This window comes from Scyliorhinus canicula, chromosome 11 (assembly GCF_902713615.1).
Source record: "Scyliorhinus canicula chromosome 11, sScyCan1.1, whole genome shotgun sequence".
NCBI lineage: Eukaryota > Metazoa > Chordata > Chondrichthyes > Carcharhiniformes > Scyliorhinidae > Scyliorhinus > Scyliorhinus canicula.
Genome location: NC_052156.1, coordinates 58,842,993 through 59,131,350, shown reverse-complemented (window position 1 = coordinate 59,131,350; position 288,358 = coordinate 58,842,993). Strand labels below are relative to the sequence as shown.

General features: G+C 47.4%; 1 protein-coding gene and 1 pseudogene across 1 annotated transcript; both read left to right on the top strand.

The window, feature by feature from the left end:
• The first annotated feature begins 109,054 nt into the window (after nucleotides 1-109,054).
• LOC119973103 (myoD family inhibitor domain-containing protein 2-like) lies at nucleotides 109,055-238,952 on the top strand. The gene is made up of 4 exons (XM_038810646.1): nucleotides 109,055-109,212; nucleotides 109,809-109,896; nucleotides 229,794-230,039; nucleotides 238,423-238,952. The coding sequence occupies exons 2-4, from the start codon at nucleotides 109,809-109,811 to the stop codon at nucleotides 238,677-238,679; spliced, it is 591 nt and encodes a 196-aa protein (XP_038666574.1). The 5' UTR covers nucleotides 109,055-109,212; the 3' UTR covers nucleotides 238,680-238,952.
• Nucleotides 238,953-275,172: 36,220 nt separating this feature from the next.
• LOC119974039 lies at nucleotides 275,173-275,388 on the top strand (annotated as a pseudogene).
• Nucleotides 275,389-288,358: the final 12,970 nt, after the last annotated feature.

Below are 288,358 nucleotides of genomic sequence, written 5' to 3'. Positions count from 1 at the left end.
AAATGGATGAATAAACAATGGCATTTTTTTAGTGTTTTTTTTTCAAGGCTATAATTACTCTAAAGAATCAAACAATTGTGATTTTGTGAATAGATTAAAGCAACATGAGTTTCCAAATGTCAGGATGCTGCCGCACGATGACAGCCAGAGCTTTACCACTGAGTTGCCATATTCCCCAAGGTATGTAATAATTCCCTCTGTACTTGTATATGTAATGATAATCTATCTTCTTGTAATGCAGGTGCATTGCATATGATTAATTTCAACAATATTTTAGCTTCAAGGCACTCCAGGAAACTACATGGGAGTTTCTGACCTGCTTTAACTCCTCCATGATTTGACCTGTACTCTCATTCCATAGATAATGATCGTATTTCTTGGAGGGGTTGTTTACCTCACACTAAAAATTCATTCAAAAATCATCACCATGAGGGTCGGCGTTGTTGCACGTGCAATCTTTGCATGCCTCAAGGCACACTGGAGAATTTTGTTTAAGTGCACTGAGCCGTGCTGTTTATTTGTGCCACATGTTGTAGCCACTTGTGCCATCCTCTGTGGTCTTTAGTAGAGGCATGCTCCATGGAGAATGGATTGATGCTGTGCAGCCTGTGAATGCTGAATACACAAACAGCAGCTGCTCATCATTCACAATGACAAGACGTGCAAGCAGAAAAAACATGGAGTGTTTTTTAATGATGGTTTACTTTCTGATGCAAACGCAAGGGGCGGGATTCTCCAATCCCGCGGCAGAGTGTCCACGGCGTCGTAAACGCAGTCGCGTTTTACGACGGCATGAACGGGCCGCTCCCATGTCTAATTCTGGCCCCTACAGAATCACGTGCCAGCGTCGGGGCGGCGTGGCGCGGTTGCGGGGATTCTCCGGCCCGGCGCGGAGCTGGGAGAATCCCGCCCAAGACGCTTTATTTTATGGTAGTGACTACCTTTTACCAAATGATGCACAGATGTTGGCTTCTAACATATAAATGTTTATTTTGTGCTATATTTACATCATTGCACCCTGTTTCACTCATTTTACAGACCATATAAGTGCAATTTGCCTTACTCTTTTTATCATGCGGAAAAAATTAAAGAATTAAGGAGAGTGCAGTCCCTTATTTACATGCCAATATAGACCTCATGCACCTCGCAACACAAATCTAACATTCTTCTCACAATTTGGAGAGATACTTCAAAAACGTATGTGAAAACTAATTAAGAAATTAAAGGAATATACACAACAGTGTATATAAAGGAAAATATAAAATTAGAAAGCAACCTCCTGATATGAACAGCAACCTCCTAGCATGGGCATGAAGAAAAAGACAATCTTGAGAGAGGGGACATGAAATTGGCATCAATTAAAGCTGAATGCCCTCCTGGAGAGTTTATGTCACACTGGCAACCACTTTTGGCAATGCCCGCACTGCATATCACCTTAAGATAGGAACTTGAGAGGGCGCCCCCTGCAAGTGCTGGATGCTACTAAATGTGTGTAATCATGATCTCAGGCAGCCCAATTAGCTATGACACCCCTTTACCAAATTCTGACAAAGCAGGCCCATTCAACTAATTTGCACCCCATTCAAAAAATTGGGTTCAGCCCTACACTTGTGTTTCTTAAAGGACAGGCACCCAACTTTCAGGTAATGTGATTTAGAAGAAGTTGTTATTACAAAGTCTCTGACTGGACTTTGGGGTGTATTTGGACATGTTGTAGTGAGTTCGCTGATTTGGCAGTGAATGTTGTAACTTCAAAGACAGGACGGAGGAGTAAGTGACTAGTCTGCCCAACAGCTGCAGTATTTTGGGGTCTGCAACACAACATGGAGATGGAACAGAGGCTGCCAAGAGGGCAAGTTCTGCACGATGCCCTTTGCCAAGTTAGTGCTAGACGACTTTAGAACAGTACAGCACAGAACAGGCCCTTCAGCCCTCGAAGTTGTGCCGAACAATGATCACCCTACTCAAACCCACGTATCCACCCTATACCCGTAACCAAACAACCCCCCCCTTAACCTTACTTTTTAGGACACTACGGGCAATTTAGCATAGCCAATCCACCTAACCCGCACATCTTTGGACTGTGGGAGGAAACCGGAGCACCCGGAGGAAACCCACGCACACACGGGGAGGACGTGCAGACTCCGCACAGACAGTGACCCAGCCGGGAATTGAACCTGGGACCCTGGAGCTGTGAAGCATTTATGCTAACCACCATGCTACCGTGCTGCCCCGAACTTGACAGCTCCTTGTCAGTGACAGGAGGCTGTGTGGTAAACCAGTTAATAAACCCATATCCTGGTATTCATGCTGCTCAGTGTACTCCCGCCTCTCCATCAAAGTCTTCATTTGTGTTTCCTGTAGAATATTACATCTGTGACTCCATCCTTTGGAGAATAGGCAATTGAACCATTCACTACCATGAACTGGCTGCAGCATACGTGTGCCCACTTACCACTTTATCCTGCAAGAGAGGGGGAAAAATGTCAGCGATTGTGTTTTGTTGTATTTGAGTGCTGGACTCCCATACTTGAATGGTCAGAGCACGTGAAATGAAAATGAAAATGAAATGAAAATCGCTTATTGTCACAAGTGGGCTTCAACTGAAGTTACTGTGAAAATCCCCTAGTCGCCACATTCCGGCACCTGCTCGGGGAGGCTGGTATGGGAAGGCAACGAGAGGTGTATTATCATCAAACGTTGTAATACTGTTCCCTACAGGTGGTTTGTGAATATTGAAAAAGTAGTGGATTCAAAACTGACCCGTGGGGAACACTTCTGCAAACCAGCCTACAGTCTGAAAAACATCCATCCACTGCCGCCATTTGCTTTCTATCATTGAATCAATTTTGTATCCATACAGCCTTTTTTCCCTTTATTCCCTGGGATTCCATATTTTTAATAACCATCTTGTGTGGCACTTTGTTAAATGCCTTCTGGAAGTCCATATATACAATTTACTGTAGTCCACGCTCTTCATGAATATTACATGCCTTTTTGATCCTGATAATGCTTTCCAATAGCTTTCCCATCATTGATGTTGGGCTGACTGGCCTGTAGTTTCCTGATTTATCCCTGTCTTTGAATGCCCTCCATTGCTCCTTTACTGCCCCTTTCAAATTTATTTGTGCCAGGTCCCTTCTTAGATCACTGAAATGATCTCTTCCCCAATTTAATATTTTACCTTCAATATTTATACTCTCTTTCCATAGCTGATTTAAACTGAATTATGCTGCGGTCACTGTTCGGTAAATTAAATCTTGCATTAACATTTTCTCCTTACCTGCTTCATTTCCCAGTATTAGATCCAATATTGCTGCCTTCCTCGTTGGACTGGAGGCACACTGATCAAAAAAAGTTCTCTCTTTCCTGATCTACCCTCAGCATTATGTTTTACTCAATCTACATTAGATAATTACAATCTTCATTTGTTATTTCTCCTTCTACACTTTGCTCTTTTCTTCAGTCTGATCTCGGCAATTTTAGGGTTATTTCTGATTTTATTGTTGTTTCTGTCTCTCTCTGTCCTCTTAACTGATTTCTGCTTATTTCTGCTATTTGTTGATTTCCCCATCCCCTGCCAAATTATTTTTATGTCCTCACCATCAGTAATGGTTAACCTCTCAGTGAGGGAGTGAGGCCAGCTATTCTTTGATCTGCCATCGCAGTAGATGACGACTCCAATACAACACACTAGAACCATAGACATGTTTTATGTAGTTTTGTATGAAATTTTATAGATTGCTTGCTGCCATGTGCACAGTTTGAACTGATGCTGACTTGGACTGATAATTCTCTTCGTTGCTCTATGTCCATTAAGGCCACTAGGCAGGGATATCCATCAGAGAAGTGGTCTGAGTAGATGCCAAGATCTATGGGTCGCACGGTAGCACAGTGGTTAGCATTGCCGCTTCACAGCTCCAGGTTCCCAGGTTCGATTCCCTGCTTGGATCACTGGGTGCGCGGAGTCTGCACACTCTCCCCGCATCTGCATGGGTTCCCTCCGGGTGCTCCGGTTTCCTCCCACACTCTTGACCACTGCTACTCAAAGATCAATGGCACCTACTGTTCCATAACCCGACCACATTTTGGGAAATCAGACCATAAGACTGTGCTCCTTCTCCCGGCTTACAAGCAGAAACTCAAGCGGGAGAATCCAGCTATGGAGGTTGTGCGGTGCTGGTCCGAAGAGACAGAAGAGCTCTTACGTGACTGCTTAGAGACAGTGGACTGGTCCATATTTAAGAACTCAGCGACTAACTTAAATGAGTATGCCACCACCGTCACAGACTTCATCAGCAAATGTGTAGACGACTGCATGCCAAAGAAAGCAGTACGTGCGTTCCCCAACCGGAAACCATGGCTCAACCGCGAGATTGACTCCCTACTGAAGGACAGATCTGAGGCAGACAACCCTGTCCGATACAAGAATTCCAGGTGCGACCTCCGCAAAGCCATCCGAGATGCCAAGAGAGAATATCAAACTAAGCTAGAGTCACAGACAGACTCTCGGCGGTTGTGGCAAGGACTAAACAACATAACGGGCTACAAAGCGAAGCCGAGCAGTATCTCTGGCAGCAGCGCACCCCTCCCCAATGAACTCAATGCATTCTATGCTTGGTTCGAGCAGGTAACCAACAATCCACTGTCAAGTGCCCCAGCAGCTCATAATTCACCCATACCCACCATCACAGCTTCCAAAGTCAGATCGGCCTTCCTGAAAGTGAACCCCCGGAAGGCGACGGGACCGGACGGGATCCCTGGTCGTGCACTCAGAGCCTGCGCGGACCACCTGGCAGAGGTATTCACAGACATCTTTAACCTATCCCTACTCCACTCCGAGGTCCCCACCTGCTTCAAGAAGACCACCATCATACCGGTTACCAAAGAAGAACCAGGCAACGTGCCTCAATGACTACCGCCCGGTGGCCCTGATATCAGTTGTAAAGAAGTGGTTCGAGAGGCTGATCATGAAGCGCATCACCTCCATACTCCCAGAACGCCTTGACCCACTTCAATTTGCATACCGTCGCAACCGGTCCACATCAGACGCCATTTCCCTGGCCCTACACTCATCCCTAGAGCATCTTGAAAACAGGGACTCCTACATCAGACTCCTATTAATTGACTACAGCTCCGCCTTCAACACCATAATCCCAGCCAAGCTCATATCAAAGCTCCAAAACCTAGGACGTGGCTCCACTCTGCAACTGGATCCTCGATTTTCTGACCAACAGACCACAATCAGTAAGAATGAACACCAACACCTCCTCCACAATAGTCCTCAACACCGGTGCTCCGCAAGGCTGCGTACTTAGCCCCCTACTCTACTCCCTGTACACACACGACTGCGTGGCAAAACTTGGGTCCAACTCCATTTACAAGTTTGCTGACAATACGACCATGGTGGGCCAGATCTCGAATAACGACGAGTCAGAGTACAGGAGGGAGATAGAACGACAGCAATAGTATAACGACAACAATCTCTCCTTCAATGCCAGCAAAACTAAAGAGCTGGTCATTGACTTCAGAAAGCAAAGTACTGTACACACCCCTGTCAGCATCAACGGAGCCGAGGTGGAGATGGTTAGCAGTTTCAAATACCTAGGGGTGCACATCACCAAAAATCTGGCCTAGTCCACTCACGTCGACGCTATCACCAAGAAAGCACAACAGCGCCTATACTTCCTCAGGAAACTAAGGAAATTCGCCATGTCCACATTAACCCTTACCAACTTTTACAGATGCACCATAGAAAGCATCCTATCGGGCTGCATCACAGCCTGGTATGGCAACTGCTCGGCACAGGACTGCAAGGAACTTCAGAGAGTCGTGAATACCGCCCAGTCCATCACACAAACCTGCCTCCCATCCATGGACTCCATCTACACCTCCCGCTGTCTGGGGAAAGCGGGCAGCTTAATCAAGGATCCCTCCCACCCGGCTTACTCACTTTTCCAACTTCTTCCATTGGGCAGGAGATACAGAAGTCTGAGAACACGCACGAACAGACTCAAAAACAGCTTCTTCCCCACTGTCAGACTCCTAAATGACCCTCTTATTGACTGACCTCATTAACACTACACCCTGTATGCTTCATCCGTGCCAATGCTTATGTAGTTACATTGTATATCTTGTGTTGCCCTATTATGTATTTTCTTGTATTTTCTTGAATTTTGTTTAATTCCCTTTTCTTCCCATGTACTGAATGATCTGTTGAGCTGCTTGCAGAAAAATACTTTTCACTGTACCTCGGTACACGTGACAATAAACAAATCCAATCCAATCCAACCCAATCCAAAGATATGCAGGTTAGATGTATTGGCCAGACTAAATTGCCCTTTTGTTCATTTGGAATGGTGATTGTGATTTATTAATGGTCAACCAGCAGTGAAACACACTTAGATGGGCTATAATCAACTGATCTCAAACAATTCCATTGGTATGGGCACCAATTGATTCTGTGTCAGTGGAAAATCCCATAAGATAATTCATTCCAAATGAGCCATGCATTCATGGAAGCATTTGTGAAAAGAAGATAACAGACAGTTTCTAAACAAAAAAGATGGTTTTGAGTGTACCCAACTGATCTCCTGCAGCATTGCTTATGTGTAATCCAGAGGCTGCAGCATATTTGTGTTGTTCAGCTGAAAGCCTGGCCTATTCCATTAAGGCCACTAGGCAGGGATTTCCTGTGGAGAAGTGGTCTGAGTAGATGCCAAGATCAATTTGAGTTCAATTACTGTTTAGATAGCAAGGTTTTCAGATTGCTCGGTACTTGTAAATTCCTGGGTGCAATCATGAAACAATGGCATAGCCCCCAAAATTATACAGGGTCAATGATGCCAGTTTTGTGCCTGTGAGCTGACTCTTTCAGTACCGTGAAGCAATGTTTCCCTATTATTTCTTGGAATGCGTACATTTGTTTAAATGTGTGACCCCTTTAAAAAAATCTTTGGAGCCACTTACTCATGGTAGTTTAGAGTGTGGATGGCCTGTTACAATCCCCATGGAGACTGATAACTTTCAAAAAAATAAATGTAGAGTGCCCAATTATTTTTTTCCAATTAAGGGCCAATTTAGCATGGACAATCCACATACTCTGCACATCTTTGGTTTGTGAGATCACTAACTTTTAATGAAGAACTTGAATTTTGAGGTATTACCTAAAAGAATTTAAGACGCAAGGTTTTGCGTTTTTAAAGAACTTTCACTGCATCAATGACTGAAGGCAACAGACAACTAAACACTATTTTCTTCTGATAAGCAACTTATTCTTTAAACCACTGAACCACCCTTTCAACTTTTACTGACAACTGAAACCCCCAATTTTGTTACATTACTCGACCTCTAAAGTAAACATCAAATCTTCTGGAACCAGTCCAAAGTGTTCAGCAGCTCCAAACGGTTTATTTCTGTTCTTTGATTTCCCTATTAGTAACTAAGTGAGAGTTTTCTTGCCGATTCTCCTTCTAAATTCAGCTAAGCGAACCCTTCCGCTTTTTCTTCATTCTTTCACGGGATGTGGGTGTTGCTGACTTGGCCAGTATTTCTTACCCTTTCCTAATTGCGTTGAAGAGGTGGTAGTGAGCTGAACTGCTGCTGTTCATGTGGTGTAGGTACATCCACAGTGCTGTTAGGAAGTGAGTTCCAAGTTTTGACAACAGTGAAGCAATGCTAAAATTTTTCCAAATCAGGATGGTGTGTAGCTTGGAGGGGTACCTGCCGGTGTTGCTGTTCTCATATATATGCTGCCCTTCCCCTTCTAGATGGTATAGGTTGTAGTTTTGGAACACACGGTTGCCGCTATGCGTTGGAAGCGGGTGCGGATGTTGAAGGTTGTGGGCAGGGTGCCAATCAGGTGGGCTGCTTTGTCCTACATGGTGCCACGCTTCTCAGTGTTGTTGCGCTCATCCAGGCAGGTAAATAGTATTCCATCACACTCCTGGGGCGGGATTCTCTGGTCCCCCACCGGGTCAGAGAATCGCCGGTGGGGGGAGGGGGGGGGGGGGGTGGCGGCGTGAATCCCACCCCCACCAGCTTCCGAATTCTCTGGCGCCAGAGATTTGGCGGGGGCGGGAATCGCGCAGCACCAGTTGGCGGCCGCTCGCAGAGGCCTCCCCTGCGATTCTCCTGCCCGCGATAGGCCGAAGTCCCGCTCGTTCTATGCAGGTCCCGCTGGCGTAAATTAGACTAGATCCCTTACCGACGGGACCTGGCGGCGCGGGCGGGCTCCGGGGTCCTGGGGCGGGGGGCGCTGGGCGATCTGGCCTCGGGGGGGTGCCCCCACGGTGGCCTGGCCCGCGATCAGAGCCCACCGATCCATGGGCGGGCCTGTGCCGTGGGGGCATTCTTTTCCTACGTGCTGGCCGTTAAGCCTCTGCGATGGCTGGCGTGAAGGTGAACCCCCCCCCCCGCGCATGTGCGGGGATGATGTCAGCAGCCGCTGACACTCCCACGCATGCGCGGACCTATGCCGGCCGGTGGTGTCCCTTTGGCCCCGGCTGGCACGGCGCCAAAGGACTTCCACGCCGGCCGGTGGGGTGCAAATGACTCCGGCACCAGCCTAGCCCCTGAAGATGCGGAGGATTCCACACCTTTGGGGCGGCCCGACGTCGGAGAGGTTCACGCCACTCCGTCCCACCGGGTACAGGAGAATCCCGCCCCTGATTTCTGGACAGGTTTTGGGGAGTCAGGAAGTGAATTATTCATCACAGATTTCCTAGCCGTGACCTGCTTTCATGGCTACAATAATTATTTGGCTGACCGAGTTCAGTTTCTGATCAATGATATGCTCCTAGAATGGTGATAGTAGATTTTGGAGATTAGTAATCCCATTAAAGGCAAGGGGAGATGGTTAGATTCTCCCTTGTTGGAGCTGGTCATTATCTGGCACTTGTGGGATGTGGATATTACTTGCCACTTATCTGTCTAAGCTTCGATATTGTCCGGGTCTTGCTGCAAATGAGCATGGTCTGCTTCAGTATCTGAAGTGTCCTGAATGGTGCTGAACATTGCAGAATCATCACAAATATCCCACTTCTGTCCTTACAATAGAGGAAAGTTAGTTGAAGCAGTTGACGAAAACTGGGCCCAAGGCACTATCCTGAGGAACTCCTGTAGTGATGTCCTGGAGCTGAAATGACTGACCTCCAACAACCACAACCATCTTCCTTTGTGCTACGTCCAGGGGAGAGCTTTCCCCCAATTCCCATTGACTCCAGTTTAGCTAGGGCTCCTTGATGCCCCACTCAGTTAAATATTGCTTTGTTGTTAAAGGCAGTCACTCACACCTCACCTCTGGCATTCAGTTCTTTTGTCCATGTTTGGATCAGGGTTGTTCTGATGTCACAAACTGAGTGGTTGTAGAATCAAAACTGAGCATCAGTGAGCAGGGAATTGTTGAATAAGTGCCACTTGATAGCACTGTAGATGACACCTTCCATCACTTTGCTGGTCATTGTGTAGACTAATGGGACTGTAATTGCCTGGGTTGGATTTCTCCTGCTTTTTGTGTACAGGACACACCTGGGCAATTTTCCACATTGCTGAGTAGATGCCAGTGTTGGAGCTGTACTGGAACAGTATGGCGAGGGGCATGGCTAGTTCTGGAGGACAACTCTTCAGTACTATTGCTGGAATGTTATCACGCTCATAGACTTTACAGTACCCATATCTTCCACTGTTTCTTGATATCAGGTGGAGCGAATCCAATTTGTTGAAGACTGGCATCTGTGATGCTGGGGACTTCAGAGGAGGCCAAGATGGACCGTCTACTTGGTACTTCTGGCTGAAGATGGTTGCATATGCTTCAGCCTTGTCTTTTTCACTGATGCGCTGGGCTCCCCCATTATTGTGGATATTTGAGAAGCCTCCTCCTCTAGTTAATTGTTGAGTTCCACCATCATTCACACCTGGATATGGCAGGACTGCAGAGCTTACATCTGATCCGTTGGCTGTGGGATCACTTAGCTCTGTCTATTGCATGCTGCTTCAGCTGTTTGGCAGTTTAGTAGTCCTGTCTTGTAATGCTATCATTGACTTTTTAAAATAAATAGCAACTATGTTTAAGTAGCGCCAATTATTATTTAATGTAAATGTGTTAATCAGTGTGATAAAAATAGCAGATAAATGAAGTTAAACCCCTATGTGTGTCGAACTCATGACAAAGCTCTTCTTCTGACATTGTCTCCAGCTGCATCCAGTTATTATGGCACTTAGAGTATAGTTTAAAAAATGAATGTAGGCCTTTGATCACAATTTTCAGACAGATGATTTATACCCTGTTTCAGCCAAAGTTAATTTAGCTCCCGTGGTAGCTAAATAGGCAAGTGGGCCATTGTGGAACTGAACCATACATATCAAGAAAAGGCATGCACTTATACAATGTGATTCATGATCTCAATACATCCTGAAGTATTTTGCAACCAACATATTGTTTTATTGAAATGACGCCAGCATTGCCAAACACAACTGCCAACCTGTGCACAGCAAATTCACACAAAAATCAACAAGGTGAATGATCAGAAATGGGAGTTACTTTTAATTTCAAAGCCCGAGTGATCACCTGGCTATTGCAGAACCTGCTGATTTTCATCCAATTGATTTAAATGGAGGCATTGAAATGGGATGAAAACTGGACACGTTCCATGATGCACGAGCGATCTCTTCCACCAGATTACAACTCAGACAGTGGAGGTGATAATGAACAGAAATTTATTTTGAAGGTGTGAGTGCTGAGAGAACTTTCCTTCAAATGTTGTAGCAAAATTTGAATTTAAAATTTAAGAATGAGAGAAGTTGTACAGTGTTTCTTCTGAGATGTCTGAGTGACATCTAAAAACAGGCATAAGAAGGATGTGGCCATTCCGCATTTTGAATAAACATCCATTTGCAATTAGCAGACAGTAATTCTACATTTTAAAATACTAATGCTTGTCATTCACGAGCTTGGAATACTTGCTGCAAAACTGAAACTTCATGTTGTATTTCTTTGGTAAAACTGTAACTATGCACACCTTGTAGAAAATAGGTTCAATTGTCTTCTGCCGGACAATTTCAGAATACTTCAAAATTAGTTTCAGATTGAATGTTTCTGAAGCAATTTAACATGGCTAATCCACCGACACCACACATCTTTGGGTTGTGGGGGTGAAACCCACGCAAACACGGGGAGAATGTGCAAACTCCACACGGACAGTGACCCAGAGCCGGGATCGAACCTGGGACCTCTGCGCCATGAGGCAGCAGGGCTAACCCACTGCGCCACCGTGCTGCCCCTCCCTTCTTGAAGATCTCTACTAAAAACATGTGAAAAAATAATGTTGGGTCTTTAAACAAGTGAAACCTTCATTATTCATCGTCATGTAAAGTAGGTGAAAGTTCAGTGTTCGGTGAGAATGCTGCTAGTTTTATATTTATAACTATTTCCCCATAGTTTTTGAATTTTTTAACTGGGTTGCACTTATTTTCTTTGGAAGCAAGATCTTTATAAGGAAATGCCTGAGGCTTGCAATTTAGGCAGTGATTTAATTATTTGTTTAAAGTGAGTTATTTTTTTCTAAGGTTGAAGGTGCTTATCCTACTTAAGGTATAGTCATGTTCAATCTTTGAAGTACTTTCTAAATGAATTGGCTCCTGGGACAATATCTTTTACTCCAGAATATATATCTGAAGCACTCGGGGATTGGACTTTGGAATGTAGTTCTGAAGTGTCTCCTTAGATGCCGACACATGTAGTATTGAGGGTTGACACTGGATAATTAAAGTTCATAAAAGTTATATAACCTGCTAGTTCACTCAGAACTTTTCTGTTTTCACTACATCTTCTACATAGTGGAAGAAAAAAAGGAAAGCATGAATTTTCTTAACCGTGAATCTCAACTAGGAGGAAACCAAGCCTGACAAGGTAATCACTTAAATTTACTGAACAATACTGGTGTAAATTTGGGCACCTGGCATGTGCAGTCTTTCAGCGTGTAATGGAAAATAGCCTGCGTGAATTGCTGCGCATTATGCTCTAATTAAACGATGCACTAGTCATGGGGACCAAGCAGTTATGGAACCTTGAAGCGGTGTTGCAGCGCTTTTCTGAGTATAGGAGTCTGCCTATGCCAGCTGAAGTGTGTGTTTCACACAAAATAACTTGACTATTTGAGGTGTTGGGTAGACTGAGACGGCCTGCACCTGGTCCCAACCCACCCCGCAAGACGCCATGGAACTTCATCCTGTTGTTGGATTGGTCAATTATTATGGTGGATTTATTCGGAATTTGGCGACCATCTTGGCCCCCCCTTCATTTGCTCCTCAAGAAACACCAGCCTTGGGTTTGGAGCAAGGCCTAAGATGAGACATTTAAAAAAGTGAAATGGCGGTTGTCATCTTCGAGGTGTTGACATATTTCAATTCTTCAAAGCCATTATTCATCACATGTAATGCATTGCCACATGGGATTGCAGCAGTGCTGTCTCATCGGATGAGCGATGGCCATGGACAACTGATCACCTTTGCCTCCCGGAAGCTGGCTGTGGCTGAGTGTAAGTACGCTCATGTAGAAAAAGAAGGTTTGGCAGTCGTACTTGGGGTGAGGAAATTTCATCAGTACCTCACCAGTACCATTTCTTTATCGTCACAGATCACAAGCCATTGCTGAGCCTCTTCCATGAAGACAAGGCGATCCCACCTATTACTTCTGCAAGATACCAGTGCCGCACCTTATTATTGGCTGCTTATGAGTGCTCTTTTGAGAACCGCCTAGGGGCCCAGATTGCACATTCCGATGCATTCAGCTGTCTTCCTCGGCAGACCGAGTCCACAAACCCCCCTACGATGGATAAAGTCGTTGCTTTCCTGAATTTTATGGACTCCTGCACACATCACTGCATCGTGTACTCGTGACTGGACGCAAAGCGACTCCGTCTTTGCCGAGTTGCTGAATATGGTGCTATACGGTGGCCAGCATCAACGGCTACCAGGTGAGATGATGATCTTCTCCTTCTTGGAGCTGACAGTAGAAGATGATATCCTCCTGTGGGGTATGGGGGTTGTTGTTCTCGTGATGGGCCAGGAAATGATATTAAAGGACATTTACAACGGACATCCAGGATTGTCCAAAATGACAATATTGGCGAGATGTTGTGTCTGGTGATCAGGTTTGGACACGGATGTAGAGACAATGGCTCAGCAGTGCTCCATCTATCAAGATCACCAGAAGATCCCTGCAGCGGGACCCTACACCCTTGGGAGTGGCCGCGGAGGCCTTAGGCATCTGTGTACATGCCGATTTTGCTGGTCCATTCCTGAGTTCGATTGGCTCGTCTCTGTGGACGTCCACTCCAAGTGACTGGATGTCCACAAGATGGCGACGGTCGACCTATGGAATCCTGGAGGTGCTCGTAACAGATAACGGGGTCTCTTTCACAAGTTCAGAATTTGTGGCTTTCATAAAAGGCAATGTAATTCAGCATGTCCACACTACCCATGCCATTCGGCATCAAATGGCTTGGCAGAGAGGGCTGTGCAGATGGTTAAGCAGGGGCTAAAGAAGGAGACTTCAGGCTCGATGGACACCAGGCTGACATGTTGTCTGTTCTTGTACAGGACCACACTGCATGCAGTAACTGGGCTGGACCCCGCTGAGATGCTCTTGGGTCGTCGGTTTTGTACCCGACTTAGATTGTTTCTTCCAGACATCGGCGTGAAAGTGCGCTATAACCAACAGTTGCAAGGGCTTCGCCCGATTCGAAGGGAAAGCATAACGAGCAACATTTACTGCCGACATCTGACGGGACTCGACTTAGAAGTGGCCCCACAACTCCGAGAGAACCGAAAATTTGAATGAGAAATCCAATTGGAAACAGAAGAACCACAAGAGTTTAAGCAGTGCTGATCAATCCTCCAGAATTCGGAAGTGTGTTAATGCATGCGTACTAACAGGGATATAAGCTAAACCTGAGAGATTTTGTTACGTAAAACTGTCAGGAGTTTTGTAGGCCGGAAATTAGCGTAAGCCATACCCGTGTTTACATCACTGCTTTACACCCCAATTCCAAATTTAGTAACGAACCCAGATATAGGAAAAATGGCAATGAAGGCAATGGAACGCCTTATGAACCCACAGGAATTCGAGGTCGCAGCGACCAGCAGAGTAGGACAGTGTCCCGTTTGGGAAGAGGAAATTAGGAAGTACCTCAAAGGGAAAGGATGGCCCCTTTGGAGCGAATTTTGCGCGAATGAAGAAACAGGTCCCGGGAGTATAGGACATACTTGGTGGGAGAACCTGACAGAGAGTAACAAGAAGAGCTTGGGAAAAGCTCGCAAGCCGATGGCAATCGTGTCCTGTCTGGCACAATTGCGAGGCACAGAGGAGGTCGTACGGACGCTCCGTAGAGAGATAGAGAAGAAAGATAGAACGAGTAAGGTAGATGTGAGCGGGATAGAGAGAGAGAACAGAGAGTTAAGAGAGAAGCTAGCAGCAAAAGACAGAGAGGTGGATGATGCCAAGAGGGCACACCAGTCTTGTCTGGCGCACTTAAGCAGCTTCCAGACACAGTTTGACAAGGCCTACCAGGACACACAACGTGCGGTCTTGGTAAGACAAGAAACAGAACAGCATGTACAGGCATTGCAGAAACAGTGCAATGACTTAAAAGCAGCCCTACGAGCAATCCATGCTTCCACAATGGAACAAAGGCAGAGCTCAGTAGACCATGCAAAGTGCCGGAAGCAAATTGCAGAATTGCAATCCCTGCTTTCAGTTCAAAATGGCTTTCAGAGCACATTCGGACCCCAACTAGATGAGGAAAATGGCCCCGATTGGCAGAAATTAAATGAAACAGCCTATAGATACATACATGGAGCATGTGCGCAGGAGAAGCCCCAGAAAAGGAGAGCACCCTAACCCCCCACTGAACAGGCAGAACCCCCCCCATGAATCCAGTAACCACACACGGCAGGGATGCAACAGAAGCAGACACGGATTTCCTGTATACAACCCCCTTAAACGCGGCCCAATTACGGGACGCGTGCGAGAAAATCACACCGTTCCTCCCCACTTCAGATCCCCACCAATTCTTTGCGAAGGATAAACAGCAGGCCACCATGTACGGCCTGGACGAGAGAGAGCAGGTAAAGCTCACAGTTTTGAGCCTCGATCCTTCAGTCGTAGCAACCCTTCCCAACCCACAGAATGTAGGAGGGGGCACCCTAGCAGAGATGCACACAGTGATCCTTGATGCGATCGGCTATAACAGAGGAGGCCCGGTAGAAGGCCTAAATAGATGTACGCAAAAGAAAACCGAGCACCCTACAGCGTTTGCTGGACGCTTGTGGATTCATTTCACTGCAGTTTTTGGAGAATTAGCCCACGCCCATTTGTCCCCAGATAACATGGCAAAATGGACTTGAATCTTAGTCTCTCATGCAACAGAGGCAGGACAGAGAGCTTGCACGAATTATGACCCCTCAGATGAGGCCCACAATGAGAAATGGGTTTTGAAAAGGTTGTCCGCGCTTGGGAGCAATCCGTTCAGAACAAGACCAATTTTAGGAAACCCGAGGAAGAGCAGGCAGTTGCAGACATGCATACAGTTAAAGCGCACCAGAACCCCGCATGGATAAATGAGAGTAGAAACAGCCCACCCCAGCCCAAATAGCAGGAGTGTTACAACTGTGGTCAGTTAGGACACTTTGCACGAGAGTGCAATGCACCACAGAAACCACAGAGAGCCCAACAGACAGGCACCCTACATAGGAATTGACAAAGCCTATTTATAGTGTTAGCGCCTGTTCAGACCAGGGAGAAATGAACGGCACAGACTGACGGTGTTTGGGCTCCCCAACTTGGGTCTGCAACACCCTTTGGGATAAGTCTGGCCGACCGGTCATAGCAGCCAAAGTTCGGGGTCAGCCCGTTGAATTTCTTTGGGACACAGGAGGGTCCCGTACTACACTCAATTCCTCCACCATGTTTCAGAAGGATACATGGCCCACTACAGACACCATCACCCTCAGCGGCTTCACAGGCCACTCACAGCAGGGACACATCACAGCCCCTGTATCCATACAAATCGGCAATATAACAACCAAGCACCCAATAGTGTTAGTTGATCTGCCCCACACAGCAGAACACATTTTAGGAATCGACTTTATGAGCTCCCACAACCTTTAATTTGATCCAGTCAACAAATGTGTCTGGAGAATGGCAAAAGCAGCACGAGCCCCCACCATGCACACAGTAGGAGAATATGCAAATAGGATCAGCTCAGTTGGAGACTACTGGTTTGACCCGAGAACAATTCGTGCAGATAAACAGGTTAGGGCAGTCCTGAAAGAACACAAAGCAGCATTTGCACAGCACAAGCACGACTGTGGCAGAATGGCTGGCTCAGTGCAGATTACAGGTCCTGACCCCAGACCCCAGAAACAGTATGGTTTTCCCCAGAAAGCAGAAGGAGAAATCTCAAAAGTTATAGGCAGCTTATTAGACTAGGTCATACTGAGATCAGTAGCCTCCACTAATAATGCCCCGATCCGTCAGGAAACCCGATGGATCATAGCGACTGACCATTGATTATTGGGAACTGAACAAAGTAACCCCAGCAGCAGCCCCCACCGTAGCCACAAGTCCCAAAACCATGCTCAATAAGGGACTCCAGTCACGATTCTTTACGGTTTTGGACATTAGTAACGGCTTCTGGTCCATTCCATTGGCTAAATCATGACAGTACAAATTTGCCTTCACTTTTAAAGGACAGCAGTATACGTGGATGTGCCTTCCACAAGGCTTCCACAACTCCCCCTCCATTTTCCACTGACAGCTGGCAAATGGATTAGCTAAATTTTCCCGCCCCGAATGTCTGGTCCAGTATGTAGACGACCTGCTACTACAGACAGACACAAAGGCAGAGCACATTTCGCTTCTAGCAGAACTCCTAGGACTCCTAAAGGAAATTGGATGTAAGGTTAACCCCAAAAAGGCCCAGATTTTGGAAGAAAAAGTGATATACTTGGGAACAGTTATCACACATGGTAAACGCAAGATCGAGCAGAAAAGGATTGACTCGATTGTCAAATTGCCCCTTCCCCAAAATGTCTCAGCCCTCCGGTCGTTTTTAGGACTGGTTGGCGACTGCCGAAACCACATCAACGGTTTTGCCACTAAAGCAGCGCCCCTATCCAACCTTCTTAAGAAAAAGGCACCTTGGGAATGGCTTCCACAGCATACAGATGCCGTGGATGCTTTAAAAAGAGCACTCATCGCAGCCCCCGCACTACAGGTCCCAGACCCACTTTCCCCGTACGCTATCGAAGTAGCAAGCACAGACCGAACCCTTTCATCCGTGCTCCTCCAGGAACGGCATGAACAGTTAAGACCCGTAGCATACGCATCCCGAGTATTAGACCCTGTCGAGCAAGAATATTCGGCCTGTGAAAGGCACCTGCTCGCAGTTTTTTGGGCAGTACAGTACTTTTCATACATTACAGGACTCAACCCAATCACCATCCTCACAGAACACACCCCAACACAGCTATTATTAGAGAGCCGACTTAAAGATGGCACAGTCAGCCAAATCCGAGCAGCTGGACCCTTCTTTTACAGGGATGGGGCATCACAGTTAAAAGAACAAAGACCCACACTTTCCTTGCAGACAATTTACAATACCCAGGCACCTCTCATGAATGTGAGATTATCTCCACACAGCACAACACAGGCCCATTCATGCCAAAAACACCTCCCAGGAAGATAGGTAGTTCACCCCAGAGACCCCAGCCCACAGACACTTGCGCACCCCTGAAAATCTATGGGAATGGTTCCTCCACAGTTTTAGACGCCAAGAGCATAACAGGATGCGGTATTTATGTAGAGGACGCGCAGGGACGCGCCCGAGAAGAGATTTCCCTAAAGTTGCCAGGACACTTAGGCTCGCAGGCAGCAGAGCTGGCAGCAATAGCTTACATAGTAGACCACCCCGCTTCGTCCCCCACCCCAGCAGACATCTACTCAGACAGCCTGTATGTCTGTAATAGCTTAACCGAATTCCTACCCCTGTGGGAGACAAGAGGATTTGTTTCCGCAGACGGAAAACCCCTACCATCAGCCCCTTTACTCCGCCATATTTTAAAGCAGGCAAAGGCAGGAAATACAGCATTGTAAAAATTCGCAGTCACCACCGTTCTTCCCCACCTGGAAATGTTAAAGCAGACGCCCTAGCAAAGGCAGGTTCCAGGCATGGTTATTTTTGGAACTCCCCCCGAAAGCACCCCAGTACACGCAGTTCAGGTCTCACACACCAAGATCCAGGATTTAGCCCAGTCACAGAGACAGGATGCGAAACTCAGGGAAGTTTTGAAGGGAACCTTCCCAGCCCCTTATGACAAATTTTAGAATTCCATAACCACACATGACGGTGTGATTCTTAAACACAGCCTTCATGTAGTTCCAGAGCAGGATAGGAACCAACTCATTTGTTTGTTCCATGACAATCATGGACATCAGGGAATTGAACCCACTTTAGCCCACCTCAGTCCGCTCTGTTGGTGGCCACATTTGAAAGCCGACGTAACACACTACGTTGAGAATTGCTTGATCTGTGCCCAGAACAAACCGGACAGATACGCAAAGAAGGCTCAACTTAGCCACACCCGCCCCGTTAATGGCCCATGGACTAATCTCCAGATAGACTTCATAGGACCCCTACCCCCTTGCAGAAATGGATATAAATATGTGTTGGTGGTCATTGACACCTTCACAAAATGGGTGGAAGCTTTTCCATCGCGCACTAATACGGCAAAGACCACAGCCACAATACTAACCCATGACATCTTTACAAGATGGGGACTCCCCCGCAGCATAGAGTCCGATCAAGGCTCCCATTTTATAGGACGAGTTATGAAAAACGTCCTCACAATTTTCGGAATTACTCAAAGGTTTCATATCGCGTACCACCCCCAGTCAAGTGGTATTGTCGAACGCATGAATAGGACACTGAAAGCCACTCTTTGGAAAATGGTTCAGCAGAACAATAGCACCTGGGACTCAGTTCTTCCATTTGCATTGATGTTTTTACGAAACACGGTATCCACGTCCACAGGATACACCCCCCACACTCTCATGACCGGACGCCCCATGAAAGGAATGGAATATTTGTTAGGCTTAGATTTGACCAGCCCCGCAGTGACAGCCCTCACACACTAAAATGCTGTATAGCAGTTGATAGCAAATGTGAAGGCGGCCCAACTCGCAGCCGCTGTGAGAATGGGCACAAGGAAGGAACAAAGCAAGGCTTGTTTCGATAAGACAGTGCATGCCACTGAGTTTGAAGTAGGGCAGCAAGTAATGCTTTCCCTTTACAACCCCAGCACATTCCTGTCACCAAAGTACTCAGGTCCGTACTCCATTTCGGACAAAGTAAGCCCCTCTGCAAGATAAAATACCCAAATGGAAAGTCTGCGTGGTTTCACATAAACCAGCTCAAGGCTTATGGCTCACAGAGCAACCACACACACCACATTCTGCTTGCAGTAGCAGGCGAGCTCGCTTCGCCCACAGAAAACGCATTCCTACCTTCCCGCAGCCAGTCCAGCCCGTCCTCAGACTCAACTTCGACTCCACCCCCTGACACACGACTCCGCCTCTCCCCGTCCCCAGACAGCAGCGACAGTGACTGCGAAAGCACTGACGACAGCCACAGCACACCACGATACTATCCCCCTGCACCAGGCCCCACTCCCAGCGACTCTGAATACACTTCAAGTGATCCCTTCGAGATAGAACATAGAACATAGAACGATACAGCGCAGTACAGGCCCTTCGGCCCTCGATGTTGCACCGACATGGAAAAAAAAACTAAAGGCCATCTAACCTACACTATGCCCTTATCATCCATATGCTTATCCAATAAATTTTTAAATGCCCTCAATGTTGGCGAGTTCACTACTGTTGCAGGTAGGGCATTCCACGGCCTCACCACTCTTTGCGTAAAAAACCCACCTCTGACCTCTGTCCTATATCTATTACCCCTCAATTTAAGGCTATGTCCCCTCGTGCTAGGCACCTCCATCCGCGGGAGAAGGCTCTCGCTGTCCACCCTATCTAACCCTCTGATCATTTTGTATGCCTCTATTAAGTCACCTCTTAACCTTCTTCTCTCTAACGAAAACAACCTCAAGTCCATCAGCCTTTCCTCATAAGATTTTCCCTCCATACCAGGCAACATCCTGGTAAATCTCCTCTGCACCCGTTCCAAAGCTTCCACGTCCTTCCTATAATGAGGCGACCAGAACTGTACGCAATACTCCAAATGCGGCCGTACCAGAGTTTGGTACAGCTGCATCATGACCTCATGGCTCCGGAACTCAATCCCTCTACCAATAAAGGCCAACACACCATAGGCCTTCTTCACAACCCTATCAACCTGGGTGGCAACTTTCAGGGATCTATGAACATGGACACCGAGATCCCTCTGCTCATCCACACTACCAAGAATTTTACCATTAGCCAAATATTCCGCATTCCTGTTATTCTTTCCAAAGTGAATCACCTCACACTTCTCCACATTAAACTCCATTTGCCACCTCTCAGCCCAGCTCTGCAGCTTATCTATGTCCCTCTGTAACCTGCAACATCCTTCCGCACTGTCTACAACTCCACCGACTTTAGTGTCGTCTGCAAATTTACTCACCCATCCTTCTGCGCCCTCCTCTAGGTCATTTATAAAATGACAAACAGCAACGGCCCCAGAACAGATCCTTGTGGTACGCCACTCGTAACTGAACTCCATTCTGAACATTTCCCATCAACTACCACTCTCTGTCTTCTTTCAACTAGCCAATTTCTGATCCACATCTCTAAATCACCCTCAATCCCCAGCCTCCGTATTTTCTGCAATAGCCGACCGTGGGGAACCTTATCAAACGCTTTACTGAAATCCATATACACCACATCAACTGCTCTACCCTCGTCTACCTGTTCAGTCACCTTCTCAAAGAACTCGATAAGGTTTGTGAGGCATGACCTACCCTTCACAAAACCATGCTGACTATCCCTAATCATATTATTCCTATCTAGATGATTATAAATCGTATCTTTTATAATCCTCTCCAAGACTTTACCCACCACAGACGTTAGGCTCACCGGCCTATAGTTACCTGGGTTATCTCTACTCCCCTTCTTGAACAAAGGGACCACATTTGCTATCCTCCAGTCCTCTGGCACTATTCCTGTAGCCAATGATGACCTAAAAATCAAAGCCAAAGGCTCAGCAATCTCTTCCCTGGCTTCCCAGAGAATCCTAGGATAAATCCCATCTGGCCCCGGGGACTTATCTATTTTCACCTTGTCCAGAATTGCCAACACTTCTTCCCTACGCACCTCAATGCCATCTATTCTAATAGCCTGGGTCTCAGCATTCTCCTCCACAATATTATCTTTTTCTTGAGTGAATACTGACGAAAAGTATTCATTTAGTATCTCGCTTATCTCCTCAGCCTCCACACACAACTTCCCACCACTGTCCTTGACTGGCCCTACTCTTACCCTAGTCATTCTTTTATTCCTGACATACCTATAGAAAGCTTTTGGGTTTTCCTTGATCCTACCTGCCAAAGACTTCTCATGTCCCCTCCTTGCTCGTCTCAGCTCTCTCTTTAGATCCTTCCTCGCTTCCTTGTAACTATCAAGCGCCCCAACTGAAACTTCACGCCTCATCTTCACATAGGCCTCCTTCTTCCTCTTAACAAGAGATTCCACTTCTTTGGTAAACCACGGTTCCCTCGCTCGACCCCTTCCTCCCTGCCTGACTGGTACGTACTTATCAAGAACATGCAATAGCTGTTCCTTGAACAAGCTCCACATATCCAGTGTGCCCAACCCTTGCAGCCTACTTCTCCAACCAACACATCCTAAGTCATGTCTAATGGCATCATAATTGCCCTTCCCCCAGCTATAACTCTTGCTCTGCGGGGTATACTTATCCCTTTCCATCACTAACGTAAAGGTCACCGAATTGTGGTCACTGTCTCCAAAGTGTTCACCTACCTCCAGATCTAACACCTGGCCTGGTTCATTACCCAAAACCAAATCCAAAGTGGCCTCACCTCTTGTTGGCCTGTCAACATATTGTGTCAGAAAACCCTCCTGCACACATTGTACAAAGAACGACCCAATGTACTCGAACTATATCTTTTCCAGTCAATATTAGGAAAGTTAAAGTCTCCCATAACAACTACCCTGTTACTTTCGCTCTTTTCCAGAATCATCTTCGCCATCCTTTCCTCTACATCTCTAGAACTATTAGGTGGCCTATAGAAAACTCCCAACAGGGTGACCTCTCCTTTCCTGTTTCTAACCTCAGCCCATACTACCTCGGAAGAACAGTCCCCATCTTGCATCCTTTCTACCACCGTAATACTGTCCTTGACTAGCAGCGCCACACCTCCCCCTCTTTTGCCCCCTTCTCTGACCTTACTAAAGCACCTAAACCCCGGAACCTGCAACAACCATTCCTGTCCCTGCTCTATCCATGTCTCTGAAATGGCCACAACATCGAAGTCCCAGGTACCAACCCATGCTGCCAGTTCCCCTACCTTATTTCGTATACTCCTGGCATTGAAATAGACACACTTCAAACCACAGACCTGAACACTGCCGCCCTCCTGCGAAGTCAAAACTGTGCTCCTGACCTCTCTACTCTCAATCTCTCGCACCCCAAAACTACAATCCAGGTTCCCATGCCCCTGCTGAATTAGTTTAAACCCCCCAAAGAGTACTAACAAATCTCCCCCCCCAGGATATTGGTGCCCCTCAGGTTCAGATGTAGACCATCCTGTCTATAGAGGTCCCACCTTCCCCAGAAAGAGCCCCAGTTATCCAGAAATCTGAATCCCTCCCGCCTGCACCATCCCTGTAGCCACGTGTTTAATTGCTCTCTCTCCCTATTCCTCATCTCACTATCACGTGGCACGGGCAACAACCCAGAGATAACAACTCTGTTTGTTCTCGCTCTGAGCTTCCATCCTAGCTCCCTAAAGGCCTGCCTGACATCCTTGTCCCCTTTCCTACCTATGTCGTTAGTGCCAATGTGGACTACGACTTGGGGCTGCTCCCCCTCCCCCTTAAGGACCCGGAAAACACGATCCGAGACATCACGTACCCTTGCACCTGGGAGGCAACATACCAAACGTGAGTCTCTCTCGCTCCCACAAAATCTCCTATCTGTGCCCCTGACTATTGAGTCCCCAATTACTAATGTTCTACTCCTTTCCCCCCTTCCCTTCTGAGCAACAGGGACAGACTCCGTGCCAGAGGCCCGTACCCCATGGCTTACCCCTGGTAAGTCGTCCCCCCCACAAGTATCCAAAACGGTATACTTGTTACTCAGGGGAACGACCGCAGGGGGTCCCTGCACTGACTGCTTCTTCCCAGTCCCTCTTACAGTTACCCATCTATCTCCAGTCTTTGGTGTAACTACTTCCCTGAAGCTCCTATCTATGACCCCCTCTGCCTCCCGAATGATCCGAAGTTCATCCAGCTCAAGCTCCAGGTCCCTAACACGGTTTTTGAGGAGCTGGAGTTGGGTGCACTTCCCACAGATGAAATCAGCAGGGACACTGACGGCGTCCCTCACCTCAAACATTAGATCACATACATTAAAGCCCCAGACCCAGACCCACCGCCCGACGATTACGAATTAAACCCCTGCAATTCAAAACTAGACACACGATTCTGGCACCGAGACAATCCATTCAGGTTCATCAGGAACGATGAGATGGACCCCAAATCACCCCACACAGCTTTGGCACGACTTCTACAGTCAAGAGTATGGCAGCCGGGAGAAGATGATGACACTGAGTCTGACTCCCACCACGCGAATCCCTTTGCGACCCTGTTCGCAACTGAAAACTGACGTGTCCAGATGATGTTTAAAAGGAACCACTAGAGAGATACGGTGTCCTTTCTGATGGAACCTGCACGATATTCATTGCATGTTTGTTTGTATGTGTTTGTTAAATGTTCAGTGTTTAGAATTTAAACAGCTTTTCACAGCCCCACGCCACCACTCCTTTAACGCCCACTGGCAGTTAATGGAACAAGTTTGTCCACGGACAGCTGCCTAGTTTGTCCGCAGAAACCTTTGAGAATTTGCCCGACACCAGTTCACAACTGCTCTTCTAATTTGAGGGTAGAAGAGGCATTACTGCAACCCACCACAACGACTACATTCCCGCCTATTCTTGCCGGTCACTCTGGCAGTGGAGAAATGGCACTTATCCCTGCCCTGCCTGAGGACCCCCCTCTGGTCAGCTAAGCTCGGGTAGAGCACATACCATCCTACCTGGGGATTCAATCCAATTCTTACCCGCCGCGGCCCATACGCACCTCATTTTGGCTCTTTCATTTCAAAAGTTTTGTTTTGTTTTGTTTTATAGGGACCCTTCGGTTGCTTTCCTCATGCTATTTACATCCTCAAACATTGGGATGGTAAATCGCGCAGGCTGCGAGACGGCTCGCACTGTGTCAGTATTTTTCAAGAATGTCTTGAAATTCGGTTTTTAAAAAAATGAGGGAGTCACAGATGGTGACCAATTATAAAGGGTAATTGGCAATAAAGGACAGACAGACAAACACACGAGATCTTAAGCAAGATAATGACAGATATTATGCTTGTGTTCACAGAATTCCAAAAGAAGACAAGAAGAGAAGAAAGAAAAGAAGAGAAGGAAAGATGAAGACGACCTCCATCTTTGTTATATGGACACCAGCAGGATCCCTTTGGTTGCGCGCGAACGCTAACCCCCTCACCCCCACCCCACAGGCCGTCAATTATTCACTCCCCCACAGTACTCAGAGCCCAGCAACAGTCAACAGTACCCCGACCTGGTGTGATAGGTTTATCACTTGGTATTCCCTCTTGTATGCCGTAGAAGCACTTTTAGCACTGGCGATACTTTGCAGTGTCATGCAGACCATTCGAATGAAGAAATGGCGAAGGAGAGCCTACCACTCTCGCACCCGGTATACAGAATTAGATCCCCTATTTTCGGTTTCCACCAGGCCCCCAAACCCCTTGACATGGATTAAAGTACATTCGTTTTTTTTTGTTTGTGTGTGCTCATTTGTTGAATTAAGAAATGTGAACTTTGTGTTTGACTGCCAAACCAGAGAAATCTGAATGCTGCTATTTTTGTACAGTTAAGATGTTCTTATATTTTTGAATTGTTTGAGTGAGGATAGTTTATTGAGAATAGTTAGAGGTTTCAGTTTTTTAAATTTTGTAATGCATGTCCTTAATGACATAGCGCCCCCATAGAATTTTGATGATGTGTGTATGTAAAATTGTGTAGTTAAAGATATGTTGCATAGTTAGGGTCAGAGTAGAGCCTAGTCATGGGTGCCCGCTTGGTCAGAGAAGGAAGACATTGCAGTAGTGTGATTCTTCGTGCTTCGCGTTGAGGATCACAAGGAGGGAGTGTAGCCACCTGGGGTGGCCAAGTCCCGATTCCAAAATGGATACTCGCAAAGAGTGCAGGGAAAAATGGACAGCACTAGAAAAACAAGCAGGTGCAAGGTTTCCTGTGGATTGGAACTTGCAGAACCCAGACAGAACTGAAACTACAAGCCATTAGCATAGTAATGAGCTATCTCCGGGGACAAAAAGAAACATTGAAACAATCGGTACCAGGACAGATTCCCCGGCGCCAGTGGAGGCTAAAACAAAGGCAGGCCAATGGTTACCTAGAGCCCGCCCAACGATCAGGGAACAACCCCGTTATTGGAGAGAATTGATACAAACGATTGGCACATGGTCCAATTAATTGGGACCAAGTCCGGGGTCCGCCCAGAAGGGTGCAAAACCCCTTGGGGTATAAAGCAGAGTCCTCAAGGTCAGTTCGCTCTCTTACTTTCTCCATCTTCACCTTGGCATTTGGCTCTCAGCGACGAGAGGCCCGCCAAGCACAAGCCAAGTAAGTCTAAGGTCAACGCACGCTACGAAATAGGCGCTCCTAGCTACAATTCCATACCAGTTCGAAGCCAGCAGTATTAGAACTGGACAACGGCCATTGTTCCTCTGACTGAGTGGGCTACTCGAAGCTAAGTATAGACTTTTAGTAGTAGTTGTAGTTTAGCGAGTAGTGTTTGTGCATGAGTAATAATTGACTGTGTGTGTAAATAAATGTGCATTGATTTCAAACTTACTAACTGGTGTATCAGGTCATTGATCAGTATTCGGCTTTGAACCCTGTAGTGGTATCAGAAAGATACCTGGCGACTCTTGAGCAAAGGTAATTAAAACAGAGCAAATTAAGGGAAAGCATAACGAGCAAAAGCCCCCTCACCTGGGTCAGATCCCCCCGTCCGCCCACCAGGACGGCCCCGCAGCCAGAACTCCAAGGTCCCACTGGATGGGACCATACGTAACCCATGCCGGCGGGACTCAGCCGAACATGGCGGGCACTCGGCCAGCGAGGCCTGGGGAATCGCTGGGCGGGGGGGCGACTTTCAACGGCCCCGGACTGGCACGGCGGCGATCTCGCGGGCACCCGAGAATCGTTGCAGGAGAATCGGCGGGGCGGCGTGGCGCGATTCTCGCGCCCCCCCCCCCCCCCCCCCCCCGGCAATTCTCCGACCCGGCGCGAGGTCGGAGAATCCCAGCCCCTGTGTCCTTATTAATGTGTGAAAATGTGAACCTGCCCACTTTGGGAGGGAGAATAGAAAAGCAATTTGCTGGCCGGAATTCTCCAGTGGTCGGGATTCATTTTTCCTGCTGGCGTCACAGTGGCGCCGACGGATTTTGCGGCGGTATGAGGTGGTCTCTATGGGAAATCCATTCACAAGCAGTGGGAAGATAGAATCCTGCCACCAGCAGCTGTGAAACATGTGGCTGAGGGACCGGAGACTCCCACACACATATAAGTGGAGCAAAATTACAGAATTCGGTGTTACAGAGTAATCTGGGTGTTCTGGGACATGGATCGCAAACGTTAGTATGCAGATGTAATAAGTGATTAGGAAGGCAAATAGAATGTTGGTATTTATTGCAAGGGGAATGGAATATAAATTCCGGGAAGTTTTGCTGCAACTGTACATGGCCTTGGTAAGACCACATCTGAAGAATTTAAAGAAGAGTTTAGAGGAGGTTTACTCAACTAATTCCTGTGTTGAAGGGCTTATGCAATGAAGAAATGTAGAACAGGCTGGGCCTATCCAATGGGGTTCAGAAGAATGAGAGGTGATCTTATTAAGATGTGTAAGATCCTGAGCAGACTTGGTAGGGTGGATAAGGAGATATGTTTCTTCATGTGGAGAAGACTAGAACTAGGGGACATCATTTAAGAATGAGAGGTCTTCCTTTGAAGACAGAGATGAGGGGTGGGATTCTCCCCTACCCGGCGGGGCGAGGGGTCCCGGCGGGATGGAGTGGCGTGTCGGGCTACCCCAAAGGTGCGGAATCCTCCGCACCTTTAGGGGCTAGGCCCGCACCTTTAGGAGCTAGGCCCGCCCCGGAGTGGTTGGCGCCCCGCCAGGTGGCGTGGAAGGCCTTTGGCGCCAAGCCAGCCAGGGCCGAAGGGACTCCGCCGGCTGGGGCAAGTCCGTACATGCCCGTCAGACATTATCCCCGCGCATGAGCAGGGCGGGTGTTCACCTACGCGTCGGCCATGGCGGAGGTTGATGGTCGGCGTGTAGGGAAAGAGTGCCCCCACGGTGCAGGCCCACCTGTGAATCGGTGGACCCTGATCGCGGGCCAAGCCACTGTGGGGGCACCCCCCAGGCCAGATCGCTCCACCCCCCCCTCCCCAGGACCCCGGAGCCCGCACGCGTCGCCAGGTCCCGACGGTAAGGAACCTGGTTCAATCTACGCCGGCAGGACCAGGATAAAACCAGTGGGACTTTGGCCCATCGTGGGCCGGAGAATCATGGGGGGGGGGGGGCGCCGACCAGCGTGGCGTGATTCCCGCGCCCACCGAATCTCCGGTGCCGGAGAATTGGGCGGCCGGCGGGGTCAAGATTCACGCAGCCCCCTGGCGATTCTCTGACCCGGCCGGGGGGGGGGGGGGGGGGGGGGGGGGTCGGAGAATCCCACCCGAGGAGATTGTTTTCCCTCAGCGGGGTATTAAGTTTTCTTCCTCAGAGAGCATTGAAGTTTGGGTCATTGAATTTATTCAAAGCTGAGTTAGATTTTTGATTGACAAGGGAGTCAAGGGTATTGTGAGATAGACAGGAAAGTAGAGTTAAAACCACAAAATAGCAATCATGGTCTTATTGAATGGCACAGCAGAGTCGAAGGATCAAATGCCCTACACCTGCTCCTAAGTGCTATGTTACGATGTTCCCATGACAGCAAACAGTCAGGAAGAAGAAGCATTTAATTTCTAGGACTTTTGTCCACCGCTTGCAAAAAATGTTTGTTCAGCAAGCATGAAAGAAGATGCATAGAAGCAAGCAGTACCCATTAGCAATACCAGTCCAAGGTGTCAAGTTGTCTCTGGAGCCCAAGCATCATTTACTAATTCTATGTTAGAATTATTAGAAGGAAAGATGAAGGGCTTGATTCAGGGGAACCAAGTTAAAGTCTGCTGAACGGCGTGTTTAGCGGGGTGTATCTTGGCGGCTGCAGCACCGAGAAACCACCTTCTATCCAATAACACAAAGCTGTTTTTGTTGGACTCAGGGAGTTTCTCCTCACCTTGGCCGCACTTGGGGGGATTTCCTGCTGGGAAAGGCTGCTTGCATGTCAGGTGACGTTGCTGTTCTTTTTTTTAAATAATTTAGAGTACCCAATTCATTTTTTCCAATTAAGGGGCAATTTAACGTGGCCAATTCACCTACCCTGCACATCTTTGGGTTGTGGGGGTGAAACCCACACAAACACGGGGAGAATGTGCAAACTCCACACGGACAGTGACCCAGGGCTGGGATTCGAACCCAGGACCTCGGTGCCGTGAGGCAGCAGTGCTAAACATTGCGCCACGACTTTGCTGTTCTAATCATCAAGATGGAGTCTGATGACTCTTTCCAGAACAAACTTACAGCAGACAACAAGTAACCCAAGGAGTAGTGTTATGTTACAAGGCTTCCACTTGTCAATTGGTATGTGAAGTGCTGCTTCAATACATCAATGGCATATTTGATAAAAATCATGATTGTGACTTGAAACTTGTTGCTGCTTCTACTCGCGGTTTGTTGCCTTGGTATTCTTAGAGTCATCTTCCATTCCTTATTCTTCTTCAAATAAGGGAGGCACCAATTAATGCATTAAAACAAAGGGGCTGTCGGCGCTACTGGGGGAGCATTTACCAACATGATACAGTGCTCATGGTTACAGGCCATTGTCACAACATCCTGGGGTAGTGCGCAGTCAATTCCAGCCCCACTTGACCCAGAGTTGCAGGAGCTTTGACCCGAAGGAGCCTTGGCGAGTTCCTACATTGCATCTTGCAGATGGTTCACACTGCTGCTACTGTTCGTTAGTGGTGGAGGGAGCGAATGTTTGGCGATGGGGTACCAGTTAAGCAGGCTGATTTGGCCTTGATGGTCTCGAGCTTCGTGAGTATTGTTTGTCACAATACCCTGGGCAAGTGCACAGTCAGTTCCAGCCCTACTTGTCCCGGAGTCACAACACAAGTGAAATAAGATTTTATATAAAATACCTGAGATCCTTTGGTTGACGGCCAATAAACTGCAGTCACCGGATATCTGGGTCCTCACCCCCTACGTAGAACATGTCCTGGTAGTCACGACGGGTGGCCAAGGACAGATCTTTCACCGATGTCAAGGTTGGCATATGGCACAGAGGTGAGGATCGATTGGCCCCCACCCAGATGACCTGTCACATGTGCATTGTTAATGCCAGACAGAATGATCCAGCCCTCCCACTGACCACATCTCCATTCCCCACAGGATCACAATCCAATGGTGCTTGCCCATCTGCAGTGGTCCTCCATCCCCGCCTCCCAAGCGAATACCTCAGAGGTGAGCTCTGAGGAGATCACCATCGATGCGTCACAGCTGTCAACCCCACCCTCCACCAGTGCAGAAACACACACCTCAGTGGCCGGAAATAGTGGACAGGCTTCTGTGGCACAATCTGGTGAGCACTACACAGTTGCTGATGCACATCAGCTGGAGGCCGGCACGTCCAGGGTGGACAGCAGTTGGAGGTCTGCTGGATCCCAGAATGCTGAGCCCCTGAACCAGGTTTACCCGGCTGTCAGCCACACTCCAGCAGGTCTACAGCCAGTTAGAGGAGTCCCAAAGGCTATGGGTGCAGGAGATGGTGCCGGTGATATGTGACACCAAGACCAACACTGCTAGGATGGCATCCGCAGTGGAGAGCCTGGTGCCCAACGTCGGCAATATGAGTGGTGGTGTGCAAGGTGTGGCTCAATCAGTGACGGCCATGATTGAGGGCCCCAGCAGCATGTCTGGGTCACTGGGGGATGCGTCCCGGTCTCAGCATTGCTGAGAGGCGCTGGGTGCCAACCTGGAGCATCCCAAGTGGCGACGTTGGGCACCAGCTCCCACGATTTCCCCCCTCTGAGAACAGGGTGTCTCAGGGTCAGCCTCCGGAACAGGGTGGCACGGCAAGGCATGTGCCATCGGCAAATGGGCCAGGGCCCTCCGGCGCCAGGGCCACGATAGGGCCCCCTCCACTGGCATCAAAGGCGACAGAGTACGGTAATCTTTCTCCACCTCTGATGTGCACCTTGGCAACATACCTATATATAGCGACAGAGCACAAAGGCTACAAAAGTAGGTTGCGGTGGGGGGAGGGGGGGGCACACCATTGGGGGCTAGGGGAAGTTGGGGTGACAATTGTACAGCATTAAAACATGTTGCACCTGAGACATGTGAAGCCTCTGGCACGTTATTCCGTGGCTGAACTCTGAGACTCTGCCCCAGCCCCCTTTGCATGGCGGACCCGGATATCCCCAAGACATACCACATGCAGGGATGCGTCTGTGCACACACTCAGCAGACAGACAGGAATCATACCATGGCAATGAGTGAGGAGCAGCAGAGCTCAGCTCACAGCTGGAAGGAGGGGAGGTGGTGGGCGTCGCGGGTCGGGTGGGGAATGTGGTGGGATGGTGGGTGGGAAGTGTGGGGGAGGGGGTGAGCTGATGGATTAAGTCACATCCTCTGAGAAGCGGGTGAGGATGAGGGCCTCCTTGGTCCTCCGGGCATGCCGGAACCTTGCCACTGCCACCTGTCCTCCATCCTCGGGTTCATCCTGCAGGTCCTCTCCGGGCTCGTCCTCCAGCCCCTCCTGATCCAGAGCGTCCTCATTCTCAGATCTCCATAGTAGCCATTCCACCAGTTTCACATTGTTAAAACGGCGCACTAATCGGCACCCACGTGACCATTCGCTGGCGAGGAGGTTAAATCAAGGGAAACCGTTAGATAGGGGGTTGTTCCCGTTAATTCTGAGGAGATTGGCTTTAATTGGTGATTACTGGCTTCTCATCACACCGCGATGGGATTCAGTGTCCAGGAATGCTTTTACCAATCACTCATAAGGGATTGGGTAAACACATTGTGGGTTCATTTATCAAGACTAGATAGATGAGAACAGGGAAACATAGCTTGAACGTTTCAGGGCAGTGTGTGAATAAAAGCAAATGACTTCAGGTGCTGGAAATTTGAAATAAAGACAGAAATGCAGGATACATTCAGTGGGTTGGCAGCATAGAATCATAGATCATAGAATTTACAGTGCAGAGGGAGACCATTCGGCCCATCGAGTCTGCACCGGCCCTTGGAAAGCACGGTAGCAGAGTTGGACAGCGCGGTAGCATAGTGGTTAGCACAGTTGCTTCACAGATCCAGTACCCCAGGTTCGATTACCGGCTTGGGTCACCGTCTGTGCGGAGTCTGCCGGTTCTCCCCATGTCTGCGTGGGTTTCCACCGGGTGCTCCAGTTTCCCCCCACAGTCCAAAGATGTGCGGGTTAGGTGAATTGGCCATGCCAAATTGCCCTTTGTGTCCAAAAATGTGAAGTGGGGGTTACAGTACTAGGTTACTGGGATACAGCAATAGTGTAGAGATGTGGGCTTGAGTAGGGTGATCTTTGTAAGGGCCGGTGCAGACTCGATGGGCCGAATGGCCTCCTTCTGCCCTGTAAATTCTATGATTTTATGAAAGAGCACCCACTTAAGGTCACACCTCCACCTTATTCCCGTAACCCAGTAACCCCACCTAAACTTTTGGGCAATTTTAACATGGCTAATCCACCTAACCTGCACATTCTTTGACCCAGAAGAAACCCGCAAACACGGGGAGAAAGTGGAAACTCCACACAGACAGTCACCTGACCCCGAAATTGAACCAGGGACCCTGGAGCTGTGAGGCAGCAAGGCTAACCACTGTGCCACCATGCCGCCCCGCATCTGTGGAGAAAGAAGCAGAGTTAATGTTTCAAGTCTGTGGGACTCTTCTTCAGAGCTGAAGAGGGGTAGAAATGTGACGGATTATATAGTTGCATCAATCCTCTCTCCAACTCCGTAATCCATTGCATTTCTACCCTACTTCAGCTCTTAACACTTAAAAGGTGGAAGAATTGTGCTCCCAAAAAGAATTTTCATCTCAGTTTTTCCAGATGCTGCATTTTAAAATCATTCTTGGATTGTGGATGTGGCTAGCAAGCATTTATTGTCCATTCCTAATTGCCCTTGATAAAGTGGTGTTGCACGTCCATCTTATGGTCTTATGGTTATGGTCCAGGAGAAAACAATCTTGGCAGACACAAAATGAAAGTTCTGTTTATACCTGAGACACATTTCTTGCATCCGCTCTTGTCTTACTACCTGCGTCTGCAGTGTATATCCCTGAGGGATCTCCCTTGGCTGTCTGCACCTTATTAACAATGCAGTCATAAAAATATGCCAATACATAAGAACTTCAGACATGTTCCTGGCCATTTTAAAAATGTTTTTATTCAGATTTTTCATTTTATACAGTTCAAAATAAACAAGTCTGTGTAGACCAGATAAAATTTATAAAAAAAACATTGGAAATAACCCCGAAAACCTTACCCCTTAATCCCCCCACCCCGATCCCCCCTTTTCTAAACTTATTTAAAAATATTTTTATATCTGTACACTATACAACAGGTGAGCAAGATGGTTCGTATATACAATTTACATGTTCCCCTTTCATCAGCCTTCCCCCCCCACCTCCTCAGGGGAGAAATAAATGGGTATTTTTCAAAGTGTAAGGCAGTGGCAAGTGGAATCTGGAAGGAACAACACTTTGGCCCCAGTTGATCAGAATATACATCAATGATTTGGATGAGGAACCAAAAGTACTATTTCCAAGTTTGCTGACAACACAGAACTTGATGGGAATGTGCGTGGGAGGAGGATATTAAGAAACTTCAAGATAATTTAGACAAATTGAGTGAGTGGGCAAATAAATGGCAGAGGCAGTATAATGTGGAAAAATGTGGAGTTATCCACTTTGGATGGAGAAATAGGATGGCAGCATATTATTTAAATGGTGATAATTGGGAAATGTTGATGTACAAAGGGAGCTGGGTTTCTGAGTACACCAGTCACTGAAAGCAAGCATGCAGGTACAGCAAGCAGTTAGTAAGGCAAATGGTATATTGGCCTTCATCGCAAGAGGATTTAAGTACAGGAGCAAGGATGTCTCATTGCAACTGTAAAGGGCTTTGGTGAGACCACCCCCGGAATATTGTGTGCAGTTTTGGTCTCCTTATCTCAGAACGGATATATTTGCCATAGAGGGAGTTCAGCGAAGGTTCACCAGGCTGATTCCTAGGAAGGCAGGATTGTCGTATGAGGAGAGATTGGGTGGACTGGGCCTGTATTCACTGGGATTTAGAAGAATGGGGGAAGATCTAATTGAAACATAAAATTCTGATAGGGCTGGACAGACTCCGGATGCAGGGATGTTGTTTCCTCTGGCTCAGGATAGGGGGTAGGTTATTTAAGACTTAGATGAGGAGAACTTTCTTCACTCAGAGGGTGGTGAAGCTGTGGCAACCTCGACCACTGAAGGCTGTGGAGGCAAAATCACTGAATATATTTAAGAAGGAAATAGATTTCTAGACTCTAAAGGTGACAAGGGCTATGTGAAGAGTGCTGGAGTATGATGTTGCGATAAAGAATCAGCCATGGTCATGTTGAATGGCAGAGCAGGCTCAAAAGTTCAGATGGCCTATTCCTATTCCTATTTTCCATCTTTCTATTTTCTATGCACCAGATACTTCCAAGCAACAGTAACCCAAATTTTGAAAGCAGCCACCCAATGATGCATAAAACAGGTGACAAATGCCTGGAGAAAATGACTTGATTAGTTTTCCCAATGGAAAATATTCAGTAACACAAGACAACACATATTGCAGGTTTCCTAAAGCACAGGACATTATGGATGGCCTATGTATGACTATTTGAGTCGTACCCTATGCCACTATTTTCCTGAATAGAAAGCAGTAGCATCCATTAAACTAAAATACACCCAAAAGCTAAGAGTAATCTTTTGGAGTGAAAAGGATGCTTGTCACAGATTCCTAGAGAGAGGGAGCGAGTGAGCCAAAGAAGGGGAGTAAGAGAGAGAGATTGTCAGAGATAGGGATGGAGCCCATATGTAAGGAGGTGAAAAAGGCAAAATAAGAGGGGAAATAAATCTAGAGTCCACATTCCACATCGGCAGTCAGTTGGTCAGTCCATGGATAACAAGGGATTGTACGTCTTCTTGAGCTATATTTTTCTCTTGCACCTTTGGCTTTTGTCATCTGCCTTACTATTATACCAATTGATCAATACTTTGGCAACACCCATGACTCCTATGGTTTACAGTTATCTATTGTTCATAACAATCTATGATGCCAATGTTATTAGAAGGTGAAGAAGGACTGGGTGGATGGCTTGTCATGGACGAAGGATTTACCTATCACCTCTGTTCCTCACCCCTTTATACAGCAATGAACAAAATCTGCATAGCAAAATAATGTGGCATCAGAATGAAATGTGCACAAAGTGAATAGAAGCTTATTTTAAGTCATCTGCTCTGTCAGAGCTTGTTTAATAATATGAAGCCTTATTACATGACTGTTCAGAAACAGCTGTAGTTTTGCAAAGGAGGAATAAAAACAAACTTCATTTTAAAGGCCCATTTACAACAAAAGTCAGTCATGCGAAGAACCACAAACTGCTTGGTACAGTTTGTAGTTATTATTGAAGAATAAATACTGATGAATTGAGAGGCAATGCACTCTCATTAAATAACTCCCACTGTCAGCTTTCTTCACCTGACCCATCTTTCAATGTCAATCTTCTCACTCAAACTGTTCCTGATGGCAGTTCTACTTAGCAGACAAGAGAATTCGAAATGAACATGAACAAATACTCATCTAACAATATCACACAGCGTGATTTACAAATTTTCGTGCAAACTAGAAGAATGCTAATGCTTCAAGCAAAAAAAAAATCAATCTTTCTCTGCCACCTCCAAAGCAAATATTCATTTTTTTTTAAACTACAGAGCATGATTGTGGTGCAATGTTAGTTAATAAGATACCCACTTTGTAATGATGGATGATTCCTTAAATTCTTCAGCAATGTCGCTTGTAAGAATATACCAAAATTGAAATTCCTTCACCTGGTACTAGTTGAACCATTCTGGCTGCTTGTTTCCTGTCTCCCAAATGCAAATATCAGCAACAATGCAAGGCCCAGCGTTCTTACAGATTTTCTGGTTTTACTCCAGCTACTTCCCAGGATAGCAGAAGAAAGAATCTCAAGACTCGAATGGATGTCATGTATTTTGTAACGGCCTTCTTACCCTCCATTTTGAACAAAGAACAAAGAAAATTACAGCACAGGAACAGGCCCTTCAGCCCTCCCAGCCTGCGCCAAGATTTACTGACTGAAGGCCTTTGTCAGCCAAAGGGGATGATTGTCCCATGCTTTTCAACTCTTTGCCTGTTTAGCGTAGCTCATGTGGTGACACCGCTGTAGTGGGTTTTCTGCAGCTTCACCATTCTCTCAGGACCAAGCGATGTCCTTATGGCAGGAATTTTGCGGTGAGCCCATCATTGCAAACTATTGACCCTCAATCCTGGAAAAAGGGCAAGAGTTAGGATTGGGGGGAGGGGGAATAAGGCAGGAGAAAGGAAATCTGGCCATCAGTCTAAGCCCAGGCCTGTACAAGAGGCTGGACCTTTCAAGCAAAAATCTTTAATGAAGATATTAAGGATTTATAAGATGGACACATTTTATCGTGCTATTGTGAAAATATTTAATTTGTTGCATATTTGATTTTATTTAAATCCTTGTCTTGGCTATTAGAAAATTCAGGTACTGGAAAAATACTTGCACAATCTCAGGACAATATGCTCTTACATAAAATATTAATCATTGTATGTCACACAGAGTGACACCTTTAACATTGAAAAGAACGATCACAATGAGACCTACAGGAGTAACAGCTACTCCAAGCATTGATTGATAATCTGTATTTAATTCAGCGTATGTTCAAATTTATGGCATGTATGCAGGTAGATATAAGCTAGATGTAAGCATAAAATTACTCTCTTTGGCTGGCATAGAATCAGACATATGATAAAAATTAGTTTAAATTCATGAAGCGCTGTTATTGGATTTATTCTGAACTTTGATGTTGATGAGTATAATGGAAATATATTTACTCCAGTGATGGAATGAAGTAAACATTTTTAGCTCCTGATTTTTAAAAATGACCTTGAACCAAGTTTTTTTTAATGCAATCTGTTTTGATTCCCCACTGGTGTCCATTTCTACCTGGCATGCCAGCACATGTGTCAGACGGTTATTTGATATTGTCTGATGTATGTACAAGTTTGACGGAGGAATGAATGCAGAGGTTAAGGGGATGACTACAATTTGGATCAACAGAACCAAACAGTGATTCAGGTGTAAAAAATGGATAAAGTCTTTGATCGTGTTGCTTTAGGGTATATCCTTTTAAAATTACAGCAGCAGACTTCATGCATGAGGGCATCTATCAGAGTGCAAATCAGCAATTATAACAGAACCAAGTATGAAATGCCAAATATGATTGACAGCACAATAGAACTGGCAAGAAGGTTAGAATGAATAATACCATATTACTAAACATTCCTTAATTTAATTTGTGAAAAATTCTTATTTGTGACACCTGAAATGTCTTGTTTTTAAGCTGCCCTAGACTGCCTAACCATGTAAAAATACCCTGCTAAAGAGTTCAATAAATGCATACAAAGATAAAAGATTAATTTGAACATTAATCTTCGGATAGGTTGTAAGTTTGGCATTTATTTCTATGGTTTAAATGGTCATTTCTAACTTTTAATTAGACATCCCTGGGGAAGCATTGAGTTGCTTGCTCAGTGATATGAATCATTATTATATGAGTGTCACAGGCATGTATGAGTATAGTCAATTGCATCTGTCGCACTGTTAAGAACCCCATTAATGTTAAATGTGAGGGTATCCCAAAACCAAGGAAAACTTGGATCACTGTTCTTAGTGGTATATATTTAAATTTGATGTACTATGAGAAAAGTTATGCAAACCAGGGAGGAATAGTCCAGTCATTGTGTGGATCAATTAATAAAAAATATTTATTAACTTAAAAGAAGTTAACTTATGTTCTTATTGTTTTTAAGGTAAAGATAGATAGTTTTTTGAAGAATAAAGGGATTAAGGGTTATGGTGTTCGGGCCGGAAAGTGGAGCTGAGTCCACAAAAGATCAGCCATGATCTAATTGAATGGCGGAGCAGGCTCGAGGGGCCAGATGGCCTACTCCTGCTCCTAGTTCTTATGTTCTTATGTTCTTATGAAACAAGAAACAAATGATACTCTACAATACACAATTACACTGGTGGCTATACACACAGAGTATTACATGAAGTCACACCTTGGTTCCCAACTACCTATGTTTCCTGAACTCTGGGATGTCTCTTTGGTCCCAAACAAATTAAATATTATTCAACTCAATGAGCAGATAATTACCACGCACAGGTTATCTGGTCACATTTGGGAAGACCAGCTTCAGTTCCAGAGAAAGCAAAATCTTTTCAGTTCGAGTTTGGATGTTAACTGGCTGCCCTTTTAGTAATAGCTTGTTTTAGGAGACTTTCTGAAGCTGGGTTAGCTGCGACTGTGTCTCATTATCTCCTTATTGAGCTATAGATATATCATTCTATCCATTTGATGTTACCCACCTTGCCGATTTCCCTATCTCGCCACATTGAAGTTACATCTTCTGTACTCCGTACCCCATTGTTTTCCCCGAGTCACTTAGGTAAACATTTGCTTTTCTAACTGATATACTAATTCGCATATCAAAATCCTTAAAGTAAGAAGTCTTACAACACCAGGTTAAAGTCCAACAGGTTTGTTTCAAACACTAGCTATCGGAGCACTGCTCCTTCCTCAGGTGACCTGGTGTTGTAAGACTTCTTACTGTCCTCACCCCAGTCCAACGCCGGCATCTCCTCATCAAAATCCCTTAAACCAGCAGTCCTTCATTCCTTTTTTTATTTTTTTCATCCCAATTTCATTTTTTAATCTTAATTTTCCCAATTGTTAAAACGTTCCCTCTTTTTAAAAATTACATATCCTAATTTGAAAGGTGATTTTATTTCTCAGCCATTTCATACCAGGTCTACCTTATTGAACATTACAAAGATTTAAAACATGTATTAGCAAAAATATATCCCAAAGTATTTAAACCCAATGTTCCCAATAGTTTCTCTGGAGAGCATTTCTTGTGGCAAGGTAACAACAATGATGTTTTATCTCTCACCCTCATGAATAATTTTTCATATCAAACACTGCAGAAACAAACTCCATCTAAACAACTTTGTGTTCTGAATTCAAAACATTTCCAGAAATTCTAGGGGATTATGGTATATGATTGTTTCTGCTGAATTATCGGCAACATAAATCTCAAAATGTTGTAATGCCGATATCAAAACTCAAGCCTCTTTTTCAATTATAGAATACTTCTTTTGATGAGATTTTAAATTCCTTGAGAAATATCTAACAGGCTTCTCAATTCCAAGTTCATCTTCCTGTAACAACACAGCCCCCACACGGATGTCCCTAGCATCCATAGCCAGTTTAAACTATTGTCATAATGTGCTGTGGCTGTCATTGGTGCTGTTGTCAATACGGTTTTTAAACATGGAATTCAGTCCCCTGTCTAGTTAAATGTCTTGTTCGTCTTCAAGAGTTCTAGGCTGAATTCTCCAGTCCTGCGGCTATGTCCGCTGGATCCCTCTGGTCTTATGACCAGTATGTTGCCGATGCTCCCGCACTGATCCTCCGTCCGGTGGGGGGCTAGCAGCTGCGCAGCACAAAGCCCCCGGCTTTACCTGCGGATACGGCAGGAGAATGACCGGGTCCATGGCCGTGCATGGCTCAGTCCACAGCTGCCACGTGAGGTCCTCGAACGGTGTGAGCACACATGTCCCACGCCGTCGTGGACTTGGCCCATGGGGGGCAGAGCATCGGGGCATTGCCTCAGGTCCTGGCGTAAACGTGGATTCTTCGGCTGATCAGCGAACGCAATTTCAGCTTAGCCAATCGGGGAATCCAGCCCTCTGTTGGTTATGTTACCACACAGCTAATGTTCAAACTTGCGATAAAATCCATTCATTCCCAGAAATTTTAAAATCTGTTTTCTTGTTGGTTGTGGAAAATCCCAAATGGCCTGTATTTTCATATCTCCTGGAGCAATTTGATTATGGCCCACAATATGTCCAAAATATTAAATATTGAGCTTTACAAAAATCACTTTTTGCCAAATTCATGACTAGATTAGCTTCTATTAAGTGGTCAAACAAAGAACAAAGAACAAAGAAAATGACAGCACAGGAACAGGCCCTTCGGCCCTCCCAGCCTGCGCCGATCCAGATCCTTTATCTAAACCTGTTGCCTATTTTCCAAGGTCTACTTCTCTCTGTTCCCCACCCATTCATATATCTGTCCAGATGCATCTTAAATGATGCTATCGTACCCGCCTCTACCACCTCCGCTGGCAAAGCATTCCAGGCACCCACCACCCTCTGCGTAAAAAAACTTTCCACGCACATCTCCTTTAAACATTTCCCCTCTCACCTTGAAATTGTGACCCCTTGTAATTGACACCCCCACTCTTGGAAAAAGCTTGTTGCTATCCACCCTGTCCATACATAGAACATAGAACATTACAGCGCAGTACGGGCCCTTCGGCCCTCGATGTTGCGCCAACCTGTGAAACCATCTGAAGCCTATCTGACCTACACTATAGAACATAGAACATTACAGCGCAGTACGGGCCCTTCGGTCCTCGATGTTGCGCCGACCTGTGAAACCATCTGAAGCCTATCTGACCTACACTATAGAACATAGAACATTACAGCGCAGAACGACATACCTCTCATAATTTTGTAGACCTCAATCAGGTCTCCCCTTAACCTCCGTCTTTCCAATGAAAACATTTTTCTTCAAAGCTAGCACCCTCCATACCAGGCAACATCCTGGTGAACCTCCTCTGCACCCTCTCTAAAGCATCCACATCCTTCTGGTAATGTGGCGACCAGAACTGCATGCAGTATTCCAAATGTGGCCTAACCAAAGTTCGATACAACTGTAACATGGCCTGCTGACTCTTGTACTCAATACCCCGCCCGATGAAGGCAAGCATGCTGTATGTCTTCTTGACCACTCTATCAACCTGCGTTGCCACCTTCAGGGTACAATGGACCTGAACTCCCAGATCTCTCTGTACATCAATTTTCCTCAGGACCCTTCCATTGACCATATAGTCCGCTCTTGAATTTGATCTTCCAAAATGCATCACCTCACATTTGCCTGGACTGAACTCCATCTGCCATTTCTCTGCCCAACTCTCCAATCTATCTATATTTTGCTGTATTCTCTGACAGTCCGCCTCGCTATCTGCAACTCCACCAATCTTAGTATCATCTGCAAACTTGCTCATCAGACCACTTATACCTTCGTCCAGATCATTTATGTATAAACAGTTATTTTAAGTGTTGCAGCTATTCTTCCCAACTCCGACTAAACACCACAAAATCGTCAATGTACACTGAACAGTGACTCTATCCTTGAAAAATATTATTTGTTGGTCTCTGAATTGTTGCGGGTGCATTTTCAATCTGAACTGCATAACTGTAAATTGATCAATTTTGAAAAACATTTGGCATCACGAATGCTGTAATTTCCTTTGCCTACTTGGAGAAAGGTACTTGCCAATATCCTTTCGCAAGTCTATTTTTGTGATGAATTTAGAGCACCCAACTCATTCAATGCAATTCTCCAACAATGATACAAAAAATAAATCCCTCTTGGTGCCAACATTCACTTTCCTGTAGCCTTTTGTAGTTCCATTTGACTTCGGCATCATTACGAGACGTGAACTCCAATCACGAAAACTAAATTCAATAATGTCATTTTGGAGCATATATTCAATTTCCTTCTACACATGTGATAACTTTACTGGATTGAACCTATATGATTGTTGCTTTAGGAACTGTTCCCCCACATCTACATCATGCATCGCTACCTCCATTCTACCTAATTTATTCCTACAAATAAATTCATAAGACTGCCTCTACCACCTCTGCTGTACTTGCTTATTACCCAAATGGATCAGAGGAAAGTCACTCTCAGAATTTACCCATTCCTCTTCCCCCTGCTTCATTACCATCCAGACCTCATGCTTGATGTCATCCTCACTATCCCTAAACCTCTTAAGCATGTTAGTATGATGTACTTCATGAGATGGACATCTATCTGGTGTTTGTCCAGATAATTTACTTCATCTAGTTTTCTTTCAATCTGATATGGTCCACTAAATCTAGCTTTCACCTGACACAGGTAGTGACACATATACTTTCTTCCCATTATAACACTACAAGCCTGTGTTCTTCTATCAGCCATTGCTTTCATTCCCTGCTGTGCTATCTTTAAATACTTCCTTTCCACCTCACAAACACCATTCAGTCTTTCTCTGAAATTCAATATGTAGTCCAAAAGTGTAATCTCTGATGTTTTACATAACAATTTTTCTTGGATTAATTTCAGTGGTCCTCTAACTCCATATCCATAAACCAATACAAAAGGATTAAATCTGGTAGAAGCATTTGGTACATCCCTAATGGCAACCATGAAAGTAATCTTGATATTCAAAGTTTGATGCCATGTCTCTAATGCTCCTTGTTGGATTGGATTAGTTTATTGTCACGTATACCAAGATACAGTGAAAAGTATTTTTCTGCGAGCAGCTCAACAGATCATTAAGTACATGGGAAGAAAAGGGAATTAAAGAAAATACATAAAAGGGCAACACAAGATACACAATGTAACTACATAAGCACTGGCATCGGATGAAGCATACAGGGTGTAGTGTTAATGAGGTCAGTCCATAAGAGGGTCATTTAGGAGTCTGGTGACAGTGGGGAAGAAGCTGTTTTTGAGTCTGCTCGTGCGTGTTCTCAGACTTCTGTATCTCCTGCCCGATGGAAGAAGTTGGAAGAGTGAGTTCGCCGGGTGGGAGGGATCTTTGATTATGCTGCCTGCTTTCCCCAGGCAGTGGGAGGTGTAGATAGAGTCAATGGATGGGAGGCAGGTTCATGTGATCGACTGGGCGGTGTTCACGACTCTGAAGTTTCTTGCGGTCCTGGGCTGAACTGTTGCCATAACAGGTTGTGATGCAGCCAGATAGGATGCTTTCTATGGTGCATGTGTAAAAGTTGGTAAGGGTTAATGTGGGCATGGTGAATTTCCTTAGTTTCCTGAAGAAGTATAGGCGCTGTTGCGCTTTCTTGGAGGTAGCGTCGACGTGGGTGGACCAGGACAGATTTTTGGAGATGTGCACCCCTAGGAATTTGAAACTGCTAACCACCTCGGCCCTGTTGATGCTGACAGGGGTTTGTACAGTACTTTGCTTCTTGAAGTCGATGACCTGCTCTTTAGTTTTACTGGCATTCAGGGAGAGATTGTTGTCGCTACACCACTTGATGAGCCATCAATTGCACGAGAGACGAGTTGCTTTACAAAAGTTAGGCTTTAATAAACTAGAACTTAGCCCTGCGGTTGTCTACAATAAAATGGACTACTGCCGGGCGTTTGACTATTTATACCTCGGCAAGGAGGCGTAGTGAACTCAGCCTCTCGACCAATCGGTCGAGAGGCACATGACCGACCAGGGCCAATGGTAAGCCGGTGTTCTGCCCCAATGGCAGACAGCTATGCAAATCATATCACCACACCACTCCACTAGGTTCTCTATCTCCCTCCTGTATTCTGACTCTTCGTTATTCGAGATCTGGCCCACTATGGTCGTATCGTCAGCAAACTTGTAGATGGAGTTGGAACCAAGTTTTGCCACGCAGTCGTGTGTGTACAGGGAGTAGAGTAGGGGGTTAAGTACGCAGCCTTGCGGGGCACCGGTATTGAGGACTATTGTGGAGGAGGTTGTCATAATATACATCCAGGTATATGATGGAGTGCAGACAGGCAGTGCTTGACACACAGGATGACCAGTGAGCACACAGAACACAGCAGCCAATCACCAGACAGGACACGACCACTATAAAGCCAGAGGGCACCAGTTTTCCCGCTCTCTCGGGATCCAGCCTCTGAGACAGTCAGAGCTTGTGAGCAGCAACTAGTACAAACACTATGTGGTAGTCAGTTAGTGTGGTCAGGTTAGCCTCAGGTCTACAGTCAAGTCAGCATAGTGTCAACCTACAGTTAAGCATGTATTATAATTAGTTGTTCAATAAAATCGTGTTGCATCTTTTCAAGTGTTGGAAGCCTGTTTCTCTCTCTACTGCACCAAACACAGTCCACGTAGACCCAGCTTACCCAACACATCAGAGGTGTTGTTGTTCATTCTTACTGATTGTGGTCTGTTGGTCAGAAAATCGAGGATCAAGTTGCAGAGTGGAGAGCCAAGTCCTAGGTTTTGGTGCTTTGATATGAGCTTGGCTGGGATTATGGTGTTGAAGGCAGAACTGTAGTCAATAAATAGGAGTCTGATGTAGGAGTCCTTGTTTTCAAGACGCTCTCGGGATGAGTGTAGGGCCAGGGAAATGGCATCTGCTGTGGACCGGTTGCAACGGTATGCGAATTGCAGTGGATCAAGGCATTCTGGGAGTATGGAGGTGATGCACTTCATGATCAACATCTCGAAGCACTTCATTACGACTGAAGTCAGGGCCACCGGACGGTAGTCATTGAGGCACGTTGCCTGGTTCTTGTTTGGTACCGGTATGATGGTGGTCTTCTTGAAGCAGGTGGGGACCTCAGAGTGGAGTAGGGACAGGTTAAAGATGTCTGTGAATACCTCTGCCAGCTGGTCCGCGCAGGCTCTGAGTGCACGACCAGGGACCCCCTCCGGGCCCGTCGCCTTCCGAGGTTCACTTTCAGGAAGGCCGATCTGACTTTGGAAACTGTGATGGTGGGTATGGGTGAATTATTGGCTGCTGGGGCACTCGACAGCGGATTGTTGGTTACCTGCTCGAACCGAGCATAGAATGCATTGAGTTCATCGGGGAGGGGTGCGCTGCTGCGAGAGATACTGCTCGGCTTCGCTTTGTAGCCCGTTATGTTGTTTAGTCCTTGCCACAACCGCCGAGAGTCTGTCTGTGACTCTAGCTTGGTTTGATATTTTCTCTTGGCATCTCGGATGGCATTGCGGAGGTCATACCTGGATTTCTTGTATAGGTCAGGGTCGTCTGACTCAAACGCCTCAGATCTGTCCATCAGTAGGGAGTCAATCTTGCGATTGAGCCATGGTTTCCAGTTGGGGAACATACGTACTGCTTTCTATGGCACGCAGTCGTCCACACATTTGCTGATGAAGTCTGTGACGGTGGCGGCATACTCACTTAAGTTGGTCGCTGAGTTCTTAAATATGGACCAGTCCACTGTCTCTTAGCAGTCACGTAAGAGCTCTTCCATCTCCTTGGATCAGCACTGCACAACCTTCTTAGGTGGATTCTCCCGCTTGAGTTTCTGCTTGTATGCTGGGAGAAGGAGCACTGTCTTATGGTCTGATTTCCCAAAGTGCGGTCGGGGGATGGAACGGTAGGCGCCCTTGATTTTTGAGTGGCAGTGGTCAAGAAGAGTGTTGTCGCCTCTGGTGGGACAGGAGATGTGCTGGTGGAATTTTGGCAGTACAATCTTGAGGTTGGCCTTGTTGAAGTCTCCGGCCACGATGAACAAGGCCTCCGATTCTGTTTCGTAGTTGTTTATGACTGTATACAGTTCGTCCAGCGCCTTCCTCACTTCTGCCTGGGGTGGGATGTAGACCGCTGTGATAATGGCTGAAGTGAACTCACATGGAAGATAGTATGGGCAGCATTTCATGGTCAGGTATTCCAGGTCTGGGGAGCAGTAGGTCGCCAGGGTCGACACATCCAAGCACCCGGAGGAGTTGATGAGGAGGAGGACGATGTGACTCTGGATGATATGCCTATGATTTGTACTGTTTTATTTCCAGGCTATTAATGGCCTCTTTAAATAATCCTGATGTGAAATCTGACCCTGATATGATTGTATCTCTTTTGGTCAGCCATATCTAGCAAAGAACTTGGTTAATTCCTCTGCCACTCTCTTGGCTGTAATGTTTCTTAATGGTGTGGCTTCAGGACATCTAGGGGATATATCTGTAATAGTTAACAAGTATTGATTTCCACTTTGTGTTCTCGAAAGTGGTCCAACACAGTTGACTAGAATTCTTGTAAAAGGTTCTTTGAAAACTGGAATAGGGATCAAGGGTGTGTTAGGTGGATGTACCTTTAAGAAATGGGTGTTTATCAAATAGCTGTAGTGATGTCAGTGCGTAGATGGAGTGGGGCTGTCTGTCTTTCACTTTTGTTTTGAACTGGGAGCTGCAGTGTGTTTTTGGTTTCGTTTTCAGAGTTGGAGAGCTGCATTCAAAGCATGCGGCTGTGTAATGATCTCTCTCTCTCCAAGCTAAAGAATGTCTTCAGCTCATTGATGATTTCAAAGTAATACCTGTTTCTGTAGAGAATTTAAACCTGCTGTCTTTGCAGAAAAGGGTTTAACTTATGGATGTTGCTTAAAAAAAAAGGTATTAAGGGTTATTTATAGAGTACTTTACCTTTTGGGGGGTATCAGGATTGGTAGTTGTTAAACTGTTTACTGTGTGTTTATAAAATGTTAATTGGATTCATAGAATAAACATTGTTTTGTTTAAATATACTTTTAGTTCTCTGTTGCATCACACCTGTAAAGTGGGCCCTTGTGCTCCCCATAACGAAAATCTATTTACAGTTGTGGGTCAGGTTAACTCCATGATCTACTTTGGGGTTCTCTAAAGCCTGGCCCGTAATAGGTGCCAACTTTATTGCAGCTTGTGGTTTTTCTATTCTTGACGTGTGACCTGTTTGACAAAATGTAACTACATCTTTGGGAACCATGGTTCCAGTCAGTAAAACTGTTCTTGTAATGTTGCGTGTGTTTGCTTTATTCCTAGATGACATACTAATGGAGCTTCATGGGCTATCCTTAGAGTTTCTTTCCTATACTCAGGAGGTAATACAATTTGATGTATTTTTGCCCATTTATTGTCATTTGTTATGAGTGGGACACTATTTTCTCATTAATATGTGATCCTTTACATAATAACATTCAGGAATACAGTGAGCCCCCAATTCTGAATATGCTGTTTGATAGATATATTTTAATTTGGAATCACTTTGGTGTAGCTCTATCAATCCCTTTGAGTTAAACACATCTGTTTCTGCCACTTCATCTTTTCCATTTTCATTTGGCTTATTAAAGATAGCATCAGATAACCTTAACTGACTTTTCTCCTCCTGTCCGCTTATCTCATCCTTCTCTTGTCTCATCTTATGTGCCTGTGATCCTGTTACCATACAATCTGGAAAATAGCCCAGGATAGTCCATTTGCAATTTTTCTACCAGCTGTTTAACCACAGTATGTATCATTACTATCTGTGATCCAGCTATATCATTCCGTTTTGATTTGATTTATTATTGTCACATGTATGAGTATACAGTGAAAAGCATTGTTTCTTGCATACTGTACAAAGAATGCCTACCGTAGAATATAATGTTGCAGTTATAGCAAGGTGTAGAGAAAAGATCAACTTAATACGAGGTAGGTCCATTCAAAAGTCTGATGGCAGTAGGGAAGAAGCTGTTCTTGAGTCAGTTGGTACGTGACCTCAAACTTTGGTATCATTTTCCTGATGGAAGAAGGTAGAAAAGAGTATGTCCGGGGTACGTGGGGTCCTTAATTATGTTGGCTGCCTTTCTGAGGCAGCGGGAATTATCGATAGAGTCAATGGGTGGAAAGCTGGTTTGCATGATGGACTGGGCTACATTCACGCCCGTTTATAGTTTCCTGCGGTCTTGGGCAGAGCAGGCTCCATACCAAGCTGGCAATTTTTCTATAACTCCTACAAACACTTCTCCCATCTTCAAGCTATGTCTTAAGTCTACTTTCACCAGAGGATTTTATTTTGTCTTGCCTTGAATATTTCTAAACTCTTCCTTTAATATACCTTCTGGACAAGAAATATCTTTATCCCACATCATTAGAGACTGACTTGCTTCTGTAACTCTTAAAATGTTAACATCGTTCTCCGTTCCATTTTGTAAACATGAGAAAGTTTCCCTTCACATACAACACCCTTAAATACATCAGCTAACTGCTGTTCACTCTACCCCTGTACAAGTTGTATACACATTTTCACCCCTTTACTCACTCCTATTGTTTATGCTCTCTGTGTACAAACCTGACCAGCTTCTCTTGTACTCCTGTCTCCAATTTAATAATTCCTTTTTAAGAATTTTAACTCCAACCAGTTTGTAATTCATAGCATAAAGATTTAGTATGGCCCAGTTTATTACAATGAAATAGTCTAACATTCCTCATATTTCTCATTCCCTCAGCATCGTCTTTTTTACTTTGAGGTGAAGTCTCTTTGGAATTTTCCCTCTCTTGCTTGAATGTCTTTTATCGCACCGACTGAGGGTAAGAAAAAGCTGGGTGGGACAGACATATGTGGCTTCAACACAGGGGCAAGGGGGTAGCCATACTGTTTGACAAAAGGACAGCCTTAACAGCAACGAACTGGGGGACAGACCCAGGGGGACGATACATAATGGTTAGCAGGATACTAGAAGGGCCCCGGTGATGAAATGAATGAAATGAAAATGGCTTATTGTCACAAGTAGGCTTCAAATGAAGTTACTGTGAAACGCCCCTAGTCGCCACATTCCGGCACTTGTTCGGGGAGGCTGGTACCATGCTGCTGGCCTGCCTTGGTCTGCTTTAAAAGCCAGCTATTTAGCCCAGTGTGCTAAACCAGCCCCAGTGGTACTTGTAAATATATACAACCCAGACTGGGACGATGCCGAGTTCATTAAAAAGACCATGGCAGAGATCCCTGACCATGACTCCCACCAACTTATCATGGGGGATGACTTCAACTATGGGCAGGACGTAAAGGCAGACAGGTGCACCACCAGATCGAGGGCAAACTCAGGAAAGGTAAGAGAACTAAATACGCTCATGAAGCATATGGGGGGGGGGTGTACTTGTGGAGTTCCAATCACTCGAGGGAGGGGGTGCTTTTCTTCTTCTTCCATGTCCACAAAGCCTATTTCCACATAGACTTCTTTGTAGTGGGTAGGTTAATGCTTCCGGAGGCCTGGTACACCATAATAGTAATCTCAGACTACACACCACACTACATGGATGTGAGATTGGAGATGGGCTGGGCTCAGCACTCCCCCGTGGAGGCTGGACACAGCCCTCCCCGCCAACAAGGAGTTCTGCAAAAAAATGTCACACGCTATTGACGGAGAAATAACCTGCAACCAGAATGGGGCAGTCTCGCCCTCCAGATTCTGGGAGGCACTGAAGGCAGTTATCAGGGGGAAATAATAGGTACAGGGCTCTTATTACAGGAGGAAAGGGCGGCGTGGCGGCAGCTGATTGACTCCATATTGGAAATGGATTGATGGTACTCTATGATTCCAACCGTGGAGCTGCTGGCCGAGTGGAAAAACTACAATTGAAATTTGACCTGCTCTCAACTGGGAAAGTAGTGAACCAGCTCCGCCAGACACATGAGACATTTTTTGAACATGGGGCAAGGCCAGCCACCTGCTGCCTCACAAACTGAAAAAGCAGATGGCAACAAGAGAAATAGTACAGATAAGAGATGGTAATGGTGTTGGCCACGGCTCCAGACGAGATCAATGGGGCTCGAAGATTAAACAGTCCCTGGATGGACTGGTTGTACCAACTGTGCTGGAGGAAAAGAGAAAGGGACTGGAAGCACTGTTAGGACTGGAGGAGGGCATAGATAGTATTAATGCCATGCAGTCAGGGAAGTTATCGGGACTGGATGTGTTCCCGGCGTACTTCTGTAAGAAATTTGTAGTAGCATTGGCCCCATATATTCACTGACTCACTCTCGAGGAGGGTCCTGTCACCCACAATGGCACAGCCCTCGATTTCTTTGATTCCCAAGAAGGATAAGGACCTGATGGAGTGTGAGTCATACAGATCCATCTTGCTCCTGAACACTGACGCCAAAATCCTGGTGAAGGCTCTGACGAGGCGACTGGAGAATTGTTCGCCTTACATAATCACGGAAGATTAGACCAGGTTTGCCAAGGACAGACAGCTAATGGCGAACATCAGGCACCCGCTGAAGATGATCATGACACCATATGGGGAGGAAACACCAGAAGTGTCCATCTCCTTGGATGCAGAGAAGCCCTTCGATAGAGTTGAATCGAAATACATCATGGAGGTACTGGAACAGTTTGTGTTTGGGCCAGCATTCACTTCATGGGTGAAACTGTTGTTCAGCGCTCCCATGGCGAGCTTGGCGATGAACACCACTGGCTCTAGCTATTTCCAGTTGCACAGAGGCACGTGGCAGGGTCACCTGTTGTCCCCGCTGCTGTTCGCTCTGGCAATCGAGCCACTGGCTATCACTCTCAGATCAGCAAAGGAGTGGAGAGGCATTCAGAGGGGAGACAGGGAGCAAAGTGTCACTCTATGCAGATGACCTGCTCTACTGTGTATTGAACCCCTTAGATGGCATGGGAAAGATAATTGAACTCCTAAGGTAGTTCGGAGCCTTCTTAGGATACAAACTTAACCTGAGCAAGAGCAAAAGCTTCACAGTGAACCCCGAGGGGAGAGGGGCAGAGCTGGGGACACTCATGTTCAAAATGGCCCAAACCAAATTCAAGTACCTGGGGATCTAGATAACCCACGACTGGGCATGGATTCATAAATGGAACCTGTCTAGCCTAGTGGAGAAGATGAAGAGAGATCTGCAGAGGTGGTACACACTCTCACTCTCTTGCGGGAATAGTGCAGACGATAAAAATGAATGTGCTGCCAAGGTTCCTCTTCCCTTTCAGATCGCCCCTAATCTTTATCCCCAAAGCCTTCTTCACCAAGTCATGGCATTTGTGTGGACAGGAAAGATCCCTTGGATCCGTAAAACCATCCTACAAAGAGGGCGGCACATGGGGGGCTTGGCTCTGCCAAACCTCCTATTCTACCACTGGTCAGCAAATGCAGAAAGGGTGAGGGGATGGCTGAGAGAGCCAGAGATGGAATGGGATGGGTGGAGGAGACCTCCTATATCGGAACATCCCTTTGAGCACTGTGCACTCAAGTTCTCACCAACCAAGTACACAAGCAGCCCGGTGGTGGTTGCCATGCTAAGGACCTGGAATCAGCTCAAACACCACTTCAAACTTGTTGCCATATCTGCTTCAGCCTCCATCTGCAGAAATCATAGATTCTTCCCAGCGACAATAGGTGCCACCTACAAAACGTGGAGAAAAGGTGAAGGGGTGCTGACAGTAAGGGACCTGTATGTAGACATTAGAAAAGCGACCTTGGGGCAATAAACGTAGAAGCTCCAGCTCCTGAAAGGGAACGTGCTCCGGTAGTTACAGCTGCGAGACTAAAGGCAACTTTTTCACCTCTCAGCTGACTGCAACAAGATGTATTTCAGAAAAGGAATGTTTTAACTCCTGAGTGTTGTGACTTTAAAGAATAGACACAAAAACAGGTAAGTCTAAATCAAAAGAAAAGATAAACATTTATTTTCTACAATGCCAAAATGCACACACACATATACACACGCACACAAACACACAGACATTGGAAAAGATGATTCCTATGGATATAACATGCACCTAAATTACTTAAAGGATAAAAGGTCACATCTTTGAACTGTCCTTAAGCTGGTGGTTGAAACATATTGGGTTGAAGGGTTCTATCTTGGTTCACTGCAGATAAGGACCTTGGAACTTCTGGGATTTTTTAGTCAAAATAAGTTGAGTCTATGTTGCGATTAACCATAATATTACAGGTAAAACAATAGATACCAATTCTCTGTCAAGGCTGACATTTGAGGCTGGGACTCCCTTGGGCTGAGTGAGAAATGGCTTCCCTCTAGTCTTTGTAGCCCAGGCTGACTAACTGGGCTGCCTTTGTTGATTAATATACCGTTTGCGATCTCTTATTGGTTTTGGTCATGTGGCAACAGTATTGATCTATTTCATCATCCACACAATGTGTTAATGACAGATTTTCTTGATTCACAATGGTCAATGAATGGTATAGCATCATTATTCCAGCCATAAGTAACCTCCTGAATGTCTTTATTTGAAATCCCATATTTATGGAGCCGGCAAGTCTGAAAGCCATCATTACTTTAAATCTCTTCAATTGAAATGGAAAGGATGGTCATTAACACCAACAAACATTTACATTTTAATGACTTTCCAGAGTCATGTCCAGACACAAAGTTAGTCCCTGTCTGTATAGGAACCACAAAATATGTCACTCGACTCTCTGGGGTCCATTTTATGATCTAGTTGTCCTTATTTCAGGCTGCCCATTTAAGTGTTCATCTTCATATTAGATTTTATGGGCATTTGGAATTATGGGATTGTCACATAACAAAACAATTTAAATTTATTGTTGAAATTATTGAGATGGTCTTTACATGACGAAGCACTGTACATTAATAATTAAATAATATTATTACCTACTATGTATTTACACCAATTTTATTTTTACCATTGCATACTCCAGATAATTTGGAAATGATGTGGAGAATTTGTAAAGTGGTTTTGCAATGTTCAGATTTGACAAGCATTACACAGCACTAAATATTGATATTAAATGCATTATGTCAATACATGAATTGATATGTTTATCTCTAAATGTTTTCCAGTCCTGATGAAAAGTCAATAACCTAATGCTTATTTGACTGGAGATGTTGCTTGCCCTTTTTTAATATTTTTATTTATTCATTCACAGAATGTGGACAATGCTGGAAATGCACTTACATATTTCACATCTTAATTGTCCTTTAGAAGATAGTGGTTAGTTACCTTCACATAAGCATAGAATCAGAAAATTGTTACAGCACAGAAAGAGGCCATTTGCCCATCATGTCTGCAGGTGCTCTGCAAATGAGCGTCATGAGTTAGTGCCACTCCCCTGCCTTTTCCCCTTTGTTTCTATTCAAATAATCATCTAATATCCCTGTCATAATATACACACAAGTATATGATGTTGCATAGACAGACACTGACTGACCCACTGAATGACCAATCAACACACAGAACACAGCAGCCAATCACCAGACAGGACACGGCCACTATAAATCCAGAGGGCACTAGTTTTCCTGCTCTCTTCGGATGCAGCCTCTGAGACAGCCAGAGCCCGTGAGCAGTAACACGAACATCTACCATGTGCTAGCAGTATAGTCTTCTCAGGTTAGCCTCAGGTCTCCAGTCAACTTAACATAGTGTCACCCCACAATATGAGTATATTGAATAGCTCATAGTTAAATAAAATAGAGTTGTACTTCTACAAGTGTTGGTAGCCTGTCTCTATCACTGCTATGGTAAACGCAGTCCTCGCAGACCCAGCATACCCAACACATCAGTCCCCTCAAATGGCACAAGTGAACCTGCCTCCGCCACATCTCCAGGCAGTACATTCCAGATCCAAACCACTCACTGTAAAAAAAGGTTCTTTCTCACATCACATTTGCTTCTTTTAAAAGTCACTTTAAATCTGTGCCCTCTCATTCTTGATCCTTTTACGAGAGGGACAGTTTCTCCCGCGCAATTCTGTCCAGCCCTCTCATGACCTTGAACATCTGTATCAATCTATATCTGTATCTCCTCTGAGCCTTCTTCTCTCCAAAGAGAACAGCCCCAACCTATCCAATATATTCTCTTAACTATACTTTCTCATTCCTGGAACCATTCCTGCAAATCTCTTCTGCACTCTCTAAAATGCATTCATGTCCTTCCGACAGTGTGATGCCAGAACTGTACACAATACCCCAGCTGAAGTCCAACTAGTGGAAGTTCAGCAAACCTCCTTGCTCTTGCACTCTCTTCCCCTATTAATAAAGCCCAGAATACTATATGCTTTATTAACTGCTCTCTCCAGCTGTCATGTCACTTTCATTGATCCACGCGCATATACATTCAGGTCCCTCTGCTCCTACACCCCTTTAAGAATTTTACTTTTTATTTTATGCTGTCTTTCCATGTTCTTCCGAACAAAATGGATACACTCACACTTCTCCGCATTCATCTGCCACGTATCTGCCCACTTCACCAATTTGTATACGTCCTTTTGAAGTTCCACATTGCCCTCTTCACAGTTTACGATACTTCCAAGTTTTCTATCATTTGCATACTTTGAAGTTCTCCCCTTCTCCAAGATCTAGATTATTAATATAAAATATTGAATCATAATGGTCTGAATTCAAATCCCACTTCAGGACTTGAACATAAAAATCTCAGCTGAAACTTCAATGCACTACATAGGGAGTGCTGAACTGTCTGATGTACCGGGCGCGATTCTCCGCTCCCCACGCTGGGTGAGAGAATTGTGGGAGGGCAGGGCGACTCATTTCACGCCCCCCCGCGATTCTCCCACCCCCCGCTCGGAAGAATCACCGCTCGCCGGATGGGCCGAGCAGCCTGACGTTCGCGACCGTTTCACGGCGGCGGCAACCACACCTGGTCGCTGCCGTCGTGAACATGGACGTCAAAGGCCCGTTTGAAGCTTGTGGGGTGGAGAGGGGAGTGAGCACCACGGCCGTGCTCGGGAGGGAACTGGCCCGCGATCGGTGCCCACCGATCATCGGGCCGGCGTCTGAAAGCGACGCACTCTTTCCCCTCCACCGCTCCACAAGATTAAGCCGCCACGTCTTGCGGGGCAGCAGAGGGGAAGACGGCCACCGCGCATTCGCGGGTTTGAGCCGTCAGCCGTCGTGACGTCAGCCGCGCATGCGCGGGTTGGAGCAAGCGTCAAGGCTTGGCGGCCGAGAATAACGGAGCGTCGCTCCTAGCCCCCTGGGTGGGGGTGAATACGGTGAGAGGAGCAGCCTCCGAGGCCGTCGTGAAACTCGGCCGAGTTCACGATGGCCGTCCCGATTTTTCCCGGGAGCGGAGAATTCCGCCCACCGTCTTTTGGACGGGATTTTAAATCGTTGCCCCGTCTGCCTACTTGGTTAGATTTAAAAGATCCATTGGTGCTATTTCGAAAAAGAATAGTGGATTTACCCAGGTATCTGACCAACATTTATCCCTTAACCGACATCATTGAAACAAATTACCTGACTTGCTATTTTTGAGAGCTAGCTGTGTACAAATTGGCTGCCATATTTCCGACACAACAGCCGTGCCTACACTTCAAAATATACTTAATTGGTTGTAAAGCTTTGGGATGTCCTGTGGTAATGAACAGCGCTATATAAATGCAAGTCTTTCTTTTTTTATGTGGTGAAGGTACTCCCACAGTGCTTTTAGGTAGAGTTCCAGAATTTGCTGAAGGAACAAAAACACATTCCAACATAATTAGGATGGTGTACAACATTGGAAGGAATCTTTCAGGTAGGAGTCCTCCTGCTGCATTTATCCATCCAGGTGGCAGAGGTGGGATTTCAAAGAAGATGTGGTGAGCTGCTGCAGTGCATCTTGTAGAGGGTACACACTGCAGCTAATTTGCATGGTGGTGAAAGGAATTGATATTTAAGATGGTAGATGGGATACCGATGCGGATCAGTTATGTTGATGGGAGACGACATACCCAGGAATGGTGATAAATAAATCTGAGACACTGGTTGAAATGTATAATTCTGTGAGTTTCATGGATTCATAGAATCCCTACAGAGCAAAAGGAGGCCATTCAGCCTATCGAGTTTGCACAAACCTGGAGATAGCACCCTACCCAGGCCCATGCCCCCACCCTATCCACCCTAACCCAATAACCCCACCTGAACCTTTGGATACTTAGGGGCAATTTAGAATGGCCAATCCACCTAACTTGCACATCTTTGGACTGTGGGAGGAAACCGGACCACCCGGAAGAAACCCACACAGACACGGGGAGAAAGTGCAAACTCCACACAGTCACCCAAGACCGGAATTGAACCCGGGTCCCTGGTACGGTGAGGTAGCAGTGCTAACCACTGTGCCACCGTGTCGATAGTCTGCAAACAGCTCTTGCAATTTTGGCACAAGTCCTCACATGTGAGTGAGGAGGATGATGGGATTTGAATTCGTGGGCTGGATTTTACAGGGGAATTTGAAGTATTGCTGCCAGGCCATGAGCAGGAGGTGACCCTGTTCTCTGGGTAGTGGCTACTGGCAGCCAAATAACTGACCCTCAAGTGGTTCACCCCCAAAAGCTGCTATCCAATCAGAGCGTTAGCAGCTCAAGCAACATCAATATGCTGCCATGGCAAGCAGTGAGACCTCAGCTCCAGGATGATGTTTAATAGAATTAACAGTGCAGAAGCAGGCCATACGGCCCATCGAGTCTGCACCGGCCCTTGAAAAGAACACCCTACATAAGCCTACATCAATATCCTGTCATTGCTGCAGGAGCAGCCACTGCTGTCGGGGATCCCACCGTGGGCCATGGAATGATCATTTTGCTCAAGAATTAGGGCTGTATTTTCCCCTATTTTCAGTAACTGCAGGGCCAGACATGATAAACAGCATTCTACCTACTAGCTGCAGTGGTGGGTTTTAACTTTATCTTGTCCACTTCCACAGCATTAATTATATACGCATGCCAAACAGTCTGGATCACAGGTGGGCAGTATCTGATTCACCCACCCACTGTGAGTTCACTGCTTCCTCAGTCTAACTGCTGTAGTTTAACAGCACTCATGTACAGTGTTGTCAATGTTTGCAGCCCAGGACTGCCACAGATGAGAGAGATAGCCCCAGAAGGGAAGAATACAAGTTGCACCCAAATGCAGTGCTTCCTCCCTGGAACGTAATGCCCTGTACCCCGGTGATCGTCAGAGGATGTCCACCAATCTCACCACTTTGGCTTTGGAGGTGGTGGCAATGGTGGTCAGTGCCAACATAGCACAGAAGTGGTCAGCTATTGAGTACAGAAAGAAGATGAATGATCTCCAGAGATGTGCAGGTTAGGTGGATTCGCCCTGCTAAATTGCCCTCAGTGTCCAAAAAGGTCAGGTCAGGTTGGTTACTGGGTTATGGGGATAGGGTGGCGGTGAGAGCTTATGTAGGGTGTTCTTCCCAAGGGTCGGTGTAGACTCGATGGGCCGAATGCCCTGTTTCTTCACTGTTAATTCTATGAAACCTATGGGCTGGGATTGACCGAGCCTCTGCGCTGAAATCGCGCTCAGTGCGGGGGTGGAGAATGGGGCGTCAGACCCGCAATCGGGTCCGATGCCTTCCGGCGATTCTCCGCAGACCGGAGAATCGCTGCCAGTCACGCAAGCGCGGTCGACGCGGTACCGGTCGGGGGCCATTGAAAGAAGACCTCCCAGCGATTCTCCGCCAGCAGCTGCCCGAGTTCCCGCCGATGTGGTTCTAACATGCACTCGAGTGGCGGCTGCTGCAGCCGCCCTCGCAGGGGGGGCGGGGAGATCCGTCACCGGTGGGTCTTCCAGGACGGCCAGGGTTCCGGTGTGGGGCCACAAATCGGTGGGTGCGCGCGATATGAGGGGGTGCCTACATTCCCGGGACCGGCTTGCTGTGTGGATCCGCCAGAAATGCTGGACCCCGTATCAGCAGCTGGAGCTGCGCAGAGCACTCTGGCGCCCTGTTGGCCCCTTCAGGGCCGGGATTCTCCGAAACGGCGGTTATGTGTTGATGTTGGCGCAAACATCAACCCGTTTGGCCCAGCGATTCACTTACCTGAAGGGGCCGAGCTGGAGTGCCCCACGCAGCTCCGGCTGCCGATACGGGGCCCTGCACTACTGGCTGCTAGTCCGCGCATGCGTGCGGCGACGGCCCCGCGCAACATGCTGGATCCACACAGCAAGCCGGCCCTGAGAATATAGGCCTCCCCCCAGATCGCGTGCACCCGCCGATCGGTGGCCCCCGATTGGAACGCTGGCCATTGTGGAGGACCTCCCCCGGTGATAGATCCCCCTTCCCCCCTACCAGGGCGGCCGTGGCAGCCGCCACTCCGAGTGCCTGCCGGGTGGAACCAGGTTAGAACCATGGCGGCAGGAACTCGGCCAGCTGCCGCGGAGAATCGCTGCATGGCCCTCTTTCAATGGCCCCCAACCAGCACCGCATCGACCGCGCTCGCGTGACTGGTGCCGATCCTCCGGTCCGTGTAGAATCGCGTGAAGGCATCGGACCCAATCACGGGTCTGACGCGCCATTCTCCACCCCCGTGCCGAGCGCGATTGCGTCGCGGAGGCTCGAAGAATCCCGGCCATGAAATCTCACCCGTGCCACCAGAATAAGCCAACCATCTCATCACTCTCAAGTCACACACCAACAGCCTATTACACGTTCACTGACATCTCACACATTGCCAGCTCAAGGGACATCACCACTCATTCTCTCACACACACACCTTCACATCTCTCTCTGGCCTCATATCTTCTACAGGTCACATCCTCATCCGGTCCAATGGCTGCACTCAACCATCCACACATGTCAGGTATCCATATCATCTGCCACGGCATGAGTCCTGCTCACACACACTATCTGTCTTTATGCTATCTGTCTTTATGAAGTGGGATGGATAAAATTAAGTTCCTCGCTCCCTATTTGAACTGAGCGACTGAGCTGGCCAGAGAGGATGTGGATCGTGCCTGTGGTGACAGTTAAGATGGCGGCACACAGCCAAGTGAGAATCCTGCACCAGCTCATCCCTCAGACAACCAGACTTTGAGTGCTTTGTCCTGTTTTAAAGCCACCTTCCATGCACTAACCATCTCTATTTTCTTTCATCGGAACCACTGGAAAGCACCCGGGGAATCCAGAAGCCAGGCTGTCAGCTCCAGCCCCAATGACACCTTGGATGAGGAACCAGAGGAGATTATTGTAGAAGACCCAACACAGCACTCAGCCACATCCTCCAGCATCACAGAGACCTCATTGGGACTACGCTGTAACCCTATCTGGTGAGTACAGCACACAATTTGAGCCACAGCAGGTGGAGGCAGGGACACCCGAGGTGACCGGTACTCAGAGGACTGTTGGAGGCCAGGAACCTGTGGAGTCCGGATCAGATGACCAGCCTCTGGACTCGGTCCTAAATTGGTTGTTGGAGCTGCAGCAGCAATCAAAGGAATATCAGGAATGGTTATCAGCTGCCCCCTCAGATCGTAAGAGATGGTGGAGGAGTCTGTCAGCCATCAGTCTGGGGTGATAGCGATGGTATGCTAATGCACCAAGGTCACACTGGTGGGATTGCAGCCACCATGGAGACCTTGGTCCAGGATATTGGTCCTGCACTGGTGCACGAGCTGTCTCCATTGCTGTAGGCATTGTCAGCATCATCAGTGGCTATGTGAGAGGGGTGTGGGGCACCAGGATCTCACTCCAGCTTTCCCTTCTCCTCAAAGAGTCATCCACAGGCCTTCAGGTGCCCATAGGGAGGAGGACCAGCAGCTTGATACCCTGAGGAAATCCACCCAGGTGATTCCAGGAGTTTCTGGCCAATCCAAATCCCCTCTTCCTGTGACCCAAATACCTCTAGCTCCATAAGCCCAGGGTGGTGCAATTGCCCCACAGGAGGGCACCCAAAGCAGGCTGGGGCTCGGCCCTCCAGAGGACACCCACCAAGGTCATCACAGACAACAGAGTGTAGCAATCAGCAGGGTGCCTTCATTCCATTGGGGATGTTGGGCAAGTATCAAGATGTAGCAGTAGGGTTAGGAAAATAAAGAAGGTTTTGGTGGACAGTAGCAGCATGTGTAATCACAAAATGTATACAATGTACACAAATGGAAATAGAATCCCACCCATTTCCCATCTCTGCATGTGTATGCCTTCATTTTATAATTAGCTGTGTTGCTGTCAGTCTGGTGTGATACCATGGCCCTTTCCTGCACTTATTGCACATGTCGCTATCATGGGCCACTTGCCTGTGTACTGTGCTTCCATATCACCAGAGTGTGTGTCCCTTTCACAGACCATTCTTGCCATCAGTGATGTTATGTGCCTTGTTGAAGGAACCTTGTTCACATGGTTTGCAGAGTCATGTCTTATTTATTTTGGCTGTGCAAGATTGAGGCGGAGGTGTTCTCCTAACTTGTCTACATTCGTGAAAAGTGTAGTGCGCGAGGAGAGACACATGGGGAGTCCCGGTGGAGTTTATCATGCTGTGAGTTCATACTCAGAGCTCTTGTGAGCTGCTGTATGCCGACCTCTTTCCCACAGTCCGCGTGCACATCAATAAACTGACCAATATGTGGGAGCACCTTGGCACCTCAGGATACTGAAGCTCTGCCCTCCTCAGCCATATTATTGCCCTGGTGCTTGAACCTACAACCTTGATCAATTTTCAACTGGTAATTGTGTGGGTGGTGGCCACAAGACTCTCATCATAATGTTGAGATGCAGAGTTTTGCATCCCCTCACCTAAACGCTCGCTGAGATGAGTGAAGCTTGGGCATGCACTGGAAGTGTGTCTTCAGGAGGAGGCATTTTAATGTCTGGCTGCAGATTGTTGAACATTGTCATCATCATATGGTCCACATGAAAAGTAAGGTGAGAATGTTCAGAGAATGATGGATGTGAATGTGATAGCAAAGAAGGTGAGACAGAGGATTGAGATATTTCTGAATAGATTCACCACCTGTGGAACGTCCTCAGCTGACTTGGCCTAAGTATCACCTATCAGTTTCACCATCCAGTTTATGCTGAATGGGCACGATTTAACGCCCAAAAATCAGAGTTTGCTTTGGGTGTGTACAGTGGAGTGTTTCCCGGCGCCTGCAGCTCCAAGCACAGCTGTCAAACAGGACTTTGTTTTATTTTCTACCCTCGGCCGGGAATGCTCCACCGGCCCGTACTTACCTTACATCCTGCGGGGCACCATTTTTAAATGCCTCCTCGATCTCCCAACCACGTGTAGACACCCCTATCGAGGTCTCCAGACCACCCCAATATCCCAATGTACCTATTAGGGGGTCCTCGAGCCCCTCCTCTCCCTCAAAAGTGCAGGGCACCTCGGGTCCAATCCCTGGCACAGGCAACATTGCACCCGGAAACCTTGCCATTGCCAGCCTGGCACTCTGTCAGTACCCCTGCCAGCCTGGCAGTGTCACTTGGTGGCACTGCCAGGGTGCCTATGTTGCACTCTCAAGGTGACAAGCTGGCAATGCTAAGGTGCCCGAGTGCAAGTGGGAGTTCCAAGGTACTGCCCTGCCAGAGCCCGACCACCCGGGGCCTCCGGTGGCCTGAGAGATCCCCCAGGTGCTGCTATGCCTAGTCCACATTTGTGTGAACCAGTGCTAAACGGGGCCATGGAGAGGTACCCCAGGCACAGGCATTCGTTCCAGGACCTCGGAAGAATCGGGCGGCGACATATTTAAATGAGATGGATGGCTCATTTAAATATGTAAATCTGGATCCCGCCCAGCGAGGGCGAGATCCAGATTGCGACGTCTCGCAAGGTCTCTTTAGATATTGCGAGGCATTCCGAATGTTGCAAAAGATTTAATGGTCTATTCGCGTCACTGAGTCAGGCGCGACAAGGCCATTCGATCGCACCAAATGAGTTATCCCGTTGCCGGAGATGGATCTCCTGGAATAGATTTGTCAGATTAATGGCACACAGCTATCAGCTCACTGGCGTTAGTGCAACAGCTCTTGGCTGCCACTATAACTGGAATGCTGGAGATTCGCTTGAAGAGGTGGCACTTTCTGAGATCTGATGCTGGACTCCCTCCAACAGTTGGCATCTCATCTCAACAAGTACAGATGCCCCCAAGGTTTCAACATCCTTCAAAGGATCATGAAAATGTGAGGCTGCTCACATGTAAAATGATCTTTGAAGTGAGAGGAATAGCAATGATCCATGCTCATGTTGGCCCGTGATGGAAGACACAGATCCAAGAGTGTACTCATTGCAACTCATCAACCTCCTTGTGGAATCTGGTGGCTATAAGGCCCTCATGTCTGTTGCATGCTTTGGCCTCTTCCCTTACAGCCTCGGCTTTCTCAAACTCAACACCCTCATTCCCTTTAATGACCTCTTCAGTTGAGGAGATGTGCAACTCCTCCATGTTGGCATCTGACAAATCCTCCCCCCTTTGTAGCACCAGGGTCTGTACACCTTTGGTCTTGCACAATATTTCTGACAGCTTCATTCTCTGGTCCAGAGAGCGCTCTGCTGCAACTTGGTCTTAAGGTTTCACTCTTCCCTTTAGCAAGCCAGGTGCCTTGATCTCAACCATCGCCTTCTTTTCACCTCCCTGTAAGAGATAATGCAGGCAACGATAAATGCAGGCTCCATCTTCTTGATGGTCTCTTCTCTGCTGTATCAGTGAGAAACAGACAAGAGTCAACATTAGTCCCCAAAGGTCCTGGGCGGGGTTCTTTGACCACGCACCGGGTCGGAGAATCGCTGGGTGTGGGGGGGGGGGGGGGGGGCGCAATTCACGTGACGCCGCTCCGACGCCGGTCCACCGAATCTCCAGTGACCGGAGAATCGGCGCCATTGGTGCCGGCGCAGCGCTGGTCGGGGGCCACTCAACGCAGCCCCCCCCCCCCCCCCAGCGATTATCCCAGCACAATGGGCCGAGTGCCCGCCGAGTTAGGCCGAGTCCTGCCGGTGCCATTCTCGTATGATACTACCCGGCGGGACCTCGGCGTTTAGGTTTCGGAGGGGCGGTCTGGTTGGGGGGGGGGGGATACTATACTCCATGGTGGCCTGGCCCGCAATCGGGGCCTACCGATCGGCGGGTGGGCTTATCCTGGTGGGGGCCTATGTTCCTCCGCGCCAGGCCCCTGTAGCTCTCCGCCATGTTGCGTCGGAGCCGTCACGGAGAAGGCAACCCATGCGCATGCGCGAACTCGCACCGGCCGTAGCGCGCATGTGCGGACCAGCGGCGCCCATTCTGACGCCCGTATCAGCAGCTGGAGCAGGGTGAGGCTCTCCAGTGCCGTACTGGCCCTCTGTGCGGCGCAGGATCGCTGCTCCTAGGTCCCTATTGACGCCGTCGTAAAAAGCTCCAACATTTATGATGCCGTCAACACTTAGCCCCAGGATCAGAAAATCCCGCTCCCTCTTTCTGCTGATGACGTGTCAGTGAATATGGTTTCAAGGGCTTTGTTCCCATGTCGACAGCTATTCTCCGCTGAAATGCTGATCAGTATGGCTGAGGTGCTCCCCCTGCTTCACACATTAGTGTGAGATTACTTTGACCAGACACTTGGATATGTTTCTTTAAGCCCAGATGCTGCAATCCTCATTCACTGCACTCTAATACTACACTCTCTGGAATAAACGTTTGGCAAAATGTTTCGTCAGGAAAAGAGATTATTTGAGTGGAGCCTGAGGCTTCTCTTCTGTGAAATGCCAACATCATGATTCTAATATGCATCTGAATCTTGTCCAGTCGCCTAATTGCTTCGGAGTTTGTTGTCACTCTGGGGATTTTACATACTGCGCACAAGGAGATCAATTGGTCCAACCTTGTAGGATGAGTCTTGCATGAATGTGCATTATTTCTTCATCGCCCTGATTCCCTGCATTGCCACTGAAAGGCTCCTAACATGTTCAGCTGTGCCTCTCTCCTCATTTGGGAATACACAATTCAGTTGGGCACCCCTTTAATTGACATCACCCCACCCGCCTCCCAAATGTATGTACATGCCCTCCAATCCACCCTCAGAACCCTCACCATTACAATATGGCAGTGCAAAACTCCCACTGCCACACCAGATTAGACCTTCGCTGTGTAAGTGTGGAAACCTTCCCATCATCCCAGACTAGATTACTCTTCAGGTTCCCCTCCTTCCAAGACCTCTTAATCCTTAGTAGTTTTTCTTTGATCCCATTATGATTGTGTCGGATATCCGTTTGTTAGCCCCTGAACATTTTGAAGTGAATGTGCCTAGGCCCTCTGTGAACCACAGCCCTCCCCATCCTGAGGCCACTTGCACAGTTCAACATATACACCACCCCACACCCTGGAATTCCCCCACATTGCGTTTTCACCATCTCTAGGCTGCAGAGGCCTATCTTGAGTGAGTGTGCCATTTGAGGCCCACTATGATGCCGGACACCCCACAGATGGAGGCTCGTAAAGTTATGACAATGCCCTACACACAACAAGCTGGGCACAACTGAGGCTGACCTGAAATGCAAGGACCGTCTTTGCTAACTCAGCATTGTAAACTGAGGCGCCTCTTGAGGGGCATGGATAGATTGGCTGGGCAGGCACTCTTTCCCAGGGTGGAGGGGTCATTCACTCACGGGTATATGGGTTTAACATCCATGGGGCAAAGTTTAGAGGAGATGTGCAAGGTAGGTTTTTTACACAGAGGGTGGTGAGTGCCTGGAATGCGCTGCCAGGGGAGGTTGTGAAATCAGATACATTAACGGCGTTCAAAAGGCATCCCGACAAATACATGGATAGGATGGGTATAGAGCAGGGGTGTCAAACTCAAATACACCGTGGGCCAAAATAAAAAAATCGGGACAAGTCGAGGGCCGGACTGGTTCAATGTTTTTTTGCAAAACTTATTGAAATGAACTTATTGAACCTGGAACTAATAAAGCTTAGGTTATTGCCTATAAAAACAACATTAAATATTAAATAAATAAAAAAATTAGTTGCATTTATTTCTTTTGCTTTATCTGGAGCTTTTCCAGAGTAATTTCTAATGAAAACATTTTTCCACAGGCCAACACTTTGTGATTCACACTATACCTGAATAAACTCGGCATCAGCCATATCATACGCCATAGGCGCTTCAATTGCTGGGGCCAGCTTTAATAGTAATTAGATATTATTAGGGCAGCACGGTGGCCTAGTGGTTAGCACAACCGCCTCACGGCGCTGAGGTCCCAGGTTCGATCCCGGCTCTGGGTCACTGTCCGTGTGGAGTTTGCACGTTCTCCCCGTGTCTGCGTGGGTTTCACCCCCACAACCCAAAAATGTGCAGAGTAGGTGGATTGGCCACGCTAAATTGCCCCTTAATTGGAAATAATTATTGGCTAATTTAAATTTTAAAAAAAAGTAATTAGATATTATCTCGCGGGCCAAAGATAATTCCACCGCGGGCCGGATTTGGCCCGCGGGCCTTGAGTTTGACATATATGGTATAGAGGGAAACCGCACGAGGAAGTGCTGAGAGTTTTGTCCAAAAGTGGTATCATGACCAGTACAGGCTTGGCAGGCCGCAGGGCCCTTTCCTGTGCAGTATTGTTCTTTGTTCACTCAGCTGTCCTCCCATTCTGGTCACAAGTGGCTTATGTTAGTCTGTAACAGACTCGATGGGCTGAATGGCCTCTTTCTCCGGATTCTATAATTCTATGACTGCGGCGCTTCCTATATTGCCATAGTAATGACGTATCAAAAAAGCACTTCTTTGGCTTAAAGCGCTTTGAGACATCTGATTGTCATGAAAAACACTAATCAAATGTAAATATTTCTATCTTTTTACTGGGAATACCACTCTCCACTAATATGCCTGGTCCTCACCTAGTGCAAGAAGTAGAAACTCCCAGTGCAAGGCATCACGCCATTAACACAACTGTGTCTCCCCTGTTTTACTGAGATACTCTCTCGACTATTGATGAGAGACTGGTAGAAGCCCTCAGAAATATCTGCTTCATAGTGTTTGCACATGGCAGGACAATAACAAAATAGAAGCAACTGGAAAGCAAATCGTATTCTGTGGGGATGAAGTAAAAATAATGCAGAGCAAGAGACATGCAGTAAATGTGAGCCAAGAGAAGTACTTGTTTTGTTCCTTCATAATAAGACGTTTAATAATTTTCTATTGCAATAAATTACTTGCATGTTAAACACAATATAAGTTGCAACTTTTAATTCAACGATTGTATGCGAGTATAAGAATAAAAGTGAAAGATTCAGTTTAAAATTCTATCCAAGCCACTACAGTTTAGAAACAGCAGTTCCTTCAGAGAGGTTTGGAAATAAAATAGATGACAGAATTATTGCATTTTGTACTCTGACCTTTTCATAACGATCCCTCTTTGCCTCGTTGTTAGCACGGTGGATATACCGAGAGTCCAATTGTTCTATCAGCCAGTGTAGCAACATATGAAGCCTCTGTATTTTGTGAGGCGTCCTTTCAACATTTTAAAATACCCTTTTAAATAATAGATGTGAGAACAAAAAATGACATAAACCTAAGAGGATCTCCGAAGAGTTTTCTAAAGCCGAGAAATGTAACTCCTCTTATCAGCAATGCAAGTGGCTAATTTTAAAACAATGGGTCTCCAGAGTACACACTTAGTAAAGTACTAACAATTATGCATGTGTGGCAGAGGGAGGGAGTAAAGAGAACTGAAAGGTCTAAATATTGCAATTCTGGCTGTCGCTTCATTCCTTACCTAATGTGTTTGAGCTATATGAATTCTATGTATGCCAATAGGGCAGTTTTAAATGGATTTTTGTCATTCAGCAACATAGTTTCACCTTAAATGGAAATCAGAGAAAGGAACTCTGTCTTTGTCTTACTTTTTTTATACTCACTCATTTTTAATTGCTTAGAAGTTACTGTTGTCGGCATTAAAGGACAAACATTGAACATGTTCATGTGGCGCTTTTTTTGTCCATTACTTTAACAGTGACCAGCAGAAGGAACTCCGTACAAACACATTAAATGTTTGAGAGCAAATGTCAGAGAGCTCATTGTGCACAGGTTTGTTCTGCTGGAGTATGGTTTTGTGATGGGTGTGTGTGTGTGGGAGGGGGGGGGGGGGGGTTAAAATGGGATGAAAATATCTTAAAAATATGATGAAGTCACCTTAAGAGATAAGATAAATCAGCAAATTAACTTGTACTTAAAAAGAATGATAAAGCCAGTGTAGCATCTCAATACATCTTTTATATAATCTCCGGATCTGCAGTCTTTCTAACAGCTAAGCTTTGGAAGCATTTAATCAATAACTGAGTATAGAATGAACAATTAGTCAATCAAGAGCTCTGAGTCACAGAACAGCAATGAATCCATACATTTTATTTCTTCCCTAATGTGTTTGAGCTACATGGATTTCACAAATGCTGATTCTTTCCAAAATGCACTTAAGTCATGAAAAATTAATTGTTAAATAACAGCCAGAATTATATACAATAGTGTAATTGGTAATGAAGTCAGATAACCCAGTAAAAACAAAAACAGTTACTGCAAATTAAAGGAAATGCAAGAATAAACATATTAGTTAAAAGTAAATTTATGGCCATTTTGTTAATGCTAACTTGTTTACCATAGATTATCGCCATGTGACATCTTTTTCTACATGTAAATTCCTCAAATATTTATACTGCATGGATTTCTATGCAGCCATGTATACACTCCCTAATTTTAGTTGGGGAGTGAGTGGAGCCAACAGGGTTTTTTTATTCCTATGTCTCATTTTAAGAGTTAGGTCCATTTCGGTGTAAATCCAACATCAATGACATAGTACCAATTAGCAGAAGGGGGAGCAGGTTGCCAACAGGGACCCACAAAACAGGCCCTGGAATAGGGAGGCCTGGGGATGGGGATGAGAAAGAGGTAGGTATTCTGGAGGCAATTATGAGCTGAGAGGAGGGTTTGCACAGAAACCCAAGGCACCCGATAATTTTATGCCTCATTATGTGTTCATGACTGAGATCCCATGAACCTGTTTAAACACCTGGGCCCCAGGAAAAACCTTGCTTTATTTTCAGTTCCAGTTCTCTGACCTCTGCTGTCAATTTCACAATGTTCATTTATACAAGACAAAGAGGTTTCAAGTTCTTACAGTTCCTATTGAAACTTTAAAGGGTACAGTTGATTGACACTTTTACTGGGTTGTAGTAAAGTGAGGGTTTTTAAAGAAGGGGAAAATGATCTATAATTACTCTTCTTAATTTTTTGTACACAACGTACAATCACTATACAGTTCATGGCTTCTATCCAGTATATAAAGAATGAATGGGCAAGGAAGTGCCTTGGCTTGGGATGGAGGCATTAGGGGGCATGGGGTGGCTTGGGGGTGTCCCTGGGCATGAGGGCCATCAGATGCCATGGGGGTTATTTGGGAACCTACTTAAGACATGGGGGGAATGTGGAACCATGCGGGTGAGTGAGTATGCTCACCTTGGCATGGGGGGGTCATGAGGGATCATAGAGGAAATGAAGTGGCATGGATGAGGAGTGGGGGTCTATGGATGTGTGGACTGAGAGCTGGAGATCCTTGTTATAACTGGTAGGTGGGCCAAGCAGAGAATTTTCCCAACTCCAGCTACCCACCTTTGATGATGAAAATCCATCTCAATTTCACTATTCAGAAAAGGCTGTTACTTCCTGTAGCTGAAGAGCATCATCATGAGAAAGAAGCATTAGGCACTCCTCCCCTTATCAGCAGGGAGATGCAGAGTGCGGAAAGGAAAGGGAGAAATGAAGTTAAGAACCTGCAGCCAGAGAAAAGAGATAGCAAATTAGAACCAAATAAGTTCAATTACATCTTGTTAACCCTAGAAGTGATCCTATTTGGGATAACTCTCAAGGTATCTATGAAGCAGTGTTAACTGCCAACCCAAAAACTCACCAATGTTCTTAATCTTTCCTCCTGGAGTTTTGTGCTATAAGGTGACCAAGAGAATGAGCTGTAGAGATATTTAGAGGACACTCCATTTCTATCACGGGGGGTGCATCTGCCAGGGCCGGGGAAGTAGCATGGCAGGGATCGGTGGTGAGGCAGGAGGCCTTTACCCCCTGCAGAAAATGGATTTTGATGTACAGTCAGGAGTGGTTGGCAGCTGCCTGGAAGCCACAGCTCTGGCGAATGCACTGAGGCTGCAGGAGCAGGAGATGCTCGAGGATGACCCTGCAGGACAGGAGCCTATCCCAGAGGATCAGGAGCCAGCCGGTGATGATGGAGAGCCGGTCGCAATGAGGCTGAGGAGAAGGTGGGAAGGATGCGTTGCATCAGGCCTCATGTATACTGGCAGCGCCTGCCGTACGAGGACCTGCCGGACTGGTCATACTGCCGCTGACTGCAGCTGAGCAGTGAGACTGTGTGGCATCTCTGCCGGATCATGGTGCATCTGGAACCATGGGGCATAAGGGGGAGGACACCTGCTCCCGGTGGCCGTCAACGTGATGGTAAGTGTCTCTGGGATGGTGGAGGGTACCAATAACAGCATTAACGAGAAGTCAGTGTCATCCCCAGACATCTGCTCCACGGGGTTGCGGCTGGGGGCGAGCGGCCTCGGACTGTCCCACCTTGTTACCTGGTGAGTTGCAGGGTTGCGGCTTGAGCCGGGGGACACCGTACAGTTCCTCATCATCTGGTGGTGACCCTGCAAGACACAATACAAGATGCATGGTTAGATCGAGGGTTGGCGTAGTGTGGTAGGGAGGGATTGACTCACGTGCCATAGGGACACCGCAACACATTGAGGGCTCACTTGGTTGTTCCATGCTGACCTTCGCCTCTGCGACTGCCCACTGTCCCACTCCATCGACTAGGCCAATGCCCTCTGCCCCAACTGTGTTCTCAGCTCTCTTAGTGGATGTGTAAGATGTATGTTCGCCTTTTTCTTCCTAGACCACATTTGAATCAGCAGACAGAGATTCCTGATTCTGTTGTAAAGAGTGACGATGATGAACAGTCATTCTCTTTCCCTTTTTCTTCTTTGTACCCACTTTGGAAGTCATGCTGTTGGCTGCGCTTCCTTTGAGAAATGAGAACAGGCCAGCTCCTGATCTATATTGCAACGGTCAAGGGCCGCAGGTCTGGTGGGTCCCCCCCTGTTCCTGGCAGTTTGTGAGCCTTCTCCTGGCGGGTCAGGCAATACACAGTGTGAGACACACGGATGCTGGCAGTGCAGGGAGTCTGTGGCTAGTGGCCTGTGTATGCGGAGCACCTGGCCATGCAGGGCTGTATAGGTTTTGGCATGTGGTGCAGGTTAGGGTCCGGTCGCCCTCTGGGAGGGGGGGGGTGGGGGTTGAGGGGTGTGGGGTGGAGTCTGTGGACAGGGGTGGTGGTGGGGGCTTGGAGGTGGTCACTCACCAAGTCTGGCCAGGGTATTTGCCCATCCTAACCCAGCACTGCCTAAGGCCGGTAATGTGGCACAGTGGATAGCATGTGCTCCCCCGTATGCACCAACTCGCGCCGGCCGGCGGAGGCCCTTTGGCGCCAATTGGCGTGGCTCCAAGCCCCTTCCATGCCGGTTGTCATGGCGCCAACCCCGCCGGCACCGGCCTAGCCCCTGAAGGTGCGGAGGATTCTGCAACTTCCGGCCGGCCCGACGCTGGAGTGGTTCACGCCACTCCTCGGCGCCGGGACCGCCCACCCCGCCGGGTAGGGGAGAATCCCTCCCAGGGTGTCCCTCCTCTCCTCCAAGTCATACAGCAGTATCTCCAGCTCTGCATCTACAAATCTCTGGGCTGCTATCATGGGTGGTACCTTCTCAGCTGGAACGAGGGTGTGTGGTGAGTAGAGTGCTTATATGCAGCTGCAACTTGTCAGACTCTCGAGTGCCAATCCTGATCGGCCCGAATCCAAAGCCAGCGTGAGTTGGGATTGCATTAGTTCCACGTGGCATGTGCATGTCCTGAATTGCTCCAGGACTGGTGCTGCCATCGGGACCGTGGAACAGCCACCATTCAGTCCCAGCATCAGCACTTAGTCTCTCAAATGAAGAACCCTGCCCAATATATTTGGAATTCTAAAAGTTAGAACATAGAACATAGAACATAGAACGATACAGCGCAGTACAGGCCCTTCGGCCCTCGATGTTGCACCGACATGGAAAAAAAAAACTAAAGGCCATCTAACCTACACTATGCCCTTATCATCCATATGCTTATCCAATAAATTTTTAAATGCCCTCAATGTTGGCGAGTTCACTACTGTTGCAGGTAGGGCATTCCACGGCCTCACCACTCTTTGCGTAAAAAACCCACCTCTGACCTCTGTCCTATATCTATTACCCCTCAATTTAAGGCTATGTCCCCTCGTGCTAGCCACCTCCATCCGCGGGAGAAGGCTCTCGCTGTCCACCCTATCTAACCCTCTGATCATTTTGTATGCCTCTATTAAGTCACCTCTTAACCTTCTTCTCTCTAACGAAAACAACCTCAAGTCCATCAGCCTTTCCTCATAAGATTTTCCCTCCATACCAGGCAACATCCTGGTAAATCTCCTCTGCACCCGTTCCAAAGCTTCCACGTCCTTCCTATAATGAGGCGACCAGGCGATCAGTTGTTAAATAAAGTGCCACAACAAGGTTAATACAGAAGATAGGGGCTCAAGGAGTTGGAGAAATGTATTAGCCTGGATAGAGGATTGGTTAATGGGCAAGAAGCAAAAAATGGACATAAAGAGGGCATTTTCAAGTTGGCAGGCTCTGAGTAGCAATGCAGCAAGGATCAGTGATTGGGATAGTCTGCATCAGTTCTGTAAAACCTAGTGGTTTCACCTCTTGCTTCAAATTTTGTTTACATTTTAACCTAATAATATTATATTTGTGCACATTGCTTTTATAAATTCTGGTTGTTTCAACTGCAAAGATATTTAATAACAATGCTTTTTAGATATTACAATGATTACAGCATCAAGTAATGCATTTTCTCTCAAAGACATATATAGAATCAGTTTATAATGCTACAGCAAATTCAGATCTGGCATAATGTGTTATTTCATCTGCAGATAAATCATCCTGGAGCAATTGAAATAGATAGCCTAGGCAACAGATTTTGCAATCTATTGTGTTAGTTCTGACAGAGTACATTGTAAGTGACTAGTTGCCAGCTATGTTTTGATCACTTTTCTTCACAAATTCAATGGTTCCTTCCTTAAATGTTGTGTGCTATTCTGTGGTAGCAGCCTCAGATAAAGGGAAGAGAATCTTCATTTTCACAGGCGTAAAAGAAAAACAGAAAGTATTCAAGAGCTAAATCCCTGACTTGGGCATTGCTCACACAAGAAGGTGCTCACAAAGAGTATTGAGACTGAAATTGCAGACCTGTGATATCTGGCTGGGGTCGAAGTGATGTCTGAAATGGGCCCAAAGTGTGTTTTACAGAGACTGTCAGAAACAAGGCACCCAGGAACTTCCAAACATAAAAAAACCCAATTTACAACAACATACAGGGTCAGATAAACACAAGGCACCGGAGTTCTAGAGACGTGATCTGGCATCACTGATGATGCATTAGCACGGCTGCCTCACAGCGCCAGGGACTTGGGTTCAATTCCGACCACGGGTGACTGTGTGGAGTTTGTATATTCTCTCCATATCTGCGTGGGTTTCCTCCTGGTGCTCCGGTTTCCTCCCACATTCCAAAGATGTGCAGGTTAGGTGGATCGGCCATGCTAAATTTCCCCTAAGTGTCCAATGGTTAGGTGGAGTTACAGGGATAAGTCGGGGATAGGGCCTACCACACAGTCTCTTGGACCCGAGACATCAACCCCCAACTGTGTTCTCAGCTCTCTTAGTGGATGTGTAAGATGTATGTTCGCCTTTTTCTTCCTAGACCACATTTGAATCAGCAGACAGAGATTCCTGATTCTGTTGTAAAGAGTAAAGATGATGAACAGTCATTCTCTTTCCCTTTTTCTTCTTTGTACCCACTTTGGAAGCCATGCTGTTGGCTGCACTTCCTTTGAGAAATGAGAACAGGCCAGCTCCTGATCTATATTGCTGTAGTGGGTCTGCAATTTTCTGATTCAACACTTCCATTGCCTAGTTGATGCGACCATCAATTCACTCAAGACACGAGTAGAAGTAAACTGTGGCTTTAATCGACTTACAACTGAGCCTGCCTGCGGCCAGAAGAACTGAGGGCTAGGCTCACAAGACCGCAGCACATTATACTTCCGGTAGTGGGAGGAGCCATGGGTGGAGCCAAGGGTAGAGCCCTGTACATGCTCCTCATCTCCCCCTGTAGGCAGAGCCGCGCAACGGCTCACAGATGGAGCCCACAGGGACACAGTGATGCACAGTATGAATTATACATATTATACATTCACCACATTCACCCCCTGTTAAAAACATCAAGTCCGGCGGGGGTGACGGGTCTACAGATTGAGTCGGTCCGTTGCCCGAATCGTCCGCTGGGACAAGCGTAGCACCGAGGTTGCAGCCGCTTCGGATAGCTGTGTGCAGATGTCCGGTGTGAATCTGAGGGTGTACTCCGGGGGTGGTTCGTTCAGAGCTTCATTCCTGACCTGTGCGACGGGCGAAAGGGGGCGCAGGAAACCTGTAGGCGCGGGGGCGCAGGGCGTGGGGGGTCGGATGGAGTGTAATGTGAGGGGTACCTCGGCGGTGGTGGTGGTGGATCCTGCAGGCGCCAGGTCCCAGAGGGAAATGGTGTCCTGCTGGCCGTCGGGGTGTTCGATAAAGGTGTAGTGAGGGTTTGAGTGTAGCAATAGTACCCTCTCTACCAGTGGGTCTGTCTTATGTGTCCGGACGTGCTTCCGGAGGAGAATTGGGCCCGGTGTCCTCAATCAAGATGGAAGCGAGGCCCCCATGGTAGTGCCCCCAGAGAAAACAAATAATCACTCGTGAGGAGTCTGATTAGTGGCCATACACAGGAGGGACCTAATTGCATGGAGCGCGTCGGGGAGGACCTCCTGCCAGTGGGAGGTCGGGAGATTCCTGGACCGTAGGGTCAGTAGGACGGTCTTCCAGATCGTCGTGTTCTCCCTCTCCACCTGCCCGTTCCCCCTGGGGTTATAGCTGGTAGTCCTGCTCGAGGCGATGCCCTTGTCGAGCAGGTACTGACGCAGCTTGTCACTCATGAATGACGAACCCCTGTCGCTGTGGACATAGTTAGGGAAACCGAACAGGGTGAAGACACTGTGCAGGGCTCTGATAACTGTATGGGAGGTCATATCGGGGCACGGGATAGCAAACGGGAAGCGGGAGAATTCGTCTATGATGTTGAGGAAGTACACATTATGGTTGGTCGAGAGGAGGGTCCCTTTGAAATCGATGCTCAGTCGTTCAAAGGGCCGGGAAGCTTTTACCAGGTGGGCCTTGTCTGGTCTATAGAAGTGCGGTTTGCACTCCGCGCAGATCGGGCAATTCTTGGTGATAGCTTTTACCTCCTCGGTGGAGAAAGGCAGATTGCGGGCCTTGATGTAATGGGCGAGCCGGGTGACCTCCGGGTGGCAGAGGTCCTTGTGGATAGCCTGTAATTGGTCGTCTTGCGCGCTGGCGCATGTGCCGCGGGACAGGGCATCTGGGGGCTCGTTAAGCTTCCCTGGACGGTATATGATATCATAATTATAGGTGGAGAGTTCGATCCTCCACCTCAAGATTTTATCATTTTTTATTTTTCCCCGTTGCGAGTTGTTGAACATGAAGGCAACCGATCTCTGGTCGGTGATGAGGGTAAACCTTCTACCTGTGAGGTAGTGCCTCCAGTACCGTACGGCTTCCACAATGGCTTGAGCTTCTTTTTCGACTGAGGAGTGTCGAAGTTCTGAAGCGGAGAGGGTTCGGGAGAAGAAAGCTACTGGCCTCCCTGCCAGGTTCAGAGTGGCAGCGAGAGAGACCTCTGATGCGTCGCTCTCCACTTGAAAGGGGATGGATTTATCCACCGCCCGCATGGCGGCTTTGGCGATGTCCTCCTTAATACAGTTGAAGGCCTGCAGTGGGAAGAGTGTGGTCTTAAATAGTGGGCGGGCTTTGTCCGCATACTGGGGGACCCACTGGGCGTAATAGGCCAGAACGTGGGGGAGGATTGCCAAGATGGCGGCCCCAATGAGTCGCACATGGCATGCGGAGGCGGAGTCGGCAGACACGCTGCAACATTGCGGGATCTGCAGGCCTGTGAGTTGGAAGAGCGATTGTTCTGGATAGCGGTAGAGTTTGAGGGTTTAGTTTTAGACAGGCATGCCTTTGCAAATTGTCCTTTTCGGCCGCAGCTGCTGCAGGTCGCGTTGCGGGCCGGACAGTGCTGCCGTGGGTGTTGGGGCTGACTGCAGTAATGACACGATGGCGCTCCGTGGTGGGCCGGCGGCCGCGTGTCGCAGGCATGGGGCAGTCTCTGGTCGGGGGTCAACGATGGGGTCGCGTGGTCGGCTGGGAATGAGTTCAAACTTTGGAAAGTGACCACCAGCGAGGTTACTCGCGTTACTGTGTCCTCCAGGTTCTGGGCCCCTTTTTTGAGGAGACGGTGGTGCCGTAGTTGGACCGGACCCCTGCAACATACACATCACGGACAGCGAGTTCCATATGCTGGGAGGCAGTTACAGCCTGAAAGTTACATTCCCGTGCAAGAGCTTTTAGGTCGTGCAGGTAGTCCTCTAACGACTCTGCTGGCGGCAGGTAGTAAAAATATGTCACGCGTAAACTTCATTTACAGGCCTCATGTACAGGCGGTCGAGTATTGCGAGGGCTTTGGGTTACGAGTCGGTGCTATCGAGTTGAGTAGAAATGCGATGGCTCACCCGTGCGTGTAGAAGACTGAGTTTCTGCTCTTCAGTAACAGTGGAGGTAGTCGACGCAGCCAGGTCGGCCTTGAAGCACCGAAGCCAATGGAGAAAGATTTCCTTCGCTTCTGCGGCCTGCGGGTCGAGTTCCAGTCGATCAGGTTTGAGGGCTGATTCCATGGTTGTTTTTTTAAGTCGATTAAATTGATGCGACCATCAATTCACTCAAGACACGAGTAGAAGTAAACTGTGGCTTTAATCGACTTACAACTGTGCCTGCCTGCGACCAGAAGAACTGAGGGCACTCTCACAAGACTGCAGCACATTATACTTCCGGTAGTGGGAGGAGCCATGTGCGGAGCCAAAGGTGGAGCCCTGTACTTGTTCCTCATCTCCCCCTGTGGGCAGAGCCGCACAACGGCTCACAGATGGAGCCCACAGGGACACAGAGATGCACAGTGTGAATTATACATATTATACATTCACCACACTAGTAAAATATGCATTGCTGAGGCATATTCAATTATTCCTACACCCTGAATGAAGTCTTCCCAATGTTTCATTCAAGAATGGAGCTGTTGGACAAATAAAAAAAATGCAGATTATTCTCAAACTCCGTTCCTGAGATTAAGGGCAAGATTCTCCGCAAATGCGGAGAATCGTAAAGGCTGCCGTGGGACAGGCCGTGACCCAGGGCAGCCTTCACGCCCACTACCGGGGCCGATTCTCTCCCCCCAGGCGGGGCCTTGACGACGGTCATCAAGGCCGCACGCCAAGCGTCACGCCGGCTGACGCGGCCGATGACGTCAGCCGCGCATGCGCAGGTTGGACAACGCCAACCCAATCGGTTGCCCCCCTTGTGTACTGCCGTGCCAATCGGGCCCCCAGATGCCCCAAATGGGCATCTCGCGCCCGTTTCAAGACGGCAGCGAGCGGCGATTCGTGGCGTGGATCGGGCGTGGGGGGGGGAGAATAGCGGGTGGGTGTGAAAAATGTCGGGAGGCCCTCCCGCTATTCTCCCACCTGTTGTGGGGGGCGGAGAATCGCGCCCTAAGTGTTAATGTTGGGGCAGGATTCATGAACTTCTCAGACAGAAAATCTGGCGCCGCACCTGGACCGATTCAATGACGGTTGAGGGGCTAATAGCGGCACCATGTGGAACATAATCAATTCCAATGTAGGATTCGCCGTATCCGTGATTGACCCTCAGGAGGCTGACAGACTGCAGCCGCATATACACATTTGCGCCCGATACCCGGCAGTATGTATGATGCCTTCATCATGGCACAGTCGACAGTCCCTGGCCTATTCGAGGCACACCCCCGGCTGTTGGGTTGGCTCCTGGGTGACTGGGGTTATCCACTGCGGTCGTGGCTAATGACGCCTGACCACAGGCCACACTCCGACGCCTGTTGGGGGACACTGAGGGAGAATTCATAATGTCCAATTCACCTAACAAGCACGTCTTACGGGACTTGTGGGAGGAAGCCAAGCATCCGGAGGAAAGCCACACAGACACGGGGAGAATGTGCAGACTCCGTACAGACAGTGACCCAAGCCGGGAATCGAACCTGGGACCCTGGCACTGTGAAGCAACAGTGCTAACCACTATGCTATCGGGCGGACAGCACTGTTCTGGGCCTCGGCCACTGCCTGTACAGCGGTTGGGGGGGGGGGGGGGGTGCACATGTACCATAGGGAACTGTAACTCAGCCCAGTCTCACTTCCTGGCCTGATGCCAGCCTCTGCCCGGTTATTGCCCTTTCTTCGGGCCCACTGACCACGTCCAGTGCCCTCTGTCTGTTGCGGTGAGGGGGCCGCAGGTCCAGCGGTCTCCCTCCAGTCTTCTTCCTCCCTCGGCGATTGTGTGCGGCCTTCTCCTGGGGGTGGGTGGGGGGGGGGGGGGGGGGGGACGGGGGGAACAGAACATGCACAATCTTATATAGTCTGACACATGCACCTTGGGGGTGGGTAGCTTGTGGCTTCAGTAGCCAGGGCACGCAGCCATGGCACCTGATATGGGTGCCGACATGTAGTACAGGGTGGGGATTCAGCCGCCCTCTGGGTGGGACGGGGGGTGGGGGGGTTATGGGTGTGTGGGACGGTGCTAGGGGAACAGTGCTGCCTACTGACCATGGCTGCCCTGAAGAGGTTGTGCAGTTTCTTTCTGGACTGCTGGGCTGTCCTCCTGGTGTTGCCCATGGTGCTGCCGTCATGTTCCACATGCATCCAGGCCTGGCGAATGGTGGCAGCTGGCAGCCTCCTTCCCGCCCGGGGTATAGAGTGGCCTGCTTCAGCTCCATGGTGTCTGACAGGATCTCCAGTTCAGCATCTCTGAATCTTGGTGCCACTTGTCTTGCTGCCAACTTGTTGGCTGGGATGGTGTGTGTCAGGAATGGAGCACTTATATGCGACTGTAGCTTGTCAGCCTCCCAAGTGCCAATTCCGAATCCAGCGATTCAGACACCGTTTTTCATTGGAATCAGTTGTGTTCCACGTGGCGCCGGTGCTAGACCCTTAGCGGTCTGTGAATTGCGCCAGTTTTTTGTCATCGACCTCCGCAAATCCTGCCCCAGCATCAACACTTAGGGCGGGATTATCCGATTGCCGAAGCCGAGATCGCATTCGGTGATTGGCTGGAGAATCCCATTTGACGGAGAAATTGGGCGCGGCACCTGTTTACGGATGCTCCACCCCTTCAAAAACGGTGTCACGGTGAGTACGCCGCAATCTGTTGGGACGGCCTCAGGACGTCACCTGAAGGTCCTCCCCTGATGTTCCATCCCCGATGGGCCGACTTCTCAACGGTGTGGTTTGCCTGTGGTCTGAGGTTTCGTCAACCTCGCATGGTGGCGAAGGACTGTGTCCAGCGCCGCCACAATCGCGGGAGAGCCGTTCCGTTGGCCAGGGGGCTGGGGGGAGTGGTGGGGCGTGGTCCGGGGGTATCGAGGGGAGTTACAAGGGGGTACTATCTGGCAGGCCGGGTCCGCGCGCGGCCGAGCCATGTTGTACTGCGCGACAGCTGCACGTCACCACCATGCGCATGTGCGGCCACGGGCCCGGCAATTCTCCATCCATATCTGCAGGGAAAGCCAGGGGTTTTACGTGGCGAGGCTGCTAGCCCTCCCCACAGGGCGGAGCATCGGTGCGGGGGCACCGCGACTTTTTGGTCATAATACTAAACACTTGCTCCGGACATAGCCTCAAAATTGGGGAATCCAGCCCAAAGCCTCAGGAATGGAGAATCTGGCCCACAATATTTCAATGCTCTTTCAATCTGTATTATGGATATAGAAATTTAAGTTGTTGAGAAAAATATTGTAAAAATTTCAAATTATATTTCTTTGGAAAACATTTTGAGCATTTTGTGGGGCAGAGCTAGAGGAACCACCATGGCCATAATTAAAAATTACGGAATTTATGTAAGAAGTTTTAAAGATGAGCATAAAAATTTTGAAATTGACCCAAAAATCTCTTTGAAAGTGACAACAGGAAGTATGGTTTTGTAGATAGGAAGTGCACAGAAAATTAGAGATTGAGAAGAGCAATGGTTTCAACACCGACCCTGGGAAATAAAACCTATGTTTCACTAGTCTGAAAATATCCGCTACCTACTGTTCTGTTTTCTATTCTTTGCCAAATTTCTATCTATACTGTCACATTCCTTTGATACTTTTATCAACAACCCTCCTACATGCCACCTTTTCAAATGCATTTTGAAAATCAGTACACACATCTACTGCAGTTCCTTTATCAATCGAGTCCATTATTTCCTCAAAGAACTCTATTAAATTTGTCAGACATGACTTGCCTTTTACAAATCCACACTGACTGTCCTTAATTAACCTATGTCTTTCTCAGTTGGTATTAATTTTATCCCATATAATTGTCTCTAGAATCTTATTGACTATGGAGCTGTGTTGGGAAATACGCAGCATGCAGTGATAAAAAGAGATCCCTTACTGCTTCACTGGCAACTGATGTTCATAAACAATGTATTAGTATTCAACATTACCCTGATTACAGAAATTGGTTGCATTTTGTGTGGTGTAGAAATCCACTTTTTGATCACAAAATTGTCAATTGTAGGTGTTTAATGTTGACTTGAGAAAAACGTCAGAAAATAAACATTACAAAGCCTCAATATGACCTCTGTACACTTAGACTGCAGTGCCCAGTGTATCTCGTTGCTTTTTAATTAATTCTCCATATTACCTTAATGTTGAAAATGATCAGTCTCCCTGTGCTAATTTTAACTCCTTCATTATGTTACTCATTCTTTCTTTCAACATTCAATACATTGTATTTCATGAAGTTACATTTTGTTTGCCATTCATCTGCCCAGCAGCACAGTAAATCAAAATCCTTTGATAGATCAAAGCTGTGTCTTTCATGCTTACCGCTCTCTGCAGTTAATGTTATTTGCAAATTTAGCATGTTACAGTTTCTGATTCCAGGTATTATAAGAGGCAACACGCTCCCTGCAGAGCTCCATTCAACCCGTCCTCTCTCTGTATCTTACAAGCATTGTGTTTCTAATTTCTTACCCAATTTCATTTTACACTCTAGGTTCTCAAGGATTCTTGTTTAATTGGTAAGCTTTCATGTAAGACTTCATTGGCCTTTATGGCCTTTAGGAAGATCAAACCAAAATGATCATGGATGCTTGAATATTGAAAGAGGCTGGCGCTAAATTGGGCGGCATGGCAAACAGCATAGGAAGTTACATAGGCAGACGAAGCGAGTGGGCAAAAAGGTGGCAAATGCAGCTCAGTATGAGGAAGTGAGTCACCCTGTTTGGATCCAGGAAAGATAAATCAGAGTATTTTCTAAATGGTGAGAGAGGAGCAGTGGAGGAGCAAATAGATAGTGGAGGAGCAAGAGACAAGATGGATGGTGTCTTACAACATAATCAGTCCTTCAATTTTTGTGAGCACAACTTAATCGTTTTGCAAATCTGCACTGCACCTAGTACAACAGCGAAAGAGTCAATTACCAATTCATCAACTGTCAGTAAATATTTCTTTGGGGACAATTTTAAGCTTATCCCAAGAGACTATTATGATGATGATGATATTCCTGATGCAGGAGATGCAAGCTGCTTCCAGTATATCAAGTCTTTATCAATAGTGATGTGCCTGATTCAATCTGCTCTTGTCAGTAAGTGTCTCTTTATATATGTTCAAGTAACCACCCAATCAATGCCCTCCACCTGTATGTACTTAACCTCAATTGATACAATTTACATTTTGTGCTATCTTCTCCCCCTGGAGGAAAGCATTGTATTAATTGGCTTTAGCAATTTCCAAATAGAAATGGTAGCGAGAAAGACTCAAGGATCTAAGATGTGAGACCGCAGTATAAGTTATGAGACAGAGCTTCAGTGATGCCAGGTTACAGTGCTTCCAAGGCAAGAAACAAGGTGCTTTATAATAGTCTAGACCATGTTGCTTGAATATCAAAGTAGGAAATATCCTTTTGCCTCTTTGTGCTTCAGTTTTCCCGACAGATTTCCTGTCAATCAACTGACCACATACTTATCTTTGTTGTCCTTGTGAGGTTATTAAACATTTAAACATATAAACGGTTCATCTTATCTCCTCCGCAATTTATTTGTCCTCCACAGACGGTCATTGAGGATCACTGCCACATCCTCCTCCTTCCTGAGCTGTGATACTGTATTTGGTAGTTCCTTCCCAGTTATTCCCAGTTATCCTTTTGTCATAACCCCCACGAGGACCACAGGGAAAGAATCATTGATCTCCCTGTGGAACCCGTGGAGTGCAAGCTCCCCAGGTTGTGAAGGAGGGGGAGGGTACGGAGACCAACCACCTTGGGTTCGTTGTGAGCAGGGTATAAAACCAGGCCTGACTTAGGGGCTGGTGAAACAAGTCCTTCCAGCTAGGATTGCATGTAGATGCTGTCTTACGCAGACTATTGTAAAAATATAAATACATTTTTATAAATGACCTAGAGGAGGGCGCAGAAGGATGGGTGAGTAAATTTGCAGATGACACTAAAGTCGGTGGAGTTGTAGACAGTACGGAAGGATGTTGCAGGTTACAGAGGGACACAGATAAGCTGCAGAGCTGGGCTGAGAGGTGGCAAATGGAGTTTAATGTGGAGAAGTGTGAGGTGATTCACTTTGGAAAGAATAACAGGAATGCGGAATATTTGGCTAATGGTAAAATTCTTGGTAGTGTGGATGAGCAGAGGGATCTCGGTGTCCATGTACATAGATCCTTGAAAGTTGCCACCCAGGTTGATAGGGTTGTGAAGAAGGCCTATGGTGTGTTGGCCTTTATTGGTAGAGGGATTGAGTTCCGGAGCCATGAGGTCATGTTGCAGTTGTACAAAACTCTAGTACGGCCGCATTTGGAGTATTGCGTACAGTTCTGGTCGCCTCATTATAGGAAGGACGTGGAAGCTTTGGAACGGGTGCAGAGGAGATTTACCAGGATGTTGCCTGGTATGGAGGGAAAATCTTATGAGGAAAGGCTGATGGACTTGAGGTTGTTTTCGTTAGAGAGAAGAAGGTTAAGAGGTGACTTAATAGTGGCATACAAAATGATCAGAGGGTTAGATAGGGTGGACAGCGAGAGCCTTCTCCCGCAGATGGAGGTGGCTAGCACGAGGGGACACAGCCTTAAATTGAGGGTTAATAGATATAGGACAGAGGTCAGAGGTGGGTTTTTTACGCAAAGAGTGGTGAGGCCGTGGAATGCCCTACCTGCAACAGTAGTGAACTCGCCAACATTGAGGGCATTTAAAAGTTTATTGGATAAGCATTTGGATGATAAGGGCATAGTGTAGGTTAGATGGCCTTTAGTTTTTTTCCATGTCGGTGCAACATCGAGGGCCGAAGGGCCTATACTGCGCTGTATCGTTCTATGTAAATCCATGTTCGTTTACAACAACTTCCCTCTGAATTATTATACCCTATTTTACCTTTTCTGACAGCAAAATCTCAACATCAATCTCTGGAAAAAGTGCTCTCTTTTCACACAAGGCTGCCATGTGCGAAAGCAGTAGAAATCAGGGATTCTCCAATAATGGGGCTATGTCCCCACGCCTGCCAGGAAAGGGGCGTGAATCACCCCAGACATTTTTCTAAAATGTCCGGAGTGAGTCTCCATTTTTAAGGAGGCTTGCAGGGCCCCGGCATATGCCGCACAGCTCCTGTTGCCGATACAGGGCCTTGCATTTCCGGCCGCAGGTCCGTGCAAGTGTGTGGCGGCCACCTGCGGTGCCGGCCCCGCGCAACATGGTGGACCCACACAGTGGGCCGGCGCAGAAGAAGGTAGGCCACCCCAGATCGCACGCGCTTGCAGATCAGTGGCCCCCGATCACGGGCCTGACCGTCATGGAAGCCCCCCCCGGAGACTGATTCCCCCCGACCCCCACCAGGACAGCCATTGCAGCTGCGACACCAAGCTCCTGCCGGGTGGAACCATACGAGAACCACACCGGCGGGAACTCAGCCAGTTGTCGGTGGAGAATCGCCGCGTGGGCCTCTTTCAACGGCCCCCGACCAGCGCCGCGCCGACCACGCACGCGCGGCTGGCGGCGATTCTCCGGTCGCTGGAGAATTGGTAGAAGGCATCGCAGGTCTAATGCCCCATTCTCCGCCCCTGCGCCGGGCGCAATTGTGGCACGGGGGCTCGGAGAATCCCGGGCCAGATGTGGCCAAAAACCTAGCTGAACCTCCAAAGGTTAGATTGTTCTGCCACTTGCCTGAATCGCACGCTAGCAGACTCACAGCCACATACAGGTATCACTTTCCCTTTATTTGTAGCTGCCACTTATTGATGGATTTTATCTTAAGCTTTGAAACAGGCAGTTTAGATTCTTCTCAAGGATCTCCAAAGTTTTATGAATTTTTGCCGACTCATTTTGACACTCAGTTTCAATTGCCTCCATCAAGGTAAATTTCATTTACACTCAATTCCTTTTCCAACGTATGTCTTTGCTGAACCACTCTGAATCTTGTGCTGTGAATAATTGGAAAAATTACCTCAGATCAGAAAGTTGACCTTTCACACAGTTGAGGCATTGCGTATCTTCAAAAGAAAGATAGATAAGTTTGTGACTGGATCAGAAATCATAGTATATTTAATGTTTGTTCCAACATCATAATTATTTTTTAAAATATTTTTATTCTCCTCCTTTTTCACATTTTCTCCCAAATTTACACCCACCAACAATAAACAATAATCAATAACAAATATGTCAATCCCCATATCAATAACAATGATCCCATCCTCCCACCATACCCCAAACATTAGCACGCATGTCCACATAAACAAATGACTAAAAGGAATTAGGGATCACCCATAGCCCCCATTAACACCCATCGCCCCCCTCCCCCCCAACACTCGCACCCACCCCCTCCCCCAACTAATGTTCGATGTTATCCAGTTGTTGAAAGTGCATAATGAATAATGCCCATGAATTGTCGAACCCCTCCATCCTTCTCCTCAGTTCAAACTTAACCTTCTAAAGAGTCAAGAATTCCAACAGGTCTCTCCGCCATGCCAGGGCACAGGGTGGAGAGGTTGCTCTCCAACCTATCAGGATCCGCCTTCGGGCGATCAATGAGGCGAAGGCTACAACATCTGCCTCCGCACCCGTTTCCAACCCTGGCTGTCCGGCACCCCGAATATGGCCTCCCGGGGGCCTGGGTCCAGTTTCACGTGCACCACTTTAGAAATGACCCTGAAAACCTCCTTCCAGCAATCCTCTAGCTTTGGACAGGACCAAAACATATGAACGTGATTAGCGCCGACACCCCCCCCCCCCCCCCCCCCCGGGTAACATTCACACACATCTTCTACTCCTTCAAAGAATCGGCTCATCTTCGCCCTCGTGAGGTGTACTCTGTGTACCACCTTCAACTGTATCAGCCCCAACCTCGCGCACGAGATGGAGGCATTCACTCTCCGGAGCACCTCACACCAGAACCCCTGCTCCATATCCTCTCCCAACTCTTCCTCCCGTTTTGCTTTGATCCCTTCTGGTGGTGCCTTCTCCTCTTCCAAAATAGCTCTGTAAACCGCTGACACTAATCCCTTCTCCAGTCCCCATGTTGTCAGCACCTCCTCCAGCAATGTGGAGGCCGGCTCCATCGAGAAGTTCTGTATCTCCTTTCTGTCAAAATCTAGAACCAGCATATATCTAAACATTTCCCCCTGCTCCAGCCTATACTTCGCTTCCAGCTCCTTCAATCCTGCAAACCGACCCCAAAGAAACAAATCTTTTAGTGTCTTAATCCCCTTCTCCTCCCATTTCAGAAAATTTCCATCCCACCTCTCTGGCTCAAATCTGTGGTTCCCCATAATCGGCATTTCCCTTGATCCTGCCCCCAACCCGAAGTGTTGACAAAACTGTCTCCAAATTCTCAATGAAGCGATTATTCCCGGACTCCCTGAGTACTTCCCCGGGGCACTGTGCTGGTGCTTTCAATCCCGACCCCCTGTACAAACTCTCCTCCATTCTGACCCACTGGGAATCAACCCCTCTGACCCAGCTCCGCACCTTCTCCACATTCGTTGCCCAGTAGTAATACATCAGGTTCGGAAGACCCAAACCCCCTGCCTGCCTTCCCCTCTGTAGTAGCACCTTTCTAACTCTGGCCATCTTCCCTCCCTATATGAACAACGTAATCCTTCCCTCAATCTCTCTGAAAAAAGCCTTTGGCAGGAAAATCGGCAGGCATTGAAAAATAACCAGAAATCGTGGCAACACGTTCATTTTAACCGCCTGTACCTGACGCGCCAGTGACAGAGGGAGACCATCCCACCTTGCCAGATCAGCTTTCACTCTCCACACCACCCCCCCCCCCCCCCCCCCCTCTTCCCCCCACCACCACAACCGGCCGAGACGCCACCAAATACTCACTTTTGTCTAGATTTAATTTGTACCCCGAGAAAGACCCAAATACTGGAAGCAGCTCCAGGGGAACTCCGGGATTTTCTGCGTGCAAACCGCAGTCGCCAAAACCAAGTGCAGCTAGCCCTTGACCAGTGGTCGGACTTGGCGCTGCTCATCCGGTCTTCCCGCACCTGGTCAGGAGTGGTGGCTATCGTTTGGGAGCCGCTGCTCAGGAATCCGCACCTCCACCAATACCATTTTGAGTGGCTGGCGGAGAAGCGAGCTGTGGCTGTTGGGGTGACTAGGAACGGAGACAGGCTGGATGACACCCCATGAGTTAACACAACATGCAGCGGTGGACGTCCGGCCCGCAGCCAATGCCAACCGAGACCGGGTCCTTGGACCCGATGACACTCGTGGTCTGGAGGACACTCAGGTGTGTGGTGGTATCCCGTCTGGGTGAACCCCTGCCCAGACGGAATTCCACATTGGTCCCAGGCCCCGAAATCTGCTTCGGGAGCCGGTGCCCCACAATCCTAGCCGCCTCGCGGAAATACCCTCCGTGCCTTTTCGCACTGCGCGAAGGGGTTTCCTGTATGGGCTGCTGTTGCACGCTCTTCACCTCCTTACCCTCGCCCGTCATCCGGACACGCCATTGCGTGCCTTGATGCCGTCCGGCGGTGGAGATCTCCACTGGAGGTCCCTCTATGGAGGAGTCCTCCCCCTCAATCTTGGGGACCTGGGATGCAGGGTGTTGCATGCAGCAGTGCCGTATAATCACTGATTGCACCGGTTCATGGACGCCCAACAAGCCTGCCATTTTTGCGGCCTTGTGGAGTCCGTGGACCATGTCTATGTTACATGTTTTAGGCTGCACTCCCTTTTTAGTTTTCAAACCAATCTTTTGCTGGAGTTTTGTTTACTTCAGCCCCACGCTCCTAATCTATGGGCATCCGGTGCGGAGCGGGGTGAGGAAGGCGGAGAACCTCCATGTAAACCTGCTCCTGGGACTGGCGAAGCGCGCCATTTATAGGTCCGGGCAGCGGGCAACTGAGCGGGTCGTCCGGCCAGACTGTCTGCCCCTCTTCCGCGGCTACATTTGCGGCGGGTGTCCCTGGAAAGGGAGCATGCGGTGTCCACGGGCACCATCGATGCCCTCCGTGCCCTGTGGGCACCGTAGGGGTTGGGGTGCATTATTGACTCCATTAACTGCACCATTAACTCTGTTAATCTTTGTTAGGTTCGGGCAGTGTCCCTCACAGGAGTGCCCCTTTTTTACTTTGTCCCTTAGTTTGTTCTCCTTTCTTCTGTTTTGTTGGTGGACCTCAAAAGAGTGGCCAATCCACCCAGCCTGTACTCCTCTGTGTTGTGGGGGTGAGACCTTCGCAGACACTGGAAAAGGTGCAAACTCCACACGGACAATGTCCCGAGGCCAGGATCGAACCCGGGTCCTCGGCGCCGTGAGGCAGCAGGGCTAACCACTGTGCCACCGTGCTGCCCAGATCACAGTATACAAAAGGTGGATGGAATACTAAGTAATACAAATTTTAGTCAACAGTGTTGGGAAAACTGCTCCACCTCACAACTCCGTAAACGTGAACCGCGATCGGGCGGAGAATTATGCATCAGACCAAAATGGAGGTCCGCGGCTGGTGCTGATTCAGGTGCAATGTTCTGGTCCCTCGCTGGTGGCGATAACAAGGTTTGCGCTCCGCGCTGGAGGGGACATGGAAAACCGGCATTTGCATGTATTTAAATATAATTAGCACCTTTGACCAGGTATGCTCCCGGACTCCTCAATTTTCCACCTTTCTCAGGTGGAAGTCACATGGGCGTGATTTACTGCAGGTCTTTACAAACGGGGACAGGGTGCCATGGCTGCTGAGGGGGAGAGAGAATGTGAGCAAAGTTTGAAAAACTGTTAAAAATTGCAGCGCTTGCTGGGGCTGCCAGGGCCGGGTGAGCGGGGCAGGGGGAGTAGCGGGGAGTGACTTGATGACAGTTGACAGTTCCGTGGATTTGGGGTGTCCACCTCGGGATCGGGGCGGTCACATTCAGGCTGCCATAGCTGCAATATGTGTTTTCAATGTACTCATTTGGCACAAGTAACAGGACTTTGGCTGCTCACTCTGCTGACTGCTACTGTGTCCTGTAAATGTTCACAGAGCCTCTGGTCATTTGGGAGCACACCCAGGCTGCCCCTCTGGAAACCCTCAGACCCCAACTGACCCATCAGTTCACTCATCAGAAGCACAACCTCACTGCAGGGGAAGTAGGGGAATAGCAGAGCTCACCCCAAACAAAAAACACATACATCGTGGCCTTTGGAACCCTCCCTGGCACACTGTCCCTTTCATGGCAGATGCATCACCAATGACACTATCAGCTATCCCACTCGGAGGACCACCAGATGTCTCCAAGCCCTGCCTGTCCACCGCGCCCTTGCTCTAACCCATACTGGCCTTTTCCTGGCCTTTCTCGCCAGTGGCATCTTGTGGTTTCCCGACAGCAAGGGTGGATTAAATGGGACATCCCATTGCCCATTGATCGCGGTGGGAGCAGAAGGACCTGCCGCCAGCCAATGGTGGGTCACGACCCACCACTGAGAGACACGGGGGGATGTGGAAAATCCCTTCCATAGAAATCTCAGGGGACTTGACAGGGTAGATGCTGAGAGGTTGTTTCTTCTTGTGGGAGAGTTTTGGAACAGAGGGCATAATCCCAGAGTAAGAGATCACCCATTTAAGACAGAAATGAGGAGAAATTTGTCTCTCAAGAGGGTAGTGAATCTGTGGAGTTCTTTACGCAGAGAGCTGTAGAAGCTGGGTGCTCTTGAGGCTTGATCGTTCAGTATATTCATGGCTGAGATAGACAGATTTTTTAATCAGTAAGAGGATTGAGGGTAATGGGATAAGGCAGGAAAGTGGAAGTGAGGGTTATCAGATCAGTCATTGGCTCAGGGACTGGCACTGCAGACACGATGGCCAAATGGTCTACCTCTGCGCTTACATCTTATGCTTATATAATCTAAAATACAAAAAAGAAATGTGGGCTGATTTACAGTTATGCTTGTGTTTTTTTTCTTTATTCAGCATGATTCTAAGTTCTTTATTTCAAATTATTTTATTTGGTAAATTCCAGCTGTCAGCGTCCTCAGAAATATTTTCAGTTGTCTGAGGTATAAATAAAATATTGTTGCATGCCCAGGAAACTAACAAGAAAGAGATCTTTTTACAGATTGTGTTAGCCACTTGTTCTATCATGTGGACTGACAGGACACTGCTTATTTTTAAAAGGTGGAAGAATTGGACAACCAATAATATTTTTCAGCAGTCAGTCTTTCAAGATGCTGTTTTTTAAAATCCTCTTGGATTGTGCATGTGGCTGGCTAGCATTTATTTATTGCCCATTCCTAATTGCCCTTTATAAACGTGGTGGTCATACGATCCACAATGACCTACAAGGAAATTCGAGCATCCGGTGAAAAATTTGAAGTAATTTACTGTAACAAAGAGGCTAACACAATGCTCAGTAAACAACATTTTTGTTGGCAAATTATCCTATAAACTACAGAATGGAATACAGGTTGAGGATCCCATATTCAAAATGCTTGGGGCTGGGAGCGACTCGCATTCCAGAATTTTTAGAATTTAGAATACCAAGCTGCAAAGACCCTTGGATACAACTCGGAGTCGCCAGTCGGAGCTGTGTCTGATGGGATGTGGGGGAGGTGAACGTGGCTTCCCTCCTGACAGGGAATCAAGAGGTACCGGGTCCAACTCTTTTGATGCAACAAACACGTGCCGTGAATTGGAAGGGGACTCACACGCACGTGTGTTTGGCCACAGGAACGGGACACAGTGCTAGGTACAGCCGACACTAAGGACTCGGAGTTATGAAACGTCACATAGCTAGCAGATCTCGGGTGGACACCATGTTATTTTTTACCAGAAACATGATTTTGGCATTCGAAAGAAAGAGTGGAGAGCTTTTCGAATTTCGGAATTTCAAATAAGGGATACTCAACCTGTACCAATCTTTTCGTTTTTAGTGTAACTGATAAAACTCACCATCAAATTTATGTCACACATTCCTTTAGGTAGATATTCAATTTAACATAATCAGTCCAAAATGATTCTTAACCTCTGAGGGTTTACTTTTATTACTTGCTTTTTCAGTCTGGTAACTTCTATCCCCGGATCTGTCCTTCACGGTGAGAATATTACTGGAGATCCTTCTGCTAGCGCAAACTCGGTGAATTTTCCAGCCTTATTTTTACTCCTCAGGAGTTTGGGGCAGGATTCCCGCTGTCGGGATTCTCCATTGTGCGGCCAGTGCACACTGCCCGGGGATCTCCCGACAGTTTGGGACAGCCCAAAAAGGGGAATCCCATTGGCCAGCTGGCTGGGGGCGCCGGCGGGGGTGCGCCGTACGAGAAAACCAGTGCGAGGGGGCAGAGAATCCCCGCTTGGTCTTTTCAAGTACAAACTTCCATGTATATTCTTGCACCATGAACAATAAAGGCTTTTAGACTTTTGATGTTGTTTCTTTACTGTGATATTCATAAATATTTTTGGAAAATCTGTTGCTCAATATCACTCTGGCTACCTCTGTACACTTTTCAGTTCAAGGCCCATCATCATGCCAGTATGAAATACATTGATCTTGTATCCAGGTAGGGATGTTGATTAGCCATCCTGGAGACATCGCTGGAATTGTCCAGGTCATTGAGATTCACTTTCCCCGCCGACAGTGCAATCCCGCCCTCGGGTTTATTGGCAGCATGGGGTGTTTACAATGGGAAATCACATTAATAAATGGTGGGAAGATAGAATCCCACTGGCTGCGAATGGCATGCAGCAGGGAGACCGGAGAATTATGCCCACCAACACGCCTTCATCTTGGAAGTAAATGGATAGTTTAAAGCGTAACTGATTACAATATGACATCCTCAACACTTTTCTGGGACTTCGGAGACTCACAGTTTATCCACTGTTAGCACACAGGCTTCTGTGATTGTTTCCAAACCTAGCACCTCATGCCCAGTAAAACAATCTGGGCCCTCTTTAATCTCTAACAATCTAACCACCCAGGGACCCAGGTTCAATTCCGGCCTTGGGTCACTGTCTGTGCGGAGTCTGCACATTCTCCCCGTGTGTGCGTGGGTTTCCTCCGGGTGCTCCGGTTTCCCTCCCACAGTCCAAATATGTGCAGGTTAGGTGGATTGGTCATGCTAAATTACCCTTAATGTCCAGGGATGTTCAGGTCAGATAGGACTGCGGTGATAGGCGGCGGAGTGGGCCCGGGTGTGGTGCTCTTTCAGAGTGTCGGTGCTGACTCAATGGGCTGAATGGCCTCCTTCTGCACTGTAGGAATTCAATGATTTTCTCACTGTGTGCCAGTGGTGGAGGGAGTGAATGCTTTAGGTAGTGGATCGGGTGCCGATCAAAGAGTTTGCTTTGTCCTAGATTGTGCCAAGCTTGTTGAATGTTGTTGGACCACCTTCACTCTATTTTTATTTCTTTCAATTTATTTTCATTTCTTCCATAATGGCCTCGTCGAGACCTGACCTGGTAGTTCGGCGAGGCCGAGGAATCTCGCGAGGTTCTTGATGCTTGAGACATCTCGTGAGATTCATCCGAATCGCGCGAGACATCACGGGCGGGATTCTCTAATCCTGAGGCTAAGTGCTGACATCGTGTTTCTCGACGGCGTCAACAAGGCCTCAGGATCAGCAATTCTGGCCCCTACAGCCACTCCATCTGCTGATCCTGTCGTAAACTGGGCACCGTGGGGTCCGCGCATGCGCAGTGGCACTGGCACCAACGCGCGCATGCGCAATGTCTCCCTCCTCCGCGCCGGCCCCGACGCAACATGGCGCAGGGCTACAGGGGCCAGCACGGAGGAAAGGAGGCCCCCAGCCAGAGAGGCTGGCCTGCCGATCGGTGGGCCCCAATCGCGGGCCAGGCCACATCGGAGCCCCCCCCCTGTGTCGATCCCTCCCCACCCCCACAGTCCGCCCCCGGACCCTTCCACGCCGTGGTCTGGCCAGTTGAGAACAGGTGTGAACGGCGCCGGTGGGACTCGGGTTTTTTGCGACGGCCGCTCGGCCCATCCCGGGCTGAGAATCAGCGGGGAGGGGGGTGCGTAGAGCGGCCCCTGACCAGCGCCGCGTCGACCACGCCAGAGATTCGCATCCTGGCATCGGGGCGGCGTGGCGCGATTCACACCGGTCGTGGGGATTCTCCGGCCCGGTCCCGGGCTGAGAGAATCCCGCCCCATGTACTGAGCCGTACGTCTCATTTAAATATGTTTGCACCATATTCAGGTCCGGGATCTGACGGCCTCACCAGGAGTCCGGGTGCAGGTGCCATTCAGTACTGATCCACATAAATATGTGTCAGGCCTAATGGCACCTGGGAGAACCCCAGGCATTTGTAGACGTCTGGGTGGTCGGGGAAAGGGCAGGGTGGTACCCTGGCTCTCCAGCTGGCATCCGGGCACCTTGACACTGCCAGCCTGGCACATTGGCACTGCCACCCTGCCACTGCGAGAGTGCTCATGTGCCAGGGTGACACTGCCAAGGGTCTGGGCCTGGGGCCTCCAAGCCCATGAAAGGGGGATGAGGGGGTTATGGAGAGTGGGGGGGTGAAGGGTGATATGAAGGGGCTTAATAAAGGTGCGTGGGATTCCTGATAGGGGGTGGTGAGGAGGCCTGAAAAGTGCGGGGACACTCAGTTACCTCATAGCAGGGTGTCCTCATTTAAGGGGGTGGGGTGGAATGCCCATGTGTGGAGGTTTGTGACGTTGCTCATGGGTCGGGCATGTGGAGGACCCTCATGCTCACTTAGAGATCGGGGCTCTTTCAAAATAGCGCCCTGATCTCTGAGGAGCCGGCCTTACCGGTGAGTTCAGCTCCCCAGTGTTGAAAACATTTCTAAGTACAGGCTTGACCAGGAAGAAACTCCCCAAGGCCCATACAAATGACTAAGTGTGATTGAATAGCGGTGTGGACATCATCACCCAATTGCCGACGAGAAACACACCGACAAACTCGCCCAAAATGACACTGTAGCCATCTGGGATGGCCACTTCCAGAATACAAAATGAACGCTTGCAAAGAATATAGGGAAATGATTAGCATATTGATGGCCCATCTCCAAGAAACAAAGGTCTAACACTCAGGTAGTTGATACTGTTGCAGACATCCTGGTGCCAGAAAGACACAAACAAAGCAAGGCCTACGGCCACCTAAGACACGCCCAGCCATCGGGGCACCCACCCCTTTATTGGTCAAGATCAATAGCAATGATCAAGAAGCGGCCCAATTAATTGGGACCAAATTTAAGGCCCGCCTAAAAGTGCGCAAAGCCCCTCCAGGTATAAGAAGGAACCCCCATGACAGAATCGCTCTCTTGGACTTGGCTCTCAAAGCGGAAAGACCCATCCACCAGCATCACCAGAAGCAAGTAAGTTCAAGGTCAACGCTCGCTATCAGATGGACGACCTTAGCTATTCTCCTGTACCTCTTCGAAGCCAACAACCTCAGATCCGAACAACGTCCATTGTTCCTCTGACTGAGTGGGCACCCTAAGTATAGGCGTTAGCGTTAGAGATAGTTTAGTTTGTAGTACTTTGTGCATGTGTAGATCCTACTGTGTGTGTAAATAAATAGTATTGACTTTGAACTAACTAACTGGTGTATTGACTCTTTGATCAGTATTCGGGTTTTTTAAAAATAAATTTAGAGTACCCAATTATTTTTCCAATTAAGGGGCAATTTAGCATGGCCAATCCACCTACTCTGCACATTTTTTGGGTTGTGGGGGCGAAACCCACGCAGACACGGGGAGAATGTGAAAACTCCACACGGACAGTGACCCAGAGCCGGGATCGAACCTGGGACCTCAGCGCCGTGAGGCAGCTGTGCTAACCACTAGGCCACCGTGCTGCCCTAGTATTCGGGTTTGAACCTTGCGGCGGTATCGAAAGATACCTGGCGACTCTAAAGTAAACATAATTAGGATTAAGGAAGGCGACAATATTGACTGCTATATTTATAACCAGATAAATATAGCAACAACACTTAGACATTTTTTGGTTGGATCTTGCCTATATTACTTAATGGCTGGTCCAGTTGAGTTTCTAGTCAATGCTAACTCCCAGGAAAGTGATAGAGAAGGGTTCAGCAATGATAAATCCATTGATGTGAAGAGGAGATGGTTAGATTATCTGTTACTGGAGATGGTCATTTCATGGCACGTATAAGGTATGAATGTTGTTAGCCACTTACCAGCCCAAGCCTGAATGTTGTACAGGTTTTGCCGTATATGAACACAGACTGTTTCAGTGGGCCGGATTCTCTGCTGTCGGAATTCTTGTTGTGCCGGCAGCCCGGGGATTTCCCGATGGCGTGGAGCTGCACACAATGGGAAACACCATTGGCCAGAGAATCCCGGGGGCGTGGTGCCTCAGATTTCTGGTGCGACGGGACAGACAATCTCGCCCAGTATCTCTGGAGTTGTGAATGGAACTGAACATAATGCAATTGTCAGTGAAACATCCTTCACCTCTGAGCGTTTGATTGGGAGAGCGGCTGAAGATGGTTGGACCGGGGAACTCCTGAAGAAACACCCTGAGGCTGAGATGATTGCCTTCCAATGACCACAACCATCTTCCTTTGTGCTAGGTATGACTCTAACCAGTCGAAATGTTTTCCCCTTATTCCTATTGATTTCAGTTTTATTCCTTGATGCCACATTCAGTCAAATGCTGCCTTAATGTCAGGGGAAGTCAGTCTCACTTCACCTCTTGTGTTCAGCTCTTCTATTCATATTTGGACCAAGGCTGTAATGAAGTCAGGAGCTGAGTCGCTCCATCGGAACCCAAACTGAGCGTCAGTGAGAAAGTTGTTGCTGAGTAAGTGCTGATCAATAGCACTGTCAACAATGTCTTCCATCACTTAATTGGTGACTGGGAGTAATTTGATGGGGCAATGGCCAAATTGGATTTACCCTAGATTTGCCCTCATCTTTGTGGACAGGACATCCTGGGCAATATTCCACATTTTTCTGGGAAAGAGTCTGCTATAACACCCACGAGACCCACAAGGACGATCAATCTCCCCTTGAGTGGAGTACGAGCTCCCCCGTTGAGGGTTGGAGGTCCATTAGCGGGCTGTTTTAAAAGCCAGCCCAGGCAGAAGTCGAGCTGCAGAGTGGTCCCGGCTGGGACTTGGATTGTTGCATATAAATACTTACCTTTGGGAAATAAACCATTGTTTGACTCTCCTTTACAAACTTTCCTTTGACTACTAAATTGAAATGAAATTAAATGAAAGTCGTTTATTGTCACAAGTAGGCTTCAAATGAATTTACTGTGAAAAGCCCCTAGTCGCCACATTCCGGCACCTGTTCGAGGAGGCTGGTACAGGAATTGAACCCATGCTGCTGACCTTTGGTCTGCTTTACAAGCCAGCTATTGGTGAGGAGGGCTGGACATAAAAATAAACCACGGAATCCATGGAAACAGGATTAGCACTATTCGTATTTAGCTAACGGACCACACCATGTGCCATGACCGGCGTAGCACTGGCGGAACTGTTGATGGGCCGCAGGCTCAGGACCCGCCGCAGCCTCACGTTCCCCAATATTGGCGGGAGAGTGCAACGTGGTCAGGACCTGCAGAGGCAAGACCAAGGCAGATGGATGCAAACCAGAGGTGCAGTGTACGTCCAAATCAGGGGTGCAGTGTACGTCCGAAACGTCAGGGAGGAGTCCACTGGATTCCAGGGTCTGTGGCACAACAGACCTGACCAGTCTCATACGAAATAAAGACTCGCGACCGGACAGTGCGGAAGCACCCAGATCAACTCAGGAAAAAGGAGCCAGTCTTAGGACATGCTCCACCAGAGGAAACGCCTTCCAGCCACATCACCCTGGCACATGACAGCCTAGGGTTGTCACCCCCTGGGGGCCCCGACGCCGAGATGCAAGAGGTGCTGGACTTGGATTCCGAGATGGAGACCCAGGCATCAAAGTTTCTGACGGTGACCTTACCAGGGATCAGTTGCCAGCAGCACTCCGCCCAGATGGTCATTCAGAAACAACGTGTTCTGGCATGCTTCACACCCCCCCGACCCAGTCCTTCAGCCAATTAATCTGCCCGTGAGCCTTGTGGAGTATGAGCTCCCATTGAGGGATGGAGGCCCATCAGCAGGCTTGTTAATTCATTGACATAAAAGCCGGCCGACGTAGGAGTTGAGCTGCAGAGTAGTCCTGGCTGGGACCTGGACTGTTGCATGTAAATACTTTCCTTTTGAAAATAAACCATTGTTTGACTCTGCTTTCCAGACTCCTCTTTAACTACGAAAGTGTCACTTTTGTACTCTAGTAGGGGCCAGTTTAGCTTAATTAGTTAGTCAGATGTTTTGTGCTGCAGAGCAAGGCCTGCAGCGTGGGTTCAATTCCCATACCGGCTGAGGTTATTCATGAAGGCCCGACTTGTCAACTTTGCCCCTCGCCTAAATTGGGGTGATCCTTAGGTTAAATCACCACCAGTCAGCTCCCTCCATGAAAGGGGAAAGCGGCCTATAGTCGTCTGGGACGATGGTGACTTTACCTTACCTTGCGTACATTAAATGTGCTATATTACATACAGCCTCAACTTTCCCTGGATTTACTCTACTGGGCATGGAAACATGCTTTATTTCCAAATCAGGCCCACCCCATTCTGTGCATTTCTCCAGTCTGCGATAAATTAGCACATTCCTAAAAGCATTATTATTCCGATCGTGGTTATTCCTGAAAGCCCACCTTCTCAATTTTGCCCCTTGCCTGAGGTGTGATTATGCTCAGATTAACCCACCACCAGTCAGCTCTCCCCCTCAAAGGGGAAAACCGCCTATGGTTATCTGGGACTATGACGGCTTTCCCTTTTACCTTATTATTATGATACTGTGCAACCATTGTGAAGATGTGTTCATTTTGGATACAATAGAGCTACTTAATTCAGATCGATTGCAACTAAAGCAATTTTCCTCGGTGAACAAAAATTAAGCAGTAATACTAATGACTGTTTTTTATGTAATGTCCTAAACATAAAGAATGATGTTGAAATCAAACAGTAAGTTAAACTGTGGTTAGAAAGATCAAAAGTGATGAGGAATTTTGGAGCCAATCATTGAATGCTTTTTGCTCATTCTTTTCTTGATTGGTGTTTGTATTATGAAATGACTTGTGTGTATTCCAATGATCTATTCCACTGAAAGTTAAGAATATGTAGACATTAAACAGGTGTAGTGCTTGGCAGACTCCAATTGAAGCTGCAGTTATAATCTGAAGGCTATTTATCAACGTGTTTGTGTTTTCACGCAGCAAATCTGCCAAGTGATATGTTGCTACGTTTCAAGCACCTGTTGTACAGTGAGACTGTAAGGCCTTCCAGGATCAGCACACTTTCAAAATCTTGCAATAAAATACAGAATTAGGAAGCTAAACAGATCTGTGCATTCAAATGACAGCTTGCAGATAGCATAAACTTTAATGATGGCCAAAGCTGCTCCTCAAGAGTAATTATAGCAGCTTTTACAACACAGTATGTTCCTGACTGTCCCAGGATAGCAGCCTATTTCAGAAACTGCCCAACCAGATGGCAATGTTATTTTAAACAGGGAATTACAGAAATAATTCTTGCTCATTTTCAGCTTGTTTTGGCAAGTCCAAAACAATGGATCTCACTTCATAAATGCTTCAATATACCATAATGAGCAATTTATAATACATGTGCAGACATTACTATGGACATTTTCTACAAATAAAACAATTAACTGCCTGCAAATTGTCAATCAAATAATTTTTCACATTTTATTTGCACATCTGAAACCTGTCCCATAGCAACAATGGAATTTACAGCAGTGTAACTGTTGGTTCACTCATGGGACCAGGTACAAAAGCTTTATACATTTGGAATGAAATTAAAATAGTTGTTGGAAATTGACATAATGCTATAACAGCTGCAATGACTAACCATAAACAATATAGAGCAACCCCATTTTGCCACTTATCATTGGTTAATAGCACTGGAATGTCACCTGCCATTGAAAGTATTTTGCCTGTATCTAAATGATACAGTGCCATTGCTATCAAATGAGTTAAATAGCTTTTGGACACTAGAGATTGTTAATTTGGGGAGCAGCTTTATTTGCAAAAGTAGATGAGGTGGGATTAAATCACTGAAATTCTTTCATCACTCTTTCATGGTGGTTGTTTTTTTATAAGTGTTATGGACGCCTGGTGAACTCTCAACAGTGGCTGAGATATGGGATCAGAAACCCGATTCGTTCCAGGAGTGATAATATAAGAAATAGGACTTAATATTTTGTAAACAAACTTTATTAAAACCAAAGAGAAAACAATATTTAAAACTTTAAACATCAACCTTAACAATAACAGATTACATGTAGTTTCTTAACTTTAACACACAAATTCCCATTGAGCAGCACTTTATATGAACATACAGTTCTCATTCCACTTTCACAGGATCGACAAAGGGGATACTTGTATTTTTTAAGCATTTTTTTTCCTCTGTTGGGGAAGTTCTTTCAGAAACCTTTTAAAAGCCTCTCTCGGTGGCAACTTACATGAACTCTCTTGGTCGCTTTCAAAAGCCTTCTACCTATACCTGTTCAAAACAGGATTCTTCCTCTATCTCTCTGAGCTCTGCCTAACCCCTCAAGCAAAGGTTCTCTCCTGGGAGTTCCAGACTTGAACTCATCATCATTATCCTGGCTATTTGATTGCCAACTCCCATTTACACAAAAGACCAGAGCCATTCTATTGATATGCAACTAACCTTCCATGGATGGACAAATATGCCATTGGACTCTGTAATGGGCTAATGGCTGGTCAAGGACTGACCCAAAAGACAATGGATCTGGGGCATCCTGGGTATTCCCACTAACGGGTTTAAGTCTGAATGGGACAATGTAACTCAGGCCAGGTGTGGCCGCATCGCTCTGACTCAATGCTGGCAGTTTTTTTCCCTCAGTCTGTAATTTGCCTGCTATGTCTTCGATCCCCATTCTGGGAGTGATGCACTATCAATGACCACAGAAGCGATGTTGTAGTCCAAACTGAAGGCTTTAATAGACAAGATGTTTCCCCTAGCAGCTCAGGTATAGAAAGGAAGTTGTGGGGGATACACGGGCTCTTATACCCCGCCTTACTGGGCAGAGCTACCTTACAATTCTAACCAATGGGTGACTGGTGTTACATACCATCGGGCCAATGAGCATTGAGCCTTTTCCACCAATGATGTCTCGGCATTGCTAGGTACCGTAGTACCTCTAGTCATACCACCACATTCACCCCCTGTTGAAAAAAGAATCCAGTGGGGGAGGGTGGCGGCTTGGTCGCCCAACCATAACTGGTGGCCCGCACGGGTTGAATAGTATAACTGGTAGTATGACTAGTGTTAAGGTGGGGTATAAGAGCCCATGTAACCCCCACAGCTTCCTTTCTGTACCTGAGCTGCTGGGGGAAACATCTTGTCTATTAAATTGATGCACTATCAATGACCACAGAAGCGAGATTGTAGACTGAACTGAAGGCTTTAATAGACAAGATGTTTCCCCCAGCAGCTCAGGTACAGAAAGGAAGCTGTGGGGGATACACGGGCTCTTATACCCCGCCTTACTGGGCGGAGCTACCTTACAATTCTAACCAATGGGTGACTAGTGTTACATACCATCGGGCCAATGAGCAGCGAGCCTTCTCCACCAATGGTGACTCGGCATTGCTAGGTACTGCAGTACCTCTAGTAATACCAGCACATTGAGCCCAATTCCTAATATCTCTCTCGTAACATTCTCATACTTTAAAAAAAGGCTCATCCTGTTGAAATTGTGAGGAGCCTAACTTTTGTTCATGTTTGTTCCTGTTTATTCGATTTATTACCTTAATTCTCCCATCCCTTTTTTTGCAGTAATAATGTTTGATCCATGGATGATTTATGAATATGTGTCTTTAAGGAAAGAGGCCTATGCCTTTAATTAGAGCAGGAACCTGTGCTGGGTTGTGGACTGACTGGCACCAATGTCAAAGATTGACTGAGTCTCAATTTGATTGATTTGGCTGACGGGAAATGGATTGTCTCAAAAGGCTGTGCTCTGCCCAGTAAAAGGTGGTGATTGGATCAGTTCCCACTGAACTGATTCAGAGACCTAAGGAGCTTTCAGTTTCACTTTAACAGCTAAAAGAGGAAACCTCTTGTTTCCCACTCTGTTTTCTCCAGAAATAACCAGTTTTCTGCTGCCCCCTCGGGGTTAATTCTCTGATCTCTCCAGTTTCTGTGTGGGTTTGCAAACAAAGGGGACAGTTTGCAGCCATTATCCAGAACTGCACCTTCTCCTTTTTTGGAAACTTTACAGTCTTCCAGGTGAAACCTTATTTCTAAAGGTATACTGTTTTTCATTCTTCAAGAAGCAACGCCTCTCAGAGTTTTTCAAACTCTTGTTCAAGGGCAGGGTTCTCCTTTTGGGACACTAAGAGCAGGATTCACCATTTGCGGGGGGCAGCACGTGGCGCAGTGGTTAGCACTGGGACTGCGGTGCTGAGGGCCTGGGTTCAAATCCTGGCCCTGGGTCACTGTCTGTGTGGACTTTGCACATTCTTCCAGTGTCTGCGTGGGTTTCAACACACAACCCAAAGATGTGCCGGTTAGGTGGATTGGCCACACTAAATTGCCCCCTAATTGGGAAAAAAAAAATAATTGGGTACTCTAAATTTATTTAAAAAGAGGATTCACCGGTCGCCAATGCCGAAATCGTGAAACGCGATTGGCCGGAGAATAGCCGCCGATGCCAAAATTGCACTAGATGCTGGTTTGATGCCAAATTGGGATCCTCCAACATCCCAAAAATGGCGTAAATGTATCGCTCGCCATGCAGCGTTTAAGTACCGTTGGCATATCATTAGTGGGCCTGACCCTCTATTTTCCGGGACCTCCGCGATTCACCACCGCTGATGGGCCAGGTTCCTGTCGGCATGGTTCACTTGTGGTCTCAGCGGTCAGGATCCTGGCATGGCGGCTGCGGCTGTGTCCAACACCGCCACAGTCAGCTGGGAGCCGTTCTACTGGTCGGTGGGGGGGGGCTTCCGTGAGGGCTGGGGGTACTGGTGGGGGTTGGCCAGGGGGCAATGTCTGGCAGGTCAGGTCCGTGTATGACTGGCGCTATGATTTACGGCGTGACGGCTGCAGGTCATTGCTGTGCGCATGCACGGCCATGGACCTGGCCATTCTTGTCGTGAGATCCAGGAATTTTACCCGGTCGCAGGATCGGTGAGGATTTGACGCCGAGTTTTCCATCATAAAATACCACAGTTCACATGCCGGCATCGGTACTTAACCTCTAAATTGGTGAATCCAGCTCTAAGTTCTCCAGCCAGAGTAGAATCACTCCTCGTTTGCATTGGCGCACAGAGTGGCGCCCAGGAGCGATTCCCTCTCCCTTGCCATGCAAATGTATGCATGGCGGGGGGGCTCGTGGAATTCCATCGGAATCCCAATATCGGGCCACCATTTTGAGTGGGTAGGCAGTTCCGCGGTCCAGTGGCTGGATCTCCTCCCATAATGCAAATCCTGTCCCCCACACTGACAAGTAGGAGTGCCCTCCCCCCCACCACCACTGGAATTACAGGTCAACTCCCCACTGCATATATGCATGAGAGTGACCTGACCCCCCCCCCCCCCGCCCCCCCATCAGACACCCAACAGAGACCATCCCATCAGAGCCCCATCAGACCACCATCCGGACCCCCATCAAAACCCCCCATCAAACCCTCAAAAAACAACATCAGACCCCATTCAGACCACCTCGCATTCCTCTCCATTAAAGGCCCTTAGATCTGAGGCCCCCTTAGCAGAGACCTCCATATCAGAGACTCCCGTCTGAGACCCTTTGATCTGCACGGTTTCTATGCACTTTCAAAGCTAAATAGGCAGGGCAATAACTATCAGACAGCCAGGTTTCTGGATTGTTTATTTTAATTTCTCTTCATGCTTGAAGGCATCCCAAATGCCCTGCAGTGAAGGTAACCACAATGGTTATAAGCATCTCGGAGAATGTTTCATTCACTTCCTCTTTTTCTAAGGAGAAGCACTTTTTTATGTGGTGAGGACCTGTCAACCATAGCCTGAGGCAGCAGCTGTAAGGGACAGGTGTGAAAAAGAAGTGATTATTTGCACTGTTTCTGCCTGGACCTTTAGCTTCCAGGCAAGGATGACCGTTGAGAGGAGGGGTCTGGTCTCTGTTATGGTGATTCTCTGCCATGGGGGTTTTCTGATATAGAGGATTCTCTCTTATGAAAGGTCTCTGGTGAGGATCTTTGATTTAGGGTTTCTGATATTGGAGGGGTCACTGATATAGGGGCCTCTGATGGAGGTCTATGGTGGGGGGTCTCTGGCTGGGGGCTCTGGTAGAGACTGAAGAATCACAGAGGCATGGAGAATCTGGTGTCCAGCCCTTTAACAGGATGCAAATGGTGGGGTGTGAGCCTCAATGCCGCCACCAGCGGGGAACCGGAGTATCCTGTTTTTCCTTGACATTGGATGCTGTGCCACATCGGGAACTCCATTACTGGTGGCGGCCATTGGAGAATGCCCATTTCTTTGTCTCTAACAAATTCCACAAAAATCTGATTCTGGCTCTCTCATATTTCTAAACTTTTGTCATGAGCTTCTGGAACTAGCTCACACACATTAGGCACATCAATCTTCATAGAATCAAAGGCACGGAGACAGGCTCTTTGGCCCAAACTGGTCTAACTGTATCATAATCTGCAGGCTGTTCAGCTGAAAGATTAAATAAACCTCCATCGCTTTCCCTACCACAACACGTTGTAATAAAATTGTCTAAAATCTTTTTAGGCCATTGTAACTTGTACCAATTTTCTCAAATGATACCAAATATATTTCAAACCTTTCCTTTCTGAATTTAGGCACTAAGCAAATATTCCTTGTCAAATGAAAACCAGAAGTTAAAGCTGACTGATTGTCAAGTCTCCCTTCTGCTCCCTGTTCCCTGTTCAGGTGATCAATACCTTTCTCTGTCCAGTTCAAATTTTCTGGCTTCACTCTCTTTTTGAATTCCTAATAAAATAATTGCATTTCCCTTTCTTGTTCCTCTTTCATTTTCAAACTTTTCCATTTCTCTTTCTTTCTCAAACTCAATTCTTTTAAATTTAATTTTCCATTTTAAGTTGCTTCAATTGAAACTGCATCCTGGATAATGAACAGTTTTATCGGGATTCCTCTTTTCCTCTTCATCTGTCAGCGACATTCTCTGGTCCCGTGATGGAGTCTCTGGTGGGGCTCACCGTTAGTTTTGCAGCAGCGTGGGATGGCTTCAATGGGACATCCCATTGACAGTGGCAGGAGCAGAGTATCCCACTTCCAGTCAATGGCACGCCAAATTCTCCGGCCTCACTAGCAGCAATAGCAGGACGGTCTAGCAACAGAGAATCCAAGCCAAGGTTCAGACATTGAGCCAACACTTCAACAATTTCTGCCTTCTTAGCGCCTACTTTTATATCTATTTCGAACTTTTTGTCTAATGCCTTCAAATTAAATTTTGTCAGCTGCTGCAAGGCACTGGTCCGCTCTTCGATGAACGCTTCTGCAATAGACATAGCCACGTTAGCTTTTCAATGGATATAGTAAATGTCATAGGGAAATCTTGTTCATTTAAACCCTGTGGATTTGAATTCCTACCAGAAGCCCCAATTTGTTATCACCCCCATGCAGACTGTTAAGCTTTAGAAATATATTTTAATTTCCAATGGCTGACAGAGTAATCACCCACAAAGATTCCAAGTTTTAAGAATTTTACACGAGAAATAAAAGCAACATTGTCTAAACACTATTGAGTAGGCAACTTATCTACAGAAAAGTAATTCTTAAAGTAACATTTTAACTCTTAAATGGTTATGCTTTACTCTGTCCCTCAAGTGGACACTTAATTCTCTAGGAAGCGGTGTAAAGCTTTTTTCAGTTCCTCATGGTTTACTTCATTTTCTCTTTTCCAGTCAGATAAGGGATAAATTACAAATTCTGCCCTCGAGTTAAACTAGGTGAAACTTGGAATCTAGGTTAGATGCTCAATAATTCGATCTCTTCAATCTTAAGCCTTGGAGAGGATGCAGAAGAGTTTTTACTAACATGGTGCCATAGATCAGCTACTTGGAGTGACTGGAGAAAATTGGGTTGATCCCCTTAACGCGGGGAAGGTTAAATGATTTGAGAGAGGTGCAACATGGTGGCACAGTGGTTAACACTGCTGCCTCACAGCGCCAGGAATCCGGATTCAATTCTGACCGTGGGTGGAGTTTGCACGTTCTCCCTGTGGCTGTGTGGGTTTCTTCCCAGTGCCCCGCTTTCTTCCCACAGTCTAAAGACATGTGGGTTAGGTGGATTGGCCTTGCTAAACTACTCCTTAGTGCCCAAAGGCGTGCAGGTTAGGTGAATTGGCCAAAATCAATGCACAGGATTATGTGGATAGGGCAGGGGAGTGAGCCCGGGTAGGGTGCTCTTTTGGCATTTTAGTGCAGACTAAATGGGTCGCATGACCTCCTTCTGCAATGTAGGGATTCTATGGAACATCATTAATGGTTTTGTTAGAGTGATGAAAGATAAACTATTTCCAGTGGCTGAACAGTCTGCAATCAAAGGACCCAGATTTGAGGTGATTGGCAAAAGAGTCAGGTCAACAAAACAATTTTTATGCAGAGATATGTTGTGCTCTGGAATGCACTCCCTGGAAGGCTAGTGGAAGCAGATTCAATAGCAACATTCAAAAAAGAACAAAGGTTTTTTAAAAAATTAATTCATGAGATGTCGGTGTCGCTGGCCATTCCTAATTGCCCTTGAGAGGGAATTTAAGAGTCAATCACATTGCTGTGGGTCTGAGGCACATGTAGGCCGGACCAGGTAAGGACAGCAGATTTCCTTCCCTAAAGGACATTAGTGAACCAGATGGGTTTTTATGACAATCAACAACTGTTTCATGTCATTATTAAACTTTTAATTCCGGACTCTTATTGAATTCAAATGTCATCACCTGGAGTGGTGGGATTAGAATCCGGGTCCCCAGAGCATTACCCTGGCTTTCTGGTTTACTAGTCCATTGACAATACCACTATGTCCATTATCAATACCACTTAATAGATAAATGATGTGGAGATGCAGGCGTTGGACTGAGTGGGCACAGTAAGAAGTCTTACAGCACCAGGTTAACGTCCAACAGGTTTGTTTCGAATCACTAGCTTTCGGAGCGCTGCTCCTTCCTCAGATGAAATAGATAAAGAGCAGGGATGGGACTGATAGTTCTACCAAACAGCCAAAGCCATTAAATGCTGTGAAGCAACTAAAACTGAGCTAATTGCTTCTTCTAGCAGAGCAATGTGGGGAAACTATAAGAGTCGGATGTGTTCCAAAATACACTTTACAAAATTGGAAATATGGATCTATGCTTACCCTGCATCTATCTCCTCTCCTTTCAAAGAGAACTTCTGTTATCTTGCTGTAAGGGTTACTCTGTTTCTCACGCCACATATGCTGCTGAAGCTTCATTTTCTGTTTTATTTTCAAATGTCCATCATCAGCAGCATTTTGCTTTCATATTGTAGAAATTGTATCTGACGACATGTTTAAAAACACTAGGAACATAATTTGCCTTTTTAATAAGTGCACACCAATGATTACCACATACATACCACATTCCTCTGCTATTTGGTCAGAGGTATTGACACTGTAAAATAATCTGATTGAGACCTCTGTTAAAATATCATAGAGGAATCCTCAATGAATGTGTTAGGCATTCATGCATTTGCATTACAAACAGGCATTTCCACACTCAGATTCCTATTGTCACCATTGGCATTACTGATCTAATTCTTTCACTTTTTAATAAGCAACTCACTTTTTTTTGGTACCACAATAATAGATTGTAGATGATGCAACTGAGATGTGAGTAGATCTTTAACAGATTCTTCCCTTTGTTAAAAATGCAAAAAGATTTGAAAAAAACCTCTTGTGGAGTGAAAGAGGAAAATCAGATTCCAGAGTGTATGGCTGGCCTGCCAAAGAAGCCTCATTGAAACTCGCTGTAAAATGACCATAGATCAAATTATGTCTCTCTTCCGCAGAGTTGTGATGGAATGGAGGAAGAGGAGCTATCTCACACCAGCGCTGCAGTCCTGGAACACCAACTGCTTATCCTTGTCAGCCTCATGAAATCAGTGATAGTTTTCACCAGAATCACGCTTGAATATATTAAAACAAAGGGACTTGTAGAGGGATAGAGACGCTTAGGTTTAAAAGAACTCTGTGACATGTCACCTATTCCTAAGGCTGTCTTACTAAAAGGAGCTATGGAGGTCCAGGCAAAACCATTATTAGAGGAGAGAGACTCAACCAGAAGACATGAGTGTTGAATCCCAGTTGTAATCAAGTCTTAAGGCTGTTTTTACTTGAAACTTACTGAATTCACTATTCTGCCCAATTAACAAACACTCATGTTCACTTACCGAATAAAGTTAAATAAAACAATTTTAATCCCACCACTGCCCTATGCCTTACATCAACCAGCATGAATATTAACTCATCTTATTCTATGCTCAAACAAACATTCACATCATGGTTGACATAAAGTAATTTTGACTTCCCTTCTATCACACTACTTGGCTGGAGGTCTTGTAGTATAGTAGCTAGTGTCCCTGCCTCTGAGCCAGAAGGTCCAGATTCAAGTCCCACCCCAGGACTTGGTGGCCAAGGAAGGTGCATTCATAATGTGGTCAAGCAGGTTGGTTTTCAGAGCAGCAAGAGCATAAGAGATCAGCCACAGTTGCAGGTGAAAACTTGCATGTAGAAGTGTATGTTGCCACAGCAACTCAGACGCATTGAGGGGTCGGTTGGCTTAGTTGCCTGGTGTGGCCAGCATGGGGTTTGATCCCTGGCTGGCATGGATTTGGGACCTGCCTACCTGTGGTGGAGATCACAATTCTGTGGGTCGGGCCTGCCTTTGGGTAGAGAACAGAAGAAGGAAAAACACTGACAGTACCTGAGTGATGGAGGCCCCAAAGGACAAAGCTGCAGAGTGACAAAAATGTAGTGTTGTGAGATTAAGACAGCATTAAAAATAATTTTATAATCTTACCTGCATGTCCAAAGTACATGAACTTCCTACACCTTCCAAAAATGAATGTATTGATATGAGCGACTTACATAATGTGGTAAAGTAACTAGCTTATCATAAATGCCTTTGAGGCTGACTGGTGTTCCTTACATGTCTAATCGTTACCTGGGAATCTTACATCACTCACATGTATTCCTCCATTCACTCTACTGAAGGCTTCATGTAATATGAAACAGCTTGAATTAAAGATCTGTTAACATTACCAACTGTTTGACTGCAACTCATGGCAAGGAAATGTTTTTGATGGAGAGGGAACACATCTTTTGAATTGAAGAAGAGGAAGCAGGAGGATAGATGCTGATTGTGGGTTTGTAATGGCATTTTATTCTCATTCTACCATTATTAGCTTTCGGCAAAACTAGGTCAGGAAACACTCATGCTATGCTTTTAAATGGAAGTGACTTATTAATCTTCATTTTCCTTCTCTAGATCAGCCCTCGAGAGTAAAGGAGGACGATGAGGGATGGAGCTTCAAGCAGCAATGAGAGACAACTGCCCAGGGAGGGATTAGAGAGTGAGACAGGACATGGAGTAAAACATAGATCACAAATGAGCAAAAGTATCAGCAGATGAGCTCACCAGGAGTGTCCAGAACCATTAGCCTGAATCTTTCGAGCAGCGGTAATGTTAAGTGGATTACTGCTGCACTCCAAGGTTCTTCCAACCTGATGCTGCTGTGCATTTCTTCTGGGATCATCTGTTCCTGTCTGTCAAAGAAATGAGCAGTGCAGTGTCCCTCAAGGAACTTTGTCAGAGCGGTGTAGAGTCGGGGGGAAACAAGACAAACCCACTTTTTATGGTACTAACTGTTGTATGATAAATGTAAAGGTCCAGTCTTTGAATGTTATTGAATGAATAGGTGAGTGGATGAGTGGGTGAGTGAGCGAATGGGTAGGTGGGTAAGTCTGTAGGTGATTAGCATGGGTCTGTGAGTGAGTGGGTAAGTGTGTAGGGTGGTCGGTGGGTGAGTGGTTAGTTGGGTCGAGGTTAATTGGGTGGTTGAGGAGGTGGCCTGGTCAAGGGTACTTGACTAGGAGTGTTAGACTAGGTTTTAATATGTCCAATATTCCCTGAATAACTATTATGTGGAACTGTCCGAATCTCTATTTCTAGCTCGGAGTCAGAGACATTTTTGAAGTGTCTCAGGGGACAGGACAATTGCTCATTGGAAATTTTAACTTCCCGGGCACTTCCCACGTAGGTTAGCACACAAAGACTTCCACAGGTACTGATGCACATTTTTAATTGTATGTTCAGTCTCCGACAATTCGGAGCCAGGCGATTTGACCCATTGTTTCTTGATTTAAATATCTGGACACAACAATTTTACAGGTTTCTTGAAGGCTACCCCAGTCTCAGATTTTAGGTGATGATCTGGCTCTTAAGCTTTCCCAAGCTCAGGCTGTATTACTTAATTTTGATTCCGGATTCTCCTATCCTGATCCAGAATGTGAGGCCTGATGTCTTTGTTTGCCTTATTTCCAGTTTTGAGTTCCCACCCTAACTCTAACTTCAGATCTGTTAACTACTCTAAAGCCTTCTGCAGTCTTAGTTTGCGTCCCACTCTCAATCTTGGTCCTGATCTCCACACTTCCCCAGTACATCCCATTTTAAGTTAACTATAATAACCCAGTGCCACTACTCATGCACTTTGCTTCCCTCGGTCCTGTTAACCACACCTGAACTAATCACTGGCTTTGGTGTTTTACCTGATCCCTGTACTGGACTTGTTAGCCAAACCAATTCCATTCACAGGTTAATTAGCTGCAGTCCAGGATCCAAACATAGTCCTATTATCTTCCTTGGTCCTGGGTCATTTTATTTGATTGACAAATTATGCATTCTCCTTTGTCTTTTTTGTTTCATTGCTTTTTGTGGTGTGAGCACCATGAATTAATGTACATTCCTTCTATATCGGAGAGACCAAACGCAGGCTGGGTGATCGCTTTGCTGAGCATCTTCGGTCTGTGCACATTCAGGACCCTAACCTTCCTGTTGCTTGCCATTTTAACAAAAGAACCTGCTCCCATGCCCACATGTCTGTTCTTGGCCTGCTGCAATGTTCCAGTGAAGCTCAACGCAAACTGGAGGAACAACATCTCATCTTCCGGTTAGGCACACTACAGCCTTTCGGCCTGAACATCGAATTCCACAACTTCAGATAATCAGCTCTACCCCACCTCGACCCATTTGTTTTCATTTCATTTTAACTATCTTTTACCATTTCTTTCTTTCTTAATACACATTTAATCCCCCCCCCCCATCTTATCCACCTTTCCTTCACCTTTCTCCTCTTCGCTTCCCCCTTCCCCTCCCCCAACATCTACAGTTCATCCTCTGATATTAGTTTCTCTGTTGTTTGACCTTTCACATCTTTTGTCCTCTCTGGGGACAGCCATTAACACTCTTTCCCCTTGGTTTCTGTGGTCATTGGCACCCAGTTTCCCTGGGTTTCTGTGGCTATGACTCATCTTTCATTCTCACTCCACAGTATAAATATTTCCCACTTTCTCTGTTAGCTTTGACAAAGAGTCATCGGACTCGAAACGTTAGCTCTTTGCTCTCCCTAAAGATGCTGCCAGGCTTGCTGAGATTTTCCAGCATTTTCTTTTTTGTTCCTTCTCTCACCCTTTTCTTATTTCTCCTTCCTACCATCTCTCTCCATTCCTCTACTCTCCTTTCCCCCAGCCCCTCCCCATCCTCCATCCTTACTCCTCCCTCTCACAATCCCTTCTCCATCCTCACACTCCTCTTTCAACACTGCATTGTCTCCCTCTCCTTACTCATGCCCTCCACTCATTCCTTCCCCTTCTCATCTTCTTCCTCCTCCTTTCCCTCACTTCCTCGTTTTCTTTCTCCTCAACCTCCTTCCCCTCACTTTCTCAACTTATTCCTCATCCTCCTCCTCCCCCTCACTTCCTCACCTTTTTCCTCCTCCTCATCTTTTTCCTCCTCCTTCCCCTCCCTTCCTCAACTTCTTCCTCCTTCTCGTTGCCCCTTCCCCACGCCCTTCCTTTCTCTCCCTCCCCTGTCTGTTCTTCCCTCCCTCTTGTGCTGTTCGCTCTCCGCATTCTCTGGAGCGACACGCGCGGAGCTGTGGGCGGAGCAGAGCCGCTGGAGAGTCGGGCTCTGCACACACTGACCATCGCTGACGGGACCGCCGTGGGGCTCAGCCAGGTAGGAGCGCGGCAGCCGGGGGCGATGTTACCTCTGCTACATTGGGCCCTTTACCGTGGATGCGTTTTGTTAATTTTGCAAAGAGGAGTTGCTAGTGGATAAATAATGGGTTGTAATGCCCTGTTAGTTGCTGACTTTCTGGAATGATTCTTTGATATCTGAACTATGTAATGGGTGGGATAAACATCCCAGTGGGAAAACAGTGCAATATTTGTTTTTTTGATGTTGTTGACAGACAGTGGGTGACAGCTTCCATTAATGTTCTGCATCTCTTGGGGTTGAGTTTATGTATCTTCAGATGGGGAGCTGTAAATGACGGTTTTGACAGTGAATAGAGAGATATCCAGTATTTCAATGCTGACTGTTGTAAACATAATTTCCACATTCAACTTATAAAGTTAGCATAGAGCTTCTAACCTATCATTGGAGTGTAGGTCTGCACATAACTCAATTTTCACCTGAAGAGGTTTTGGAATAGAAATAAAGTTATGGGATTCAGGAAATATTTATGCTAATGAACTTTTAGTTCTGTTTAATAAAGAGGAGCCTCCTCCACATTGAACAGTCAATGAAGCTTAATGATGCTGCTTTTGTAGATGTCTGAATCGGCGATGGATGGAGAGGGATTAAACCTCCCAAACAACCATGACAGTTACAAAGAGAATTGCTTCTTGCTAAGTAATGGTAAGTTTCCATATTGTCCAGGTCACATAAGTGGTGCTGGATTTTGGATGAAAGAACAAATGTGTGATATTAGTCCATGCTCATTCTGTACTTTAAATTTTAAAAGGCCGGAAAATAATGTGCGAGCAAGTGTGAATTTTGATCTGATTGAGTAAAGAAGGAGGGATGTCATGAATTAATATTTCGGATCAGTTTTCTTTTGAATATCAATAGATATTGGAATAGCAAAATTTATGCTGTCAGTAATATTTTCATTTGGTGAACAGCTTGAAGATTATTTGCCTTTTAGTATTTTATACATTTAGACAACGTTAAAGTTTGTAGAATTTACAAAGGAAGCAAAAATGGAGAGCACTACAGAAACCCATTCGTATACATCATACATAGGTTGTTTTTATCAGTAAATCCTATAAGTCTCATTGTCTATGTTCTGGCAGGAGGGGGTTTAATTTAAACAGCTCTGATTTTTCCTCTTACTACCCATCCATAAACTGGAAGGTGTTTTTGATTTTGATTTCCCCTTTTCTACTAAAAGAGGGATAGAGAAAGAAAGATTTACAGGCAAAAGACCACTGTATAAAGAATTATTTTTTCACGTGAGTCCAGAATCAAAGTCCAGTGGCTTACTCTTTCACAGGGATTGGCAGGTTGAACAATGGTGCTGAATAACTCACTTTTCCAGTAAAGGTGACTTCCAAGATTGCTTAGGCATTTTGAATTAGCTTTGTAGGTGCTGGTACAGACGTTCCAATACAAAGTATAGATAGAGGGTCAGGTGTTCAAACTTGGACAGAGCTCTTTTTCTGAGCTGCTGCTTGCGAGATTGAAAATGGCAGACTGATTGGCAGTGCAGCAAGACAGTGTAACTGGGTCTCCCTGGTAGAGGAGGGGGGTGGCAGTAATGTGGGGCATGGGATTCCCACTTCTGCACTTTGGTTTGACAAAGGATGTATATTCCTTTCTCTGGATTCTTGAGATGGTTGATGTTTCAATCATTAAGCATTTCAAAGGATGTGCATGGTCCTTTGTCCTACCGGTAGTCTCCGTTGGAGAGACCTGGCTTAGGAAATGTATGTGGCCTTTGTATAATTCCTGTTAAATTTGATCTCTGCGGCCATACAGGTATTTGGCATGTCTTCAGAGATGATGACGTGGCAGCTTCTCAGAAATTGCCTGGATGTTCCTTTTGTTCAGGTGGACATTGCATCCGCCTTTAAAAGTCTTGGTCCATTTTTTTTAATTTTAGGAAGTAGCCATGTTGATATTTCTTAAACAATATACAATGTGAGGTCTTAGCCCTGTGATGTTTAATATCTGACATGTATAAAATACAGGTGATCATGTATGTAGGTGTGAGCTATATACCAGGTGGAAAACAGGCAAGAATAGTAAAATACACTACCCCCAATCCCATGCGCGCTAATCTTTTTTGCGGGAATTTGTCAAAAGCCTTCTAAAAGTCCAAACACACCACATCCACTGGCTCCCCTTCATCAATTCTACTAGTTACATCCTAGTAGACCTCCAGCAGATTTACCAAGCAAGATTTTCCCTTCATAAATCCATGCTTGATTTCCAAGCATGATTCCCCTTCAAAAATTCAGGTGTTCAATCCTTTTGATGTGAATACAGATTTTAGTAGGTGTGAAATTTATTTTAACTATAACTAATTATGTACCTCATCAACTTGCAGTTTTTTTGTATAAGTGGAAAAAAGCACAGACTACAATCTCCAAATTATTGGTTAACATCCCAGAATCTAACGGTAAAACCAGAATTTGTAAATTAGTCAACCTGCTCATCATTTGTGGAACTGTTTGCCTTTTGTATATGGAATAGACATTTCTGATATATCATTTGATTTTTAAAATTAGCATAGTGCATAGTATGTAGAAAAAGTAATTCCATGGGAAAATTACAGAACAGTATACTGTACAATTATGAGAAAACTTGGATTTAGGAAATGTAGGTTAAATATTTCCTGGTTATTAGGTTTATCACATTCACTGCATGTTAATGTAGAGGTGTGTATTATTACTTCTGTATAACACACCATTGATGATTTTGCCAATTCTATGTGACATCTTCACAAGAACGCAAGAAATCATTCATTATACACATAATGTCAATCATGACCCTGTGCACAATTCTGTAGCAGGTATGGTTTGACAGGAATTTTATTCCAGGAGCATCCAACTAGAATCTGACAATTAATCCAAGCTAATGTAACTTTTCTGGGAGTTCATAGTGTTCAAAGGAGAAGAACGTTGGAAGATTGGCGACTTAGAGAACTTGAGAACCCACTGGAGCTATGATCCATACCAACTTTGGGTCCATTGATATGCAGCAGCAGAATATAACAAGACTTTTATGAGGACAAGGATTCTCATTGTTGAACAATCGCAATGTCTTAAGTGCAGTTCATATATTTTGAATATGTTCAGTGGACATTGAAGTACAGCATCAAAGTTTGCATTTAAATAGGAATTTTATATGGGAAGGATTAGATGTCCTGGGTAAGGAAGGCAGTGGGTTGCAAGGATGCTGCTCTCTATTTTGGAAATGTAGAAATCACGGAACTCCTTGACTCTGCCATAAGATGCAATGTTGAACGGGGAGGGAGGCAATCGCTGTGGACTTCGCAGAAGAAAATGTGGATAGGTGGGTGAGGTTGTAGCTGGGTTAGGTGGTAGGTCATTCAGAAGGAAAATGGCTAAGGCGATGGGTGGACTGGTATATAGGTGAACTAGGTGTTTCAGGTGGTGGGTTGGTACTGTTGCTCGTTCTGGACGAGTGTGCATTACACTCAATCTGGCTCTGTTTCGTTCCTTAGCTTTAGAGTCGCCAGGTATCGTTAAGATACCGCCACAAGTTTCAAGTTCAAGTTTAAGTTCAAACCAATAAATCCATACACCAGTTAGTAAGTTCAAACAAGACACGTTCATTATAATACAGTAATCTACTAATCATGCATATAAAACTATAAGATTAGGCTAATCCTACCACTAACAGGCCAATACCTATCTGGATAAGGGGACTGCCGGATCAGGGAACAACGGCCTCTAGCTTTGTCCTGGGTCCGCAGGCTTCCAGTAGTTATGGACTAAAGGGGGTCAGGAGTGTCTACTCTCGTAGCGTGCGTTGTATGACACTTAGGTGATGGCGGCTGCTGTCCAGGCCTCTCCTCCTCAAGGTTCTTCTGCTGCAACGGTGTCTTGCTGGGAGGGCTGGCTGGTCAAGGAGAGGCTGGCAGAGAGAGAGAGCTGGGGTCGGGGTTTCTGTCTTATACCTCTCTCAGGGTCTCGCGCCCACCTGGGCGGACCCTCTATACACTTGCAATCGATTGGGTCTCTTCCCAATCGATTGATTTGAATTCCCCAATAACGGGGCAGTTCCTCGATCACTGGCGGGTTCTTGGAACTTATTGTTTTGGACTTCTTTTGGCGCCGAGAAGTCTGGCCTTCTATTCAATGTATCGATTTGAGTTAACTTGTTTCCATTGTACCTGGGAATCGCCCGGTATTGCCTCATTAGTATGCTAACTTGTTTTCTTTCACAGTGCTGTCTGGTTTCTGCAGCAGCCAGAACTGGTTTCTGCAGCAGTCAGAATACACAAGCGCTTTTGCAAGCTGCTTGCTTTTGCAACATGTCCATTTTCCCTGCATTCGTTGTAATCTTCCATTTTGTGTTGGGCAGTGGCCACCCCAGTGGCTACAGTACGGTGGAGTGTGGCTGGGTGATGGTTGAATGAAGTGAAAGGTGGGTGAGATGAAAGATTGGTAGGTGGGTAAGGTGACAGGTGGGCAAGGTGGTAGGTGAGGTGGTAGATTGGTGAAGTGATCGGTGGGTGAATGAAAGGTGGGTGAGGTGGTAGATGGGTGAACAGAGACAGGTGAGGAGAAGGTGGGTTGGATGGCAGGTGATTGAGGGTGTAAGTGGGTGGTGAAAGTCAGGTGATAGTCGGGTGGTGGGGGGATTGTCAGGTCTGGTTGGGGAATAGTCAAGTGGTCAGTGAGGTAGTGTGGTTTAGAAGAGTGGTTGCATTGGGTCAGGGGTGTTTAGGATGATCGGGGTCTAGTCAAATTGTCGGGGGAGTAGTGTATTTGGGAGGGGTAGTTGGGTCAGGGGTGTAATTGGGTGATCAGGGTGTAGCATGGTTGGGATGGTAGTCAGGTGAGTAATCGGGGGTGTAGGGTGCTCTGCAGGGGTAGGCAGTTTAGGTGAGTAGTTGGTTGGTTGGAGTGTAGTATGCCTGGGAGGGGTAGTTGTGTTGGGGAGTAGTCAGGTGCTATAGCATGCTCAAGAGGGACAATCAGGTTAGGTGAGTAGTCGGGTGGTCGGGGATATAGTTGGGTGGTTGGAAGTAGGCGGGTGGTCTGCGGTATAGCATGCCCAGAAGGGTAGTCGGGTTGGGGGAGTAGTCGGGTAAACGGGGGTGTAGCATACTGGGGAGGGGTAATTAGGTTAGAGGGATAGTCGTGTCAGAGAAGTTATTGCATTTTCGGGAGTGTATCTTGCTCGGAAGGGGTAGTCAGGTTAAGGAAGCAGTCGGCTGGTTGAGGTTGTAGTCGGTTGGTTGGAAGTGTAGTGTGCTCTGGAGCAGTAGCTGGGTGGTCTGGGGTGTAGTGTGCTTGGGAGCAGTAGCTGGGTGGTCTGGGGTATAGTGTGGTCGGGAGCAGTAGCTGGGTGGTCTGAGGTATAGTGGGCTCGGGAACAGTAGCTGGGTGGTCTGGGGTATAGTTGCTCGGGAGCAGTAGCTGGGTGGTCTGGGGTATAGTGTGCTCGGGAGCAGTAGTCGGGTGGTCTGTGGTATAGTATGCTCGGGAGCAGTAACTGGGTGGTCTGGGGTATAGTGTGCTCGGGAGCAGTAGCTGGGTGGTCTGGGGTATACTGTGGTCGGGAGCAGCAGCTGGGTGGTCTGGGGTATAGTTGCTCGGGAGCAGTAGCTGGGTGGTCTGGGGTATAGTGTGCTCGGGAACAGTAGCTGGGTGGTCTGGGGTATAGTGTGCTCGGGAGCAGTAGCTGGGTGGTCTGGGGTATAGTGTGCTCGGGAGCAGTAGTCGGGTGGTCTGTGGTATAGTATGCTCGGGAGCAGTAACTGGGTGGTCTGGGGTATAGTGTGCTCGGGAGCAGTAGCCGGGTGGTCTGGGGTATAGTGTGGTCGGGAGCAGTAGCTGGGTGGTCTGGGGTATTGTGTGCTCGGGAGCAGTAGCTGGGTGGTCTGGGGTATAGTGTGCTCGGGACCAGTAGCCGGGTTGTCTGGGGTATAGTGTGCTCGGGAGCAGTAGCTGGGTGGTCTGGGGTATAGTGTGCTCGGGAGCAGTAGCTGGGTGGTCTGGGGTATAGTGTGCTCGGGAGCAGTAGCTGGGTGGTCTGGAATATTGTGTGCTCGGGAGCAGTAGCCGGGTGGTCTGGGGTATAGTGTGCTCGGGAGCAGTAGCCGGGTGGTCTGGGGTATAGTGTGCTCGGGAGCAGTAGCTGGGTGGTCTGGGGTATAGTGTGCTCGGGAGCAGTAGCCGGGTGGTCTGGGGTATAGTGTGGTCGGGAGCAGTAGCTGGGTGGTCTGGGGTATACTGTGCTCGGGAGCAGTAGCCGGGTGGTCTGGGGTATAGTGTGCTCGGGAGGGTAGTCGTGTTCTGGAGGTTGTTGGCTGGTTTGGGTTGTAGACAGTTGCTTGGGGGTTTAGTGTGCCAGGGAGCAGTAGATTTGTGGTCTGGGGTATAGTGTGCTCTGGAGCAGTAGCCGGGTTGTCTGGGGTATAGTGTGCTCGGGAGCAGTAGCCGGGTGGTCTGGGGTATAGTGTGGTCGGGAGCAGTAGCTGGGTGGTCTGGGGTATAGTGTGGTCGGGAGCAGTAGCTGGGTGGTCTGGGTTTTGTGTGGTCGGGAGCAGTAGCTGGGTGGTCTGGGGTATAGTGTGCTCGGGAGCAGTAGCTGGGTGGTCTGGGGTATAGTGTGGTCGGGAACAGCAGCTGGGTGGTCTGGGGTATAGTGTGCTCGGGAGCAGTAGCCGGGTGGTCTGGGGTATAGTGTGCTCGGGAGCAGTAGTGGGGTGGTCTGGGGTATAGTGTGGTCGGGAGCAGTAGCTGGTTGGTCTGGGGTAAAGTGTGCTCGGGAGCAGTAGCCGGGTGGTCTGGGGTATAGTGTGCTCGGGAGCAGTAGCCGGGTGGTCTGGGGTATAGTGTGCTCGGGAGGGTAGTCGGGTTCTGGAGGTTGTCGGCTGGTTGGGGTTGTAGACAGTTGGTTGGGGGTGTAGTGTGCCAGGGAGCAGTAGCTGGGTGGTTTGGGGTATAGTGTGCTCGGGAGCAGTATCTGGGTGGTCTGGGGTATAGTGTGCTCGGGATCAGTAGCCGGGTTGTCTGGGGTATAGTGTGCTCGGGAGCAGTAGCCGGGTGGTCTGGGGTGTAGTGTGCTCGGGAGCAGTAGCTGGGTGGTCTGGAATATTGTGTGCTCGGGAGCAGTAGCTGGGTGGTCTGGGGTATAGTGTGCTCGGGAGCAGTAGCTTGATGGTCTGGGGTATAGTGTGCTCGGGAGCAGTAGCCGGGTTGTCTGGGGTATAGTGTGCTCGGGAGCAGTATCTGGGTGGTCTGGGGTATAGTGTGCTCGGGATCAGTAGTCGGGTGGTCTGGGGTATAGTATGCTCGGGAGCAGTAGCTGGGTGGTCTGGGGTATAGTGTGCTCGGGAGCAGTAGCTGGGTGGTCTGGAATATTGTGTGCTCGGGAGCAGTAGCTGGGTGGTCTGGGGTATAGTGTGCTCGGGAGCAGTAGCTGGGTGGTCGGGGGTATAGTGTGCTCGGGAGCAGTAGCTGGGTTTTCTGGGGTATAGTGTGCTCGGGAGCAGTAGTCGGGTGGTCTGGGGTATAGTGTGCTCGGGAGCAGTAGCTGGGTGGTCGGGGGTATAGTGTGCTCGGGAGCAGTAGCTGGTTGGTCTGTGGTATAGTGTGCTCGGGAGCAGTAGCCGGGTGGTCTGGGGTATAGTGTGCTCGGGAGCAGTAGCTGGGTGGTCGGGGGTATAGTGTGCTCGGGAGCAGTAGCTGGGTGGTCGGGGGTATAGTGTGCTCGGGAGCAGTAGCTGGTTGGTCTGGGGTATAGTGTGCTCGGGAGCAGTAGCTGGGTGGTCTGGGGTATAGTGTGCTCGGGAACAGTAGCTGGGTGGTCTGGGGTATACTGTGGTCGGGAGCAGCAGCTGGGTGGTCTGGGGTATAGTTGCTCGGGAGCAGTAGCTGGGTTGTCTGGGGTGTAGTGTGCTTGGGAGCAGTAGCATGGTGGTCTGGGGGGTAGCGTGCCAGGGAGCAGTAGCTGGGTGGTCTGGGGTATAGTGTGCTCGGGAGCAGTAGCTGGGTGGTCTGGGGTATAGTGTGCTCGGGAGCAGTAGCTTGATGGTCTGGGGTATAGTGTGCTCGGGAGCAGTAGCTTGATGGTCTGGGGTATAGTGTGCTCGGGAGCACTAGCTGGGTGGTCTGGGGTATAGTGTGCTCGGGAGCAGTAGCTGGGTTGTCTGGGGTATAGTGTGCTCGGGACCAGTAGCCGGGTGGTCTGGGGTATAGTGTGCTTAGGAGCAGTAGCTGGGTGGTCTGGGGTATAGTATGCTCGGGAGCAGTAGCTGGGTGGTCTGGGGTATTGTGTGCTCGGGAGCAGTAGCTGGGTGGTCTGGGGCATAGTGTGCTCGGCAGCAGTAGCTGGTTGGTCTGGGGTATAGTGTGCTCGGGAGCAGTAGCCGGTTGGTCTGGGGTGTAATGTGCTCGGGACCAGTAGCTGGGTGGTCTGGGGTATAGTGTGCTCAGGAGCAGTAGCTGGTTGGTCTGGGGTATAGTGTGCTCGGGAGCAGTAGCCGGGTTGTCTGGGGTATAGTGTGCTCGGGAGCAGTAGCTGGGTTGTCTGGGGTATAGTGTGCTCGGGAGCAGTAGCTGGGTGGTCTGGGGTATAGTGTGCTCGGGAGCAGTAGCTGGGTGGTCTGGGGTATAGTGTGGTCGGGATCAGTAGCTGGGTGGTCTGGGGTAAAGTGTGCTCGGGAGCAGTAGCCGGGTGGTCTGGGGTATAGTGTGGTCGGGAGCAGTAGCCGGGTGGTCTGGGGTATAGTGTGGTCGGGAGCAGTAGCTGGGTGGTCTGGGGTATAGTGTGCTCGGGAGCAGTAGCTGGGTGGTCTGGGGTATAGTGTGCTCGGGACCAGTAGCTGGGTGGTCTGGGGTATTGTGTGCTCGGGAGCAGTAGCTGGGTGGTCTGGGGTATAGTGTGCTCGGGACCAGTAGCCGGGTTGTCTGGGGTATAGTGTGCTCGGGAGCAGTAGCTGGGTGGTCTGGGGTATAGTGTGCTCGGGAGCAGTAGCTGGGTGGTCTGGGGTATAGTGTGCTCGGGAGCAGTAGCTGGGTGGTCTGGAATATTGTGTGCTCGGGAGCAGTAGCCGGGTGGTCTGGGGTATAGTGTGCTCGGGAGCAGTAGCCGGGTGGTCTGGGGTATAGTGTGGTCGGGAGCAGTAGCTGGGTGGTCTGGGGTATACTGTGCTCGGGAGCAGTAGCCGGGTGGTCTGGGGTATAGTGTGCTCGGGAGCAGTAGCTGGGTGGTCTGGGGTATAATATGCTCGGGAGCAGTAGCCGGGTGGTCTGGGGTATAGTGTGCTCGGGAGCAGTAGCTGGTTGGTCTGGGGTAAAGTGTGCTCGGGAGCAGTAGCCGGGTGGTCTGGGGTATAGTGTGCTCAGGAGCAGTAGCTGGTTGGTCTGGGGTATAGTGTGCTCGGGAGCAGTAGCCGGGTTGTCTGGGGTATAGTGTGCTCGGGAGCAGTAGCTGGGTTGTCTGGGGTATAGTGTGCTCGGGAGCAGTAGCTGGGTGGTCTGGGGTATAGTGTGCTCGGGAGCAGTAGCTGGGTGGTCTGGGGTATAGTGTGGTCGGGAGCAGTAGCTGGGTGGTCTGGGGTAAAGTGTGCTCGGGAGCAGTAGCCGGGTGGTCTGGGGTATAGTGTGGTCGGGAGCAGTAGCCGGGTGGTCTGGGGTATAGTGTGGTCGGGAGCAGTAGCTGGGTGGTCTGGGGTATAGTGTGCTCGGGAGCAGTAGCTGGGTGGTCTGGGGTATAGTGTGCTCGGGACCAGTAGCTGGGTGGTCTGGGGTATTGTGTGCTCGGGAGCAGTAGCTGGGTGGTCTGGGGTATAGTGGGCTCGGGAGCAGTAGCTGGGTGGTCTGGGGTATAGTGGGCTCGGGACCAGTAGCCGGGTTGTCTGGGGTATAGTGTGCTCGGGAGCAGTAGCTGGGTGGTCTGGGGTATAGTGTGCTCGGGAGCAGTAGCTGGGTGGTCTGGGGTATAGTGTGCTCGGGAGCAGTAGCTGGGTGGTCTGGAATATTGTGTGCTCGGGAGCAGTAGCCGGGTGGTCTGGGGTATAGTGTGCTCGGGAGCAGTAGCCGGGTGGTCTGGGGTATACTGTGCTCGGGAGCAGTAGCCGGGTGGTCTGGGGTATAGTGTGCTCGGGAGCAGTAGCTGGGTGGTCTGGGGTATAATATGCTCGGGAGCAGTAGCCGGGTGGTCTGGGGTATAGTGTGGTCGGGAGCAGTAGCTGGGTGGTCTGGGGTATACTGTGCTCGGGAGCAGTAGCCGGGTGGTCTGGGGTATAGTGTGCTCGGGAGGGTAGTCGTGTTCTGGAGGTTGTTGGCTGGTTTGGGTTGTAGACAGTTGCTTGGGGGTTTAGTGTGCCAGGGAGCAGTAGATTTGTGGTCTGGGGCATGGTGTGCTTGGGTTCGTAGTGTGGTTAACGGTGTAGTTTGGTGGTATGGGTAAGGCAGTCATGAGGTCAGTGGGTTGTCAGGTGTCTGAGGAATATGATGTGGTCAAGTCAGATCATAGTTACGTGGGCGGGTCGGGGGGACAATCAGGTGGTGGGGAGGGGTGGTTGGGTGGTAGTCAGGGATGGTGTCAGCAGGGCTAGTCGGTGTTTCTGGTTTGGGGGGAATGTTGGATGGACGCAGGAAGGGCAAAGAGGTTCAGGTGTGCCACCATCCTGCCTAATTAAATGCCCTTCCCACTGATGTACCATCAATTGGACGCGAGACACGATGAAGATCCAAACTGTGGCTTTAATCAGCTTGTTGTTCTACATGGAAACCTGGGTACTTATACCCCGCCTTGGAGGCGGGGTCTACTTACCTCTCGACCAATTGGGGAGCAGTCACATGACTAGTCCCAGCCAACCGGATGAGAGGCACATGACCAGCCAGAGCCAATGGGAAACCAATGCTCTGCACCAATGGCAGTGCTCCCACTCATATCACCACTACCCACACCAAGCTCATCATCACCAAGGTCATAAGATTCTGGCCAATATTACTGTTCTCAAATACTTAGAGGTGCCATGATTTACCCCTGTAAAAGTGCACTGAACGGATTATATGTTTAATTTACATAAGATGGTGACTCACTTTCTCCAGAGGATTACAGGTGTGTGCAGCACAACATTAGATGGGTGGTTTAGAGGTAACAGCAATGTGCTGTCAAATCATTAAAAATAAGGTAATCTTGGTTTAACAATTAATGCATATAAAACCCTTATGTCTGTAGCTATAGTGTTTTCATTGCAAGAGATTCGCACTAAATAGTACCTTTAAAATTAAGTACATATGGATTGCATAAGACTCCATACAAAAATTACTATCATGCACAATGAATATATAGGTGTTGAGGACAGTGACAGGAGCTCTGACGATGTATGACTAATGTAGTAATCAGAGGTTAGTGAGTGGTGACATTTAAGTTTACCAACAATCATAGCATTATCAAAGCTGAACAATAAATCACAAATTGGCAAAAATATGGGCATTCAAATTATTCATTTTTAGGGGTTCTTGTAGCAGGTCATTGCAATTAATTACTTTTTCTATACACTTTAACAATATAACCTGATATTATTTGAGAAAGATTCCAGTCATCTGAGGGAAATAATTACTGTTTACAATAATGAATCAGCACAAGTTTGAGAACACGTGTTTAGTAGTTCACGACAAATAAAGAAGAGAAGTTTGATTTACTGATTTCGAATTAGGGCCTTTGCTAAAATGGAGAAAAATATCTTATATTGAAGTCATAGAATCTTGGAGTAATTTATTTTATTGTACATTAGCAGGAAAATATGCTGTGCCACAGTGCAGTGTAGAATGGTTTGGATATGAATTACACCTTGTTGAATAAATGTAATTAAATCTGATTTGTCTCTTCAAGGCATGTGTGGATTAAAGGTTTAAACTTTCTTGTAGGCCAAGGAGAAAAGTGAAGGCATCCTAGCTCATTCATATACATTTTCATCATCGTAGATTCATAGAATTGTAGAAAAGCTACAATGAAGAACGACATGTCCATTCTAGTCTTCTGCAAGAGCAACTCACCTTGTCTCACTGCTCCACTTTTGCTCTGAAGCCCTGCAAAATCTTTCTCTGAAGACATTGAAGAATCTTCTGTGAAAATTCCCTTTCGAAAGCCAGGAATGAATCTGCCTCCACCACACTCTCTGGCAGTACACTCCAGGCCTGGATTACTTGTGGTATTTAGAAAGTATATCCTCAAGTCGTGTTGCTCCTTTGGCCACTCATTTCTCACAACTATCCTGTGGTTTTTGATCCAGCAATTCCTCCTTCCTCATTGGACTAAAAACATTCCGATGTAGAAAGTTCTCCTGGCCTCACTTTTGAAACTCTTCCTCCTCTCTGTCCTTTACACTGTTACTTTCCGCGTCTATAGGAGGATAATTAAAGACTCACATTATAAAATTCTGCATGGCTGGACAACAGCATCAGCATCGTCCTACCAACAAGAGCTACCTTACCCCTTTGATCAGTGAATGGTGAATGCTGTACATGTAAAGAGTGGAATAATATTAACAACTATAAGATTTTAAAAAACAATGGGCGAAATTCTCCGCACCCGCGGAAAGTCGGCAAACGGTCGTAAAAATCGGGACCGTTTTACGACGGTCGCGAAGGCTTCATTTCCCGACCGATTCACTTCCTGGAAATGGGCTAGCAGCGCGGCCGCGTCAATTACGTGCGTGATGACGACGGAACGCGACGACGACACGAACCCGCCCATGTGACGCCGCCCGACGCCGTAAAAAGGCGCGGGCGACCATAGAATCTGTCGGGCAGGATGTCGGAGCCTAGGCGAGCTGCTCCTCGCTTTATTGATGCAGACGTCGAGGCGCTGCTCGATGCCGTGGAGCAGAGGAGGGGCATCATCCGCCCGCTGAGAGGGCATCGCCAACCTGCCAGCACGGTACGCCAGGCCTGGCGTGACGTGGCTGCTGCCGTCAGTGCTGTGGGGCAGACCCCTCGCTCAGCAGAGCAGTGCCGAAAGAAGCTACACGACCTCACCAGGTCTGCCAGGGTAAGTGCCATGAGGGTGCCCCCTAGTCACAACCATCCCTCCCCTTTAACTGCCCGGGGGGGGGGGGGGGGGGGGGGGGGGGGGTGGGGGGAGAGGGATTGGGGCAGAGTTATTTGAGGGTGGTTCACAAAGTTGTCACAGACCCAGCGCTCTGGCCCCGAGGAGAGATGCAATCATCTGATGACAACTTGCCCCCCCCAAACTGTGCCAGTATCTGAACGGACTGCTGATACCTACCGTTTTGTAATGATCTACCTATGTTCCCTCCCCCAACAGGCCAAGGCCGGTCATAACCACCGTGAGCGGCACAAGACTGGAGGGGGTTCGCCCAACATGCACCCCCTCAGCACCTTTGAACAGAGGGCACTGGACCTTGTTGGGGGGTCTGCCACCCGCGATATCGCGCAATGCGAGGTTGGCGGAACTGCAGCAAGTGAGACAACCCTCCCTGACAAACACCCCCCCCCCCCCCCCCATCCTCTGTCCCTTCACACACCCTGCCCACTGGGACACCTCCCCATCCTCTGTCCCTTCACACACCCTGCCCACTGGGACCGTCCAGCGGCCTGCCGAGCAAATCGAAATAACCCGTCTCATTCTCTTCCCTAGGACGTGATGCCGAACGACCAGGGCCGTCTGGCTGCAGACGGAGACAGGAATCTGCCGCCACCTCACCCGGGGCCTCACAACAGAGGGTGCCCGATCAGCGGGCAGCCCTATCCGCCCCAACCCAATCTGCGGACCAGGACGCACAGAGGGTTCGAAGTCCACCACCACCACCAGAAATGGCCAGGGACAACCCTCCTGTCGCTGAACAGCCCCACACCATGGACGAGGACCTAACCATTGAGAGCGTCGGGCTTGCGGCACTGCTTTCTCCCACCACATCCATCATCCCAGAGATACACACCCCGGCGGGCCTATTTAGTGATGAGTCTCCTGGGGCACAGTCTGGTTGGCACATCACAGATGAGCAGGTACAGCAGGTGGAGGTCGGAGCAACAGAGGGCCCGGACCCGCGGAGGCCAGACCAGGCCCAGGATGCAGCTGGCTCCCAGACGTTTTCTGAGTTCCTGGAGTTTATCAACCCACCCGCACAGCCGATGCCTCAGGAAACCCAGGGAAACAATGACGGGATGAGGGCTTCCTTCCAGACTCTGCAGACGCTGTTAGAGGAGTCGAACCGCGTCCAAGAGCAGGGAGTGGTGCCGCTCATGGCAGAGACCCATTGCCTCCACCGCACGGGTGGCATCCGCGGTGGAGGCAATGGGTCAGGTTATGCAAGACGTTGGGGTTAATGTGCACGCGTCATCCTCGGCCCTGGACAGGGTTGCCCTCTCACAGGCAGCAATGTGCCAGAGCCAAACCGACATTGCCGGCGCCCTGCGGGCCATGGCCGAGTCTCAGCAGGTCATTGGCCAGTCGCAGCACGCCATGGCACAGTCCCAGCTGTCGATAGCACAGTCCCAGCTGTCAGTCGCGGAGACCATCAACCGCGCATGACACATGTGCTGGATGGCGTCGTGCACACACAGGTTGAGATCGCACAGTCCCTGGCGGGAATGTCTAACTCCCTGGACTCCGTCTCTGCAAACCTTCGGATCCTGGTGGATACCGTTGCAGGCCTCCAGGACTGGCAGCGCCAGGTGTCGGTGGTGCGACGGGGAACCTCCCCGCTCGCACCTCTGTCCCAAAGTGAGGCCCGGGGGCCACCGGGCTCCCCGAGGGAGGAGGAGGTTTCGGGGCCCGTCCCATTAACTCCATCACGGGACGTCCCGGAATTCTCGGCCTCCCCCCGTCCCATCCCTGGTGCATCGGGTGGGCAGCAGGCAGAGCAGGGTGGCACAATGTCACCCGAGACGCCCGCAGAGCAGCCTGGCCCATCAAGGCCGGGTCGCCCCAGGAAACGCTTGGCCAAGGAGAAACGAGTCGAGGGGGGCGATTCGCAGCAATCCTCCTCCACTCCTGCTGTATCATCTGGGGATTCACTTAGACGTAGTGGTAGGGCCCGTAAGGCAACTAAGATAGACACTGAGTAAGTTGGCACGGGTGAAGGGCACAGTTTAGTTGTAGGGGCTAGGGCACCTGTAAATAATTGTTAATATTGAACGCACTGTTCCACCTTACTTGTTATACCGTGTGATTGTTCCACAGCCACAGGAATCGTGATGGTGACCGAGTGTCGCTGGGGGTGACGGGTGGTGAAACCTCGGTGCCGGGTGTGCAGTCCCTGCCCCTACCCCCCTCCCACAGCTAGCCCACGCGGGCACGTGATGGAGTGTCAGTGACGAACTCAGCGGCCACCAAGGTGGATGGTTCAGCTATTGCCATGGGTCAGACTCTCTCTAACGATTCTGAGCTCACAGCTCTTCGCAGAGCGGGCTGTCATCATTCCACATGGCACTGATCACACCCGCTGGCACAGCCATCAATGTTGTGCCATTCGGTCTGGACCCAGTGATAAGCGTCATGTCGAAGTGGAGCAGTGTACACTGAGGGGGGGGGGGGGGGTTGTGGTGGTGGCAGTTGTGTGGTGACCCTCTGCATGACTAGCGATGCAGGTGGTGGTTTGGTGTTCATCGGGGACGTCACATGCGATGCGTGAACCGTGCTGCCACCATGGCGTCGCGTGCCCGCCGTCCTTGCCGGGTCCGTCGTGCCGCCTCCTGGACATCACCAGCACCTGGGTCGTGTCTGCGTGCTGCGCCCGCCACTCCGCCAGCGTCCTCCTCCTCCTCCTCCTCCTCCTCCTCCTCCTCCTCCTCCTCCTCTGTGCTGGCACCACTGCCACTAGCTTCTCCCTCCGCCTCCTGCAACAGGTCATCTCCCCTCTGCATCGCGATGTTGTGCAGCGCACAGCAGACCACTACAATGCGAGCGACCCTGTCGGCCTGGTACTGCAGGGCCCCTCCGGAGCGGTCCAGGCACCTGAATCTCATCTTCAGGAGGCCAAGGCAGTGCTCCACCACACCCCTGGTTGCTGCATGGGCCTCGTTGTATCGTGTTTCCGCATTGGTCTGAGGCCTCCGTATAGGCGTCATCAGCCAAGACCTCAGCGGATAACCCCTGTCACCTAGCAACCAGCCCCTCAGCCGGGGGGGACGTCCCTCAAACATCGCAGGGATGAACGACTGCGCTAGTATGTAGGAGTCATGCACACTCCCTGGGAACCTTGCACAGACGTTCATGAACCTCATGTGGGGGTCGCATACCACCTGGACATTAATGGAGTATGTCCCCCTCCTGTTTGTGAACACGTCCCTGTCCACAGCAGGCGGGCGCATGGGGACGTGAACACAGTCGATTGACCCCTGAACCCTCGGTATCCCGGCCACACTGGCAAATCCACGGACTCGTGAGTCTTGACTTGCTCGGTCCTCGGGAAAGGTGATGTAGCGATCGGCGATGGCATAGAGGGCGTCGGTCACATCCCGGATGCACCTGTGCACCGATGACTGGGAGATCCCAGAGACGTCCCCGCTCGGAGACTGGAAGGAGCCGGTAGCATAGAAGTTCAGAGCGACCGTCACCTTGATGGCTACCGGGATCGCGTGTCCTCCCCCCGTTCCACGTGGGGCGAGGTGCGACAGGAGTTCGCAGATATGTATCACCGTCTGCCTACTCAGCCGGAGTCTTCTCCTGCAGGTGATATCCGGCATTGTTAGGAAAGAGACCCGGACACGGTACACCCTCGGCTTTGGTCGTCGCCTCTGACGCCGTGGCTGCACCCTCACTCTCTCCTCTTCCTCTTCCTCTTCCTCCTCCTCCTCCTCCTCCTCCTCCCCCCCCCCCCCATGCTGCTCGACGACTGGCAACTCCTCGGCCCTTCCCTCTGCTGCTGCAGCTGGCCCTGCAGCCACTGCGGGTTGTGGGTGTGGATGCTGCTGCATCTCCAAATCCAGTAGAGCGGCCCCAACCACTGCGCAGAACATAGCCGTTCTGTTCCCATGCATCGTGCTAACCTACAGAAGGGTGGTAGGAGGCAGAGAAACGGGACATGTTAGACGGACGTTAGTCGACACCTCGGCAGCCGCCAGCCATGGGATACCTGTGTGTCCCGGTGGCCTGGTCGCGCTGCTGAGACGCGGTCAGCCTAACCCCTGGTCACTTTCTGCATCCAACGGCCAGTAAACTATGGCCTCCTCACGGGTGCGTCAGTGGCCTGTGGCCGGAAGCCACAGGGGAACCAGCGGCCGTGTCCTCGTCACCTGCACACCATGGCATGGTGGCAGACATTTTGTTACGGGGTTGGACGGCTCACTCTCTACCTAACCCCCCCCCCCTCCGTCGCCCCCCACTGCCCCCCTCCGTCTCCCCCACTGCCTCCCCCGTCTCCCCCACTGCCTCCCCCGTCTCCCCCACTGCCCCCTCCGTCTCCCCCACTGCCTCCCCCGTCTCCCCCACTGCCTCCCCCGTCTCCCCCACTGCCCCCTCCGTCTCCCCCACTGCCTCCCCCGTCTCCCCCACTGCCTCCCCCGTCTCCCCCACTGCCTCCCCCGTCTCCCCCACTGCCCCCTCCATCTCCCCCACTGCCTCCCCCGTCTCCCCCACTGCCCCCTCCGTCTCCCCCACTGCCCCCTCCGTCTCCCCCACTGCCCCCTCCGTCTCCCCCACTGCCACCTCCGTCTCCCCCACTGCCTCCCCCGTCTCCCCCACTGCCTCCCCCGTCTCCCCCACTGCCCCCTCCGTCTCCCCCACTGCCCCCTCCGTCTCCCCCACTGCCCCCTCCGTCTCCCCCACTGCCTCCCCCGTCTCCCCCCCACTGCCCCCGTTCTGGACCCCCTCCCGTTCCCAGGGATGCCTTCCCCGTTGTGGCCAGACTCGAGCGGTGCGCTGAACGGTGCGCTGAGCGGTGCGCAGAGTGGTGCCCTGACCTCCTCCAAGCAGTCGTCAGCCAGGCCGACTGGTTGACGAATTTAAAAAGCAGGTGTGTTTCACGACGTCCAAACAGGGCGCCATGACGTCGGGACTTCGGCCCATCCGGGCCGGTGAATAGCGGGGGGGCTCTCAGTGGCGATTCTGGTCGTGTCAGGGGCGGGAAGGAGGCATTTGTCGGGAAACGCGACTCCGACAATTTGCGGGGTTCGGAGAATAGCGGGAGGGCGTCGGAACAGCGTCGCCGTAAAAATTTCCGACGCCCGCTATTCTCCGACCCGTCGTGAGTCCGGAGAATCTCGCCCAATGTGAGGAAACTAACATACACTGAAACATTGAGTGAAATCAATCAGGTACCGATGGCAATTTAATGTAATCTATGTTACATTAAAATTCTTCTGTATGGCATGCACCTAGTCTCCAAAAGAAAACTTTTACTTCGTCATGTTTCAAACAGGTTCATGTCATTATTCCAAGGTCAACATTAATAGTGGTTGTTCATGGCTTTCTTTTGTCAACAATAACCTACCACAATGCACCTTGAGTCCTCTGCCTAGTAAGTGGTGCTTGATGTGTTTTGCTGCTACTTACCAAGTCTTCATGTGCTATGTCTGATGCAGCATCTGCTTTGTCGGAATGAACAAGTTTACATTTTTTTTTCCAATTCTGATGCATTCCCATTTCTATGTTTAAACTTTCTTACAGTTTCTGACCCACTGTAATTTTTATATCCAATGCCTTTGACCTAACCCCACTCATTGTAAATTTTTCCTCTAACTTGTGCTGCCATACCCACAGTTCCTAACTTGCTGAAATTTTAATGACCAGCATGGGTCTTTTGGTCCAGCCTTGCTCAAATAAATTTCCCCTGCCCTTTGGTGATGTGTTATGTACTCTGGGATAACAGGCTGCAACTGGATGCAGCTTTAACCAAAAGATACTCCAGACCTTGAAGTTAGTTCAATCTGATTTATTGAACCAGTAGCACAGTTAGCACAGTTCTCTATGAGTTCGACTGTCTGCTAACCGAAGTGTGGTTACTCTGTCTGACTGAACCAGACGAGCTCTTAGCCACATGCTGGAGGTGTGATACTGTACATACACCCCAACTCTCTCTGTAGATGTTCATCAGTGGAAAGAGGCGGAGTCTGAGTACCTTGTACCTTTTATAGTGAGATACTACCCCTGGGTGTCCTGCCGCTCATTAGTCATGTCCTGTTCTTTGTGTTCATCAGCTGCCTGTCTGTGCCTGTCTGTATATCATTGTCTGCATGTCTGCATATCATGACATTTGTTACCAGCATTGTGCTCCAATCCCATAATGTACCTTATCTACAATTTATTGGGCCGGCACTTCATTCCCTACAGGTGTCCTCCTCCCTTATCCCCAGCCGTGCTCTGAAATTTCTCACCCAGCCCTCATTTTAGATCACAACTGCATCAAGACTTGGGCCCCAAACTCCTGTGTATAACAAAACGATATTCATCAAATGGCATCGAATAGTGGCCAGTTTATTTTGGAGAAAGGAAAGAGTAACAGCCCCTGCCTTTATAAATAGGGACATAAAAAGGATATTATGCTAAACCCCTTAAATCATTGACTCTGCCCAGCTGGAATATTATGTCCTATTCTGGGCACCACATTGCTGGATGCCAATGCCTCAGAGAGAGCGCATAAGAGATTTACTAGATTTGTACTAAGGGTGTGAAGCTTCAGTTCTTTGAAGAAGCTGGGGTTCTTCTCATCGGAGCAGAGTAGATTAAGAGGAAATTTAATAGAAAAATTCAAAATAATGAAGAGCTTTGATTGAGTAAGAAGAAATTGAAGGATCTAGACAGTTTGGGAGAGTGGTGCAGGAAATGGCTGATGCAATTCAACGTGAGAAAATGTGAGGTCTTGCACTTTGGAAAAAAGAATCCAAGCATAGACTACTTTCTAAACGGTGAGAGAATTCATAATGCCAAAGTACAAAGGGATCTGGGAGTGCTAGTCGAGGATTCCCTAAAGGTAAACATGCAGGTTGAATCTGTGATTAAGAAAGCGAATGCAATGTTGTCATTTATCTCAAGAGGGTTGGAATATAAAAGCAGCGATGTGCTACTGAGCCTTTATAAGGCTCTGGTTAGGCCCCATTTGGAGTACTGTGTCCAGTTTTGGGCCCCACATCTCAGGAAGGACATACTGGCACTGGAGCGTGTCCAGCGGAGATTCACACGGATGATCCCTGGAATGGCGGGTCTAACATATGATGAACGGCTGAGGATCCTGGGATTGTATTCATTGGAGTTTAGAAGGTTAAGGGGAGATCTAATAGAAACTTACAAGATAATACATGGCTTAGAAAGGGTGGACGCAAAGAAACTGTTTCCGTTAGGCGAGGAGACGAGGACCCGTGGGCACAGCCTTAGAATTAGAGGGGGTAAATTCAGAACAGAAATGCGGAGACATTTCTTCAGCCAGAGAGTGGTGGGCCTGTGGAATTCATTGCCGCGGAGTACAGTGGAGGCCGGGACGCTAAATGGCTTCAAGGCAGAGATAGATAAATTCTTGATGTCGCGAGGAATTAAGGGCTACGGGGAGAATGCTGGTAGGTGGAGTTGAAATGCCCATCAGCCATGATTGAATGGCGGAGTGGACTCAATGGGCTGAATGGCCTTACTTCCACTCCTACGTCTTATGGTCTTATGGTTTCTAGTGGCAGAACGCTCAGTAGCCAGAAGATTCAAATTTAAGGATTGAAAAATATTTGACTCTTAACTGCCCTTTGAAGTGTGACGGACAGGTGTTTCTTGTTTTTAAAATTGCTCATCAATTTGGTGAGTCTTGTGATAAACATGTGAACAGAAGTGAGGTCACTATAAGACTGCCTAGCGAGTAGGTGGAGAAAAGAAAGGAGAGAGGGACGACGTAGTAGATTTGTTGCATTGAGCTTTTGCCATTGACTACCATTAGGGTGCATCTCCTTCCGACCTGTGTGTTGTATCCACTCATTTATTTCTCTATTGTTGATAGCCACATCATTGTGATACATATGTTGTCGAGATTGTAGTTTTGTTGTTGGTCTGTCAGGTGTATTTGAATTCAATGGCCTCAGAGGTTGGTTTAATGAACCAGAATTTTCACTTATTGTTTTTGTCCCTGTCTGTTTTGTTTGTTTAATCTCCACCATATCTCTCTGGGTTCCTTTCTGACTTTTTTCTCTCTTGCTGGTAAAACTGTTATTGACTTTCTTCAAAAAAATCTCTTTTTGTTATGACACAGGGGTTAATAACTTTAGAATTACTTGCATCTCCATGTAGAGAACTTTTTGAAAGTTTTGTGTCACAGCAGAAGCAACTCGGTCAAATCTAGTGTTAGTAAATAAACACTGATCTTGCCAGAGCCACCACATTGTGACAATTGGTACAATCTTCATGTAGACCAGGGGGGCTTCCGGTGACGGCGGGCAGGAGGCAGCCGCACATTGGAGGGGTCCCGTTCGGAAATGGCATTTTCGGGATTTAACGCCCGGTCCCAGGGGCAACGGAGGCGGCAAAAGCAGGGAGAAGGCACAGTGAATGGAAATATCGAAAATAAGTTTTTTTTAAAAATCGGCCGTGAAGAAAGCGGCTGAAAGTCCATCGGGGAGTGGAAAGGTCACCACGGGGACGGCAAGAAAAGTGGAGGCTGGGGCACCAGGGGAGGCCGCAAAATGACTGAGGTGATGGTCGTGGAACTCGAAAGGCAGTTCACAAAACACATGGAGGTGATGAGGAAGGAGATGAAAGTGCTGGTGGAGGAGGCGATTGCCCTGGTGAGGGCGGCGGTATTGAGTGCAGTGGCGGAGGTGTGGGAGCAACGTGATGCGCTGAAGGAAGTGGAAGAGACATTATTGCAGCACAGTGATCAACTTACCTCGATGGGGAAGGAGATGTGGAAGGTGATAGAGATCAACAAGGGTCTGCGAGCCAAAATGGATGACTTGGAAAACAGATCCAGGCGACAGAATCTGAGGATTGTGGGTCTGCCTGAAGGTATGGAAGCCCGAGGCTGACTGAGTATTTTGCCACGATGTTGGTGAAGCTATTGGGGGAAGGGGATGATCCCTCCCGATACGAAATGGATCGGGCTCATCGGTCGTGGAGGCCTGTACCAAAGGAGAGTGAGCCGCCAAGAGTAGTGACTCTGTTTTCGTAGGTACAGTGTAAAGGAGAAGGTCCTTTGCTGGGCAAAGCAGAAGCAGGTTGTGCAGTGGGCTGAAGCTGGTATACGCATATATCAGGACTTTACGGTGGAGCTGGCGAGGAGGCAGGCTGCCTTCAGCCGGGTGAAGAAGGCACTGTACATCAGCAAGGTGCAGTGCGGCTCAGTGTACCCAGCTAAGCTGAGGATGACCTACAAATCCAAGGACTTTTATTTTGGGACGGTGGAAGCAGATGAGGATTTTGTTAAGGCAGAAGGACTGTGGCTGAATTGAGAAATGGTCATGTGCCGATGTAGCCTCATGTAACTGTATTTTTTCACTGTGTTCTGGTGTATGTGCTAAATGAGCCAACGTTGCATATATTTGGACAAGGAAAGAGATGGGACTTTCATTTGCAATGATGGTTCTTTGGGGCTTGGGTATGTATGCGGGGTTTGTGTGCTAAAGGGGATTTCTTGGTTTTCCTGGGACCGGGCAAGGGGGTAAGAGACTCGGGCTGGGGCCTCCACGCTGGCCGGTTTAAGCCGGCCAGTGAATGGGAGTGAGGTGGGGGGGAGTGAGGTGGGGGGCAGGGCTGCGGCCATCGGAGCCTGGCAGAACAGGTTCCGTTGAGTCTAGCCGGGGGGGGGGGGGGGGGGGGGGGGAGTTAGGGGGAAGGAACCGAGGTTGGGGGGAAGAGTTTTATAAGATGAAATGGAGGGGAGGAGTCAGGGAGGGGCGTTTCAGTTCATTGTTGTCATTTACGGTACTCTTTAGGGAATTGGATGGCATTGAATGTTGGGGGGGTGGGGTGGACTCTATGGGTCAATGGTGACCATAGGAGATTCCTGATTCCTTTTTCTTTTTTTTTTCCTTTGTTTTTCCCATCCTGCTGCACACACATGCTGGGCAATGACCATCTCCAATACAGGAGAATCTAACCATCTCTTCTTGACATTCAGTGGCATTACCATCACCCAATCCCCACTGCCAGCATATTGGGGATTATTATTGACCAGAAGCTGAACTGGTCTGGCCAAAACAAAAACTGGCTACAAGAGTAGATCAGAGACTGAGAATTCTGTGGTAAGTAACTCATCATCTGAATCCCCAAAGCCTGTCCATCAACTACAAGGCACAGATCAGGTGTGTGATGAAATATTTTCCACTTGGCTGGATGAGAGCAGCTCTAACAACACTCATGAAGGCCCAGCCTGGTGTAAGGATGGGGGAGTTTATCAGTGGCTGGGTGCGGAGGGAGAGGGGGAGTTCTGCTAAAAAAAATAAAAACAAAATTATGTTAGATTCTGAATACAATCAAAAATGCTGGAAAAACGGAGTTGATCACTTTTTAAGTAAGAATTATCTTGGACTCTGGGATGTGGGAGGAGAGGATATTCAGGGAAGGTGGGATGGGGGGAGGGGGTATTCAGGGAAGGTGGGGCGGGGCAGTTATCAGGGAAGGTGGGAGGAGAGGGTATTCAGGGAAGGGGGGGAGGGGGTATTCAGGGAAGGTGGGGCAGGGGGAGGGGGTATTCAGGGAAGGTGGGGCAGGGGGAGGGGGTATTCAGGGAAGGTGGGGCAGGGGGAGGGGGTATTCAGGGAAGGTGGGACAGGGGGAGGGGGTATTCAGGGAAGGTGGGGCAGGGGAGGGGGTATTCAGGGAAGGTGGGACAGGGGGAGGGGGTATTCAGGGAAGGTGGGGCAGGGGGAGGGGGTATTCAGGGAAGGTGGGGCAGGGGGAGGGGGTATTCAGGGAAGGTGGGGCAGGGGGAGGGGGTATTCAGGGAAGGTGGGGAGGGGGTATTCAGGGAAGGTGGGGCAGGGGGAGGGGGTATTCAGGGAAGGTGGGGCAGGGGAGGGGGTATTCAGGGAAGGTGGGGTGGGGGGAGGGGGTATTCAGGGAAGGTGGGGCAGGGGAGGGGCTGTTCAGGGAAGGTGGGGCGGGGGTATTCAGGGAAGGTGGGGCAGGGGAGGGGCTGTTCAGGGAAGGTGGGGCGGGGGTAATCAGGGAAGGTGGGGGGTGAGGGTACTCAGGGAAGGTGGGGCAGGGGGAGGGGGTATTCAGGGAAGGTGGGGCAGGGGGAGGGGGTATTCAGGGAAGGTGGGGCGGGGAGGGGGTATTCAGGGAAGGTGGGGTGGAGGGGTATTCAGGGAATATGGGGAGGGGGTATTCAGGGAAGGTAGAGCGGGGGATATATTCGGGGAAGGTGGGGGGAGAGGGTATTCAGGGAATGTGGGGGGAGAGGGTATTCAGGGAAGGTGGGGGGAGGGGGTATTCAGGGAAGGTGGGGGAGGGGGTATTCAGGGAAGGTGGGGTGGGGGGGTATTCAGGGAATATGGGGATGGGGTATTCAGGGAAGGTAGAGCGGGGGATGTATTCGGGGAAGGTGGGGGGAGAGGGTATTCAGGGAATGTGGGGGGAGAGGGTATTCAGGGAAGGTGGGACAGGGGGAGGGGGTATTCAGGGAAGGTGGGGGGAGGGGGAGGGGGTATTCAGGGAAGGCGGGGGAGGGGGTATTCAGGGAAGGTGGGGCAGGGGGAGGGGGTATTCAGGGAAGGTGGGGGAGGGGGTTTTCAGGGAAGGTGGGGCAGGGGGAGGGGGTATTCAGGGAAGGTGGGGCAGGGGAGGGGGTATTCAGGGAAGGTGGGGGGGTATTCAGGGAAGGTGGGGCAGGGGGAGGGGGTATTCAGGGAAGGTGGGGCAGGGGAGGGGGTATTCAGGGAAGGTGGGGCGGGGGTAATCAGGGAAGGTGGGGGTGAGGGTACTCATGGAAGGTGGGGCATTCAGGGAAGGTGGGGCAGGGGGAGGGGGTATTCAGGGAAGGTGGGGCAGGGGAGGGGGTATTCAGGGAAGGTGGGGTGGGGGGGTATTCAGGGAATATGGGGATGGGGTATTCAGGGAAGGTAGAGCGGGGGATGTATTCGGGGAAGGTGGGGGGAGAGGGTATTCAGGGAAGGTGGGGGGAGGGGGTTTTCAAGGAAGGTGGGGGGAGAGGGTATTTAGGGAAGGTGGGGGAGAGGGTATTCAGGGAAGGTGGGGGGAGGGTATTCAGGGAATGTGGGGGGAGAGGGTATTCAGGGAATGTGGGGGGGAGGGTATTCAGGGAAGTGGGGGGGAGGGTATTCAGGGAAGGTGAGGTTATGTCAAGCGTTTGGTGGGGACTTGCTGTGAGCATAGTTGAAGCTAGCTTAGTGCGGATTCGGCATCATTCCATGTCAATTGATCATCAATGATGTCAGCTGAACGCTTGCAGGCAAATAAATGTTTGCAATTGATGTGGTCTGAGTGCTGTGTGAATTCATTTCAGGTCAGTGACTTCACTTAATCACTATCAGATGTGAAATGATGACTGAAAGATCACTTCACAACACAGAGGATCGTATCTGATTGTAAGTTAATGCTGTTGCATGCAAAATTCTGTCAAAGATTTTGCGTCGGGGACCCTCAGCAACCTAGCACTCGGAGCAGAATTAATTGGTTTAAAATGAAATTTCCACCCATATCTTGACCTGCCAGCCAATTTGATTGTGCTGCTGATCTGTAGTCCCACCAGCAGGAACACTGGAAACTGCAGAGACTACAAGAACACCCACCATGTTAAGGACCTCATGTGTACGGGGTTAGGGGTCCTGGTGATGGGCTGGGGAGGCTTGGTTCAAGAGACAATTAAGGAGGGTTAATGGTGGAGGTGATCTTGGGGGACGCCTCTCATAGGCCAGGGGGCCCACAGGGTAGGATCCCCTTGTATGACATCAGCCCGTGCAATTGAAGCTACCAGGCTGCCCACAAGGCACAGACCCCCCCTCCTATGTATAAATCTCCAGCAAGTGGGTGTGGTCCTTTCGTGATCCTTCATTGACCATTAATGGGCCTCAATAGAGCTTCTCCCGTCTTCTGTAACATTTCAGACAGGGCAGGAGCGGTTGGCTAGGCCACCCCTAGATTTTACAAGTTCCTCGCCTTCAAACCTGGTGAGGGAGCGTAAAATCCAGCCCCATGGATTTATAAATCGGGAAATATCAAAAAAGCAAAATCTATATGCTGGAGCTTTCTGGTTAGATGTCGGCTGGAGATGAAGGGCGGGTTTCGATGTCCAGCCTCACTAGAATCGCAATCGGGTGGAGAATCACACGTCAGCCGAATATTGAGGTCGGTGCCAGGCGCTCAACGGAACATCATGCTCCGGTACGACGATAGCAGCATGGTCATGAAAATTATACAGTAACGGCCATTAGCATATCATTAACAGACCTGACCTGGTAGTCTCCTGCCTCCGGCAATGCTCCGCTTCAGCCAGACAGAAGCGACAATGGCACTGTTCACTTGTGCTTTTTAAAATCGGGAAACAGGCCTCGACCGGCAGACACATGCACCATGGCCATCAGTACTCACCATGGCACACTGCCCCTCACAGGGCAGGTGTCCCGCTAGTGACATCCTTAGCTAGCCCATCCCACTGGCTGCCACCTGCCTGCCCACCGCATCCCTACCCTCATCCATCCCCCCTGCAGACAGGTAGGCACCAGTGAACTGCTTGTAGGACCCACAGCACACTGTAGCTATAGTCCCAATAGGTGCCCACCCCTTTGCCGAGCACCACCCATGAGCCCTGCCCGCATGCATGCCACCAGGCATGTTGCCGGTCAGTGGAGCACTGCACCCCCCCCCCCCCCCCCCCCCCGCATAACCTGGTGCCACCCTGCTGGTGGGGTATCACAGTAGCCCCCACAAGAGGATGCATGACAGAGGCCACAGAGTCTATCGCTGGCATGGGTAGGGCCAGCCACTGGTGGGGCAGCCATGGGTGCGGTGCTGAGGGCAAAGTATCAGGTGGAACAGTCGGGATGGGGGTGGGAATAGGGGTGGGATATGTGTGGACAGGGGTTACAGTGTAGGCCAGGGCCAGCGTGTAGCCCGTTGGAGCTCGTTGGGCAAGGGGGTACACAACATGCTAACATGTCTGCCCTTTATCCCCTGCAGGAAATGGATTTTAGTATCGAACCAGGAATGGTTGGCATCTGCCTAGCTGCTGCAGCCCTTGCGGACACACTGAGGCTGCATGAGCAGAGCTGCTCTAGGAGAATCCTGCACAGCAGGAGCCTGTCCCAGAGCAGCAGGAGCCAGAAGGTGAGAGTGGAAAGCCGGCCACCCAACAGGCTGAGGATCAGGTGGGAAGGAAGTGTTGTATCAGATCTCATGTGTATTGGCAGCGCCTGTCATATGAGGACCTGCCAGACCGAGCATGTCACCAAGCACTCCGGCTGACCAGGAAGACCATACAGCATATCTGGCATATCATGGCACATCTGGAACTGCAGGGGTATGGGGAAGGTCACCCTTTCCCAGTGGGCATCAAGGTGACGGTGTAGCCATCTCAGATGGCCACCTGCAAAGGACCATAGGAATTATGGCCAACCCAGGACTCAGACACACTCAGAGCTTGTATGTGTATTTGCAACCCAGATAGCTAGACGCGATCGAAACCCCCGCTCGTTTGCATTCTAATGGCCCATTTCCCCAGAACGAAGGACTATACTCAGGTAACCGATACAGATGCAGGCTAACCGGTGCCACTCCCTTTGCTAAGAAAGCCCAAACAGCCAAGGTCAATGACCGCTCAGGACACGCCCAGCCATCAAGGCACCCGCCCCTTTATTGGCCAAAATCGAAGGCAGTGATCGAAGCCTGTCGAATTATTGGGTCCAAAGCTAAGGACCGCCCCAAAGAGCACAAAATCCCAGGGGGATAAAAAGAGACACAGCCATGTGTTCGGTCTCTCTTGGATCCAGCCTATGCCAACCCAAGTGCAGCATTACGACCTGAAGACAAGTTCAAGACCAACGATCGCTACCAGACGGATGAGCCCAGCAGAAACGAAGCCACTTCTTCTACCCAGCCATGCAAGATCCAAACAAAGGTCTTGTTCATCTGCAAAGAGCCGGTTGCACTGAAGTTAAGTATAGGTTATTGTAGTCGTTAGGTGTAGTTTAACTTGTAGTGGTTTATGTTGCATGTTGAAGTAAGTCTTGTGTGTGAATAAACTTTCTTTGAACTTGAACTGACTAACTGGTTGGTCTTTGATCGATATCTGGTAAAGCCTTGTGGTGGTATATCATTTGATACCTGGCAACTCTGAAAAGCAATATTATCATTAATAACTATAATCATTAATAGATAATAAATTATCTAGTTAATTTGGCAATATTATTGGTGCCGATTGGTGGGATAGTATTCCACTCATTAAAAACAGCAACATTATTGGTGACTCCGGTGCCGACTGGCAACAACGGTTACCCTGAACTTTTTTGTCACGGTGTCCTTCCAGGTGCCGAGTGGGGACCTGTTTGGGATCACTCAGACCTCCGTGCACAGGTGAATCTGTGCCATAATGGAAGCCCTGTATGCCTGGGTGGCACAGTATATTTACCTCAGTATGGACTGAGCCCACCAGGTTGCCTGGGCAACGGGATTCATTGCCATCGCTGTGTTGTGCAGGGGGTATTGTGGGGGGAGAACTGGTTAAAAAGTGACTGGACAAGGAGAGTGAAATTAAGATATGATAGGAAGAAGTAAACTCAGTGGGACAAAAACAGGCTGAAACGAGGTATCAACAAGGGACGTTCTGGATTTTGGCAAGAAGATAGATGTGGGTTTTTCAGGTTCATGGGACTGTGAGATCAGAGGCCATGTGGAAAATATCTCCAGAGCAGATGAGATCAGAGACCTCCTGGGAAATCACTGCCTGATCCCAGATAGTGGGAGATAGAATGAGGTGTCAGAGAGTTAGCGCAAGTGAAAGGAGTAAAAGAAATTGAAACATTTAATGTCAAAATGGTAATTATCAATGAAAAGATAAGGAGCTGGATTCTCCATCGGCAGGATCCTCCGCTTTTCCGGCAGCACACTCACGTCTGCGGACATCCTGATGATGTGGTGGTGCCCACAATGGGAAATCCCATTGGCCGGCTGGCGGGGTGGATGATCCTGCTGCTGGTGTGGGCGTGCTTCACCAGAAAACAGGTGCGCCGGAATGGAGAATCCCGCCCAAGCTGTTAGAGGGAGGGAGTCCAGGTAGAACGAAGATTCTGAAAATGTGGTGTCAATACATCAATAGCCAAAGATGTGGCCATGGATACAAAGGTGACAGAAAGCCTGGTGGTGGGAGGATTGCAATTGGGTTTAAAATCATTCAAATTTTAAATTCTCACCCAATCCAAATGTACCTGTTATTGGGGATTAATATTACCCCACAAGGTCCAAGTAAAATTTAGTCACTGGGCACACCACATTTTTTATTAATTTATTGGATGTGGGCCTCAATGGTGGAGGGATTGAATTTTTGTGGAAGGGGGAGCAATCAATTGAGCTGCTTTGTCCTGGTGTCGAACTTCTTGGGCGCGATTCTCCGCTCCCCACGCCGGGTGGGAGAATCGCGGGAGGGCCCACCGACAAATTTCACGCCCCCCTGGTGCCCCCCGTGATTCTCCCCCCCCTCCCCCTCAGAAGAATCGGCGCTCGCCATTTTTCACAGCGAACGGCGATTCTCCGACCCGGATGGGCCGAGCGACCTGCCGTTCGCGGCCGTTTCACGATGGCGGCAACCACACCTGGTCGCTGCCGTCGTGAAACGGGAGTGAGAAGCCCGTTTGGGGCTTGTAGGTGGCCTAGCAAGGAAAGAGCACCACGACTGTGCTCGGGAGGGGACAGGCACCGATCGCCGGGCCAGCGTCCAAATTGGACGCACTATTTCCCCTCTGCCGCCCCGCAAGATTGGCGAGGCGGCTGAGGGGAAAGACGGCCACCGCGCATGCGCGGGTTCGTGCCGTCAGCGCCATGATGTCGGCCCACCTGACGTCATTGGCGCGCCGGCCGCGGCATTCTTGGCGCGAGAGTTACGGAGCGCTGCTCCTAGCCCTGCCGGGAGGGGAGAATAGGGGGCAAGGAGCAGCCTCCGAGGCCGTCGTGAAACTCGGCCGAGTTCACGACGGCCCTCCCGATTTTTCTCGGGAGCGGAGAATTCCGCCCCTTGAGTATTGATGAAGCTGCACTCACCCAGGTAATTGGAGAGTATTCCATTACACTCCTGTCTTGTGCCTTGTAGATGGCGGACAGGCTTTGGGGGGTCAGGAGGTGAGATACTCACCAGTTGCGTAGGATTCCTTGCCTTTGACCTTTGCTTTGTATAAATTTACATGCTATTATTAACAATATGAAATTCATATCTGGACATTCTTTTTTTTATATCGAATGCAAGCTGAATATATTCTGATTAAAATCTGATTTATAGTGAATAACGTTATTTAATTCAGGATAAAAATGACAATACATTTAGGGGCAGAAATTCTTTTGGCCAGTTGCACAAATTGAGCAGTATCAGAGTAGCTGCCATTGTAAGTAACATCGACTGCAATGGAACAGATTATCAGCCGCTGTCCATAACAGGCAGCTGATATGGTCCCACCCATTTTACGCCATTGCTTCAAATGAATTTCTATCCCTTAAACCTCATACTAAATGGTCCTTTTACAAAAAATATACAGGATTATATTCCCATTATGTCTTTAAATTTTTGCCCTATTTTGATCAATTTCTTTCTGGATGTTTCCTATTTAGATAGTGGATTCTACATATTATTGATTTTGTCCTGCAGTACTTTTGTACCAACTCTAATGCATTTTAACAAATTTTCCTGTGGAATCAGACAACTAATCAATTCACATAAACTTCATATTACAACCTACTTAAAATAAGATTGTAATAGCTAGATTTTCCACCATTAATTTTAGTGAAGTCTTGTTCCTCAAGGCAAATAATAATAGTAATTTTTGTATAATTGTGCAGTCCATCCACACCGTATACAATTAAGTAGATTAATGGCCTTGTTTTTACCTTTCCAACTGTTAATCCATCATTCATTTATAAATGGGGTTCTTTTAAAGACAGACAGAAAAATAAAATCTGCACTTGCCATATTTGTGTTTTAATCAACTTTCAACACAATTGTGCTATTGTGTGTGCATACAGCTACATTTCAGTGAGTAAGCCATTAAACATTTTCTTCAATGTGTATCATCTATATAGTGAAGAATTGTTCGAATCATAGAATGGTTTCAGCGTGGAAGGAGGTTCTTCGACCTCTCAAGTTGTGTCGGCTCTCTGTAAAAATAAGTCAACCAGTCCCACTCAACTGGCCATTCCAACAAATGTTGTTTCCCCTTTTAGATGCTTCATTTATCTAATTTCCTTCTGAAAAACCTATTTCATCTGCCTCCGCGTCCCCTCTATAAAATTTCCTCTCAAAGTTTTCTTCTCTCAGGCGGACAACCCCAGCTTTTCCAATCTATCCATGCAACTGAAATCCCTCATACCTGGAACTATTCTCCTCAATTTTTCTGAACTATCTCTAAAGCCTTTCACTTCTTCCTGAAAGAGCCTTCCCAGAATTAGATATATTTGTGACAGAAACAGTGCTTTATAAATGTTCATCATAACTTCCTTGCTTTCGTACTATATATGGAGGCTGGTTTAGCTCAATTGACTGGACAGCTGGGGTTGTGATGCAGAGCAAGGCCAACAGCACGGGTTCAGGGAAGCACGGTGATGCAGTGGTTAGCACTGCTGTCTCACGGTGCTGAGGTCCCAGGTTCGATCCCGGCTCTGGGTCACTGTCCGTGTAGAGTTAGCACATTCTCCCCGTGTTTGCGTGGGTTTCGCCCCCACAACCCAAAGATGTCAGGATAGGTGAATTGGCCATGCTAAATTGCCCCTTAATTGGAAAAACTGGGCACCCTGAAAAATGTTTTATTAAAACAACCCAGGTTCAATTCTCATATCAGATGAGGTTATGCATGAAGGCCCTGCCTTCTCAACCTTTCCCCTCGCCTGAGGTGTGGTGATCCTCAGGTTAAATCACCACCAGTCAGCTCTCCCCCTCAAAGTGGAAAGCAGCCTACGGTCATCTGGGACTATGGTGATTTTACTTATTTGATTTACTATAATGGTCGTGTTTTTGGTGGGGTGCATGTAAAATATGACAGGTGGTTGGTACTGCCTTCCTGCCCACCCCAACCTGTTTCCTATAATATGGGTGGGTAAGATGACCATTAGCCTGCCTGGCCTTTGAGGCCCTTAATTGTCCAATTAAAGGAAAATTAAAGGCCTAATTCTGCCTCCACTGCACAATACAGTTGATGGTGGAAGGCAGACATGAGTGGACTGGAGAGGCTGGGAAGATGCCCAGTGTGTATTGCCAGCCCTCCCACGCCCCCCTCCTCAAGACGGTAACATGCACGTGTGCTTCCCCAACCACAAACACCCCCACATCAACATCCAAAACGCAACGCCCACCCGCCACTGAAAGAGGTGCGAGACAATTAGATTGTCCAGCAACGTATTATTGCTGGAGCAGCCTTTTTTAAATTCAGTTAGTTCACAACGCCAACCTGCAACTGTCCCTTTTATTCAATGGGCTTCAACTTTGCTGGCAAGCCTATTATATGGCATGTTAGCCATAACGTATTTTACAAGTCCTTACACCATCAACCACATTACCCTCATCAATCCTCTCTCACACCTCATCAAAAAACTCAATCATGTACTAAACATGATTTGCCCTTAACAAATACATGCTGGCTTCCCTTAATTAATCCACATTTGTCCAACTATCAATTAATTGTATTCCTGATTATCATTTCTAAAAGATTTCCCAACATCGACTGGTCTGTAGTTTCTAGGTTTATCCTTACACCCTCTTTGAGCATGGATGTAACATTTGTATTCCTCCAGTTGTCTGACACCACCTCCCATCTCTAAGGGGGATTGGAAGATTATGGCTAGTAATCCCATGATTTCCACCCTTATTCCCTTCCGTATACTCAGATGAATCCCATTTGTTCCTTGTGAAATATCAAGTTGAAGTACAGCCAACCTATCCATGACCTCATCTTTATCAACTTTTAGTCCATTTATTATCTCCTCCAATTACCTACCATTTCATTCTCACTTTGGCAGCATCTTTTTCCTTGATGAAGACAGCTGCTAAATACGCATTTAGCCATGCCCTCTGCCTATATGTATAAATCAACTTTTTAGTCGCTAATTTCCTCCACCCCTTATGTTAATACTCTTATTATTTACATGCCTATAAAATACTTCTGGATTGCCTGTTATGTAAGTTGCAAGTCTCTTCTCATGGTTTCGCTTTGCCTCTCTTATTTCCTCTTTCCTTCACTTCCCCTTTGAACTCTCTCACACGATGAGGAAGTGGTAATGTCACTGGACTAGTAATCCAAGGGTCCAGGCTACTGCTCTGGAGACATGGGTTCAAATTCCACCACAGCAGCTGGTGGAATTTGAAGTCCAGTAATAAATCTAGAATTATGAAGATGAATCTCAGTTCCCACGGAACTATCATCGATTGTTGTAAAACCCATATAGGTCAATATTGTCTTTTAGGGCAGGAAATCTTCTGGCTTTACCTGGTCAGGCCTACATAGGACTCCAGACTCACAGCAATGTGGTTGATTCTTAACTGCTCTCTGAAATGGCCCAGAAATCCATTCAGTTCAAGGCAGTTAAGAATGAGCAACAAATGCTGATGTGGTAACACCCACATCCTATGAAAGAACAAAGAAAAGAAAATTAAACCTGGTTCATTATCCACCTTATATCTACCATTGGTACTTTTTTCTGCTTCATCTTACTCTCCCTCTCATCATCAAGGGAGCTCTAATTTTGTTTGTTTTATCTTTCCTTCTCGTGGAAATGTACTTTGACTTTACCCAAACCATCTCTGCATTAAAGGTAGCCCATTGTTCTGCAATTATTTTGTCTGGCAATCTTTTATTGTAATTTACACGGGACAGTTTTAATATAAACCCACTGAAATTGGTCCTTCTCAAATTAAATATGTTTTACCCAGATTGCTCATTGTCCTTCGGTTCATATTTAATAACATGCCACGTTGAAATGTAACTGTGTGCATGCACAACACACATGTGTTTGATTTCATGGAATGTGTGCGATGCTGGCAATGCCAACATTTATTGCCCATTCCTAAGCACCCATAGGAAGGAGGTGGTGAGCTGCTGCTGTCTGCCAAAAGTGCTGTTAGGCAGAGAGTTCCAGACAGTAACCTGGCAGTGATGAAAGAATGCCCATACACTACTAAGCCAGGATGGTGATCAAAGTGATGGTGTCCCCAACCCCCTACTGCACTTGTCCACTTAGAGGTCCCATGCCACAAAAGCTTTGGAGAGATCCTATAATGGATCTATAGATGGCACGGGATGTAGCTATGGTGCATTGGCCATGGAGGGAGTGCAAATTTAAGATGGGTGGATGGCAGCCTGATCAAATGGCTTGCTTTGGCCCGAAAGGAATAACGTTTCTTGAGTGTTGTTGGAACTGTACTCCAGCAAAATGGAGCACCCTATCGACATCACACTTCACACCTTCCATCCCTCTACCCACACCCCCATACCACTTCCATGATAAGTCATCCCAACTCCCACCTCCCCAGCCCTCTTATACCCCCCATGCTGTCTCATAATAATAATATAATCTTTATTGTCACAAGTAGGCTTACATTAACACTGCAATAAAGTTACTGTGAAAAGCTCCTAGTCAGCATATTCCGGCACCTGCTCGGGTACACGGAGGGAGAATTCAGAATGTCCAAATTACCTAACAGCTTGGGCGGAATTCTCCGCTCCCGCACGGCATCGGGATGGCCGTCGTGAACTCGGCCGAGTTTCACGACGGCCTCGGAGGTCGCTCCTCGCTCGCACCCTATTCACCCCCCCCCCCCCCCAGGGGGCTAGGAGCGGCGCTCCGTATATCTCGGCCGCCGAGAATGACGCGATGGCGGCGCCTAAGTGACGTCAGCCGCGAATGCGCAGGTTGGCCGGCTCCAACCCGCGCATGCGCGGCTGACGTCACGACGGCTGCCGGCTCCAACCCGCACATGCACGGTTGCCATCTTCCCCTCCGCTGCCCCGCAAGACGTGGCGGCTTGATCTTGCGGGGCGGCGGAGGGGAAAGAGTGCGTCTCTTGGAGACGCCGGCCTGACAATCGGTGGGCACCGATCGCGGGCCAGTCCCCTCCTGAGCACGGCCTCACTCTCCTCTCCACCCCCCACAAGCCACAAACGAAGATTTGGCGCCATGTTCACGATGGCAGCGACCAGGTGTGGTTGCCGTCGTTGTTAACCGGTCGGGAACGTCAGCCCGCTGGGCCCATCCGGGCCGGAGAATTGCCGGTCGCCGTGAAAAACGGCGAGCGGCGATTCATCCGAGCGGGGGGTGGGAGAATCGCAGGGGATGCCAGGGTGGTGTGTCGTGAGTCGCACGGCCCTCCTGCAATGATCCCACCGGGCGTGGGGAGCGGAGAATTCCGCCCCATGTCTTTCGGGACTTGTGGGAGGAAACGGGCACCTGGAGGAAACCCCCGCAGACACAGGGAGAAAGTGCAGACTCCGCACAGACAGTGACCCAAGTGGGAATCGAACCTGGGATCCTGGAACTGTGAAGCAACAATGCTAACATACCATCCATGCCACTTCCCATCCAGTATCAATCATGGGAAGACCTCAGGAACCATGTGTAGGTGAAAATGTTTTTTCAAACAATCTGATACAGCTCTGACTCATCCACATTGCTCGTGGAAAGAACTCTCATTCAAAAAACCCCGTTCATAGCCTTTAAATATCAAGTTGATTATTTCTTTCAAAAACAAACAAACTGGTATTCAGAATCTGTATCAAAGAGAGTTTATGTTTCAATAGCCTCTTTAAACTGTCAATCAAACAGTGCACTTAGAACTACCTGCAATGGAAATTGTATGTTTTGAAATTCAGTCAAGCATTCTTAATGATATGACAATATCCCTTGCAGAAATGCCAACACAGAACTCTATTGAAACTGCACAACCATACAAACATACTAAATAGGATCAGAAGTAGGCCATTCAGCCCCTCGAGGATGCACTGCTATTCAATACGTTTATGGCTGATCTGTTTGCATTTCAAGTTTCACATTCCCCTCTGCCTCCCAATATCCTTTGATTTCACTGCTAACAAAATTCTATCTACCTCCCCCCTTAAAAATATTCAATTATCTCACTTCTAATGCATTCTAAGGCAGAGAGTTCCAAAGGTGCAAAACCCTCTGAGAGAAAAAAAGGTCTCCTCAACTTTGAATAATAAGGGGGACCCCTAAATTTAAAATAGTACACCCAAGTTCTTGACTCACCCACAAGAGGAAACATCCTTTCCATATACACCTTGTTGAGACCATTCAAGATATTATATACTTCAATAAAATCACCCCTCACTCTTCTAACCTGTGAAAATAAGGCGGCCTGTCCATCCTATCCTCATAAGATAAACCACTCATTCGAGATATCAATCTAATTGAACCCTCTGGACGGCCTCTAATGCATTTAAATCCTTTCTTAGATAAGAAGACCAAACTGTACACAGCGGGGTGAATTCCTTGCCGGCAGGATTCTCCATTCTGCCGGCAACGTACCCCCGCCTGCGAGTATCCCAGCGGGGAAAATCCCATTGGTCGGTGGCAGGCATGGAGAATCCCACTCCTGGTGACGGCGCACCGCCGAGGAACACGGGGCTGGGGAGGTGGAGAATTCACCCCAGTATTTGATATGGTCTCACAAGTGCCCTGTATAGCATCCTTACTTTTATGTTTAATACCTCTCGTAATAAAAGATAGCATTCCATTAACCTTTTTGGTTATTTGCCGCACCTGCATGCTAAATGTTTGTGTCTGATGCACTAGAATATTGAAATCTCTCTGCACCTCCCAGATCTGCAGTCGTTCTCCATTTAAGTAATGAACTTTTTTTTTTCTTCTTGCCATTTTCAAATATTATACTCCATCTGCCAGATTTTTGCTCACTCACTCAACCTATCCACATCCATCTGCACACTCCTTGAGGGGGATTATCTGGCCGTTTCCCTCAGTGGGATGTTCCGTTCCCGACAATGGCGAATCCCTGCCATGGGCTTCCCTGCGGCTGTGACTGGACTCAATGGGAAATCCCATGGTCAGTGGCAGGACCAGAAGATCCTGCTGCCGGCCAACAGTGGGCTGACTCCCACTGCTGGGTAACATGCCACGGGAGTGTGGTAAACCCCCCCCCCCCCTTATGTCTTCTTCACAACAGACTTTCCACCGAGCTCTGTGTCATCTGCAAAATGATCTACCATGCCTTCACTCTAAGTCACTGATGTAAATTGTAAAACGTTGAGACTCTAGCTTAGACCCCTATGGGACACATCCGGTCAATCAGACAAAGATCCATTTATGCATACTGTCTGTTATCTGTTCTGTAGAAGTGTCAGTTGGATTTCATTGAATCTCGTGAGACATTTCGAGCGTGCGATTCTCAAGAAGCCTCTCGTGAAATCCAACAGCTTTGTCCCGACACAAAGTCAGACGTGACGAGGCCGCTGAATTGCGCCCATGAACCCTGTTTCTTTCCAGGGTCCCAGGTTTGATTCCCGGCTTGGGTGACTGTCTGTGTGGAGTCTCCACGTTCTCCCTGTGTCTGCGTGGGTTTCCACCGGGTGCTCCGGTTTCCTCCCACAAGTCCTGAAAGATGTGCTATTAGGTGAATTGGACATTCTGAATTCTCCCTCCGTGTACCCGAACAAGTGCCAGAATGTGGCGACTAAGGGCTTTTCACAGTAACTTCATTGCACTGTTAATGTAAGCTTACTTGTGATAATAAAGATTATTATTATTATTAGATGCTGCCAGACCTGTTGGGCTCATTCAGCATTTTCTGTTTTCATTATTGTAACTTGTGAATTGACTTTGAAGGAATAATTACAAGTCAGGTTTGCTTCAGATGGCAGATAAAATTCCCTGTGCTATGTCAGGTTTGATTCCCAGCTTTAGTCACTGTCTGTGTGGAGTCTGCACGTTACCTCCCCGTGCCTGCGTGGGTTTCCTCCGGGTGCTCCTGTTTCCTCCCAAAGTCCAGAGATGTGCAGGTTATGTGGATTGGCCATGCTATTTTGCCTTTCGTGTCCAAAAAAAGTTGGGAGGGGTTATTGGGTTGGGGGGATAGGTGGAAGTGAGGACTTAAGTGGGTCGGTGCAGACCCGATGGGCCGAATGGCCTCCTTCTGCACTGTATGTTCTATGTTCTAATGTTCCTTAATCCTTGTGTTACGTATCTTTCAATTGCATCAGTGTGATTGTTACCTGTATCCAACTGCATCAGTGTGACATTGATGTTTCCTTCATCAATCGTCCTTATGACCTGTCAGAAGATGGTTGCCAGTTTAGTACCAAAGAATGATCAATTTTGCCTTGTGGATTCACACCCACTTGGATTTTGCACAGTATGTTTCTAAAGGAGTAGAGATTTTCTCCCCATCAGTCAGGACTGGATTCAAACCTAGACCTTCCATATCTGTCAAGGGGATAACAATTTATTCTGCTACTTTTTAAAAATCAATTCTTGCTGCCTTTATGTCAAATCTGATTTATCATTAACTTTACCCATCACCTTATCTTTCTTCCTGACTCCTCAATCTTTCTCTTGTCCCTATGGATTCTGTTTTGCATTTCTTTGTTGCTTGATTGAGTAGATTGTTTTTGATATTTTACGTCCACCCCTCTACTTTTGCTCTCCATCTATTGCCTTTGTTTCTTACCTTTGTTTCACTGTCTGCTGCCTTCCATAGAATCCATAGTTCCCCTCCAGTGCAGAAGGAGGCCATTTGGCCCATAAGACCATAAGACCATAAGACATAGGAGTGGAAGTAAGGCCATTCGGCCCATCGAGTCCACTCCGCCATTCAATCATGGCTGATGGGCATTTCAACTCCACCTCCCAGCATTCTCCCCATAGCCCTTAATTCCTCGCGACATCAAGAATTTATCTATCTCTGCCTTGAAGCCATTTAGCGTCCCGGCCTCCACTGCACTCTGCGGCAATGAATTCCACAGGCCCACCACTCTCTGGCTGAAGAAATGTCTCCGCATTTCTGTTTGAATTTACCCCCTCTAATTCTAAGGCTGTGCCCACGGGTCCTCGACTCCTCGCCTAACGGAAACAGTTTCTTTGCGTCCATCCTTTCTAAGCCATGTATTATCTTGTAAGTTTCTATTAGATCTCCCCTTAACCTTCTGAACTCCAATGAGTACAATCCCAGGAACGCCAGCCGTTCCTCATATGCTAGACCCGCCATTCCAGGGATCATCCGTGTGAATCTCCGCTGGACACGCTCCAGTGCCAGTATGTCCTTCCTGAGATGTGGGGCCCAAAACTGGACACAGTACTCCAAATGGGGCCTAACCAGAGCCTTATAAAGGCTCAGTAGCACATCGCTGCTTTTATATTCCAACCCTCTTGAGATAAATGACAACATAGCATTCGCTTTCTTAATCACGGATTCAACCTGCATGTTTACCTTTAGGGAATCCTCGACTAGCACTCCCAGATCCCTTTGTACTTTGGCATTATGAATTTTCTTACCGTTTAGAAAGTAGTCTATGCTTGGATTCTTTTTTCCAAAGTGCAAGACCTCACATTTTCTCACGTTGAAATGCATCAGCCATTTCCTGCACCACTCTCCCAAACTGTCTAGATCCTTCTGCAGCCTCCCCACTTCCTCAGCACTACCTGCCTGACCACCTAACTTCGTATCATCAGCAAACTTCGCTAGAATGCCCCCAGTCCCTTCATCCAGATCATTAATATATATGGTGAACAGCTGCGGCCCCAACACTGAACCCTGTGGGACACCGCTGGTCACCGGCTGCCATTCCGAAAAAGAACCTTTTATCCCAACTCTCTGCCTTCTGTCAGACAGCCAATCCTCAACCCATGCCAGTAGCTCACCTCGAACACCATGGGCCCTCACCTTACTCAGCAGCCTCCTGTGTGGCACCTTATCAAAGGCCTTTTGGAAATCCAGATAGACCACATCCACTGGGTTTCCCTGGTCTAACCTACTTGTCACCTCCTCAAAGAATTCTAACAGGTTCGTCAGGCACGACCTCCCCTTACTAAATCCATGTTGACTTGTTCTAATCCGACCCTGCTCTTCCAAGAAATTAGAAATCTCATCCTTAACGATCGATTCTAGAATTTTACCAACAACCGAGGTTAGGCTAATTGGCCTATAATTTTCCATCTTTTGTCTTGATCCTTTCTTGAACAAGGGGGTTACAACAGCGATCTTCCAATCGTCCGGGACTTTCCCTGACTCCAGTGATTTTTGAAAGATCTCAACCAACGCTTCCGCTATTTCTTCAGCCACCTCCCTCAGAACTCTAGGATGTAGCCCATCGGGGCCAGGAGATTTGTCAATTTTAAGACCTTTTAGCTTTTTTAGCACCATCTCTTTTGTAATGGCAACCATACTCAACTCAGCCCCCTGACCCTTTATAATAGCCCATTGAGGCTGCATCAATCATCTGAAAACGAACTACACCTAAGCCTTATCCCTGTAACCCCGTGCATTGAGAATTGACAATCCACCTAACCAGCATATCTTTGGACTGTGGCAGAAAACCAGAGCACCTGGTTGGAACCCACGCAGAGACACAGGGAAAACGTGCAAACTCCACACAGCCAGTCACCCATGGTCGGAATTGAACCCGGGTCCCTGGTGCTTTGAGGCAGCAGTGCTAACTATATTGCCACCTTATTTTTGACGTACAGCAGGTTGAATAATTGGTGAACACAGTGCAGGAAAAAGAGTTCAAGGACAAAGTAGTACATCGGAACATTGGACTTAGTAGCACGAGTAGGTCATTTAGCCCTGGTCCACTGTTTAATAATATCATGGCTGATCTGATTGTGGCCTTAACTTCACTTTCCTGTCTCACCCTCCCCGATAACCCTTGACTCCCTCAGTGACCCAGCATCCACTGCTTTCTTGCTCTCTAGGCAAGCAAATTCAACAAACTAACGGCCTTCTGAGAGAAAACATTTCTCCTTATCTCAGTCCTAAAAGGGAGACCCCTATTCTTAAACTGTGTCCCCTACTTCCAGTCTCTCCACAGGAGGAAGCACCTTGCCGCTATCCACACTGTCAAGTCCCCTCACGATCTCATTTGTTTCAATAAGATCAACTCATGTACTGCTAAACTCCAATGGGAATAGCCCCAACCTGTTCAAAATGTTTTCATAGGAAAAGCTCTTCATCCCAGGAATGTGTCGGCAAATCTTTTCTGTACTGCTTCTAATGCAATTATGCCTTTGGTGTTCAATTATATTTTTAGTTGTAGTTGGTAACTTGAGTTCAAACTTTATGAATTGTGATAAACAGGATATAATTTAACGCAAAATCATAATTTTCAGATATCATGCTGTTATTCTGGAAACTGACAACGCATCAGGAACTTCGTATACTGGATACTGCTAATTTATTTTTATTTATATTTTTTGAAATAATTTTTATTAAGGTTTTCACAAAATATAAACAACAAAACAATATTAACAGAACAACCATGGTAAAAACCCAAGAACAACACCCACCCCACTACAAAAGCAACTACGAAAACAAAAACAAAAAAAAAGCAAACAACAAAAAGGAAAGCGATAACACCCGCCACATCCAACAAACCCATGTACACACTTCTCCCTCCCACCAACCCCCCCCCCCCCCCCCCCCCCCCCCCCGGGGGTTGCTGCTGCTGCCGGCCTATTTCCCTACCGTTCGTCCAGGAAAGGCTGCCACCCGGCCTAAAGAACCCCTGTACTGATCCCCTCAGGGCAAATTTCACCTTCTCCAATTTGTTGAACCCCGCCATATCATTGATCCAGGCCTCCATGCTTGGGGGCCTCGCATCCTTCCATTGAAGCAAGATCCTCCACCGGGCTACTAGGGACGCAAAGGCCAGGACACCGGCCTCTTTCGCCTCCTGCACTCCCGGCTCCACTGCAACCCCAAAAATTGCGAGTCCCCAGCCTGGCTTGACCCTGGATCCCACCACCCTCGACACCGTCCTTGCTACCCCCTTCCAAAACTCCCCCAGCACTGGGCATGCCCAAAACATATGGGAGTGGTTCGCTGGGCTCCCCGAGCACCTAGCACACCTGTCTTCGCCCCCGAAAAACCTGCTCATCCTCGTCCCAGTCATGTGGGCCCTATGCAGCACCTTGAACTGTATGAGGCTAAGCGTCGCAAAGGAAGAGGAGAAATTCACCCTTTCCAGGGCATCCGCCCACGTCCCCTCCTCAATCTCCTCACCCAGCTCCTCTTCCCATTTACCCTTCAACTCCTCCACCGAGGCCTCGTCTACCTCCTGCATTACGTGGTATATGTCCGAAATCCTCCCTCCTCCAACCCACACCCCCGAGAGCACCCTGTCCCGTACCCCACCTGGGGGCAGCAGAAGGAACCCCTCCACCTGCCGCCTGGCAAACGCCCTAACCTGCATGTACCTAAACATGTTCCCCGGGGGGAGCCCAAACTTCCCCTCTAACTTCCCCAGGCTCGCGAACCTCCCATCCACAAAAAGGTCCCTCAACCTCCTAATACCTACCCTGTGCCAGCCCAGAAATCCGCCATCAATGCTCCCTGGAACAAACCGGTGGCTCCCCCGTATGGGGACTCCATCGGGCCCCCCACCTCCCCCCTATGCCGTCTGTATTGGCCCCAAATTTTGAGGGTAGCCGCCACCACCGGGCTCGTGGTATACCTCGTTGGAGGGAGCGGCAACGGCGCCGTTACAAGCGCCTCCAGGCTCGTGCCCACACAGGACGCCATCTCCATCCTCTTCCATGCTGCCCCTTCCCCGTCCATTACCCACTTATGCACCATCGCTGCGTTTGCAGCCCAATAGTACCCACAGAGGTTGGGCAGCGCCAGTCCCCACCTATCCCTGCCCCGCTCCACGAACACCCTTCTCACCCTCGGAGTCCCAAGCGCTCATACAAATCCCGTGATACTCCTGTTAACTCTCTTAAAAAAGGCCTTCGGTATAAGGATTGGAAGGCACTGGAACAGGAACAAAAACCTCGGGAGCACCGTCATCTTGACGGACTGCACCCTACCCGCCAGTGACAGCAGTAACATATCCCACCTTTTGAACTCCTCCTCCATTTGCTCCACCAACCTTGTGAGGTTGAGCTTGTGCAGGGCCCCCCAGCTCCCTGCCACCTGGACTTCCAGGTACCTAAAGCTCCTCCCTGCCTGCTTCAATGGGAGCCTACCAATCCCCTCCTCCTGATCCCCCGGGTGCACCACGAACAGCTCGCTCTTACCCAGGTTGAGCTTATACCCAGAAAAGCCCCCAAATTCGCTGAGAATCCTCATCACCTTCGGCATTCCCCCCACCGGGTCCGCCATATACAGCAACAGGTCGTCCGCATAAAGCGACACTCGATGCTTCTCCCCACCCCGCACCAGCCCCCTCCAGTTCCCTGACTCCCTCAACGCCATGGCCAGAGGCTCAATTGCCAACGCAAAGAGCAAGGGAGACAGGGGAGACCCCTGTCTCGTCCCCCGGTGCAGCCGAAAGTACTCCGACCTCCTCCTATTCGTGGCTACACTCGCCATCGGGGCCTCATAAAGCAACCTCACCCAACGGACAAACCCCTCCCCAAACCCAAACCTTTCCAACACCTCCCACAGATACCCCCACTCAACCCTATCAAAGGCCTTCTCCGCATCTAATGCCACCACTATCTCCGCCTCCCCTTCCACAGCCGGCATCATAATGACATTGAGAAGCCTTCGTATGTTGGTATTCAACTGCCTTCCCTTTACAAACCCTGTCTGGTCCTCGTGGATGACCCCCGGCACACAATCCTCTATTCTTGTAGCTAAGATCTTTGCCAGCAGCTTGGCGTCTACATTTAGCAGCAAGATCGGCCTGCATGACCCACACTACAGAGGGTCCTTGTCCCGCTTAAGGATCAAGGAAATCAGCGACTGTGACATAGTTGGGGGCAAAGCCTCCCCCTCCCTTGCTTCGTTAAAGGTCCGGACCAACAGGGGGCCCAACAGGTCTGCATACATTTTATAAAATTCGGCCGGAAACCCATCCGGCCCCGGCGCCTTCCCCGACTGCATGCTCCCTATCCCTTTAACCAGCTCCTCCAGCTCAATCGTCTCCCCCAGTCCCTCCACCTGCCCCTCCTCCACCTTCGGAAATCGCAGCTTTTCCAAGAAGTACCCCATTCCCCCCCCCTCCACCGGGGGTTCAGACCGGTACAATTCCCCAGAAAAGTCCCTAAAGACCCCATTAACGTCTACCCCCCCCTCCGCACCACCTTCCCATCTCTATCCTTCACTCCCCCAATCTCCCTGGCCGCGTCTCGCTTTCGGAGCTGGTGTGCCAGCATCCTACTCGCCTTCTCCCCATATTCATACACCGCCCCCTGTGCTTTCTTCCACTGAGCTTCCGCCTTTCTGGTGGTCAGTAGATCGAACCTGGCCTGAAGGCTACGCCGCTCCCCCAACAATCCCTCCTCCGGAGCCTCTGCATACCTCCTATCCACCCTCACCATCTCCCCTACCAATCTCTCCCTCTCCCTCTGCTCTCCCCTCTCCCTATGGGTTCAGATGGAAATCAACTCCCCTCTAATCAACGCCTTTAATGCCTCCCAGACCGTCCCCACTCGGACCTCCCCGTTGTCGTTGGCCTCAAGGTACCTCTTGATACACCCCCGAACCCTCAAGGCCACCTCTTTGTCTGCCAGCAGCCCCACCTCTATGCGCCAGAGCGGACGCTGGTCCCTCTCCTCCCCCAGCCCGAGGTCCACCCAGTGCGGGGCATGATCCGAAATGGCAATGGCAGAGTATTCAGCATCCTCCACCCTCGAAACCAGCCCCCTGCTCAGGACAAAAAAAAATCAATCCTGGAATAGACCTTATGCACGTGGGAGAAAAAGAGTACTCCGTGGCCCTTGGCCTCGCAAACCTCCAGGGATCCACCCCTCCCATCTCATCCATAAACCCCCTCAACACCTTAGTCGCCGTCGGCCTCCTACCCGTCTGGGACCTGGATCGATCCAATGGGGGATCCAGCACCGTGTTGAAGTCCCCCCTCCCATGATCAGGCCCCCCGCCTCCAGATCCGGAATGCGGCCCAACATAGATTTCATAGATTTCATGGAATTTACAGTGCAGAAGGAGGCCATTCAGCCCATCAAGTCTGCACCGGCTCTTGGAAAGAGCACCCTACCCAAGGTCAACACCTCCACCCTATCCCCATAACCCAGTAACCCCACCCAACACTAAGGGCAATTTTGGACACTAAGGGCAATTTATCATGGTTAATCCACCTAACCTGCACATCTTTGGATTGTGGGAGGAAACTGGAGCACCCGGAGGAAACCCACGCACACACGGGGAGGATGTGCAGACTCCGCACAGACAGTGACCCAAGCCGGAATCGAACCTGGGACCCTGGAGCTGTGAAGCGATTGTGCTATCCACAATGTTACCATGCTGCCCCATACATGCGTTGCATAAACCTCGCACATTCCAGGTTATCAGCCGGATCAGAGGGCTCCCTGCCCCCCTCCCCTGCCGACTAGCCATAACCCGTCCCCTGCCCGCCACTGGCCAGCGTCCCCCGCTCGGCCTGTTCCCCACGGCGGCAACCCCCCCCCCCAGCACCCCCTGCATGCTCCAGCTCCTTCCTGGCCATTTCAGCAGCAACCCGGTACCCCCCCCCCCCCCCCCCCCCCCCGGGCTAGGACCCCTCCTAGCTGCGCCCCCCCCCCCCCCCCCCATAGCAGTCCCGTGAGCCAGCTAACTTCTGCTGACCCCGGCGACTCCTGCCACACCTCCGACCCCTCCCCACGTGGGATTACTCCTCTTCCTTCGTGCCCATCAACAGGCCCTCCCCCCCGCTCTGGCGCGGGAAAATAACAACCAGCAAAGGCCTGCGCTTCTCAGCCCTGACCCCGCCCCCATCACCCTGCAGCGCGGGAAACCAGAGAAAAGCCCGCGCTTTCGTCCTGCCCAACCCCGCCTCCTCTAGGGCAACTCCCATTGCCGGTCCCCACCACCAGCTCCCCGCACTCCCAGTTTAACTCCCTGCCCGAACCCGTCCACCAGACCCATACGAAAAGACATAAAGACATCGCCCCACCCACCCTAAAGCCAACACACATCCTTCATTAAACAGAGAACCCCCCCTCCTGAGAAAAAATTTGACGCAGGTGCATTTACATTAAAAAAACCCATCCCTGACCCTCAGTTTGAGTCCAATTTCTCGGCCTGCACAAGGGCCCATGCCTCCTCCGGGGACTCAAAATAATGGTGACGGTCCTTGTAGGTGACCCACAGACGCGCTGGCTGCAACATGCCAAACTTCACACTCTGTTTGTGGAGCACCGTCTTCGTCCGGTTGCACCCGGCCCTCCGCTTAGCCACCTCCGTACTCCAGTCCTGGAAGATCCGCACCTCCGTGTTCTCCCACTTGCTGCTCCGCTCCCTCTTGGCCCACCGGAGCACGCACTCCCGGTCAACGAACCGGTGGAACCACACCAACACCGCCCGCGGCGGCTCATTCGGCTTGGGCCTCCTGGCCAGTATTCTGTGGGCCCCCTCCAGCTCCAGAGGCCCCTGGAAGTTCCCAGCTCCCATCAGCGAGTTCAGCAAAATGACCACATAGGCCGCCAGGTCTGACCCCTCCAGCCCCTCCGTGAGGCCCAGGATCCGTAAATTCTTCCACCTCGACTAGTTGTCCAGCTCCTCGAACCACTCCTGCCACTTTTTATGGAGCGCCTCGTGCACCTCCACCTTCCCCGCGATGGCCGCGGCCTCATCCTCCCTTTCGGAGGCCTGCTGCTGCAGCTCCCGGATTGCGGCCCCCTGGGCTGTCTGAGTCTCCAGCAGCTTACTGGTGGTCGCCTTCAGCGACTCCAGCAACTCCACCTTCAGCTCCTGGAAGCAGCGGCGAAGAGTCTCCTGCTGCTCCTGCGCCCACTGTCTCCACTCCTCGAGGGCTCCGCCGGCCACCATTTTGTTTCCCTTCCCCCGCTTTTCCAGGGGCGCTGCCACCACATTTCTGCTCACCCCACTCCTGGTCCGGACCATAGAACCCTGGGGATCTACTGCAGACCCGTTCCCACGTCGGGAATCGTCGAAAAAGCTCCGTTGGGGGCCCTGAAATGAGCCCCAAAGTCCGTTTCTAGCGGGAGCTGCCGAACATGCGGCTTAGCTCCACATAGCCGCAACCGGAAGTCGGATACTGCTAATTTTAATAGTTGCGAAATAGGATGCATGTGGCGCCAGGTTTCTGATACACAATACTGGCAAATGGCAAGATAGTTGCTTCACTATGGCAGGCACGTGTGTAATTTCAAGTCATCGGTCGGTGTATCTGCATCTACCTTTTGAAGGCTGGATTTGGGCACAAAAACTAACCACCCATAACTGGTGGGAAACTCATTCAGCTAATTATGAGAACATTAAAAGCCATATTACCAGATTGTTTCCAACATGCTGCAGGGTCAGGAGTTGTATTCGTCTTGACGTCCCAGCCCAAAAGTCCTGCCCAAGGTTTCCTGTCCCCAGTACCATGCTGAGAAGGTTACTCCTGAACTGTTAGAAATTTATGACAAAAAATATTCTTTTAAAAATATGGTTATCAGACGTTGGGGCGGCTTTGAGCCCACAGTAGCCGTACACGGGATCAGCGATACAGGCGCAAAATCTGGAGAGGATCAGAAATCGCAAACCTCTCCGCTGAGGTCGCAATTTCTGTTTTTCAATCCCACTTGTTGGCAGAGTAACACTCAGGAGCCTCATTTTAATATATTAGCATGCCATTAGCCAGCACTCACTATGGGACTCCCCGCTCACTGAAAATTCACACCACTGCCATTTACAGCAGCTTACATAAATGTGAACCTGGTGTCCCCACCTCCGAGGGGAATTTCGGTGATGCGTGCTCAGGCAGCCATCAGCCTCGAGAGTGTTGAAAGTTCAGGGGGGGGGGCAGCGAGGATGCAGGGTCCCAGATAACTTCAACTTGGGATCAGGGTGGGTTTCAGTCTCACAAACCTGGGGGCAGGTGTCTCTTGCAGGGATACCTACCCTTCATGTTGAGGCAACCCTTAATTTAAAGGGGTTTGAAGGCTGGCATGCGAGCAGCGCTTCCCATATCCTCATTGCTGAGCTAGTGTCCAAATCATAGCTGAGGGAGTGCCCTTCCATAGCGGGAACAGGAAAGTGGATGGAAGGAGGTGAATGCAGAAGGTCAGCACAGGGGGTGACTGTAAGGTTTTTGGGTGGAGTTCCATGAGAGGCCAGGTTGCAAGGGCAGAGTGGGGGACTCAGGAATGGTGTGCATCTCTGCTTCAGGAGGCATGAAGGTCCTCTTAGTGGGGAGGGGACAAGTGCATTGTAAATTGAATCCTACACTGAGGACAAAGGGATTAACCTGCATGGAAGTTGAAATCTAATTATTAAGGAAAATTGATTGTCAGGAATTTGTGTTGGGGTGAATGGCTATGACTGATGGAAGGCTTGTCAACTCTACACCCCTTGTGACCTAAGAGAATGAGGGAGCCCCTTAAGGATGTGCTTGTCAGGCTAACTGCAGGCTTCACTTGAATCAGCTGAGACTCATCTGCCACAAGAGGCAGTCATTTTGCCTCAAATGCTACCTCACCCTTTCTTGATTTGTCAATTTTGCTTATGAAATCTGTGGAGCTAAACATCAGTGCCACTAATTGAAGCCAAGTTCTTAACCCTTTTGAAGTGTTGGGCCCTAAACATTGAACTCTAATGCTCATGCAAGAGTTAATGTTACACAGATACCTGTGCAAGACGTGATGGTGATGTCTATCACCACTCACCCCATTCAGGGTCATGATGGAGGGCAGTTTTGAGGTCACCGAGGGTGCAGATGTTGGTCCCTTCCATCCACTCAACCGCTCTTTCACCTAACGTCAGAATGGTTGCGGGGGGAGTAATCATAGAATCATTCAGTACAGAAGAGGCCCTTTGACCCATCAAGCTTGCACCAACAGAAAATAACTACTCTGATCTACACTAATCCCACTTCCCAGCACTTGGCACACAGCCTTGAATATTATTTCAAATGCTCATTCAAGTGCTCTTTAAAGATTGTGAGGTTTCCTGTCTCAACTGCCCTACCCTCCCAAGCAGTGTATTCCAGATTTCCATCATCCTCTGGGTGAAGAAATGTTTCCTCAAACCCCCTCGAAACATTCTGCTTTTCATCTTAAAATCCTGCTCCCTCATTATTGACCCTTCAACTAAGGGGAACAGCTGCTTACTGTCCACCCTGTCCATGCCCCATATAATTTTACACATCGATACATAGAAGATAGGAGCAGGAGGAGGCCTTTTGGCCTTTTGAGCCTGCTCCACCATTCATCACGATCATGGCTGATCATACAACTCAATAGCCTAATCCTGCTTTCTCCCCATAGTCTTTGATCCCATTCTCCTCAAGTGATATATCCAGCCGCCTCTTGAATATATTCCAAGTTTTAGCATCAACTACTTCCTGTGGCAATGAATTCCACAGGCTCACCACTCTTTGTGTGAAGAAATGTCTCCTTATCTCTGTCCAAAATGGTTTACCCTGAATTCTTAGACTGTGACTCCTGGGGCGGGATTCTCCGACCCCCCCGCTGGGTTGGAGAATCGCCGGGGGGGCGACGTGAATCCTGCCCCGCCACTCCGATGCCGGCTGCCGAATTCTCCTGCGCCGGTTTTTTGGCGGGGGCGGGGATCGCACCGCGTCGGTCGGGGGCCCTTGGTAGTGCCCCCCCCCCTGCGATTCTCCGGTCCCCAATGGGCCGAGCGGCCACCCGTTTTCTGCCAATCCCACCGGCGTGAATTACACAAGGGGCGCGATTCTCCGCAAATGCGGCGAGTCATAAAGGCTGCCGTGAAACTGGCCATGTTTCACGGCAGCCTCCGCGCCCCCTCCCGGGACCCGATTCTCCGCCCCCCCGGGCGGGGCTAGCAGCGGGGCCCCGTGAAGCACGGCATCGCGGCCTTAGCGACCCATCGGCCTGCGGAGAATTGCTGTTCGCCGTAAAAAACGGCGAGCAGCGATTCGTGTCGGGGGGCGGCCGGAGGGGGGGGAGAACAGCGGGAGGCCGTGAAAATTGTCAGGAAGGCCCCCCCCGCTATTCTCCGACCCGTCGTGGGCAGCGGAGAATCGCGACCAAGGTCTGTACTGGCGGGACCTGGCACTGAGGGCGGCCTGCGGAGTCCTCGGGTGGGGGGGGAGGGCCGAGGCGATCCGGCCCCGGGGGCCGCTACGGTGGCCTGGCCCACGATTGGGGCCCACCGATCTGCAGGCGGGCCTGTGCCGTGGGGGCACTCTTTCCCTCCGCGCCGGCCTGTTTAAAGCTCCGTCATGGCCGGCGCGGAGAAGAAACCGCATGCGCAGGAATCACACCAGTGGTTCTGGGATTGACGGCGCCAATCACTCCAGCGCCGCCATAGATTCCGTACCTTCCGGGCGGCCCGACGCCGGAGTGGTTCACGCCACTCTTTGGCGCCGGTATGGCCCGCCCACTGGATACCGGAGAATCCCGGCCCTGGTTCTGGACACACCCATCATTGCTAACACCTTCCCTGCATCTACCCTGTCTAGTCCTATTAGAATTTTATAAGTCTCTATGAGATACCCCCTCATTCTTCTGAACTCCAGTGAAAACAATCCCAACCTAGTCAATCTCTCCTCATATGACAGTCCCCCCATCCCTAGAATCAGTGTGGTAAACCTTAGCTGCACTCCCTCGAGAGCAAGAACATCCTTCCTCAGAGAAGGAGACCAAAACTGCACACAATACTCCAAGTGTGGCCTCATCAAGGCCCTGTACAGTTGCAGTAACACATCCCTGCTTCTGTACTCGAAACCTCTCGCAATGAAGGCCAACATACCATTATCCTTCTTTTCTTTTCTAAATGTTTTTTATTGGGTTTCTGAACAAAGTATATTTACCGTTATGTACACAGAATAAAATATGTATATATACATAGAAGAGAAGGGAACACGCACAAAAAGAAATTAAAATAAAATAACTGGTTGGGTATTATGCACTAGCTCAACAACAGCAACTCTGTACAATTGGCAATATTATTTTTAACACAAAAGTAGGCGTCTGTTTGTTGTGGGGGAACTGGGGAGGTACATATACATTTGGGCACCGGGGAAACAATTACAGAACAATTATAGAGGGCAATACGCGAATAGGTCTGGTGTTGGTGTTGTCACTTGCTTCTCCCGGACGGTTTTCGCTGCCGTTGTCGTCTTGCGTTCACCTCCTCTTCAGCTGTCTGTCCCGTATTTTCCTTGTTCTCTGCTCCTGTAAATACCAAGTTTGTTATCGTTTCCCGTGCCCTCCTCAGGCGCCGTAATGTGGCAACTAGGGGCTTATCACAGTAACTTCATTTGAAGCCTTCTTGTGACAATAAGTAATTTTCATTTCTCATTTCATTTCATTTCATTTTCATTCCCTTGCCTCCCCCCCACCTATCTGGTTCCCTTCTATTGTACCCTGTCTCCTCCCTCTTCTCTCCCCCCCCCCCCCCCCCCCCCCCCCCCCCACCCCCCCCCCCCCCCCCTCCCAGATCTATCCCTCACTCTCCCGCCTCGGCTACTTTCCCCTGATTCTTGGCTACCTGGCTATTCTTCTGCTTGATCGTTGGCCACAAACAGGTCCCGGAACAATTGGGTAAATGGCTCCCACGTTCTGTGGAAGCCGTCGTCTGACCCTCGGATGGCGAATTTGATTTTCTCCATTTAGAGAGATTCTGAGAGGTCGGACAGCCAGTCTGCAGCTTTGGGTGGTGCTGCTGACCACCAGCCGAACAGGATTCTACAGCGGACCATCAGGGAGGCAAAGGCAAGGGCGTCCGCCCTCCTCCCCAGAAATAGATCTGGCTGGTCTGATACCCCGAAGACCGCCACTTTCGGGCATGGCTCCACCTTCCTCCCCACCACTTTGGACATTTCCTCGAAGAAGGCTGTCCAGTACCCCGCAAGTGTGGGACAAGCCCAGAACATGTGGGCGTGGTTGGCCGGGCCTCCTTGGCATCGTTCACATCTATCCTCCACCTTCGGAAAAAACCTACTCATACAAGTTCTTGATAAGTGGGCTCTATGTACCTCTTTCAGTTGCATCAGGCTGAGCCTTGCGCACGTGGAGGTGGAGTTGACCCTATGCAGTGCTTCGCTCCAGAGTCCCCCCCATCTGAATCCCCAGGTCGTCCCCCCTTTTCTTTCTTGTTGCGTCCAGTACGTGTCGGCCCTTTCTACCAGTCGGTCATACATGTCGCTACAGTTCCTTTTATCTCGGATGCTTGCATCCAATAACTCTTCCAGTAATGTCTGTTGTGGCGGTTGTGGGTACGTCCTTGTCTCCTTTTGTAGGAAGGTTTTGAGTTGTAGGTACCTTAGCTCGTTCCCTCTGGCTAGCTGGAATTTCTCTTTTTGGTGAAGGTCGCATCAGTCGGCGCTGGTGTGAACCTATGCTAGTTGCAGATGGGAGCTTTGTCCGACATTTTGGTCAAGCCAAATTGCTGCCGTATTTGGTTCCAGGACTGGAGGGTGGCTATCACCACTGGGCTGCTGGAGTGTTTTTTGGGTGGGGATGGGAGTGCTGCCGTCGCGAGGGTCCGGAGGGAGGTCCCCTTGCAGGAGGCCTCGTTCGTGCCCACCCACTCGGCTTCTGGCTCCTTGATCCCTCCCCTTATTCGCTCGTCTGTCGCCGCCCAGTGGTAGAATTGTAGGTTTGGGAGGGCAAGCCCCCCCTCCTGGATTTTGTTTTTTGTGGGACCTTCTTTGGGATCCTAGAATTCTCTCCCCCTCCCCCCCCACCCACCCACCCACCCCCAATACAAATGCCATGATTAGTTTGTCTAGTGCTTTGAAAAAGGCCTTGGGGATGTAGATCGGGATAGATATAAGTAGGAAGAGGTACCTGGGCAGTACGTTCATTTTGATTGTCTGGACTCTCCCCGCAAGGGAGAGTGGGAGTGTGTTCCATCTTTGCAGGTCCTTTTTTACTTCCTCTGTCAGACAGGTGAGGTTCCGTTTGTGGATCTCATTCCAGTCATGGGCTATTTGGATCCCCAGGTAGTGGAATTTGTATCGGGCTTGTTTAAATGGCAGTCCCATTAGTGCTGCCCCCCCTCCTTGTGGGTATACCGAGAAGATCTCGCTTTACCATTAGCCTTCTTTACCACCTGCTGCACCTGCATGCTTACCTTCAGCGAATGGTGCACAAGGACACCCAGGTCCCACTGCACATTCCCCTCTCCCAATTTACAACCATTCAGGTAGTAATCTGCCTTCCTGTTTTTGCTTCCAAAATGAATAACCTCACACTTATCCAAATTAGATCTCCATCTGCCATTGGTTTGCCACTCGCCCAACCTGCCCAGAACTTGCTGTAGGATCCTTGCATCCTCGTCACAATTCACCTTCCCACCTAATTTGCAAACTTTGAGATGTTACATTTTGTTCCCTCATCCAAATCATTAATATATTTTGTGAATAGCTGGGATCCCAACACCGATCCCTGTGGTATCCCACTAGTTACTGCCTGCCAATTTGAAAAGGACCCATTAATCCCTACTCTTATTAACCTGGGAGAAGCTGAGAAGAATATGGAGAGAGCAGATTAAAAGTTGATTAGAGATACATAGCACAAGGTCAAGTCATAGTGTAGTTAGCAGCTAGATAGACTATGGAATACTGTAGTACAGATTCAATATCATTTGTTTATTGTCTATAACTCAAGAGTGCACGAACTTCATTTAATTAGTAGTATAATAATAAATTAGTTTGTTTCATTCTTTTTATTGGTATATTCTTTATCAACACGCCATCGCGCCATTCTGGAGAAAAAGACAAAGAATACAACATATTACCAGAAGTGGTAATATAACACCACTGAGGCACTCAAATGTCTACGTGCCTCATCCAGGTAGAGGTGAAAGGGATAAATGTGGGGAAGTGGCTGGAGTGATCGAAGGATGTGAGGCTTCATGGGGAAGCGCATGGGTGGATATCCCAGAATGGTGGAGAGCTGATGGTCAGGACTCAGTCAGAAATCCTCAACAATCAATTTGGTCTTCTCTATTCAGTGCATTATTCTGGAGAATCACACAGCCTCTCGAGTTGGCTTTTCTGTTCATGAAATGAAAATCGCTTATTGTCACAAGTAGGTTTCAATGAAGATACTGTGAAAAGCCCCTAGTCGCCATATTCGGTGCCTGTTCAGGGAGGCTGGTACAGGAATTGAATCGTGCTGCTGGCCTGCCTTGGTCTGCTTTAAAAGCCAGCTATTTAGCCTAGTGTGCTAAACCTGCCCCTGGCAATCAAGCAGCGGCAGAGACATTGATGTGACGCTGCATGTGGACAAGACCAGCGTCCTGTTATGCTCGGATTTGTCCTGAAATGAGAGAGATGGGGAGAGTGTAAGTAGGTGTCCTGCCTGTTCAGATGGTGATAAGGTGTGGCATGCATGCGACTTGAGTGGGAGCGGGGATATGAGGAATAGAGTAAATACTGGGGGAGATCATGGGGCTTGAGGGTGATGGGGAAGAGGGCCTCGTGACAGATGCTGACAACCCATGAGGTGGCTGTGTAAGAGGTGCAAGAGGTATAAGAGGCTTGTGAGGGGGTGCAGCGAGAGACTGGAAGTGGCAGTCTTACCCTGACCACACGAAGAAGGTCATTCGTATTTTTGGAGCTCTGCTGCCCCGTCCTTTCCTGCAGTGAGCTGGCACTGACTGAGGCTGCCATTTCCTCCCAGGTGGTCATGGTCACACGACTGTATGACCATGAATATAGGGCATCCTGCCTCTGCTGCACACCATCCAGGAGTCTGGTCAGAACTCCCTCTGAGAAACGTGGTTCTGGTTTCCTGGCAGCTATCCACTCAAATGCATCTGGAACAAGTGCTGGTTCGGCCTTCATGTGGAGCTCCCCACTGATTGCAAAAATTTATTTGCCCCAGGGTGAGTAAATTAGCGGGAGGCCATCATGAGCATGGTGTGATTCACGTGGTTAAATAAAAATTGTTAAAGTAGCTCAATATTCCGTGAGATTCCCCGCCAATGGCGCTGATATGATTCGCACCAGTTTTATCACTGGAACTGGCACTTTGCCAAATTTTGGTAAGATTCTGCCCATAGGATATCACATCAACATTGATGCATTGTAAGAGAGACCTGAAGTGAGAGACTGCTGAGACATGAATTCCACAAATGAGAGTGAGTATTTAATTGTAAGAGCTCCCACTGAGTGTACTGGTTATTCTGTTTATTTTATTGATTTAGTATTGATTGCATTTTGGATGATACTCTGCATGGTGGACTATTAATAGGTAATCATCAGAATGCTACAATATTTATTTCCAGTGCATTTAATGAGGCATTCTGAGAACAAGATAATTACCACAAATGCCCTCAACATAAAATAATGGGATGTTATATTAACAATCAGGTTTAACCATTGTTACATTATTTATAAAAGCAAATTACTGTGGATGATGGAATCTGAAACCAACGAGAAAATGCTGGAAAAACTCAGCAGGTCTGGCAGCATCTGTAGGGAGAGAAAAGAGCTCACGTTTCTAGTCCAGATTGACAAAGGGTCATCTGGACTCGAAATGTTTTTCTCTCCCTACAGATGCTGCCAGACCTGCTGAGATTTTCCAGTATTTTCTCTTTGGTCACATTATTTATATTGCTCGGCTGCCGCCACTTTTTCAAGCTTTAGTTAAATATCACCAACTACGTACCTGGGAACTAATTACTTTATGTACGGCCTTACTTTTAAGACTATTTCTGTTATGAACATTGAAACATAGAATGTTACAATAGAAACAGTCCATTTGACTGTCCAAGTCTGCACTAATTTTTCTTTCAAATAACCTACCAGAAGTTAATCCTACTCTCCCAATGACTCCCTTCAACCATTAACAGTCCTCTTCTCGAAGCAACTATCTAATGCATATTTAATGTCATTTTTAGATTGCAGCTTGCAACAGGGTTTATTCTAACTGTCCATTTAGTGAAAAGCATGATCTGAATCATCTGTTTCGTTTTGAGAAGACTTTAATTTTTATTTTTTTATTTTGCGCTCTGGAGGAAACAACTCCGACATCAACAGTTGAAACAGTCAATCGCAATTTTTCCTTCATAATCTTGAAGGCTGCTGTGAGGTAATGCTCAATAACAACCACCACCTTTATATATTTATTTATATTTATATAGCACCTATAGCTTAGTAAAGTGTCACAAAGTACTTCACAGCAGCATTACACAGCAAAATTTGACACTGAGCCACAGAGGATGGATGACCAAAAGGTTGGTCAAAGACAGGACGCAATTCACCCAAAGAATGACCACCCATTATGGGCGGGTTTGGCGAGGTGATTCCCGCTGACTTTTTTGGTGAGGTCCAGACCTGTATTCACCCACACACAGTCATTTTTGGGGGCTTGCCGAGTTTAATACCAGTAAATCACACATTCTCCTGTCGGAGGAAAATTGCAACCAATTTACATTCCCTCTGGGAGCACAAACCGGGAAGCAATTCCATTATGCATGGCTAGGAATACAGGGAATTCCCAAGGGAATCACATTCGGATGACCCAAAGATTGGCAGATTTGTTGACATTGCCGAGGATTATTAGAGGATACAACAGGTTAGAGATAGATTGGGGCCTTGGGCACAGAAATGGCAGATGGAGTTTAATCTGGACAAATGCAAGGTGATGCATTTTGGAGGATCAAATCTAGGTATGAACAATACTGTAAATGACAGAATCCTCAGGAGCATTAACATACAGAGGGATCTGGGCGTGCAGGTCCACAGTTCCCGGAAAGTGGAAACACAGATGGCCAAGGTGATTAAGAAGGCATGTGGCAAGCTTGCTTTCATCACTGGGGCATTGAGTACAGGAGTTGGGGAATTATGTTGCAGCTATATAAAACCTTGGCTCGGCCGCATTTGGAGTATTGCATGCAGTTCTGGTCACCACATTATCAGAAGGATGTGGAAGCTTTGCAGAGAGTACAAACAAGGTTAACCAGGATGTTGACTGGTCTCGAGGGTGTTGGCTATGAGGAGAGGTTGAATGAACTAGGATTGTTTTCACTGGAAAGACGGAGGCTGAGGGGAGTCCTGATAGTGGTCTACAAAATTATGAGAAGCATAGACAGGGTGGATAGTCAGAGGCTTTTTCCAAGGGTGGAAGTGTCAATTACAAGGGGGCAAAGGTTAAGGTGAGAGCGGGAAAGTTTAAAGGAGATGTGCGTGGTCGGTATTTCACACATATAGTGGTGGGAGCCTGAATGCGCTGCCAGAGGATGTGGTGCAAGCAGGCACATTAGCAACATTTAAGAGGCATCTGGATGGATACATGAATAGGGCAGAAATAGAGGGATACGGTCCGAGTAATGGCAGCAGGATTTTTTTTAGTTAGAGCATCATGATCGGCACAGGCTTTGGGGGCCGAAAGGCCTGATCCTGTGCTGTATTGTTCTTCTTTCATTTGCTCTTTGAATCCCGCTATTCAGCCTCAATTTCGAGTGGGCGGCCGATAGCGAAGCCCCACGGCCGGCCACCTTCCCACCCCCCATCACTCTGCAAACCAGACCCCTCCCCGCACTGCAAAGCAGCCCCCCACCTCCGGATTGCCAGTATGTCCTCCCCCCAAATACAGGGGTGACGCAACCCCCGTCTTGGGACTCTGTAACTAGGGATACCTCCCTGCCCCCGGGGTGCCCTATAATAGCGAGACTCTCCCAAGGACCCCTTTTACAGGAAGATCCCCAGGGACCCGCTTAATCGGGAGACCCCACAATGGACTCCATGAATAGGGAGACCCCCTCTATGGATCCCATGTGTAGGGAGACTCCCACCCCCTAACTGAAGCAACCCCTCCCTATAGAGACCCCTAACTGAAGGAAATCCCCAAATTGACCCCCTAACTGAATGAATCCCCCCACAGGGAGCTCCTAACTGAAGAACCCCCCCATAGAGACCTCCGAACTAAAGGCCCCCCCCATAGGGACCTACTAATTGAAGGATCCCCCCACAGGGACCTCCTGACTCTAGGACCCCCTCTCTGAAGACAACCCCCCAAAAAAACCTCCTGCCCAAACCCTGCAGTGTGATTTTCTAGACTTCTCCTCAACTTCTCCGACAAGCCTTAAAATTGAGGCCAGGTGGGAAATTCCCTTGTGGTCATTAATTGACCATTTAAGAGCCTCAATTGGGGAATAGGTGGCTGAGCTGGTGTAGGCCTTGCCCATCCCACTGTAAAATTGTAGAGAGTTGAGGGCAGGGTGGAACCTGGTGGAAAGGCGATTAGAGGAATCTTACAGGAACTGCAAATCCGCCAGTGGGGGATGTTAAAATTCTGCCCATTAGGACAGTTGACCAAATGGTTGAACAATGATGTGGGTTTTAAGGAATGTCTTGAAAGAAGAAAATGAGGTAGAATACAGAGAGGCATGGGGAGGGTATTCCAGAACTCGGGGCCTGGGTAACTGAAGACCAGGGGTGGAACTAAACGTCTTGGCTGCTTGTCCAATAGCATAACTTCTACAGTACCCTGTGTACTTGAATTAACTTGGAGCACAGTTGCAGACATCTCAGGGGCTGATCATGAAGCAGCGTCAGTCAAAGCCTGGGAGGCAGGCATTTGCCTGATATTTTGAACACAGAGGGTGCCCATGGATGGGGTTTGAGGGGTAGGAATGGCGAACAAAATAGGATAAATATTATTTGCCTTCAAATAATTTACATTTTAGGATTTTTCCTGAATATTTATTGCTGCCAATTTTACTTTGCATTTCTTTTAGCCAAATTGCTGAGTTAGTTTACCTAGAGATTAATTCTCTGTCTTGAATACCTGTCAAAACATTACTTGATCTGAATCATCACATGCATGTTAATCTCTGATTTACCTGGAGTCCTGTCCAAAGTATTACCATTTCAAATTTGTGGAATGCTATTGATTACAAGCAACACATGACAGAGAAAAATCGAAGTTGGTGCTTAAAAACAGATAAATTTTCAAAGAGACCAGCAAACGGAGTTTTTCTTTTGTAAGTGACCACATACAGAATAATGCCAGCATCACAGATTGAATTCCTTTATTGACTGAGGTAATTCTTGGGACCGGCCTCTCTGCCTTGCCCAAATACAGCAAGTGGTTGGCACAATACAATTAACATGGAAAAGTTATACATCAGCTCTGTGTACCTTATCGGAAGAGGTAGAGCTTCAGAATCTATCTATAAATATAAACAGAATACTCGGATAGTGGAGATTTGACATAAAAGCACAAGGTGCTGGAAATGCTCATCAGGTCGGGCAGCATCTGTGGAGAGAGAAACAGCGTGAACGTTTCGAGTCCAATGTGACTCTCGTTATTTTGGACTCAAAGCGTGAATTCTGTTTTTGTGTCCACAGATGCTGTAACCATGAAATGAAAAATGAAAATCGCTTATTGTCATGAGTAGGCTTCAATGAAGTTACTGTGTCACCACATTCCGGCGCCTGCCCGGGGAGGCTGGTACGGGAATCGAACCGTGCTGCTGGCCTGCTTCGTCTGCTTTAAAAGCCAGCGATTTAGCTGAGTGAGCTAAACCAGCCCCTTAAACCAGCCCCTAAACCATACATAAGGGGCTGGATTCTCCATCCCACCGCGGCAGATTTCTGATTCAGCACGCCGGTGGGATGCTCCGTTTCGCCGGCTGGTCAATGGAGTTTCCCATTGTGGGGCAGCCCCACGCTGTCGGAAAAAAAACCCGAGCTGCCGGCAAAGCGGAGCATCCCGACGGTGGAGAAACCAGACCATGGTTTGCTTGTGAATTTATTTAGGGGTTCTCTGATTGATCAGTGATAATAGACCTATGCAGCAAACCTTCTATGCTGTCGTGTTAATATACAATTCCCCATGTATATTAATCAAAAATATATATTCAGGGTAGCAAATATTTTGTGTTCAGCATTGAGATTTTACTCACATGACATCATATTAGCCAGAATTATATTCAAAATATAAAGGGCAGGATTGTCCATTTGAGAGACTAAGTGCTGACTCCGGGACTGAGTGGCGGGTGTTCTGATGGTTGTGCCAGTCCCTGAACCATTCAGAACATGCTAATGGGCCATCACTCGTGGAACTTATGTCAACATCGGATTCGCTGGAGTCAGGATTGGCACTGGAGAGCCTGATTAGCTGGAGCACTCCACTCCCCACACATACGCATTCCAGCCAACAAGATGGCACCACGAAGAGCGGCTCCTCAGAGCTGGAGATACTGCAGGATGCCATTGAGGAGAGGTGGGACACCTTGACCGGGATTTTCCAAAAACGCAACTAAGTGTTAACACCGGCGTGTTTCATGCCGGCGTCAACGGGCCTCTTGGCCCAGCGATTCCGTGGCCCAAAGGGGGCCAGCATGGCACCGGAGTGCTCTGCGCTGCTCCAGCTGCCGTGCGCGACCCTGCACTGCTGGCCACAGGTCCGCGCACACGGAGACCGGCCGCCTAACAGGCCGAAGAGGAGGTGGGAAGGAGGCATCACATCATGCCTCGTGTAAATTCACCTGTCATTCAAGGAACTGCCGAAACGGGCCTGTCGCCGATGACCCAAGCTGAGCATTGGGACCGTCCGACATCTCTGCCAAATTATATCGCATCTTACACTGCAGGGAAATGGGAGCGGGCAACGGCTCCCATTTGCTGTCAAGGTGACGGTCGCCCTGAACTTCTCGGCGTTGAGTGGAAACCTGTCTGGGATCTCGCAGATCTCGGTGCACAGGTGCAACCATGCCATAACGCAGGCCTTATATGCCCAATTAGCACAATACATCACCTTATGCATGGACCGAGTACACCAGGTTACCTGGGCAGCGGGATTTGGCGCCATCGCCGGGATGCCACAGGTCCAGGGAGTGGTCAGTAGAAATATGTCCCCCTACGAGCACTACAGCATGAGGAGTTGGTCTTCATGAACCAAAAGATGTTCCACTCCATGAACGTGCAGTTGGTGTGTGACCATGAGGGTGCATGACGCCTTCTTCCTGGCACACTCGATGGTTCCCGACACCTTTGAGATGCACCCAAGGATGAGGGGTTGGCTCCTGGGCGAGAGGGGTTATCCGCTGCAGTCATTGCTGATGGTGCCTATCCGGAGGCAATATACCAACAAAAGTGGCGTCATTGCTGAGTATACCGCATGCCATTGGGATGGCCTGAGACCCTCCCACTGATGCTCCGCCCCTTATGGGCCAACGTCCCGATGGTGTTGGGCGCGTGTGCTCACAGTTTTCGGGGACCTCGCGAGATGGCTGTGGACTATGTCCAGCGCCATCACAGTCGGGGGTGGGGGGGAGAGGCATTCCGCTGACCAGGGGCGCTTCGGCAGGGGGACTGGTTGGGGGTGGTCCGGGGGTGGCGAGGGAGGTTACAGGGAGGCACTATCTGGCAGGCTAGGTCCGCGCGCAACTGGTATAATGTTGGACGGCTCGACCGCTGCAGGTCATCCACGTACACATGGGGCTTTACGTGGCGCAGCTACTAGCCCCCCCCACCGGGCGGAGCATCAGTGCGGGGACAGGGCCGACGTTTTGGCCGTCAGAGAGACACATGAACAAGAACAAAGAACAAAGAAAATTACAGCACAGGAACAGGCCCTTCGGCCCTCCCAGCCTGCGCCAATCCAGATCCTTTATCTAAACCTGTTGCCTATTTTCCAAGGATCTACTTCCCTCTGTTCCCCGGCCGTTCATATACCTGTCCAGATGCATCTTAAATGATGCTATTGTGCCGCCTCTACCACCTCCGCTGGTAAAGCATTCCAGGCACCCACCACCCTCTGCGTAAAAAGACTTTCCACGCACATCTCCCTTAAACTTTCCCCCTCTCACCTTGAAATCGTGACCCCTTGTAATTGACACCCCCACTCTTGGAAAAAGCTTGTTGCTATCCACCCTGTCCATACCTCTCATAATTTTGTAGACAAAATGTAGACATGTCCCGGACATAGCCTCAAAATTGGAGAATCCAGCCCTAGGTCTCTCAAATGGAGAATTTGTCCCAAGGTTTTCATAATGATGAATGCATACCTCCCGGCTTCAATGCATGAAGAGACAGATCAGGACCTCAGGATAGTCTATGATGCTCAAAGATCTCCGTCCTATTTGTGCTGATCTTTCTTAATCATTGATTTGGCCTGTTTGTAATTTTGTGGATGTGGAGGTTTGGAACAACTGTTATTAGAACTGTTGCCTCATGAGTGAATGCATTTTCACCAACAATCCCAAGATCTGGCATCAGTGACTTGGGATATATGGATAATTGAAACATTAAAGCATGATCAAATTCAATGGATGAGATTCCCTTTTGTGATCCTGCCTCGACCCAAGTGCAATTTCATGGAGGGGTGTGCCACTTAATGGCCACTTAAGGGCCTTTTTCCAACCAGTGTCAATTTTGCTTTCAGTGTGCCAACCAGAAAAGGTCTTCATGCTTGAACTTGGGTAGTAAGGGGTTGGGGGTGGGGATGGGGGAATGGGGAGCGGGGGGGTGGGACTCATTCCAAAGTCTCCATCAGATTTGTTGTGCCCTTCCCTCAGGGATCTGGAAGCTGGTACTACCCCCCCCCCCCCCCCCCCCCCCCCCCCCCCTCCACCCCCATCCTGGCCTCCTCCCCGCCACTGGATCGTCACATCCCGACCCCCTAGGATGTCCCCAATCCTCCCGCTTCCAGGATCTGTGGTACTTACTTGAAGTGTAGTCCTGGGTGTCGGGCGCAGAAACGGCACTGCAGTACCTCTTCCGATCACAGTGCTTTGCCTGGAAGGTGCTGGAGAGCTGTCGGTTAATATGATTGGCTGACATTTCTCCAAGGCTGTCTTCCATCCAAGGGCGGAATTGAGTGCAAAGGGGAAGCGGGTTTGTCAAAGTTGGTGGGGTACATTCCCTGCCAACTTTCAGGATGGCGGGTGCTGAGCATTCGCCATTCTGAATATTCAGGCCATAGATTTAAATGGTGGGAATTTTCTTGTAGCTTCCTATTCTAACCCCCAAGGAGATGAAAGAATAAGGACGATCCGATTCCCTGTGATCTCCACAGAATATGAACTTCTCTGGTAACGGATGGGGCTTCCCCTTAACAAGGAGAGCCCTCACTAGTATGAAAACATTGACCTGGGTACAGGATGGAGAGGGACACCATTCGGGGAGTAGAAAGTTGATTATTATTAATAAACCTTGCCCATCATTTTCTACCTGCTGTTTGATGTGTGCTGATTTGGTGGATTCAACACTTTACCAGTCAAGTTTCTGTTATCGCATTGCTTGAATGTTCAACAAAACAGTGCTGAAAGAATTTTGAATTATTTCAGAGCAATAATGTACTCCCAGTAATTTGACATCAATCAGTTGAGTCATTAGCATTTCTAGATTTCGTGGTTTTAATGTCTAATTTTCAATTTTTTTACACCTTAATTTAACTAATAAATGGCAAACTCACTTACTGCATTGCGAAATTTCATTAGCCAATAAATGTCTGCCTTAGCCCCATTAGTTTGACCTCATCAATATCTAGTCTACAGGCATTGCAACTTCAGAGAAAGTATTGCTTGATCTCTGGGTGGAATATATCTTTTAAAATGAAGTCAAAATGCTAACATAACTATTCCTGATGTGAAGTAAAAACCGAAGGTGAAATAGTCAGTAAATCTGGCAGCATCTGTGGAGATAGAAGCAGAATTAACATTTCAGGTCTGTGACATTCCATAAGAAGTGGAACAGATGGAAATGCAATAGGTTTTGAGCAAGTGAAATGGTGGAAAATGGAAAAAAAGGATAAAAGGGAAGGTCTGGGATAAGTTGGAAGACATAATTATAATCTTTTTTATTCTCACAAGTAGGCTTACATTAACATTGTTCAGAATGACCAATTCACCTAACAGCACGTCTTTCAGGACTTGTGGGAGGAAACTAGAGCACCCGGAGGAACCCCATGCAGACACGTGGAGAATGTGTAGACTCCATACAGACAGCGACCCAAGCCGGGAATCGAACCCGGGTCTAGCGCTGCAAAACAACAGTGCTAACCACAGTGAGAGAATGTATGGTAAAAGGGTTACAGGTGCAAGGCCAAAGGGAATGGTAATGGGACAAATAAAAAAGCAAAAGATGTGACTGGAGGCATGAATGGCAGGATTATGATTAGCTGCAATCTAAAGCATAAGAAAGAGAGAAATAGACAGCAAAGATCAAACCAGTGAAGAAAAAGGACACAAAATGGAGCAGAGGATATGTGCTCAAATTATTTAGCTCAATATTAAGTCCAGAAGCCAAGAAAGTTCCAAGTCTAAAGATGAGTTGCTGTTGCTCGAGCTTCCATTGAACATCATTGGAACGCGCGAGAAGGCTGAACAGAAAGGTTCGAGCGGGAGAAAGGTGGAGAATTAAAATGACCATTTAGATATCCAGAATTCACTTTATTTTGCTTTTGTACAATTTTGATATGACCTTTTCCCCAATTATTAGATTTCTTATAGACTAGTATGCACAGTTACAAAACACTACTACAGCATAACTATAATTTTTCTACAACAGGTTCTGATTAGTTATCTCTGTTTTCCTCCACTGAGTATTTCCAGCATTTTTTGTTTTTATTTCAGATTTCCAGCTTCCCGGTATACAATTCTTTACACAATTCTTCTTCTTTGGGTTCGACTTATACATTTACAATAATGCGAAGGGAGCAATATAATTAGGAAGTTAGGACCTAATGTGGTTGCAATGAAGCTGGGAGGTGTGCGGTCATCTTTAATAACAATCATGAATATGATGATTTCAAGCAACTCTAGTCCAGTGAAATGGTATGTGAAAACAAATAGAATCGTAGAATTTACTGTGCAGAAGGAGGCCATTCAGCCCATCGAGTCTGTACCGTCCCTTGGAAAGAGCACCCCACTTAAGCCCAAACCTCCACCTTATCCCTGTAACCCAACCTAACCTTTTTTTTGGCAATTTAGCATGGCCAATCCACCTACTTTGCACATCTTTGGACTGTGGGAGGAAACTGGAGCACCCGGAGGAAACCCACGCAGACACGGGGAGAACGTGCAGACTCCACACAGACAGTGACCCAAGCCAGGAATCGAACCTGGGACCCAGGAGCTGCGAAGCAACAGTGCTAACTACTGGGATACCGTGCCGCCATAATAGGTCAAGACTTTTCAAAATTCATAAGGAACCCTTCGACATTATCAGAGGAGCTATCTTCTCCAGATAATAAAAAATGCCCTATTTTGAGAACTGATGGTTATTTACCTGATGGGATTATTTGGTTGGATCTAAATTACATTTGGATTAAACATACATTAATCTGTTCTTTATGTCATTGATAATTAGAAGCCAATTAGTAGGTCATATCACAGTTCCAATTTAGATATCCTGTACTATAACAATACAGGAAAGGAACAGTGATACATATGTCAATCTGCAATCATTGAGAAAGCTTTTATGTACTAAAGATGAGTCAGGAGGGAACTGATACAAAGATAACCTTACATAATTGGCAAGAAAATGGTAATCTTCAGAACTACATCAGCTTTTGACTAAAGCCTCTTAGTGAGACTTGGAGTGACAGATAACACTATACCTTAAAGATCATTACACTTAGCAAGTCTGGGGCTTTTAAGTGAACAGGCAGTGAGAGTCCTAGTGTCTAATTGTATTAGGAGATTGTGCATGTGAAATTCTATTCCTGTTGTTTTTGTATTGTTCATGGACAAAGGGATTCATTTCAGAAGCCTTTTGCATTGAGGGTGGAGATAGAGTTTGTCATAACATAGTTACTTCACTGTGGTGATCATTTATAAAAATAAATTTATGTCCAAAACTAGGCTTTGACCAAGAAAAAAATGCCCGATTCAACATCTTTCATTGTTCACAATGGGAAATGTTGACGTAAATAACAAGTTTATGAATTCCATACAGAATATGAACAAAATGGTTAGCATTTGGTTTTCAATTTGTTCAGTTAGTTTATTCAATCAGTCTTACAGATTGCAGACAGAAAGCTGAGCTTTAGTGTTGAAAGCACTGGGGAAAATTTGACTTTTGGATCCGACCCGCTGATTAAACCAGTCAGCTGTCAATTCTGACAGCAAAGACGATTCATTGATTTTGGCACATGGATGTTCAGATGTAGGGATCCTGTTTCAGTTGATAGGAATGTCAGCCAGCTGGGATACTGGAGGCAGTTGGAGGTGGATCCAAGAGGCAGGATTGCAAAGGGGAACGAGGCAGGATTTTGTGGGGCTCAGAGGAGCACTCCTCCTCCCGGCCGCTCAATAATAGTCACAGACAGAGATGTGAGGATATCTGTGGATGGAATGTGTGCTGTGCCGCTCTGCAACAGTAATTTCCATAAACGTGGCATTTTAGGTCCTATATCAACCCAATTTGTATCTTGAACAGGCCTCCCGACTGAACTGTAGCAGAAGGTGGAGGTCTGCAACTGTCCAATATTGGAGGAGGATTTCAGTGGTCACAACAGCAGTGGGAATGCAATATCATTCTCAGCCATTTATGGGCTACTAATACTTTGCTTATGCTGTGTGAGGTGCCTCAAAATGTAGGGCACGATTCGGCGGACTGTAGCTTTTTTTGGTCAGGGGGCGATTCTCTCAGCCGATGCCGCACTTGAAGGGATTTCCAGCTGGTTCCTCGCAGATCGGGGTGCCATTTTGACTGGCTGTCCTGATCTTTTACCCCACCCTTTCAGTCCCCCAACCCATTTTTGAGACACCCATCAATCCCCCAACTTTGCGGGCCCTCATCATCATCTCTACCTTTCAAACTCCACCCCCCCCCCCCCCCCCCCCCGGACCTGGCCTCGGTAGTGCCAACCTGGCACCTGGGCACCCTGGAACTACCAGGAGCATTGCCAAGGTGCCACCCTGCCCTGTGCGAAATACCCGGGTGTGTCTCCAATGGCCCAGGACATCCTCCGGGTGCTGTTATGCCTGGTCCACATTTGTGTGGACCAGTACTAAATGGCACAGTCGCGAGACCTCCCAGGCGTGGCTGGTGAGTCCCGGGCGCCGGGTGAAAATGTATAGCACTCAAAACCTGGCGTGACAATTACTCCAGTTTATGAAGAGGAATGGTTTTCAGTCTAATAATAAATAACAATGCTGGAAAAAGATTGAGTAAAATACCAAAGCAAAATCCTCCAACTGCTGGACCTCAGGAAAAAAGAGAAGGCATTAAGAATACTCATTAGGTCAGATAGCATCTGTGGAGAGAACAGCATTTATGAGCGTGATTCAGCAACGCTACTGTGCCCGGCGCAGATTCGGATGCAACGGGTGAATAACGTAGGAGTCCCAAATCAGGCTTTGTGCTGGTACGATCGCCAGTTCTCCGACTCGCTCCACCCGGCAAGATCTGGACCTCACCCTCGAGATCCAGATCCAAATATTTAAATGAGCTATCAGGGTGCCAGGACAGTACTGCCGGGGGTCGTGTCGAGGGGGAGGCCGTGCCAATTGGAGGGGGTGATCTAGGTGCCTCTACAAATTTTGCAGCATGAAAGGAGGGGATGGGCAGAAAGTGGCGGGGGTGTCAGATCAGGGCTGCCGGGGAAAATCGCATACCGATCTGCGTGCAGCCGTTCCTTCTGGTCAGGTCAGTTCGCCAGCAGGAAATCACTCTAACATGGCCTCGGCAGGGAGAAACTCCCCAATGCCAAAAGAAAACGGTACAGTATCATTTAGGTCTGCCTGATTCACGGTGCTGCAGCCGATGAGAAACATGCCGTCAAACACGCCCAAAAGGTGACTTAAACTTCTGAGCGCTGAATCTCTCCCATGTGTCAGGTCACGATGACCCTCCTTCAGAATAAAATACTTGTAGATTTAAAAAATACAAAGCTGACCTTCATGTCTCATTAACCTGTTGTGCTGCTGGAAAGCTCAATAGCTTGAAGCGTGACCCCTTTTAATGTCCCTCTTTGTATGTAGTTGTTGTAGAAAGCCAGGGGAGTTATTTGTTATTGTGCTTCAATTTACTTTTGCTTTTGACTCCTGCTGATAGCTCTATTTCCAGACTTCTCTTTCTTGCAAAACTTCATAATTAGTTTTTATTTATTATCATTTCGTGTTCGCTTTTAATTTATGATTAATCCCAGTGCGTGCAGTGTCCAAATTTATGATATCAATATATAAATTTCCATAAATAATTCTCCCCTTGCCTTATTATTTTGCTTCTCTTCTTAAAGGCTTAAATCGTGTAACTAGCCGATGCTTGTTTCATATATAGGTACACAGAAATTTGAAAAGAGTGTGAATGTTAATTGTGGAATTACAGTTTCTTCTCATCGAGAAGACCCAGATTAATGGGTTGTTTAATTAATGTTTGAACATATCGCGTTGGAAATCAAAATGCTGCAATACACCAGTAGAATTAAAGCTTTTAAATGCATTGATACAAAGAAGCTTACTCGTCTCCATGTTGAGCATTTGTACAGCCACAACCACACTAAATGTCTTTCTTCATGCTACCTCCTACCCCTCCCTCAAACATCCCTTACCTCATGCTTGCTGTTTTATGTCAGATTCACTCTATTTTTCTGTCAATCTTTTGTTCCCATATTCAACATTCTGACATTGATCATTAAAAGCTTCTTTGCTCTCACAGTTGTAGCTGAATTTTTCAATGGCAGTTTAGCTGCCTATACTTTTGATAAGCTGGTTGATTCTTTGTCAGGCTGTCAAACTGACTTTAAATTCCTCATGCAGGATAAAATATACTTGCTGCATTGTGTTAAAGCTTATTGTAAAAGATCATAAAAAAAATAGGAGCACAAGTTGGCCGTACAGGCACTGAAGCCAGCTTTGCCAGTTGATAAGATTGTGGCTGATGTGATTGCCCTCAACTCCACTCTTCTGCTTGTCCCCAATAAACCTTGACTCCCTTGTACATCAAAAATCTGTCTAAATCAGCCTTGAATATATTCAGTGACTCAGCCACTGCAGCTCTCTGACTACAGAATTCTGAAGATTCACAATCTGCTCTGAGAAGAAATTTCTCCTCCTCTCCATCTTAAATAGACAAGCACATATTCTGAGGCTATGGGCAGGATTCTACATTTCGGATACTTATGTTCTCCTGCTGGGACTGAATCGCACATAATCTGCGCTCACGCTGGGAGTGCAAATCAGGAAGCGAGACCAAATCCTTTGCCATGCAAATGTATGCATAGTGAGGTTTGCAAGAGTTACCTCGGGAATCCCTTTATCGAGCCACCCAGTCAAAATGGCAGCCCAATAGTGAGGTCCAGCAACTGAGACCCTCTTCCCCTCCGCACCCCACAACACAATACAGCCCCCCCCCCCCCCATGGATATTCTGGGTCACCAGCTCCGCCCCACCAATAGTATGAGAATTACCTAAGCCTCCCACGACCCCTCACTGGAGACCCCATAGTTATAAAGGCTCCCAACAGAGAGCCCTTAATTAGAGAGGCCCCTGACTGGAAGCCCCCCGTAAGAGAGACACCTAATTGAAAGACCGGCACAAGAGAGTCCACTGCCTGGTCTTAATGACCCAATTGCATCCTCCCGCTGGCAAGGGGTGTAAACCCCCATCCCGACACCAGCAGGGGACTGAAGCATTGGAATGTGATCAGTGCCGGGCACCATTCCCGCTTTTTGTCCAAAGCTGGATTCTCCGCCCAACTGCGAATTACCCTACCGGTGTCGCAAAGCAGTGAACCTGCTTGGTTACTGCATGTAACCAAGGTTACATGGTTATAGATTCTGTAATCAGGGGAAACATCCACTCAGCAACCGCCCCATAATGGCCCCTCACTCAGAATTCTGTATGTTTCAGTCAGATCACTGTGGTGATCTTTGTGAGGGATTTCCAGGATGGAAGGCGTAGTGATCACAAAGACACACAAAGCTCTTTTCAAGAACTAAATTTTATTAACACTACTAAATTTGGGTTTGACACTTATTCTAAATGACATATGTATAGGAATTAAACGACACTCACTAACACTATCTCTATCTACTAACTATAACTATAATATCTCAACTAGTTCTGAAATAAACTTTAAATCTTGTCTCTTCAGCTCTAATCTAATCTCCTCACTCCTTCTATCATCTTCTGTCCCACAAGGTTCAGCGACATCCCTTATCTACTTATGAGACTAGCTCCCTCTAGCGGCTGTCTGTCTATTTTTCATTAACCCTTGCATTGCCTTCATGTATGATTATACAACAATCACCACTCATGCTTCTGAACTCTTCAAACCGAGAAAGATTTGAAAACTGTACACAACACTCCTGGTGTTGTTTTGCTAATGCTCCTACACAGTTGCAGCAAGACTTTTCTATATTTATGCACCATCCCCATTGCAAGCGTGGCCAACATTTTGTTATGGGCCAGGGTTGAGAGAACCCCAAAATGTATCATGGAGTTCACCTGACCAGCAACATTTAATAGATTGTGGTTATGGGGAACACACGGGCTTACTCTGCAGGTGTGATGCAACAGAGATCTACAGTACTTTTAAATTAAAACAATGTTTATTTATTAAACCAGTTAACACTTTATAAATCCACTGTAAATATCTTAACAACTATCAACACCACTAAATCCCCCAAAGAACACAGTCCTGTATCAGTAACTCTTAATTTTTTCTTGCAACATCCATAAGACAAAAAAGAACCCTTTTTACAGAAGAGGTTTAACTTCTCCACTAAGAGCAGTTACCACTCTGAAATCACCAAATGAACATTCTTTAGCTTGCAGGGATTCATACACGTCTTGCTGTGACTGCAGCTTCTCCAATTTTTAAAAAATAAATTTAGAATACCCAATTATTTTTTTCCAATTAAGGGGCTATTTATAATGGCCAATCCACCTAGCCTGCACATCTTTGAGTTGTGGGGGCGAAACCCACGCAAACACAAGGAGAGTGTGAAAATTCCACACGGACAGTGACCCAGAGCCAGGATTGAACCTGGGAACTCGGCGTCATGAGGCAGCAGAGCTAACCCACTATGCCACCGCGCTGCCCTTCTCAAAATCTAAAGCAAAACTAAACACACCCTGCAGCAGACAGCCCAAAGTGAAAGTAAAAGCAGACACAGCCAGCTCCACCCACACTCTGACATCACTGATAAATACACATTTCTTAAAGGTACATCCGCTACAGCAATTTTATAAGTACCCATTTCTTAAAGGTACTCTCACATGACACCCCCCCCAAGAAAAAAATAAACCATCATAGTTTTATTTTTTCACTTTCCTTTCAGAAACATTGACAGTGAATATACGTTTTTTTTAACAAAACAAAACACGCAAACATTTATAATAATATAGTCCATTTTAGTTCTTATTCCTCCACCGAACCTACTTCTGTTCATCACATTCGTGACAAAGCATCGGCTATCACGTTTTCTCGTCCTGCCACATGTACTATATTTAAATGAAATGGCTGTAACAATAAACTCCATCGAAACATTCTTGCATTGTTATTCCAGAATCGCTCCAAAAATGTTAATGGTTTATGTTCAGTATATATAATGGTGTCAGACGGATTGCTGGTCACATAAATGTGAAAATGTTGCAAAGCCAGCACCAAACTCAAAGCCTCCTTCTCAATCGTTGAATACTTTTTCTGGTGAGAATTCAATTTCTTTGAAAAATAACCAATAGGCCACTCTAGTCTTTCACCATCGATTTGTAGCAGCACCGCACCAGCGCCTACATCACTCGCATCAACAGCCACTTTGAATGGTTTGGTATAATTTGGGATGGCTAACACAGAAGCAGTGGTTAACACAGCCTTCAGGCCGTCAAATGCCTGTTGACACTCTGCTGTCCACTTAAATTTGCTACGGTTCTTTAGCAAGTCCGTCAGTGGAGCAAGCGCACTACTAAAGTTTGGCACAAATTTCCTGTAAAATCCACTCATGCCAAGAAATCGCATTATTTCCCTTTGTGTCAAGGGTATTGGAAACTCTCCAATAACTTTGTTTTCACATCCCGTGGAACCATTCAACCCTGTCCAACTGCATGGCCAAGGAATGTGACGTGGGCTTTTTCAAATTCACTTTTGGCTAGGTTTACTACCAAACCCGCCTCCTAAAATCGACCGAATAACTCCATCAGATGTTTTAGATGTTCTTTCCATGTCTGGCTGAAAATTACCAGATCGTCGATGTGTACTGCACAATTGGGTAATCCTGAAATGTGGCTGGGGCGTTTTTTCATGCCAAATGGCATAACTTTGAATTGGTATATGCCATATGGAGTCAAAAAAGCTGAAATCTCCTTCACCCTTTTGGATAAAGGTACCTGCCAGTAACCTTTAAGTAAATCCAATTTGGAAATAAAAGCTGGTTGTCCCACTTTTTCAATGCAATCCTCAAAACGTGGGATAGGATAAGAGTCCGTTCTTGTAACTACATTCACCTTTCTATAGTCCACACACAACCGTTGGGTACCGTCTGGTTTAGGCACCATCACTATGGGTGAGCTCTATTGGCTGCAACCCACTTCAATTATGCCATTTTAAAGCATACTTTCAATCTCTTTGTTAACCTGTGCCAACTTTAAAGGGTTAAGTCTATATGGATGTTGTTTGATTGGAACAGCATTTCCCACATCTACATCATGTCTAGCCATTTTAGTGCTTCCCAACTTATTTCCACAAACCTACCCATGTGATATCAATAACTCTTTCAAGTCAGTCCCTTTTTCCTCTGGAAGGTAACTCAACAATTTATCCTAATTTTTAAGAATATCCTTGTTTTCCAATTTAATTTGAGATCTGTAAATTCATCTAGATTTGGTTCGTCACTTTGAGTTAGATTCATTAAAACCTCCTTTTTCTCTCCTTCCCTTTCAAAGTACCTTTTAAGCATATTCACATGACACACTCGGTGAGTTTTCCTTCTATCTGGCATTCTTACCACATAATTCACCTCACTTAATTTCCTTTCAATCCGATAAGGTCCACAAAACCTTGCTTTTCATGGTTCCCTACCACTGGTAACAATACTAAAACTTTATCTCCACTGGCAAAACTACGAACTTTGGATTTCTTGTCCGCTACCCGTTTCGTCACATTTTGTGTGACTTTTCAATGTTGTCTTGATAATTCCCCTGCTCTATTTAATCGTTCCCTAAAATTTGACACATAATCCCATAATGTAAGTCCCGATTTCTCCTTAATCAATTTAAGTGGTCCTCTTACCTCATGACCAAAAATTAGTTCAAACGGACTGAATTTGGTTGACTCATTAGGTGCATCCCTAATTGTAAACAGTACGAATGGAATTCCTTTATTCCAATCCTCTGGATAATCTTGACAATAAGCCCTCAACATTGTCTTTAATATCTGATGCCACCTTTCTAATGCTCCCTGTGATTCTGGATGGTGCACAGTTAATTTAAATGGTTTTATTCCTAAGCTATCCATAACTTCTTAGAATAACGTCAAAGTAAAATTTGATCCTTGATCCGATTGTATTTCTGTGGGTAGTCCATATCTAGTAAAGAATTTAAGTAACTCCTCCACAATCTTTTTAGCTGTAATATTGCATACTGCAATGGCCGCTGGAAACCTAGTAGACACATCCATTATAGTCAAAAGATATTGATTCCCACTTTTCGTTTTAGGAAGCAGTCCTACGCAATCAATTAAGACCCTTGTAAAAGGTTCCTCAAATTCTGGAATGAGTATGGAATGGCCGCTGGTTTTATCACTGCTTGAGGTTTCCCTATCACTTGACATGTGTGACATGATCGACAAAATTTAACTACATCTTTTGTAGTCCAAGCCAATAAAAATATTTTTGTATTTTAGCTTGAGTTTTCCTTACTCCCAAATGACCTCCCACTGGTACCTCATGTGAAACTCGCAACATTCTCTTTTCTGTACACTACCGCAGTACTACTTGATGACCATCTGCCCACTTTTCATCTGCCTGCAGATGTAAAAGTCTCCATTTTCTCATCAAGACGTACTTTTTACGCTAATAATGCTCTGGTATACACTCAGATTCCTTTCCGTGTATGCTTTCTGATACATCCGCTTTATTTCTATATTTTTCTGTTGTAATTTTCCTGAACTAAAAGTATCCACCTCATCCTCCACCTGTTCTTCTTTTTCAATCATCAGATCAAAAATCGATTCTAATAATTGCACTTCACTTTATCTTCACTCTTTAATTTCTCGTCTTGCCTTAACCTGTGACTTTACGACCTGGTTACTACACAATCCGGAAAACTCCCAGGATATTGAATTAGTAATACCCACATGTCCTGCGGCCATTTCATTTGTTTAGCTACCTTCTCAAATGAAATGAAAAAGGCTTCTACTTCCTTCTCATCAAACCTTGGCACTGCATGGATATATTTAAATAGATTCCCACCAAGCCATCGACTATGACGCTCAAGCTCCTTATCCTCGTCACTCTCCTCAGACCGTACGTTTTTCTTTCCATCTGCCAATTTTAACTGACTTATGTTTCACGGCGATTTTCTAAAATTCAAACTCTCTCTTTTTTCCCTTTCCTCTCCTTTTCTTTTTCCTCTCTATCTCTTTCTCTCTTTTTCTTTTTCCCTGATCTCCACCTCCCTTTCTTTTTCTTTTTGTTCTGCTAGGGCTATTCTTTATTTTGTTTTATCTTCTCTCTCCTTTTCTTTTTCCCTGATCTGTATCTCACTTTCACTTTCTTCTTCTTTCATTGCATATTCAAGCTGCTTTAATTATTTTTCATGTTCAAGTTGCTTAATCTGCAACTGGATCTTTGCCATTTCCAATGAGTCAGACTCTATCTCAGGCAATTTTAAATGCTCAGCTAGTGCCGTCAGTACCTCACCTTTTCGCATTCTGTCAGGTAATGTTAACTGCAATGCTTTTGCCAAATCTAAAACCCTGTTTTTATTCTCTGTCCGTAAGGTACTGCATGTGACCTTCTCCACCCCCAAAAGCTTCAGAGTCTCTGAAAGAGCCTTGTCCACAACACACTCCCGACTTTAACTGGAATACCACACCTGAAAAGCACCCATAATATGCTCACCCCTCACTGTCTTTAGGTTCACTAAGGCAATCCAATAGATAGATTTTTATCCCCAAATTTGTTATGGGCCAAGGTTGAGAGAACCCCAAAGCATATCATGGCATTCACCTGACTCACAACTTTTAATAGATTCTGGTTATGGGGAGCAGAAGGGCCTACTCTGCAGGTGTGATGCAACCAAGATCTACAGTACTTTTAAATTAAAACAATGTTGATTTATGAAACCAGTTAACACTTTATAAACCCAGAGTAAACATCTTAACAACCATCACCACCTAGAAATCCCCCAAAGAATACAGTACTCTATAAGTAACTCTTAATCTTTCCTTGCAACATCCATAAGACAAAAAATAACCCTTTCTACAGAAAGACATTAGGTTTAACTTCTCTACTGAGAGCAGTTACCACTTTGAAATCACTAAATACACCATTCTTTAGCTTGCAGAGATTCATACACATCTTGCTGTGACTGCAGCTTCTCCAAATTTAAAACAAAACTAAACATAACCTGTAGAAGACAGCCCAAAGTGAAAGTAAAAGCAGACACAGCCTAGCTCCACCCACTCTCTGACATCACTGATAAATGCCCACTTCTTAAAGGTACATCCACTACAGCTATTTTATAAACACCCATTTCTTAATGGTACTCTCACATGACAATTTGCTGTATCTGCATGCTGCCTTTTTATGTTTCATGTGCAAGATGACCAGATCTGTCTATATAGCATTCTGTCATCACTCTCCATTTAAATAAGATTTTTTTATTTTCTATGTTTCCTACCAAAGTGGATAACTTCCTATTTTCCCACATTATTCCCCCATTTGCCATTTTTTTGCCCACTTACTTAACCTATCTATACCCTTTGCAGACTCTTTATATTTGCTTTACAACCTGCTTTCCCATCTGTTTTTGCATTGTCAGCAAATTTGGCTACAATACACTCTGCTTCTTCATCCAAGTCATTATCATGGATTGTACAGCTCCCAGCACTGGTTCCTATGGCGCCCCACTAGTTACAATTTTCCAACCTGAAAATGACCCTTTTAGCCCAAACCTCTGTTTTCTATTAGTTAATCCATCCTAATATATTAGGACATAGACATAGAACGATACAGCGCAGTACAGGCCCTTCGGCCCTCGATGTTGCACCGACATGGAAAAAAAAACTAAAGGCCATCTAACCTACACTATGCCCTTATCATCCATATGCTTATCCAATAAACTTTTAAATGCCCTCAATGTTGGCGAGTTCACTACTGTTGCAGGTAGGGCATTCCACGGCCTCACCACTCTTTGCGTAAAAACCCCACCTCTGACCTCTGTCCTATATCTATTACCCCTCCATTTAAGGCTATGTCCCCTCATGCTAGCCACCTCCATCCGCGGGAGAAGGCTCTCGCTGTCCACCCTATCTAACCCTCTGATCATTTTGTATGCCTCTATTAGGTCACCTCTTAACCTTCTTCTCTCTAACGAAAACAACCTCAAGTCCACCAGCCTTTCCTCATAAGATTTTCCCTCCATACCAGGCAACATCCTGGTAAATCTACTCTGCACCCGTTCCAAAGCTTCCACGTCCTTCCTATAATGAGGCGGCCAGAACTGTACGCAATACTCCAAATGCGGCCGTACTAGAGTTTTGTACAACTGCAACATGACCTCATGGCTCCGGAACTCAATCCCTCTACCAATAAAGGCCATCACACCATAGGCCTTCTTCACAACCCTATCAACCTGGGTGGCAACTTTCAGGGATCTATGTACATGGACACCGTGATCCCTCTGCTCATCCACACTACCAAGAATTTTACCATTAGCCAAATATTCCTCATTCCTGTTATTCTTTCCAAAGTGAATCACCTCACACTTCTCCACATTAAACTCCATTTGCCACCTCTCAGCCCAGCTCTGCAGCTTATCTATGTCCCTCTGTAACCTGCAACATCCTTCCGCACTGTCTACAACTCCACCGACTTTAGTGTCGTCTGCAAATTTACTCACCCATCCTTCTACGCCCTCCTCTGCAGACTGAACATTTCCCATCAACCACTACTCTCTGTCTTCTTTCAACTAGCCAATTTCTGATCCACATCTCTAAATCACCCTCAATCCCCAGCCTCCGTATTTTCTGCAATAGCCGACCGTGGGGAACCTTATCAAACGCTTTACTGAAATCCATATACACCACATCATCTGCTCTACCCTCGTCCACCTGTTCAGTCACCTTCTCAAAGAACTCGATAAGGTTTGTGAGGCATGGCCTACCCTTCACAAAACCATGCTGACTATCCCTAATCATATTATTCCTATCTAGATGATTATAAATCGTATCTTTCATAATCCTCTCCAAGACTTTACCCACCACAGACGTTAGGCTCACCGGACGATAGTTACCAGGGTTATCTCTACTCCCCTTCTTGAACAAAGGGACCACATTTGCTATCCTCCAGTCCTCTGGCACTATTCCTGTAGCCAATGATGACCTAAAAATCAAAGCCAAAGGCTCAGCAATCTCTTCCCTGACTTCCCAGAGAATTCTAGGATAAATCCCATCAGGCCCCGGGGACTTATCTATTTTCACCTTGTCCAGAATTGTCAACACTTCTTCCCTACGCACCTCAATGCCATCTATTCTAATAGCCTGGATCTCAGCATTCTCCTCCACAATATTATCTTTTTCCTGAGTGAATACTGACGAAAAGTATTCATTTAGTATCTCGCTTATCTCCTCAGCCTCCACACACAACTTCCCACCACTGTCCTTGACTGGCCCTACTCTTACCCTAGTCATTCTTTTATTCCTGACATACCTATAGAAAGCTTTTGGGTTTTCCTTGATCCTACCTGCCAAAGACTTCTCATGTCCCCTCCTTGCTCGTCTTAGCTCTCTCTTTAGATCCTTCCTCGCTTCCCTGTAACTATCAAGCGCCCCAACTGAAACTTCACGCCTCATCTTCACATAGGCCTCCCTTTTCCTCTTAACAAGAGATTCCACTTCTTTGGTAAACCACGGTTCCCTCGCTCTACCCTTTCCTCCCTGTCTGACTGGTACGTACTGATCAAGAACACGCAATAGCTGTTCCTTGAACAAGCTCCACATATCCAGTGTGCCCAACCCTTGCAGCCTACTTCTCCAACCTACACATCCTAAGTCATGTCTAATGGCATCATAATTGCCCTTCCCCCAGCTATAACTCTTGCCCTGCGGGGTATACTTATCCCTTTCCATCACTAACGTAAAGGTCACCGAATTGTGGTCACTGTCTCCAAAGTGTTCACCTACCTCCAGATCTAACACCTGGCCTGGTTCATTACCCAAAACCAAATCCAAAGTGGCCTCACCTCTTGTTGGCCTGTCAACATATTGTGTCAGAAAACCCTCCTGCACACATTGTACAAAGAACGACCCATCCAATGTACTCGAACTATATCTTTTCCAGTCAATATTAGGAAAGTTAAAGTCTCCCATAACAACTACCCTGTTACTTTCGCTCTTTTCCAGAATCATCTTCGCCATCCTTTCCTCTACATCTCTAGAACTATTAGGTGGTCTATATAAAACTCCCAGCAGTGTGACCTCTCATTTCCTGTTTCTAACTGACCTCTCCTTGCCTGTTTCTAACTATATTAGTTATATAACTCCTCATATTATTATCCAAACTCTATGAAGTCTTATCTTGTGCAGTAATCTTTTATTTGGCTCCTTAAAAATGTCTTTTGGCAACCTAAATACTCTACATCTACTGGTCCCCCCTTGTCCACCCTACTCATTACATCCTCAAATAACTTTAACAAACTTGTCAAACACGCTTTCCCTTTCATAAAATCATGTTTTCTCTGCATGATTATATTATAATTTTCTAAACGTTCTGCTCTCGTTTCCTTAATAATGGACTCCAACATTCTCCGAGTAACTGATGTTCGGTCAGCTGACCTATAACTTCCTATTTTTTGTCTTGCTCTTTTCTTGAATCGAGGTCAATAATAACATAGAATATTTACATATACCTGAGAGGATGCCTCTTCTGAAAGACAGCAGCATTGATGGTGCACCACTCCCGAAGCACTTCACTTCCTTTCAGCCCTTCACTTCCTTTCAGCCTAGTTTTGGACTCAATTCCCAGAGTGTGATTGTGAACACCAATCTTCTGACTGAAAAGGCGCGATTGCGACCCCCTGAGCCAAGACTGACACTCGCCAACCCTCTTATAAGTTTAAATTTTTAGGAGATACCACTGTAAATTGTTTCTAATAATTCTTTTAATTTTTGAAACAGCTTGGACAGGATTCTCTGGTCACCGATGCAGAAATCGCGTATGGCGATCGGCCAGAGAATCTCCCTTTGCGGCAAAATGGGCGCCGCTTTTGCGATGCTCCGCCTCCTCAAATACGGTGTACTCGGGGAATACCCCGCATGACGTATGGACCCCTCAGGACATCATCTGAGGCTCTCTCCCACCCCCCCCCCCCCCATGCTCCTCCCTTGATGGGCCGAGTTCCCGACGGTGTGGGTCACTCATGATATTTTTTTGTGGACCGCGCATGGCGGCTGCGCACTGAGTCCAGCGCCACCATAGTTGGGGAGCCGTTCCGCGGAGGGGGGGCTTTGGCAGGGGACACTGGTGGGGGGGGGGGGGGGGGGGGGGGTCCAGGGGTGGTGAGCCTGGTCAAAGAGGGGCAGTATTTGGCACGCCAGGATTTACGCTGTGCGGTTGGTTCAAGCCCCCCACCAGACGGAGGATCGGTGCAGCTTTGTGCCATTCTTGCTGTTCTAAAACGGCACTGTTCCCATTCTGGCGTCAGCACTTAGTCTGCAAATCGGAGAATCCGGCCCCGTGTATATAAACAGCATACTAAATCAATCGATTTGATAAATGCAGCACAGCCTGATAGATTGCTTCGTAATAATGAGCCTTGCATTTTTCAAAGATCTGCATTAAACAGAATCACTAATGTTCTAATAATAGTAATCTTTATTGTCACAAGTAGGCTTACATTAACACTGCAATGAAGTTACTAAATAGAGGAATGTATTTCAAATAACCTTTTCAGCCTTTAAAAGTTTGACACTGCAGCTAAATTGATAAAGTCACAATCTCGGCCTTTCTAAACAGCTACCTCACACTGGCTCCATCTCTCGAGAATCCAAATCTCAGACTATTTGACGAGTTGCTGTTTGGATTTCAATCCTTCAGACCTGTCCATGAGAAAGATTTGGCGAATGTTTCATATATTCAAACAGAAAAAACTAAGAATTTTAAAAAGGACAGATTCAAAAGAAGAAACTTTCAGTAGAAAATACAGAAATAAAATAATAAATTAAATGTACAAAAGCTGGGAACAAATTATAACATATACACTTTGTGAGGCTGCGAGAGAAGTTAGGAGGCACAATAGAGGCAAGGACAACATTCACTTCTTGAAACATGGGCTTCCTGAAGACTTATGGGAATTCTTACTCAGAAAAGCCATGGACAATTGTAATGGCAATATGGTTAGGTGGATTGGCCACTCTAAATTGCCCCTTAATGGGGACACAAAAATAATTGGGTACTCTAAATTTATAAAAAAATGTTAGAGAATTATTGGAGAAGAGTGGTTAATTGTTTGCAGAGGCAACATGGTAGCACAGTGGTTAGTTCTGTTGCTTCAGAACTCCAGGGTCCCAGGGTCGATTACTGGCTTGGGTCACTGTCTGTTCGGAGTCTGCACCTTGTCCCCATGTCTGTGCGGATTTCCTCCATGTGCTCCGGTTTCCTCCCACAGTTCAAAGATGTGCAGGTTCGGTGGATTGGCCATGCTAAATTGCTCTTAGTGTTCAAAAAGGTTAGGTGGGGTTACTGGGTTACGTGGATAGGGTGGAGGTGTGAGCTTAAGTAGGGTGCTCTTTCTGAGGGCCGGTGCAGACGTGATGGGCCGAATAGCCTCCTCTGCCCTGTAAATTCCATGAATCTACGATATTTGAGGTGGGATTCTCTATTGGCTAATGCCGAAATCGCAAAACGCGATTGGGCAGAGACTCAGTTCTGATGCCAAAACGCCGCACGTGCCGATTTGATCCCAAATCGCAATTCGCTGTCATCTCGACAGCGGTATCAATGCAGTCTGGAATGCACATACAGGAAACACCTTGGGCGAGATTCTCCGCAAATGCGGAGAGTCGTAAAGGCTGCCGTGAAACTGGCCGTGTTTCATGGCAGCCTCCGCGCCCCCTCTCGGGACCCGATTCTCCCCCCCCATCGGGCTAGGAGCAGGACCCCGGGAATCACGGCGTCGCTGCCTTAACTACTGTCGTTGAGGCCGCGCGCCAAGATGACGCGCGGCCGGCTCCAACCCACGCATGCGCGGGTGACGTCATCACGCCATTGACGGAAACCCACGCATGCGTGGTTCCGCATTTCTCCACCGCCGCCCGACAAGATGTGGCGGCCTGATCCTGTCGGGCGGCGGAGGGGAAATAGTGCGTCTCTTTTGGACGCAGGCCCGACGATCGGTGAGCACCAATCGCAGGCCTGTCCCCTCCCGAGCACAACGGTGGTGCTCCCGCCCCAAACTGGATGCCCCAAACGGGCATCCAGCGCCTGTTTTTACGACGGCAGCAAGCAGGTGTGTTTGCTGCCGTGAAAAAACGGGCGTAAAGGCCCGGCCGCTCGGCCCATCGGCCGCGGAGAATTGCCGCTCGCCGTAACAAAGGGCGCCACCTCCTGCTGCTGCACGCGTTTTGGCTCCACCAACCGCACCTTCAGGCACTGCTCACCAACAACCCCTCATGTAGTCCCTGGCTCTGCGACTGCATCTCCACAATCGATGGAACTGTCCATTCCAGAAGCTCGAGACCCATCTGGACGGCAGCCAATTCTGGGATTGGTCCGCCCTCCAACCGTTCGCTCTTTCAGGTGTTCCTACCTCCACCTGCTGTTCCGGATCAGCTGTGTAGTGCGCACCAGAGAGTGTCCCAGGAGCGTCTTCACTAAAGTGCCGAACCAAGGTGATTGTCTCTGGGATGGTGAAGGGTGTTGGAGACAGCTTTGATGGGAGGTCAGTGTCATCCTCTGACTCAAGCTCTGGGTGTCCTGAGTCTTGGGTGGAGGTCTGTCATCCAAGCTACTTTCCTCGTCACTGCTCGGCTCACGTGGGCGCTCCGGCTGTGGCAGTGGCTAGGGCGGGGGAAACCGGATGGACCGGCCCCATCTCCAGCTGCGCTTGCAAGACCCAAGACAAGACACTAGTTTAGACCGCTGGCCGAGGGCTGGTGGGTGTGAGTATGTGGGTGGGGGGTGGTGAGGGTGGTGGGGGTGAGCGTGTAGGTGGGGGATGGCGGGGGTGGTGTCAGGTGAGGATGGTGTGGGCCTGGTGCGGGGATGAGGGTGGTGTTGAGTGGGAGGTTGGCGCGTGTCGCAGGGAACCGCAAGTAAGCAGGTTTTCACTTCCTAGCCCGCGGATGAACTACACCCCGGCGACCTGCCTTTCCTCAGGGCCGCCGACTAGTCCAGGCAGCGCCGGCCCTAGGGTTGCTGGCGCCCCGGGCAAGCTGAACTTCGGCGCCCTTGGGGGGGGGGGGGGGGGGGGGGGCGGGTCGGGTCGGCGGGTCGGGTCGGGGGGGGGTGGGGTCGGGGGGGGCGGGTCAGGTCGGGGGCGGGGGGGGTCAGGTCGGGTGGGGGCGGGGGGGGGTCGGGTTGGGGGCGGGGGCAGGGGGGGGTCGGGGGCGGGGGCGGGGTCGGGTCGGGGGGCGGGGGGGGTCGTGGAGGGGGGGTCGGTTGGGTCGGGGCGGGGGTGGGGGGGTACGGGTCGGGTGACGGGGGGGGTCAGGGGCGGGAGGGGGTAGGGGGCGGGGGGGTGGTGGGTAGGGGGCGGGGGGGTCGGGGGCGGGGGGGGTCGGGTCGGGGGCGGGGGGGTCGGGTCGGGTCGGTGGCGGGGGGGGTCGGGGGCGGGGGGGGTCGGGTCGGGGGTCGGGTCGGGTGTGGGGGGGGGGGGCCGCAGTGACCTGGTATATGATCGGGACTCACCGATCGGCGGGCCGGTCTCTCTGTCGGCAGGTCTCTGATGCCGGTCACGCACTCGTTGATGGCGCCCCCTAGCACATGGCGCCCCGGGCGACTGCCCGGTTGCCGGTACCTTGAGCCGGCCCTGAGTCCAGGGCCCTCTGCTCTGCCACGGTAAGGGGCCGCAGGTCCAGTGGTCCCCCTCCTGTCTTCTCCTGCCCCTGGTGGTTGTGGGCGGCCTTCTCACGGGGGTGGGAGGGGAAACAGGAAACAACAGTGTTAGACAGTCCGACTCATGCAGCTCAGGGGTGGGCAGCTGCCCAAGTACAGGGGTGACCTGATCCGCCTCCCCCGGGACTCCTGTGTTTGGAAGATGCCACACAGGGACTCCTGTGGTAGGAAGGCTTCATGGGGACCCCTGTGATAGAAAGAGCCCTCACAGTGACAAGTGTAATAGGGGGCACCCCCACAGGGACTACTGTAATAGGGGGCACCCCCACAAGGACCACTGTAATAGGGGGCACCCCCACAGGGACCACTGTAATAGGGGGCACCCCCACGGGGACTACTGTAATAGGGGGCACCCCCACAAGGACCACTGTAATAGGGGGCACCCCCACAGGGACCACTGTAATAGGGGGCACCCCCACAGGGACCACTGTAATAGGGGGCACCCCCACAGGGACCACTGTAATAGGGGGCACCCCCACAGGGACCACTGTAATAGAGGACACCCCCACAGGGACCACTGTAATAGGGGGCACCCCCACAGGGACCACTGTAATAGGGGACACCCCCACAGGGACCACTGTAATAGGATGATTCCACCCAAGGATCTGTGTGATAAGGGGACCTCCCTCCACAGGGGCCACTCTGAAAGGGGCACATCCCAGGGACCGATGTAATAGGGGGACCCGCACAGGGACCCATGTAATTGGGTGACCCCCACAGGGACAAATGTAATATGCGGACCCCCACAGGAAACCCCATAATATTGGGATTCCCACAGGGAACACTGGAATGGGGGCCCCCTCATAGGAAACCCTGTAATAAGGGGGCCCACCACAGGGAACCCCTACGTAAATGAACCCCCTCCACAGACCACCCACCCCCCCCCCCCCCACACACACACAGACTCCCTCCTACAGAATAGGGACCACAGTGTGTAAGCTAGAGGGAAGTCCAGACAGAAGTAATGGGAAGCATTATAACTGTAATATTTACCTTGCAGCTCCACTTGTCCATTCCTCAAAGGAGAGCAGTTGTGCCTGCATCTGGTTCCCACAGATCCATTAGCTGCAAGCCATTCATAGTTTTAATGTAGTGGTTTATGATTGACAGCTCGGAAAAAAACATCTGCAGCTTTGATCCATTAATATCCTTTCACGCTTCAGTGCCATAAGTAGTGAAACCCAATGTTTTAAGCATTGGCCACATCAAAGAGATTTAATTTGCACTAAGTGCATTCCAATCACTCAAGCATGTGATGTCACTGCACTTATCTTTCTTTGGTGTGGTCAATGTTTACAAACATTGGGGTTTCAGTACGGATGGGGTCGTGGCCAATTTGTTGTGTGGGGGGGCGGGGCAGGTGCCGACTGCAGTACCTCGCTATTGGGCCGCCCACTCAAGATGGCGACCTGACAGCGAGATTCCCTATCCCTCATATTCCATGCATTAATTTGCATGGCACGGAACACTGAATTGCATCCTGCTTTACAACCACAAGGGGATCCTAAAAATGGCAAAAATTCAACACCAGCGGAGACTCCCAAATGGAGAATCCAGCCCAGGTGTTCAAGAGTAGTGATGTCATCAAGCAGGATAAGCAGCCAATCAGATTGCAATATTCTCAGTTAGTAAGCCTGGCTGTTAAAAACCTCTGGATCCCTTCAGTTTTCATTTTAAAAGTATTTGGAGTTTCAATCTGCTTGGAAGTAATTTTAGTTTGGCAATATGAAGGACATAGAAGTCCGAAAGTTCAAATACTGCCCCTGTCTTGGTGGGAGGGCATTACATTTTTATATTGTGAAGCTTTCTTTCCTACCATCAACACGGTAAAGCAAAAAAAATGTTGAACCTTATAATTTTATGAATCAACTTGTTGCTGTCAATTTTCTGCAGTACTACTGTAAGCATCCAACAATTTAATCTAAGCAATTACCACCCTATTGTCTCCTGCAAGTCATGAGGACCAAAGTTCAATTTGATTGGCTAACAAGTCTGCTCCACTTATAGGCAGCGTGCAGACTGCTTTGAGGTTTTAAAATTAGAACAGGCAATTACAGTCTTAAATTTTTTTTTTGAAATTCAATTCAAATTGCAAAAGCATTGCTGAGAATAACTAATTTGCTGGCTGGAAAGCTCTTGCTAGAAAATGCTCAAATCACAATAATACTTAAACCAAACATTACAGATTATAGTAATATGCATATGACAGTTCTGTTGAAATTTATACCACATTATTATCTAACTTTGTAGAAATTTGTAAATGTGCTACAATACAGACAAATGAAGCCCAAATGTATTGTTTCCCCCTGAAGGCAATAATTTTTTTTTAATAATGCCAATTTAAAATCACAATATTTTCACAGAGCCGAGCATTGCCACCATTATCCCCAAATTAAGGGAAGCAACCCTTCTTCCTTTTTTCCTATTCTACTCTTTGAAATATAACTACAAACTTATTCGCATTTCGAATAACAAAGAGACGACCAGAGCTCTTTTTTTTAAGAACATTTTTATTCTTCTTTTTCACATTTTCTCCCAAATTTACACCCACCAACAATAAACACTAATCAGTAACAAATGTGTCAATCCCCATATCAATACCAACGATCCCATCCTCCCACCAAACCCTAAACATTAGCCCGCATGTTCACATAAACAAATGACAAAAAGGAATCAGGCATGACCCACAGTCACCATTAACACACACAGCCCCCTCCCCCCAACCCTCCCACACACCTGCCCCAATGAATGTTCGATGTTATCCAGTTCTTGAAAGTGCATAATGAATAATGCCCATGAATTGTAGAACCCCTCCATCCTTCCCCTCTGTTCAAACTTAACCTTTTCAAGAGTCAAGATCCCCCCCCCCCCCCCCCCCCCCCCCCCCCCGCCACGCCAGGGCACAGGGTGGAGAGGTTGCTCTCCAACCTATCAGGATCCGCCTTCGGGCGATCAACGAGGCGAAGGCTACAACATCTGCCTCCGCACCCGTTTCCAACCCTGGCTGGTCCGACACCCCGAATATGGCCTCCGGGGGGCCCAGGTCCAGTTTCACGTGCACCACTTTAGAAATTACCCAAAAAACCTCCTTCCAGTAATCCTCGAGCTTTGGACAGAACCAAAACATATGAACGTGATTAGCGGGGCCCTCCCCGCAATGTTCACACACATCTTCTACTCCTTCAAAGAATCGGCTCATCCTCGCCCTCGTGAGGTGTGCTCTGTGTACCACCTTCAACTGTATCAGCCCCAACCTCGCACACGAGGTGGACGCGTTCACTCTCCAGAGCACCTCACACCAGAATCCCTTCTCCGTATCCTCTCCCAACTCTTCCTCCCACTTTGCTTTGATCCCTTCCAGTGGTGCCTTCTCCTCTTCAAAAATAGCTCCGTAAACCACCGACACTGCCCCCTTCTCCAGTCCCCCTGTCGTCAGCACCTCCTCCAGCAATGTGGAGGCCGGCTCCTCTGGGAAGTTCTGTATCTCCTTTCTGGCAAAATCTCGAACCTGCATGTATCTAAACATTTCCCCCTGCTCCAGCCCATACTTCGCTTCCAGCTCCTTCAATCCTGCAAACTGACCTCTAAGAAACAAATCTTTTAGTGTCTTAATCCCCTTCTCCTCCCATTTTCAAAAATTCCCATCCCACTTCCCTGGCTCAAATCAGTGGTTCCCTCAAATCAGCATTTCCCTTGACCCTGCCCCCAACCTGAAGTGTTGGCGGAACTGCCTCCAAATTCTCAATGAAGCTATTATTACCAGACTGCCTGAGTATTTCCCCGGGGCCATCGGGACTACCAGAGCTCTTTAATAGAGAACACATTTTCCTGATATTTCTAATAATAAGGTTAAGTTTATAGAACATAGAACATAGAACATTACAGCGCAGTACAGGCCCTTCGGCCCACGATGTTGCATCGTCCTGTGAAACCCTTCTAAAGTCCATCTACACTATTCCCTTATCGTCCATATGCCTATCCAATGACCATTTGAATGCGTTTAGTGTTGGCGAGTCCACTACTGTTGCAGGCAGGGCATTCCACGCCCTTACTACTCTCTGAGTAAAGAACCTACCTCTGACATCTGTCCTATATCTATCTCCCCTCAATTTAAAGCTATGTCCCCTCGTGCTGGACATCACCATCCGAGGAAAAGGCTCTCGATGTCCACCCTATCTAATCCTCTGATCATCTTGTATGCCACAATTATGTCCCCTCTTAACCTTCTTCTCTCTAACGAAAACAGCCTCAAGTCCTTCAGCCTTTCCTCATGTGATCTTCCCTCCATACCAGGCAACATTCTTGTAAATCTCCTCTGTACCCTTTCCAATGCTTCCACATCCTTCCTATAATGTGGCGACCAGAACTGCACACAATACTCCAAATGCGGCCGCACCAGAGTTTTGTACAACTGCAACATGACCTCATGGCTCCGAAACTCAATTCAATAACACACCGTACGCCTTCTTAACAACCCTCTCAACCTGGTGGCAACTTTCAGGGATCTATGGACATGGACACCGAGATCTCTCTGCTCGTCCACGCTACCAAGAATCTTACCATTAGCCCAGTACTCTGCCTTCCCTGTTATTCCTTCCAAAATCAATCACCTCACACTTTTCTGTATTAAACTCCATTGTGATGATGAGGGGTCATGAACCGCCTCAATCCCCTCAAATTCATTTGATTACTCCAGTGAGAAAGGAATTTCCTTAATTTGCTCAAAGCTAATTTCTCCAGATTTTGACTGTCACAGAGTAAAACATGGGGCGGGTTTCTCCGATCCTCGGGTGAAGTGTTGACGTCGTCGTAAACGCCGTAGCACAGTGGGCCAGCACGGCACTGGAGAGCCTCACGCTGATCCAGCTGCCAAAACGGGTGCCAGCATGGGCAGCACGAGTTCACACACGCACGCCACGGCTGACGCGAGTTTGCGAATGCGCGGCACGAGTTCGCGCGTGCGCATTGGTTGCTATCTCCATGCCGGCCCCAAGGCAATATGGCGGAGACCAACAGGGGCCCGGCGCGGAGGAATATAGGACCCCACCGGGATAAGCCCACCCGCCAATCGGTAGGCCCTGATCGCGGGCCAGACCACCGTGCAGGCCGCCCAGGTCGGATCACCCCCCCCCCCCCCCCCCGGCAGCATGAACACCGAGGTTCCCCCGGGCAGGACCAAACGAGAATGATGCCGACGGGACACGGCTGAACTTGACAGTCCATCGCGTGGCGAGAATCACCAGGGGGGCTGCATTAAGTGGCCCCCAACTGCGCCGCGCCGACCACACCTGCACCAGTTGCCAACCAGAGCCAGTTGTGACCAGCAAATCCACGGACCGGCGTCGCGTGATTCGCGTACCAGCCGATTCTCCGACCCAGCGCGGGATCGGAGAATCGCGCCCATGGTTTGGGAGTGGATGAATGAAATACAAGGTTGCACCATTGATTGGATGGTGGGTTTGACAGTCTTTTCTTGGCTTTTATTTCATATATTCTCACTGCATCACTTCCAGAACATCTAAACTGCCATTATTGAAATTTTGCTGACAATTCGTTGTATGAATATACATAAACATTGTCAATAAAGCCGAAGGAACCAATTATGCAAAAATGGAGCTGCACCGGTTAAGAACTTGATTCCTTGTATTCTTTATTCATTTTCCCCCTGCACGAGCAGAAAGTTCACAGGGAGCACACTAAATCATTTAGATTTAGATTTATTGTCACATGTACCGAGGTACAGTGAAAAGAAGTGTTCTGCATGCAGTCCAGGCAGATCGTTCCATACATTAAAAACATAGGACATACAATAAATACACAATGTAAATACATAGACATAGTAAGAAGTCTTACAATACCAGGTTAAAGTCCAGGACTTCTTACTGTGCTCACCCCAGTCCAACGCCGGAATTTTCACATAATACATAGACATCGGGTGAAGCATACGGAGTACAGTGAATCCTGCCGGGTCGTGTTGGGTCATATGGGTCAGCCCCTGGATTTTGGAGGATCTCCAGGCTTTAAGTAAACATAAAATAGCTTATAATAAGCTGATGTTATGGAGTCCAGCAGTGCCAACTCACTACTTGAAAAAATATCATGCTTTCCTGGACAGAGAAGAAACTGAGCACAGGGATACGAGCTTCTTATTACTTTTTTGAAAAGGATCTTTTTCAAAATGGAATCTTACCAACTTAGTCCCTGGTGTAATGGCAGAATAATTTTCAGGCTCAAAACGTGAATTCCTTCTCAGAGTAAACCAATTAGAACCTGCCTCAGACTCACCAATCAATTAAGGATGGTGGGTGGGAGGGTATGTTTATTCTGTCAGAGAAAGGGTTTCTGATGAAAGGGATCAAGTTTAGAAGTGCTCAGCAGTATGTGAGGTTTCGAGACTGCCGAAACCACTAGAGTAGAGAGGAGACCTGGATAGGCTGATCCCCCATGAATCTCACTTTTACAAGAATTCTAGCTGAGGGAGACGAGGTGATTTTTACCAAGGGTGGGAGATAGTTTGAACTTCCGATGGGCAATTCCTCTGGGACCCTCCGAAAAAGCCTTCTACCCTGAGTTAGAGTCAGACACTTCAGACAGCTCTAACTTAATTACCTGAAAAATTACCCAGGAAATGATAGTTGGAAACATAGCCTAACCCCTGGGTAATTATACAACTAACCCCAATCACTGCCTCCCCCTATCTCCCCCTTTGACCACTCATATACCCCACCTAACTCCCCAACTATTCCCCAACCACCCGACTCTCCCCTGACCTGAACCCCAACCACCCCTCCATCGAAGGTGACTCTCCCGCAACCCACCTCACACACATGGCAGCCTACCCACCTGCCACCCAACCACCGTTCACACCTGCAAGCCTACTATCCTGCCCATCTACTACTCTACCCACCTGCCACCCTATCCAGCTCCAACCGTACCCACCTACCAACCTATCACCTCACTCAACTGCCAATCTAGCAACTTACCTCACCTGTCCTAGCCACTTACACTCTTATCTCATCCACCTACATCCTACCAATTCACTGATTCATCCATTCTCCTATTCACTAATATTCACACTGGACATTTACCTTACGGTTGCTGTAAAAATCAGCTGTGTACTCTGCACTGATTCTCTGCATGGATTCCTGTGCTGAGGGAATTCTTCTGGCTGTTGCATCGGAAACCAGAGCTTTTAAAATGTACCCAGGTAAGTGGATTGTTTCTGTCTGAACAGCATTGAATGCAGCGGTCTTAGTGCTGATTGGAAGATTCGGGCCAATGTATCAAGAAGATCCAGGCATTGGGAGCATGGGAAAGGTGAGGGTATAGCAGTTTCAGGTGTCTGTCCCCACCCTCTGACTTGTCTAGCATTCTCCTGAATGGGTCAACACATCTTGCTGCTCCACTCATACCTCTCCCTCACATTCCCACCCAAACAACCAACATTCACACTGACCATGAAGCAATTAGCCTTGCACCTATGGCTCACATTCACCCACACAAATGGTCTCCTCTCCTCTCCACGCTAACCATTATGAACACTCACTCCCCTCTGTTTTCTCTCCTTGCAGGGTGAGACCCCATAACTAGGCAATAGAGGTTGACCTGGTAAGGGCAAGGTGGGGAGGGGGGAGGGGGGGGGGGGGGGGGGAGGGGGGGGGGGGGGACTGTGCAAAGACAGACACTTTTTTAGCCATTGTCAATGTATGTTCTCCTTGTCCATTGGAAAGGGAGCCTTCATACATGGTACTGCATGTGTAAATAGCAACCTCCCCCAAGATCCTGAACCTTCTGAAGCACTTATCTTCTGAATGTTGAGAGAGCCTATAGACCCTGCATAGGGGATCTGACTTCCTTCTAGTAGGGTGAAGGTGGATCCACCACCTGGAGGTTCCCCTCCAAGTCGCTCACCATTACTGTCTTGGAAATATATCGCTGTTCCTTCACTGTCGCTGGGTCAAAATCCTGGAATTCCCCCCCTAACAGCACAGTGGGTGTACCTACCCCTCAAGGACTGCAGCAGTTCTGGAAGGCAGCTCACTGCTACTTTTTGAAGAGCAACTAGATTTGGGCAATAAATGCCGACCTAGCCATAGATGCCCATATCCCATAAATGAGTTGTAAAAAATCCCTTTGGAGAATCTTTGTGTCATCCTCACCACAAGCCTTCCCATCTATTTTTGTGTCATAGAATAATTGGAAGAACTCTCACCAGAATTTGGCAAACAGACATTATCTCACTGAAAACTAGCATGGAACTCTTCAGTTCTACAGATCAGTTTTCTCTTCAGATCTTGAGCCACTTTGCCAAAACCAAGTGAGTGGGTGTAATTTCGGCCATCATTCTGGTGAGGTGAGGACTCTTAGAGCTGGGAACCGGCTCCAAGGTGGGGGCACAATTTAAAAAGGTGCCTTGACCAGCGCTGTAATGGGGACCAGGCCATAAGCAATCCAAAGATTCCTTACTACTCTTCCTTCTCCCAGTACTTTGCAGCACACATATCGGAGGTCCCGGGGACTGTCCCTCAAACCCCCACCCCTGCCCGCCAACTTTCATATATGGCACCCCTTCCCTGCGCCCCCCCCCGACATCCATAGCTCGCATACCACATTCCCCCCCCCCCCCCCCCCCCCCCCACCTCAGCCATTATTTGTTGATGCACCCATCCCCAACCCCCATGGGAGTCTCAACTTGGTCATGAACTTCTACCCTCCTGGGACAATATTTACCTCTGCATCCGTCAAGGGATCCACTCGACAATCTCACACCTGGCCCAACCCATTGTAAACCTTTGCGACATGACATCACGTCAGCAGATCTCGCAAAGGGGCATCATGTGGCAGGGAGCCGCTAATGGCATTTAAATCCAATGAAATTCATTCAGATGAGGTTCCCGCCCTTCGTGGGCATGAATCATGTGATGCCGCCAGCGAGGAGCAAGGAAAATTGGGAAATTCGATCTCGCCAGCGAGAATCGCGTTTCCTCATTCTCGCAAGATTTTCTGCCTGTGCCACTGATCCAGTAGGCGGCCAGGGTGGCCTCAAGGCTTCACCCTTAGTGTTTTGCAGCAGAGAAAGAGGACTTTTGGCCCATCGTGTATGTGTCAGCCATCAAGTACCTTGTGGTAAACACCACTAGTGATATATTGTATGTATTACGGCACTGCCTGTGTATTAAAGGTACGACAGTAAGTCTCTGCCTGCTGGCTCCTCCCAGCAGGCGCTGTATAATAGTGGATGCTCTCCTGCTGGTTCCCATTCTGGTTCCAGCTGCAGAAGGCACAACATCTTGTGCAATAAAGCCTCGATTGTTTCACCATTCTCGTCTCGTGGTAATTGACGGTACATCAATTTATTGCACAAGATTTTAAAAGGTGGACTTCCTAATCAAGCCTGATCACCTGCAGCTGAGCCCTCACACAGCCAATGCCACGTCTGCCTTTGAGCACTGGCTAGCCTGCTTTGAAGGCGACCTCAGGGCAGCCACTGAAGAACTCTCGGACCCAAAGAAGCTCCAAATCCTCTACTCACGGGTGAGCCCTGAAATTTTTCCCCTCATCCGGGATGCGCCCAGCTATGCAGAAGCAATGACGCTACTAAAGGAACATTACGTTAAGTCAGTGAATCAAGTGTACCCCAGGCACCTCCTGGCCACGAGACGGCAACTCCCGAAGGAGACTCTGGACGATTTCCTGCGGGCCCTACAGATTCTCGGTAGGAAGTGTGACTGCCAGGCAGTTTCGGCAGTCCAATGCACCAAACTATTAATCAGAGACGCTTACATCACGGGCATGAAGTCTACATACGTTCGCCAGTGACTACTGGAAGGGGGTACGCTCGATCTTGCTAAGACTTGGCAGCTTGCCAATTTACTAGAAGTGGCCTCCCGTAATCTGGAGGCCTACACCCCTGACCGCGCGGCACCCTCGTGGGCATTGTGGGCCCCACCAGCTGCCGACTCCAACTCACCGCAAGCTTGTGCCGCGCGGCAGCCAACCAACCCCGGGGGGCCCCAAGTGTTATTTTTGTGGACAGAGTAAACACCCCAGGCAGCGCTGCCCGGTGCGGAGTGCAACCTGCAACGGGTGTGGGAAGAAGGGACACTTTGTTTCCGTTTGCCAGGCCCGGTCGGTCGCCGCTGCTTCCAGGCCCAGCATTACTACACCCCAACGTGCGATCCAGGGGCGCTGCCATCTTCTCCACCGTAAGCCACATGTGGACTGTGGGCGCCGCCATCTTTAATGCCGCCCGCCATGGGCGCCGCCATCTTCGGCGCCATTTTGAACCTCAGGACCTCTGCTCGTCTGGCTGCCTACTGCTACCTCCGCCACTGCTGATCAGCCCGGGACCTCCCAACATCTTCCACAGCTCGCCTCCATCACCCTTGGTCAGTCTCGGCCCCGCAACCTCGTGACCGCTACGAAAATGGTGAAGATCAACGGGCACGAGACGACCTGCCTCTTTGACTCTGGGAGCACAGGGAGTTTCATCCACCCTGCTATGGTAAGGGGCTGCTCCCTCATGCTACATCCCGTTACCCAGAAAATCTCCCTGGCCTCTGGATCCCATTGCGTGGAAATCCGGGTGGTACTGTGTCACGACCCTCTCCGTTCAGGGCGTAGAGTTCAGCAACTTCAGGCTCTACCTCCTCCCCCATCTCTGCACTGCCCTGTTACTAGGACTTGAATTCCAATACCACCTCCAAACCCTTACTTTGAAATTCGGTTCACCCTTCAGAATTGCGATGGGCCTCAGGAATCAGCGGGGGACGGAATCACACCGCGCCGGTCGGCGGGCCCCCCGCGGCGATTCTCCGGCCCGCGATGGGCCGAAGTCCGGCTGCTGACAGGCTTCTCCCGCCGACGTGGTTTAAAGCACCTCTGTGCCGGCGGGAACAGGCGGCGCAAGCGGGTCCCGGGGTCCTGGGGGTGGGGGGGGGGGGGCGCGGGGCGATTGGACCCCTGGGGGTGCCCACATGGTGGCCTGGCCCGCGTTCAGGGCCCACCGATCAGTGGGCGGGCCTGTGCCGTGAGGGCACTCTTTTTCTTCTGCCGCTGCCACGGCCTCCACCATGGCGGAGGTGGAAGAGACCCCCTCCACCGTGCATGCGCCGGTGGTGACGTCAGCGGCCGCTGATGCTCCGGCGCATGCGTGGACTCACGCCGACCGGCGAAGGCCTATCGGCCAGCCCCGGCGCTGGTCAGTGTGGCGCCAAAGGCCGTTGGCACCAATTGGCGGAGCGGGAGCCACTCCGGCGCGGGCCTAGCCCCTAAAGGTGCGGAGAATTCCGCACGTTTGGGGAGGCCCGACGCCGGAGTGGTTGGCGCCACTCCGCTACGCCGGGACCCCCGCCCCACCGGTTGGGGGGGGGGGGGGGGGGGGGAGAGAATACTGCCCAGGGTTCCTATTCAGGATGGAGGTTATTGGCCAATGTTTATTTCAATTCATCTGAACATCACTTCCCTTCCTTATCTTTTTAAACTACTCAGCTTTTTTCACCTTTTCTATTGATGTACTTTCAGTTTATTCTGTAAGTGCTTACCTCTGACTTCCTAATGTAATATAAATAATGGGTGTCCTTTTTTCTGTCCATAGTTTCCCACAGCACAAGGTCCTGGTCTGTAAAAGGCAATATCGAAATGTGAAAAGCTCACAATGTAATGATGAAGGTGGAGCCTCTGGTAAGGCCCAACGATCAACATTCACTTAGTAAGAAGAGTCATGGTCATATGCCCTCTTTATTCTACCCCAAGTGCTACTAAAATAATCATTGACACATTTCTTTCTGACTGTAAGGCAATAGAGCCTGATGAAAATTATCTGGTTCATGGCAGTATGTCCCTATTAAAGTGGCTCCGGAGAGCACTAACTGTCGAGGCAGTGATGGGTTATCACTCTGTACAGCAGCAGTTATTCTGTTGTTGGCCTGTTTATTTAAATGTTGTTTCACAAATTAATAGGCAGGTAGCTTCAATATAAAGTACAATTCCTACTCGGTGCTATTCTTTCCGGCAACATCTGTGCATTTGTCAGTGTTATTATGCTGCCTGGGCTCCACTTGGGAAACCAAGAACCGTTATGGAAAGCTTAGTTAAATATTTCTACCAGTTGTGTCATGTAAAGTTGATGCAAAAGCTATTGTGTCCTTTGTGCCTATTTTAAATATAGAATTTTCTGATGGTTTTGAGGGGTATTTGGCATTAGATATGCAGTGGGAGCCAGTGGTCCACTGAGCCAAGTACTCTGCAATTGTTATTCTGTCATAATTTAGCACACATTGATGGGGCTTTGGGGATATCATGGGTGCAATTGGTGATTAAGTGGAGGAATAAATATCTACAATGACCTTCAAGGAGCTGTAAGAGTTGAATTTGCAGCTTGCTGCAAAGTCAGTGTTGTATCATTGGCCTGGTGCATTTTAACTTTCTGAGGTGATTATTTTCATGTTCCCTGACCAGGTTTAGGAAGTGCACTGGAAGGGGCAACATATCTGCCTGGAAAATTTCACGGGAGGTGACTATTTAAAAGCTAAGTGATTCATGGCAAGGCGTGGGGGAGAGGGGGGGGAGGGGGGAGAGAGATATTTCCTGCCTTCAGAATTGCTGAATGTAACTTTATAAGCATGCGCTTTTCCCAAAGGCTGTATGGGAAGGGTGGGAAGGTCTTGAATGGGTTCGAAGTGGCAGACCGAAAGTGAAAATGAATGTAAAGTTGCAATCAAAATGGAGCAAAAAGTAGTACAGCACAACATCTAATTTCCTGCTTGATGGCTGCTTGAGATAGGTGCAGCGGACATTTCCCCTCTTTTGACAGCAAGAGAAGTGTCCCACAAGCTGGCATAAATCGGATTCATGGCCCAGATGTAATGACAGCAAAATGATCACTGCTCCCAATCCTTATACTTCAGAAACAGACAGCAATTTCTGGAGTTTGCACATGCCTAGTTAAAAAAGAAAATCCAAAAGTTGGTGACAGCGATTCTATGTTTCTCCAGAGGATACTTAGAGGAAAGTCCCCACAGACTTAAATCAATTGAAAATTTACCAATTGATGAGAACTTCCATTCCTATGCCCTTAAATCAGGATTCTCCGCCTCCGCATTTGGCAGGCAGGAAAGCCGATGGGGCAGAGAATCCAATGGCATTTCCCCCAATGGCTTCTACGCCGGTGGAATTTCCCATTCAAATTGTCCCCACCTCCCTCCAATGATATAATAGGCATCACGCCATATAAGGTCAGGAACTCCATTACCATACATTTAAATATGATCAGCAACCTTCCCCGCTGTATTATCCCCCTACATTAGGATTTCCCCTGGCTGGGTTTAGAATAAGTCCTGACCAATTGGGACCTGGCAGAGAGAACACGGCGGGAGTGTACAGGAATGTACAGCCTCCAGGGGGAAGAGCATCATGCCCGGGCAGTGCCTAGGCAATTCACTGTCCCAAGGGCATTGCTCGGGAAGTGCTGTGTGGGGCTCCTGTTGGGGAGGTCGCTAGGGGTGGAGGGGTTACCTCGGTGAGGGGGCGTTTCATGTAAATGGCAGGGCGAGGTTCCTTTTTCATCCTAATTCTTCTCTTGAAAGCCGAGGTTCCTGAAGGACGGGCTGATTCGGAGGCTGCCCCGCCAGCGTGGCGTCGTGGGAATCGCTTCCAGGATTTTGTTTGACCAAGTTTCAAAACATATGGCTGAAAAAGCCGGCAGTGGAGCTGTCAGGTTACATCCCACTTTTCCTGCTTGAGTTGACACCTAGTCAAAAAAAGATAAAAATTCTGCCCATCATCTCACTGTAAAATCTTTGTAATAGCTACACAATTATGACAAACAATATTCCAGACATTTTTACATTATTTTAAACATTTGTTTTCATCTTCGATCAAATCTCATGTATGTCCACAAATCATTTGTCATTATCTGTGAAATTGAACTAAAAGTGAAGGGTGATCAGTCCATTTTACTTCCTGGTTTTCTGTCTGTCAGAATACTTCAAAGCATTTGGCTAGTTTCCCTGCTTGATGACTCTGCTGCTGCTGGAAATCCCCTTGACAAGGTGCCCATTAAAACTTACAACAGGAAGGGGAAATTCATGCCTCAATGTTCGTTAGGCTTTGTGGGCATCTTTCTTCGAGGTCAACAGGCACTGCTATTTCACTGCCACTTGAAATCCAGGCCAAAGCTTTGCACTGAGTGCAAGGCTCTAATAGAGGAGGAGGAAGATCTTGAAGAAACTGGCACCACTGAATGCAGTCCCCATAGTGCAGCTTAAAATGAAGACTCCAGCATAATACTATCCTTACTAGCAATGATTGTCCCAGTTGAACAATCAGTTGCGCTCGCCATTGGTACCGCAATATGGGCAATTTTCACCAGTAATCTTTGATTACTTGGTCTATGAATGAGTGAGTAACTTCATTCTTTTTTTTATTCAGAAGAAAGTAGGCAATAAATGAGTGCTATACCATGCTTCCAAAGTTGCTGGCTCTTGTCTCACTATTGCTGCCAGTTAAGAATAAAGCTGGGTGTCATTTGATGCTAAAATCCTACATTGTTAAAGAAAATTTATGTATTTGATCATAATTGATACAAAGGATAATTGGCTTGACTTTGGAACACTAACCAATTATCTTCCAGAAATGTTTGTGAAGAAGCCTCAATGTTTTATGATTGCTGCGATAAGTCTCTGACATGGGGGAATAGACTCCTAATTAGTGTGGCAGTCAAGGTTGATTGGGGCTACAAATGGAAACAGCATGAATTGTTAGAAATGTACATTCTGAAAAATGTGGTTCACAGTGGTCAAACTACTGGTGCCCTTCTATTTCACAATTACTTGTCCATGCATGCTCTGTGCTACAACAAGAATTATAAAAATGTTTAAGACATGCATTTTTGCTAAAACCCATTACAATTTATATTACATTCTGTTGTGTTCTAGTTGTCCATTCTCTTTCCAAACATACTGAACCAATTATGTTGATTTTTGAAAACCTTTAATAAACACACAAGCTTGCCAACAAACATATTATTCGTTATTTCTGTGCTATTTGCAGGAAGCAGTATGTAATGTATAAATGATATTTGTTTATATGTGAAATAATTTTTAGCATATCTGAATTGAGAAATATGAGGTTTTGTGGAGTACGTAATTAAAATACATAATAGATTCAGCAAATGAGTGAAAACGTAATGCATGCAGGAATCTGTCTAGACACTGTCTACCTTGCTAATTGTAGAAGCTTGTGAAGCTTAGAAATAAACCAGCATCAGATTTATATACAAAAATAACAAATCAATGAATCTCATTAAATTTTATATAGCAATTGGACCCACAATTGAATTTTAAATGATGACTTAAGATTTGATATCTTGAGGACTTCATGGTTTGAATATAATTACATTCTTGCGCTCAGTTAAAATAAAATAAAATCTTCCCCTTCTCAAGAAGCAGGAAATTAAGAAACAAAAGCTGATAGTGTAAATAATGAGTGATTCAACCCAATGGATAGGCTGCAGGCTGATCCCGCTGAGGAGGTATGTGGAAAATCATGGACTGTACCCACACAATTTTCCAAGATGATCTTCCCTGTGAGCAATACTTCCCACTGGGAATGTCAGATTGTGGGATCACCCCTGTGGAGAATACTCAGTACTTCATCAGGAAATATAGTGGTTATATGTACCAGTCCCTAAGGCTGATACCACAGGAGCCAGGCAGGTGCTGTGTCAGCAGACATTTAGCTAAGATTCATAACCGGCTTTGTATTACTTTTCCATCTAGCAGGATTTGCCAGCAAACCTTTTAGATTGATCTAACCGGATATTTTAGAGAGGGAGACAAAGCTTCATTTAAATATTGTCGTACATTTTACTAAGATCATTGTTTACTTAAACCAAGGGCAGCACGGTAGCATGGTGGTTAGCATAAATGCTTCACAGCTCCAGGGTCCCAGGTTCGATTCCCGGCTGGGTCACTCTCTGTGCGGAGTCTGCACGTCCTCCCCGTGTGTGCGTGGGTTTCCTCCGGGTGCTCCGGTTTCCTCCCACAGTCCAAAGATGTGCGGGTTAGGTGGATTGGCCATGCTAAATTGCCCGTAGTGTCCTAAAAAGTAAGGTTAAGGGGGGGGTTGTTGGGTTACGGGTATAGGGTGGATACCTGGGTTTGAGTCGGGTGATCATTGCTCGGCACAACATCGAGGGCCGAAGGGCCTGTTCTGTGCTGTACTGTTCTATGTTCTAAGATTGGGCTGGACAATAGTTTGCTTTTCCAGAATGGGTCTCAGGGAAGCTACATAAGCATTGATCTTCAAAAGGGTCCGAGACTGTCAGATCAGTTTTTTACTACATTTTTATTAAAGGCCTCTATAAAGGCTCAAAATGGATTTAGAACAATTAGCAGCTTTTGGGAAGAGCTGTGCAATAAAAAGAAATAAGAAAAGCACAGTGGATGGAAAGGTATGACATTGAATCTGTGGACAAGTGATAGAGCAATACAACATTTGATCCCTTTACCACCCTCCCCTACCCACATCTTCACTGCTTATTGCTTGCAAAAGTATATCTAATAGAAAATGATGGACTTTATTATAAAGGAGGTGAGAGCAGGGCACTTGGAAAATTTCAATGCAATCAAGCAGAGTCAAAATGATTTTGTGAAAAGGAAACCATGTTTGACTAATTTATGAGACCTGTTTGAAGAAGTAACAAGTAATGTGGATAATGGAGAACCTGTAGATGTGGTGTACTTGGATTTCCAAGAGACATCGGACAAGGTGCCACATCAAAGGTTATTACACAAAATAAGAGCTCATGATGTAGGGGATAGCCTTTCAGCATGGATTGAGGATTGATTAGCTACCAGGAAATCACATGCATAAATTGGTCATTTTTGGGTTGACAAGGTGTAATGAGTGGAGTACCACAGGGTCCAGTGCAAAGGCCTCAACTGTTTACAATTAATATCAATGAATTAAATGAGGGGTGCAAAGGCATGGCAACTAAATTTGCAGGTGACGCAAAGATATATAGAACATAGAACATAGAGTGCAGAAGGAGGCCATTCAGTCCATCGAGTCTGCACCGACCCTCTTTAAGTCTTCATTTCCACCCTATCCCCGTAACCCAATAACCCCTCCTAACCTTTTTTGGACACTAATGGCAATTTAGCTTGTCCAATTCCCCTAACCTGCACATCTTTGGATTGTGGGAGGAAACCAGAGCACCTGGAGGGAACCAACGCAGACACTGGGAGAACATGCAGACTCCGTACAGACAGTGACCCAGCGGGGAATCGAACCTGGAACCCTGGCGCTGTGAGGCCACAGTGCAAACCACTGTGCTACCGTGCTGCCTATATAGAGGAAAGTATGCTGTGAAGGGAACATAAGGATGTGGCAGATAGATATAGGGTGCGATTTAACTAAATGGGAACAAAGTCCCATAGCAAGCGTGTTTAGCCGCGAGTTTCCCTGCGCTCACAGCGCCGAGAAACACAAGGCTATCAAATGTCACTCAGGTTAGGTACGAGGCCTTTGGAAAAACGTGCGATTGAGGCCACTCGTAGCCTTTTTTCTGCACTGAGGCGCTCCACTCACCGGAACTCCTCAATGTAGCGAGAGATCAGGACATCATTTAAAATTGGAAGTGCCAACCTGGAATCCACCAGCTGGCAGTGCCACCCCGCACCTTGGCAGTACTAGGCTGGTGCCCAGATGGCACTGCTAGAGTGCCATGCCCAGGGTGGCCAGGTGGCACTAGCATTGCCAGGATACCACCCTGCCCAAATGGCATGCACCTGGGGACCTCCGAGCCCCAGGAAACCCCCACGTGCCATTCCGTCTGGTGCCCATTTGTGGAGACCAGCATTGAATGGTCCTTGCCCGAGGTCTCTGACATGAAGGGGATAGATCCCAATGCCTCTGGTGCCTCGGGAAACTGGGTGTTAGAGTGAGACTAGCCGTCTCGGTCTAATATGCAGACTTGCCAAAAGGTCACCCCGCCCACAATGGGTGGGATTCACATCACATTAGATCTCGCGAGGCATTGGGAGCTGAGTAGATCCCGGGAGCATGGTCTCCCAGCATCTATTGTCCATGTTACAGTTTGACACGCTGATTGTCAGACACAGCGTCACTGTTCGATCGTGACTATAGATAGACTATGTGTGGTCACAAATCTGGCAGATGGGATTTAATGTGGGAAAATGTGAACTTGTTCACTTTGGCATATTACAATAATTAACCTTGCAGTACAGAGAAATCAAGGTGACCTATCATGTGAATCACAAAACATTAGTATGTAGGTACAGGAAGCAAATAGCAACACAAATGGGTAGTTGTTTACTGCAAGGAGAATGGAATATAGGGATGTTTTGTACATGGTTGTACATGGCATTGGTGAGACTGCATGTGGGGTACTGTCTACAGTTTTGGGTCCCCTTATTTCAGATATAGGGCGGGATCCTCCATCCCGCCGCACCCATTTTCTGGTGCGGCGTGCCACCACCGGAAGCAGATCCTCCCTCCCCACAGCCGGCCAATGGGGTTTCCCATTGTGGGCACCCCCAATGCCATTGGGAAATCCACGGGAGTGAGTGCACTGTCAGCAATATGGAGGATCCCGCCAAAGGAGAATCCAGCCCATGATGTAATTGTAGTAGAAACAGTCCAGAGAGCAGCGGGAGAAGTGGGTCAGGCCAGGCGCGGCGGGGAGAGAGCGGGTTGTTTACTCCGATCTAAGGGGAGTTGGACGAGGGAACCGGGGGGCTGAGGAAGTTAAATTGAACAGATGTATCGGGACCGGGTGATTTTTATTTTTTATTTTTACGGAGAGGCGGTGGGTTTATTTTTTATTTTTCGAGGCGGGATGACCGTGGCCCTCGGCGGCGACTTTTTTCCGGGGTGTGTTGAGCGACGGGGAGGAGGTTCAGTTCGGGTGCCAGCCGAGGTGGTGGAGTCAGAGTCATTGGAGACATTTAAGCGACTCTTGGACAGGCACATGGATAGCAGTAAATTGAAGGGATGTAGGTTAGGTTGATCTGTGATTAGGATAAGTGGTCGGCACAACATCCTGAGCCGAAGGGCCTGTACTGTGCCGTACTGTTCTATGTTCCAAGATTCACTTTGCAGAATCCTTGGATGAGGGGTTTATCTTATGAGGAATGGCTGAGCAGGTTGGCTCTGTATACATTGGAAGTTAGAAGAATGAGAGATGATTTTATTGAAGGTCGTGAGGGGATTTGACAGGGTGTATGCTAAAAGGATGTTTCCTCTGATTGGACAACTAGGAGATACAGATTAAAAATAAGGGGATCTCTCTCACATTTAAGACAGAGATGAAGAGACATTCTCCCAGAGGGTAGTGAGCCTGTGGAATTTTCTTCCCCAGAACACATGGAGACAGGATCATTGAATATTTTTAAAGCAAAATTGGATAGATTCTGGACTAAAGGGAGTTAATGGTACAGAGGGCAGACAGGAAAGTGGACTTGAGGCCACATTCAACCATAATCTTATCAAATCGAGCAGCAGGCTCAAAGGGCCAAATGGCCTACTCCTAACTTTTATGTTTGTATTTTTGTGTTGTTGCAGGTTATTAGTACTAGGACTTATTCTGTTTAGCAATCTCAGAGTAACAGTCACGCATCATACCTGGCAGTCAAGCTTAATAGTTCTGGAAATAAGAGCAGGAAGACAATGGCCCTCTTTGAGGAGTATGATAAGGCAAGTCTATCAAACAATACAATCAATGTTTCATATAAGTAGCCCAAGATTACATACCATGTTAAAAGTAAATTACTGCTGATGCTGGAATCTGAAACAAAAACAGAAAATGCTGGAAATCTCACCAGGTCAGACAGCATCTGTAGAGAGAGAACAGAACTAATGTTTTGAATCTGGATAACCCTTCATCAAAGATGCAGAGAACTGAAAATAGGATAAGATTTATACTGCAGTGGGGGTGGCGGGGTGGGGGGAGCTGGATAGAGGGCCAGCAATAGGTGGAGGCTCGGGAGAGGTTGACAAAGATATCATGGACAAAAAGGCTAAGTAGTGTGCACATTAACAGATCAAAATGTGTTCATTGCAGAACAAACTTAGCTACGATGTGGAGATGCCGGCATTGGACTGGGGTGAGCACAGTAAGAGGTCTTGAAACACCAGGTTAAAGTCCAACAAGTTTGTTTGGAATCAGTAGTTTTCGGAGCACTGCTCCTTCCTCAGTTGAATTCATCTGAGGAAGGAGCTGCGCTCTGAAAGCTAGTGATTCGAAACAAACCTGCTGGACTTTACCTGGTGTTGTAAGACTTCTTACAGAACAACGGTAAGCGGTGTGTCTAAAGTACAACCTGGAACAGGGAACAGGTGACCCAAATAGGGTGGGGGAAGGGAGGAGAGGTGGTGGCAAGGTTGAAAGCAGGATGAAAATTGGGATGGAAAAATTAATCAATGGAAGTAATGGAGATAAATTGATAGAAATAAAAATGGGGTGAAAGTGGAAGAGAGAGTTCACAGTCTGAAGTTGTTGAACTCAATGTTAAGTCCGAAAGGCTGCAACGTGCCTAATAGGAAGATGACGTGCTGTTCCTCCAATTTGTATTTGGCTTCACTGGAACATTGCAGCAGGCCAAGGATGGACAAGTGGACATGAGAGCAGGACGGTGAGTTGAAATGGCAAGTGACAGGAAGGTCTGGGTTCTGCTATGGATAGACCAAAGGTGTTCTGCAAAGCAGTCAACCAGTTTGTGTTTAGTTTCTCCAATGTAGAGTAACCGCACTGGGAGCGGCAAATGCAACAGACCAGATTGTAGGAGGTGCATATGAAGTGCTGCCTCACCTGAAAAGAGTGCTTTGTTCTTTGATCAGGGAGGAGGTAAAGGGGCAGGTGTTGCACTTTCTGCGATTGCATGGGAAGGTGCCGTGGGAGGTGTGGTGATATGTATCACTGTAAATACACAAGGGGTTAATCCAAATACACTCAGACTAAATAAACACTAGAGGGAGCACCAGAGACATCATGACACACAGATATTGAACCAATAGGTCAGTAAGATAGGACACGACCAGTGGGCAGTCAAGACACACCCAGAGGTGACACTACCACAAGGGAGCTACCCAGATAAAAGGACAGGGCACACATGCTCTTTCTCTTTCCACACGCGACACAGGGGCCGATCGGAAGCATCACACCCACACGTGGATTAGGGCAGACTGGTTAGTTGGATTGAGTTACTATAGCAAGATTAGCAGGAGAGTCGAATTTAAGTAGGAGAATTGTTAACTGTTCAATAAATGTGTTAAACCTATCTCCAAGTCTGAACCTTCCTTTGTCAGAGTATACATCAAGGAAGCAGCTTATGCTACATGAAGAAGCATAACACAACAGGAGGGACATTGATTCATTTTTCCATCCCCCCTTTTCTCCCCGCTTCCTATCTTTTTTTCCCCTTACCAACATCTCTCCCTCCTCCTACCCCACACCACTAGAGGCATCTGTTCCATGTTCCAAGTTGTTCTTTGATATACTACTTACCTTTGTTCTGCCATTAACAAATTATGACCTCTTAATGTGCCACTATCAGCACCCTTCTTAGCCATGATCCACCACCAGTTACATTTCCTTTGTTTTTTGTCAACGGCATCTTTTTTTTAGAAAATATTTTATTGAAGCATTTGTAATTTTCACAATTTAACATATTGACATTTCTAAAATAACCGGGCGAGTTGACACACAAAATACCCCCTAAAATAACAACAAACAATAAACCACGCACCCCACTTCCCCCGCCCTATTCCCAATTACTCATATACTAAATTCCCTGTTCTTCTTTAACATTACCATGCCTCCTATTTTCTTCCCCCCTCCTTTTCCTCCCTTACTGCTGACGTTCAGTTTTTGTTAAAGAAATCGATGAACGGCTGCCAACTCCGGGCGAATCCCTGTATTGATCGTCTTAGAGTGAACTTGATTTTCTCTAGACTGAGAAACTCGACCATATCGCTGACCCACACTCCGGATTTCGGGGGCTCCGAGTCCCATCTCAGCAAGATTCGTCTCCGGGCCACCAGGGAGGAGAAGGCCAGGATATCGGCCTCCCTCCCCCACTTTGCCCTCGGATCTTCCGCCACCCCAAATATTGCTAATTCTGGACTCGTTATCCTACCTTCCAGCACTTCCGATATAACATCTGCAAATCCCTGCCAGAATTCCCTCAGTTTCGGACATGCCCAAAACATATGAACATAGTTGGTTGGGCGACCCCCACACCTCCCATATCTGTCCTCACCTCCTCGAAGAACCTACTCATCCGAGCTACCATCATGTGGGCCCTGTGGACTACCTTGATCTGAATCAAGCTAAGTCTAGCACAGGACGAGGATGCGTTTACCCTTTTCAAGGCTTTTTCCAGCTCCCCTCCTAGCTTTTCTTCCCATTTCCTCGTCACCTCTCTGATAGGGGCCCCTTCCCGTCAAGGCATCTTTGCCACTCTCTCCCTCGCCTCCAACTATCACTGGTCCTCTATGTAGCCCTTACCTCCCCCACAACACTCTGAATCTCATCCTATTTCCAGTTTTCCCTGGCTCTGACAAAGAGTCATCCAGACTTAAAACATTGGCTCTGTTCGCTCTCCACAGAGGCTGTCAGACCAGCTGAGATTTTCCAGCATTTTCTGTTTTTGCTGCATGTTATGTTGCTGATCAACCTGCTCCATATTTAGTGTGCATTGTGCCTAGTTCTCAAAGAACCTTACAAGTCTACCCTTGCAACTCATGCATCTCCACAACTCAGTATGGCACACATTGGGGTTGCATTATACAGTCAAACACTTTGCTACTCACATGTTTCAAGGGCTTCATCAAATTGTACCAGAACCTCACAGCATGGTGCATGGCCACTACACACACCAAGGTTGACTTACAAAGGGAAGTTTGCAAAGTGAACCTGTACCCATGTGCATCTTAACTACTGACGGAGGCTGTTCCAATATTTACATCACAAAATGGCACATAATATTAAGAAACAAACCCAAATCTAAAGGAGAGTCCTGAAATTATAAGTAATTAATTTCTTTTGAATATGTCACCGGTCTGTTAAAGGAAGATCAAGCACAGGACGAGCACCATGTTGCTGTTATTTATTGTCTTCCTTTTGACTCTCACGTGAGAAAACACTCAGAAAAGTATTCAAGGTTTGATCTAATGTTCCCATGGAGTATGGATGAGAGAATCCTCACTACAACAGTGCAGCACTCCCTTTGGCATGCTTTGAGCGCATCTCCCCACCGGGATCATAGAATTACCTCCCAATAAAAGTTTTTTGTTGGAAGTATTGTTTGTATTTGTTCCTGCTCAATCATTGTAGCCCTGGGAGAGCAGTCTGCCAGTACTATCAGTAGCCCAGAGAAAGTTACAATGTTGAGGACCTAATGCTGAACTTTTATCGCGCATCTAGTTGTGCCGAGCGTTACAATTAGAGTTTGAATATTAACCATGTTTAATAAAATGATTAAATATTCTTCGGGTGGAGTTTTATAGCTGCTCCCGCTGATGGGATTTTACATTCCTGCTGAAGTCAATGGAGTTTTGTAGGGCTCGCTGCCTTTTATAGCCCCATCCACCCCACCGCAACAGGGTCATAGAATTCCTCCCCTGTAGTATGCTAATCATGACTCTGCGAACCGGACAACTCGATACCTCTTCCATTGTTTATTTTTACACGTTTCTTGAATTCCACATAGATTTGTAATCGTAAATAAATTGCTGTACAGAAAGTTTTCAAAAGTGTATGAAAAGCCATACACAATGGTTAACAGGAATGCGTGATTAGCAAGTCACTTTCTTTAAAAAATCCAGCAATGAAAAATAGAAATGGATTAAAAACAGGATGAAAGAAATGGAAGAGAGCTTTTAATTTTTTTAGGCATTTGAAAGCTCACTCCTCTTTACTTGGTACCAGAAAAGCCGAATGCCAAGTCAATGTGTAGGAACACAATAGTCTACAAAGGTCAGAACATTTCCTTCTAGGTTTTATTAAAATTTCTGCAAACTACATCCATCATAAGAAGGGGAAAACTGTGATTATGTTGCAAGAAATAATAATAAACAGAAAATCTTCAGAGGCTTCTCAGTACCTTTTGTGACTCGGAAATGTGTGTATTAACAGTTTTCTGGCAAATGAAATAAATACTCTGATGCTCGGAGAGTCACAGCTTCACACACATTGAAATGGTGTTAGCTGCATTCAGACAATGCTTTCCTAGTGTTTGGTGGTTTACTGGGATTTACAGCTATAAATATATCCATTTCCCTAAGGTATAAACTTAAGACCATTTGAGATGATTGTATCTGTTCCTTACATTTCTTAAAAGGGGGCATTTATGATTTGATGCAGTTCTTGCCTGCAGGACTTATAGGTGTAATTTATTGCCATTTATTCATTTATTGGTAAGACAGATGATGAAATATTTCAACTGATTTTCATACTTTATGTGCTGGGCATGAATCATATTTTGGCATCATAATTTTTGAATGATGAAAATATAATACGATGATGCGTAATAGCATAGCACAGTACAACACAGAACAGGCCCTTCGTCCCTCGATGTTGTGCCGAGCAATTATCACCCTACTCAAGTCAAAGTATCCACCCTATACCAGTAACCCAACAACCCCAACCCCATTAACCTTACTTTTAGGACACTAAGGGGCAATTTAGCATAGCCAATCCACCTAACCCGCACATCTTTGGACTGTGGGAGGAAACCGGAGCACCCGGAGGAAACGCACGCACACACGGGGAGGACGTGCAGATTCCGCACAGACAGTGACCCAGCCAGGAATCGAACCTGGGACCCTGGAGCTGTGAAGTATTTATGCTAACCACCATGCTACCGTGCTGCCCAATGGGCCCGATCTAACGGCCTCGCCACCCGACTCGATAATACGACGAGGCCTTGCCTCTCACGTGATTTACGATACTCAGGGAACCTCGTGAGATCTAGCTAGACCTCGCAAGACGTTGTGATCTGGATCTCGCCCTCACTGGGCGGGATCCAGCTTCTCATATTTATGTGTGAAGTTAGCTTCGCTTAAAAATGTCTGTGCCGGAGGATCCCAAAGCCCAGGATCGAATGCCCACATGTGGGATAGCTCACTGTGGTGCCATTTAGCACTGGTCAACACAGAGGCCCCTAGGTGGTCGGGCTCTGGGAAGGGTGGCACCCTGGCACCCCCAATGCCACATGGGCACCTTGGCACTGCCACCCAGGCACCCTGGCAGTTCAACGCTAGCATCCTGGCATTGCACAGGTGGTACTGCAAAGCTGGCAGGGGCACTGCCAGTTGTGGCTTGTTTACTTTGTGCAACTTCCTGAGTCGGCCTGCTTTCACCCTTTCTCCACACTTCTTAACTAATATCACTCATCACTCAGAGATAGGATATTAACATTAAAGGCAAATATGTGTCTCTTAATATGACATTAGATGGCTTTTTAAATTTAATGTTTGGAATTGTGTCCAAACATAAAGTAGTGAAGTTTTAGAAGTTAATAGTACTTACTGTCTCGTATTCACCACTGTCCTGTAATTTATTAAGTAAAACATTCATTTCATGCATTTGCTAATGAGCTATTGCAGATGGACTGTCAGTCTCCATATAGCTAATTCTGTATGCATATGAAATCACACATATAAGTTCAGCACACACTTGAGTGACTATGATTGATGTCATTTTAAAAAATAGGTTTTGGCCTGACCTTTCCGCATTAAGATGAAAATAAGATTGTATAAATAGCATCAAGGTTAAAAAACATTATTCTGCTTCATTTGACATGCTTCACACAATGTAGGAGTTAAGCCTAGCTTGATTGATTTTGGAAAAATGACATGAATTAATATTAATAAACAAATGTGGTCTTGATTTCAGTCATGGGAGATACTGCTTTTGGTTCTTCTACTTCCTTCTTCTGGATACCTCCAGCATCTATGAAATGGTGCTGCTTGGTTTTTCTCAAGAAGCAGGTTAGGGTTTCTGCTCCGAACATTGTGTTGTGTCAGATTGGATCAGTTCTTCAGTCCTACACCAGTTTATCTATCAAATTAGAGACTTTTTCCCAGTTTTTACGTATTGCTAAGTTTCCATCCATCAGACACCAAGGGTGCAATTTTCCAGAAAGAATTCTAAGTGCAGTAGCGAGCAGGAATTGTCGTGAGTTTCCCGGCGGCCGGTGTGGTGAGGTCGGCAACACAATATAACGTTGATTTGCCCAGTTAACAAGTCCCTACGGGCTTCTCGCCACAACGAAGGCTCACCAGCTGAGTCATCGTGACCGTGCTTGCCAGCACCCCCGCTAACAAGGTCAAGCAGCACTTACGCAACATTTGCCCAATGAACACCACTCAGCTCACAGCCGTGGTGCCGAGATGAGGACCTGGGGACAAGGACCCAGCGAAGCTCCGAGATGCAGTCGATGCCAGGAGGGATGTCCTGTTCCCCCGAGAGTCCACAGGGCAGCTGGGATGAAGTGGCAGCGGCTGTCAGCTCAGGAACTGTGACCAGGGGGACTGGCTTCCAGTGCCGCAATAGGTCAACGACCTACACCAGGCAACACGGGTGAGTTGACACTAACCGGAACAACTCTCCGAGACCTATCCGCCCCACGCAAGCATCCTGCCCCCTCAAACCTCCCCGCAGCACCCAACCCTCCCTTCACCCCCCTCCCCCTCCAACACCCACCACCCTTCCTTCACCACCACCGCCCCCTCCCCCCGCGCAACAATGTGAACCACATGTGTGGCTAACGATGCCTTCTCTGTATCTCCGCAGGAGAAGCACTCCCACTCGCCGGGGAGGGCCCAGACTGGCAGATGGGGTGCCGGACATAAAAATCCTCACGAACTTCAAGGACCGGGCTCTGGAGTTGACAGTGGTGGCCGAGGACAGATTGTTCACCCATACGGAGGCTGGCGGACGCCGCAGGGGTGAGGATCTACCGGGCCCCATCCAGAGGACTTGTCAAACGTGAGTTGTTATTGCCATACATACTAACCCATCCCTCGAACTGACCACATGTCCATTTTCCTGCAGGTCCTCCAGCCGACGGTGCCGGCCCATCCAGGGTGGACCCCTTCCTTGCCCCCTGAGACGACCTAGGAAGAGAGCTCCGAGGTTGCCACAATTAACAGATCACAGCTGTCATCCCCACCCTCCACCAGCTCAGACACACAGGTACAATGGGAGATGTTAGTGTTGAGGATTCTGAGGCTCAAACTGGTGAGCATCACCCAGTTGTTGATGTGTACATCAGGTGGAGGCAGGAACGCCCAGGCGAGAGGTCTGCTGAATCAGGACTCAGCTGGGTCCCAGCCTGATGCTGATCCTCTGGACCAGGCTTTCTGAGAGCTGATGGAGACGTTAGGTAGCAGCTGGGACATTCAGAAGGAGACGTCAGCAACACTCCAGATCCATAGCTATTTGGAGGAGTCCCTAAATCTATGGGCGCAGGAGATGTCCCTGGCAATGCGTGGCACCTTGGCCAACACTGCTAGGGTGGCAATCGCAGTTCAGAGCCTGGTTGACGATGTCAGCAGCGTTATTGGAGGAGTCCACGGCGTGGCGCAGTCAGTGACAGCTATGGCTGAGGGCCTTGGCAGAATGTCCGACTCGCTGGGAGATGTGACCCAGTACCTGGCTGACAGGATGATGCACTGCTGGACATGTCCCGGTCTCAGGTGGGAATAGCCGAGGCGCTGCAGAGCTTGTTGCCGTCGCAGGTAGGCATTGCCGAAGCACTGCAGAGCATGGCCCAGTCACTGAGGAGCATCACCGAGGGCACTGACACGGTGGTGCAAACATTGGGGAGCTGCCAGGGCTGGCAGAGCCAGATGAAGCAGGAGCAACCAGGGCTCAAATCAGTTGCTCCTCTATCCCAAGGTGAACCCCAGGGCGCTATGGGCACTGACCAGGAGGAAGCGGCGCTGGATTCCACCCCTCTGATTAGGCTGTGTCTCACAGTCAGCGCATGGGACAGGGCCTCACGGCTGTGCATGTGCCACCAGGTGCGCTGGGGCCTTCCGGCCCCCGAACCCCTGGGGATGCCCACCAGGGGCATCAAAGGCCACGGGACATGGTAAGCAGCTGACAGCCTCCACCTCTGATGTGCATCCTGACGACACACCTAGACATAGCGGTTCAGCAAGGAAGGCAAAACATGTTGAAGATCACTGAGGACACCAGGGGAGGGGAGAGAGGGTAGGTAAGGAGTGAGGTAAGGGGTGAGGGGGTGGTGGGGAGAGTGGGGCAGCAACATGGGTGAGTGGGGAAATGTTGGACACCTGTGAAACATTACAAACCCTTCACCACAACCAGTATGATGCCTATGCCACATTCTTCCACAATGCGGCCGATCTCCGAACTCTTAACCCATCTCTCCAGGAATGCCCCCCATGGGAACACCCCATGCAGGTGAGGGTGTGAACAAGCATTCAGCAGACAGACAGGAATCAGACTGTGGCAGAGGTTGTGGAGCACTAGCTCTCTGCGGGTTGTCATCACCCCCTGCCCTCAACAGTGATCCGCTGGCAGTACCCACACAGTCACAACACCCTTGATCGATGGTACACAAACCCCAGGAGGGTGGAAAATGGGGGGTGGGGGAGTGTAGCGTTCTGGCGCTTGGCTGGTTGGAATAAATGTACTAATGAATGTCTAGTTCTTAGACAAGTTAAAGTTTTATTATTTAACAATTGTGTGGTTAAGATAACTATAAGAACACTATCAAAAACTACTAACTATAATAAATTAATTACAAGCTACTACAAATTCTAACTATCCACTATGAAGACCCTCTATTGACTCCCTGAGGTAACAGTGTCACCCGGTTGCTCTCTACTGCCACCTGCTGGCCAGAGGTCTTGTCTATCACTATATACATGACTGGTTATGCATGTCATCACATCCACTTTCCTTTGGAAATGTAAAGTTTTACATACATTATCTCAATTCACGATATAATATACATAATATGCATAATGTGTTCCTTATTTACATATTTACAGTTCTTCACAAGTTCAATCTTCTTGTTTTCTTCTGTGTCTTGTCGACCTTCCGAGCATTGGTTCAACCGATGAGTTTACTTGATTTTCACTTGTCAAAGTTGATTCTTGCTGTTTTTCTTGACTTTACAGGGCTGGTTTAGCACAGGGCTAAATAGCTGGCTTTTAAAGCAGGCCAGCAGCACGGGTTCAATTCCCGTACCAGCCTCCCCAAACAGGCGCCGGAATGTGGCGACTAGGGGCTTTTCACAGTATCTTCATTTGAAGCCTACTTGTGACAATAAGCGATTTTCATTTCATTTATACATTTTCATCTTGTTCTGGCTCGGGATGCTGAGGTATCTCTTGTTCTGTTGTCCTTGAATTGCTTATAATATCATTTATGATTCCATAACAAAAGGTTGCTGAACCTTCAGCAAGGCTCTCCTGTTTCGTCTTAAAACTTGCCCATCTTCAGTAATGATATATGATTGAGGACCATTTTGATTGTAGTACCTTAGCACATTTCCACCATCTGTTTCCATCAGGACCTTCCACCCTGACTGTGTCATCTTCTTTTAATGTTTGCAGCCTTCTTGTCATTTTGCCATAGTACCTCTTCTGCCTCCTTTTTTGAAAGTGAGCTGCCTCACATGCTTTCGAATTGTTTGCTCCAATGGAATGTATGGCAAGGTTGTTCTCAGCTGTCCGTTCATTGACAACTGCGAGGGAGATAATCCGTTTACCAGTGGTGCTGCTCTGTAACTCAACAGTGCAAGATATGGCTCAGCCCGGCTGTCCATAGCTTTTTTGAACAGCTGCTTCGCAATGTGAACACCATTTTCCGCCCTCCAGTTTGATTGTGGATACAGAGGGCTCGTAGTTATAAGCTAAAAATCATATGTTTGTGCGAACTCTGTCCATTCATGACTGCTAAAACATGGACCATTGTCACTCAATGTGGCTTCACAGCACCAGGGTCCCAGGTTCGATTCCCTGCTGGGTCACTGTCTGTGCGGAGTCTGCACGTTCTCCCAGTGTCTGCATGGGTTTCCTCCGGGTGCTCCGGTTTCCTCCCACAATCCAAAGACATGCAGGCTAGGTGGATTGGGCATGATAAATTGCCCTTAGTGACCAAAAAGGTCAGAAAGGGTTATTGGGTAACGGGGATAGGGTGGAAGTGAGGGCTTAAGTGGGTCGGTGCAGACTTGATGGGCCGAATGGCCTCCTGCACTGTATGTTCTATGTTCCATGTTCATGACAATTTGAGCACAGTAAGAAGTCTTACAACACCAAGTTAAAGTCCAACAGATTTGTTTCGAAGCACCAGCTTTCGGAGCACTGCTCCTTCCTCAGGTGAATGGATTCAGGATTCACCTGAGGAAGGAGCAGTGCTCCAAAAGCTAGTGATTCAAAACAAACCTGTTGGGACTTTATTCTGGTGTTGTAAGATTTCTTACTGTGCTCACCCCAGTCCAACGCCAACATCTCCACATCATGATAATTTGAGGTATTATATGGCAAGCAAAATGTCTTCAGTATGCTTAATGACACACCTAGCTGATAAGTTTGCTAATTGTACCATTTCTGGAAAGTTAGAGAAATTGTCCATCACTAACAGGTATTCTTTTCCCATCAGGTAAAACAGGTCCATTCCTACTTTCTGCCATGGACTTGCAATGATTTCGCTCATTTGTATTGTTTTTTTTTTCGCTTTCTCGGCTGAAATTTTTGACAGTCAGGTTGCACAATTTTCGATCATGACTTGAATATCTTGATTGATACCCGGCCAGTAAACCGTTCCACTGACTCGTCTTTTACATTTTTCTATGCCTAAGTGCCCTTCATGAATCTTTTTCAGAAGTATCGGTCGTAACGATTTTGGAATTACTATTCTGTTTTACCTTCGCAAAAAAACCATTAGCTGCACTTAGCTCTGCTCTGATGTTATAGTAGTTAGAGCAGGATCCTTTTGACCATCCCTCTGTGAGATACATTATTATCTTCTGCATCTTTAGTGGTTTCATCTCTTATTAGTTTTGACTTTCCATCTGAGACCGGAAAGGATTCCGTCACAAAATTCACTTGTGTTTGTCCGTCCTAATCCAAATGTTGGTCTTCTTTCATGTCCGTAGGTTGTGATATTGCGTCTGCTACAATGAGATGTTTACCTAGCATGTAGATGAGATCAAAATCATGGGCTGGATTATCCGTTTGGGAGACTAAGTCCCCACGCCGGTGTGAAAACTGTGGTGTTTTACGCAAGGAAAACTGGCGCAAACCAGCCATCGATTCCCTGCTCTGGGGGCGGCTAGCAAAAATAGTCCCCTAACTTCTGCCGGCTCACGTGCCACAGTCCCCCCCCCCCCCCCCGCCACAGTGCCCCTAGCCCTGAATAATGCCCTCCTCGCCTGCGGATTGACCCTCCCCCAACACTGGTGGTCTGGGACTGAGTCCGCAGCCGTCACGCTGAGTTCCCAACGTGTGAGACCACATGCGTCCCATATCGGAGACTCGGCCGGTCGGGAACAGAGCCTGGGAGGCAGGCCTGATGCAATGGCCTGAGGCCGTGGATCCGGCATGCTTTTCAGGGGGTGGAGCATCGCAAAAGCGGCACTGCCCCGATTTTGTCGTCATGGGGGATTCTCCGCCCTGTCGCCGAACACGATTTCGGAACGGGACCTGTGGGTCATTGCAGGCACAGTGGGAATCAAGGTCTGGAGTAGGTTCATTGATGGCAGGCTGGATAGCCCTGACGTCTCTGTGGGGCTGGGTGGACCTCCTACAAACAGCAGGCAGGGAAGATCTGCACATTGCAGCGTAGTGGTCTTGTTTGCCACACTGCAGGCAGCGTCGGGACTTCGCGGGACATTGCCGCTTTACGTGGGCGGAGCCGCAGTTGCCGGAGCGTCGGGACATTTGTTGCGCCACCGCGCATGCGCGGGGTGATCCAGTGTAGCACGCACCTGCGCGAAGCAGTCCATGAAGTCAGCACGCTCGCTGCATGTAAGCGCGGGACTCCGCGGAAAGCGTACGAAATGGCCGCCATCGTTCAGATCCAAAGCCTGAAAGATTTCATCATTTGGACCCGTTCTGCCTTGTAAGGGGCTTGCCGCACCGTTTCAGCGGCCTGGATGCAGGAGTAGCGCGGGGAGGCATGTACATGAAGTACACGGGTCTCAATGGCCGTAGAGAGAGTGAGCTGCTTTACTTTTAGTAGCTGCTGGCGCAGGGGCTCAGATTGAACACCAAAAACAATCTGGTCACGGAGCATGGAGTCAGAGGTGGACCCGTAGTTGCAGGACTGTGCAAGGACGCGGAGGTGGGTAATAAAGGACTGGAAAGGCTCGTCCTTACCCTGAGTTCGCTGCTGAAACATGTATCTCTCGAAGCTCTCGTTGACCTCGACCGCGCAGTGTCTGTCGAACTTCAGAATTATGGTCTTGAACTTCGATTTGTCCTCCCCCCTCATCGAAGGTGAGCAAGTTGTAAATGTGCAGAGCGGTCACCGGCTGTGAAGAGGAAGAGAGCAATCTTCCGTGCGTCCGAGGCAGCTTCCAGGTCCCTGGCTTCGAGGTACAGCTGGAAGCGCTGTTTGAAATGTTTCCAGTTGGAGCCCAGATTCCCGGCAATGCGGAGAGGCGGCGGCGGGCAAATGGAGTCCATTCTGTAGGATGGCGCGAGACTGGTGGAAGGCAGATCACTGAAAGGTGGGTCTCAGCAGTGCGAGCATCCCTCAACTCCTGGAACCATGAAGTATTGGCTAGTGTAGACTTGAGAGATGAACAGACACTTCCAACACTGATGAAGGTTCAACTCAATTTTTTAACTACTTCTAACTAACTAACACACGATGACTGTGTGTCTAAATGATGCTAACTTAAACTAGAGACCTAAGCCTTGTCCGAACCAGTTGATTCTCTCAGCACGTGTTGTAAGTCTGTGCTGGGCTGGATGTGTTCTTGTTACACTCAGAGGCAGCACCCAGAATGAGCGGGAACCGCGGTGCCCTCTGCCTTTATAGTGTGTGTATTCTAACTGGTGATTGGCTGTGGTGTTTGTACATGTTGATTGGTCCCTGTGTGTGTCCATCAGTGTGTGCCTGCACCATGATATACTGGTGAATATTATGACACATACCATAAGGAATTTGTAGAGGGTGTGAAACTGACAAACAGAGGTGGCTCCCACCCCGGGACCCTCCATTTCCCCAATGATCACCCCCCCCCCCCCACCAAGAACACCTGCACATGCACACCCGACCGTAGTGGGCTGACCCCAAAGGAACCCAGACCATGTACCTCTGACATCCGCACATAACATTACCTAGACTGGGCGCTGGTCCCCGCCCCGTTGCACTCACCCGCCCTCCGGCCGTGGACATGTTCTTGGAGCTGTGCCCCATCCCTTCGGAATTGTGATGTTGGCTGCTGTGTCCATGGTGTTGCCTCTCACATTGTTGGGCACAGTGTCCAGGCCTTGTGGTCACATTGGGATGCTAGGCAATTACTCCAACATGTTACATGGTCCGCCCACCTACGCGAATCCACTTGGGATGAGTGAAGTGGTCACTTAACCATGAATACCAATTCAGTAATAGCCTTCAGCCACACGGCCAGAGGCATCAGCAGTCGGGGGGAGGTTGCTGATAGTCGTTGGGGCAGACAGGTCGGGACAAGAGTTGCCCCCGGAACTGGTACACATGGGTTGGTATGGTGGAACTAAGTGCGGTTGCTAGCCAGCGGTCCCCACTCTCATGGCGGGCCACCCAGCCGAGGGTGCCCCCCACCCAAGGGTGCCCCCTGCTGAGCACTGGGGCGGGATGTCTCCGAGCACTGGGCTCTTTGCCTGTGAACAAAGATTGTTACTTACCTCCTTGGCTCCTCGCAGAAGCCCTTCCGCCAGGTTCATGATTTTAAAAAGGAGTATTAATCGGCGCAAGCGTGACCACTTGCTGAGTTGGCAACTGAATCATGGGAGCCCATCGGATGTAGGTTGGCTCCCGTTAATTGTATGGAAACAGGGCTTAAGTGGGGATTATTGGCATCTCGCCACACTACGGTGGGATCCTGATCTGACCTCCTGGAGCGGTTCTCTACTGTTTGGCGCCCGGTGCGGTTCTTGTTTTTGGCCTCTTCCGCTATTCACTGGCCTCGTCACTCTCTCGCTCAAGCGCAGCGAGGCCTGACAATCACACCCAATTGTTCAGACCATATTCACAAGTAGTCAGTGTTATGTTTTTTTTTAAATCTTCTCTGGATCACACTTTAACCTTCAAAATTCAGTGAAATATTTGCCAAATGAATGCAGCCTTTTCTTGTAATTTAAGCCTTTGCACCTGATACCATTCTGGTCCATATTTCAGCACTACCTCAGTGTGAAGCAGAGAGATGTGTTTTATGATGCAATTAACTCACCAAATACAATTCAAAATAGTAAGGGATTTGTTATTAAGTTCCAGCAGTTCACACAAACATTTACACCATTTGGGCATGGCGTTGCTCTTTCTCTTGTGCTTTACAAGAGGCTGGTTTCACATGCGTGATCCTTTCCCCTGGCCTGGCAATAGCCCACTTGCATTCGATAACTTACCATATACTGAACCCCAATCTGTACCACCCTCTAACACACGTACAGGGCCAGTATCTGAACTGGTAAGTGTGATTGTCAAATCTTCATCAGGAGTCTGTTATTGTTGATACCTTTCATGGTGAGACTGCACTGCCTGATGGGCAAATCCAGAGAATTCCTACAATGCAGAAGGAGGCCATTTGGCCCATCGAGTCTGCACCGACCCTCCGAAAGAAGACTCTACCCAGGTCCACTCCCTTGCTCACTCCACCCTATCCCTGTAATCCTGCACATCCCTGGACACATTTAACAATCCACCTAACCTGTACATGCTTGTGGACTGTGGGAGCAAACCAGAGCACCCGGAGGAAACCCATGCAGACAGAGGGAGAACGTGCAAACTCCACACACACAGCCATCCAAGTTCAGAATCGAACCCGGGTCCCTGGAGCTGTGAGACAGCAGTGCTAACCACTGTGCCGCTGTGCTGACATCAATTCATGGGTATCTGAAAGTAAAAATGCAGGAGGAGAGTGTTGGGTGAGGTGGAGAGGAAGATGCCCATGGTCTCAACATCTGCAGCTAGCATTCAGGCCTGACAGCAGGATAAGTGGGATTTGAGTACACGCATAAGACAGCAATATAACATCATCTGAATGTGAACACTGACACTGAATACAACAACCTTAGCAACTACCAGCCCTATAGTGCAGAGCACCATCTCCTCCAAAGAGTTGAGGGGATGCAGGCAAGCCTATCCACCGCTGGTTTTCTCCTGCTCCTTATGCTTGTGTGACATCTTGTCCTGCTGTAGTTAATTGGTTGGTTGTATTGGAGTTGTGAGAGTTGATATGAAGCAGGCAGCATTGGTAAGTATGTAAAGGTAAGGTGGAACATCTGCATGTTAGCCATATGTTCTGATTGTTGATGGATGAGTGAGGGGGCTGTGATACTTTGTGCAATTTGAGAGTTGGATGGTATGGTGGATTTGGTATTCACTGAACTTAATTCTCATTTGAAAACCACAGTTGAATCTGCCTCCTCTCAGACATTGCATTTTGGATCTGAACCACTTGCTGCGTAAAAAGTTTTCCTCACCTCGGTGTTGGTTCTTTTGCCAATCACCTTAAATCTGTGTCCTGTGTGTCCTCTGGCTCTCAGCTCTTCGGTGGCAACAATTTCTCTCTGTCCAATCTGTCTCGACCCTTCATAAATTTGAACATCCTGATAAAATCAGCTCTCAACTCTCCACCTTCTCTCTAAGGAGAACAACCCCAGCTTCTCAAATCTATTCAATTAACTGAATCCCTGGAGCCATTTTCATCAATCTTTTCTGCACCCTCTCTAAAGTCTTCACATCCTTCCTAAACTGTCATGCCACAATATTCCAGGCACAATATTCCAGGCCAAACAAATATTTAATCGAGTTTTATCGTACCTTTCTTGTTTATTTCTGTTTTCGTTTTTATTGTCACAAGTAGGCTTACATTAACACTGCAATGAAGTTACTGTGAAAAGCCCCTAGTTGCCACATTCCGGCGCCTGTTCGTGCATGTACTCTATCCTGCTGTTCATAAGGTTAGGAATCCCAGGTGCCTTTTAACCACTTTCTCAACCTCTGCTGTCACCTTCGGCAATGTGTGCATGTACACCCCAGATCCTTCTGTTAATTCCCCCTCTTTAGAATTGTGCCTATTATTTTATATTTTCTCTCTTCCTTCCAAAATGTATCACTTCACAATTCTCGACCTTTCCGCCAATGGGAGAAACTTCTCTCTACCTCTCCTGTCTGGATTCCTCATGATTTTGAACACCTCTATCAAATCTGCTCTTAATCTTCTCTCAAAGTAGACCATACCCAGTTTGGGGCATTTACTCAGCTTTGGACATTTTTGAACCAAGTCCTGTATTTCTTCTCATTTTTGTTGTTGTTTTCTTTGTCCAGCATCACTACAGCTGAGAGGCTGGTGCACAACTTGGAACCAGGTAGCTGCAAGAGCCTTGAAGTCATAGAAATTCAATTCAGCTGGTGGTGAAAAACAGGCAAGACCAGATTAGCTGCTGTTCTGCACCATGCTTGAGGTTCAGTTCTGTTGCAGTCACCGTCCAAAACAAATTTCAACCACACTATGCCTAAAAAGCAATATTGTAACAACTGACTTTATTCTCTGTTAGAAGTCATGTGTATCTCTTCCAGTTCGGGCAGCACGAGTGGATAGCCCTGTGACTTCACAGCGCCAGGGTCCCAGGTTCGATTCCCTGCTGGGTCACTGTCTGTGCGGAGTCTACACGTTCTCCCCGTGTCTGCGTCGGTTTCCTCTGGATGCTCCGGTTTCCTCCCACAGTCCAAAGATGTGCAGGTTAGGTGGATTGGCCATGATAAATTGCCCTTAGTGACCAAAACAAGGTTAGGAGGGGTTGTCGGGTTACTGGGATAGAGTGGAAGTGAGGGCTTAAGTGGGTCGGTGCAGACTCGATGGGCCGAATGGCCTCCTTCTGCACAGTATGTTCAATGTTCTATGTTTGGTTCAGTTTGCCATTTGCTTTGTGACGTTTCAGTGGATACAATCTTTATTTTTTTTGTATTGTTCTAGTTCACACCTTCCATCCACCAAATGATCAGTCTTCAAATGATGTGAAATGCGAAGCTATTAGTCCCCTACCAGATCACAGAAAAGGTGCCACAGAGTGTGCAGGCTGCCCACTGCCATCTTCAAAAGAAACAGCAACTGAAGATTCGTGGATAGGCTCAACTCCATCACTGTGCTCTACGGAGAGTAAGAAAAGTAAATTTGGCTGCCAATCAGCAAGCTCACAAATTCACAATAAAACCACTGAAGGTAGGTTTATTGATTACTACAATGTTGATCAGGACGCGATAAATTAGAAGTTACATTCACGTTAAACTAAAGATTCCTGGGGGCATAATCCACTGGTATAGTTCACCAGAACATAAACCTCGAACTAGGCCAGAGAACCATCAACCCAACTACCTGGGCCAAGTTCATTTACATTCTTGGGATGGGCTGCTGGAATCTGCCCAAGGTGCATCAAAGGTCCTGGCATAACCTAATCTGAATGCAAAGGAGTGCACTGTCATTTTGTCTGAAATGTCTCAATTGGGACAAAGAAAATAAAGTTTTTGTAAATTTTCAGGTCCTAGGCTTCTGCTGAGCTAAAGAAGATTCTCTTATTCCGAAGCAAACACTTTCCTTGTGAAACCTTGAAGCCCACAGAAGCCTGCCTCAATGGGATTCAAAATAGATATTTTCTGCGGTGATTTCCACAGAAGCCTTTCAAAGACATAATAATTATTATTAGGTAGAATTTCCCAACACTGCCTCAGAAATTCATCCAACAGGGCCTCTTCACACAGGGAAATGTGCAGAAGATCCACCTGTCCAAAATGTAATTGCCTATTCTAAACGAGGCAGATTTCTAAGTCCATCCACGCTTCCCTCCCCCACAACCGTCAAAATATCAGACATATTCCCTGTCCCAATCCAGGAATTTTTGGACCTATAATTCAGATCTAAAGTTAGGATCTAAATCATTTTGGCCCAGATTCCCCACACAAAGGTGCTTTTCATTGACCAGCATTATTTTACAGTTAGAACAAGAGAATGCACCAGATAATGATCCCAGCAATGATTGCCCAACGGAATTTATATTCATAGATGTGGCTCTTCGAAAGTAATAATCCTTGAAAATGGACAAAAGTAACAGCCAACTGTGGCAAGTAGATTCAGGTGCATCAGCATTGCGACTATTAGGCTGCTGGGTGTAGAAAGGTATCGAGGGTTTAGTCTAATACTTCAAAGGTTAGTTACAACACTGGAATAAGTCAATGACTACATAGGTGGTAGAAGCAGGAACCCTCAAAATATTTAAGAAGTATTTAGATGAGCACTTGAAATACTATAGCATACAGGGCGGCACGGTGGTTCGCACTGGTGCCTCGCCACTGAGGACCCGGGTTCGATCCTGTCCCAGGGTGATTGTCCATATGGAGTTTGCACATTCTTCCCATGTCTGCATGGGTCTCACCCCGCAACCCAAAGATGTGTAGGGTAGATGGATTGACAATGCTAAATTGCCCCTCAATTGGAAAAAAAGAATTGGGTACTTTAAATTTAAAAATAGCACTATTGCACAAAAGGCTGTGGACCAAGTACTGGAAAATAGGATTAGACTAGATACATGCCTGTGCTGACACGATGGGCCGAAGGGCATCTTTCTTTGCTGTAAAACTCTATGACTCTATATGGCCAAATTAGAATTTCTGATCAATCAATTGTTAGCTTTATCTTTTCTATCATGATACTGGAGTAAGACAGCTGGGTGTCTAAAACAACCAAATATTTCTCAGGAAGATTGCTCCTATTTTCTACACCATTATTGTTATGTCCTGTGTGTCCTCTGGCTCTCTTAATTTGTAAATTCTGGCCTATTAGTATGCAGAAATGTTCCATTATGAATCCAAATTTAATAGTAAAACTCTTAAAAAATTGCAAATAAAATCATAATTATCTAATGTACATTTCATAAACTGAATTATTGGCCATGATGTATTATTTATTCTATACATTTTACCGTAACATGTCCCAGTCACACCTTGTTTGTACAGAGTAATTAACTTAAACTATAGAAGTAAATAAGGGGCTGGATTCTCCGCTGGCGGGATGCTCCATTTTGCCGGCAGCCCGGGGGTTTCCCCGACGGCGTGGGGCTGCCCCACAATGGCTAGCTGGCGTAACGGAACATCCTGCCTGCGGGGCGAAACAGAAATGTGGCACGGCAGGGTGGAAAATCCAGCCCAAGATCCCTATTTGCAAGATGGATTCAGATGAAGAAGTTCCTTTAGCTTATTTGATGGTTCTCTTCTTTAAAAAATCCCCTTCTCCCAAAGTCATTGAATGATGCCAATGTGTGATCCCAGGGTCCCTAGTCACTCTTCAGCACCTCATGCAAGTGACTGTCACTCATATGTGAGCATCCGAAAGCTTCTTAAACATGATAGTTACCAAACATCCCACGTCTACATCCAACGTCCTTCCAGTAATAGCCACTACATAAGTACAAAGTAACAGGAGGAGGCCATTTAGCCCCTCAAGTCTGTTCCAACATTCAATAAGATCTTTTGGTTGATCGGTGATAATTCCATGTACTGTCTTTGGCCCATATCCCTCAACGCCATTAGTTAACAAAAATCTAACATTCTCAAATTTAAAATTTACAATCAGGTTCCTCGGAAGCTCTGCCCTTGGCACTACCCCTTCGCACAGGCTGGCACTGCCACGTTGGCAATGCTAGATTGGCTCGGTGTCAACCTGGCAGTGCAACCTTGCTATGCCAACATGTGCCAGGGGACATGTCCCCTCTCCCCCGGGGACTATACGTAGCTTTTGGCCCCCAGGGGATCCCCAAAATTGATTTGTGTTTTGTTATAAACTGTCAAGTTGGCAAGAAATTAATATTCAGAGTGGGGGGCGGATCATGTGATGGTAAGTAGATTAAAATGTATTACGATGTATTTAAATGAGGTTCCTACCTTTCTGGCTATGAACCTTGGTACGTCACCGGCATGGTGTGTGGAAAATCGTAAAACTCGATCTCGCCAACGATAATCACGGTTCCGATTTTCAATGGAATTTCCGCCCCCGTCGCTATTCTCGCTGACAGTTAACATGGGCTGAAAATTGCCCCTCTAGATTATGTAAACTCCCTCATAATTTAACCGTTAGAATTAAGGTATCATTCTGTAAAATAGACATTGCACTCCTTCCAAAGCCAATACTTTCTTAGGTGTACATTCAGAATTGCTCACATTACGAGGTGTGGGCAACTAGGCTTTGGAAAGCTGAAGCATTATGTTGATCCCCTTCTATTCTACGATTTTGTTTTCCATACCTGATCATAACATTTTAATAATCTACCTACCTTGATGCCAAGGCCTAAATTTTCACTCCAGGATAGGAGTGCAGGGTCAAAAAAACTACCCAGCTTCACAAAGACGATCCGGGAAAAAGTGCCCGGGAAGTTCCAATTTTTGATCCGAAGATGAATGAAATGAGGATCATCGCAGTCACTCCAAAAAGTGTTCGAAGGCTACACAGGGGCTGCTGTGCAGAGGCAGGCTGGGCAAAAGATCTGGCACTTGAAGATGCTAAAAAAATTAATAAAACAAACAACAGCCCTCATCGGTCACACCCCCTCACCCCCCAAGCACAACCCAGGCCATATCCATGCCAACCCATGCTACCTCACACGCACACCCCATGGTTCCTTTTACCCTCCATCCAACCTCTGTCCTTCCACTCACTCACCCATGACAAACTATGCCCCTCTACCACTCCTTGGCCCTGTATAGCCCCGGTGCCAACTTATTTTCTTCTACCCATCTGCATGGCTACTTATAGCCCCATGCCAACCACAGCCCTCCACCCACTCCATGGCTCTTTACAACACCTCTGCCAATGTAGTGTGAACTCATGTCCACCCAACAGTATTGACCATGGGCAGACTTCAGGACCCATGCTGAGATTAAATAAACCTCTTCACTGTTTATTGATGACTTCACTATTTCAAAAAAACACTTGCATTGATAAAAACCCATTCACTACAGGGTGAATTCTCCGTTTGCGGGATTCTCCGTTCCGCTGGCAGCATACCATTGCCGTCGGTTTCCCGGGGCACGGACTGGCCCAATGGAAAATCACATTGGCCGGCTTTGGGAACGGAGAATCCCACTGCTGGCGCTGGCACACTACCGAGGAACATGCGGCTGTGGAGGAGGATAATTTGGGTGGGATTTACCAGTTGTTCACACAGGTGGTAAATTCCGGGCCCACACCAGTGCACGGGTTTCCTGGAAACAAGCGGTGGTGTCACCAGGATCGGCGTTTCCGTTACCAAAAAGCACGCGGCAGGGTGGTAGGTAAACCTGTCCTTCACCCCTACATTTCGCTTCCTTCAATCCATTATGAAAACAAGCATTTGCATTCATAGTCTCACTTCAAAACCTTTGGGCGGGATTCTCCGTTAGCTGACGCCAAAATCGGGAAGCGCAATTGGGTGGACAATTGGTACCGACGCCAAAATCGCGGCAGGAGCCGATTTGACGCCAAATCGCAATTCTCCATCACCTCGACAGCGGTGTCAATACGTTCCAGAATGCACGTACAATAGACACCATTTGCATGTCATTAGAAGGCCCGACCCGGTATCTTCCGGGGCCTTCACGATTCTCCGCCTCCGATGGGCCAAGTTCCCAATGGTGTGGTTAACTTGTGCGTTTAAAAATCGTGAAACCAGTGTGGCGGCTGCTGAGGGAGAGAGAGGGGGTACGGAAAGTGTCCAACATCACCATAATTTGCTGACAGTTGTGTCGCTGCCAGGTGGCTTCTGTCAGTGTTGGTGGGAGTAGTGGGGGTTGGCCAGGAGGTGGGCTGTGGGGTCGGAGTGGACGGGCACAAAACACCATTGCCGCAACCGGCAAGGCAGCTATGCAGCTGCACATACTGCTAACAGCCCACTTTGAATCTGGTGATACGAGACATATAGATGTCCCCCCCAGGGCACCTCCCTGAGTGCCCTTTGGCCCTAGCTGACCAATCATCTGTATGGGTGTACTACAGCACAATCAGTGCCACCTTGTTGGCTGGGATATGAGTGTGTGTGGGGAGTGTAATGTGTATGTGCGGCTGCAGCTTGTCAGCCTCCTAAGTGTCAATCACAGACCCGGCGAATCTGGCTCCATTTTCCATTGGAATCGATTGTGTTCCACGCAGCACTGGTGCTAGCCCCTTAGTAGTAGCAAAATTGGTCCAGGTGTGGCGCCAGTTTTTCTGTCGGGAAATTTCACGAATTTGGCGTTGGCGTCAACACTTAGTCTCAGAAACGGAGAATCCCGCCCTTGGAGCTGTCAATCAAACTGAGCCCATAGGCTCTCCTTTGTGATATTGATGGGTTGTGAAATCAGACATTTTGTACTAATCCGGTAATGGCAACCCTCAGGCTTTTAGTAATAGTCAGAGTGAAACAGCAAACACTTGTTTAACACAGCAGCCAGTTAAAAAATATATATTTAAAGCAAAGGACATTTAAATGCCTTGACAGCTTGCAATTATTTAGACACTTCACTTTATGGTTCTCTTGACAGTGCTCTTGGCAGTTCCAATGAGCTCATACACCTTTTACACACATTCATACCTACGTTTGACAATCCCAAACAGCACCTTCCATCTCACAAAGGTCACTTTTCCTCTCCCAAAGATGTCCTAGGACTATAACTAAAATGGTACCTTACCTCTCTAAAAGAGTATGCTCTGTCTCCTAATACCTCTGGGAAATTTAGACCTTATCCTACCAGGTCTAAAGCGGACAATTCATGTTTTGGACATCCAATTCGGCAAAATCAGATCTGACTGAGGCAGCTTCACTTTAGCATGCATAGTTGCCTCTGTGAACAATGGAATTGCACGTTAGAATCTGCCCCATTCCTCTTCTGCAAAAATGATAGAGGCCAGATTCAGGAGCTAGACTTCTGAATCCAGGACTCCATCACCATTTCACAAAGTTAGAGAACCTAATAATAATAATATTAATAATAATAATCTTTATTAGTGTCACAGTAGGCTTACATTAACATTGCAATGAAGTTACTGGGAAAATCCCGTAGTCGCCACACTCCGGCACCTGTTTGGGTACACTGAGGGAGAATTCAGAATGTCCAATTCACCGAACAAACACGTCTTTCGGTACTTGTGGGAGGAAACCGGAGCACCAGGAGGAAATCCACGCAGACAGGGGGAGAACGTGCAGACTCCGCAGACAGTGACCTCGGTCAGGTATTGAACCCGGGTCCCTGGCACTGTGAAGCAAAACTTCTGGCCCAAGTTTCTTTAGACCTCCGCTGTTATTAGCTCTGCCTCATTTATGATGTACCTTGTTCTATCCTTTTGATGTTTAAAGTGGGTGAGCTCACTTTTGTTTACATTGAAATCCATTTGCCATGGTTTTTCCCACTCACTTTAATCTATTGAGATTTCTTTATAGCTTATTGCTTCAATCTACACTGCCTACTATTATGTCATCGGCAAATTTGAATATGTGGTTTTCTGTCCCATCAAGTCATTAATAAATATGGTGAATAGTTCAAGTTCCAACACAGGCCCCTGCGAGACACCATTTGTCACATCCTCCTAATTAGAATACATGCCCATTATCCTTACACTTTGTCTCCTGGCACTTAGCAAACTTCCTATCCAGGTCAATAATTTGAATTCAATTCCATGGGTTTTAACTATAACAAACAGTCTCTTATGAGTGACTTTATCAAATGCCTTCTGGAAACATAGAAAATAGGAGCCAGAGTAGGCCATTTAGCCGTTAAAGTCTGCTCTGCCATTTAATATGATCATAGGTACATAGAACATACAGTGCAGAAGGAGTCCATTTGGCCCATCGAGTCTGCACTGACCCCCTTAAGCCCTCACTTCCACCCTATCCCTATAAGCCACTAACCCCTTCTAACCTTTGTGGACACTAACGGCAATTTAGCATGGCCAATCCACCTAACCTTGCATGTCCTTGGACTGTGGGAGGAAACCGGAGCACCTGGAGGAAACCCACGCAGACACAGGGAGAACGTGCAGACTCCGCAAAGACAGTGACCCAGTGGGGAATTGAACCTGGGACCCTGGCGCTGTGAAGCCACAGTACTAGCCACATGTGCTACCGTGCTGCCCTTGGATGATTCTTTATCTCAACACCACACGCCAGTGCTCGCCCCATACCCTTTGATACTTTTGGAGTGTAGAAATCTATCTATTTCCTTATTAAATATATTCAGTGACGTGTCCTCCATTGTCTTTTGTGGTAGAGAATTCCACAGGTTCACCACCCTCTGAGTGAAGATGTTTCTCCTCATCTCAGTCCTAAATGGCCTACCCGATATCCTGAGACTGCGACCCCTCATTTTAGACCCCCAGCCAGAGGAGACAACATCCCTGCATAAAGTCTGTCCAGCCCCGTCAGAATTTGATACCTTTCAATTTGATCCCCTCTCATCCTTCTAACTCCCTTGCCAGCAGACCCAATATCTCCTCATACAACAATCCTGCCAGCTCAGGAATCAGTCTGGTGAACCTTTGCTGCACTCCTTCTACGGCAAGTGTATCTTTTCTTAGATAAGGAGACCAAAACTGTACGCAATGCTCCAGGTGTGGTCTCAGCTGCAGCAAGATATCCAGGAACTCTCCATTAAAAATATCCATAGACTTTCCACTGTCCACTTAATCTGCTCTTCAAAAAATTCAATCAAGTTTGTTACCAAGGTTGGGCTGTGGAACTCAGGACTGAAAACTGTGATTGGCTTTGCACATCTGAACCCAGGGGTACAGGGGCCAATTGTAATACCTGTGGCACAACCAGGAATCCAGTTGACATTTCTGTAGCCTTTGTTGCTCAGCGGCTAAACTCACTGAATCATTGAGGAAAAGCTCATTCAGTCAGATTTAATGAGCTCAATAATTCTCCAGCACTAATTACGGATGTTTTTCCCTGTGCACCGACATTACAAAAAGCAAAAGAGTTTTCTGATATGACCAAAACGCCATTCGATCAACTCGGATGGAACAACAAAAAAAAATGCATTGTCTAAATTATGTTCCCTGAAGTGTTAGCTTGTCATTGAAGGCCATTTGCAACCTGCACAATTATTAAAATATTGCTATGATGTTGTAAACAGTCATGTAAATCATGCAGCATTGCTCGATGCCGCTGAAATACAACTGGGCTCTTTCTGACATGTGTATTATGTATTTAGAAAGTGATTGTGCAAAATGATTGATAGCTGTAATTGAATATACAAAATGTCATTTGGTACTAACTCCGCACGTGCCTTAGTGCTGCTGTAAATATTTCCAGAAAAAAAAGCCTCAGCTGAACCGATGTGTCTTACGTTTGTGATTTTTGAAATTTGTATTTGGAATCATTTTCCAAATTCTACCAAATTAGCAGTAAAAGAATCAAATTAGGCAGTTAATATTACTTTATATTTAACTGAAGCTTCATTTACATTTTATTGCTACTTCGTGTTGCTACCTACGTTGTTTCTGTTGCATGTTCAAATAGACTTTCCAGATGTTGATGTTTCCACCATTCTTATTTCATAACCACTAACTTTGCCCTGTCTCTTTATCATCCCATCTTTTTTATCAGATGAATGTGCGTCCCTCATTCTAAACTGTCTGTTCTGCCAGTTCTACGATTTTCTGGTCATGCTACCTCACACATGTTCAAATCAATGGAACCGGGCATGTGGTTATCGTTGTCATAAATATAATTCTGATGTGAGCCATAACTATCATGATTGTAACTGCAAGTGTGAATTTGACTGTGGTATATTTGACTCTTGCCAGGAAACCAGTGAGTGTTTGGAACTAGCTTTAGAAATTTCTGAAGTTTGCTATCGATGAGCTCCCTTATGCATATGATGGGAGTATTCCAATGAAGCTACTAATCATAGTCTCGATACATAATTACACAGTCTCTCTTTAAGGAAGTAAATTTTGTGATTATATTTCTGCATTTAATGACCACAGAATTCAGGCATTGTTTTCTCAAAGTTTCCAAAATAAATCTGGAGTGAAACTCTAGTTGTTAAGCTAGATGCCATAATTTGTTCATCTATGTTATGTAATAGATTTTTGAATAATGTTGGATCACATGTTTCACCTTTTACTCCCCTTTTGTCCTTAAGAAGACCACTGTGTCCAATGCCTGCTAGCCTGCCTGTTTTGTGAAATGCTGTCCATGTTCAAATCCATCTCTGATGGTGCAGCATGTGCTGGATTCAATATGTGCAGTTGCTGCAGCAAAGATTTTGAAAACCTCGACTTGCCTTGCCGCACTGGCTGTGAGGACCTGGAAGAAAGTTGCGTAAATTCCAACTGCGTGGGGATTTGTTCTGAGTGCTGCGGTCTTTGTTTTCCATCGTGACCAGTGAAGAGCAAACCTTTGACCTGTGTCCTTAATCAAAGGCAGGACTTTAGCTTTTTATCGCATATTTATGGAAAATGAGAAACCAATACATTCATGTGCACAAAAGGAAAATAGATTATGAACACAAATCTCTTAGAACTTTAACACAATTCAACAGTAAACCAATGCCCTCCACACAATATGAATATATTCATGTATGCCATGATCGAACGTGTATTATTCTGCCTTGGTTTGTGAATTCTCAAGAATGAAGATGTTAAAGAAGTTAACAAAATAAAATACTAGTCTATAAATTTAAGGATTGCTAAAAAATATGTACTCTAATTAAAATTGTTCAATTGAGAATTTAGAAATGATTGATTCTATTGCAGCATGAGCCATTTACTATAGTTTTCGAAGGTACAACTATAATGTGCACTTATTCTAAATGTATTACTATTTAAAATCTATGCCATGACTTTTTCTAGCAGTGTTACTCTCAAGTTATGCATTTCCTTTCTGTTATTAATATCAATTGTATAAATAAATAAACGTATACATGAGAGAATATCATGTCTGACTGTTCAAGGGGGCTTTCCGAAATTCAATGATGCCAGGATAGTCACTGACTTTACTATATTACTCCAAACAAAAATGCACCAACTGGCTTTAGAGTTTATTATACAATTTATCTTTTACAAGGACAATTTTTGAAACATAATCAAGATATTGTGCAACATTAAATAACACATAAGAGTCCCACTTGGCTCTTTAAAAGTGCAGCAAATCCATCTTTCAGTTGATATGCTCAATTGAAATCCTGTCTGCGCTCTCAGATGGAAGTAAAATATTCCATCACACTATATAAAAAGCAGAGGAGTTCTCCTGGTGTTCCAGTCAACATTTATCTCCAATTCGACACCATTAAAAATAATTTAATTGATTATTTATCTCATCGCTGTTTGTGGGACCCGACTGCGCACAAATTAACTGCTGCATGTTTCTGTTACAACAGTTCAAAAAGTAATTAATTAGCTGTGAAGCACTTGGGGATGTCCTGTGGTCGTGAAGCATGCTTCATTAAGGCCAGTTTGTCTTGGTTTCTTTTTCTCTTCTCTCATTGCTTCAATAGAAATTACCACTGAAATGGCCATAGCTAAAATTTCAGTGCTTAATGTCCCATTTACTTTGATCCCAGAATATTAAAGAAAATGGGTATATCACATGTATGCCAATGCCTGGGTTTTCTTGGATCTATGCGTTATATATGGGTTATCGACCTGGGGTAGAGGAGGTTGCAGAGAAAGGGAGGTGGGATCGATGATGGGGTCCAGAACAAGAAAGGAACTTGAAGTTGATTTCTGATAGCATCTTAGAAATACACAGCAAGTATCACGCAGCTGTGCAGATTGGTCCGTTCAATATAAAATAAATGTACAGAGTGGGCGAAATTCTCCGTTTGGGAGACTACCCAGCCAGAGCTGAATTGCACGTGATTTGCGATCCCCCCTCTTTGCTATTCATAAATTTATATGAGGAATACCACTGAATGGACCATGCAACAACAAGGCCCCGTGGCCAGCCGTCACATCGCAAAGCAGCCTCCACGCCCTGCCGAATCGCAAAATCAGCCCCCACCCATAGAAACCCTACAGTGGAGAAGGAGGCCATTCGGCCATCGAGCCTGCACTGACTCTCTGAAACAGCACCCTACCCAGGCTCACTCCCCTGCGCTATTCCCGTAGCCCCACCTAACCTTCACATCTAAGGGGGAATTTTTGCATGGCCAATCCACCCAACCTGCACATCTTTGAACTGTGGGAGGAAACCGGAGCAGCCAGAGGAAACCCACGCAGGCACAGGGAGAACATGTAGAGTCCACATAGACAGTCACCCAAAGTGGGAATGAAATCTCAGTCCCTGGTGCTGTAAAGTGCTAACCACTGTGCCACACTGCCGACCCTGGATTTTCTGAATGAATGGCTTGCAGCTAAAGGATCTGAGGGTTTAAATATGGGTCACTGCTTTTCAGTTTCCAGGTATGGACAAGTCTCGCTTCCAGGTGAGTGTTTTTTTTTAACTCCCCCTGTATGGACTGCTTTCTAACTTCCAGACAGTGGCCTTTTTCTGGGGGTTGTTGGTGGAGTGTCCCTTTAGGTAAGGGGTCTCTGGGGAGGGGGCGTCCTTTAGTTTGGGGGTGCCTGTGGGTTGCCTCCATGTTTAGGGTGTGTCTGGTAGGGGAGATGTGGGCAGGTTGTGCATTGTGGGGGGAGGAAGGTAGGCCGTCTGATGGACTTTGGGGACAACCCCCTTAGGAGTTGGCCCACCGCAAGGGCCATCTGTCAGGTTCACTCTTGGTATTAACCCTGCATGCATGATTCGTGGCCTAGAGCCAGAGCATCACAAGGACCCAGAGAATCTGCTGCCGGGCCTGCTAAGTGGATGCAATGGAATCATTAGCATTCACCTGCTGGTGTGCAGGCCCGAACCCCAATCCCACTGCCAGTGGGAGGCTGGAGCATAGCAGTTAGTTTGGCACCTGGCGTGAACCTCGATTTCAACCGGACGCCTGATTCTCCACCCAATCGCGATCCGCATTGCCGATGTCACGGGGCGGAGAATCCAGCCCAATATACTTTGCATCTTTAGACTGAGAATGTTATCCACCTTTGCCCCTTGCACATGGTGAATAATATTGAGGCCTCATAGTAGGTGCAGGAGAGGATGACCAGTTTAAAGATTTCTGATTATAAGGATAGGCATTATTTACTTCAGGACCATTTACTTCAGGAAGCAAAGGTTTAATAGGGGTATGATAAATGTATTTTTGAATGTTAAATGCATTGGATTCAGTCAGATTGGATAAGTGATTTGAGATAGATATAGATACATGCACGAGAGGATGTTCTTATAAAATATTTAATCAAAGAGTTAGACTACATACCAGGAAGCAGTTTGTTTAGGAGAGAGTCAATCATCTTTGGAACAAACTATCTGAACATGTGGAGACACTGCTTTCCTTCAAAACAGAAGTTTCCTGAATGAAGGAAATGTTTCCAGTAACTGAGGGTCATTGTGATTATGCAGATTTATTATTTTTCTTAAAATAAATTTAGAGTACCCAATTATTTTTTTTTTCCAATTAAGGGGCAATTTAGCGTGGCCAATCCACCTAACCTGCACATCTTTGGGTTGTGGGGATGAAACCCACGCAGACACGGGGAGAATGTGCAACTCCACACGGACAGTGACCCAGGGCTGGGATTCAGGACCCGGGTCCTCAGCGCCGTAGTCCCAGTGCTAGCCACTGCGCCACCGTGCTGCCCGATTATGCAGATTTATAGAGATTTTCTTGATTCCCTTTGGGAGTTGGAGAAGAATTTCACAGAGTAAGGAGTTGTCCATTTAAGACAGAGATGAGGAGGAATTTCTTTTCTCAGAGGGTAGTGAATCTGTGGAATTCTTTACCACAGAGGGCTATGGAGGTTTGGTCATTATGTATATTCAAGGCTGAGATAGACAGATTTTTAATCTGTGAGGAAATCAAGGGTTATTTGGATAAGGCGGGAAAGTGGAGTTGAGGACTATACCAGATCAGCCATGATCTCATTGAATGGCAGATTAGACTCAATGGACCGAATGGCCTACTTTTGCTCTCATATCTTATGGCAGGCTGACACAGAAAGTGATGGTGTCCTGCGATAGTTAATGCAGGTTTCACATTGAGCAGCAGTTTGTTCAATTAGATCATCATATCCTATATCATGTGATCCCGCAGCTTGAAATAGAGTCCTCAGTTTCTTTGGCACTGCATGTGCAAACTGCCTGTTTAATTTCCAAATTATCTTCTTTTTGTCTACCAAATTCTTATTTGCAGTCATTAACAAAGCTTCATGAATCTTTTGATGAGAATGCAGATCTATATATTTTCCAAAAACTACAGCTTGATCATTCTTCATCTGTCGCATCGTCTGAGCCTTTTTCGTCGCAGATCAACTTAACGATTGTGATATCTTACTAGAAACCACATCAGCAATGATAAACCAATTGACCTCTGCGATCTTACAAGGGAGAACGCCCCGTTTGGAGGATCTTAATGTATTGTCATCTCCAAACCTGAAGCAAGTGTCACTTTCATACTCACCGATCTTCTGCCGGTTTATCTTCTTGAGAGATCTGAGGTAGTAGTTAAGCCAGTCCACACCACACAATGTAGAAATGCAAGCACTCCAAAACTGCCCAGTTGAAGGACTCGACCATTAAAATGCTCAGCCCTGGTTTCAAACTCTCAGTGACCAAGACAGTTCCATCATGGCAGTCACCTTCATCATTTTCAGTCTCAGATATATCTGTCTCATGGATTACTTACCAAACAAGGTTCATAGAACATAGAACAGTACAGCACAGAACAGGCCCTTCGGCCCTCGATGTTGTGCCGAGCCATGATCACCCTACTCAAACCCACATATCCACCCTATACCCGTAACCCAACAACCCCCCCCCCCCTTAACCTTACTTTTTAGGACACTACGGGCAATTTAGCATGGCCAATCCACCTAACCCGCACATCTTTGGACTGTGGGAGGAAACCGGAGCACCCGGAGGAAACCCACGCACACACGGGGAGGACGTGCAGACTCCGCACAGACAGTGACCCAGCCAGGAATCGAACCTGGGACCCTGGAGTTGTGAAGCATTTATGCTAACCACCATGCTACCGTGCTGCCCACAGTTCCTTCACTGTGGACAGTTCATCACATAATGATACTGGGAATCACACCAGAAACAGTGATTAACCATGCCCCGTACATTTTTCAGGTTTAAACCCCTATGGTCTCCGCACTAGACACACCCTTTGTCCCAACTTTCAAACTGGCTAGAATATGAACGTTTTCAAACTTCCTGTCATTAATCCCATTTCTGTTTTGGAATTTTTGACTCATGTTTGGTTGATCTTGGGATTGAGCCACCATTGAATCCTTTATCCTTTGATTTGTAGCACTTTTGTTTGTATATGCTCAGGGAGTGACTGGTAATGACTCTTCTCAAAAATATATTTAGGGATGCAGCCATTTGATCTAGGAGAGATTCTTTCCCCCAAGATTGAACCCCTGTTAGTACCAACAGACTATCAACATGGGAAATGCGGGAAGAGCCCAGTAATCTAAATGTCAATACAGATTCTGGAATTTCAAGTGCTCCAAAGTCTCTTACATTTATCAAAATTCATGGCATATTCTTCCATGGACTGATCCTCTGATTTCTTAAACCTATCAATTTTTGCCCAGGTTTCATATTCCAATAATTTGTGCTTTTTGTAAAACCTATCCAGGATCCAACCCCTCTTCTTGATCCAGATCATCCACTTTGCACTTTGGAAATATGTTACTCCTTTCCTTACTTTGGGATAGTAATGATAGCGCTGATACCATACCTGAAAATGAAATGAAAAAATGAAAATCGCTTATTGTCACGAGTAAGCTTCAATGAAGTTACTGTGAAAAGCTCCTAGTCGCCACATTCCGGTGTCTGTCCGGGGAGGCTGGTACGGGAATCGAACCGTACTGCTTGGTCTGCTTTAAAAGCCAGCGATTTAAAAGCCCAGTGAGCTAAACCAGCCCCTACCTTGCTTATTTTGGGGTATGGAAGTAACCTGGGTCCATATTTCAATTTCAACTTTCCATTGCTGATATGGTTCAGAGTCAGAAACATTGGTGGATAGCCAAAACTTGCAATTTTGCGCAGTCCTTCTGCCATTCTGTAGGATCCCTTCTTAGAACTTAGAACAGTACAGCACAGAACAGGCCCTTCGGCCCTCAATGTTGTGCCGAGCAATGATCACCCTACTCAAACCCACGTATCCACCCTATACCCGTAACCCAACAACCCCCCCCCTTAACCTTACTTTTTAGGACACTACGGGCAATTTAGCATGGCCAATCCACCTAACCCGCACATCTTTGGACTGTGGGAGGAAACCGGAGCACCCGGAGGAAACCCACGCACACACGGGGAGGACGTGCAGACTCCGCACAGACAGTGACCCAGCCGGGAATCGAACCTGGGACCCTGGAGCTGTGAAGCATTTATGCTAACCACCATGCTGCCCCTTCTGTACAGAAGGAGGCCATTTGGCCCATCGAGTCGGCACTGAACCTCCGAAAGAGCACCTACCTAGGCCCACTCTCCCAACCTATCCCCATAACCCCACCTAACATACACATCTTTGATCACTGCTAACCACTGTGCCACCATGCCACCCCTAACTTAAATTGTCTACAAGAGTACACTTGTTTCCCTCTGAGGATTGAAACAAAAGGCTTCATATACAGCAGTGAATCAGCAAGCTTAAAGTGTATCCTTTGCTACCACTTGCTACTTACAACCAGGGACTACGGTGGAGGGATCAATCCAGTCTGGTCTTTTAGATTCAAACGCCACGGTAGCACAGTGGTTAGCACAGTTGCTTCACAGCTCCAGGGTCCCAGGTCCAATTCCGGCCTTGGATCACTGTCTGTGCAGAGTCTGCACCTTCTCCCTGTGTCTCCATGGGCTTTCTCCAATTGCTCCAGTTTCCTCCCACCGTCCAAAGATGTGCAGGTTAGGTGGATTGGCCATTTTAGTTGCCCATTCGTGTCCAGGGGTGTACAGGTTAAGTTTCGGGGATAGAGTGGGTAGTGGACCCTGGTAGGGTACTCTTTCAGAGGGTCGATGCAGATTCAATGGGCTGAATGGCCTCCTTCAGCACTGCAGAATTCTATGATTCTATTTTATGGTTCTCGGAAATCCATGCAGACACGGGGAGAAAGTACAAACACCACACAGTCACCCAAAGTTTGAATTGAACAGGGGCCCCTGGTGTTGTGAGGCAGCAGTGCTAACTAGTGTGCCACCGTGTTAGCTATGTTTCTGCCTTGTTTGCTTCAATTATCTCCTTCATTTATCATTCTTTCAATAAATATTGTGTTCTGACGTTTCAGTAAAAGACTTGTAGAAGCTTGTAAAGTTGAATGTAGAATATTTAGTAATGAAAATTATTGTATAAATACAAAACTTTGAAATCAGTTAACATTTTGCTTAACGTTTAGCTTTATCAGCTGAACAATGACATAAAACTGCCTCAGCTTTTGCAAATTTCTTGCAATAAAATATATACTTAAACACAACAGCCCCGCCTATTTATAAAGGGGAGGGAGGGAAAGAAGGGGAGAAGTGGAGGGATGGAAGAGGGACGAAAGGGAGGGATGGAACTGGAGGGAGGGAGGAAGAGGGAGAAGAGGATGATTTTGACAATTGTTAATTGACAAGCTTAATGTCCGAAAGCCACAGCTGCTGAAGCATAGTGCCCTGGAACACACCTCCTCTGACATCATTTCAGAATGTCCTTTGGCAGTGCACCTTAGGGTGGGTGATTGGTTTACTGCAATGCCTGTCAAACAGATAGTTCACAGCTTGCAAGAGGCTTGCATATATCAACTAAGGCATTAAACTTTGTTAAAGCATTTGAAGTACTCACTGAGGGTGAACATTACATCAGGGAGACTTGTAAACAACTCAGTTTAAAATACATTGCAAAACCCAAATGTACTTTAGCTCTGAATCAGCTGGGAGGATAGACGTGCTAACATTAATGTCTTTGAAGGAGTCAATAGCACCAGTATCAAGGCCATGATCATCTGAAACCAAGTACGCTGGGCTGCAAATATATTTTGGATATCAATGTCCCGACTATAAAGCAAATCTTCTTCACCCAGCTCAAGGAAGGATTCCGGACAAGAGGAAGACAAAGAAAGCTTTTGAAGGACATCTTGTAGGCTTACTCAAGAAAAGGAACATAGACTTCAATGCCTGGGCGGCCTTTGCTCAGAAGATACCTACTCAGAGGAACCTCCTGATTGAAGGGTCCCAATCCTTCAAAAGCACCCGACAGATAGAGGAGGCTCAGGAAAGGAGCCTGAGAAAGAAATACCCAAGACTTAGCATCCAATGACCGATCCCACCTTTTGGAAACTCCTGCCAAGTGAGTGGTTGAAGATGTGGCCCTAGAATCAACCTCATCAGCCAAGCAAGGACCCGCAGAACATGTGACCAATAACACTGAGTATCTTAGATGGGCAATCATACCTGTTGCCAAGTGATCACCACATCTATCCATTATAGTTCCTTTAATGGAATAACATCCTCATGACAAACCAAAACTTAAAAAAAATAATTTTTTTCACATCCTGTGACTTCAAACTCACTTTATACAGTAAATTACCCTTTTAATAGAATTAACAGCTTCATGACAAACTAAAGTTTAAAAAAATATATATCTTCCTTTAATTTTGTTTGCATTTTAAACATATTTATAAATGCTAAGCACTAATATTATAAACCTTTAACTTACCAAACAAAATGTCTCCCAATGTCTCCTGCCTCTGCTGGACCGAAAAATAAGAGTGCAAATAAAAAAAGGTGTAAATTCACCAAATATCCGAGTAAGTGGCCCAAGTTTGCACTGTTGCTGGATTTTTCATTCAGCAGCGCAGGACTTCAAGCAGTCAAAAAAAGCAACCAGCCAGGAGCTTAAACGGCACACGCTTCCAGCGGGCATGCCACACCTCCCGGTCATCACGCGACGCATGTGCAGCGCACCAGCGATTTGAGTCGCCAATCCTGCAGGAAGTTATTGGCCATTGCCACATGTTTAACTAGCAATTTCCTTAACAAGATAATTGCCATATAGTGATTAATAATACAACACTGAGGCCTGCCTCGTGATGCTCCACCTGAGTGTTTCAGGTATTTGATCCAGCGACAGTAAAGAAATGGGGATAAAGTACTAAGAATGGTGAGTAGCTTGGAGGGCATCTTGCAGGTGGTGGTGTTCCCATGCATCTGCTGTCCATGAACTTCTAGATGGTAGAAGTTGCTGAATTAGAAGGTGCAGTTGAGGGTGCCTTGGTGAGTTGCTGTAGTGTTTTGTTCGAAATTTATTCGATTGTTATTGAAGACCCCCACGCGGGCCACACAGGTGGTGCTCCGTGGCACAGCCTGCCTCCTGGGAATTGACATAAATCTGCACTAGTGGTAATAAATTAAGACTTTCTCTCCCAAGGACATTTTAAAAATAATTCCATTCCTGCACAGTTAAGAGGCTTCTCCTAGCTCTTCAAAAATGTTGTGGACAGCACGTCAAAACCCATCACCCCCACTATTTTACCATCCAATTTCATTTTTTTTTGAACAACATCTGCATCTGTCACCCTGGAATAAAATTAATTCCTTCATCGGCTTTTCTAGGAACCAAGCCGTATCCATTAATTATCAAACCCAAATCAATTTCTCAACATATTGCAAAGATTTTTTTTCAGTGGATCATTCTCAGATCAAAGTAAGCAGCAAGCGGCAAGTGGGTTTGTCAATTAACCAATGTTAAAACATGAAAGCCAGCCAATTGTTCTCTAAAAGCTGATACTTTGGCACAACTTGGGGGCAGAATTGTTTCTTTAAGTCAAATTCGTATTAACCTTGAACCTACTGAGGAAGAATGAAGAAAAATAAGCCATAGACAAAGTCCTATGAGACAAATCTTTCCTCTGCTTTGCACCAGGAATGCTTATTTCCATACTCAAAGCAATGGAAAAAATGTTTTGGAAGCTCATGATGAAATGTTCTGCCATTCAAAAAAAATGGCTAGTCCCTACACTTTACTGGGCCAGTAGGTGATGCTTTGGAAACGGAGGACTTTTTGGTGGCTGTTTTTGCACAACAAGAATACCCATGGCAGCTGCCACTATGTTTACTGTAGATCTCTCAGTTGCTCGCAGTTAATTTTCATGCTTGTCAATGGGCAAGCCTGTGCTATGAAAATTCAGCCTATAAAAAATGACGGTCATGTAGAAACATAGGTGGGATTATTTTAGGTCAGATCAGATGAGCCACAGTTTGGGTTTCACAAGATGGCATTTTTACTTAATGACTCAGAGCCTCTGTGCTCGGAACCTATTTTGCAGGAAAGATTCTTACTTCCTTACCCTTCAGATTTCTGGCAGTCAAGAGATTGACTGTTGATTTATTTCTAATTTAATTTTCCATAATTCCTTCCCATTCAGACCAAAGAGCAATCTTGGCGACGAAACAACATGTTTGCTAAGTCTACAATCATTAACTGAGAATAATCCTGCTCAATTCTATTCGCTGTTAAAATTAAGAATTATTTTTTCATAGACATAATTAATTTAACATCCCAGATCTATGCAAAGCTACAAATTCAAATAACGCAAATAATCCAAATTCCAAAAAGCACACAAATTTGGCTTTTGAAATGTTTTTGCTTTTGCAAAGTAAAATAGCCATCTTCCTTAAGTAACATAAAGTTGTGATTTAATATACAATCCATTTTTATTGTATGTGTAAACTTCATTCCAAATTGTGCCACCTTGCTTGTTTATTGCTTGACTATTTCCAGGAAATCTTCTGAAATTCAGAACATACTGGGAGGAATTCTCCGACCCCCCACTGGGTTGGAGAATCAGCGCGGCGCCGCACAAATCGCGCCACGCCACCCCGACGCCGGGACGCAATTCTCCGCAGAGTGGAGAATCAGCGCCACCAGCGCCCACGTGGTCGGCGAGGCATCGGTCGGGGAATGCACCAACTCTCCAGCCCGAGGGCAGCACGGTGGCCTAGTGGTTAGCACAACCGCCTCACGGTGCCGAGGTCCCAGGTTCGATCCCGGCTCTGGGTCACTGTCTGTGTGGAGTTTGCACATTCTCCCCGTGTCTGCGTGGGTTTCGCCCCCACAACCCAAAAATGTGCAGAGTAGGTGGATTGTCCATGCTAAATTGCCCCTTAATTGGAAAAAATAATTGGGTAATCTAAATTTTAAAAAAAAACTCTCCAGCCCAGGCTGGCATGGGCCAGAGCGCTGATTCACCAGCCCGGATGGGCCAAGCGGCCATCACAAAAAATCCGAGTCCTGCCGACGCCATTCTAACGTCCTCTGAGCCGGCGGGACCTCGACGTTGAAGGGTCAGGGGGCAGCCTGTGTAGGGGGAGGGGGGGTCCGACCACGGGTGGGGGGGAGCCACCATAGTGGCCTGGCCTGCGATCGGGGCCCACCGATTGGCGGGCCGGCCTATCTGGCTGGGGGCCTCATTTCCTCCGCGCCGGCTCCTGTAGCCCTGCGCCATTTGGTGTCGGGACCGGCACGGGGAAGAAGGCTACTGTGCGTGCGCTAGTTGGAACTGGCCCAACTGCGCATGCATGGACCCCACAGCGCCGGATTCACGCCGGGATCGGCAGCTGGAGTAGCGTAGGCCACTCCAACGTCGTGCTAGCTCCCTGTGGGCTGGAGAATGGGGTCCCAGAACGGGCGCCGACGCCGGAGTAAAACACTCCCATTTTTACACCGGCACCGACACTTAGCCACCTGATGGGAGAATCCCGTCCACTATTGGGCACTGGAGAATACTTTGATTCATTTCACAAAGCACATTGTTATCGAGCAATCATTTCCAATTTGGTTTGAGAGCTAACATCTCGGGTCGAATTCACTGATAATGGGGCTATGTCCCCACGCCCACGAGAAAACGAGCGCAAATTACTCTGGCCTTTCCTGGACAAAGTCCAGAGTGATTCTTCATTTTGAAGGGGCTGTCAGAGCCCCAGGGTGCTCCTTGTGCATCCAGCTGCCAAGTCGGGGCCCTGCACTTCTGGCCGCGGGTCCGCGCAACATGGCAGACCCACACAGTGACCCGGCCCCGACAATATAGGCCGCCCTCAGATCGCATGCGCCTGCCGATTGGTGGCTTGGCCGTCCTGGATCCCCCCCCTCCCCCCCGGTGATGGATCCCCCCACCCCCCACCAGGGCGGCAGCGGTCTGAGTCCGCAGTTGCCACACTGAGATCCCGCCGAGTGGAACCATGAGTGAACCACGCCGGCTGGAACTCGGCCAGCTGCTGGCGGAGAATTGCCGCTGGGGCCTCTTGCATGGCCCCCGACCAGCGGCGCGTCAACCGCGTGCACGCGATTGGTGATGATTTTCTGGTCCCCGGAGAATCGCGGGAGGGCGTCGGACCCGGTTGCAGTTCTGACACCCCAGGTGAGATTCTCCGCAAATGCGGAGATTCGTGTTTCACGGCAGCCTTCACACCCGTTCCCGGGACCCGATTCTCCCCCCCCCCATCGGGGCTAGGAGCGGGACCCCGGGAATCACGGCGTCGCGGCCTTAACGACTGTCGTTAAGCCCGTGCGCCAAGATGACGCGCAGCTGCCGTCTGTATGACGTCAGCCACGCATGCGCAGGTTGGAGCTGGCTCCAACCCGTGCATGGGCAGGTGACGTCATCACGCTATTGACGGAACCCGAGCATGCCGGTTCCGCATTTCACCACACCGCCCGACAAGATGTGGCGGCTTGATCTTGTCGGGCGGCGGAGGGGAAATAGTCCGTCCCTTTTGGACGCAGGCCCGACGATCGGTGGGCACCGATCGCGGGCCTGTCCCCTCCCGAGCACAACGGTGGTGCTCCCACCCCAAACGGGCCTCTGGATGCCCCAAACGGGCATCCAGCGCCCGTTTTTACGACGGCAGCAAGCAGGTGTGTTTGCTGCAGTGAAAAAACGGGCGTAAAGGCCCGGCCGCTCGGCCCAACGGCGAGCGGCGATTCGTGACATGGCGAGGGGGGGGGAGAATAGCGGGAGGGTGCAAAAAATGTTGGGAGGCCCTCCCGCTATTCTCCCAACCGGCGTGGGGGGCGGAGAATCGCGCCCCCCATTCTTCGCACCCGCAGCAAGCCCGATTGCGGTGTGGAGACTCGGAGAATCCCGGCCCTCATCTACAATGATGATGTGTCTCAACTCTGTTTTCACAACAGTGAAATGTCAGGTGTTTCAGGAAATTTAAGTTTGATGTTGAAAGCAGCCTTGGGCACATCAGCAGTGGAAGTATGTACAAATGTTTTGTGTCAAAAATTGCATTCTCAGCTGCTTCATAAGTCACATTTTGGACGGGTTCAGCTTGGGATGGGGGCATACAATTGCATCTGCTGTTTTATACCTAATCCAGCAGGTTACCTTATTTGCATGAATTGAATACAATTTTTAAAAAATCAATTCTGCTTTTAAAATTCAACCACCTCATCTTTCTGAGCTAATTGTTTACAAATTAACAAGAACTGTTCCTTGCATGCTCCATATTTGAATGCTAGTAACGATTTGTATGAACGCTTTCAAAAGAAATTCATATGTTTTAGCCTTTAATCGTTTTAGATTTATTGCATCAGTGGGCCATAACATGCAAAGCAACTACCTATTAAATTTGGAGTAGAAAGTTCAGGTAACATTTATCTTTTCCTCCTAAACATTCTCAAAATACGCTGTTATCCACCTTACCATGGGCGGGATTCTCCGCCAGCGTGATTCTCCGTTTTGCCGTCGTCCGGGGGTTTCCTGACGGCGTGGGACTGCGCCTCAAGGGGAAAACCCATTGACCGGCCGGTGTAACAGAGCATCCCGCCGGCGGTTCGGGGCATAAATGTGGCATGGCGGGGTGGAGAATCCCGCCCACCATCTGCCCTAAACAGGATGACACTGATTTTGGTGGTGCAAGAGCAAAGTTTGCATTAATAGTATTGTGCAGCCCAACAGAAACAGGAGGAGGCCATTCCATTCCCATTCAATTAGGTCATGCCTATAGATCAGTACTTCAATACTATATACTTCTCTTTACTTCATGTTTCCTAATATCATTATCATTGAAATATCTGTTATTATTTTTCTTTTATAAATGTAGTGCACCCAATTCTTTTTTTTCCAAATAAGTGGCAATTTAGCGTGGCCAGTCCACCTAACCTGCACATCTTTGGGTTGTAGGGGTGAGACCCACGCAGACATGGGGCGAATGTGCAAACTCCACAAGGACAGCGACCCGAGACCGGGATCGAACCCGCGTCCTCGGTGCCGTGTGGCATCAGTGATAACCACTGCCCCAACATGCCTCCCTCAAAAGTCCTGTTAGTTACTCAGCTTAAGCCTTCTAGTTAAAAGTAAAGTCTATAGAATCCTGATCACCTGAAAAACATACGATAATGTGAAAAGTCTGGAGGGACAAGGAGTGTGTTACACCACAACACTTTATTTGGTTCCTCCTTATTTCCTTTCCCTCCTAAACACCCTTGAGAATGCTCCATTTCCAGGCAAGTGAAGACCTCACATGCTTTAAACAATGTATATTGTTACTGGCTGTTAGGAAATGCAAAAAAAAATGATTAACTGATCAATTTTTATTTTCTGCCCATCTTAAACTTTAGAGGTGCAGAATCATATGTGCAAAGCCACATTGCAAGGTTGCCTGACAGTTCTGGTGCACAATGACAATGGTATCCCAGTTGAGGCCGTACCTTGGAATCATGCCGCATTACATTCACCGCCCACCATCTGGCCTGGGCTTGCGAAATCCTACCAACTGTCCTGGCTTGAGACAATTCAGACCTCTTTAACCTGTGATTACCTCTCTCTCGAGTTGTTCCGTCTGGACCTGTAAAGAGTTAATTACATGCAAAGACTCGCATTCAAAGTATTGTCTTGCATCATTGACTTTGTCTGTATATGTGTTTCTGGAACCCACCTCTTCATTCACCTGAGGAAGGAGCAGTGCTCTGAAAGCTGGTGATTCAAAACAAACCTGTTGGACTTTAACCTGGTGTTGTAAGACGTTTTACTGTCCTCACCCGAGTCCAAAGCCAGCATCTCTACATCCTGTATAATTGCAGCAAGATATTACTGCTCCTGTACTCAAACCCTCTCGCTATGAAAGCCAACATACCATTTACCTTCTTTTCTGGTTCAACAGGGTTGTCATTTGATTATTGACGAGCATTCATTATCCTGCATTGATAAGAAGCCTACCAAGTTTACATCCTGCATTGCCTTGGAAGCTGGGAGAGACGTAGCCCAGTCAGTTTTGACAAAGCCATCAACGATAACTTCTTCCTTACATCGATCCTACTGAACACTCAGGAAATGTTCCAGAGCATTGCTTTCATATCATTATTCATCTCACAAAGACAAATCCTTTCCATCTATCCTGAGTCAATGAATACACAGTCATGCAATGAATTCCATATCGATTCGCATTCTGTGATTCGCTAGCAGTTCCGTAAAGGACTGCTAGCCAGCCAGTCAGGAGCAAAGTAACATCCTCACAGGTAAGTACATAGCTTCATCAGAATGAGCACACACCTCTGACATCATAGACTCATTACCATATAGCAGACACTTCTAACGTCATCGAGTGGAACCAAGTTCCATTGTTCAATGTCACGCTTGGGGAGAGTGGGGACTAAGAAAAGAACTAAAAGCGGAGACAAAAACACGCTTTAGGATGGCACAAATGGATTTGGTGCTTGACGATTAATGCTACTTTTCCATAAACCTCATAGTTATAAAATAAACACCATTGCAAAGTATGCTTGGGAAAAAAGACTCTAACGAGGGTTGCGACAAGTAATTGTAAAGTTCACAAACTACAGACTTCAGTGCGTCAGCATCACGATAATCACTGACCTTGATGAACAGTTCTCATGAGTTTAAATAATGTCTACCTCAGAAACAAGTGTTACATGTACATTGTCCAACCATCGTTTTCATACAGGAAGTGTCTTTGTTCATATTGCAGGTATGGAACTAAAGGCGATTGATTCACTGTGATACGATTGAGTATTTAATAGAACTGAGATGACAAATAATTGGGGGTGTTGGTTCAATTTGTACCCTTGAATAAATGTGGGGCCTTGCATCACATTGATTAGCCATCTCAGACTTGGAGAGGAGTAAATTGAAATGTATTTTTAACAGTGAAAATTATATAGAGGGAATGAATACCCGTGAGTACCACTTTGCATTCAAAACTACATTATTATCTAACTAGACTGCTAAGTCTAGATGCAGGCTCAACATTTGCCGCAGAGATGGAGGCAGAGGGCATCGCAATGCCTCTTGTCCAAAATGATGTTGGCATTCTCTGGTGTCCTGAGGCCTGGAGGGTCCCAGTTTTCTAAGGGTCACTTGCTCAGTGGTAGTTGCATACTCCTCATTCTGACCTGGTGGAGGTCACAGGCAGAGGGGATTTGGAGCAGCAGGACACCTTTGAACTGTCCAGGGTGGATGCCCCTGGAATGTTTGGCTGGTGCTGTTCCTCCCTATGATCACCCAAGCACCCCTCACTGACTTCTTGAGGAGAAGGGGCACCTGGAGGTAGTCAAGATGCCTGATCCACATCCTACCTAACCACTGCTAGAATGCACCCATGACTAGACCACGTGCAGGTCCAAGCACAAATATGGCAGAAACTGCTGGACCAAAGCAGCCACCATCCTTCCCATGGTGACTTTGATGCACTCATATGGTGGAGTACCAACATCAGACAGAGCATGAATGGATTCCTCTATCCTTCATTCCAGTCTGGTGATGCCTCTGACAATGCTGTCTGATGTTCCCCTGCCAGTCTCTCTGTCTCCAACATTTCTCTCGAGCCTATTACAGAGGGGCATCATCGGATTCGGACTCAGCAGGGTCCTGGTCTCCAGTAATCCACCGAGTGTCAGACTCATCTACTGTCACTGCCTCTGCCTGCTGGGGACTGGTGTCAGGGAGGTGATCACCAGATTGTAACCCTGGGTCTACTCTAGAACTGGAACCTACCAAGGTGCATGTTTCTGTGCTGATGAAGGCTGCAGGTGAACATATTGATATGTCTTCTTCGGATGGTTCATCTTCCTCCTTGTCTGAGGTGCTCTGGGTGCTGAGGCTGAGTTGCTTGCTTGTGGTCTTCTGCTTTTTCTTGTAGGTCGCTGGAATAGAGCGAATAGATCATTAGTGATTGGCTATACAGGCTCCAACAAAATATAAGGCACTCAGTCATTTTTCCCATGTTGTCGATGTATACTGGATGGATTCTCACTGCTTGTTGGTGTTTCTGCAGAGGCACCATCTCTGTCCTCTTCAGTGAGCTCAGTGGAAGGACAGTGCCCTCAACTCAGGAGTACCACTTATGGTCTTTGCTCTCTCCCGTCGGTTATGGATCTTGTCCTGCATAAAGACAGATGTCAGCACTATGGATGAAAGAGAAGTTCAGAAGCACACATGCCTGTTGTATCTGCTGAGCCTGCCTCAGTAAGGGATTGAGACACTGTTTTTGCAGAATCTTACATGAGATGGTGATCTTAAAGTGGCTGGCAGACATTCAGTTTTTATATCCCATCTGCTGGTAGTGTGTGATGTCCCTGCGGAATCTGACCCTTAGACTGTCTGATGCCCGAATGATTGTGGAAGTTTGAAGTAAGCAAAAATTACACTTACCCTGGCCGAGCACATCAGATCATTAATTCTTTTCCTGCAATGCAAGTTTGTCCTTTTCTGTTAACCACAAGGACTGATCTCGCTGGTGATCTCCTTCCCCTGTGTGGTCAGGTAGAAGAACCTACTGCTCCCAGCCCAAGGAAATAGGACCTCCTGCCTTTCCTGAATGGTCTAGAGTGGAATTGTTGAGCCGAGGGTTTTGTACATTAGGGCATCATGATGAAGTGGGAGTTTATATCACACCTGGCCTGCAGTGAGTGAATGTCTGTGGGTGCCGTTTAAATATGAGGCTAAGACCTTTGACCTCTTGAGGGCAGGAATCTCTTTCGAGCCATGAGATTCGATGAGCTCCTTATTGATGCATAATTAGTTTGCGAAAAAGCACAAAAACTGGGTGGATCAATCCGACCCGCTACCCAGTGGCATCACACCAGCTTTCTAGCCCATCACTGCACATAGTCTCCTAAAAGGAAAATTCCGCCCAAGTATCCTTTCAAACACTAATTCCTCAGGATCTAAATATAAAGTTTATTTGTTCAGAAATATCATTGCTGCCAGCTTCAGTTGTTCGCCAAACTGTATAATGCTACTTTTGTGTAGCATTAATCATCATAAATGAAGGTACTGGTCAGCAGCTATATATGGTGGCTAGGGATCGAGAAGAACATAGGCAGTATGGTCAATCGGTGCGGCCATGGTCAGTCTCAATACAACCTTCCACCTTCAGCAAGTTTGCATCCTTGGGAAAGACCAGCGCATCCATGAACGAGACTCCACATTGCAGGTCCCTTTTTGGGTACGACAGTTTTTGGTCGTCATGGACACCCATTTGAAGTGGCTAGATGTGCTGCCACCTCCACCACCAGAGCCCCCACAGTGGATAAGCTACTCCAAATCTTTGCCATTCACGGCCTGTCCGAGGTGATTGTCTCAGATAACGGTACTGCCTTCATAGCTGCGGGGTTTCAACTCTTCATGAAATCCAATCGGATCCAAGAGGCATCAAGCAGGTTGGCCAAAAGAGCTGTCCAAAATTTCGAAGCGTTTTTGAAGAAACAAGTGGCCACTGGTGCTTCGCTTGGCGGACTTCTTGCTCTTGTACAATTCAGCCCGCATACCACCACAGGGGTAACCCCGGCTGAGTTGTTAATGGGCGTGGTCTCAGGACCCGGCTCAACCTTATTTTTCTAAATTTGTCGAGGACTGTGGAGGCTAAGCAAGCCTGACAGAAAAGCCAACCACGATGCAGCCAAGAAGGACAGGCCGTTTCAAACAGTCGATTTAGTATACATGCGGTACTTTGGTGGAGGACTGGAATGGTTGTCTGGTTAGAGTTGTTGAAAGGACTGGGCCAGTATCCTATGTCATCCACCTACTAGGACAAGAGGCTAGAAAACACATTGACCATCTGAGGAGGAGAGAACCCGATATCCCCAGAAAGGGGCTGGTGGGCCCAGTCCAAGTTACCAGTATACCACTTGCTGAGGTGATGGTGTTAGGACTGAGATCGTCTCAAGGGGATTCTCAAGTGGATTCCTTCCTGGAATATGGTGACCAGAGCTACACAGTACTCTTGCTGCAGCCTAACGAGTGTCCTTATGCAGTTCCAGCATAAACTCCCTTCTCCTATAACATTTGACTCAGTTGATCAATCCCACATGCCTTCTGAACCAGTCTTGCCTATCTGTCCTGCCACCTTGATGGACCTTTTCACATTCACTCCAAAGTCCATCTGTTGGTCTTCTCATTATTCCACCATTTATTTGTCCTTGGCTTGTTATGCCCTTACATTTAAGTTTAAATCATTGATTTACACCTTGAGGAGCAAGGGATACTGAGCCCTATGGAACCCCACTGGAAAAAGTTACCCAGACACAAAAAACACCCATTGTACAGTATACTCCCAGCATGGCCCACAAATAGAGAGATACAGTGTGCACTAGAAATATAGTAATGTCCAGTTACCAAAGAAGTATGATAAACCCTAAAATTGCAGGCCCGTGTAAGATAATGCAGCCACCAGTCTAAGCACCTAGTTGCCTGACTTAGTGCCAGTTTGAATGGAACACCTTTCCTCTGAACAATAAAAATGGAGGAATGCAGTCATAGATCTGAATGAAATCAGCCATTTACCTGAAATGGAAATGGTAGCTCTTCATTCTGGAACTCTGAGGCACGGGGCGCAATTCTCTGCTGCCCAGGCCGGGTGGGAGAATCGCGGGAGGGCCGCTCTGGCACACCCCGCGATTCTCCCCCCCCCCCAAAATGGTGTGTCGCGTTTTGCGCTCGGCCTGCCGTTCCCGACCTGTTCACGCCGCCGGCAGCCACACCTGGTCGCTGCCGGCATGAACATAGCGGGAAAGGCAAGTTTGGGGCCTGTGGGGGGCGAAGAGGGGATCGAGCACCACGGCCGTGCTCGAGAGGGGACTGGCCCGCGATCGGTGCCCACCGATCGTCGGGCCGACATCTCTAAGAGACGCATTCTTTCCCCTCCGCCGCCCTGTAAGATCAAGCCGCCACGTCTTGCGCATCAGGGCAAAGTTCTGAGCGTTGAGCTTCACTCACTTTTTCTCCACGTTAATTTCACCCAAAACACAGGCACAATTGGGACGCAGCCAAAATGTATTCAGCGGGAATCTCCGTCTGCGGGATCCTCCGCTTCGCCTGTAGCGCACTCACACCTGCGGGTTTCCTGACGGCCTGGGTGTGGCAATAATGGGAAATCCCACTGGCCGGCTGTGGTGATGGAATATCCCGCTGCCGCTGGGGCGCGCTGGAAAACGGGGATGGCGGAACAGAAAATGCCACCCATTCATTCTAGAGTTTTTTTGAGGCTGAAGACCAGTTGGTGAAGGAAATTGCTTAGAATAATGGTCACTTGAACAAGATGCTAGAGGGTGTGAGGTAGAACAATTTTACCCTCAGAATGGCTCTGCAGGTTGTGGAGAGAAGGAGGCAGAAGATCGGCAAGATAATGGTCTAATGTTTTTTGAAGATAATTTTCATAGGCAGCCTAACCTATCGGTTCATTCTATATTGCTGCTTCCTGTCTTTCACAAGCAACGCATCCCTTCCTCAATTGTATTAATCTAGGATGATGTCTGCCCTCCAAAGTGATTTTCAAAGGAGAAATAAATCCCGCCTGCCCTCTGTACCCTTCAAAATCCCTTTGTAGATGTTTTATAAAATGTTACTTTCTCCCAGGAACAAGAACAAGTGTTATTTCCATGGCTGCTCGCCTCTGGTGCAGAAGCCAGAACACAAGCCAGCTGTACTTCTCAACAGGAGCAATTCTCAACACCCACTTATATTGAACTGAACCAAACTATAATAATAGGCAGGCAGGCAGGCTCCACTGGAGTTGCTGAATTCTCCAATTTAATTAACCTTTTACCTAGATACTGAAAGAACTCTCCTAGCTGCTCCTTGGTTGGTTGTTACAGGGCATCACTTATGATTGATTGGATAATCTTGAACTTATATACCCCTCAAAAGCTACCCTCATTTTTGTGGTGGGATCATATATTTCCTTACATCTTTAGAATGGAACAACACTACCAGAAGAGCCCACTGAAGGATTTATTCTAGAATTTTCACAGAAAATGATATTCTGTTAAGTGTACATGATTTTTTTAGGATGTTTCTGCATTAATATCACAGAATTTGTCTGTGAATATTTATACCACAAATTCAACCGTGTCATCAAATTTTACAGGTGAATCAATATTAGGTGCGATTTAATGGAAAGGTTTCTAAGTGTGGTAGCAAGCGGGAACTGCCGTGAGCGTCTCGACACTTGGCCCGGTGAGGCCGTCACCACTATAAAATGTTAATTGGACCACTGAACAAGGCCCCACGGGCTTCCCACCACAAATCCCTAACAAGGGAGAGCAGCACTTTAACCACTCCTGCACAGCCAACAGCTCGCAGCCATGCAACCAAGGAGACCAGCCCCACAATTCGGGATGCCAGACTGTTGGACGTGGTCAAAATCAGACGGGATGCCATCTTGCGCCAAGTGTCTCAGAGGGTCAGCCATAGGGCAGCCAGTGCCACCTGGGAGGAAGTGGCAGCGGACGTCAGTTCGGGGTGCATCACCACGAGAACTGGAACCCAGGGCCGCAAGATGATCAACAGCTTCCACCGGGCCACAAGGGTGGGTTTGCACCGGCCCATTAGCACTGCCCCGCCATCCTCGACCCACCCTCCCCCAACGAGGATGTGCCTGGCACTGCCCCACCCAGCACCATTCAGCGCCCAGCCCACCCAGGTCCAGCAGTGTCACCTACCCTGGCAACCCCCCCCAAAATTCCCCATCCCCCACCTACTCACACTCCCCATCCCCCCTGCTCATACTCCCCACCAAAACCGGCCTACCGCCACCCCACAATAAAAAGTGTGTGCAGTTCCTGCTTTCCTCAGGAGAACTTGGCCCACAACTGAAGGAAGAGGACCCCAGGCGGGTAGCAGGGTGTCGGGCATCAGAGTCCTCACCCCCGACGAGGAATGGGCCCGGGAGGTGGCAGGGGCGGCCAAGGACAGATTTGTCACCGATGTGGAGGTTGGCGTACAGTGAAGAGGTGAGATTCCACCAGCTGCCACCCAGATGACTTATCACACTTGAGTTGTTAATGCCATACAGACTGACAACATGCCCATTCTACCTGAGGATCCTCATTCGATGGTGCTGGCCCATCGGGATGGTCTCTCCCACCTCCCATGAGAACACCTCAGTGGGGGGGTGGGTGTGCTCCGAGGAGACCAACATATTCAAGGCACAGCTATCATCCCCACCCTCCACCAGCGCAGAGACACACAACTCGGTGGGCGACAGTAGTGGACAGGCTTCTGGGGCACAATCTGGTGAGCACCCACAGTTTCCAATGCACATCAGGTGGAAGCAGGAACGCCCAGGAGAGACAGCAGTCGGAGGTCTACTGGATCTCAGGACCCAGCAGGGTTACAGTCAGATGCTGAGCCTCTGAACCAGGTTTACCTGGAGCTGATACAGACGCTCGTGTGTGAACGTGAGATTCAGATGGGGATGTCAGCGACACTCCAGCATATCCATAGCCAATTGGATGTGTCCAAGAGGCTACAGGCATAGGAGAGGGTGGCGGCATTGCGAGGCCAGCATTGCTTGGGTGGTGACCGCAGTGGAGTGCATGGTGCACAACATAGGCAGCATGAGTGGCGGTGCCCAGTCATGGCTCAGTCAGTGACGGCCATGGCTGAGCGCCTTGACATTGTGTCCCGGTAACCGGGGGACATGTTTGAGTCCCAGTTTGACCTTCCTGAGGCATTTCGGAGCATGTTCCCAGTCTCACGTAGGCATTATCGAGGCCCTCCAGAGCATTTCACAGTCGCTAGTGTAGGTGTCCCAGACTTAGGCGGGCACAGCCGAGGCGCTGCAGAGAATATCCCAGTTGCAGGTAGGCATTGTCGGGGCTGTCCCTCATGTGGCACATGCTGTCCATCATCTGTTTGAAAGACCAGCGACGCCTGTACACCTTGGGCCGACGCGTGCCTCAACCTCTGGGTCCCTCCCTGGCCTGATGGACAGCCGGGTCCTCAGGGTGTGGGGTGGGGTCCTGCACATGGGCCACCACCTCAAACCTCTGTCGACGCTGCTGCCACTGCCCTCCGGCGTCTGGCATCTTGGCCTGCCAGCAGCACCATGGGGGCAGCTTCCGTGGGGTCCAAGATATCATCCACTGAGTATAATATCCAAGAAATTGAGGAGGGTTTGAGACTGACAACCAGCAGTGTCTTTCACCCCGGGACCCTCAATTCTCCCATTTCTCCTACCCCCCCCCCCCCCCCCCCGCCCCCGCCCCCGCTCGAGTATGTACCGCGTACCTGGTGGGTGGTGCACTCACGTTTAATGGTGATACCGAGGTGTGGTACATTGGCGAGACCATGCAGACGCTGCGACAATGGATGAACGGACAGTAAGAAGTCTTAAAACACCAGGTTAAAGTCCAACATGTTTGTTTCAAATCACTAGCTTTCGGAGACCTGAGGAAGGAGCAGTGCTCCGAAAGCTAGTGATTTGAAGCAAACCTGTTGTACTTTAAGACTTCTTACTATTTCTGAATCAAGTATGAAAATTGAAGAGAGCTGATAAAAGAAGTAAGCATAGGGGGACATCTGGGTAGCAACGAGCACAGCGTGGTAAGTTTCAAAACAGTGATTGTGAGAGACATAGGTAAGACAAAGACCAAAGTAATGGATTGGAAAAATTCTAATTTTCAGATGAGAATAGAACTGTGGAAGGTAAATGGTCTTCATATTTATTCATGAGTCTAGTAGGGTGGATTTGACATGAGAAAAATTATGTTGATTTTGCCACTTGCTCTGTCCCTGGAATTGTCATATTTATCTCATTGGCCGGATTCTCTGGTCCCCCAGCCGCGTGTTTCTCGGCAGCACGCCTTTCACTAGCGGCGGGATTCTCTGCTCCCACCGCTTGTCAATGGGATTTTCCATTTAAGCCACCCCCATGCCAGTGGAAAACCCATGGATTGGTGTACACAGCTAGCAGGAAAAGAGAATCCCCAACTGCCAGAGAATTCGCACCACAATCTTTAAAATGATGGCTTGGAGACTACCCTTCAGCTGTTCAAATAGCTGACAAACCATCTATCTGTCTGTAGCAGTAATTATTAAGAAGTCTTACAACACCAGGTTAAAGTCCAACAGGTTTGTTTCGAAACACTCATTTCAGAGCACTGCTCCTTCCTCAGATGAATGAAGAGGTGGGTTCCAAAAACATATATATAGACAAGGTCAAAGATGCAGTACGATAATTTGAATGCGAGTCTTTGCAGGTAATTAAATCTACAGGCCCAGACGGAGCAACTGGAGAGAGGATAATCACAGGTTAAAGAGGTGCGAATTGTCCCAAGCCAGGACAGTTGGTAGGATTTTAGTAGGCAGACAGTAGGTAGAAACATATAGCCACGTTCCGCACGCTTGAGTACAGCCTCAACCATGTCCCGAAGCGTGGTACTTTGGCGAGACCATGCAGACAACGAATGAACGGACATCACGCAACAATCATCAGGCAGGAATGTTCCCTTCCAGTCGGGAAACATGTCAGCAGTCAAGGGCATTCAGCCTCTGATCTCCGGGTAAGCGTTCTGTAAGGCGGCCTTCAGGACGCGCAACAAAGCAGAATCGCCGAGCAGAAACTTACAGCCAAGTTCTGCACACATGAGTGCGGCCTCAACCGGGACCTGGGATTCATGTCGCAATACATTCATCCCCCACCATCTGGCCTGGGCTTGCGAAATCCTACCAACTGTCCCGGCTTGAGATAATTCACTCCCCTTTAACCTGTGATTATCCTTCTCTCCAGTCACACCGTCAGGACCTGGAAAGCCTTAATTACCTGCAAAGACTCGCATTTAAAATATCATCTTGCATCATTGACTTTGTCTATATATGTGTTTGTGAAGCCCACCTCTTCACTCACCTGAGGAAGGAGCTGCGCTTCGAAAGCTAGTGATTCAAAACAAACCCGTTGGACTTCAAACTGGTGTAAGATTTCTTACTGTGTCACCCCAGTCCAATGCCGGCATCTCCACATCATGGCTACCATCTCTGTACATAGTTTCTTACTTTAATAAATTGTACATTTGTTAATCCATCTCAATGGTTGCCCATCTATTATTGTGTTGAACACACCTTCCTTGGCTGTCAAGTTTCGGAGTGGGACTTGAACATGGACCTTCAGGCTCAGAGCCAGGGACACTACCCAGTGCGCCACGAGATCTCTGTTGGTTTTATAATAAGGCCAAACACACAGCAACGTTTCCAACACGCAATGTAGGACACACAATATTTCAGAAAGCTTATACCCTCCCTATTCAAAGGTTAGAATTTCAAAAGTTCCGATGGAAGTAATTTGCCTTCCTTGATATAACATCTCGAGGATTTAGAGAAATCCAGCAGTGTTGCTGCTGGCAGTAATGCTGTATTGATTTAAAAACAAATAATTGGAAATTATGTCTTACATATGACTTTTCAGTAACTGTGCATAAACGATGCCATCTAGTGGAGCATGCTAATCCATGATCAAAGGCTTCCAGTTTTTCATGGAACTATTTGTAGGAATTGACAGCGTTTATAGCCTAAGTGCTTGTCCTTTCTGTCTATGTCTTTTAAGATATATAAATACATTTCACAAATGCTTTATATAATGATCGCAGCTGTTTGTGCCACAGAAAAAGATGGGTAACAATCCAAAAATATTTAAACTGAGGAAAAAAGAAACCACCAGCTTATCATTTAGGTTAACTGGTACCACTCTTCAGTACCAAATAAACAGCACTGATGCTTTCTTGGCCAGTGAGTGGCATGTAACAGAGGATTTGATGAAGGGAAGAAGCTATGTTGTCACAGTTTCCCTCAGAAGGTTGTAGTTCAAGCCCCCAGTCCAGGATTTGAATCTAGACTGGCTATTCAACACAGTACCGACAGAGTGCTGTACTGTTGGAGATGCTGTTCCGACGAAGAGTTAAATCACGGTCTTGTTAGTCTTCTCAAGTGCCTATTGGAGATCCACTGACACTGCTTGACAAAGAACAGGGCAGTTCCACTCATTTTCTGAGCAACATTTATCACTGCACCAGCACCTCCAAAACAAATTAACCGGACAATTATCTCATCACTGCTTTTGGGAGCTTGCTGTGCACAAATTGGCTGCCGCGTTGGCCTACATAGTAAATGTGACTCTCGCTTCAAAATTAATTAATTGGCTGTGAGAAACTTTGCGATGTCCTGAGGATATATTGCTTTAACGAAGGCCTTTATTTACCAATCACTGTGTCTAATGTAAAGCACAAAGCAAATTTTTTTTGTTGAAAATGGGAAGACATAAAAAACACTCAATGCTGCAAAGGTAATAATACTGCTAATAAATCAGTGAATGAAGGTTGCTGTTATCAAGGTCATAATAATGGTAGAAGAGGAATGCAAGATTATTTTTCATAATCAAACAAAAGCCTATTGAATTGATGCATTATATTATAATTTACTGGACCTATATATTCAGCTATTGAACGGCTTTGAAATTTGCAAATAGATGTGAGAATATGTTAAAAATCATCACCATTTTAGAATACAGGCTTATCTTTAGGATTACTTGCGAAATTAGATTTCTGTAAAATGCCTCGTTGCCTATAAAGTTTCTAACTGATATGTGGCATTAGCAGAAATTGTCTTTGTCCTGTCAAACCACTTTAAACTCATCATTTGATGAAAGATGAGTGACGTGATGTTCGGAAATTAAAAAGGAATGAAGGTTTTTCTTTTACAGTAACCTCACTGTAACCCCAATCCTTTTGTTTTCCATTTATGTTCTCCTATTGGGTTCCAATGCTCACTGTGCCTCACACAAGTGCCTACATGTTATGCTTAAGTGGAAGCCTATTCCACAAAGGGGGGCCACAGTGGTTAGCACAACACCAGGGTCCTAGGTTCGATTCCCGGCTGGGTCACTGTCTGTGCGGAATCTGCACGTTCTCCCCCTGTTTGCGTCGGTTTCCGGTTTCCTCCCACTAGTCCCGAAAGACGTGCTGTTAGGTAATTTGGACATTCTGAATTCTCCCTCTGTGCACCCGAACAGGCCCCGGAATGTGGCGACTAGGGGCTTTTCACAGTAACCTCATTGCAATGTAAGCTTACTTGTGACAATAAAGATTATTATATTATTATCACAACCGAGCCTGATACTGCCCTCAACCTGATGCCCACATATTTGAACTTGCCGCAGTGGTCACCAGTTTGCAGTCAGAAGCAGGGTCGCACTCTAACCTGGGGATCAATGACCTCAGTATATACTGTGGCGATTTTCTAGGTTATATGACTGAGCTACATGTTAACTTTATGAAATGAGCTACCTGAGCTGTAGAGAGTGAGATTCTCATTATTTTGTAGCAAGTAAGAAGTTCAATTAAATTGTTTTCAAGATACAATGACTGACTTTGATTTGCCAAATTTGACATCAACTGGTAACAGCCTCTAAATGGAGTTTGTGGCTTTACTGCCACAGTAATCTGCCATGATTAACCTACTGTGGGTTTTGCAGGACTTTTTCAATTGGAAAGCTGCCGACCCTGCCTGTTTCTAAAAATGTATTTGTTAATGGGATAGGAGCATCACTGGAAAGGCCAGTATTTGTTGCCCATCCTTAATTGCCCTTGAGAAGATGGTGGTGAGCTGCCTTCTTGAACTGCTGCAGTCCATATGGTGCAGGTATATCCGCAGCGCTCACAGTGAATGAGTACTTGGATTTAGACTCAGTGATTAGCGTAGAACCCCAGGGTAAGAACTGTTAACATATTTCCAAGTCACGATAGTGTGTGATTTGAAGGGGAAGCTACGGGTGGTGGTGTCCCTGCTAACCTTGCCCTTCTGGGTGGGAGAGGTTGTCGGTTTGGAAGGAACTGTCGAAGGAGTCTCCGCTGGTATACATCTTGTAGATGGCACATGCTACTAACCCAACCAGAGATGGTAAGCTACTTTTAAAATGCAAATTAGGATGGTATGTAGAACAGAACTGGTCAGAGCTTGTGCAACTGGCCCAGGTCAGTAGATTGCCCAAGTACGGATATTTAGAATCCATAGGTTTTGCCTTATATTCCAATGAAACCCGGTCTTCTGCCACAGGGCTGAGCCACTGGTTGGTCATCCAAAAGTCAAAATGTTTCCCAACATGGTCACAACTATCTACACAAATAAACACCTCATCGCCCTTTGCAATATACATAAAGTAGATGATGAGGGAAAATTGAACTTTGACTCAGTTTTAACTAATTGCATTACAGATATCCTTCAACATATCAAACTAAATATATTAGTATGTTCTGGTATTAGTAATTGTAAGCTTTCAATTATTGTTTGTGAAAAAAATGTAGAAATGGAACACCCTATTTGACTGGAATGAGAAACCCAGACTAAGCAGACTTTTAGGCCTGGGGCCATCGGTGTCTTCAGAAAACAGGAATGTGCAGATTTTCTGCTGTTAAAACTCATAAAAACGTAATATGGTATGAATTGGGAAAGTAAAACTGTATGAAAGTGAAAACCTCCAGCAAAGGAACTGCAAACATCGCTTTTCTTAAGCTCGGCAAGAATGCAGACTTACTTCTTCCTTCAATTTGGTTTAAAGAATAAACTACAGCAACTGCCAGAAGCCCGAGGCTATTGGCTCACTGCCTACAGAATCTAAATAAACACTAAGGTAAAGTCCACAGTTTAACATTGCTCGGTATCTGAAAAATAAGCTTCTAAAGCATGCAGAGACAATGAGAGCAGTACCCTAGGGTAATGTTTGAGCACTGGCATGTTTTATTGATTTAAAATGAGTGTAGTTCTGTGAGTATTAAATTGGGACACTTTAAAGAAAGTGCTATAGGGAGTAATGCCAAAAGAGGAAAATGCTGCTGCCACAGGTAAATTTCTTTGTTGGTAATAATTTGCAGCAACAAAAATATTCTCAATTAAATTAAATGAGACAATAGTTCATTGATTAAACTGCAAATGTTTGCCTGTGTTTGCACTATTTTCACTTTTAAGGCCATATATGTAAAGGACTGCATCTCTTTATCATTAGGCCTTATTTTCTATTTGGGTGCAATTTATTTTGATAGGATTTGAAAGCGAAATGAAGCCTTGTTAAAATATTTAGCAACATTTGAATGCATTTCGACCCTTTCCATTTTGAAGAAACAATATAATTTCATAAATCATTTTGTATCACGTTATTTTCAAATCTCACCCACTTAAGAATAATAAATTCCCTCCAAACATCAATATTAAACACACTTGCATATTGTGTATAATGCCAAACATATCCAGCTTCTTCTTGCAGTCGTGCCAGCGTCTCGGGGCCTTCTTTATAGTGAAACCATGTGAGTAATTTATGCATTCTGGCAAGGTAAGCATTCTCAATTGTTTGTTTATGACAAGCCACCCACAAGAGCAATCTGTGTAAAATAAATTCATAACATAAAGTCTTTGTTGTTCTCTTTGTAAAGCCTGGCTGTAAAACATCTGGTGAAAATGCAACTTATTCCCCATCCAGGGCCACATCAAATGTGTTCATCAAAAAGAAAATTGTGTTCCAACAGTTCAAAATTAATTGCACTGTTTTTATACATATGCAACATCCCATAAAAGTTGCAGACAATATTTTACACCTTGTTCTCCAAAGGAACAAAAAAAGTCAAAAGTTACTTTGATTGCTTTATTTTTACCTTCCGCTGTTTTATTTTAGATTTTGAATCTACTTCAACATCTATATTGATCTTCTGCATCTTGGGAATCATCTGTATCCTACAGGATTCACTTAGTCTCATACTTTCACGCAAAGCATTCACGTTCTTTCAAGAACAATTAGCAGGTATGTATGTTCTCCCTCCACATGCCACATTTCAGAAGACTCACTTACTGAATCAAGGTCCCAAAAGATGAAGTTACTTTTCTTGTCCGATTAACGTCAATCGCTGCTCTATCTGGGAATAGTAATTTCCCTTTTCTTGTTTGCTTATTTAGCATTTCATTTTCATGCAAATCTTTAATTTTGATGATTTTCGTTTCTCACGTCGGATTTAATGAGTGAAATTAATTAATTAATTTTCTCCCGACAAATATTTTTTGGAGGTATATTTACTGTCAATATTGCAGAACCGAGCAGAAACAGTAAAAATAGGCGTTAATAAAATAAACCTCCATTTTATATTTCTATTTGCAAAGGATTCAAGATTAACTTTGAAATAAACTTAATTAGCTTCTGGCTAGTGACTGGTCCGAGAAGGTATTATCCAAAATAATGACATTTTTGGAAACCGCTCTATTCCAGGTCACTCTTGTGCTAGTTGGATAGTTTATTGGTTTAAATAACAAGGGAATATTTTCTTTATACATTACACAGGAAGTTGAAGCACTGGTTTAAAATATCGAATAAGCCTCAATTAATCGGTGAGATTAAACCATAATCAATCAAACAGTAATTGTCCACTGACGACCATAAATCAATCTGATGACTTTTCTGCTTCATTTATGCACATATGAATTTGTGCATAGATGATGTGAAGCAATTAAATTATTGCTTAGTTGCACCTTTTTTAAAACCTTAATTACAGAATAATGGGACCAGGTTGAATCTAGAAGACTTACTAGTACAGCAGTGGCTTCTGAATCAAAAACAGAAAAAAAAATGGACAATCTCAGCAGGTCTGATAGCATCTGTGGAGAAAGAAGGGAGCTAATGTTTTGAGTATGGATGTCCCATTGTCAAAGCTAGGGAGAACTGGAAATGGGATCAGATTTATACTATTGTGGGGGGGGGGGGGGTGCGTAGAGCGGTGGGGCTGGATAGGGGGTAAGCGATAGGTGGAGATTGACAAAGGTGTCAGAGCAGAAGACAAAGGAATGTAAATGGTGGTGATTAAGGCTAAGAAGGGTGATGATAGTGGCACATAATGAGATTAGAATGTGTGAATGGCAATGGTTTCTGAATGTAGTTTCTTGGATTAGTCACATTGCTGGCTGTCACTTGGATTCTTAAAGTTAGAATGATGTTTGCTTTACTTCATTGTGACTACTTCCTGCAGAGTTTATCCCAGCTGTCCACAGTGACTTCAGTGAGAAAACCACAGACACTCCAGGAAAATGATATAAATGCTGTGTATGCTGTTTTTCTGGGATTGCTGCAGTTCTTCCATCAATGACGTGGCAGATACATGGGAGAACTATTGCATAAATTCATTGCAAACATTGTTTGAATAATTGCTCTGAAGAAATATCTGAAGTACAGTCTGACAGACTCAAAACTTTGTTTCTCTCCCCACAGATACTGACAGGCCTGCTGAGTTTTTCCAAATTCTTCTGTTTTTATTTTGTTGGGTTTATTTACTTGACTTTAGCTTTCATGTAGTATCTTTGATGTTGAAGTAGATTGCTTTATTGATTTACATTTCTTTGGCTCACAGGGATTCCCAGAGGCATAAAGAATTGACTCATCCCAGTTGATCCAGTAAACTAATATGTCCATTTATCTCATGCATTACACTTCAGGTGGCACCATGGGCTGGATTCTCCGATTGGAAGACTAAGTGCTGACACCAGCGCGGGAACCGTGGCGTTTAATGCCAGAAAAAAAAACGGGCGAAAGCTGCCCCGACCCTCTGTCTGGTGTAAAACCCCCGGCTTTACCTGCGGAGAATTACTGGGTCCGTGGCCACGCATGCGCATGGCGGCGGACTGCAGAGGCCGCGCCGTGCAACATGGCGTCTGCCGCGCGCGGACCCGACCTGCCACATACTGTCCCCCAGTAACCCCTCTCACCACCCCCAGACCCCCCCCGCCCCCCCCCCCACCAGTGTCCCCAGCCCCCGCCAAAGCCGCCCCTGCCTGAAGGACGTCTCCCCCGACTGTGGCGGTGCTGGACTCAGTCCACAGCAGCCTTGCCGGGTTCACAAAAAAAGGATAAGTGTTCCACGCCGTCGGGATCTCAGCCCATCAGGGGCGGAGCATCGGGGAGGGCCTCAGGTGACGTCCTGAGGCCGTCCCGACAGCATGCGGCATACTCTTCGACTACGCCATTTTCGAGGGGGTGAAAGCATTGCAAAAGTGGCACCGCCCCGATTTCGGTGCAAACGAGGATTCTTTGGCTGATCATCGAACGCAGTTTCGGCATCAGCGACTAGAGAATCCCGCCCCATATGTGGTGCCATATTCAAAGCAGGTGACAAAGTGGACCCATGTGAGAAAGCCGTATGCCTTGGTTCCATTCCATGCAAGTTATTGAACTTTATTAATGTGAATAAACTTGAAGATCATCTATACAATAAAAATATAGTAAATATGAATTCAGAAAGAGAAGAAATTGCCCACACAATGGAAGTAGAGCTGAATTTTACCAGCTTCTGGTGGTGTGACTGGTAAAATAGTGGGAGGTCACGCTGGGACACCTCACCAATGCTGTCCCGCTGGGAAGGTTTACTAGCAACAAGTGCGAGGCAGATCACCTACCTGCTCCAGGGAAGTGAACAGCCGATTTGCATAATAAAGCCTAGATTACAGGCTGTTTTACAGGGCCATTGACATTATGTTGATGGCAGGTCTGCCAATGCACAGGGAGGCCATGGGCTTCATGACAGTGTCCTCCCTGCAGTAGCCTGGGAAGCAAGAGGTTCCATGGCCGAAAGAGGAAGCCACGCTTACAAAAGGTATTTTGAGGCACCCCTGAGGTTTTCTACCTCTTCAGCAGCACCCACCTCTTCCACTAAGTTTAAACTTCTGATGGGCAATTCCCCGGATCCCGAAAACGCTCCAAAAGTCTAGAACTCTGAATTAGATTTGGAGACTTTGGATGGTTCATCTTTAGTTACCAACAGTTACCCAGGAAATGTTGGACTAATAATCCGAATCATACCCTTGGCTAACAACCCTCACTAACCTCCCCTCAACGACCTTTCTGATGAACCCCCACTATCCAACTCCCCCCTACCCCTGACTCCAGCTCCCCACCCAACCAAACTAATCCCTTCTGCCCAATCCCCAGACTCCAATGACTCAGCCTGACTAGCCCCTATCACCTGGCCGCCTGACTTGATGAGCCACCTCCCAATTCCCCCCATCTACCTTCTGTCTCCCTCCATGACCCCTCTCCTCTCTCCTCCAACCTGACCTGAGTCAACCTCACTACTTGCCAAACAGCTATGCTACCAAGCTGCCATCCTTCCACTTTACCCACTTAGCTCACCCTCTCTATCCACTTACCTCACCACCCCACCCTCTTACACACTTACTTCACCCACCCTATCCTCTCACACAGTTACCGCACCAGCCCTCCATCGAACACATCTGGACCAACATAGCATGCGCATGTCGGACTTACCTTCAAGGAGTTCTGTGACAACTTGCAGAGATCAGGAGGGATGCTGGAGGCCTCCAGTGACTATGAACCATGGAACACCATGTGCAGCAGTGGATGAGTGAAGCATCTATCAGGTGGATCTTTGAACTGCAGCAACTTCCAGGAGGTGTATCTTCATTGTCCAGGATCATCCAGGAGTTGCATTTATATATCTTCAGGGTAAACTGATGCCTGGGCACCTTTAAGTATGGCGCCCAGCTATGATGGTGAGGCACGAGCCATCTAGCCAGTCCCACCGTGAAAAACATTGGAAACCTCTAACTTTATAATTAAATAGGTCAACATCACGCAATACGACATAAATACCCCCTGGCCTCCATGGCGGGAAACTCGCCCCATTCCCTCCGCTGCCACAGGTCTAAGTCCCGATCTGGAAAATTTCACCCTATGTATTTTCATTACACATTATCTTGTCACCTCCAGAATCCCTCACAGTTCAATCCTTGCTTCCCAACACATTTAACTTAACTTCATGCTAACACCTGGTGACATCATCCACAGGAAGAAGATCAGCTTGATAAGCATTCTGATGAATCTGCTGCTCTCATTTTTGCGACCCACATCATACACCCCAAAGGCATATGAAAGAGGTCCAACCAGAAAATGGGTTAGATGTTTTGCAGGGATTTTTGATGGCTTCCTGAAACAAATGTTATATCCCTTGTGTAAGTTAAATGAGTGGCTTAATGTCTATATTAGGACCCCTCTGGAAATCTGTACCCAGGCGTGACCCCACCTGCTTCTCCTGGTGTGGATGTAACTCAGATATTAGCCAATGCTAAAAAGTTTCAATCGATTCCCGGCTGGGTCACTGCCTGTGTGGAGTCTGCACGTCCTCCCCCTGTGTGCGTGGGTTTCCTCCGGGTGCTCCGGTTTCCTCCCACAGTCCAAAGATGTGCGGGTTAGGTGGATTGGCCATGCTAAAATTGCCCGTAGTGTCCTAATAAAAAGTAAGGTTGGGGGGGGGGGGTTGTTGGGTTACGGGTATAGGGTGGATACGTGGGTTTGAGTAGGGTGATCATGGCTCGGCACAACATTGAGGGCCGAAGGGCCTGTTCTGTGCTGTACTGTTCTATGTTCTAGAGATTTTAATTCATGGAAAACCAGAAGGAACAGGACTTATACCTACCACAGCTAGCACTTAACTGAGGGAAAGTTGGGTGTGCTGCCTGTGGAGATGCGATAGGTCCCAGCATCTCTTCCCAGTTATTGAGATGGGGCCTGAGCTCTAATTATGCGACCACTGGAGTGTGTAACAAAGGCAATTTAATAAATGTGGGACACTTTAATCTTCATAAATGATGGACCAATCAAATTGGCAACGATGGTCTATGAATTTGCAGGATCTTTTTATAGCAGTTTTTTTATTCATTCATGGGATGTGGGCATTGTTAACAAGACAAGCATTTGTTACCCATCCCTTGTTTCCCGTGAGAAGGTGGTGGTGACTCATTCCACCACTTTACTGATGATCAAGAGTAGACTGATGGAACGGTAATTGGCTAGGTTGGATGTGTCCTGGTTTTTCTGTACTGGGCATATCGAGGCATTTTTCCACATTGCCAGGTAGATGCCAGTGTTGTAGCTCTGCTGGAACATCTTGGCTAGGGGCGCGGCAAGTTCTGGAGCACAAGTCTTCAGTGCTATTGCCAGAATGTTTTCGGAGCCCATAGCCTTTGCAGCCTTCAGCCGTTTCTTGATAACAAGTTAAGTGAATTGATTAGCTGAAGATTGGCATCTGTGATATTAGGGATTATCTGGGGTGGCCGAGATGGATCATCCATTTGGCACTTCTGGTTTAAGATTGTTGTAAATGCTTCAGCCTTATCTTTTGCACTGATGTCCTGGGCTCCTCCATCATTCAGGATGGGGATATGTGTGAGCCAGTGAGTTGTTCAATTGTCCACCATCATTCACGACTGGGTACATAAGGCCTGCAGAACTTAGATCTGATTCGTTGGTTGTGGAATCACTTCGCTCTGTCTAAAATTTGCTGCTTATGCTGGCTGTTTGGCATACCAGTAGCCCTGAGTTGTAGCTTCATTAAATTGACACCTAATTTTCAGGTATGCCTGGTGGTGCCCCTGGGGCTGTTTAGCACAGGGCTAATTCGCTGGCTTTGAAAGCAGACCAAGGCAGGCCAGCAGCACGGTTCAATTCCCGTACGAGCCTCCCCGAACAGGCGCCGGAATGTGGCGACTAGGGGCTTTTCACAGTAACTTCATTTGAAGCCTACTTGTGACAATAAGCGATTTTCATTTCATTTCATTTCATTTCATGCTACCTTGCAGTCTTCATTCAACCAGGGGTAATAGTAGAGTGGGGGATATGCCAAGCCATGAGGTTACAGATTGTGGTTGAGCACAGTTTTGCTATTGCTGATGGCCTACAGTGGCTCATGGCTGTCCAATCATGAGTTGATGGATCTGTTTGAAATGTATCCCATTTAGCACGGTGGTGGTGCCACACAACATGATAGAGGGGATCCTTAATGCGCCTACGGGATTTACTCTCCACAAAGACTATGCAGTCGTCACACCTATCAAAACTGTCATGATCAGATACATCTGTGACAGGGAGGTTAGTGAAGATGATGTCAAGTATGTTTTTCCCTCTTGTTGGTCCCCTCACCACCTGCCACAGACCCAGTCTAGCAGCTATACCCTATGGTCTTCGGCCAGCTGGGTCAGTAACAATGTTGTGGAGACACACTTGGTGATGAACATTGAAGTGGAAAGAATGTTTCCACCAGTAGAACCAGCCCCTGCTGGTTTAATATCTGATACATTCCCTGGCTGGGAACCAAATATTAAATTGATTTTTGGGATAGGGAGATGGGACAGGGGCTTGCTCCTTCTACCCCGAGCATCAGCCTCGTCTCGCAGTGCCTCCAGGAATGGTGCACCTTCCCCTCTTTGGGAAACAAAGAATGCAAAATCAGAAAATTGCACAAAATATGCTTTGTCCTTCTGTCCCTTGCCATATCCCCTCATCCTGCGCAATACGCAGTGCGGGGTGGGAACGGACGATGCAATTAAAAGCCACTTCTCGACTCCAAAATGCTGCAAAACTTTTATCAAGCATGCTTTGCGTGCTAATGTTGCAAACACCCCACTATCTAAGACAACGGCACCTCAAGTATTTGCTACATTTTACAAATCCCAAACCTTAGCCCTAAACCTATAACGTTGTGATGCAAACCTGCCTTCTCCTTTCCTCCCTTGCTACTTCCCTTAATCCTGAACAAAAAAAACAGATTATCTAGTCATTATCCCATTGCTATTTATGGGATCTTGCAGTGTGCAAATTACTGACCGCACTTCCTACATTCCTACATTCCAACATGACTACACTTCAAAAGTACCTCATTGTCTGCAAAGCACTTCTAGATGTCCACTGGTCATGAAAAGCTTTACATAAATGCAAGTCTTTCTATCAGGCACCTTCAGACCATGCAAAACCTTGGTTTTCTGTACAGTTCAAAGTTTAGCATGAAATCCTGTATCATGCAATCACTACTTTCTCCTGGAACAACATAGCCTGTATCTGTCCTGCCGTAGGTCTTCCACCACTGAAACCTTGATCTATATTTCCAACATCTCACATTTTATGTTGGGCTAGAAATATGTTACGATTTGTTTTCGGGTATACAAATAAAATAAATATAAATAATCCTTATTGTCACAAGTAGGCGTACATTAACACTGCAATGAAGTTACTGTGAAAAGCCCATAGTTGCCACATTACGCCACCTGTTCGGGTACACAGAGGGAGAATTCAGAATGTCCAAATTACCTAACAACACGTCTTTTGGGACATGTGGGAGGAAACCGGAGTACCCAGAGGAAACCCACGCAGACACACGGAGAGCGTGCATCTCTGCACAGACGATGACCCAAGCCAGGAATCAAACCTGGAACCCTGGCGCAGTGAAGCAACAGTGCTAAGCACTTTTTTAGAGTGAAATCTATTACATTCAATATATCAACTTCCTCCATCCATTTATTGTTCAGAACAGACCAGCTTCCCCAGTGCAAATGTATTTATTTATAATGCACAATCTGTTTTACACAATAGACCAATTGATTTTTCTCCTGAAGAGGCTCTTAAAATTTCTTTTACTGGATTGATTACTTTTGTTTTAAATCAATAAGAATTATTTAATTTTGAATGCGCAATTCTGCATGCTGGTGACGGTGGGCAAATTGAGTTTTAGCTGTGCACTTACTCATTTATTCAGCAAGGTATATGCAATGGAAATGAAAATTGGGGGAGGTTATTGAGTCAAAAGACATAGCCCAAAATCCAAATCATCGCTACAGGGTTCATTTATGAAATGTACATTATTAGAATGCAAACCATTGGCTTCAAATTTATATGACAGGTGGATGGGACTGAGAGTATTCCAAAATATTTGAGCGCACAGTGCTGAGCCCTCATTGGCACAATATTTGGGGGAGGGAGGGAGGGACGTCAGGACACTTAACGACTGGGACATTTATTCATTCTCTCTGAAGTGCAGTGATATAAATTACAACAAAAAAGATGAATTAGCATCTGTCTTCTGAATTAAACACTTTGCAGAGGGCAACAGGGTTATTCCCTACACTTTGTAATTAGTGGCATGGCATGTTTATCATCTGTAACCCAACACAGCTAGGTCTGATGAGAAGACAACTAGAGAGAAATTTGTATGTGTTGCATCTGTTTTGGGGCCTAAAATGGAAACAGAGCATACCAATTTTGCAACAGGCACAGCCTGCAATTGATTGTCAATGATTCTGGGTTCACTGCTAAATTAGTGGGGGGGGGGGGGGGGGGGGGGGGGGGGATTTTTTAAGAGTTAGGCACTTATGTAAATTTGGAGCTCACTGTCTTTTTTTGGGCCCGACCATTTTGTTCCGTGGTGAGTGGAGAAAATGTTGGATCTGTTTCATGTTAGTTACTTCAGCGTGAGAATTATTTTTAAAAAATAAATGTTTCTATTAACCTGGTGTAATTGAGGGGCTCCCTGACCCTCCCCGGCCCCCCACCGTCCCATTCCACCAAGATGTACCCGAGGTCTTCTGCTGAGTTGGAAACAGCTCGACTTTTACCTCTTAACTTGGGCAAGTGGCCCACGGAGCCTGTGACAAGTATGCACATGATGTCTAAGAACCAATTTCCATCAATCCTTTGGCCTCTCAATTTGGGCCCGCAGCGCTTATGCAGCACCGAGCCTGGGCTGACTAGACTATTTCCAATAATGCCACATCATGAGAGCATTAATCAGTGGTATCTGTATTCGATATGTTCTCAGTTCCCTCAGGTGGAAGTAAATCTTAAAACTTTAACCTTACGGTCTGAAAGCAATACCATTATTAAATTAGAGGGTAATCTTTGCTGCTGTAAAATATGTCAACAGTGAAGATCAAGTCAATTTTACAGGCCATGCGATCATGCGATAACAAGAAATGACACACGTCCCAGCTCCTAGATGCCTCCAGAGCACGTTCTGAAAATACTGCAAATATGAGATTCATTATTAACAACATCCTAATGATCTAAAGCGAACCAGAAGATGAAGCCAATTCATCTCCATTGTTCCAGTCTACTAAAATCAGCAATAAAATTCACCCATGGAAGTGACCACAATTAATTGGAGCTGACAACTGAGTAACTCATATAAGTTCAGTTCTAGAAACAACTGTTGCATACATTTATAAATGTAAACAGTTATAGAGTCACAGAGTTTTACAGCACAAAAAGAGGCCTTTTGATTTCTTATTACTATATTTGGTAGAATCACTACATGGAATTTAACCAAATCAATCCTGTCAGAGTCAACTATTCTGGCAGTAAGTATCATCCTAAACAGACACAGGGGACGGGATTTGCCGTTGTCCGACACCGAAATCAGGAATGGTGACTGGGCGGAGAATGGCTCCCGACGCCGAAATAGGGGCTCGCGGTGGTTTGACGGCGAGTTGTGATGCTCCGCCCCCTGCAAATCATCGTCATTGGGATGCGCGCCATGCGCAGTCGCAACCGCGTTGGAGTGTCAGTAGCCGGCCCACCCGCGATGCTCCACCTTCGATGGACCAAATTCCCGATGGCGCGGGCCACGTGTGGTCCCAGCAGTCGGGAGTCTGGTATGGCAGCTGCGGAGAGAGAGGGAGGGCGCGTAAACAGTGTTCAGCGCCGTCACACTCGGCCGGGATTTGTGGCGCTGGCTGGGGGGGCTTCTGCCAAGGCTGGGGGAGTAGTGGGGAGTGTTCAGAAGGTGGGCTGTGAGGTAGGGGAGGGCGGGTACATGGTCCGGCATGGCTGGCGCCATCTTTGCCAGTGCAATCAGTTTGTGCGTGGGGCTTGTGGCGCATGCGCAGCTGCTCTTGTCAGCCCTGCTCATGTGCAGCACGGGACCCGGCGTTTCTCCGAACGTTTTCCGTGTGTTCCGGGGGGCGGGGTTCACGTGGCGTCGGTTCTAGCCCCTCACCGATAGCGGAATCAGTGAGGGTATTGTGCCAATTTTCCCTTCATGAAACGGCACGGATCCTCCATTGGCGTTGCCACTTAGCCTCAGGAACGGAGATCCAGCCCAGGTTGCTTATTGTATGCTATCACCTTAATACATTTTCAGACAAGCTTCTCCCAGAAATATTAAAGAAAACAGACGTTAAAAAAACAACAAAATTGAACTATAAGTACTTTAATCAGTCTGTAGACTATTTGGGACCTGATCCCAATTATTTTTCTTACCATTATTTATAACCAAGTTAAATTTTTTTAGGTTTGCTTACATAAATGCACAATGAACAGATGACTAAGGAATATTTTGTTACTGTTGCTCGCCATGTTCATCTTGATTTAATCTAATGTAGGTCTATTCGCTGTATAATTGTGCTTCACATATGGATTCCATTACAAATGTCAGCTTAAAAATAAGCAAGTAGCTACTTCTTATTCTGTTTATCCTCAGTGTGCAACGCAGCTTTGTTTATTTTTCTTTGTTTCTTAATCTGGTGGAAAATAATTATAGATCTATCAATTTCCTTACAAATATGGAATTATAATAAATTAGCTGGTATATTCTGATAGCTATTGTAGTATTTCTGTTCATGTTCTCAATTGTTTCACGGTAATAATGTTTCTGCATGTTTAGATGCAAATAATCCTAGATTGGGATACTTTAATTGGAATATAGCAATTTACTAAATTCAAACCTCTGACATTGAATACAAAGATTGAATTCTTGTAGATCTAACAACAAATAATTTGTAAAGTAAAAGGGTGAAAATAAATAACATTGAGCATAATTGTCCACACATAAATTATGACATTTAAAAGACTATAAAGGCTGACTGTATTGACATTTTTCTTAGCAGGATGTAACACATTGGCCTGGATTGGAATTGAACTTGATTTATTGTCACATAGAACATAGAACATAGAACAGTACAGCACAGAACAGGCCCTTTGGCCCTCGATGCTGTGCCGAGCAATGATCACCCCACTCAAACCCACGTATCCACCCTATACCCGTAACCCAATAACCCGCCCCTTAATCTTACTTTTTAGGAACTACGGGCAATTTAGCATGGCCAATCCACCTAACCCGCACATCTTTGGACTGTGGGAGGAAACCGGAGCACCCAGAGGAAACCCACGCACACACGGGGAGGACGTGCAGACTCCGCACAGACAGTGACCCAAGCCGGAATCGAACCTGGGACCCTGGAGCTGTGAAGCATTGACGCTAACCACCATGCTACCGTGCTGCCCCAATTGTGAGAAATGTGTTGTTCTGTGTACAGTCCAGACAGATTGTTCCATACATGAAAAAAACATAGAACATATTATAAATTCACAATGTAAATACATAGGCACAGACATCGGGTGAAGCATATGGAGTGTAGTACTACTCAGTAGAGAAGATGTGTGGAAAGATCAGTTCAGTCCATAAGAGGGTCATTCAGGAGTCAGTTAACAGCAGGGAAGAAGCTGTTTTTGAACTGTTAGTGCGTTTTCTCAGACTTCTGTATCTCTTGCCCGATGGAAGAAGTTGGAAGAGAGAATAACCCAGGTGGGAGGGGTCTTTGATTATGCTGCCCGCTTCCCTAAGGCAGTGGGAGGTGTAGACAAAGTCAATGGATGGGAGCTGGGTACATGTGATGGACTGGGCTGTGCTCACAACTCTGTAGATTCTTCTGGTCTTGGGCCGAGTAGTTGCCATACCAAGCAGATGCAGCCAGATAGGATGCTTTCCATGGTGCATCTGTAAAAATGTGGAGTCAATGTGGACATGCCAAATTTCCTTAGTTTCCTTAGGAAGTATAGGTGCTGTTGTGCTTTCTTGGTCATCGCGACAACCAAGGACATATTGTTGGTGATATGCACACCTAGGAATTTGAAGCTGTCCACTATCTCCACCTCGGCACTATTGATGCAGACAGGGGTGTGTATGATACGTTGCTTCCTGAAGTCAGTGACCAGCTCTTTAGTTTTATTGACATTGAGGCAAAGATTTTTGTCATGACAACATGTCACTGGGTACTCTATCTCCCTCCAGTATTCTGACTCATCGTTGATAACATCTTGAAATCCCAGATAAGCGAAGAGATGATACTTCCCCCAACCACCTCCTTTTCACCTATGGTCCTCAATAAACAAGCTGCTACATCCACAGTACGCCAGTTCCGAGATATGGTCAAACCTGGCACATAGAGGTACATTGATATTGGACTGAATTCTGACTTACTGAGGGATTTTCCAGGACAACAGATGCTGATGCCAATTGTGGACAAGATAGCAATTCTACTGACGCACTCTGGATGCTACCATCAGTGGCTGCATGGGTAGATTCTATTTGTTTCACAGGAATTGATCCATTGAGCTGATTAAATAGTTGTTCCTAGTGTCAGTTATTTCTCACAATTTCCATTCCAAATCAAGAAAATAGAAATTCTTCGGCTGGACTTTCCATTGAGCAGACTAAGTTCTCCCACCTTCTTGCATGCTGTGGGCAGGTGACCCATAACTCCCATGGTGATCCGGGGGGATGCAGTATGCCCCTACTTTGAGCGTGGGGTGGGGCAGAATTTGCATTTTTGGGGATGGGGGAGGCAGCCCCAGACCTTGGAATCAGGCCGCCCGCTCAAAATGGCAGCCCAATAACAGGATCCCGATGCAATCCTCCGAACTCCCCACCATGCATATTTGCATGGCAAAGGAGAGGGAATCACTCCTGGTCTATGCGGCCGCTAGGAATGGGACCTAGGAGAGATTCCCTCTCCTTTGCCCGCCCACACCATGCAAAAGGGTGACCCGAACACCCCCTCATTGACCCCCCCCCCCATCAGACCCACCCATCAGATCCACAAAAAAGACCTACCCATCAAATCCCCAACAGAGACCCCCTTGAGACCCCCATTAGGGACTTCCCATCAGACCCACCATCAAACCTCCAACAAAGACAGCCAACAGTGACCCCCCCCCATCAGACCCCAACCAGAGATTTCCCCCATCCAACCCCCATCAGAGACCCCCAACAGGAGCTCCCTATCAGACCCCCAAAAGAGACCCGATCAGAGACCTCCCGACAGAGACCCCCATCAGAGACCCAACAGAGACCTACCTATCAGACCCCAACAGAGACCTCCATCAGATCCCTAACAGAGACCTTCCCATCAGACTTCCAAAATAGATCCCCATTAGATCTCCAATGACAATCCATCAGACCTCAACAGAGACCCACTCAGATCCCCAGAAGAGATCCCCCATCAGACCCCCAACAGAGACCTCTCATCAGATCCCCAAAAGAGACTCCCTCATCAGAGACCCCAATCATGCTCCCCCCCACCTCCCAATCAAAGACCCCTGCCTGAAAGCTGAAGAGCAGTCAAGGTGTAGGTTAAAAATAATTGCATTTTCACTGACCCTTTCCTAACATCTGCTGCCTCTAACAGAAATGCTCAAAGCAGCAGCCGTTACAAGTGTCAGAGGCTTCCTCTAAAGACCAGTACACCTCAAAGGGTGTCAAATCCCATGACACCTGTGAAGTGCAGATCTTCCATTCAATTTCACACAGCAAAACATTGCATTATCCAGTAATTAACACTTTTATTACTCCAGAGACAGAGGGCTGGTTTCTTCGGTCGTGCCCGTTGTAAGATCACTACAGACAGGACGCGGACCATGAAAAGGTCCATTGCCCTCGGGCGGGAATTTTTGGTCGCCGGGCGGATGAGGCTGAAGAATCCTGCCCTGATGATTGGTGGATTGTTCATTGATCTTTCTCTTCATGCTTGAAATAATCTCCATTAACCTGCTTTGATGCTAACCACAAAGTTTATAAACACTCTTTCTATGATTGACAGCCATACGCCACATCAAAGCCAGCTAAGTCTTCCACATCAAAGACAGCTAAGTGTTTCCACATCAAAGGCTTTCTATTGCGCAAAAGAGAAAGGCAAATCACTTAGCTGCCCTCGATGTGGTATGGGGCTGTCAGGCACCCAACAGGGAAAGGGTTAGGAAATAGTAAGTGAAAATGCGTGAGTTTTCAACCTACTGCCTGGACCACTTTAGCTTTCAGGCAGGGGAATTGATGGGAGAGTATCTGTTGGAAGCCTGATGGGGATCTCTGCTGCATCTCTGATGGGAATCTCTATTGGGGGTTTGATGGGGGACTGGGAGGGTCAGGAACTGGGGTCGGCAGGCTCAGCATTGTTGGGGAGGGGGGGGCTTCCGATGGACTTTGGGAGCACCTACGTTACATAGTTACCACATTGATCAATCACAGGGTCCACCGCGTCAGGGCCACACTTGAAAATACTTGCACCAAACCATGGCTGCATGAATCCCAGCCGAGAGAGCAGGAGAATCACAAAGACTCAAGAATCGGGCGACCAACCCGTTTATTGATTGCACATGGGTGCAAATGACCCATTTGTATCCTCCCACAGGGAGTGAAGCTAACTGCTGTCACCGGCAGGGTAATGGATCATCGAAACAGGAGTGGCACCATGCACCAATCCTTTTCCAATCCCGCACTCAATTCTCCACTAATTGGGAACACTGTTACTGGCAGTGGGCAGCCGAAAATCCACCCGTTCAATTTCTAGTAACTCAAATACATCAAAGAGTTTGTAAACTACACAACCGCAAGGGTTTATCCATATTTTAAACTTCCAGTCACAATGAGCAAACTAAATGAGATGGCAGCGCTAATTTTGAAAATGTTACCAACTCAATTCATATATGCTGGGAAGGATTCTCTCACCCTGGGGCCAGCCCGGACAATCGCCGCGACTGCCACGAGTTGCATCACGCCGCCTCGACGCAAGGACGCGATTCTCCGCAGAGCGGAGGATTGGCACCATTGGCATTGCCGCCGGCGCGGCCATACCAAAAAACCCGAGTCCCGCCGGCGCCGTTCTAACCTGGTCATACCTGGCGGGACCTCGACATGGGAGGGTCCGGGGTCGGCCTCTGGGGGGGGGGGAGGCCGACGCCGGGGCCGGCCTCCACTGTGGCCTGGACCACGATCGGGGCCCACTGATTGGTGGGCCGGCCTCTTGGGCTGGGGGTCTCCATTGTTCTGCGTTGGCCCCTGTAGCCCTATGCCATGTTGCATCGGGTCCGGCGCTGAGAAGGGAGACACCACGCACGCGCTGAAATTGCGCTGGTCCCACTACTGCGCATGTGTGCGTTGGTGTCGGTGCCACTGCGCATGCGCGGATCCCGGGGTGCCCATCTGATTCCGGGATCGCCAGCTGGAATGGCGTGGGTCGTTCCAGTGCCATGCTGGCCCGAATTGCTGATCCTGAGGCCATGTTGACGCCGTCGGGAACCGCGACGACATCTACGACGGCATCAACACTTAGCCTAAGGATCAGAGAATGCCGCCCACTTTGCCCCATATAAGGAATCTCATCCTCGGCAGTCTCCCCTTGCTGTAATGTTTAATTTTGTGTGCTTGGGTTGTCACATCTAAACCTTAGTGGCTAAGCTACTGTTCAATAATGAACAGCTGTTTGGAAATGGGATGCGGAAAGTCAAAACCACAGAAATATTGAAGCTACGGTACATCTGGTCCCATCAAGAAACATGTTCCTTCATAATGGGATCAAGCCTCTTTTTTTTAATGCAATCAAGAGAATGAGCAGGAAGTTACTGTGTAACTCCAAACTTTAATACAATTTTAAGACAATACAGTACAAATTTTCAGGCTTCAGCATCTTCTGTGATGCATTATTTATGTGATTATATGGGCAGCTTGTGGCACAGTGCTGCCTAAGGCGCTGAGGACCCGGGTTCGAATCCCGGCCCTGGGTCACTGTCCGTGTGGAGTTTGCACATTCTCCCCGTGTCTGCGTGGGTTTCACTCCCACAACCCAAAAATGTGCAGGTTAGGTGGATTGGCCACGCTAAATTGCCCTTTAATTGGAAAAAAAAATTGGATACCCTAAATTTTAAAAACAATTATGTTTTTTCTCGAGCAGTTCACCATTTATTCTACTGTTGCATTTTCCATCACTTTCAGCATCATTAACACATCACTGAAAGCAATATTAACAACAATAATATTTTTTAAAGTCCATGTGGAGTTTGCACATTCTCCCCGTGTTTGCATGGTTTTCGCCCCCCCCCCCCCCCCCCCCCCCCAACCCAAGGATGTGCAAGATAGGTGGATTGAACACGCAATATTTCCCCTTAATTGGAAAAAAAATGAATCGAGTACTCTAAATTTATAATAAAAAAATATTTTTAAAAACATTATGGATTATGCTTTCATCTGCTATTTACAGTTTCCTTCTAACATGTACAAATCCAAGAGTAGTGAACTATCAAGCAGCAAGGATTTTATAAACACCTTGAATATACCGTGGTTGGAAATAAAAGAGGGTTGAGTCAAGAGCAGGACGGTAGCAGATGTATTAATTATACTCTCTTTTCTGAGCTACATGCAGAGAGATTTTATATTTATTTCAGTTACGTTGACCCTTCAAATATAGAATGTTTTTAATTATTCCTATTTGATGTAGTAACATGAGAGAAAATAGTTTTTGCCAAATTATTGATGTGTTTTTTAATGCAGTATGAAAAATGGGTTGGATATACAGAACCTGTTTAATTTGTATTCGTCACTGGATAGATACAATTCGATTTTTTTGACTTCTGTCTTGCAAGTTGGAGGAGACTGACACTCAGAGTAATGATGAAGAGGAATTTTGGTGCACTTAGACAAAAAGTTATTTTTCAGGAAAGCCTGACCACACAAGCTTTTTCAAGTAGGGGTCATGACGCCTGGGTGGATAGGGGGCGGGTGTAGAAAGGGTTGTGGTGTTCCCCAGCAGGATGGCGAACTGAAAGAGGGCCACAAAAATGTTTTTTATGATGGGTGATACGAGAGAATGTACGGCCCAGGAGCAAGAAGCAGAGTGGACTGGCGGGCTGATAGACATCACAACAGCAAGCTAGATGATTAACTGTAAACTGGAACCACCACACAGACGAGCTGAGTAAAGGGACATCTGATTGTCATCAATCAATCTGATTCTTCACTGAACTGAACTGAAGTCTTTCAATCAACTAACCTTAAATTGGGTAGCTTTTCAGGATCACCCAACAAGCGACTCAGTCCCCATTTCTGTAGAAAAGCTAGCGCAGACTCCCCACCCTGCAAGCCCTCCATTTACACACACTCTCTCTCAATCCTCTCATTAGAAGGAACTTTTACCAAACCAAATACCAGGTTGGAGGGTTTACTTATCCATTCAAATTGTGTTGAGGAACAATATGGTTTCTAGAAAACGATATTCTTTCTACCTCACCTGCTGCATTTACCGAATTAAACCTAGCACAGAATAATCATAGTTGGACTCTTTCACAACAGCTATCTAAGGAAAATCCTCCAAACTTTACAAAATCTCATTGCCTATTTTGACCCCCCCCCCCAAAAAAAAATCTTGCATTGTTTAAGTGAATTTTTTTTCATATCAGTCCTAAAAGCAGTCTTCTATGTGTTTAACTCTCACAGTTTAATTTAGTAATAGAACATAGAACTGTACAGCACAGTACAGGCCCTTCAGCCCACGATGTTGTGCCGAACTAGTCTGAAACTAAGATCAAATCAACCTACTCCCAATCATTCTAGTGCACTCCATATGTCTATCCAATAACCGCTTGAAAGTTCCTAAAGTGTCCGACTCCACTACCATAACTGGGAGTGCGTTCCACGCTCCAACCACTCTCTGAGTAAAGAACCAACCTCTGACATCCCTCCTATATCTATGTTCTGGATTCATCTTTTCCAAACATTTATTAGCATAATTCATCTTCCCCTGCAAGATTATCTTTAAGATTAAGGGTTATTAAGCCTAAATGTTTGTAGTCTTTCCTCTGTGTTAGCCATGGCTCAGTGGGTAACGCTTTTGTCTCTACATCAGACGATTGTGGGCTTGTGGGTTCACTTCCACATCTAGGCTAACACCTCAGTGTACTACTGCAGGGGTGCTACCCTATTAGAAATGCTGTTTTCCAGATACCATGTTCTACCTCTCATGTGGATGTAAAAGATTCCATGGGGCTCCATTGAAGAGGAGCAGGGAGTTATCCCTGATATCCTAACATTTATCGTTCAATCAACATCAGACAAAAATACATTATCAAGTCACCTGTCACATTAACGGTAAGTGAACGTGTCTTGGCTCCCCAAAGTCGGCATGTTGGCAAAAGTGGGTCCAGGGAAAAAAGTTTGAAAAACATTGGACTAAAGGAATAAATAGTGATGGAGGTAACCAAAGCAAGTGAATTCACAGCAGTATATTAGAATGTCTAGTTGTCATCAACATTATTGTTTATAAATTGCAAGCTCCTCTGCTAAAGTTTTTTTTTCTGTTGTTCCCTTCAAATCATGACCAATTCACACTTTGTAAAGATAATTGTTTCTTTTCAATCCTATGTCACTGTCTTCCTTATAAAGATGCTGAGGCAGACAGACTGGGTTGTAGAGGATCCCATCATTGCTGTTTTGTTGTTTCCAAAAAAGGAGTATGCTTGGAAGGTTGCAACTGTCACCTCCTGTTGATTTGCCCTTCCTCCCAGTGGACTACGTACTATTATTAGTCAATCAATCCAATACTTTATAATAGTGCCAATAAAAGCTAAGATTTAAACCGAACATTTTGAATATTAATCCAACTGGAGCTATCTGCCTATCGGGTACTGCCAAAGTTAATTTCTTCCATTATAATAATCATGGGTGACATTGTCACAAGCGAATAATAGAACAATTGAATTTCCCACTCACTTAGAGGTCCCGGTAAACAGTAATTTGTCACATGTGTTTTGTGCTCTTTAATAGCCATTTTTTGAGAATTATTATTTGGAAGGAATTAGATAATGCTCAGATTTTCAATTTTCAGAAACTAAAAAGAACGCTAGGTGTAAGTATTTAAGACAACTGCATCCCTTTGTTAGCCTTCTTAAAGCAATATAGGGGAAGAGCAATGCAATGAATTATGATTAGCAATGCAATGAATTATGATTAGCTTTACTCTTGATTTTCTACATCTACCTAAGCCCGAAAAAAATTAATAGTTGACAGAGGACAGGGAGTAATACAATTAACGTAAGTACAGCATCAGTAATTAGGAAATTAATGGAACTAAAGAGTGAAAAACCCCCAGGACCTGATGGTTTCCATCCAGAGTGTTAAAGGAAGTAGGGGAGCACATTTTACATGCACTAACTATAATCTTTCATAGTTCCCCAGATTCAGGACTGGTGTCTCTGGATTGAAAAATTACACATGTCACTCCACTTTTTAATAAGGGTGAAAGGGGGAAACCAGGGAATTACGGACCGGTGGGGTCTATAATCAGGCATAAGGTAACTG

What these genes read in the sequence shown, in the direction of transcription:
- LOC119973103 (XM_038810646.1), top strand. Translation starts at nt 109,809, where the DNA reads ATGTCTGAATCGGCGATGGATGGAGAGGGATTAAACCTCCCAAACAAC. An exon ending in TTGCTTCTTGCTAAGTAATG is followed by an intron (nt 109,897 to 229,793) that starts GTAAGTTTCCAT and finishes GTATTGTTCTAG; the next exon opens with TTCACACCTTCCATCCACCA. An exon ending in TCACAATAAAACCACTGAAG is followed by an intron (nt 230,040 to 238,422) that starts GTAGGTTTATTG and finishes CTTTTTTATCAG; the next exon opens with ATGAATGTGCGTCCCTCATT.